At 48.1% G+C, this 283,769-nt stretch overlaps 8 protein-coding genes and 3 non-coding genes across 24 annotated transcripts in view; 7 read left to right on the plus strand and 4 right to left on the minus strand.

The window, feature by feature from the left end:
- Positions 1–8,153: 8,153 nt before the first annotated feature.
- On the minus strand, positions 8,154–8,317 carry LOC142000121 (U1 spliceosomal RNA). The gene has a single exon (XR_012642168.1). It is a non-coding gene; the product is annotated as a U1 spliceosomal RNA (small nuclear RNA).
- A 1,197-nt stretch (positions 8,318–9,514) lies between these two features.
- LOC142000115 (U5 spliceosomal RNA) lies at positions 9,515–9,630 on the plus strand. The gene has a single exon (XR_012642162.1). It is a non-coding gene; the product is annotated as a U5 spliceosomal RNA (small nuclear RNA).
- An 8,938-nt stretch (positions 9,631–18,568) lies between these two features.
- LOC142000112 (U2 spliceosomal RNA) lies at positions 18,569–18,761 on the plus strand. The gene has a single exon (XR_012642161.1). It is a non-coding gene; the product is annotated as a U2 spliceosomal RNA (small nuclear RNA).
- Positions 18,762–26,726: 7,965 nt separating this feature from the next.
- Positions 26,727–61,520, plus strand: UAP1L1 (UDP-N-acetylglucosamine pyrophosphorylase 1 like 1). Its single transcript, XM_074974094.1, has 9 exons — positions 26,727–27,030; positions 44,512–44,716; positions 48,461–48,636; positions 49,930–50,102; positions 50,991–51,184; positions 53,365–53,505; positions 55,567–55,752; positions 57,123–57,189; positions 58,411–61,520. The coding sequence occupies exons 1-9, from the start codon at positions 26,742–26,744 to the stop codon at positions 58,495–58,497; spliced, it is 1,518 nt and encodes a 505-aa protein (XP_074830195.1). The 5' UTR covers positions 26,727–26,741; the 3' UTR covers positions 58,498–61,520.
- Positions 61,521–67,733: 6,213 nt separating this feature from the next.
- MAN1B1 (mannosidase alpha class 1B member 1) lies at positions 67,734–100,027 on the plus strand. The gene is made up of 13 exons (XM_074974077.1): positions 67,734–67,990; positions 70,378–70,486; positions 71,568–71,695; positions 73,134–73,294; positions 75,842–75,945; positions 78,557–78,742; positions 82,281–82,429; positions 83,078–83,266; positions 85,862–86,052; positions 89,743–89,863; positions 92,531–92,728; positions 93,792–93,923; positions 96,332–100,027. Exons 1-13 carry the CDS (start codon positions 67,868–67,870, stop codon positions 96,533–96,535), a joined length of 1,995 nt encoding a protein of 664 aa, XP_074830178.1. The 5' UTR covers positions 67,734–67,867; the 3' UTR covers positions 96,536–100,027.
- A 2,194-nt stretch (positions 100,028–102,221) lies between these two features.
- DPP7 (dipeptidyl peptidase 7) lies at positions 102,222–134,628 on the minus strand. Its single transcript, XM_074974092.1, has 13 exons — positions 134,428–134,628; positions 133,940–134,053; positions 130,545–130,684; positions 128,781–128,944; positions 127,211–127,346; positions 122,110–122,191; positions 120,520–120,686; positions 117,480–117,540; positions 106,120–106,238; positions 105,883–106,039; positions 105,095–105,159; positions 104,169–104,239; positions 102,222–103,317 (listed from the first exon to the last, which is right to left on the minus strand). The coding sequence occupies exons 1-13, from the start codon at positions 134,540–134,542 to the stop codon at positions 103,185–103,187; spliced, it is 1,524 nt and encodes a 507-aa protein (XP_074830193.1). The 5' UTR covers positions 134,543–134,628; the 3' UTR covers positions 102,222–103,184.
- On the plus strand, positions 106,638–116,558 carry LOC142000054 (kelch-like protein 13). The gene is made up of 4 exons (XM_074974078.1): positions 106,638–108,255; positions 110,329–110,581; positions 113,324–113,484; positions 115,735–116,558. Exons 1-4 carry the CDS (start codon positions 107,203–107,205, stop codon positions 116,125–116,127), a joined length of 1,860 nt encoding a protein of 619 aa, XP_074830179.1. The 5' UTR covers positions 106,638–107,202; the 3' UTR covers positions 116,128–116,558.
- Positions 134,629–151,398: 16,770 nt separating the features above from the next.
- Positions 151,399–215,276, plus strand: LOC142000071 (dual specificity testis-specific protein kinase 1-like). Of its 2 annotated transcripts, none has more exons than XM_074974127.1 (9): positions 151,399–151,501; positions 191,180–191,376; positions 200,277–200,398; positions 200,542–200,590; positions 201,025–201,174; positions 207,430–207,603; positions 208,777–208,860; positions 210,605–210,691; positions 213,082–215,276. In XM_074974127.1, exons 2-9 carry the CDS (start codon positions 191,188–191,190, stop codon positions 213,181–213,183), a joined length of 957 nt encoding a protein of 318 aa, XP_074830228.1. In that variant the 5' UTR covers positions 151,399–151,501; positions 191,180–191,187; the 3' UTR covers positions 213,184–215,276. The 2 variants fall into 2 exon arrangements, with proteins under 2 accessions (XP_074830228.1, XP_074830227.1); XM_074974126.1 differs by having other exon boundaries at positions 151,442–151,501; positions 191,177–191,376.
- Positions 215,277–250,038: 34,762 nt separating this feature from the next.
- On the minus strand, positions 250,039–263,790 carry LOC142000070 (ficolin-1-like). Its single transcript, XM_074974125.1, has 9 exons — positions 262,920–263,790; positions 261,397–261,510; positions 260,242–260,295; positions 258,120–258,155; positions 257,127–257,257; positions 255,823–255,952; positions 253,424–253,558; positions 252,590–252,897; positions 250,039–251,592 (listed from the first exon to the last, which is right to left on the minus strand). The coding sequence occupies exons 1-8, from the start codon at positions 263,050–263,052 to the stop codon at positions 252,650–252,652; spliced, it is 981 nt and encodes a 326-aa protein (XP_074830226.1). The 5' UTR covers positions 263,053–263,790; the 3' UTR covers positions 250,039–251,592; positions 252,590–252,649.
- A 3,725-nt stretch (positions 263,791–267,515) lies between these two features.
- Positions 267,516–273,451, minus strand: LOC142000069 (uncharacterized). The gene is made up of 3 exons (XM_074974124.1): positions 273,227–273,451; positions 270,621–270,726; positions 267,516–270,242 (listed from the first exon to the last, which is right to left on the minus strand). The coding sequence occupies exons 2-3, from the start codon at positions 270,658–270,660 to the stop codon at positions 269,272–269,274; spliced, it is 1,011 nt and encodes a 336-aa protein (XP_074830225.1). The 5' UTR covers positions 270,661–270,726; positions 273,227–273,451; the 3' UTR covers positions 267,516–269,271.
- Positions 273,452–277,319: 3,868 nt separating this feature from the next.
- The window catches only part of LOC142000068 (uncharacterized), a 6,941-nt gene continuing 491 nt past the window's right edge, over positions 277,320–283,769 (plus strand). The window contains exons 1-6 of one of the 13 annotated variants that reach the window (XM_074974114.1): positions 277,324–277,535; positions 278,123–278,163; positions 278,457–278,688; positions 278,831–278,957; positions 281,678–281,794; positions 283,086–283,769. The exon at positions 283,086–283,769 is cut by the window's right edge and continues 489 nt beyond it. In XM_074974114.1, coding sequence (XP_074830215.1) covers positions 278,897–278,957; positions 281,678–281,794; positions 283,086–283,769 — 862 coding nt within the window. In that variant the 5' untranslated portion in view covers positions 277,324–277,535; positions 278,123–278,163; positions 278,457–278,688; positions 278,831–278,896. Of the gene's footprint in view, positions 277,536–278,122; positions 278,164–278,456; positions 278,689–278,719; positions 279,047–279,923; positions 279,998–281,677; positions 281,795–283,085 lie in introns of those variants that run through there. The other 12 variants (XM_074974115.1, XM_074974112.1, XM_074974113.1 and 9 more) reach the window with 12 other exon arrangements.

Below are 283,769 nucleotides of genomic sequence, written 5' to 3' on the forward strand. Positions count from 1 at the left end.
TGTATATCAACAACTGTATGAGTTACATAGACTTCTCCCTACCCAGCCTATGTTCCATGTATCTTGGTTTCTAAGATCAAGACAAGGCACTAGGTGTCATAGAATCATAGAATATCAGGGTTGGAAGGGACCTCAGGAGGTCATCTAGTCCAACCCCCTGCTCAAAGCAGGACCAATCCCCAACTAAATCATCCCAGCCAGGACTTTGTTAAGCCTGACCTTAAAAACCTCAAAGGAAGGAGATTCCATCACCTCCCTAGGTACCCATTCCAGTGCTTCACCACCCTCCGAGTGAAAATGTTTTTCCTGATATCCAACCTAAACCTCCCCCTCTGCAACTTGAGACCATTACTCCTTGTTCTGTCATCTGCTACCACTGAAAACAGTCTAGATCCATCCTCTTTGGAACCCCCTTTCAGGTAGTTGAAAGCAGCTATCAAATCCCCCCTCATTCTTCTCTTCCACAGACTAAACAATCCCAGTTCCCTCAGCCTCTCCTCATAAGTCATGTGTTCCAATCCCCTAATCATTTTTGTTGCCCTCCGCTGGACTCTTTCCAATTTTTCCACATCCTTCTTGTAGCGTGGGGCCCAAAACTGGACACAGTACTCCAGATGAGGCCTCACCAATGTTGAATAAAGGGGAACAATCATGTCCCTCGATCTGCTGGCAATGCCCCTACTTATACATCCCAAAATGCCGTTAGCCTTCTTGGCAACAAGGGCACACTGTTGACTCATATCCAGCTTCTCCTCCACTGTAACCCCTAGGTCCTTTTCTGCAGAACTGCTGCCTAGCCACTCGGTCCCTAGTCTGTAGTGGTGCATGGGATTCTTCCCTCCTAAGAGCAGGACTTTGCACTTGTCCTTGTTGAACCTCATCAGATTTCTTTTGGCCCGATCCTCTGATTTGTCTAGGTCCCTCTGTATCCTATCCCTACCCTCCAGCGTATCTACCACTCCTCCCAGTTTAGTGACATCTACAAACTTGTTGAGGGTGCAATCCACACCATCCTCCAGATCATTTATGAAGATATTGAACAAAACCAGCCCAAGGACCGACCCTTGGGGCACTCCGCTTGATACCAGCTGCCAACTAGACATGGAGCCATTGATCACTACCCGTTGAGCCCAACAATCTAGCCAGTTTTCTATCCACTTTATAGTCCATTCATCCAGCCCATACTTCTTTAACTTGCTGAGAAGAATACTGTGGGAGACCATATCAAAAGCTTTGCTAAAGTCAAGGAATAACACGTCCACTGTTTTCCCCCCATCCACAGAGCCAGTTATCTCATCATAGAAGGCAATTAGATTAGTCAGGCATTACTTGCCCTTGGTGAATCCATGCTGACTGTTCCTGGTCACTTTCCTCTCTTCTAAGTGTTTCAGAATTGATAGACGTTGAGGACCTGCTCCATGATTTTTCCAGGGACTGAGGAGAGGCTGACTGGCCTGTAGTTCCCAGGATCCTCCTTCTTCCCTTTTATAAAGATGGGCACTACATTAGCCTTTTTCCAGTCATCCGGGACTTCCCCCGATCGCCATGAGTTTTCAAAGATAATGGCCAGTGGCTCTGCAATCACATCCGCCAGCTCCTTCAGCACTCTCGGATGCAGCGCCTCCGGCCCTATGGACTTGTGCTCGTCCAGCTTTTCTAAATAGTCCCGAACCACTTCTTTCTCCACAGAGGGCTGGTCACCTCCTCCCCATGCTGTGCTGCCCAGTGCAGTAGTCTGGGAGCTGACCTTGTTCATGAAGACAGAGGCAAAAAAAGCATTGAGTACATTAGCTTTTTCCACATCCTCTGTCACTAGGTTGTCTCCCTCATTCAGTAAGGGGCCCACACTTTCCTTGACTTTCTTCTTGTTGCTAACATACCTGAAGAAACCCTTCTTGTTACTCTTAACATCTCTTGCTAGCTGCAACTCCAAGTGTGATTTGGCCTTCCTCATTTCACTCCTGCATGCCCGAGCAATATTTTTATACTCTTCCCTGGTCATTTGTCCAATCTTCAACTTCTTGTAAGCTTCTTTTTTGTGTTTAAGATCAGCAAGGATTTCACTGTTAAGCCAGGCTGGTTGCCTGCCATATTTACTATTCTTTCTACACATCGGGATGGTTTGTTCCTGTAACCTCAATAAGGATTCTTTAAAATATAGCCAGCTCTCCTGGACTCCTTTCCCCCTCATGTTATTCTCCCAGGAGATCCTGCCCATCATTTCCCTGAGGGAGTCAAAGTCTGCTTTTCTGAAGTCCAGGGTTCATATTCTGCTGCTCTCCTTTCTTCCTTGTGTCAGGATCCTGAACTCGACCATCTCATGGTCACTGCCTCCCAGGATCCCATCCACTTTTGCTTCCTGTACTAATTCTTCCTGGTTTGTGAGCAGCAGGTCAAGAAGAGTTCTGGGCACACAAGGGTCCCAATCCTGACTTGTTTCCCCCAAAACCTACTGTAATGTAAATGCTAAATAATAATCCTTAACTTCTCAGTGTTGCCACCCTCACCATTGGAAAATCACAAATCAGACTCCCCAAAATCACAAGATTGGCTTAAAAGTCATGAGGATTCTTTTTTTAAAAATGTAATGTGGGTTCTCTTTATTTCTCTTCTGGTTTCTGAACCAGGCAAGCTAGAAACTTACCTTTCTAGTGCAGCCAGAGCCCCGGAGAGCAGGAGCCCCGGATGCCCGGGGCTGGCAGACAGCGGGGCTCCTCACGGTTGTGTGTTCCACACTTCGATTTCACCAACCAAGTATCAAATGTGAACTCCTCAGGCACTAGAGCAGCCTTAACATGGAGTCACAGACAGCCCCTTGGGCACCCTGCATCTATCTTGCCACCCAGGTGAGCCTGCCTTTGTGAGAAATGGTTCCTTGCACCAAAAACCATAACAATATTCCAGTCACTCAGACCAGTCACTGAGCCAGGTCAATTGCACCTCAGTTCTCAAACCGAAGACAACGTTTGTGGCCAATCCTATAATAAACTAGCTAAATCCTTACTAACTAGGAAAAGAAACAAACAACTTATTTACCAGGTTAAAGCAGGGAAACATACACACAAAGGAGTTACAGTCGGAGGTTTCGAAGAGTAGTAGAAGCTGCTGTAACACGCAAGCCCAGTGTGTCCCTGAGGGCTAACCCTAGCCAGACCGCCGGGATCCCTTGCTGACGCTTAGAAGGCGTGCCCTCTCCCAGAAGTCCAAGCAGCATAGGGACAACAGTTTCTTCTTGACAGGGATTTTTATTCCATTCCCCCAGAGCTCAAGCTGATGGGGCAAGTGTTTGTGCAGGTCTCCGCCTCCTCGTGGGTATGGGCGGGTGGGTGAGGAGGAGCAATCAACCAAGTCTTTTGTCCATGGATGATCCACAGTGGCTTGTCTGATGTCCCAGCGCTGTCTCTTGTTTGAAAGGAGATGACTCCTCTTCTGGTAAACTAGCATTTCACTCTTGGTAATGCTTCTCTCCTGACTGGTGGCGGCATGGGGGTTTATAGTTTTAGTGCCTTATAACACTGGATACAGATATTATAGGTGAGAATAGTGCATGCAGCAACTCACAAGCTTTTCATAAAGTCTAAACACAAAACACATTTTTATAAATCCAATGCCTGTTTTAACAACAAAACAAACAGGTGAGCAAGACTAGTTTCTAGCCATGTGTTTGTCACTTTTCAGTAAAGCCTAGGGGCCTTGGCATGAGTTGGCATCTGGTCTGCCAGTGTCAGAAGAGGATTTTCCCTCTTATCCTCAAGTGTCCCCCCGGGGTCTGTACTGGGACCAGTACTGTTCAACTTATTCATAGGCAGCAGGTTAAAAACAAACAAAAGGAAGCATTTCTTCACACAGCACACAGTCAACCTGTGGAACTCTTTGCCAGAGGATGTTGTGAAGGCCAAGATTATAACAGGGTTCAAAAAATAACTAGATAAATTCATGGAGAATAGTCATTAATGGACCTATTAGCCAGGATGGGCAGGAATGGTGTCCCTTGCCTCTGTTTGCCAGAAGCTGGGTATGAGCAACAGGGGATGGATTACTTGATGATTACCTGTTTTGTTCATTCCCTCTGGGGCACCTGGCATTGGCCACTGTCAGAAGACAGGCTACTGGGCTAGATGGACTTTTGCTCTGACCCAGTATGGCCGTTCTTATGTTCTTATCCCATAACCACTTAGTTTTCTTTAGAGCCTTTGGTGAGAGACCCTGTCAAAGGCTTTCTGAAAATCCCAGTTCGCTATATCGACTGACTCATCTTTATCCACATGCTTGTTGAGATCCTCAGAGAATTCTAGAAGATTGGTGAGGTACGAGTTCCCTTTCCAAAAGCTGTGTTCACTCTTTTCCAATACATCCTGTTTATCTGCGTGCCTGATCATTCTACCAGTTTGCCCGTTACTGAAGTTAGTCTCACTGGCCTGCAATTGCCAGGGTTGCCCCTGGAGCCCATTTTAAAAATTGGGTTTACATTAGCTACCTGCCAGTCGTCTGCAACAGAGGCTTGCTTCAGTGGTAGCTTGCGTACGCAGCTAGAAGTACTGCAATTTCATATCGGAGTTCCATCACAACTCGTGGTTCGAAGCCATCTGGTCCTGGTGACTTCTTCCTGTTTAATATAACAATTTGTTCTAAAACCTCTTGTACTGGGATGGTACTTCACATCTGTCACCCAATAAGGAGAGCTCCAAAGTGGGACTCTCCCTCCCGTCCTCTGCAGTGAAGACCGCTGCAAAGAATTCATGGAGCTTCTCTGCAATGGCCTTGTCTTCCTAGAGTGTCCTTTGGCAGCTTGTGGCCCTACCGCCTCTCTGGCAGGCTGCCTGCTTCTCATGTACTTAAAAACATTTTTGTAGTTCGCTTTTGTGTCTTTAGCACGTTGCTTCTCAGATTCTTTCTTGGCCTGACTTGTTAGACTTTGACACTTAACTGGCCAGAGTCCATGCACCTTCCTATTATCCTCACTAGGATTTGATTTCCAAATTTTGAAGGATGACTTTTTGCCTCTAACAGCCTCCGTTATTCTGCTGTTTACCTAGGGTGGCATTCTTCTGGTCCTCCTACTGTTGTTTCTGATTCAGGGCACACATTTCATCTGAGCCTCTAACTGTGGTGGTTTTAAACGGTCTGCATGCCCCTTGCAGGCACTTAACACTTGTGACAGCAGCTCCTTTTAATTTCCATCTAACAATCTGTACTGATGCCGATAGGGTGACTTTCGGTCTTTAACTTTGGTAGCTAGGAAGATGGTAAATCGGACAGAAACCCATTCGACAAACCTCTTCATTTCCTTGTTATTTCCTGACTTTTTTATTCATTTCCTTTTCCTTATTTCCCAGCAGATTGACTAGACACCAGATTTGGGTGCTAGCAGGGGGACCTGGTGAGCTCCTTATTTTCTGATTTCTTTCGGCAGCGTTGAACTTGCCAGGGCACAGTCAGATTCTGGATGCCCATGTAAATGTAATGAGTAGTGCTCACCTTTAGTTCTGTTTCTTAGCTCTTTTGGGCACTCAGTCTTTTGTCTGACATGTGGGATCCCTGCATTAGGAGAGATGGCTAATTAATCAGACCATAAACCTCGGAAATCAAATGAAACCTGAAGTCCATAGAAGACCCCGAAAGGCCCTTGGGGAGTGGAGTGCAAGTTGAGGAAGAGTTCCCTGTACAGCTTACCTCTCAATTATTGTTTTCTTGTACTGAGTGCAAAAGTCAGGAATCAGCTCAGGGTAGGGAGGGTATACCATATGTGTGCAGTGGTTAGACAGGAAACAGCAAGGAACTGGACTGGTATTGAGTTAAACTGTAAGTATCTTATGTATACCTGAGGACTGTATGTTTGAGATAGTTATGTGGGAAGTGGAGGTTTTCAGTGGGCTTTTAGAGGAAATTAAATTGAAAGGCAGCAGAAAGTGGAATCCCAGCTTTTTAAACAATCTGCCAATAACACAAAAAAAAGCTCATGTCTAGTTACTCATTCCAAATTAGAATAAAGTTACAGCAAGATTTAATCATAAATGAAGTAAAATCCTGAAGATTTCAGAACACAACTCCTATAAGGAGACACAAAGGAAGCAATACAAAGTCAACATTGTCACAGAGAAGCGCAGTTAAACTATTTCTCTTTTTTTAACCAGCGTAGTCTCCCCAAATGGAAGGGCACTGTTCCTGGAGAAGGGTCCTGGAGAGGATTTCTCTTGTTGGCATAGGCCATCCACCTCCCCAAAAGGCAGGAGCGAGGATGATGGAAGAATTGTTCTGTCCACTACCTGGACTGATGTAGCAGTGCCGACTTATGTTCCCCGTGCAGACCAGGCCTGAAGGTTGGTGCGTGCTGAACAGTTAAGTCAAAATAGCTCCATCCATCAGGGATGTGTAAAAGGAAAACCCACTCCTGGGTGACACAGCTACGCCGACCTAAGCCCCAGCATAGCTAAGGGCATTCAGGGAAGCGGTGGACCTACAGCAACGGAAATACCTCCTCCACTATGGGGCTGTGCCAGCCTAGTCTCCGTAGCACAGACAGGGTTGCCACCAAGAGAAAGAACAGACAGCAAAAGCCAAAGCGGCCCCAGGACAGGGAGTGAGCCTGCATGTTGGACGAGGGGATCAGGTGAGACAGTGTTTTTGACAGGCCATCCTCCTGCCAGAGGAGGAAGAGCCAAGAAGGAGGGACAGGCAAAAAGCGGCAAGCAGGAAAAGAGGCAGAGCAGCCAGGCAGCTCCCCTTAGGGCAAAAGAAGGCACTGGTCCAAGCCCCCCAAAGGCAGACTTAGAGAGCAGGCCAATCCAAAAGCCCAGGGAAGGACAGAAAAGCAACAAAGAAGCCAGCAGCCTGATCTCCGATTAACAGAGCAGCAGAAAGCACAGAGTGTTACAGTAACTCCTCACTTAACATGGGTCCATTGTTACGTTGCTGATCAATTAGGGAACATGCTTGTTTAAAGTTACACAATGCTCCCTTATAATGTCATTTGGCAGCCGCCTGCTTTGTCCACTGCTTGCAGAAGAGCCGCCCTTTGGAGTGAGCTGGTGGGGGCTGGGAACCAGGGTGGACCGACAGCCCCCCAATCAGCTCCCCACTCCCCTAAGTTCCCCGTGCAGCAGCTGCCCAGCAGGCTAACAATTGCAGGCAGTTCAGCTGTCCCTCCCCCCACTGCCGTGTGCTGCTCCTGCCCTCTGCCTTGGAGCTGCTCCCAAGTCCTGGGAGCCTCCTGCTTGCTGTGCGGGGGGGGGGGGGGGGGGGGGAAGAGGGGTGCTAATGTCAGGGTGTCCCCCTCCCCCAGCTCTTGTACCCCCAGCTCCACAGAGCAGGGTGGGGACACGACAGGATGGAGGGAGCTTGCTGGTAGCAGCTGCTGTCTCAACTTGCTGATCTACTTAAAATGGCAATGTACTTAGAGTGCGGTCAGCGTACTTAAAGGGGCAATGCACATCTGTCTCACACACACACTGTGTGTGTCTCTGTCCCCCTCTTTGCCTTGCTGTCTCCCCTCCCTCCATTTTTGCTGACTTGTAGAGTGTGAGGCTACATTAACAACAATGGGTTAATCCTTGAGGGCTCAGCCGAGTGCTAATTTCATCATTTGGCAGCAAGGCATTCCCTGGGAAATAGCCCACTCTCTGACTTCACCACCTCAACCAAGCTTCACAATCATCATTGCTGTGTACAGTATTACATTTTTATTTAAAACTTATACTGTGTATATGTGTATATATATATAAAATAGAGTCTTTTGTCTAGCAAAAAAAAAATTCCCCTGGAACCTAACCCCCACCCACATTAATTCTCTAAGGAAATTAGACTCCCTTAACATCATTTTGCCTAAAGTAGCATTTTCCAGGAACATAATCACGATAAGCAAAGAGTTACCCGGTAAGCCAAAGTTTCTGAGCTTTGCTTTCTTTTGTGAGACTCAACACCAGCGGGACTCGCAAACGCACCAGTAGCTACTTACAGACAGCGACAGAGAGAACAAAGCAGCCAAGCAGCTGCCCCAGCGCCCAACCATCCTAGAGCCACCTACAGAACAGAGCAGTCACACAGCGTGGGGAAAACGCTCAATAACACAGAAGAACAGAGCCTCTGCCACCAAGAGACCGCTCCAAACCTCCACCGCTGAAAGTTTCATTTGCTGTCTTTCTTTGACCGAGCGCCAGGGGAGAGCGCGAACGCAGTCCCCCACTACCACAAATTATGCAGTCGAGTTTCCCGCATTTGGGGAAATCGCAGGGGTCAGCACACCCGCAGTGCAATGGATGAGCCTCACCCTGGGAAAACCACCTTCGTGATCATGGTATCTCCCCTGCCAGGTAAGTATGAGTTGCTCGTTCCCAGCCGCCGCCCGCCCTCTCTCACCCCACACTCTCAAGCCACGGTGGGTCCCGCTGCGCCCCACCCGCCGGCCCCGCCCACACCAGCCCCCACTGCCGAGAGCTGCCCCGAGGTGGCCCCGGGGCCCCACCCTTCTCCACACCAACCCCCAGGTGCCAAATTCGGGCCCTGCTGGGCAGCGTGCTCCGGCTCCCACAATGCTCTGCTCACACATATCTGCATACGTGCTCACGCGGCTCCGCCCCTCCAATCGGGCCCCTCCCCCTGCCGGCTCTTCAGCGCTCAGAGCCCCACGGCCGCCCCTCCCCCACCAGGTGGCCTCGCTGAAGGGCCCCCCCGGTCCCAGCCGGGGCCCGCTCCCCCCGGCGGGCGGGCAGAGCTGCCGCCGAGCTCAGTAACGCGCCAGTGTCCGGCTGCGCTGGAGCCGTAGCCGGCCCGGCCCGGGGTCCAGGCTCCCGGAGAGACCCAGGAACAGCCGGGATCGCGGCCCCGCCTCTGCGGGGGGGAGACGCTGCGTTTCGCTTCCCGCCCCCCCAGGCGGGTGCGATACCCCAGTGACCCCCCCCCGCCTGCTCCCCGCTCGGCCTGTGTCCCGGGGAGCGGCAGCGCAGCCAGCCCCGGGAGCCGCGGGGAGCTACTCCGCAGCGGCGCCGCCGAGGCCGGGGACCAGGCCGGGCCGCCCCCGCCGCGCCGAGACCCTCCGCTGAGACCCGGCCCCACGCACTTTGCAGGGCGCATGCGCGTGCTCCGGGGTTTAGCTCCTAACTCAGCGGGGGGCCCTTTGCCCTCTGGCTGCCCGGCCGGCTGAGTCCTCCGTGCGCCTGCGCGCCAGCGGGACTGTCAGGGGAGAGCAGCTCCCCCCTGCCGGGCCGGCATCCCCACCCCCACCCCCACGCCCACGTCCGCCCGGCCCGGAAACGAGCAGGGGCAGCCCGGAGCGTGGAGAGGGGCCAGAGAATCTCATTTGCATACCCACAGTGCATTGCGCGCAGTGAAGCGAGTCCCTGGTCAAGGGGCTCGCTTTGCTCCCAATAACCACGGTTCCGATGATCAAACTCGGCACTTGAATCGGTTCAATTACATGTCCTCTGAAAGCGAGAGGTTTAGCGGGCTGTCAGTGTAGTCACCGTGAGGTAAGAAGAACACGCTGTTGCCCTGGTAGCGCCTCTGCACCACTTCGTTTATACTCTGGTTTCTCTTCAAATCGTATAAATCTTTCGCCTTTTACTAAAGATTTCCGTGGAGAGAAACGTTCACGAGTTTCTACCCAATTTTTTGAGGCTTCACTTAAGTGAGGCTGTTTTATGTGGTACAAAAAACAGAATTGTTGTTCAACTTAGTGAGTTGAGTTTTTCTTGACCCTTAAAAGTTATAACATAGAAATAAATTTTGAAAAATACCAGTTATAATATACTTAGAGCTAAATATGTCACCGCGGGTGTTTTCAGGATGAGTCTATTTTGTTTCACTTCTTACGTTTTTGGTATTAGTGATTTGCTAAGGCAAGGCTTGCATAATGTAGAAAATATATTTCAGATATGTTTTCAAATTTCATTTTTTTTGTGCTTGAGTTCATTCCCAAACAAAGGAGCTAGAATAACTAATCCCCATATTTTGTGTGTTAATGTTTAATGATACAAAAAGGATATTCATACTGGCCTATCTAGTTATTCTAGATGACTTTATGTAGCAGAGCTCATTAGCAATTAATTCTTTCACCCTCATGATTTCCTGTAAGAAGACCAGAGTGGGTCAGACCAATGGTCCATCTAGCCCAGTGGAGTGTACAGAACAGGACAATTTGGAGTGATCCACCCTTACCTTCCACTCCTGGTCTTTGTGTTGTCAGAGATGTAGGATTTTGCCTCAAGCATGGGATTGCATCACTGACCAACTTCACTAATAACTCTTGATGGATCTGGTCTCAATTAACTTATCTCATTCTCTGTGGAAGCCAGTTATACTTTTTGCCCTCACAACATACCATGGCAAGGAGTTCTGCACATTAATTTAGTCAGCTGGGTCCCGCCCACCTTTACTGTATTGTGAGAAAAGGTAAATAACACTTCACTCTTCACTTTAGCCACATCATTCATGGTTTTATAGACCTCTCTCATAGTGGTTTTTGTGACGATGTGACGCAGCAGGGAGGGGGGAGTGTTGACCTGGGAATGTGCCCTGGGGACGGGAGACCTGAGAGCCTGTCACCTGAGCCAGGAGGGGGAGGGGGAGGTAACACCTCTGCCCAGGAATGTGGACGGAGGCTGCAGCAGGGAACCTGCTCGGTGGGTTTAGTTTCAGTTTGGGGCTGGGTGGAGGAACTCAGGGAACCCCAGGGCTGGGGTCTAAGCTCCCTGCTCCCCCAGAAGGACTTCACTGAGGGGTCCTGGGTGCACCCACAAGCTCTGTTTTGGACTGTGTTCCTGTTGTCCAATAAACCTTCTGTTTTACTGGCTGGCTGAGAGTCTCAGTGAATCCCAGGAAGAGGGGTGCAGGGCCTGGACTCCCCCACACTCCGTGACAACTGGTGGCAGCGGTGGGATCTACTGCACCCCGTGAACGGCGCTTCCTGCAGTAAGTGACTGGGGAACAGTAAAACGAAGGGGGATTGACGGGGACCAGGCGTGCTGAAGATTCAGAGAGAGACGGTTTCAGGGGGCGGTTAACCCCTGGGAGTGTGTGACCAGAGAGAAGGACTTTTGCAGTAACAGGGTCCCCCGGGGGATTGCAGCGAGCGGTCCCAGGGGCGGAGGAGTCTGCAGCTCGACCCTGGCAAAGAGGTGGTGACCTCAAGAAGGACTGGCACACTAGGGGCTTTTCCTGGAAACCGTGGACAGCTGCCCGGCCTGCGAGTGGCCAGCCGGGAGATGTACGCTAAACGCCTTAAGAGCGACCTGGTGGAGCTGTGCCGGCAGAGGGGGCTGCGCGTCGGGAGGTCCACCAAGGAACAGCTGATTGCCCAGCTGGAGGAGAGGGATCGCTTGGATGACCCGATCCCTGTCCCTGAGGGAAGCCGCCCGGCGGACGCAGCGTGGGCCCTGGGGCCTGACCAGGCTGGGAGGGGTCAGACTGCTGCCCAGGACACCCCGAGACCCTTCCTACCTATGCCTGGGGGAGGGGTTGTGGGAAGCCCAGCGAATACCGAGGGCCCCCTGACCCCAGCAGCCAGCAGGGGATCCTCCCAGCGGAGCTCCCCATCCCTGGAGTGGATGCGGCTGGAATGGGAGAGGGAGAGGAAAATGAGGGAGCTGGAGGATCATGAAAAACAACGTCAACATGAGGAGAAACAACGTCAACATGAGCAGGAGGAGAAGGAGAAACAACGTCAACATGAGCAGGAGGAGAAGGAGAGGGAGCGTCAGGAGAAGGAGAGGGAACGTCAGGAGAAGGAGAGGGAACGTCAACATGAGCAGCAGGAGAAGGAGAAACAAAGACAGCATGAACTGGAGCTGGCCAGGCTGAGGAGCAGTGGGGCCCCGGCTGCGGTGAGTGAGGGGGGACCCAAGACTGCAAGGAGCTTTGATAAGTGCTTCCTGGCCCAGCGGAAGGAGGGGGAGGACATAGATAGCTTCCTGACGGCCTTTGAGAATGCCTGCGAGCTGCACAGGGTTGACCCTGCAGACAGGCTCCAGTTCCTCACCCCCTTACTGGACCCCAAAGCCGTGGAGGTCTACAGCCGGATGACAGGGGCAGAGGCAGGGGACTATGAACTGTTCAAACAGGCCCTGCTCCGTGAGTTTGGGCTGACCCCCGAGATGTACCGGAGAAGGTTCCGGAGTCAGCGTAAAACGCCTGAGGTCACCTACCTACAACTGGTCAACAGGATGCAGGGATATGCCCGCAAGTGGACAGCGGGGGCCCAAACTAAAGAGGACCTGCTTGACCTGTTTGTACTGGAGCACCTGTATGAACAGTGCCCTTCCGACCTGAGGCTGTGGCTGGTGGACAAAAAGCTCGCGAACCCCCAGCATGCAGGGCAGCTGGCCGACGAGTTTGTGAACAGCCGGTCAGGGGGTAGCCGGGAGGAGTCCCAAAAGAACAGGCCCCCCCCGATGCAGAGAGAGAGTCACCATGGGGCCTCCCAGCGGGGAAATAGGGAGAACCCCCTCCAAAGGGGAACGCCTGGTGTCGGGCCCCTCCGACCCGTTCGAGGGGACCAACGTGACCTGAGCTGCTATCACTGTGGCCAGAGAGGCCACGTACGGGCCCAGTGCCCCGGGCTCAGGGACAAACTGAGCAGACCCAACCTACCCAGGGTTAACTGGGTAGGGACTTAGCTGGACGAGGGGCAGGCGACCCAGGAAAGGGGGGCTACCAGTTTGCCACCTGCTCAGGAGGGAAGAGTACCCCCAGCCAGCCCCGCCAGAGGGCTGGAGGCTCTGGACTCAGGGTGCTCGGTTTACAGGGTGGGTGCGGGGCTGTCCCTCCGGAGAGAGTGCCTTGTTCCCCTGGAGGTGGATGGGAGGAAGGTCAATGGATACTGGGATACGGGCGCGGAGGTGACGCTGGCCCGGCCCGAGGTGGTGGCCCCAGATCGGGTGGTGCCCAACACCTACCTGACCCCGATGGGGGTGGGCGGGACCCCATTTAAGGTGCCCGTGGCAAGGGTACACCTGAAATGGGGGACCAAGGAGGGCCCCAAGGATGTGGGGGTACACCACCATTTGCCCACTGAAGTTTTGATGGGGGGGACCTAGAGGACTGGCCAAGCGACCCCCAGACCACCCTGGTTGTGACCCGTAGCCAGAGCCGGCGAGGGGCACTGCGACCTGACCCTGGGGAGGGTACCACACTGGAGGCGCGAGACCCTACTCGGGTGGGGAGGGAGCGCCGAGGAGCACGGCTCAGAGAGGCTGCGGCCTCAGACCTGGCCACGGAGGGGGAACCGGGCCCCATCCCTTCCCCAGCCGCTGAGTTCCAGGCCGAGTTGAGGAAAGATCCCTCCTTGCAGAAGCTCAGGGACCTGGCCGACCTCAGTGAGGGACGGACCATACGGAGAGGCTGCCAGGAGAGGTTCCTGTGGGAGAAGGGGTTCCTGTACCGAGAATGGGCTCCCCCAGGGGAAGGGGAGTCCTGTGGGATCAGGAGGCAGCTGGTGGTCCCCCAGAAGTACCGCCGCAAGCTCCTGTCCCTGGCCCATGACATCCCCCTCGCAGGGCACCAGGGAATCCGGCGCACCCGGCAGAGGTTGCTACAGAACTTTTACTGGCCCGGGGTCTTTACCACCGTCCGGCAGTATTGCCGATCCTGAGACCCCTGTCAGAGGGTGGGGAAGGCCCGGGACAAGGGGAAAGCGGCGTTGAGACCTTTGCCCATCATAGAGGAGCCTTTCCAGAAGGTGGCCATGGACATCGTGGGGCCTCTCAGCAAGACGACCCGGTCGGGGAAGAAATACATTCTGGTGGTGGTAGATTTCGCCACCCGCTACCCCGAGGCAGTGCCCTTAGCTTCCATTGAAGCAGACACCGTGGCAGATGCGCTCCTGACCATTTTCAGCCGAGTGGGGTTCCCCAGGGAAGTTTTGACAGACCAAGGCTCCAACTTCATGTCGGCCCTGCTCCGGTGCTTGTGGGAGAAATGTGGGGTCCGGCATGACTGGGCCTCAGCGTATCACCCCCAGTCCAATGGGCTGGTGGAGAGGTTTAACGGGACGCTAAAGATGATGCTGAAAACCTTTATGAACCAGCACCCGCAGGATTGGGACAAGTACTTACCTCACCTGCTGTTCGCGTACAGGGAGGTGCCCCAGGAGTCTACCGGATTTTCGCCTTTCGAACTGTTATATGGAAGGAGGGTGAGGGGCCCCCTGGACCTGATGAGAGACGAGTGGGAGGGGAAGGCCACTCCCGATGGAGAGTCAGTGGTGGAGTATGTCCTGACCTTCCGAGAGAGACTGGCTGAACTCATGGGCCTGGCCAGGGAGAATCTGGCCAGAGCCCAGAGGAAGCAGAAGGTCTGGTATGACCGCACGGCGCGGGCCCGTGCCTACGCCACCGGGGATCAGGTGATGGTTCTCATCCCCGTGAGAAAGAACAAACTACAGGCCGCCTGGGAGGGCCCGTTCAAGGTCGTCAAGCAGCTCAATGAGGTAAACTATGTGGTGGAGCTGTCGAACCGGGCCCACCACCGCCGGGTGTACCATGTGAATATGATGAAGCCATATTATGCCAGGGGGAATGTGGTGTTAGCTGTGTGTGGTCAGTGGGAGGAGCAGGGAGATGACCCTTTAGTAGATCTATTCCCTGGGACCAGAGCTGGTTCCCCCCTGGAAACAATCCCCCTCTCGGATCAGCTCACCCCTGCCCAGCAAGCTGAGGTCAGGGGGGTGCTGCATCCGTACCGACAGCTGTTTTCCAACCAGCCTGGACGCACTAATCTGACTGTCCACCGGGTGCAGACAGGGTCGCACCCGCCGATAAGATGCTCCCCCTTCCGAGTCACAGGGAAAACTGCTCAGGACCTGGAAAGAGAGGTCCGGGACATGCTGGCTTTGGGGGTGATCCAGCCATCGGCCAGCCCTTGGGCCTCGCCGGTGGTGCTGGTCCCCAAAAAGGATGGGTCAGTCCGGTTCTGTGTGGACTATCGGAAGCTCAATGCCATCACTGTATCGGATGCCTACCCCATGCCCAGGCCGGACGAGCTCCTAGACAAGCTGGGAGGAGCTCGGTACCTTACCACCATGGACCTTACAAAGGGCTACTGGCAGGTGCCGCTGGATGCAGATGCCCGGCTGAAATCGGCCTTTATCACCCCTCTGGGGCTCTATGAGTTTCTGACCCTGCCTTTCGGCCTCAAGGGAGCGCCGGCCACCTTCCAGCGCCTGGTGGACCAGCTCCTGAGGGGGATGGAGAGTTTTGCCGTGGCGTATATTGACGACATCTGTGTCTTTAGCCAGACCTGGGAGGACCATGTGTCCCAGGTTAGACAAGTGCTGGACCGACTCCAGGGGGCTGGGCTGACTGTCAAAGCGGAGAAGTGCAAGGTGGGGATGGCTGAAGTATCTTACCTGGGCCATCGGGTGGGGAGCGGCCGCCTAAAGCCAGAACCGGCCAAGGTGGAGGTGATCAGAGACTGGCCCGCTCCCCACACCAAAAAGCAGGTCCAAGCCTTTATTGGGATGGCAGGATACTACCGAAGATTTGTGCCCCACTTTAGCGCCATAGCCACCCCCATCACTGAGCTATGCAAGAAGGGGAAGCCAGACAAGGTGGTCTGGACCGAGCAGTGCCAGGAGGCTTTCCGGGCGCTGAAGGAGGCTCTGGTCAGTGGCCCAGTTCTAGCAAACCCAGACTTTGACAAGCCCTTTGTGGTGTTCACCGACGCCTCCGACACGGGACTGGGGGCGGTGTTAATGCAGGAGGATGAAAAGGGGGAGAGACACCCCATCGTGTACCTGAGCAAGAAGTTGCTACCCCGGGAGCAACACTACGCGGCCATCGAGAAGGAGTGCCTGGCCATGGTGTGGGCCCTCAAGAAACTAGAGCCCTATCTCTTCGGGCGACACTTCACCGTGTACACCGACCACTCTCCCCTGACCTGGCTGCACCAGATGAAAGGAGCCAACGCCAAGCTCCTGAGGTGGAGCCTGCTCCTGCAGGATTACGACATGGATGTGGTCCATGTGAAGGGAAGTGCCAACCTGATAGCGGATGCGCTGTCCCGGAGAGGGGGCCCCGAACTTCCCCAGGTCACTGGTCACAGTGACCCCGCTCAGTTCAGTCTCGAAGGGGGGAGAGATGTGACGATGTGACGCAGCAGGGAGGGGGGAGTGTTGACCTGGGAATGTGCCCTGGGGACGGGAGACCTGAGAGCCTGTCACCTGAGCCAGGAGGGGGAGGGGGAGGTAACACCTCTGCCCAGGAATGTGGACGGAGGCTGCAGCAGGGAACCTGCTCGGTGGGTTTAGTTTCAGTTTGGGGCTGGGTGGAGGAACTCAGGGAACCCCAGGGCTGGGGTCTAAGCTCCCTGCTCCCCCAGAAGGACTTCACTGAGGGGTCCTGGGTGCACCCACAAGCTCTGTTTTGGACTGTGTTCCTGTTGTCCAATAAACCTTCTGTTTTACTGGCTGGCTGAGAGTCTCAGTGAATCCCAGGAAGAGGGGTGCAGGGCCTGGACTCCCCCACACTCCGTGACAGTTTTCAACCTTTTTTTACCAGGGACCCCTAAAATTAAATACACAGGCCTGCGGATCCCCAACCAGAAGTGAAGCGGGGGACATGAGGTCACCTGCTCCCCCCCCCCAATGTAGCAGGGCAGAGCAGTGGTGTGTCTCCTTGGCTAGCTGCTGCCTGCTCGTGGAGTCCGTGGCCTGTGAGGGAACCCTCACTGATGGAGGGGGAGATCTCTCTTCTGCAGTGATACTGCAATTTTTTGTTGTGCCCCTCCTCCCACCCGCAAACCAGGTAGGCAGGCTTGGTGGCCCACTGAGGTGAGTCAGAGGTGGGTCAAGCCCAGGTTTCTTTTGGCAGATGCCCGATTGAGAACCGGTGCTGTATCATATCCCTCCTTAGTCATCTCTTTGTAAGGGGACTGTTGCCCCCTTACTAACATTCAGTGGGGGTGTTTTGGTTGGCTAGTTCCCAGTACTAAAAAGGGGGAAGGGTCAATGGGAAATCAGGACCCTGAGACTGACAGTCCCCAGGAACAATGGGGAGAGGCCAATGCTCGAAGTCAACCTGAATGACACGGCAGGCAAGCTAATCAGGGAGTCAGGAGGCGAGGGAGGTCCTGTCCTCCGTGTGAGCTGGATTTGCCTGGGTCAGACAGAGTGGGGCTGAGCTAAGCTGGGGAGCAGAGCTGTGCCAGATCCAGAGGGACCAGAAAAGCAGCCCAGAGAGAGCAGACCCTGTCCTGGGAGCAGAGCTGCAGCCCTAAAGCCAGAGGCATAGCCCAGAGAGAGCAGACTTCTCCTGGGAGCAGAGCTGCAGCAACCAGAGCCAGAGGGGCCAGAGAAGCAGCCCAGGGAGCAGGTCAGTGCTGGGAGCAGAGTCACAGAAGCAGCCTGCAGAGCAGACCTGTCCTGGGAGCAGAGCTGCAGCAACCAGAGGCAGAGGGGCCAGAGAAGCAGCCCAGGGAGCTGGAGGCAGAGCAGCAGCAGTGCTGAGACCGAATGGTGGAGCTGGGGCTGGAGCAGTCCGGAGCTGGGTGCGGTGAGCAGCTGGGGAGAGCGAGGGGGACCCTGGGCAGCGGGCCCAGCACAGGGAGACGCCTCAGCCAAGAGGCTCTGCAGGCCAGGCTTGGATCGTAACCCCGACAGGGCAGGGGCGACACTGGGAAGAAGGGTCCTACCACTTAGAGCCTGAGAGCGTGGCCACCACCAGAGCAAGTGTCCAACCCACAGGATCCCTGCAGCACAGCCAGGGCCGGAGAAGGAGGCCTGGGACTTACAAGGAGCAGACTGTGAACCGCCCTGACATTCCAGAGACACTGTTTGTGATGTTCCCTGCCACAGAGCGGGGTAATGTGTTTCCTTTAACCTTTCCCATTTTTTCTTATTCTTTTTAAAATTAATTGTTGATTAAATAACTTGCATTTGCTTTAACTTGTGTGTAATGGTCAGTGGGTCAGAGAAGTGCCCAGGGCAGAGAGAGTACCCCGGAGTGGGGACACCCTAGCCCCCTGTCCTTGGTGACCACAGCAGGGCTGGGGGTCGAGCCCCCCAGGAATCCTGGGCCCAGCCTTTTTGGGGTTACGAGGACTCTGCCAGACAGGAGAGTGGAAGGGGAGTCCTCAAGGGCAGGGAGGCCACTGGGTAAAGGAAGTGGGAGCGAGGACTCAGATCCTTTCGCTAGCCCACTTCACCGGGGTAGTACAGAAGCCAGGAAAGTTCCCCACAAGAGCGGGACTATTCCCCTGCTTACATCTTGTCTAAACTGACCAGCCCTAAAGTCTGTAGTCTCGTCTCATACTTTGGAAGCCTGCTATTTACCCCTTTCCATTGTAAAAACTGACTATTTATTCCTACCCTTTGTTTCCTATCTGCTGACCAGTTACTGATCCATGAGAGGGCTGGAGCCATCTGGAGTAGCTTGTGACTGTGAGTGCCAACCTCAGGGCAAACTGTTAAGAAGCAGAGCACAATCCCCAAATTGGTTGTGTGTTCTATGTTTAGATTTCACCAAGTATCAGATTATGTATTATGTGCCTTTTAAGACTTTTTAAACCAAACTTGCTATTTTTGGATAATTTAAGCATTATATGCAGAGGACTAGAAATGTTTTTATTAACCTGTATTTAGATAATTTTAACATTAGCTTGAATAAAAATTTTAAATCTGTTCTTATCACTTTAATAACAGATACTTCCTCTATCTGAGGACTATATGTTAAACTGATTTTTGGAATAGGGAGATTGAATAGCAGTTTACTCCATCCACTACACACATCGCCCTGTTATTGCAGTACTGAACCACCAGGAACGGTGGACCTCCCTATGGGGAAAATATCATTTAGTTTCTCAGAGGCTTGGCATCGGGTGGGGCCACCCCCAATCTGAGAGGTAACAGTAGTTAGCCATTTGGCAAACTGTGGCTGCAGTCCTGCCTGGATAATGGTCCAGACACAGGAGTGGAACCACAGGTTCCCCATGCAGGATCAGGGCCTGTGCGGCCTTCACTGGAAATACAAGTCCCTGCTTTGCTGACCCAACCGTGCAGCAGATTATAAAAAAATGTTTATTTCAGCTATTTGCTTCTCCTCCTCCCAGTCACCAGGAAAGCCAGCCAGCTCCATGGGCTGGTCTGTGAGCAGCCAGTCAGCCAGGTTTGGGGGATGGGGGAAAAGAGACTGAAGGGAAGAAGAGTTACTTTGTGAAAAGCACAAGCCCTCCTCCAAAGCAAACAGAGTGAGTCCTGGAGAGGCCCCACAAGGTGGCCATGAGGAATGAGAAAACATCACGGGAGGACTCGGCCTTCGGCAGTGCAAACAGAACCACCACGCCCCACTGAGAAACCCCCTGGGCTCCTCTGGCTCCCTCCCCCGGCTTCCCTGCATCCCCTTGCCATCCATTTCCTGTGTGTTGATGCTTTTCTGGCTTGATACTACCCCGTAACTGGTCCCCCTGCAGGGAATCGCTGTGAGTGCTCCGAACTGCCTCTCCCATATCACCTCTCTGGGGTTTTTATATACCAGATTGCGTCCAAAGTCATTCAGCCTATTTTCCCCACGTGAGGCACCAGGAGATAAAATTACCCAACCTCCATCACCAGCCCCCCCTCCCTCAATAAAGTTAGGACGAGTCCTGGGTTCAAGCTGAAATTTAGTGAGAACTTGGGATCAGTTCTGTGAGGGGAGGCAGTGTAGTCTAGTGGATAGGACACTGGGGATGTAAATCAGGAGATTTCGGCTCTATTCTCATTCTACCATTGGCTTACCAGGGCGGCATGGATCAGTGTTCATGTCGTACTCCCCATCAGTGCCCTGGCCTGGCTGGGGAAGCTAATGATCCAACCAGTGGACTAAATTCGGTGATGAATCCTGGTCACGTACCACCTGAAGCATATGCTAAGAAGAGTAGCTTACTGTGTGACAGCAGCCATCTTCTGTGCCTCATCTTTCCCACCCACAGAATGGGGACAATAATGCTTCCTCATTTTTGTAAAGCATTGATAGCACTTTTCAGCAGTGGCAGTCAAATGTATTACCTCAAGGCTGATACCTCTTTGGAGAGGGAAAGTGGTGAATATAATGGTCTGTTTAACTGGTTTATGGTGCTTTTGAATAGATTGTGAGCAGAGAGAATTAACAACTGCTAAGTTGTTCTGTCATCTGCTACCACTGAGAACGGCCGAGCTCCATCCTCTTTGGAACCCCCCTTCAGGTAGTTGAAGGCTGCTATCAGAACCCCCCTTCACTCTTCTCTTCTGCAGACTAAATAAGCCCAGTTCCCTCAGCCTCTCCTCATAAGTCATGTGCCCCAGGCCAGCCCCCTAATCATTTTCATTGCCCTCTGCTGGACTCTTTCCAATTTCTCCACATCCTTTCTCTAGTGGGGGGCCCAAAACTGGATGCAATACCCTACTCACCTAGGCTGGAAGGAAGCAGGGCCCTGGAATTTTGGAAATTAAAGGGTCCATCCATTTCCCATTACCAATCAACTGAGCCAACCTAGCCTCTGACATTCCAGTGCTGAGATTGGGGGGGTGGGGGAGGGGGGAGAGAGGTGGCAAGTTACACTCTACTCTGCAGATGTAGGAGTCATGTTTGACTTTAATTTTCTGCTCTGCCTCCTATCTTGGACTGTCACATCCACATTCCTGATTTCTCAGGTTGTCTAGTTCACTATTTGCCTCATCAAGCTTGTAATTTTCCTCTTTTGAACTGCATTAAAATTAAAAACTTTAACCAACATGTTAGCTCAGTTAATCATGGCAGCTGTGTGGAACTCACTGCTGCAGGAGCTCATCACGTCCCACAAAGTGGCTGGATTTTGAGAAGAGCTGGATCACTGCATGGCCACTAACAGCATTTGTTGCTAGGCAAACTAAGGTAATTAGGGTATCCGATGTCATGCTTTAGGGCATAGGTGGATCACTGTGGGTGGCAGGAAGGAATTTTTCTTCCCCATGTGCAGAACTGCACAGTTGGCCCGGTGTAGCACAGTTGTTAATCACCTTTCTCTGAAGCATCAAATCTTGCTAGAGGTAGAATTGATAGGTTGGATAAGACAGTCAGCTCTTTGGGGTAGGGACTGTCTTTTAGTTCTGTGTTTGTACACAACACGCAATGCGGGGTCCCAATCCATGACTGAGGTTCCTACATGCTATGGAAATACAAATAATAAATAAGTTCCTGTGAAACCAGCTGGAGAAAGGTTTCTAAGAGGTCGTGTTTAGCTTGATGTGACAAAGTGGTTTTTTCCTGCTTATTATGTTGTACATGAGCCTCTGAGTCTTACTGTTTTGCATGAATACTGTGTGTATCTCAGTTTCCCTGTGTATTGCACTAATGCCTAGGTGGTGGAAATAAGGGTGTGTGACTTTTGCTGAGACTCTCAGGGCAGGTGAGGCCGGTCCAGCTGCCTGCACCTAGGTGATGGTCGATGCCCTTCATAACTTGAGACCCAGGAGGGGGATGCAACCAGGTGACACTTTGCCCAGAAGTGAGACAAAGACAAAGGAGGGGCAACGGGTGTGTTGGAGGTCTAGTCGCTGGAAGATGGGCAGTCTTCTGTTGGGGACTTGGAGAGGGGGGAGTCCAGGGTGTCCAGCCTGGGGTCCCCCCAAGATGGACTTTGCTGAAAGTCACTGATTTCTGTGCTAACAAGATTTGTTCTAGGCTGTGTTGCTGTTAACTACTAAACCCTTCTGTTTTACCAGCTGGCTGAGAGTCACAGCTGACTGCGGAGTTGGGGTGCAGGGCCCTCTGGCTTCCCCAGGTTTCCCGTCCAGGTGGACTCACCAAGGGGAAGAGTACAGTGTGAACAAAGATACTGAATGTTCTGAGGTCAGTCCCAGGAAGGCCATAGCCGAAGAGACTCCTTGTCCTGAGAGAGTGCCCTGAGGGGAGTCATGCTACCCAGCGTCCTGTCTGGCTTCATACAGAGCAGTTCCAGAGCATCGGACCTGTGACTCCGTCACACTTGGCATGCCACACATCAGGGAATCTCGACAAATAAATGCTGACCGTGCCAATTCATAAATCAGGCAGCAGTGAATATAAACATGCAAGGCAGAACTAGACGTTAGACAAACAAAAGCTCAGGGAAGGATAGTGGTGGGTTTTTAAAGTCAAGGTCTTAGTATAAACAACAACTTTGTTGTTTACAGCTTCAGGGGAACAATAGTTGGGGATTAGGTCCTGCTTTGAGCAGGGGGTTGGACTAGATGACCTCCTGAGGTCCCTTCCAGCCCTAATAGTCTATGATTCTATGAAGAGAAAAACATGAAATGGAAGGGAAAGGAATGGGTGAGGATTTCCAGGAGAGAGAATGAAGTAGGAAGAATGAATGACGTCCTTCATGAATGATGAGGCTAGATGGTGTGCTCAGCAGGCACTCCATGGTGCGAGTGGCATGGCACTGGAAGGGAGTGTACCTGAGTGGGTGCAATGGGGCAGGTTCTACTCCCAGCTCTGGCCCCTTTTTGCCTCTCGTGGAGTGAGCGAGGTGGAATGGCTCTTCGGGAAATTCCCTCCCAGGACAGGATTAGTGCAGGGCCAATGCAGGCAGCCCTATGCTGCTGTCCATTCTGTGCTGCACAGCAGCCCACAGGCAGCCAGGCAAAGCTCTTGTAAATGAGAGTGGCTTTGGGGACTGCTCTCTGTGATGGGCGTGCTGCTGGCCCCAAGCAGCCCCGATGTAGGGAGGTGCAGAGTGGGTTTCAATTCGTCTTTGCACCCTCTCTACCTAAGCTCCAGCACTCGAGGCACAGCACAGAAACTAGCTCAATCTCTCCTGGAGCTGCCGAGCGTCCAGACTACCCGTCTTTCCCTTAGGACATTGCACGTTCCTTCTGCCAATACATCTCGCCAACTCCTCCCCTTGGGGAGGGTTTGCTCCCCAGCTGCAGGAAGAGAGGGCAGTCCCTGTGCTCACATTTGGCCCTGCAACGAGGGCAGAAAGGGGGGTGAGGAGAGCTCCATGTGCTGTCACCTGCACCTGGAGAGGGTCCATGCATGCCTGCTCTGCAGGCCTCATGTGGGGTCTGCTGTGTGCCTCCGTGCCGTGCATTTCAATCCTGCGCTGGAGCCGGACCGTCATTTCTGCGTTGTCCCCCTCTCCTTGAGCACTGACTTTGGCATCGTGACACAACCCTCCCCCTCCCCCTCCACTGAAAAACAGTTTGCCAGCGAAATGACCACGCAGTTAGTGAACACGGCTATGCAGACCCAGAGCACGATAGGTAGGTGTAATCACCTATGTCTGAATTTGGCCAGGACACCCAGGTTAATAGATGGAGCCAAAGGGAGGCAGTGTTGCCTAGTGAAGAGAGCATTAGATTGGCACTCAGGTTCTACCCAGGCCTGCTGGGTGCAGACGTGTCCTAAAAATGGGAGGGCCACAGATGTCCGAACCGTGGCCCCACCCCTGTGCCACCACCGAGGCCCCACCCCTGCAGCACCCCTTCTCCCCGTTCCTCCGCTCTCACGCTGCCCCTTCTCCTGAGGCCCTGCTCCTGTGCCACTACTTTCCCCCAAGATCCCACCCCCCACCACTTGCTCCTCTCCTCCCATCTCTTGCCCTTATGACCGGTAAAAGTGTGGGGCTATGGCTCCCTGGCCCCCACCCCCATTCTGGAGCCCCTGGCTGGTTGATATTGGGCAAGTAATTTCAACTCCGTGTGACTCAGTTTCCACATCTGTAAAATGGTGGTGATGATACTGACCTCCTTTGTAAGGCACTTTGAGATCTATGGATAAAGTTCTACATAAGAGCGAGGCATTATGAATCCCATGTCATTCTATTGATACTGATGAAGTTACACCATTCATTCCAGAAGTTCCCTGAGCTATCTTTGTGTGTGTGCGTGGGGGGGGGGGGTAACTTTTGAACTGTGAGGCTGAGATCTGGCTTTGGTTCCAAGCAGCAGAGGTGTGTGGTGGTAGGATTTTTGGTTTGGTCTGTTTTTTGTGGGATGATGCTGACCCCTTTGGACCTTGGAGGGGTGATTTTTCTCTTAATCTGAGCCAAGGGCTGGATTCAGAGCAGTGAGCTGCAGAGGTTTGTGCATCTGGATACAATGGCAGGTTTCCTATTCAAAGGAGAGGGCAGTCCCTGTGCCTGATTTGGAAAGGACAGGCAAACAAAGGTCTTTCATGCAGCACAAAGTGGGGAATTGATTTGTAACTGATGTCCAGGTAGGTGCCCTTGCAGTTCTCCAGCATAATTCAAAACCCTTCCGTTTCAGTTGGGTACAGTATTTATTTCTTCACTTCTTCACCGCTGTCTAGCATTGCTGTGTGGCCATGTTCCATGCCAGAGGTGGCTGCAGATCCCTGTTTACAGTTTATGGAGCATTTTGACATAGCAAGATCTTATTATTTGTTTTGCAACAGAGCCCTTTCTGACTCCATCCCACAAAACAGGAATACAGCCCTAGCCACAGAGAGCACATTATGGAAACTGTCCACCCTTGTTCCTCCTGAAAACAGGATGCTGCAGAGAGGGTGAGACTGAGGGACCTGCCCACATCCCCTCTTTCAGGACAGGAACTTGTGTCTGGAGCTTCCCAGTAGCAGGATTGGAAAGAGTCCCAGCCACACGGATCTGTTGTTTGTTTCTTTACATTTAGTTTCTAGTTGCTCGATTGCTATTACCACAGCCTGAGCTTGATTGGATCACAGCATTGGGGGGGCGGGGGGGGGGCATAACTCCAAGGCCAGCATTGCAACCAGGACTGGGCAAGGTGCAAATTGCATTGCTTCAGGTTGCAACACCCAGCGTCCTGTGACACTTGGTGTGTAGTGTCAATAACCGCAATTTATAAGAATTTGCTAAATTAAACAAGGGCTTAACTTTATGCAATGCAGGTATTCCCATTGAGAACAATGTCATGTGTGTCTGGGTAGCCAAATACATACAACTAGGTTTGGAAGGATTAGATTTTTATCTGTAAATGTTGACAGATGTCAATTGCACCATATACCCACAAACCTATAAAAATATTTCCATCAATAATAATTGGCATTTACAGATAGGCAAAGTGAGAAAAGCACTGCTTGAGAACTTTATTAGAGTTTGATTTAAGGGTATTTACTTTGTATAGTTTGACATAGAATCGTAGGACTGGAAGGCACTTTGAAAGGTCACCTAGTCCAGTCCCCTGCACTCATGGCAGGACTAAGTATTATCTAGACCATCCCTGACAGTGGTCAATTCATTCCCACCAGCACAGCTACTGCCATTCGTTGGAGGTGGTTTAATTATACCGTCAGGAGAGCTCTCTCCTGCCAGCATAGAGTGACTACCTAGGAGACCTTACAGTGGCACAGACATGGCTGTAGTGAATATTCGGGACATAAGTTTTCCACTGATGTGGTGGCATGTGAAGAAGCAGGATGCTGCTGGAGAGAGTGGAAAGGGTTGAGAGAGGCATTTCTCATTGGTGGATCTAAAGGAATGGAAAAAGTGGTGATGAAAACCCTGGAAATCACATTGTCATCATATGACTTAAAGACTAAGGATAAACTTCTGTTGTAGGTGAGAAAAAATACATGTAGAAAGAAAAATTGTATGTGATTGCTCAGCTCCTAGAATCAATTAACTGTTATTCACACCATATATTAAATAGCACAATGACATCCATCTGCACAAAATAACTGATGGTGCATTAAGGACAAAAATAATCATAAAAATACCATTTTTCAAAGAAATAAATGTTGTGAGTGAAACTGTATTTAGAGGGGAATCCAGGAAATGGAATACCATTCAGTCAATGAGGACAGCAGTTAAGACAACCCTGTGAACTGCTAAGAGGCTATACGCAGACTGGTCGCACAGATGTAAACTGACAAGGAATTCTTATAGGGCTTAATTTTGCTCCCATGTCAGTCAGTGGCAAAACCCCCATTGACGTGAATGGGTCAGCCCTTTAAACACCAAAAACGTATGATCACGAGCAACGTTTTTAGGGTGGCACATTGACCTGAAGGCAGCTCAGTTCATCCTTTCAGACAAACAGTGCATTTCACACAGGCAACAGTGATTCTCAGCCAGGGGTAGGTGTAGCTCTGGGGATACGCAGGGGTCTTCCAGGGGGTCCATCAACTCACCTAGATATTTGCCTAGTTTTACAACAGGCTACATAAACAGCACTAGTGAAGTCAGTACAAACTAAAATTTCATACAGACAGTGACTTGTTTATACTGGGCTCTAGACTATACACTGAAAGGTAAGTACAATATTTCTTTTCCAATGGATTCATTTTAGAATTCTAAAAACGAGAGGGTCAGCAAATGTTCAGTAACAGTGGGGCTGTGACACTTCCCTATTTTTATGTCTGATTTTGTAAGCAAGGAGTTTTTAAGTGAGGTGACACTTGAGGGTCCGCAAGCCAAATCAGACTCCTGAAAGGGGCACAGCAGTCTGGTAAGGCCGAGAACCTCTGGGCTACCCCCCTGCCTTTAACAGCACAGCCCGGGGAAGGAGCGCTGAGATGGACCAGGCAGCCAGACGAAAGACACCTCTCTCGCCCCATTTTTGGTAACTTTCACCCTCTCTGCCCCTCCTTCTCCTGGGGTCCCCCACTCCTCTGGCAGTCCGTCTTCCCCTGTCCCAGCCCCATCTCCTGCAACCGGCCCCAGCTTTGCTTATCCCCCGTTCTCCCCCCTGCCCGTCCCCGCCCCGCCCGGATCAGGAAGCGGAGGCCGACGGCAAGGCCGGGCTGAGGCTGAGCCCGGGGCAGAGCGCGCCCACGGAGCGAGCGAAGGAGCAGGGGCTGGAGCCGGCTGCCGGGGCGCGTCCCGAGCCGGGCATGGCGCCGCCGGAGGAGACCCGGGCGCGGCTGGAGCGGGCCGGCCAGTCCCATCTGCTGCGCTTCTGGGCCGAGCTGGGGCCGGGCGAGCGCGCCGCGCTGCTGGCAGCCCTGGCGCTGCCGGGGGCGGAGGAGCTGGGCGAGCACTGCCGGCGGGCGGCGGAGGCTGGCGCTCGGGAGCCGGGGCCCCTGGAGCGCTCGGGCCGCAGGATGGAGCCCGTCCCGGCCGAGCTCCTGGGCAGCGTCCGCCGCAGCGAGCCGGCCACGCTGGCACGATGGGAAGCGGAAGGTGGGTGAGCCAGCGGGGCCCCGGGGCGAGGGTCCTGCCTGCCGACGGTCACCCCCGAGCTTTGCACGGGCCGGTTCGCCTGGGACCCTCATGCCTCCTCCCTGGGGCCCTGTTCCCGCAGGGGCGCCCCCCCCCGTCCCCATGATGCACCCCCGTGTCTCACCCTATTACCTTCCCCTAGGCTCAGCCGCGTGCCCAGCGCTCGGCTACTTCTTACCCTGCTGGGGCTGCGGCTGCTGGACCTGGGGCCGTCCTTCCCCTCCCCTCCCTCTGGGTCTGGTTACTCCCAGGCGCAGCTCCCCGGAATCCCGCTGGGTGTTATGCACAGGGGCCCAGCCACTGACACCCCTTTTGCAGAGGGGCAGGTGAAATCTCTCCCTAACGGAAGGTGGATAGGGATAGAAAATACGTCGCCTCTATATAAATCCAGGGTATGCCCGCACCTTGAGTACTGCCTGCAGATGTGATCGCCCCATCTCTTGTAAAAAAAGCTTCAGTAAAGGGCAACAAAAATGATGAGGGGGATGGGACGGCTTTTGTATGAGGGGAGATTAATAAGACTGGGACTTTTCAGCTTGGAAAAGGGGGGATATGTTTGAGGACTATAAAATCATGACGGGTTTGGAGAAAGTATATAAGGAAATGTGATTTACTCCTTCTCATAACACAAGAACTAGGGGTCCCCAGCAAAGGAAATTAATAGGCAACAGGTTTAAAATGAACAAAAGGAGCCCCAACCCCTCCTGCACCCCGCACCCCAACTCCCTGCCCTGAGCACCCTGCTGCACCCTAATCCCCTGAGCGCCCTGCCGCACCCCTCCTGCACCCCAATCCCCTGCCCTGAGCCCCCTGCTGCACCCTGTACCCCTCCTGCACCCCCACTCCCTGCCCTGAGCACCCTGCCGCACCCCTCCTGCACACTAATCCCCTGCCCTGAGTCCCTGCCGCACCCTAATCCCCTGAGCCCCCTGCCGCACCCCACACCCCTCCTGCACCCCAATCCCTGCCCGGAGCCCCCTGCTGCACCCCGCACCCCTCGTGCACCCCAACCCCCTGCCCTGAGCCCCCTGCTGCACCCCATACCCCTCCTGCACCCCTTCACCCCCTTGCACCCCAACCCCCTGCCCTGAGCCCCTGCTGCACCCTAATCCCCTGCCCTGAGCTCCCTGCCGCACCCCGCACCCCTCCTGCACCCCAACCCCCTGCCCTGAGCCCCCTGCTGCACCCCATACCCCTCCTGCACCCCCACTCCCTGCCCTGAGCACCCTGCCGCACCCCTCCTGCACCCTAATCCCCTGCCCTGAGTCCCTGCCGTACCCTGAGCCCCCTGCTGCACCCCGCACCCCTCGTGCACTCCAACCCCCTGCCCTGAGCCCCCAGCTGCACCCCTTCACCCCTCTTGCACCCTAACCCCCTGCCCTGAGCCCCTGCTGCACCCTAATCCCCTGCCCTGAGCTCCCTGCCGCTCCCCTCCTGCACCCCAACCCGCTGCCCTGAGCCCCCTGCTGCACCCCGCACCCCTCCTGCACCCCAACCCCCTGCCCTGAGCCCCTTCCTGCATGCAATTTCCCAACCCAGATATGGCCCTCGGGCCAAAAAGTTTGCCTCCCCCTGCCCTAGAGTAATTGTTTCAGGCTAAGTTTCCTCTAAGTGGTGCAGCTGCCTTTTAAGCCCCGCTCAGGGCTGCCTCGGGGAGAGATGTCTCTGCCCCAGGGCGGACCTGCTGCACTGGGGGAGAGGCACCCCTCCCTCAGCCCAGCCCAGCTGGAGCTGCCGCAGCCTCTCCCCCAGCCCCAAGCTGCTGCAGCAAGAGAGGGCTGGGGGGAGTCCTCTCTCCCACCACAGTCCTGGGGCAGCCTGCACCCCAAGCCCCTCATCCTTGGCCTCACCCCAGAGCCTGAACCCCCCCTGCACTCCAACCCTCTGCCCCAGCCCTGAGCCCCCTCCTGCACCCAAGAACAGGACCTCTCGTCTCCGGCCCCACCCCAGAGCCTTCACCCGTAGCCGGAGCCCTCACCTCCTGCACCCAACCCTCTGGGCCAGTCCTGAGCCCCCTCCTGCACCCTGAACCCCTCATCCCTAGCCCCACTCCAGAGCCCACACCCCCAGCCAGAGCCCTCTGCCCCAGCCCTGAGCCCCCTCCCACACTCCGAGCCCCTTGGCCCCACCCCCACCACATGGCTTTTGTTATGTGCACCAATATGAAGATGATGTGTCACACATCACCTCCATATTGGTGCACATAATAAAATTCATTCCACACATGGACGTAAAAAATTAGAGCACTGCAGGCTGTGTGCAGACTCGGGTAGACATCAGTTACGCTTGGGTCACATTGAGCAGAGCCGGATTCACCTTTTGTGGGCCTGACGCCAAACCTATTTGTGGGACCCTTGGGGGCGTTGGGGCATGACGTGGCGGAGGCAGCCTCGCTCCACACAGCCCAGTGCGAGGGCATTGTTTATAAACCAGCCAGAGCAAGACCTGGGCACTGGACTGCCCTGGGAAAGGAGCCAGACCCAGCTGTGTGGATGGGTTAGACAGGTCCACCATTGTAAACCTGGTACCGACAATGAGAAGGTTTGCTTTGAAACCAGAGGCTAAAAACGTAGTTAAAAAAACGGCCTAGAGTCTAACTGTGACCTGCTGGTTGCATAAATACGTGAAATGGGCTGGCTTTGGCCATGGGCCTGGTATTTGACACCCCTGGTCTAGATCTAGCTCCTGTGATGGTCTGTCTCCCCTATTCATGAGCTTACCCTTTTGGTTCACAGTTGTGTTGTTCTTGTGGGTTGCAGCTGGTGTGGAAGGTTGTGTTTGTGGAGAAAGAGACACTCTCGTGTAGCCAGAGAGAGCTCTGAGGATCGGCATAGAGCTCTGGACTCTGCTTTCAGTGGGGAGCTGTCAGGGTTCCCTCCCCACTCTGAACTCTAGGGTACAGACGTGGAGACCCGCATGAAAGACCCCCTAAGCTTATTTCTACCAGCTTAGGTTAAAAACTCCCCAGGCGCAAATTCTCCCTTGTACCTTGGGTTTAAGTAACGCTGCCACCACCAAGTGATTTAACAAAGAACTAGGGAAAAGGACCACTTGGAGTTCCTCTTCCCCCAGCAATCCCCCCAAGCCCTTACACTCTCTTTCCTGGGGAGGCTTGAGAATAATATCCTAACCAATTGGTTACAAAATAATCAAAGACCCAAACCCTTGGGTCTTGGAACAATGGAAAAATCAGTCAGGTTCTTAAAAGAAGGATTTTATTTAAAGAAAAGGTAAAAGAATCCCCTCCGTAAAATCAGGATGGTAAATGCTTTACAGGGTGATCAGATTCAAAACACAGAGGATTCCCCTCTAGGCAAAACTTTAAAGTTACCAAAAAACCAGGATAAACCTCCCTCTAGCAAAGGGAAAATTCACAAGATGAAAACAAAAGGTAATCTAACGCACCTTGCCTGATTTACTTACTCTTTTTGTAATATCAGAGACTTGTACAGGATGGTTTATAGGAGAAGGAGTTTTTTTTTTTTTGACCTGATGCTTCTCTGCTTTCCCCAGAGAACACACCAACAAAGCCTTCCCCCCCACCCCCATTTGCAAGTATCTTCTTTCCCCATTGGTCCCTTTGGTCAGGTGCCAACCAGGTTATTTGAGCTTCTTAACCCCTTACAGGTAAGGAGGAATTCTAGGCTACCCTTAGCTGTATGGTTATGACAGGAGCCGATGCAAAGAACAGGACCATGGTCATGTGTTCTGGGTGGCTTATGTTGCCACCTAGGTGGGCTGCCATATTTTGTACCAGTGGGAGCTTTTTCAGGGCATTCAATGTCATGTCTAGCTATGAGACACAAAACTGAGCTTGGAGATCACACGTGTGTGGAGCATTGTGGCAAGCCCTGTGTCTTAGAGGGTGGAGTGAAGTCTTCTGGTCATATGGAGGTGGGAGTGCGCAGTTTCTGCTCCTGTGACTCTCCGAGGGCTCAGTAGCATTGAGGAATCCCCAAATCCACCTCTCAAGGTTGCAGGGTAGCTCAATAATTTGAGGTCAGGTAGCTCTGGTAGCAGAGGATCTTATAGAACAGTTTTCCAAAGTGTGGGGTGTGCCACCCTGGGGGTGGTGATGAAGGACTAGCTACAGGGGGGCAGCACAGAGCAGCGGCTGTGCAATTTCCCCCATGGTGGGCGAGGAGGGGATTGTGATTGGTTTCATTCTCTTGAAAGTGCGGGGTGGAGGGATGGTTCAGCTTTCAAAACTTTGGGAAATGTTTCTCTAGAGGGAGGTGAGCTCTTCAGAGGGCTTTCTTCTTCCAGCCAGTATCCGAGCAGTCTTGCCTGGCCAGCTGCTCTTCGTCTGGGAGCTGTTTTGCCAGATAACTGTGACAATCTCTGTGGGTGGTGAGATGGGAGAGGGCATGCTGGGTACATCTACACTGCAAAAACCCCCAAAAACATGGCATCAAGTCTCAGAGCCTCAGTCTAGAGACCTAGGCTCTTGGGGCTCTCACTACAACACTAAAAATAGTCGTGTAGATGTTTCTGCTTGGGCTGGAGCTCGGGCTTTGAGAACCGGCGAGGGGGTGAGTCTCAGAGCTTGAGTGGGAAGTTCTACACGACTATTTTTGTGCCCCCATAATGCATGACCCAAGAGTCCAGGTCTGTAGACTCTGGCTTTGAGAGTTGCTGCTGTGGTGGTTTGTTTTTTTTTTGCAGTGTAGATGTATCCTTTGGACCTAGCATATTGTCAGGGAGTCACTGCAGGGGTTGGCAAGTGCTTCCAGTCATTGTCTTCTGGATTGGGTAGAATCCTTTGTAAGTTAACTTGGGAATCTGGGGGAAGAGGGGGTATGAATTCTTGGGGGAAGATCATGGTGATAGTTTCCTTTAGCCTAGAGAGATAGGAATAGTCTTGATTTCCACCTGAAGTCAGGAGTGATCTGACATGGGGAAGGTGGTGTGTTTCAAAGAATGACACGCCTCCTTCCCCCTCTTGTAAATTCTGGAAGATTTCTATTTGTCTCAGGCTTTTTAAACTCCTCTTCCGTCTTATTTTTACAAAATCTAAATGTTGGGCCTAAATTTATTGATGGGTTCTCTTTTGTTAAGGGGTCTAATCTGCTGCTCTGTAGGGCTCGTGTGAGTGTTGTGCCCCGCTGCTCAGCTCTGTTGTGCAGCATCTGGGGGTTTTGCTTTCTCCTTCCCCCACTGAGCACTGTTGTAATTGTGTCGGTGCAGATTGTTTGGGAGAAAGGATCAGTCCATTCTTCCTGCAGGATCTATTTCTGTGTTCACTTTATATGCAAAAAGAGGCTCACAGCAATATTTGGAGGGTAATTATGGACCAACACTGCCTCTTTGCTGGGCTTTTTGTATGCTACAGAAAACAGATCAGACTGTTTTTCAGAGAACATTGCACATTTTTCAATTGCCTGCAGGAATCAGCATTCAAATTAATCATTTGTCATGAGCATTATCTACGTCAGGGATCGGCAACCTTTGGCACGCAGCCTGCCAGGGAAAGCCCCTGGCTGCCGGGGCCAGTTTCTTTACCTGCTGCATCGGCAGGTTCGGCTGATCGCAGCTCCCACTGGCTGCGGTTCGCTGTCCCAGGCCAATGGGGGTGGGAAGGGCGGCCAGCACATCCCTCGGCCCACGCCGCTTCCTGCAGCCCTGATCTATGTATTTGTAATCAAGAAGTGGGACCGGATCCATGATTTTGATCATTTTGCTTAAAACCCTAAAAGCACAAAGCTTAATTATTGCTAATTTGTATTCCAGTAGTTCCCACAGTAGTTCTAGCTACTGTACATCCACCCACAGAGGACACCATAGTCCTTATTCTTACACGCTTTCAATCCAAGAAGATTGCTGTTACACCCCAGTAATAAAGGCCACGTGTTGGTAGAGCACCTCTTACGCTGAAGGATCCAGAATGCTTTGCACACTGTTGGCCCAATCCTGCGCCTATTGAAGTCAATGGCAAAACTTCCAATGACTTCAAGGGGAGCAGGATAAGGCCCCGTGCTGCTTCAGTACCCCTTAGAATGCAGCCACCTGGTTCATAGAACCATAGACTATCAGGGTTGGAAGAGACCTCAGGAGGTCGTCTCGTCCAACCCCCTGCTCAAAGCAGGACCAACCCCAACTAAATTATCCCACCCAGGGCTTTGTCAAGCCGGGCCTTAAAAACCTCTAAGCAGTGATGAGCTGCTAAAATCTTAACCACCGGTTCCCTATAAAAAGTTCTGATTTAAGGGATGTGCCAAGAGGCAAAAGGGGCTTATTGCAGGGGGTGCGGTGGCAGGGAGGGAGTGGCACAAGGGAGACTTGGGCAGGAGGGGGTTGTTGCAAGGGACTGGCAGGCAGGGGTGTGTATGTGCCCGGGGTTGTTGCAGGGGGGTGAAGGTGGCAGGGAGGGCTTTGCACAAGGGAGGAGTGGGCAGGAGGGAGATGGCAGGCGGGGGATGGGGGTGACCGTGGCTGGCTGGGAGAGGATTGCTGGGTGGAGGTTGCCTAGAGGCAAAAGTGGCAGGACAGGGTGAGTTGTTGGGGCGGGGGGGTGTACAGGGGAGAAGGTAGCTGGTCAGTGGGTGTTGGAGGAGGTGGCACTGGCTGGGAGAGGGGTGCCCGGGTTGGTCCCACATACACCATTCCCCAGGCCAGGGACTGGACCTGCCCACCCCCCGGCAGTCCACGGGCCCGTGCGGCTCCCTGCGGCCTGGCTAGGTACCTTGCTGGCAGAGTAGACACCCAGCTTCTCCGCCCAAAGAGCAGAGCGCGGCTGCGCCTTCTTCCCCGTGCCACGGGCCAAGCCGGGCTCCCCGCCGCCCCCGGGGCTCTCAGCGGTGGTGCAGGCAGCCAGGCCCCCCGCGCCCGAGCCGGGCTCCCCGCCGCCCCCGGGGCTCTCAGCGGCGGTGCAGGCAGCCAGGCCCCCCGCGCCCGAGCCGGGCTCCCCACCGTCCCCGGGTTCTCAGCAGCAGCAGCTGCCGCTGAGAGCCCCGGGGCGGCGGGGAGCTCGGCTCGGCCCGCGGCACGGGGAAGAAGGCGCAGCTACTCATACTAGACCCTCCCCTTCCCCACTCCGCTGCCGGCTTCTCGCCGGGGGGAGGGACTGGCCGCGCCGCAGCCGGCCGCTGTGGAGCCGGGAGGCAGGGAGCAGCGGCAGCCTTGTGTTCCGCTGTTTAAAAAAACTTTGGGGGGCACGGCTTTGGGGCGCCGCCAACCACTTGGCGCCCTAGGCAGCCGCCTAGTGGTTGCACCAGCCCTGCCCGACAGACCCCCCCCCCACCCCCCGGAACTCCCACGCCTACCCAACCCCCCACCATCCCCCATCCCCTGACGGCCCCCCCAGAACCTCTGCCCCCTGCAACCGCTCCCTGCCCCTTATCCATCCCCTCCTCCCAGCCCCGGCCCGGCCCCTTTACCATGCTGCTCAGGGCAGCGTGTATGGATGCCGCGCGGCCCGCTGGAGCTCGCAGCCCCACCCCAAAGCGGCAGGAGCTGCCAAGCTGCCCAGGAGCGGTCTAGAGCGCTGGCGCCGGCAGCACGGCACGCTGAGGCTCTGCGAGAGTGGGGAAGGCTGGGGAGGGGCCGGGGGAGCCTCCCTGGCCGGGAGATCAGGGAGCCGTAACAATTTTTAACAACTGGTTCTAAAACTGGTTCAAAATTTAACAACTGGTTCATGCGAACCGGCTCCAGCTCCCCACTGCCTCTAAGGAAGGAGATTCCATCACCTCCCTAGGTAACCCATTCCAGTGCTTCACTACCCTCCTAGTGAAATAGTGTTTCCTAATATCCAACCTAGACTTTCCCCACTGCAGCTTGAGACCATTGCTCCTTGTTCTGTCATCTGCGACCACTGAGAACAGCCTAGATCCATCCTCTTTGGAACCCCCTTTCAGGTAGTTGAAGGCTGCTATCAGATCCCCCGTCACTCTTCTCTTCTGCAGACTAAATAAGCCCAGTTCCCTCAGCCTCTCCTCATAAGTTATGTGCCTCAAACCCTAATAATTTTCGTTGCCCTTCGTTGGACTCTCTCCAATTTGTCCACATCCTTTCTGTAGTGAGGGGCCCAAAACTGGACGCAGTACTCCAGATGTGGCCTTACCAGTACCGAATAATCACTTCCCTCCATCTGCTGGCAATGCTCCTACTAATGCAGCCCAATATGCCATTAGCCTTCTTGGCAACAAGGGCACACTGTTGACTCATATCCAGCTTCTCATCCACTGTCCATTATGTGTCAGCAACACCATTTTGCAGCGTTTCTAGGAGAGAAGCGAAGAATACCTTGGTTGTTATTTTTGGGTATTACTGTAGTGCCTGGAAGCCCTGGTCATGGAGTAGGACCCCACTGTGCTAGGTGCTGTACAGACCCAGAACAAGATGGTCCCTGCCCCAACGAGCTGACAGTCTGAGTATAAGACAAGAGATGGATAAGATGGGGGCGCACAAGAAAACAAAGAGACAATATTGATCGATGATGGAAGGAATTTGTGAAGGCAAAATGTAAATACCTGAGCTGGAATTGAACCCGCCGCTGGGGCTAAATGTGCTGCTTCTCTGATGAAGTGAGCTGTAGCTCACGAAAGCTTATGCTCAAATAAATGTGTTAGTCTCTAAGGTGCCACAAGTCCTCCTTTTCTTTTTGCGAATACAGACTAACACGGCTGCTACTCTGAAACTTGGAGGTGCTATCTTAGGAACCTTCTTGCATAGAATAATCCCGCCTAGGTGTGCGAATGTACAGATCAGTTTTGCTAAAGGTTTAGATTAGCCGACGTTCAGTCCAAGGCACTATGGGAGCGGGGGCGGAACACTCCAGATACAGCCCTTTGCTACCTCCAATGCTCATTGAACTGGCCCAGTTTGATGCCAGCTCCTGAGTGAAAGGAGATATGCTTCTTTATGCACTGCTGTTCCCTTACTTCCTCTTCTCCCCCTGGGGTCATTGAGATAGACCCATGCAGCAAGCTGTGCCAGCATATGTGCCAGACGCTCGCTCGCATCAAAAAGAGAGTAATCGCTGCCGGAGGAAAAGAATGTCGAGAGCCAATTAGATGTGCACAGGGAGTTTTCTACCTATATTTGATAAAGATATGTCCATTTTATTTAACATCCCTGTTAGGCTGTACCTGAGAGAGTTTCTTACACTCTTGTTTTATGGCATTTGTTCAGTCATTGCACGGACATCCCTTTAGCGTTTTGGCACTGACATTTGCAGCCCACCTTCGCCTTGCACTGAGGCTCCAAGCCTGAGTCCATCTGCTATTGTTTTTTAAGTTGTTTGCAGATAATTAGGCTGACAAATCCAGCCAACTTCTTAAACACAAGAGTGCTAACAGACGGTGTGACAAATGTTAATCACTAAGGGTGCTCTCTGCTTGGGGACGTTACCATGCACCATTTGTTTGTCTTGCTGTAATCAAGCCTTATGCTTTATCTTGTTCCCTCTGGAAGAGTGATAGGCAAAACTCAATGAACTGGCCACTCCAGGGCCTTTGCCTTTCTGATCATCACTGCACCAGCTTTGCAAGGCCTTGTCCATGCACACACAAATTGTGGTGCTTTAACTATACTGGTACAGTTAAGTGGTACACACATACCCATCCCCCAGTGTGGATATAGCTATTCTGGTATAAAGATACTTATACCAGTATAGTTTATTCCTGTAAAGGAAGGAAGAAAAATTATACTGTTGTAAGGCATCTTTCCATGGGTATAACTGCATCCACACAAGGGCTTGTAGCAATTAATTATTTTGGCTAACTACCAAAATAGTTAAATTGGTATAAAATCTGAGTGTAGACCAGGCCTAAGAGTCTACCTCCAATTTCTGGGAATGAGCTCCCTTCCCTCACAGACTCTGTTTTCAATGCTGACCTCTTGGTCCATTTTTAAGCCATCACAACACCACACGTGGCCACACAGTATTTCATGATTTTTGCCTGCAACTGAACCTGATCCACTTGCTTCTAGAACTGTGCTTAGCAGAGTCAGTGTTGATTGTCATGCTGTCTGATGTGGCTCATGACCATGAGTGCCTGCCTCAGGACAGACTATCAAAAGCAGGGCGGACACCCCACACTAGTGGTGTGTTTTATAATTAGATTTCATCACGCCAATACCAAATGTGAACTCCTGGATCACTAAACTAGTGTTACCATGCAGTCCCAGGCAGTCCCCTTAGACTCTCCAGTCTATCTTGCACCCCGACAAGTTGGACTCAGTGATACATGGTCACTTATACCAAAAATCACAAATATTCCAGGTTACTCCTAGTCCCAAGAGACCAATCACTCATCCAGGTAGAGCCGTATTCTAGATCTCCCATCAAAGATGATGCTGGCAGCCAATTTTATAGTAAACTAACTATAGGTTTATTAGCTAAGAAAAAGAAATGAGAGTTATTGAGAGGTTAAAGCAGGTAAAATGTATGTACAGGTGAGTCACAGTCTATAATTCCGGTTTCCCAAAGGTCTTTTCAGGGTACCCAGATTGTCTCTGCTTTGCATCTGGTACCCACCTCTAAGAGTCCAAACAGTCCAGAGATACAGAATCTTTCCCTGAATCCATGCTTATAGCTTCTTCTCACAGAAAACAAGCTGGCAGGGTCACCAGCCAGAGGGGCTCTTTCTTTGATTGGTGGAGAGAGAAGATTTCCGGTCATCACACAATGATCATTTGCCCTCAAATGTGCACGAATTAGCACTTCTCTGCTAAAGTTCTTCATCTGCATTACACAAGTCTTCTTTCTCATTTCATGGGTTATTTAGTTACAGAGGTATACAAAATGTAAATGTTTGCCATTACATTATAACAGGATACAGATAAGTGAGATCAATTCATGTAACATCCCATTAGTTTTCATGAAGTTTAAACACCAAATACATTCTTATGCAATTAATAACCACTTTAATCTATACTAATACACAAGTGAATTGGCCTTGGACTTTGGCATGAGCTGGCACCTGGTCTGCCAGCATCACAGTGGCTGCACAGTATTTCATGAGTTTTGCCTGCAATTAAAGCTGATCAGCTTGTGTCTAGAGTTTTGCACTAGTCAGTGTCACATCCCTGCCTTTCTGAGAGGAACATAAGTTTAAGTAAAAGAGCCTCCAGTTCTAGAGGAGATTAGTGGAGAATGAACACATGCACGCTACTCCTGCACTCAGAGCTAAAAATCCCCAAAGCAGGAACCTTATTTGCGTAGCTCATCTGTTCTTTCACTTGGTTCCAGCCTTCGTTTTGCTGAGCTTAGCCTTGCATGCTGTTGTACAGAGCACACAGTCCGAAAGAGCATAGCTAGCAATACCTCAGCACGCAATGGGCGGATGGGAGACGTGCATGTGAAAGAGAGAGGGCAGGCCCGCTGAGCGCAGAATAAGGACTTCTAATTTTAAGACCTGAGTGTTTCTTTGCATTTATGTCGGGCTCTAACAGCATCAATGAATTCTTATACACCCACCTCCACTCAGGTTGGAAACTCCTTTTTACACATTGGCAAACTGAGGCACTTGCCTAGTGAAAGTCAAGTGAGGATAAATAACCATTGGAATAACTTACCAAAGGTTGTGGTGGATTCTCCATCACTGGCAATTTTTAAACCAAGATGGGCTCTTTTCCTAAAAGATAAGCTGTAGTTCAAACAGGAGTTAATTCAGCAAAATCCCGTGGCCTGTGTTTCACAGACTGTATGAGCACAATTTCCCTTCCAGCTTTGAAATCTGGGAAAGTGGTTCACTGTGGCTCAGAGCAGTCCTTGTAGCACCTTAGAGACTAACAAATTTATTTGGGCATAAACTTTTGCAGGCTAGAACCCACTTCATCAGATGCATCAGGTTCTAGCCCATGAAAGCTTATGCCCAAATAAATTTGTTAGTCCCTAAGGCCTGGTCTACAGTACGCGGTTATTTCGGAATTAGCTGAGTTACCTCGAAATAAAACTGGTTCCGTCCATACGACCAAACCAGTTTTTTCGATTTAAAGGGCTCTTTACTCCGATTTCTGTACTCCACCTCGGCAAGTGGAGTAGCGCTAAAATTGAGATCGCAGTTCAGGGTTTCAGATACTGTGGACTCAATTCGAAGATATTGGCCTCCTGGAGCTATCCCAGAATGCTCCCTTGTGACCTCTCAGGACAACACTCTGAACTCTGATGCACTAGCCAGGTAGGCAGTAAAAGCCCTGGGAACTTTTGAATTTCCTGTTTGGTCACCATCAGCACAGGTGACCATCAGCACAGTCCACCATCACTGGCGACCATGCAGAGTCCACCATGTCAAGAGACCATGCAGTCCCGGATTCGCAGAGGAGCTCCAGCATGGTCCGAACAGGAGGTACTGGATCTCACTGCATGTTGGGGAGACGAATCTGTTATGGCAGAACTACGTTCCAAAAAAGGAACGCAAATAAGTATGCTAAAGTCTCCAGGGCCATGATGGAAGGAGGCTACTCCGGGGACACAGAACAGTGTCGTACAAAAATCAAGGAGCTCAGGCAAGCATACCAAAAAGCCAGGGAGGTGAACGGGCTCTCTGGATCACAGCCCCATACATGCCACTTCTACCGTGAGCTGCATGCAATTATGGGGGGCGACGCCACCACTACCCCACCACTGTCCGTGGACACCTGCAAGGGGGGAGTAGCACGGAGCAAGGAGGATGAGTTTTTGGAGGACGAGGAGGAGGAGGAGGACAGTGCACAGGCGGCAAGTGGGGAATCTGTTTTCCCCCCTAGCCAGGAACTATTCCTAACGCTGGAGCCAATAGCCTCCCCCTACTCCCAAAGCATGCTCCCAGACCATGACCCTGGAGAAGGCACTTCTGGAGAGTGAGAGCTTGATCGGAGCCACACGGTGGGGGGTAGGGGGAAACCCAGCCGCGCTGGGCTGTTCGCGTTTAGTTTAAAGGACTCATCCCTTCTCAGAGCCTCATCAGAGCCACGCTAGGCTGTTCGCATTTAGTTTAAAGGGCTCATCCCTTCTCAGAGCCTCATCAGAGCCACGCTAGGCTGTTCGCGTTTAGTTTAAAGGGCTCATCCCTTCTTAGAGCCTCATCGGAGCCACGCTGGGCTGTTCGCGTTTAGTTTAAAGGGCTCGTCCCTTCTTAGAGCCTCATCGGAGCCACGCTGGGCTGTTCGCGTTTAGTTTAAAGGGCTCATCCCTGCTCAGAGCCTCATCGGAGCCCCACGGGGTGTGTGTGTGTGTGGGGGGGGGAGCAGGGAGGGTGTTGTGTGAAGCGATCATCCCAGAGAGCCCGCAGGCTGCCTGCAAGCTGAATTCTGTTGCCCGGCCGCGTGTGATGGCTTACTCACACCAAAAGTGGCAGGCACTTCAGTATAGGAGGCAAAATGTGACCTTGTACAGAAAGAATATGTGCTGTGTACTATGAATTGCCTGTTTCACTGAGAAACAGTGTCCCCTTTGTTCTCTAAAATGTATCTTTTAAAATACTACCCTCTCTTTTTCTCCTCCCGCAGCAGTTGCAAATGTTTCAACGCGGCCCCTATCTGCTCTGTCCCAGAGGCTGGTCCAGATTAGAAGGCGGAAAAAACGAACTTGGGACAACATGTTTGCCAAGCTCATGCAGTCCTCCCACACTGATAGGGCCCAGTTGAATGCGTGGAGGCAAACAATTGCGGAGTCGCATAAAGCGTTAAACTAACACAAAGAGAGGAGGGATGCGCACAATGAGAGCAGGCAGGATGCTATGATCAAGCTCATGGGGGAGCAAATTGACATGCTCCGCTGTATGGTGGATCTAATGCGGGAAAGGCAACAAGACCACAGACTGCCGCTGCAGCCCCAGAATAACCGCCCTCCCTCCTCCCCAAGTTCCATAGCCTCCTCACCCAGATGCCCAAGAACACGGGGGGTGGGGGGAAGGCTACGGGGACCCACACAGTCAACCCCAGAGGATTGCACAAGCAGCAGAAAACTGGCATATCCTAAATTTTGATTTGGTTTCTGGACTTGTCCTTCTCTCCTCCTCCACCCCCCTAACCCCCCCCCCCCGCCCCGTCTAGCTTCTGATTTCTCTCAGTGTTTTGTGCAAAAAATAATAAAGGACAGTTTTTAAACAATTGTGACTTTATTTTCTTTAATATATATATATAGGGGGTGGGTAACTTTAAGAGAAACAAACACAACTCTCACACCGTACCCTGGCCAGTCATGAAATTGGCTTTCAAAGCTTCTCTGATGTGCAGCACACCCTGCTTCACTCTTCTAATCGCCCTGTTGTCTGGCTGTGCGAAACTGGCTGCCAGGCGAGTTTCCTCAAGCTCCCACCCCGCCATAAACGTCTCCCCCTTACTCTCACAGATATTGTGTAGCACACAACAAGCAGCAATAACAATGGGAATATTGGTTGTGCTGAGATCTAACCGAGTCAGTAAACTGCGCCAGCGCACTTTCAAATGTCCAAACGCACATGCTACCACCATTCTGCACTTGCTAAGCCTATAGTTGAACTGCTTGCTCCTTACTACTGTCCAGGGTGCCTGTGCACGGCTTCATGAGCCATGGCATTAAGGGGTAGGCTGGGTCCCCGAGGATAACTATAGGCATTTCAACATCCCCAACAGTAATTTTCTGGTCTGGGAAGTAAGTCCCTTCCTGCAACTGTTCAAACAGACCAGAGTTCCTGAAGATGCGAGCGTCATGCACCTTTCCCGGCCATCCCACGTTGATGTCGGTGAAACGTCCCTTGTGATCCACCAGTGCTTGCAGCACCATGGAAAAGTACCCCTTGCGGTTTATGCACTGGCTGCCCCGGTGTTCCAGGGCCAAGATAGGGATATGCGTTCCATCTGTCGCCCCACTGCAATTAGGGAACCCCAGCGCATTGAAGCCATCCACAATGGTCTGCACGTTTCCCAAAGTCACTACCCTTGATAGCAGCTGGTCAATGATTGCGTTGGCTACTTGCAGCACAGCAGCCCCCACAGTAGATTTGCCCACTCCAAACTGATTCCCGACTGACCGGTAGCTGTCAGGCGTTGCAAGCTTCCACAGGGCTATGGCCACTCGCTTCTCAACTGTGAGGGCTGCTCTCATTTTGGTGTCTTTGCGCTTCAGGGCAGGAGACAGCAAGTCACAAAGTTCCATGAAAGTGGCCCTATGCATACGAAAGTTTCTCAGCCACTGGGAATCATCCCATACCTGCAACGCTATGTGGTACCACCAGTCTGTGCTTGTTTCCCGGGCCCAGAATTGGCATTCCACAGCATGAACTTGACCCAACACCACCAAGATCTCCCAATCGCCACATGCCGTGCTTCTAGGAATGTCTGTGTCCATGTCCTCATCAGTATAGTAATCACGCTGTCGTCGCTTCCTCGCCCGGTTTTGCAGGTACTGCACATACTGCTGGATAATGTGTGAGGTATTTACAATAGTCAAAACTGCAGCGGAGATCTGATCAGGCTCCATGGCTATGGCGCCTGCATGGGTAATCCTGGAAAAAGGGTGCGAAATGTAGGAGAGCAGAGTTGGCGGCGGAAGCTGTGCTGTTCGGTTCACGGTAGCCGAACAACGGCTGAAAATGGTTGTCTTCTGTGGCTTTCATGGAGGTGGGAGCCCAGCACAGACAACATGGAGAAGCTCGGAAGCGTGGCAATAGTGGGAGAGCAGAGTTGGCGGTGGAAGATGGGCTGCTCAGTTCACGATGGCCGAGCAGAGCTGAGTTGGAGAGGTGGATTCATAGTAGCAGGAGAGCAGCGGTGCACTGTCTGCTGAAAGCAGTATGGCGTCTGCATGCCAAAAAGGCGCAAAACGATTGTCTGCCATAGCTTTCTGACAACACACACCCAGAAACACCCATGAGAATGTTTTTGCCCCATCATGCACTGGGAGCTTAACCCAGAATTCCAATGGGCGGCGGGAACTGCGGGAACTATGGGATAGCTACCCTCAGTGCACCGCTCCGACAATCGATGCTAGCCTTGGTACTGTGGACGCAATCTGCCGAATTCACACGCTTTAGTGGAGACACAGAAGACCGAATGTATAAAATAGCTTCCAAAAATTGGAATAGAATAATTTTGAAATAATTTTGTACTGTAGATGTACCCTTAGGTGCCACAAGGACTCATCGTTGTGTTTGCTGATACAGACTAACACAGTTACCACTCTGAAACCTGTGGCTCAGAGTGGAAGTGGGGGAGAGAACTGCTCAGAGAGTGGCCTTGAAGGAAGAAGCTGCGAGAAGATGAAAGTGGGTAGCAGCAAGGAGGGATCCATAAGAGGGGGAGCAAATGCATTTGGAGGCCTGCTGAGCATTGTAAAAAGGCCCCATCATTCCCATTTTCTGCTCCAGTGGGGATATGGGTTTTCTTAACTTCAGTACTATCCCATTCGGAGTTTAACTTCTCGTAAATGCTCAAAGTGATTGGACCTTATTATGGGTTGTTGTAAAGTTTTTGCCTAATTGCGGGATGGAAAAGTGATCTGTGTGCCGAGATGTTTTCTCTCTCCCTTGAGGTGGTGTCCCTTTAACTGCAGAGTACTGAGCAGCGACACCATGGTATGCAATTACAGTGTTGTGTAATTAGCTTTCTTAAGTGCTATTGTTTTGCCATTAGTAGCTATTTTGGAAGTGATAATATCCCCCCTCTGCCTGAATATATCACCAGGGTGGATCTGAGCCTTCTAACATGGACAAACACAGAGCTGGCAGCAAACAAAGGACTGATGCTGACATCAAGCTCTTAGCCAATGGGCCCAGTGCATCTTTCATGTACAGTAATGCCACTGACACCCGTGAGGGGTTTGGTCCATTGCTTTTACTGTTGGAAGCTGAATCTTTGCTTTGTGTTGTGATGCTGGCCAAGGTGAGATCATGTCACGACAGCCACAGGCCTCTTCCTTCTGATCGCGAATTTGGAGAGCTGGTTGCTTTTCTTCAGGTTTAGAGTGGTCAGGAAAAAAATGGCTCCTTATTTAGTTTGTCTGTTCGCTGTGAGTTGGAGTCAAAAGCAAGATGTTACTCTTTGTAACCTTGCAGAGCTGATAGACCACAGCAATACGCTGGGCTTTACCCCTTTCTCCTGCAGATTTCAGCGTTTGCCACAAGGGGGCACCTTGCAATTGATTCATAGTGGGTGTTGCCCATTTGTGGTAACTTGCAAACCGTACCCCAAGAAGAAAAGCGCTTTACCATCATTGTACCAATGTCAGCACTAATTAGAGGTTCATGCTTTAGGATCAGGAGGTCAAAGGTTCAATCCAGGCCGTTGGCGACCCACCAAGGGGTGTGGTGTTACACGTAACCTTTGAGAACTTGCTTAATTTCTCGGTGCCTCAATTTCCTGACCTAAAAAATGGGGAGAATGGTCCATCTCTATCACATGGAGACGCTTCATTCTTGTCTATACAGCATTGAGCTCCTGTGCCCTTTCAGAGGTGCACAGAGCCCTCGTTCTTTTTGTTTGCTGATCTGTCCATTTCCTTCCCCTTGTTTTCTCTCGTGGGACCTCTGTCCCAAGCAGGTTTCCGTCGGATCTCACAGAACAAAGTGGCAGTGCTGCTCCTGGCTGGAGGGCAAGGAACCCGCCTGGGTGTGGCCTATCCCAAGGGGATGTACAGTGTGGGGCTGCCCAGTGGTAAGACCCTGTATCAGATCCAGGCAGAAAGAATCCGCAAACTGGAGCAGCTTGCCAGCAAGAAATACAGCACAACGTGTACCATCCCATGGTAGGTAACATGATATTGAGTCTACATGGTACAGGTGCCGTTAGAATACAGTAACTCCTAGAGCAGGGGTGGGCAAACTATGGCCTGTGGACAGCATCCGGCCATCCAGACATTTTAATCCGGTCGTCGAGCTCCCTCTGGGGAGCGGGGTCCGGGGCTTACCCTTCTCCGGTGCTCCTGGAAGCAGTGGCTTGTTCCTCCGCCGGCTCCTACATGTAGGAGCAGCCAGGGGACTCCGCACGCTGCTCCTGCCCCAAGCACCACCCCTGCAGTTCCCATTGGCCAGGAAGCGTGGCCAATGGGAGCTGCAGGGGCAGCGCCTGCAGACGGGCCAGCACGCAGAGCAGCCTGGCTGCACCTCCACATAGGAGCTGGAGGGGGGGGGGACATGCTGCTGCTTCTGGGAGCTGCTTGAGGTAAGTGCTGCCAGGAGTCTGCACCCCTGACCCCCTCCCATGCCCCAACCCCCAGCAATGATACCCCTCCTGCCCTTGAACCCCTCGGTGCCAGTCCAGAGAACCCTCCTGCACCCCCAACCCCTCACCCCCAGCCCCACCCCAGAGCCCGCACCCCCAGCTGGAGCCCTCACCCCCTCCCTCACCCCAACCCCCAATTTTGTGAGCGTTGATGGCCTTCCATACAATTTCCATACCCAGATGTGGCCCTCGGGCCAAAAAGTTTAGGGACAGTCCTTCCAATGTCTATAAACAAGACAGACAAAGGATGGGAGGGGGAATGGTGACACAGAGAAGGGAAGTGATTTGCCCAGGCTCACCTAGCAGGTCACTTGCAGAGCTGGTGCCGTATCCACTGGACCATGCTGCCTTTTCAACCACAACCTGACTGTCTAGGTTCTTATATATTCCCCTTCACTGTGGTACCGGAGTGTCTATCTCAGACCCTTCATAGCCATACCCCAGGCATACTGAGAGCTGGTAGGACACGAATGCTTCTTGCCTTCCTTTGATGCCTGCTTAAGGATGGGCAAATCCTATTGCACAGTTTTCGAGACCTAGCACTCATCCTATTACTGTGTTGGTAAATGACACCTCCGCCCGTCCCAGGTTAAGTGCCCGTTGACCTCCGTTTCCACTTAGCTTCTTGCTGTCACTCCAACAAGGAAATCCCGAACAGCAATTCTTAAAATCGCTCTTCCATTTTTAGCTCCTCCTGGGGCTGTCCAGGTGCCAGGAGGAATCCAGCTGTGCCCCTGGGAGCAGAGGGCACATTGTACCATAATTCACCTCAGGCCTGACACATTTATTGCCCCAACTCACTGTTGTCATAATCATTATCTAAAAGGTGTCCTGTAAGGTATCCTATGCAAATTTGGGACACGCTGGTCACTAATATTATTGTGTGATGTATGTAGGGGTGGTCTATAAAGAATTATTACAGATGTGTGCTGGAAGTATGTTCTTAAAATATGTTTGGCAAACAGTATATAAACCCAGCCTGTCCTTGACAAAGGAATGCTGTTTCACCAGCTTGACTGTCTCTCCAATGTAAATTGATCAAGGCAAAGACAGAAACAATGGAAGTACATTTACATATAAGGTAAACCAAGCCATCAAACTAGCAAATGGGGGTAGATAACCACTTAACAATCACGAGGAGGGATGGAGGCTGCACCCCCATGAAGCCTGCCTGGCTCTTGAAACAGAGACAATGGCTTTTGAGAAATATAAGCAGAAACAGAAAGCCATTTGGGCTTCCATCACCTGAGAGACACGAGGCCAGAGCACTTGAAATCTGAGAAAGGTGGCTCCTTCAGCCAATGAGATTGAGGTCTCTGGGAACTAACTATAGGTGAGAATGCTGCTTAACAAAGCTTGTAACTTGCTGAAGTTAAGTTTTAGTCTGTAGAAAGTGTGTTTGGCTTGTCACCTTTCATATCTCTTTCACTCGTACTTGAAATCACTGGCACCTATGGCCCTTGTTAGTAAACTTTATTCTTGTTTTATCACAAAACCATCTCAGTCCTGTTTTAGTGAAGTGCGGGTCTTCAGCTAACCAGCTCATGTGTGCCCTCTCCTTTCGGAGGTAGCAAACTTCTGTGAGTGTCTGGTGAGAGGGACTGACCGCTGCAGACAAACATATCTGGGGAGCTCGGGAAGTGGGGTTCACTGATTGTTACTGCAAGGCCAGTTTGGTCTGGCAGAGTCCTGAAGGGTTTGCTGGCAAGACAGACACACTGGATGTGCTGGACAGGAGACATGGAGCTTAGCAGCAGCAAAGCTCACTCTTGCTGAAGCTGAGTGGCAATACGGCGGCTCCCAGTTTGGGGGGACCCGAGCAAATTGTCGCACAAACGTGAAAAGAGCAGCCCTAAATAGGACACTGTCAAAGATGGGAGCCCTGAAATGCCACCTACTTTAAAGAGGGTTTATTTACAACTGGACTCGTGATCCCATGGCTGCCACTGGCTTATTTCCTTTTCCAAAACCTCAAGGTTTCAAAACAGTCTAAATGTGCAACTCGCAAAAAGATAATTGTGTTGGTGGGCGGGTGTGGGAGAGAAAGAGAGAGAGCACGGACTCTGCAATTCTTGGAACAAGTTGTTGCTAGCAATTTGTCCTTAAAATAAAAGCAGGGTTCTTGTAAATGTCACCTCCCTGCCTGGTCACAGGCAAAGCAGAGGCACAAAAACATCCTTGAGCTGCAATCCAGGTGCTGCTTGTAAGCAGTTGCCTAAACACAGTGTTGCGGTCGGTTGCTCTGGTGTAGAGCTAATGTCCTATTAATGGAAGTATCTCTTACACGGTGTGTGTGTGACCAGATTTGTGAGCGCTTGCGGCTCCAGCACCTCTGGAAATCAGGCCCATTATTTTTAGACTGTAAAATCTAAGTTGATCACATTTGGCGTTTGCCTGGTGCTCTGTCATTACGAAGGAGATTGTTGGAAAATGTAGCGGACCAAACCCGGAAGCCAGTTTATGCTGCGGTGAGGGAGAAGTAAGCCCCATGTACATATGGACATTGGGCTGACCAGTGCTGGGATGGCTGGTCTGCTATGCAGGAAGGAGACCCCCTGTAGGCCTATAGTAATGGGAGTTGCAGAGCTGCTTGGGGGGGGAACTCATGAAAATGAGCACTCAGCATCCTTGTATTAAGGAAGAAAAGAAAATTAAAGGGAGGGAGAGACAATGGAGCGGGAGGAGAAAAAAGGCAAGAGAGGAATAAAGAAACTGCGGGGGGGGGGGGGAAGAGAGAACCCACACACAGCTGTGAGGTTGGAAACTATTGCTGTATTTCTCTGGCAGAGAAGAGGCATTGGAAAACTTTGATTCAAGCTACTGAAAATTCATACAGGACCATAAGACCTGGCACAGATCAAAACCCACTTTGAACCCTTCTTCCTCCCTTTCATGATATCTGTTTGATAAGGCAAAGAGGTTTTTTTGGTCCCTTACCTCGGTTGCTAACTGACCTCTAACGCACGGGTGTCCAGCTCGTTTTTGGACGGGGCATATTTAACTGTGGTCAAAGTATAAATTCAGGCCTATACTATTCCTTGTAGATATTCTTTAGGATTGACCAGAAATGGAACCTCTCTGTACAATTTGAAGATCAGTAGCAGAGAGATGATTCTTTATGAAATGCTGTAGGTTATTTAAAGTCTCTCTAGATTACATCTTTATTAAGTTTGGTCTGTAGGGTTTTTCTGTAAGGGTATATTTTGCTCTGTGTGTGTGTGTATTAACTACATTTCATCCTGACTGTTCAGCTTCTGTGCTCCTGTAGGTACATCATGACAAGCGAGTTCACGCTGGGGCCAACAGAGAAGTTCTTCACAGAGCATGATTACTTTAACCTGGATAAGACCAATGTGATCATGTTTGAACAGAGGATGCTGCCAGCTGTAACGTTTGATGGGAAAGCCATCTTGGAACAGAAGGGGAAAGTTGCCATGGCGCCAGGTACCCTGCAGTTTGCCTGTGAGAGTCACAGGAGGGGAGTGTGTGTTGATATTCAGCCCCTCTCTTAGGCACACAGGGGACTCCCTGCTGCCACATATATTAATGTTCCTGGTGAAAGCTCCTGATTAGCTTGGCCCTCGGGGGTTCAGATAAATGCATGTGGCAAACGTTCCTGGAATGGCAAAGAGCGTGATGATCTCACCTCGCAGAACCTTTAGCACAGACTGGGAATATCGACCGGACTGGAAGAGCAGGGGCTGCTGCAAGTCAGGGATGAGGCAGAGCTGTGTGTGTGCAGGATGAGAATGGAAGTGGGGGCAGGATTATAGTAACAAATGCTGCATGTCAGGCCTGAAGTCCATGAGCAGAGCTACGTATGGGCTGCTGGGCCACCCCCCGCCTATGCTGTGCCGGGCTCCAGTCAGTGCTGTCGATGCCGCTGCAAACCCCAGAGAAAAATGCTTTCAAGCTGGGGAGTGATCACATGGCTGGGATTGCCTGCAGAGGAAGTATAGAAACATGTTTGTTTTCTAGCAAAGGAAAATTCCGGCAAAGTCTAACTATCCCCTTAAAAACCAGTGGCCTCCTGCACCCATTTTGGGTGTGATGAAAAGAAGGGGAAGTGATGCACTAAGCCTGTATTGCTGCAGGGGTATCTCCTCCAGTGCCGACTGTCGCGCTGGCTTCCCTGGGAGGTTGTTGGGGTGTTGTAAAGGCTGTAGCCACGTAAGGATGATCCACTCTATGTGTGTGTTGAATAAGTGTTCAAGGTGCCTCGTACAAAAAACAACACAGCTAAAGGGAAAATCCGACTGTTCTTTAACATTACGGTAAAAAGACAGCAGGCCGAAACCACACAGAATTTTTTTAAAGCTGTATTTTAAAGCTGAGTCTGAAGCTTTGGAAGACAAGGAGTGTGTCTGTCATTTCCCGCCTCTGTTTAATTCTTCTGTGGCACTTGCCCTCCAAAAATCTCAAAGCACTTTACAAATGACAGTGAACAAAGCTCCAAAACCCCTCTTGTAGCATAGGTCCACGTCACTATCCCCATTTTACAGATGGGGAAACTGAGGCACTGTGGTGAACTGACTTGCCCAAGGTCACGCAGTTTGTCTGTGGCAAAGCCAGAAGTAAAATGCATCCGAGCTGACTCCCAGTTCTGTGCTTTAACCACTAGAAAAACCCTCCTTGTTATAGATTGTTCAGGGCATGTGGAATCTGCATTCAGTCAACGCATGGTTTGAGTGGCTGGACATTAAGGAAATGGGGCCCCCTCTTTCTTTTGCATTCCAGATGGCAACGGAGGCTTATATCGTGCTCTAGTGGACAACAAGATCTTGGATGACATGAAGCGGCGCGATATCCAGTATATCCATGTGTACTGTGTGGACAATATCCTCGTCAAAATGGCCGATCCCGTCTTCATCGGCTTCTGTGTGTCTAAAGGGGCAGACTGCGGTGCTAAGGTGAGCTGATGCTGACGTTGGACCGCTCCCCCAGCGTGCCTGTTCATGCATGCCGAGGCTCTGGTGTGTGTACCACGGCTCAGGTGACACAGTGAGCCGGTCCATGCAGCTTCCATCTTGATCCTGCCGGGAGAGCTGCACCAGGGGTAAATCTTGCATCCTGTTTGTACCATTGTAGGTGCAAATGTAAAGCAAATATAAACCTTTCCACATGGTACCGTGGCAATCAGGTTCAGATTATTTTATGGGCTTCATCAAATTGCACAGGAAATTACAAACTGAAATTGTTTTTTTTCTAACTCCATGCTCTTTCTTCAGAGACCTAGAGACCGGGGGCTTGTCTACACTGGGGTGTCTTTTACAAATACACCAGACTAACTGCTCCCTTAGTGGGAAGTTATGGAGCAAAGCTAGCATGTTTTTGTGACAATACAGCAGCAGGCCCTTGACGCTTATTGAAAGAGATTTGTGTAGCATCAATTAAAGGTGTTAACATAGATAAGGGTCTTAAAGGAAGTGACTAGAAACATTTTGCATTTCATGTTGGGTCAAATGAAAGGCCCTTGGTAGGAAAAATGTGTTTCAGAATACTTTGTTCTCGCTGAGCATTGCATTTTCTTCCAAATGGTTTGGCCTGTAAACTGGTTGAATTCTGTCTAATAAGCCAGATCCATGGGGGCAAAATGCACCAGCAATGCTGCCTGGTGCACACGGCCCTATCCCCTTTGTTGTGCTGCTATGGCATTTGAAGACCAGTGCTTAGCAGAACTTCACCGAGTGCGAGTTTTCCCATGGGGTTTGCCCCAGCACCACCAAAGGCTTTAACCCCACCCCAACGGAATCCCTGCCTCCTGGCTGCTCCCCATATCCTCTGTCTTGTGGCTGCAGGTGGTGGAGAAGGCCTATCCCACAGAGCCTGTCGGGGTAGTGTGCCGTGTGGACGGGATCTATCAGGTGGTGGAATACAGCGAGATCAGCCTAGAGACAGCACAGATGCGGAGGCCTGATGGGCAGCTGGTGTACAGTGCCGGCAATATCTGCAATCACTTCTTCACGCTTGGCTTCCTCGAGACAGTGGCACAGTAAGTTCCACTGTACCTGTCAGGTGGCTTTTCGGGCTGAAAATATACATGGCAGAAACTATCCTGCCTGCTGCGGTTTCGAGGCTTCTGTTATGGGATAATCCCCCCGCCCCCTTCTGCAAAAACCAGGTGCATCCTCTGAAGTCCCCAGCACCTTCTTCATGCGGGCTGGTCTACTCACAGGTTGCTCACAGATCACCTTAGTTACAGCCGTGCAAACCCCTAATATCGATGTGTTTAGCTCAATCTGGTAATTACCGAATTATGCTAAACGGGGGTAATTGCACCTTAAACCTGTTCAAGTGCACTTACCTTAGGGATTTGCTCAGGTGTAACTGAATCAAGATCAAGTCAGTTACACCGGTGCAGGTTTTCTAATATAGACAAGCCCTGAGTCTGTCTCTGACTCTGCTCTCGTTGAGGTTTCCGCCCATTGTTAGGCTGTGGGGCTGCTCTACCCTACTGCTCTTCAGCTTGATTTGCGATCTCATTTGCCATCGCAGCTCTGGCAGGGATGCGTTGCAGAGTCAGCTCATACAGTCCCCAGGGAGGGAAGCCAGAGCTCTGCTGTGCTCAGCAGCAGTGTAGGCTGATTAAAGAGCAGCTCCGAAGGAGTCCGGTCATGTCAGTCATCTTCGACGGGAAGGATTTTAATCCTGGTGTGGGATTTCAAGAGCAAGTGCTGGGGGAAACGGGTGAGGTCTGTGGGGCTCATACATGGATGAAGAGGCTCTCTTAGTAAGATGGGTGGGGGGAGCAAACCTTCATCATTAGAGCATGGGAAACTTGGCTTCCAGAGGCATTGCTATAGGGGGTTGGAGCTGTGCTTTGTGATGCCCAGGAGAGAGGTAATTCAGAGAAAGCAGCTGTGAGTCGGCTTTGAACCATTTCCTACCCACTGAGTACGATCCAGCAATGGGAGTTAATCCTAATGGTCTTGTGTTTCATTGGCTGAGTGTGTTCACCCCGCTTCCAGAGAACTCCACCTCACAACTCTCCAGCAGGACAAGTTTCTTCACACCATGTACAGTTCAGTCCAGCTCTTTTTTAAACTGGTTGGTTGGTTGGTTTTATTTCCCGCTCCCCTTTTTGTGTTCGTTCTCTCTCTCTCTCTCTCTCTCTCTCCCTCCCTCCCTCCCTCCTGGTTGTTGTTGTGAATTCGTGCTCTCTGATTCCATGTCAGATCTGGGCATTCCTGTTGCCTGGAGTTCCTGAACCTAAGCAGAATAACTGCCTGATTAGTTTCATACCAGACCCTGAGCAGAAAGCAGCCTTCACTTGTTGATGGAATCACTGTGGTTACTTCATCTTCTTAAGAAAGTGAACCTACCTGGGTCGACAGGGATTAGGCATGTTTGGGGCTAGACAGGGAGGGAGAGATCTGCACAGGCCAGCAGTGACCTCTATCAGATTAAGGAATTGCACCCACAGATTCCAATGGTTGCGTCATAGAGTTAAGGGACTGGGCAAAATTACTGGGCTCTGGCAAGAGTGAGTGTTGCCCCTAGAGTTGGGGAGGGAGGTGTCCAAGGAACACCTGGATGCCCCAAAGAGTGATGCTGGCGAGTCACTAAGGTGCACTCTTCCCTTGAAGTCAGAGCTGAACCAATGGCCCAGCACAGTGCTGGGGACACTACGCTGCTGGAGGGCCCCTCTCCTTGGGTGAGATGCAACACTCAGGTTGTTTAGTAGATGGAGCTTTATTTAGTTTCGGTTCAGTCTGGAGTCGGGCAGACCTTTAATGGAGCTCAGCGGTAGGTTTGTCTGAGTAAGGATCTTTGGCTTTGGCCTGGGATCCCAAAAGAGCCAGTGGAATTAAGGGTCCTGATCAAATTCCAGCTCTGGCGGTTACTTTTTTTTAAAACTCTTCCTGCCGTTTCAACTGGGCACAGGATTCTTCTTCACTTTCTGCCCTGTGCAGTTGTGTGGTGTTGGTGGCACAGAATGACTGCCACGTTTCCCCACAGAGGTGGCTGCATTTCTGTGGTCAGCGAAGTGATCCTTAGGCATAATTTATTGATCTGTTGGTAAAGAGCTTTGGAATGAATGGCACTCAGTAATCCCAAGGTACGGCTAATAGTAGTAATAAGCTGTCTGCTTCTGAGACCTGAGATTTCCCCTGCCTATGCTTTGGATATGAAGTAAATGAACCTGGTTTTCCTCCTCTTTCACCCTGGCAGGAAATTTGAGCCTCAGCTGAAGCAGCATGTAGCCATAAAGAAGGTGCCCTACGTCGACGAGGAGGGAAATCTGGTAAAGCCGTTAAAGCCAAACGGGATAAAGCTGGAGAAGTTTGTGTTTGATGTGTTCCAGTTCTCTAAGTTAGTGGCAGACGTCAATCTTTTCCTTCTCAGTATTCTCTTTGCAGCACGCCTTACGGGTAGCATGGACTTTGAAATTGACATTGGGGAGGCTGGCGAAAAGACTGCTGCCTCCCTTGGGGTCCCGCGATACTGCGATGGCCCCAGGCATGTGACCAGCTTCATTTTTCACATGCCCTGTTGGGTGCGCTGTGGTCTGGAGCGCATAGCCCCAGCACCTGTGAACCTTGCTTTGAAGGTCTGCAAATGAATGACTGCAAACTCCACTGGTTGTTATCTGGTGGTGTGGGCCTTTGTCTTATACGTGAAACAAGGAAATTCCACGCAAAGCCTACATTGGCTGAATTCTCAACCATAAGGTTGTAAGCCCACAGAAGTCAGGCCATCCAGAATTGCGCTCCCTATGGCAACTGTGACTCTGTTAGATTTTACATACGTATTAAGCCCAGGTGTCCAATTAGCACCATATACAGCCGTAACCCACATTATTTAAGGATTGTATGGCCAAGTTACAATTGCTGGTGGAACAATAAATGTTGCCTGACTTTTTAATGCATGTACAAGATCAGTCTTAATGTAGCATTAATCTGGGGGAAAAGGGAGTTGCACTTAATAGCTCAAGGATCTACCATCATTCTTATCCTAAACTCTGTTTTCCTGGGTCTAGAATTCAGCACTAAAGATTCACTCCAGGCTAAGATATAAATATAAAGGAACCTCGGCCTGAGCGTGGTGGCTTCTTGTTTTTAGATTTTTAAATCCATTTATAGTAAAGGGATTTAATTTCGGATTGAGCTCTCCAAAGTTTGATCCAGCAGTTTGTGCCTCACAGCTGCTTGCACAGTCCATGGAAATCCTGTGTTTTTTGGGAGCATTATTTTTTAATAAACAAGTATCCCTGAAGGACTGCTGACACAAACAAGTCAGGGTGCATTGCCTAGCCCTACTGAGCAACTCTACAAAAATAAACCAGTGTACCATGATGGCAAAATGATTCTGCTCCAAAAACAGATCTGAGTTTCAAGCTTTGAAAGGGCTAATTATAAGCAATTATTTTTAACTGTGGCAGAATGCATTGACAGATGCCTTCCACATTTGAAATGCAAAAGTGTGCAGGTGTTGCTTTGGGGAGATTCTATTCGCCTTCCCCAGTATTGAAAAACAGCTCTTTGTAGGCTATGTCCACACAGCCCACGGCAGCGAGCCTCCAAGCCTGGCTCAACAGACTCAGGCTAGCAGGGCATGGGCTAGACAGCGATTTGATGCTGCCACTCAGGCTGGAGCTCGGACTCTGAACCCTAGGGCAGGGGTGGGTTTCGGTGCCCGCCCTCCAGCCTGAGATGCAACATCAAAGCTCTGTCTACACAGCTGCTCTTAGAGCACTAGTGTGAGCCCCGACCCAGGCTGGGAGGTTCCTTCCACAGCTGTGTAGACACACACTTAATATTCTGCTTGACTGCATTGTGCAGGTGGCTTGTTCATAACCGGGTTGCTGACCCCAGCCCCCTCCTAAGGAAAGAAACCTAATTTACTCTGTTTTAGAAAAACAGGGCTCTGAGATCAGCTGGACCTGTTTCTTCGTAACAGATTTTCATGTGCAGTGTAGCAGGGCTACCCAGCCTAGCTTCCGGCCTTACTGCTGCCTCTCAGTTCACCCCACTTGTAACCCACCCTCTGGGCTCACGGTCCCTTGCTTATCACTCTTCTAGCTGGGGCTTCCCAGCCAGCAGGCTGCTGCACCCTGAAGGTGTCTCTCTCCCCTAGACCTTCTGCCTGGGAGCTCTGTAGAATTGTCACCTGCCCTCTTCACAACAAACTTCCTATCCAAACTGCCCTTACTTTCCCCCTTACTCCTGTGTTCCCATCCCAGGACCTTTGTATTCATTCCCTCTCCACGTGGGGAGGGGGGCTAAGCCTGGCTTAATTCTGCTAGGGCTATGCTATATCAGTGCTACCTAGGATAAGTCACCACCCTGTGAAAACTGTAAGTGTCTGTACCATCAAGAGAGGACCAATATTAAACTTTTTCTCTCTTTCCTCACCCCTCCTCTTCACTGATAGGAATTTTGTTGCATTTGAAGTTTTGAGGGAAGAGGAGTTCTCCCCGTTAAAAAACGCAGACACGGCTGACACAGACACTCCGACCACAGCTCGGCGATCCCTCCTTTCTCAGCATTACCGCTGGGCTCTGAAGGCTGGAGCCAGATTCCTGGATGAAAATGGCAGCAGGATACCAGAGAAACTCAAGTGAGCCACTGGAGATCAATACTAATAACTGCTCAGAGATCATGTGTAAGGCTAAGATTTAGTCACAGGTATTTTTAGTAAAAGTCATGGACAAGTCACGGGCAATAAACCAAAATTCACTGCCCATGACCTATCTATGACTTTTACTATAAACACCCCGGACTAAATCTTAGCTGCACCAGCCCTGCTGCACTGGGGGTGTCTGGGTCCCGTCCCACCGGCTGCTGCTCTGGGGGACCCTGGGCAAGCTGCCCAGGGCTGCCAAGCAGTGGCTGGTGCAGCTGCCCCTGGGGCCACTCCAGCAGTGGCTGGTGTGGCTGACTGTGGGGCTGCGGGGTGGCTCCAGAAGTGGCCGGTGTGGCTGGCCCCAGGGCCATTTGCTCTGACGGCCCTGGGGCCAGCCACACCGGCTGCTGCAGCTGCGGAATTTCACGGAGTCCTTGACTTGCGCGACCTCCGTAACAAACACGCAGCCTTAATCATGGGAGGTGGAATGTGTTCTGGGTGCAGGTCACAGGGCAGCCAGTGTGCAGATCCCCTTAATGGGGTCGAGACACCCATAGGCATAAACCTCTGGCAGAGGCTTCTGCTGACAGAAGATCCATCAAGGGCTGAGGTTGCCGCAGTGTAGAGTGGTCACAACCGGACTTATGCCAAGGTTGTGTAGGGGCCCGTGCATCCGCAAATGTGAGTGATGCTGTATGGAGGGGGGGCATGGCCAAGGTGGTCAAGGAGAATACTGAGTCAGTATTTCACCTCCGCGCACCCATGGAGCACTGGCAGGATTTAAAGCTGACCCCCAGGATAGAAATCCTGACACAGAGAACATTGGCAGCAATACTGCCTTTGTTGCAGTCAATCTTTCTTTTGGCATTAAGGGCTTAACCAGCACCACAGAGATGTATTACCCCACCTGCACCAGCTGTTCTGAATACTTCTCATTGTATAGCAGTGTTTTTGTTCTGTTGGGTACTAACATCTGGTTGTCAGCTACTATATAACAATCCCCATTTCAGATGCTTCCTTTCTCACACTTAATTCACACAAACTTTACAATGGAGGGGTGTTGGGGCTGTTGTTTCATCATCTCCTAGTCCAGTAAACTCAGAAGCTGTTAATATTAGTTGAAAAGCACATCATCAAAATTTGCGTGCATTTGTTTCTTTTGATTTGAAGTAGCTAGGAAATGTTAACTCCTCCTATTTACCCATAATCCAGGTTTAAACTGTCACAGGACCCAGGCTTAATCTCTGAATGTAAACTATGTTTTGACCCTTTGGTAGCCTGTTCTGTTCTGTGAGCTCTCTCAAGGATGCTATCATTGTACAGACATGTAAAGAGAAAGATTAATCCTGTGTTTTATTCTTTAGTTTATCAGGAACTGAAGATCCTCCTGCTGTGTGTGAGATTTCTCCATTAGTGTCTTATTTTGGAGAGGTGAGTATAATTGTCTCTGCAGATATTTTTAATGGTGTGTGTGTGTGTGTGTGTGTGTGTATCCTGTTGAAAAAGCAGGTTTCTTCACCTTGCAGTTGCTTGGAAATAGGGTAATGGTTAGCCCAAGGGGCCGGAGATTCAGGACCTTTTGCCTTAGATTTCTAGCTGTGCCACTGACTAACTGTATGGCATTGGTTGAATCCCTTAATCTCCATGTGTCTCAATTTTACCCATCTATAAAGTGAGATTTGTAATACCTACCTCCCTTGGGGCTGTGAAACTTTAAGATTTATAAATGCTTCGAGAGATCCTCTGACTAAAAGCTTTCTGGATGTGCAAAATATAACGATTAATAAATTCATCGGGCCAAATCCTTAGATGGGGTGGTTCTGCACACCAGTTTACATCAGATAAGGATCTCTCCCTTAGTGAGCAAATAATACTTAGCAACAAACCTGCTTGGTATATGCTCTGCCTCTCTGCGAGACTGCATTTCAGAAGAAATCTGTGGAGTCTTGCTCTTGAAACTGATTGTCTTTGTAGAACAACTTTTTTTTTTTTGGTTGTGGGGAGAGCTCCTCTTCCCCCCACTACTTACCGGATCGTGTGGGAGAGGCTTTCTTTCGGTGTTTCTAGCCAGGGGCAGGGTGTGGAAGAAAGGGGAAGCAGCCTAGAATAATATAGCAGCATGTAGGAGGCAGGCCATGCAGCACACAGCTTTATCTAGGATAGATAGGACAGGAAATAACAGCCCCACAAGAGCGACTGGGAATTACTTGTCTCAGCTGCTGTGTAGCCCTAGCTAAAGACTATGAAGGAGCCTAGGGTTAAACTCTTCCTTCTAACACATGTTAACTACAAACTGCCTCGTGTTCACTAGGATTTTGCCTGGAGTTAGTTACCGTGTGTTAACTAGCCTGGGTTAATAACACACCTTTCTTCCTCTTAGAGATCTGTTGCAAGGGGGTTCAGCTATGTCATTCCCACTGACTTTAATGGGCACTTGGTGGCTAAGCCCCTTTGCATCTCTGTGGAAACACCAGGTTCAGCTTTGTAGCAGACTGCAGGGGAAGCTGGGCCTGTAATTGTTTCTTTAGAAAATCTTTAGCCTCCTGAGCTGTGAGTCACCCTTCCCCAGTACTACATGCACTAAAAATAACAAAGTTAACCAAGTCTGACGTGTTTACAACCTAATTGCATGTTGTTGTCGTATAATTTCAGGGTCTGGATGCACACATGAAGAGCAAAGACTTCTATTCGCCCTTTATACTTGATGAAAGCAAAACAGAAATGGTAGAAGATGTTTGAATGAAGAAAAAAATAAAAATCTGGCCATCAGCTCTATGCTGGGAACAGACACTGCTAAACCGTTGGCTTTGTTATTAATGATAGAGATAATTGATTGGGTAGCAATTATGCTGACAAATATATAGACACATACTCCAGTTCTGTTTGCTAACTTTGAAGGCAGCATCTTTACCTCAGCATACTTGTAGGTTCAGGTATGAATGAAGTTATATTTGTGCTCCCAGTTATTAACCAGATTTTATTTTAGAAGAGCCATTGGGACCAAATCCATCTGCTTTGCAGTTTAACGGGTCTAATTCTCCTCTCACTACGTCTTATTCCCACCGACATTATTGGGAGTTGTGTGTGAATATGAAGAAGCTTATTCTGATACCCAATTCTGTAAAGTGCTGACCACACTCAAGTCCCATTCCACCTTGCAGGATTTGGGCTCTTTCTCCTGAATATCTGGTGGTTGTTTTTTTTACCTAATCCTACAAAGATCCCAATTCTGCAATCGTTGCTGATGAATGGTGCTCACTCAGGGAGCCCAAATGCATAGAATTGGGGCTTACTTCATTGGGGCTCTTGGTGTGAAGAAGTGTTTCTTAACAGAAGGGTTGCAGAATTGGGAATAAAAGGCTTGCATGTCCAGGAGTCACCTCACCAACAAAATATGAAGGAGATATCCAGGTTAGAGGGATTCTACTTGGCTAAGTGTGACATTTATAGGTTGTGACCTAGTCTTTAAAAATCAGTATAAAAATGTTTTTACAAGATCCTTCCACTTCTTTTGTGAACGTTTTTTCATTTTGCTTTATAGCATATCTCTAATGTTTGGACTTTATCTAAGTGCCTTAAAACAATAATTGGAAGAAATCCAGGTGGTAGAGAAAACTGTTAAATCCAAACGGCAAGAACTATTTACTCCCAGTATAAACTATGTAAGCAATAAAACAGCAATAATATGCCTTTACAACCTAGTGGAAGGATACATGTCCAGTACTCCTGCCTCCCTTGAAGTCTTGTATTACTCTTGTTGTCATAACTTCCTTCTTAAAGTTATCTTTAAATAATGTTTAGTGAGAAGTGCAAGATTGAGAACCTGGCTTATTAATTAGCAGATCATGTGTAGCAAACTGCACCTCAATCCTGCCCTCGGAGAAGCACCTGTAAGGATGAGGTGGAAGCGCCTTCTCCTTGGAGTCTTTGGCACTGTAGTGCTTTGTGATGTGGAATACCAATCCATTGAAATCTGCACTGCCATTACCAAAGTCATTTCATAGTTATAAAAATATACTGAGTATATTGACCAAATACTGCATTTGCAGATGCAGTTCTACAGGTATCTTCACAGTCGGAAACGTTGTCACCCAGAGTCCTTTCCCCCCAGCCCCAATAACAGCCATTTTAGAAAGCTAAAGAAGGCAACTGGGGACTATATTTCATTTGGATTCTGATATTTCAGCTGCCCCAACCAGCCAATTGCTGAACTTGTTATTAAACATAAACCTTTTTTATAAACTAAGAGTTAGTGATTTTTTTAAACTCCTGCCTCTGAACTGTACCCAGAATTTTGGTGAAATATAAAAATAGCCTGTAGCATGATTGTAATTTATGCACTGGGCCCATAATTTCTTAAGAAAGAACTCATACATGCAAATCTGGCAGTCTAAATTTAGATTCTATCTGCACATGTGAGTTGCAAATGGCCATTTGCACATGCAGATCACTAATTGCATCCCTAATTACTTCATTAGCGTGTGTAATTGGTACCTTAAAGATTGATTGTAAATTAAGCACTTGCCTTTGACAGTTTGACAGTCTATAATCTAAATTGCAGGATTTTCCTGAGGTAATTCGATTTCAGTCAGTCAAGTTACTGAATGATGCTGAAGCCAAATCACACAGTATCTCTGTGACTGATGCTTGTTAAATCAGGCACAGGTTTATTTTAAACTACACTGTGCTCGAAGGATACCGTTTTCCTGCAGAGTGCCTCTGCCAAATGAATACATTTTCTTCAGAGCCTGAAGTATAGTTCAGCCCAACACACTTTCATCCCATGCACATGTAGCTGCTGGTACGGGTTTGTATACTGTGTTTTCAAAGAGGAGCTGAATGAGAATGCTGAATGTTCTTTTCCTGGCTCCTTGTGTCTTAAACTGGAACATTAAAACGGATTTGAAGGGAACTTCTTAAATACTAATTATGTGTATCTGTCATGTATTGGGTTAAAATAATTCTAGCATTTATGATGAATGACACTTTTTACAAAACAAAGGGAGATCACTCTTTTATGTCTCCCAAAGTTTTCTTGACTACAGTTATATAATGAAGATATTGCTATGACATCTAGTAGGTTTTCATCTGTATTTCTTGCATGTGGGTCAAACTCTGGTATTTTGTCCCTGGATATCATGGATGTTGCCACTGCTGCTGTGGAATACAAGCATAGTATTATTGATGATCTGTTTTAAAGATATCGGCATTGCGCACTTTCTTCCAAGATTATGACAATAACCCAGAAATGGAGCACAATAGGCAAAGTTTGACATTATGGGGGATGTATTTTTCAGCAGAATGCTTTTTCATAGGTTCAATTTTTCAGACTTATCAGCTCTAATTTAAAGTAGGATAACAGGCTAAGTGGGATGGAGTTAAATTTGGGTCTAAAATAGGTAGTGCCTCTTGATAACATACAGTTGAGCTCTAAGTTCAGTTTCACAGCTGTTCTTTATATAGAAATTTACACCAAGGTGATAAGTGGAATAATACTTCTACTCTAACATCACACATTAGCAATCACTTTTAAAAGGGGTTCTATTTATGGAACAATCTACAGGAAAATCCTAGTGATTCTTCACAAATGGCAGATTGGTGATGTGTCTGCTGGTTTGCTGGGTTCTAGTATTTTAATAATTCAAGGAGGATCGTTGTACATCCTCCCATTCCCTCCTCCACCCATCAGAATGAGTTTTCTAAACAAGCTGAGTTTTTAAACGGTGTGAATTGATGATTTATTGCCAAAGGAAAATAAACACCTGGAAACTATACCAAATGCTTCAGGACTCTGTGAATTCATTGGTCTTTGTTTCTGTAGAGTTTTATAACTACCAAACTAGTTTTTTATATTTTTCTCTTTTTAAGCCTGAAAAACTAGACCGGGATGGCCAATCTGAGCCTGAGAAGGAGCTAGAATCTACCACTGTACATTGCCAAAGAGCCATAGTAATAAGTCAGCAGCTCCCACCACCTGCTCCCAGCGTCTCCCACCCACCAGCAGCCCTGCCAATCAGCGCCTTCCCCCTCCCTCCCCATCAGTTGTTTTGTGGCATGCAGGAGGCTCTGGGGGGAAGAGGGGGAGGAGCGAGAGCATGGCCAGCTCAGGGGAGGGGGAGGGAAGGGGTGAAGTTGGGGCAGGGCCTGTGGCAGAGCCAGGGGTTGAGCAGTGAGCACCATCCGGCACGTTGGAAAGTTGGCGCCTGTAGCTCCAGCCCCAGAGTCGGTGCCTAGACAAGGAGCCGCATATTAACTTTTGAAGAGCCACATGTGTCTCTGGAGCCACAGGTTGGCCACTCCTGCACTGGGACATTGCCAGCAGATCGAGGGACGTGATCGTTCCCCTCTATTCGACATTGGTGAGGCCTCATCTGGAGTACTGTGTCCAGTTTTGGGCCCCACACTACAAGAAGGATGTGGAAAAATTGGAAAACATCCAGTGGAGGGCAACAAAAATGATTAGGGGACTGGAACACATGACTTATGAGGAGAGGCTGAGGGAACTGGGATTGTTTAGTCTGCAGAAGAGAAGAATGAGGGGGGGATTTCATAGCTGCTTTCAACTACCTGAAAGGGGGTTCCAAAGAGGATGGATCTAGACTGTTCTCAGTGGTAGCAGGTGACAGAACAAGGAGTAATGGTCTCAAGTTGCAGTAGGGGAGATTTAGGTTGGATATCAGGAAAAACTTTTTCACTAGGAGGGTGGTGGTGAAGCATTGGAATGCATTACCTAGGGAGGTGGTGGAATCTCCTTCCTTAGAAGTTTTTAAGGTCAGGCTTGACAAAGCCCTGGCTGGGATGATTTAGTGCCAGTCTGATAGTGATGAGAAATGAAGTCCACTTGTAGAACTGACAGGACATGGGCAGCTGCAAACTCCCTGTTTCCCCATTGTGGTTCAGACCTGACCTGGAGGGGGACCTACCTCTAGGGTGTAGAAGATAGGATTATTTTCTGAGGTTACAACATGGTCGTCTGATTATGGTCAATGGTGATGGTAGGCTTTGTCCTGTTGGACTGGACCACTCAGAATAAAATAGTACTGAAAGCACCAACCCCATTCACATAATCTGCCAAACAGCTGATAGTCGTTGATGGTTTTTGGTCACTGACCTTCAAAGCAGCGAGCTAGATCTGAAAGGTTCCATGTCTCTTCACCAATCTCTTGTGCCAACTTTTATTTAACTACTATGGTATAGTCTACAGTAATGGCCCCAAACACTATTCCTCACAATTCCTATAATTCAGCGTTTTAGCATAGCTGCCAGCTGTTGACTGATAGAAGTTGGGACTGGACAATGGGGTGGATCACGCGATACATTGCCCAGTTCTGTTCACTTTCTCTGAAGAGGCTGGCATTGGCCACTGTGAGAAGACAGGATACTGGGCTAGCTGGACCATTGGTCTGACCCAACATGGCCATTCTTATGTCCACATTTGGCTGCAATTGTTCTGGTTTTGGCAATTCTCTGATGAGTGTTCTTAAGTCTAGCCAGTGTTCTGAGGACCTGAGCAGCTACCATCTTCTGTAAGGTTGACCTCCTTATAGGGGTTAGCAGTTCCTGTCGGGTTGGCTGTGGAGCCCCCTGGAGTGGCGCCTTCATGGCACTGAATATATGCCCCTGCCAACCCGGCCCCTCCTCAGTTCCTTCTTGCCAGCTACTTTGACAGAGGGTTAGGAGCGTGGGTATTTGTATGGGCATGAGCAACACATCTCAAAGAACAACAGTTACAAGAAGGTGAGTAAATGTTTTTTCTTCTTTGAGTGATTGCTCATATCGGTTCCAATTAGGTGACTCCCAAGCCTTACCTACGCACTGGGGTCAGAGTTATAGAATCGCTGATTGGAGTACCGCTCTGCCGAATGCTGCATCATCTCCGGTGTGCTGGATGATGGCATAATGGCAGGTGAACAGATACACTGAGTACCAAGTTGCTGCCCTGCAGATTTCTTGTATCGGGACCTGGGCCAGGAATGCCGCCGATGAGGCCTGTGCCCTTGTGGAGTGTGCCGTAAGTGCTGGGGCTGCTCTTAGGACGTGCGGATGCATGACGTGATCCAGGAAGATATTTTTTGAGATGAGACTGGGAGTCCTTTCTTCTGGTCTGCCACTGCTATGAACAACTGGTTCGACTTTCTGAATGGTTTAGTGAGCTCGATGTAGAATGCTAGCACCCGCCCAACATCGAGAGAATGCAGCAACTGCTCGTGGCTACCAGCATGAGGCTTAGGATAAAAAACAGGCAGGAATATGTCTTGGCTATTATGGAAATGTGACACAACCTTAGGAAGAAAGGCTGGGTGAGGTCTGAGTTGCACCTGAAGTCTGAGGTAAAGGTCTTTAACTTGGACACACTCCTTGCTGATTTAATGGCGACCAGGAAGGCTACCTTCCACGACAGGTAGAGAAGGAAGCAAGTTGCCAGTGGTTCAAAGGGGGGGCCCATTAGTCTGGAGAGGACCAAGTTAAGGTCCCATGCAGGAACAGGCTGTCTAATCTAGGGATGTAGCCATTCCAGACCCTTGAGGAACCGGCCAACCATGGGGTTGGCGAAGACGGAACATCCAGACACTCCCAGTTGGAAGGCCGAGATAGCAGCGAGGGGTACTTTTATGGATGACGCTGCCAGGCTTTGCTGTTTCAGGTGCAGAGGGTACTCTAGGATGAGAGATATAGGCGCCTGAAGTGGGGGTATATGACACTGGTCACACCAGCAGCTAAACCTTTTCCACTTTGCCAGATATGTGGCCCTACTGGAGACCTTTCTGCTGCCAAGTAAGATCTCCCTTACCTGTTCCAAGCATAGAAGCTCCATGGGGTTCAGCCATGAATCTTCTAGGCTGTGAGGTGGAGGGACTGGAGGTCGGGGTGATGAAGACGACCATGGTCCTGAGTGAGCAGGTTGGGGAGGAGTGGCAATGGGATCGGGGCGTCCATCAACAGCCCCAGGAGCGTGGTGTACCAGTGTTGTCGTGGCCACACTGGTGCCACCAGAATTATCTCCGCTCCATCCCTGCGGACCTTGAGTAGAACCTTGTGCATGAGAGGGATCAGGGGAAAGGCATAGAGCAGGCAGCCTCCTCTGGGTAGCAGGAGTACGTCCATGATTGAGCCTGGGCTGTGCTTCTGGAAGGAGCAGAACATTGGGCACTGTGGCGAACAGATCGACCTGGAGAAACCCCCACCTTTGGAAGATGGACTGTATGACAACTGGCCAAATGGACCACTCGTGATTGTGGAAGGACCGAAGTCGACTGCTCTGACTCTTGCTGTTTGGGTGCCAAGTGCTCCTTCGCGGGAAGCACTGGTGATGCGTATGCTGGTCCCGCTGTCTTCAGTACCGGGGAGCACGCACTGTTGGTCTTTCTATAGTGCTCGTGCAGCACCGGCAAGTGGGAGCAGTGCTGGGCTGAAGCTTACGGTGCCGAGGAGCACCAGTGCTGAGGGTCTCTTAGACTAGAGTCCTTCCTCGGCACTGTGTCACGTGCCGGGGCGCTCTGTATGGACACGCTCGGGGCCAGGTCCTGACGGCTCGTGGCAGGCTGGGGGCGAAGAGCAGATTCCATGAGCAGTTGCTTCTGGCAGAAGTCTCACTCCTTTTTCGTCCTAGGGCGGAAAGCTATACAGATTTTGCACTTGTCAGTCTTGTGTGCCTCCCTCAGACACGAGTGATGGGGGTCACTCATTGGCATAGGTTTGCTGCAGACTCCGCAAGGTTTAAACCTTTGGCCTTGCGGCATGCTCCAGAGCCCAAGGGCGGGGGCGGAGGGGGGTTTAGGGATTGGGAAAAAAGCCCACTCCCAAACCTTATCTATCACTATATGCACCATATACACTAACTATACAACTAACTAAGAGCTAAACTACAACTATCAGAAAGTACGCTAAGGGAAACATTTGCTAGACAAGCGACTGCAGTTCCAACAACCATCACTGGTGGTAAGAAGGAACTGAGGAGGGGCCAGGTCGGCAGGGGCATATATTCAGCGCCATGAAGGCGCCACTCCAGGAGGCTCCACAGCCGACCTGACGGGAGCTGCTAAGGAAAAACTTTCCTGCGAAAAGTTTGTAGCAGGTGGTGCGTGCGCGCACACACCTAATTGGAATCGATATGAGCAATCACTAGAAGAAGAATATCTTTTACTGGAGCAACTTCTGTTGGTGAGAGAGAGAAGCTTTTGAGCTTATACAGAGTTCTTCTGCAGATCTGGGAAACTTAATCAGAGTGTCAGAGCTAAATACAAGGTGGAACAGATTGTTTAGCATAAGTAATATGTTAACATAAATTGAAATATGTTAGTTTAGCATTATTAATGATCTCTTCCACCTTGTATTTAACGGTGACATTCTGATTGTTTCCCAGACTTGAAGAAGATCTCTGTGTTGTAGCTTGAAAATTTGTCTCTCTGACCAACAGAAGTTTGTCCAATAAAAGATATGACCTCACCCACCTTGTCTCTCTTACAGATATTGGGACAATTTAGCTAGCATATCCCAATTCACATAATTACATCTTATCCCCCTCCATTCTCCCTGCAGTTTCAATTAACTATGATTCTTCTTCACCATGTCCTGTGCTAAACTCTTACATAGCCTTGTGTGCAACTGTTAAACACAGTGCCAACGTAAGCAAATTTAACCTATGAGAGTGTTCTCCCTAGCTGCATGAGCCATGATTTAGTGTGTGATCCTCCTTCCTCCAAATTCCTGTGCAATATCAGCCTTGTGGGAGGGGACTCACAAATGTGTTCAGGACGAGTGTGTTTGTGAAGGACATTAGAGAGAGTGGGTGGAGGTTTCCTGCTAAATACTGGTGGGAGTGGGGGAAATTTGCAATGTGCACAAGCCAGGGAGATCATCAAGGGGGAGCACCCTACTTCCCCAATGGCCTCAAGAGTCAATGTGCTTTTCAAGAACTAGGTGTTCTCGCTGCAGAGCTTGCATGCAAGACCCCTCAAATTGTGCCCTGAAGCATTTCACACTAGAGCTTGGTGGGGTCCCTGTGACCTAGGAGCTCCCTGTGGCTGCACGTTGAGCTGCATTTAGTGTTTCCAACCCTCCAGGACTGTCCGGGAGTCTCCAGGAATTAAAGGTTAACCTTTAATTAAAGATGTCATGTGATGAAACCTCTAGGAATTCGTCCAACCAAAGTTGGTAACCCTAGCTACATTCGCTGAAGTGGCCTTGGTAAACCAGTTGCTGTGCCTCACCCCCACTGTGGCTGCATTGTGATGACAGGTGAAATGATCCCTACCTGTAGCCAAAGGGTGATCAAATTCTGCACTAAGTGCCCTGCCTGGCTGGTGGATTTGGGTTACCACCTGACCAGTATTTGACTTGACTGGTCTGGCCAGTTATTTTTTTTAATGGCTTTGTAAGAAAAACCATTTAATTGGCTGGGTCTTTTTAAATTGGGTCTAAAGATCTGCATGATTATCACAATACTCTGGGATATCCAGTGTTAAAAGTTTCTGCATCCAGCCGAAGATGCTGCAGTGTTCCCACCTCCACCGTTTAAGCAATAACAGATCAAAACTGTTGGAAATCCAGTAGCTGTCTGCCACCAACACGTAAGTGCGCGGCACGCGTGTGAGAGAGGGCTGGAGTCGCACGAGAGTGAGGAGGCGTGCGATGTTACTGATCTCTTATCTCTATGCGTTATCTCTCTGGAGACTAGCAGTGGCTGTTGAAGGGGGGTTGCGGAGTTGCCTTGTGGTTGGGATTGTGGTAGGCCTGCCTTGCCGGGGAGGGTGCTGGGTTGTCCTGGTTTTTTGCATTTCAAAGGCGATACCCCTTGGTGGATGTCTGGGCGGGGGAGCTGTTTCACAGTGAGGTTTGCTCCCCCTCGCAGGGGCGCAATGAGAGATAACGGGAAGCAACGCATCTCTGGTGCCCCCATGGCAGCCGAGGCCGGGCGTTGCTAGGCACACAAGTGGGAGGCTGTTGCTAGGGGCGCCATAGAGTCCCGCCAGGGCGTGAGGCTAGAGAGGCACCCGGAAGCGGGCTCGTCTGGCGCGGCTCCGAGGCAGGATAATGGCGGTTGGGGCGGACGGCGGCTGGCGGTTGGGAGCGGTGCGCGCGCCGGGCTCTGCTTCCTGAAGCCGCCGTTATGTTCTCGGCCTCGCCGCCGCCGAGACGGGACTTCATCTCGGTGACCCTGAGCCCCGGGGAGGCGGCGGGGGCAGGCGGCTACAACAACAGCAAGGCCTGGAGGAGGCGCTCCTGCTGGAGGGTGAGGGGAAGGGAGGGACCTGGCCCGGGTGGGGGCCTGCTTCCTGCGGGAAGGGGCGGGGCCCAGGTGATGTGGCCGCCCCGCCCCCTCCCTGCTGAAGGGGGTCTCATGGACTGTGAGGGGTCCTGCCCCTCCGCTGGGTGCGGGGAGACGCTGCCCCCTGCTGGAGGTTCAGGGGGGGCCTAGTAGCCCCGCCCCCCTCCCCCACTGGAGAGGGCGGACGCTGGGGGAGGGGAGACCCTGCTGGGGGAGGGGGTGTTTTCCCCTGCAGTCAAGGGAAGAGGGAATGTCCCCCCACTGTTTGAAAGGTATGGGGAGGGGGTGGCAGAGCCCTTATGGGAGTGGTGCTCCCCACTTGATGTGGAGGAGGGTTGGGGGTATCTCTGACACTGAGGCAGGGGTGCAGAGGACAGGCAGTGGCAGTATCAGTGAGGGAGTGCCCATTCCCCCCCCCCGCCCCCTGAAAGGGCACCCTAGGTAGTGAGGAAGAGGGCATAAGGCACCCCTGCATAGGGAAGGTGGGTGACAGAGGGCAGCATCTCTCTCTTCCCAGTCTAAAGAAAAGAGGTAGGATATGCCTAGAGGGGCAGGTTGGACACTGGATGTCATCCGGTCCCGTCCCCCCAGCCTTTTATCCTATCCATCTCAAGGAAAAGAGGTAGGATGCTGGTGAACATGCTCGTGGGGGGGGTGGTCTGGGGTTACACGCCTTCATCTCTCTCTTGAGACAGGAGAGAAATGAGGAGAAAGCATTACCAACTTTCATTCCCTTTCCATCCTGGTGAGCTGCCGCGTTTGTACTTGTCCTAGGGAACCACATTGGGGATAAGGATACAGGTAGCCCAGGAGGTAGTTGTGACAAAAGGTGACACAGAAGATTGAGCAATATCAACATCTCACCCTTTGCGTTGGGGGAGGGATGTACAAGATCACTGTACAGCAGTGGTCCCCAAACTTTTTACCTCAAACCCCCCCCCCCCACCACCACCTTGTCTGTGATTCCCTGCCCCCGGAGCCAGGAGCAGGGAATGTAAGCAGGAGTAAAGGGGACTGGGCCCAGGAACAGAGCTGGATGGCTCTCCCTCTATGCGCCCCCCACTCTCCGGGCTGGCCTGGGCCCCGGTTGGCCTGGGCCCCAGCTGCCCCCTCCCCAAATGTTCCTCTGTGCCCCCCTAGGGCAGTGTGCCCCACAGTTCGGGACTTCTGCTGTACAGTCAGCAGTTTAGGGAATAACAGGGAACATATGTCTATGCCGGTTGGCAGAGTGAAGTGTGTTGACATGTCAGTCTTCACTGAAATGTTTGTGGCCTGTGGTTGCCTGCAACAGTGTGGATGCACCTGGTGTCTCAACCCTGGTAGGAGTGGAGTGCAAGGTTTGTGGGAAGTACCGTGGGGCAGAAGAGCTTCTGGGAAACTGAGGGATGTGCCCAAATGCTGCTTTGCCCAGTGTGGGAAGGGTTTCCCAGTGCAAAAAGTTAGCAGCAAGCTGTTACACTGGTTTAACAAAAAACAAAAAAAACCAAACAAACAAAAAAGAGTGAAATGGTATGTATGGTGTGAGGGCACTAAAATAGACAAGACCCAAAATGCTATCACTAAATGCAGTTTACTGAACATACGTAATAGAAGGCTGGTTTTTACTCTTCTCTGGCTGCTGATTTCATCGGATTGTCCTTAATTGTGAACAGTCTTTTGTTTTATTTTCTTGTTAATTATGCTGTTGGTTTACTGAACTTTCCCAAAGCTGAATGTGGATGGTTGTCTTTTTTTGGTGGCAGTTTCTAGTTTATATAAGTTTCACAAAGAGTGATTGTCCGAGGTGGAGTGTCTTGCTTTTCCTATCCAGCTTGAGATGCTTATTTTATTTTTAAGCTTCCTGCTTTGATGCACTAACATAATTTTTTCATTCTCTCTCCCCCCTCCTCCTCACTCCTATTTTTCTTCTGCTTTGCATGTCCCTTATGTACACTTCGTTGGCCAGAAGGGAGGAGCCTCTGGGCTCTTTTCCAGAACCACATCTGGGCAGATGCATAGATCAGCCAGTGAAAGGTTGCTGTAAAAATCTTTGTACTGTAGTTGATGTTCTGTCCAGGATATTTATCACAGTGCAGTTTCTCTAGGCTCTACAGACTCTGCCAGTGACTGGCCCTGATTTGTTCTCAGACCCAGCCTACCATATGCTAGCATGCTGCGTTGCTACTTTCCATATCATGACAAAGTAACTGATCGATTTTCAAAATAGGAAACAGTGTAAAACCTACACATAATCAATTTCATATTTCTTACTCTGAAAGAACTTCCATGGGCTGGTTGGTTTGATAGCAATGGGCTGGCTTTCTACGTGTCATGCTAAAGAGTCTTCCTCTTATTTATTTTCTTTCTCAAAGAAATGGAAGCAGCTTTCTCGACTACAGCGGAGTGTAATTCTCTTCCTGTTTGCCTTCTTGGCAGTCTGTGGAGTCATTTCATACACAAACATGGGGGAACAGTGGAAAAGTACGTCTTCCATACAGTTTAAGGTTGCCCTAATAAATGTCATAAATGGTTTAAAGATTGCATGTTCTTAGTTTTTGTAATTACATTTTTGCAAGATGTGCTCAATGTCTACCAGAAAAAAATATTTTATTCAGAAGTTTAGTTAATGTTACATACATTTTATTGCAAATGTTCAGGTAGAAATTACTCTATCCATCCCTTTTTTTAAAAAATTTGAATAACAGTTCATTTTGGTTCTTTATCATGAATATCTGAAGTGACATTTTGTTTTGGCTAATAGTGAGTTTAGAGGATGCAAACATCCTTAGTACTTAGTTTAAAAAATAAATAAAACAGCCCAAACCTAAAGATTTAGAGCAGTGGTCCTTAACCTGGGGTGCACGCAACCCCTGGGGGTGCGAGACAGGCCAGATTTTTTTAGAAGGTACATCATCGAAAACACAAATTAAGCTCAGGCACATAAGTACAACTACTTTGTTTCATCAAACCTGTGTATTTATTAACATTATACATTTTTTAACGATTACTGTAATATACAAACAAAAAAATATATCTAGGTTTAAAGAACTGACCTACTTCAACGATTTTTGATAAGGGGTGCGAGAACATATTTTGAGAACCAAAGGGGTGCAGGCTGCAGTCAAGGTTAAGAACCACTGACTTAGAGGATAAGAAAAACAGTTCTCTCTCCATTGTGATTATGCAGAAGGGTTGAACTCTTTTTAAGCACTTTACGGAAAGGTCCAAGTTTGCCTTCAACACTGTCTTCTTTCAGCATTGAAAAGTTGTTGTTTTGTTTTTAAAAAAATCAACAAAAAAACCCCAAATCTATTATTATGGAGGCTTGTAATTTAACACTTTCAGTTAGACATGCAAGATCTGTAGCTTTTTTCCCCCTGCCCTCCCCCCCCCCCCCAAAAAAAAAAAAAAAAAGGTATCACTTGCATATAAAATACAGGTGACTACTTTTGTGCTTGTCTACATTTGGTGTGGGGAGAGTTAGTTTTCCAGCTAGCATCTAAACTGTTAATTCCTTATGCCAGGTAGTTTGATATGTACTGAATGTATTTTATCCGTATAGGTCTAACGAACAAATCATCAGAAGATCAGAAGACAGAACCAGAAATCCCTGGATTGAAACCAGCAAATCCAGCTGTTTTACCAGAACCACAGAAAGCAGATGCTAACTACCCAGAGCTTTCACTTCAGGTATTGCAAGGAAAAATGTTCTTCTTAACCCTAGCGTTTGTGAGAGCTGCAAATAGCATTTAATTCCAACAGCTGTAATGGAAAAAGAAACGAAGGCCTGTTATAAGAATTAATTTCCTATAGGTAGAGAACTCAACTCTCAAGAAAGGCTTTGGTTCCAGTGTAGTATTTCTGGCTTTTGTATGTATCCATAGACTTAAAGAGAAGAGAATTGCTCTGATTTCTGAGAACTCGCTTCTTAGCTCAGTCTGAAGGAGCTAGTCAGCTGTCTAATAGGACTGCTAATACTCATGAAAGCATTTTGGGAGGTGGGGGTAAGATATTTCTGGAATTCTCAGTTGACATCATGTGGGCTTTATTTAATAGTGAACTTGTGTTCAGTATGTTTCCTAAACCACTGGTGTGCTTGTCAGTGCTGATACTTCAGGCTTTTGTGACCTGGTATTCTAGGCTCCATCTTACTATCTTGAGGAATCTGCTTGTGCTTGGCCTAGGCCCAGGCATACCCACCATTGCCTGCCTCTCATTCAGCAATATGTGCTCTGACCTGCTGTGGAGCTCTCCAAACCTCAGTGCTGGAAATCTGAGCAGCCCCCAGGCTCTGTGGCTGGCTAGAGTGTGCACAGTTGAATATGAAGCAGGGGATAGTCAACATCTCTGGTAAACTGCAACAGCTTCCCAGAAGAGGTGGAAATAATAATAAATCTAGTAGCTCTCTAACTCCTGAGATCCTCTGCAGGTGTGTGAAAGTTATTTATTTTATGGATACACTCCTAACGGGTCATACAAACTGTCTGGTTTCTAATAAATTCATTGGGGAAGTAATAGGAAAAAGGAGCTTTGTTTAAAGTGTGCATGTGTGTGTGTTTGTGTCTCCACACACGTTGTCCTGTTCACACAATTAGTTCAGGGAATTTAGGATTCTTTGTTTTAAATGAAAATGATCTCTCATGTGGTGCTTTCTTCTAATTTGTATAATGTGCATCTATTACGAAAAATAATTCCTGATATAGGATCACTTCTGCATGTGTAAGCTCTTAGTAACACATCTCTTTGTTATAACTAGTATCAATTATTGCACCTAGTTATATATATGTGTATAATAAGTTCACATTTTTGACAGTGCTCTGTGTTATGTATATACCTGGTAATGATACAGGTAGGCTAATATCTTCACCGATAACTGTTACCCAAGGAGCTATGTACAGTTTTACCAGAGGTAAAAAATTCAAACATGATTTCCCTCCTCCTCCGCCTGTCTGGTTGAGATGAAAGGTTGCATGCTGTGACCTGTAGTCCCCTGCACTACATCTCTATATTAAAAATGAGGGTGTTCTCAGATTGCATTGTACAACTCTGGGATGCTTTGGGACTGGGTATTGGCCACCCATGCAGTAGATCATATGCATCTTGATTTACTTTTGCCTTTTTTTCTTAGAAACACTCAAAGCTGCTTCACGTCCGACGTGGTCCGCCTAATCTGCAGATCAGACCGCCACGGAGAGATGGAAGAATAAAGGCCCAAGATGTTGCTGGCAAGACTGAGGAAGAACCTGGCCAGGCTGATAAAGAAGAGAAAACAGAAAAGTCCATTATTAGGTAGGTAGAAATATTTCCAACAAGTTACAATTTGCTGGAGCAGTCTTCTAGTTTTATTTTTATTCTCTCAGAATCTATTGGGAATAAGATGAATGTACAAATTTGTGAGGGCTTTTCATTGTCTGCCTAGAACGTTATTTTACTTATATGCTCCACTCAGGATTTCAGGCCCTATTAAACTAAGCACTGTACCAATGCACAGGTAGACGCAGCCCTTGCCCTGAAGAATTTGCAGTCTGTAGGATTATTTCACTCTATCAATTTGTTCTGTGTTAGATGCTAATACAATAGCACAATCATCATTATCTTAGTCCTGATGTACATTTGCAAATTGTAGGGGTATAACTGTCTGTTGGGGTGTGTGTGTTTTTAGGTTTTTTTAATCAGTGTTATTATGCATACTAACCTTTAGTATGGATGCACTTATACAAATGTAAAGGTGCCTTATATTGGAATAGCTTATTCCCCTACCCATATGGGAATAGCTATATTTGTATAAAGCACCTTCATACTGATGTAACTGCATCCACGCTAAGGAGGCTGTACTACTTTAACCATATTAACCAGTATTGTGAAAGCATTACAAATTTCTGGTGTATTAATCATGGTGTTCACTTAATTTGGGAGTAAGCAATAGCGTTTGACTTCATTGCTCAATATAGAGAGAATAGTAAAAGTTGACCACAGATACCTATGGTATGTTTACACTAGATATAATTTCCTAAAATTTTTCTCACCCTTGCTGCCACTGGTGCAGCTCAGTTGGTGCGGGCAGTGGCACCTAGTCTGCACTAGTGTTCTAGCCATCATATCGTCGAAACCCTCGCACAGTGGTTGTAGAATCTTATCTACCCAAGCCCTCCCACCATTGCTACTACTGGTAGAGCGGCACTATTGGCAGCAATGATGGTAAATCTAGGAAAATAACTTCGGTGTAGGTCTGTAGTATGCTAGTAACAATGTCAGTATTAATGCAGTAGTAGTAACTGGATCTATAAGGTCTATCTTTTTTTAACATGCAAGCTTTGTGAGTTCTATAAACCATGCTTCTCTGGGGGTAGCTAAAGTTCATGTTGAAATTCAGTTAATGTACAGATACATAAAAGGATGTAGTTAAAACTGTTAACCCTCAACGTGAACCTTTCTTGACTTTGGTCCTATTTAAAAGGTTTTACCTTCAGGAGTCTGTCTATGTAATTCTTTTCCAAACTGATTTATGATGCCACTTTGTTGAGGAAACCATGTAACAAAACAAGCCCTTTACATTACTGCTATCCTGTGCCAGGGCCGCCCAGAGGATTCAGGGGGCCAGGGGTCCTTCTGGTCCGGGTCTTCGGGGCACTTCGCCGAAGACATGGAGCGGGAGGACCCCCGACGCCGAATTGCCGCCGAAGACCCGGAGTGGAAGAAACGGCGGCGGGTCCTTCACTCCGGGTGTGTTCAGCGGCACTGAAGGACATGCCCCTGAAAACTCTCTTGGGGGCCCGGGGCAAATTGCCCCACTTGACGACCCCCCCTCCCCCCCCCCGGGCAGCCCTGTCCTGTGTTCACAGTTGAATTGGTAATGCTCATTTGCATGAGACTGTTTTAATCAATTGGAAGTGATTCATGCAATAATTTCAAACCTGGAAGTCAACACCTGTAATATTTTCAAATGCAATGATCTTTCACACATTTTGAGTTTGTACATTTCTGATTCCTTTTAGAAATTCCATTACAGCAGCAATTGTTTCATGGAATCCTAAAAGCCTTCATATTTCTTAATTCAGTTCAATAAAAGGTTCATTACCATTTGCCTGGAAGAAATCACTGACTTCAAATCAATATTAATGAGCCAATAAGTGATCTTTTCCTATTTTGTGCCATGATCAAAATCTCATTTAGTTCCCTAAAATACAAGGAGTCTGGTGGCACCTTAGAGACTAACAGATTTATTTGGGCATAAGCTTTCGTGGGTAAAAAAAAAAACAAAAAAACCCCAAAAAACCCACTTCTTCAGATGCATGGAGTGAAAATTACAGATGCAGGCATAAATATACTGATGCATGAAGAGAAGGGAGTTATTTTACAAGTGGAGAACCAGTGTTAACAAGGCCAATTCAGTCCGGGTGGATGTGGTCCACTCCCAATAATTGATGAGGAGGTGTCAAGTGGACCACATCCACCCGGACTGAATTGGCCTTGTTAACACTGGTTCTCCACTTGTAAAATAACTCCCTTCTCTTCATGCATCAGTATATTTATGCCTGCATCTGTAATTTTCACTCCATGCATCTGAAGAAGTGGGGTTTTTGGGTTTTTTTTGTTACCCACGAAAGCTTATGCCCTAATAAATGTGCTAGTCTTTAAGGTGCCACCAGACTCCTCGTTGTTTTTGTGGATACAGATTAACACGGCTACCTGTCTGATATTTAGTTCCCTGTTTATCAGTCTGTTGTGAAAATATGAAATGAACAATGTTTGACAGTAGAGATAAGGATAATTCATTTTAACTCTTGTCTCTATTTTAATCTAGTTAAATATTATTGAAATACCTTGTACTTGCAGTTGGAGAGGAGCAGTGATAGAACCTGACCAAATCACTGAATCTCCTTCCAGTAAAATAAAGGAACCAGAAAAACCATCATCTGTGGAAGATCAGAAAGAGCCAGGTAATGGGCTACAGACCATCACCTTTCTCATTACTGACCATGAGATTTAGATGTTTATATCTCCCTATTCAGATTCATGGTCAAAGTTATGCCATCCCTTAAATCTGCTATTTTTAGCTGAGATAGAGTTGCTTCCTGTGGGGAAGGGGAAGAACTGACTGAAAAGAGATTATGCATTGTTCATCCAGAACATCTAAGTCCTGCAGCATACTTGATCTGCTGTGACAAAACAGGTGCATGTTTTTTCAAGGTTTCTGGTGATTCACAAATAATGCTGAGAACTGAGAATATGAAAATACTGATGCACGAATATTGCATTAGCTGTACTAGTTGTTACCATGGCACAGTATCATACATGGCTGTAATTGCCAGATCATGTGTCAATAGACTGCGTGCTATACTTGTTGCCACTGTGCAGCTCACCTCTGCCTGCTTGCCACTCCCAAACGAAGTGCGGTTTTTTTGCTTCTGATATATATTGGGCACGTGCATCTGTACCCTAACCTTGTCCTGGATATTGCATGTAAACATTGAATCTTCCATTTCATTACCAAAAACAAACCACAATAAACCATAAGCCCCAGAGTGATTTATTAAATTGAGTATATTTAAACTATACTTACTTATCCTTAAGGAAAGTGCTGTCTTTATTTCTGCAGCAGCAATACCTCCTATAAAAAGAAAAGGCGTACTTGTGGCACCTTAGAGACTAACCAATTTATCTGAGCATAAGCTTTCGTGAGCTACAGCTCACTTCATCGGATGCATACTGTATGCATCCGATGAAGTGAGCTGTAGCTCACGAAAGCTTATGCTCAGATAAATTGGTTAGTCTCTAAGGTGCCACAAGTACTCCTTTTCTTTTTGCGAATACAGACTAACACGGCTGTTACTCTAATACCTCCTATGTAAGTGGACAACAGTGGAAACAGGATGGCCCTACACTAGGGAATGTTTTTGAGAGGCTCCTGGTTATTGGCTTCTCCTTTGCCTTGCCAGAATATGACAACGTTATGTTGGGGAGTACTATAGGCACCTGCCCTCAGCCACCTTCCCTGCTCTGCAAAATGTACATTCCTCTCGCTTGGTGAAGCACTTGGTCCCTCCCATATAAATGACAGGTTTCAGAGTAACAGCCGTGTTAGTCTGTATTCGCAAAAAGAACAGGAGGACTTGTGGCACCTTAGAGACTAACCAATTTATTTGAGCATAAGCTTTCGTGAGCTACAGCTCACTTCATCGGATGCATAAAAGTGGAAAATTCTTCTGTATTTTCCACACAATGCATCCGATGAAGTGAGCTGTAGCTCACAAAAGCTTAAGCTCAAATAAATTGGTTAGTCTCTAAGGTGCCACAAGTACTCCTTTTCTTTTTCCCATATAAATATATCTTACTACCATTTTTTTCCTGGTTTCCCCGTATGTGCATGCCTTCATGCACAACCTTCCTCCCCTTGTTTAAATGGACATTTGCTCCTACCTTTGACCTCTCTTGCCTTTTTTCTCCCTTCCTGAAATTGAGAAATAGGGGTGGCACTGAAAATAGGCAGCATGGCCTGATTTTCTCTCTGCTCCACCTCCCAAAAGAAGTGCCCTCCCCTTGGGAAAAATAGCTGTTTAGAGAGATGGCTTAAAAAGGACAACTTTTTCTCAACAGTGGTTTGCTGGTCCCTTGGAGACTGGTCGGGGGGAAGGAAGTGACTTCCTCCATTAATTCATCACACACTGCTTTTGAGGATTACCAGGAATAGGCAGCTGACTCTTCAGTTGCTCTCCCAGTGCAGCAAAGAATCTGGGAATCTGCTCTCTGATGAGCTAGTGGGAGAGAGTTCTTGTTTGTTGCAAAACCTAGGCTTTACTTGTAATAGCATGCAGTGCATTGGCATCCTGATGTCTAAGTGCCCTTAATATAGGTAGGACTGGTAGCAACACCTATTATTAAGGTTGTCAGACACTCCCATAATAAGACCTTTTCTTCAGTTGCTCATAACTTTTTGCCAGACTTTAACCACTTGGGCTGAAATTTTTCATGCTGGCTGTCTGCCTCAGGCTGAATTGTTTTTGGAAAATTTCAGCCAAAACTGTTCAGCCATTTTTGAGATCAAGGCTAGGGAAAATAAGTTGTTTTGCTGATAAATTCTGGTGGTCTTTTCTTTGAAAAGCTCTAGCACCCCCATGTTTTGGAGCAGGGACTTGAAATTTGGGAGTAGAGGAAAGAGATAGGGATCTGAATTAAGTTTGTACAGACAACCTTAATTCTGGGATATCTTAAGTTAAAAATGCTTGACTTGGCAACCTTAATAACGTTCTTTTATCATTAACATAGCTTTTTGTGTGTTTCTCTAAATATTGTTTTTGGAGTTCAATGTTAATGAGATTTCCATTGCTGCCTCACTAAATCATTGGTTAAAAATATTGACCGCTTACTGCAGGTTGGAAAGACCCTATTAAAAAGGAATAACTTGAGGTAACTGAAGCTAGTGTAATGTAATCTTTAGTTGCAGAGATGAGGGCTCTTGATTTTGGGTAGGGTTTGTGGAGAAAAGTCTCATGTGGCTGCATAACTCTGAGCTTCAGCATTCTTCAACAAGGTGTTGATTTCCATTCACAGTGCCCGTAAATGAACGTCAGATGGCTGTGATAGAAGCATTCCACCATGCATGGAAAGGTTATAAAGAGTTTGCCTGGGGACATGATGAACTGAAACCTTTGTCCAAATCCTACAGCGAGTGGTTTGGACTCGGTCTTACGTTAATTGATGCTTTGGATACCATGTGGATTTTAGGCTTAAAAGAAGGTAATTTTCTTTTCTCTTCCTATGTTTCTCCCACCTCAGTATTTTTTTGGTTCCAACAGTTGCCACTAAGGCCAACTGATCATTTTATGCTTGGTGTCTGAGAGGCAGAATGTTTTATTCCAGTAGCTTTTGGGGATTCTCTGTATCTATTGAACTAATATGTTCAGAGCTCCTTAAGAGAGGCAATTGTTTACACTTTGGCTGAGCAAATTTCATTTTGTCCAAAGGGAAAATCCAAAAACTTACTATTAAGGGACACACTTCTTTGTTTTTAAGGTGTTCCTTCCAACTGCATCCTGTAGGTAAAAGCATTTGTGGAATAATTTTGGTGGCTGTATCTATTGATGAATTGGCATTCCTGCTAGAAATTGGGGACTGGATTATTAGGTCTGCCTGTTGTTGTTTCCGTACTAAAACAACCAGTGCCCCAGGGTGGTGCCATGGTTACTAAGATGCTGGAGGGGCCTTTCTAATGCCAGTCTTGCAAAGTCAGTCTGGGATCTCTTAGCTTGTGTATGATCGCTGTTACTAAAGATATTCTACATATGAAATTTAGTCAACAATTCTGTATGTAAACCAGAAAATAATTCAGTGTTCTGTTGGATTTGCAATGCTTAAAGGAATAAAGCTAATAACTTAATTGTTTTTACTATAAGTATATAAGACACAGAATCCACACAAACAACAAGGAGTCCGGTGGCACCTTAAAGACTAACAGATTTATTTGGGCATAAGTTTTTGTGGGCTAGAACCCACTTCATCGGATGCATGGAGAATCCACACAGATCTGTTGATTAAGGCAGTGGTTTTCAAACTGCAGGTCGCGACCCAGTGCTGGGTCGCAGAATGTAAGGCACTGGGTTGCAGCGGCTCTGGTCAGCACTGCCGACCAGGCCATTAAAAGTCCTATCGGATGTGCTGCTCAGCTAAGGCAGGCTAGTCCCTACCTGTTCTGACACCGCACTGCACCCTGGAAGCAGCCAGCATCAGATCTAGCTTCTAGGCAGGGGTGCCACGGGGCTCCGCGTGCTGCCTCCTCTCCAAGCACCGGCTTCCCGGCCAATGGGAGCTGGGAGTGTCTGTGGGCAAGAGCCACGCAGAGCCGCTTGCGCACCTCCGCCTAGGAGCAGGACCTGCTGCTGGCCGCTTCTGGGGCGCAGCGCAGTCCGCGGTGCCAGGACAGACAAGAAGCCTACCTTAGCACCCCCGCCGACTGGGAGCCACCTGCGCCCCTATCCTCAGTCCTGAGCCTCCCCAAACCTGGAGCCCCTTCCTGCACCCCAAAACACTCATCCCTTGCCCCACCCCAGAGCCTGAACCCCCAGCCCAACCCTGACCCCCCTCCCGCAACACTGCCCCAGCCCAGAGCCCCCTCCCACACCCTGAACCCCTCATTCCCGGCTCCACCCCGTAGCTCTCACCCCCACACCCCAACCCTCTGCCCCAGCCCTGAGCCCCTCCCACATCCCAAACCCCTCATCCCCAATTCCGTTGGGTTGTGGGCATCAACATTTTTCTTCAACTGGGTCACTAGAAAAAAAGTTTGAAAACCACTGGATTAAGGATTTTATTCACTTTTCTGACTTTAACCACATTTTAATGCTGATATGCAAGCCACAATTTTACTTGCGTAATTACCTATTGTCTAGCAAAATTCCCTCCTAAATTCAATAGGATACAGTACTCATCACTTCCTGTCCCAAACTGTTGTATACTTTTTCTGTTCACTGTATGGCAGGTATCCTAATTCACTCCAGAAGTGTCTGTGTTTTGGTACTGGGTTTTAAAACCTCAATTTGATTTTTTTGTTTTTAAGCTACTGCCTTACATGACTACAGGAAAAAAAAAATCACTTATTCGGGACATGTAAGTTAAACAAGGAAACTACAAAGCAGTATTTACAAATACCTGAAAATGTCTCCATTGATGTGCGTTGATAGCTGTGGAATCTGTGGAGACAGCCACCTTTATAATAATTCCACAACAAACACAGTTTGACATGTATCGAGACTAGAAGATCAGATCTGCAGCTAACGGCACAAGAAACTGCAGGAGTCTTCCATGGTTCTATATTTTCCTTACTTGTTTGATTTAATACGTACATTTATGTACAATTTGAAATCAAACAAAAAACCCACTGTGGAAACATCTCGTTTGTGTCTCTCACTGCATGTCTGAGCTCTCTCTCGGTGTTTCATCAGGTTGACAGTGTGACTGCTTTCTTATAAAATATTTAAATATGATCTGCAGAGAGCTTTTAAAATTATTTGTGATTTAGACATGTTGAAAATGAACATCTGTTTGGAAACTTTTATATACTATTGCAATTTCCTTTAAGTGATTGCTTCATAGTCTGTAAAGCTCTTTGGGATTCTTCAGGATAAAAAAACCTCTATAACTGAAAGTTGTGTTAGAGTGTGCAGATCTTTCTCTCATGAGTCTGTGAATATTAAAAACTGCTTCTGTAAGAAAAGTCTGGATTTCTCTATTGCACTACCTATTGCTAGACAGTGATAACAAATCTGACAGCACAATTTACTGAAATGGAATGTAGAAAACCTATTTTGTCATCCTTTTTTAAGGCCTGTATAAAAGAATGTATTTGTAAACTGATTTTCTCACAAGGGAGATGGATCTGTGGGAGATAGATCTTGGTGAGCTATCCTAGTGATAGTTTAACATCCTAAGAAGCCTCAGTGGAAGGGTGTTAGTTTCTAACCTTTGCATTCTGCCTCCAGATGATTGGCAACATTTTAAAGAAGCAACTTTATTTTCCCTAGTACAAGTTCCTGGTAGTCATAGATGCCTGGTGTCCTGAATACCGAGAGAGCTTGTGCTTAAAACATTAGCATGGGACTCAACAGACTTTGGTTCAATTCCCAGCTCTGCCACAAACTTCCTGTGTGACCATGGGCTCGTCACTTAATCCCTCCTTATCTCAGCATCCAATCTGAAAAATGGGAAATATTTCCTACTTCATAAGGCTGTTGTGAGGATAGTCATTAATGATGGTGAAGTAATGCAAGATCATATATATACATAAATAGTATGTTGGGAAGCTGACAGGCAGTAGCTTTGATTTAAGTAGCCTTAACTAAAATCTAAAAAGTCTTATGGTGAAAGTGTGACTGATTGTATGGCCAGTAAAGTAGGTGGTAATAGACTGCAGGCTTATATTGAGAGAGGTGGGTTATTGGGATACCAGGATAATTCCCGTTTGCGTTATTTTAATAAAGAAGGAATGTGCTTTTACAAGACCTGCTAAACGTGTAATTTCTCTGCCAAGTACTTGTCTCCTTGCATATCCCCACATTGTTGTATTGCATAGGAATTAAACTGATGCGAGGTCTAACTTCTCCCGGTACGTATTCTTCAGTGTATTTGTAACCTCTTCAGCTTGCCCCTTAAAAATACAGGTTCCTTTTGATAGACTGAATAACAATCAAGGCAGTATGGCATGCTAACTCTTTTAATCTGGTCATTTGAGTGTGCTATTATAATTACAGTGTGTTTCCTCCAACCGTTTTGTGCCTTGCAGAGTTTGAAGAAGCAAAGAAATGGGTGGCAACTGACTTACAGCTTGATAAGAATGTAGATGTGAACCTCTTTGAGAGCACCATTCGTATTCTGGGGGGTTTGCTGAGCACCTACCACTTATCTGGAGATAGCCTCTTCCTAGAAAAAGCTGTAAGTGATTGAGTTTCACAGTCCCAAATAGAATGTGTGTCTTGTGTTGCGTAAAGTGGCAGAAAGGTTCATCAGAAGATAAATTCTGCCACGCTTTTCCTCTCTGTTTCACCATTACTGCCCTAGGCTTCTTGAATGTTTTCCTCATCTTCGCTTTCCTGGTGTCATCAGAGCTCTCATACCTTAGGGTTCCATTTTAATTAGAATTTCCCTTAATTCTTAATGTAAAGACTAAGATGATACATTTAAGGATCTTTATTGTATTTTTCCCCAGTTAATTTTTTTTATGGGAAGAAAGTCCTAGTCAATGAATGGAGTGGTTACTCGCAGGTTCCCTGTCTTGGGAAATACAGTGGTATTCTCCTGCCCCTCCCAAGTGCTGGGACAAGGCCCTGTGCTTGCATTAAGGATTATCCATAATCTCAGATTGAAACCCTGTGGGGATGTGCAAAATGAACTGTCGTGTACAGCAATGGGAACTAGGCAGAAGCTATATGCCAATTACTGTGAAGTAGTGATTCTTCTTAATATTTGCCTTTGTTCCTCATAGACGGGCTAAAACTAAGCTGCAGTTCTTTTTCCTCTTTTGTTTGATTGCTGAGAGAAATAATAAAGAATTTTTGTGCCATGTTTTTGGGTTCTCTTTAGAAAGACATTGGGAGCAGGCTCATGCCAGCATTCAACACACCATCCAAGATACCATACTCAGATGTAAACATTGGCCGAGGCACTGCCCACCCACCTCGTTGGACGTCTGACAGCACCGTGGCAGAGGTGACCAGTATTCAACTGGAGTTTAGGGAGCTTTCTCGTCTCACTGGAGATGAGAAATTCCAGGTATGGGATAACCAGTTGTCATCTTTGCTGCCTCTCAGCCTTCACCCCATTATTGGTGAGGCTCACTTAGATTACCTGTACTCTTTTTTTTCTCCTTCCATTCTTCTAACAGAGATCAAAAATATTTCTCACTGTGACAGCTGGAGCAGATTTCATTGGTTGATGAAAGTAAATGCCATTACATTGCTGATCCACCTCCTACCAAACACCATCTCTAAAACATCATATCTGGAGCAATTTTATGCCTAATCATGCCATACACATCGCTGTTTCTGAGTAGTTGCTCCACCTTTCAGTTTACTTTCACCTTTTAATCTCACAGCTAAAGAGAATTAAATGACCTATCCAAAGCGAAGCAGCTGGGGGGGGAAGAGTCCATTACTTTTCCAGTTATTTTCTTTAAGTAAATACCACAAAGCTCATAGTAGAGGTGAATAATTGCTTCGTTCATCAGAAGGAACTTACGAGAAAAATCTTTGTTTTTGATATGCTTGTGGTATCTTTTGTGTTTGTCTATCTGAGACTAGATTACCTATAACTGGCTTTTTAAAACACCAGGCTAAAGATCAGGGGTGGGCAAACTTTTTTTGCCCGAGGGCCACGTTGAGGTTGTGAAATTGTATGCAGGGCTGGGTAGGGAAGGCTGTGCCTCCCCAAACAGCCTGCTGCCTATCCGCCCCCTACCACTGACTGCCCCGACCAGAACCCCCGACCCATGCAACCCCCCCTTCTCCTTGTCCCCTGACTGCCCCCTCCTGGGACCCCCTGCCTCTAACTGCCCCCCTGGGAGCCCACCCCCCCCATCCAATCCCCCCTGTCCCCTGACTGCCCCGACCTCTATCCACACTCTCGCTCCCTGAAAGGACCCATGGGACTCCCATGCCTATCCAACCCCCCCCCAACCACCACCCCCAGAACCTCCGCCCCATCCAACTGCCCCCTATCCCCGGACTGCCCTCCGGAACCTCCTGCCCTTATCCAGCTCCCAGCTCCCCACCCCCTTACCATGCCGCTCAGAGCAGCAGGAGCGTGCAGCCCCGCTGCCCGGCCAGAGCTGGCCATGCCGCTGTGCTGCCTGGCAGGAGTGGCGGGCCAGAGTGCTGGTGACGCGGCAAGCTGAGGCTGTGGGGAAGGGGGGACAGTGGGGGAGGGGCCAGGGGCTCAAGGGCTGGGCAGGACAGTCCCGCGCCGGCCATAGTTTGCCCACCTCTGCTATAGATAAACTATATAGAGCTGTCCTCTTCGTATTTAAATTCTGTAGGAGGTGCTTAGATATCCCTACATTAATGCTAGTGTTGAAAATAACAGAACTCCCTTCCTAAGCTGCAGAGTGCTTATCAGCTGACTCAAATTCCAGCTGTGGGCATGGTGTGAAGGTTGTATCTGGGAGAAAATAAGCCCAAGTGCTAACCATTTCAAAGGCAGTGGGAGGTGTATTCTTTTTGTTTGGAGGTGATTTTGTATAGTGCCCCAAATCAATTTATACATCAGGCCCTACTTCATTCCCAATATTGTGGATCCCACAAAAGTAGGTTTCCATTGCAATTTTGATTTTTTTTAATTAGCTTACTTTGCACAATCCACAATTTTGCATCCGTTTTGAGTATGCAATTAGTATTGCACTAACATTCAATGCCTGTAAAATGTAAAAAGCTAAAGTGACTGGACTCGATTTCTATAGCTGATGTGTTAAGACTTTTAGTCTTTTGAATTGTATATTGTAGCAGTCGCTTTTTTTTTAATGACTGTAAGATAGTTGCAGCAAAATATCTGGTTATCAAAAAAATTAGCAGGCATAACATAATACTTGAGTGTTTATATCATTCTTGCAAATTTTTCTTAAACACATAGGTCTATTCTGGCTTTTCCACATCGCTGCTGTTAATGAAGGTCCATTATAAGTTGGGGATTGGTCCTGCCTTGAGCAGGGGGTTGGACTAGATGACCTCCTGAGGTCCCTTCCAACCCTGATAGTCTATGATTATTACTTTTCTGCAATCTTTTTTTCCATGTCTTGTCCGCAACTCTTCTGCAATTATTTGAAGACCATCCAACTATTCAAGTAGGGCCTTATTTATACAGTTATTTGCAGGAACTATAGCTGTACATTATGTATGTGCAGTGATCCTTAGCTATACTCATGTCATGAAAATCTCAGTAAAAAAAAAATTGGCATCATTACAACTTGAGTTGAGGTACAGTATTATTGAGACATATTTCTGAGTTTCACTGATCTCCTCCAGAACAGACTCTCTGTTGGAGGTGTTGCAGGCCACTTAACCTAACGTTAGTATTATCCTAATGTTCTATCAGTTGGTGTTTGAATCTGACTTCTAAACTACTGAGGGATCTGGACTCACCACCATTGCTGATTCTAGCATTAGAGAGTTGTATTATTGAAAAGGAAAGCTGATAAAAAAAATCTGCCCACCTCATATTTGCTGTAGTTTCTCTGAAGCCATAAGCAGCAACTGTATTGGAAAAGGGAAAAAATTCCGCAACTGCTGACTGCTCCTAGCCATTTAAGTAACCTTGAGCTGTGTAGTTGCATTGTCTCATTCAGTGTGTATTTTTTCAATTTATTTTTTTCTGTAGAAAGCAGTAGATGCGGTGATGAAGCACGTACACTCTCTCTCAGGGAAGAATGATGGACTGGTGCCCATGTTCATAAACACCAACAGCGGGCAGTTCACTCACCTGGGTGTCTACACTCTGGGAGCCAGAGCTGACAGCTACTATGAGTATTTGCTCAAGCAATGGATCCAGGGTGGGAAGAAAGAAAATGAGTAAGTTCTCCCCACTTCCTGTGTCAGTTTAAGAATGATGTCAGCTATAAGATTTACTATCCTAGTTGCCAGTTTAGAAGGAAGAGTATCTTATGCAGACTCTGATGTGAGCGTACTTGTGAGTAGTTTAAAAAAACAAACAAAAACAAGCTGTGTCAGCAGACCTATTGGTAACTGCACAACAATGTGGGGATCAGACTTCAACTTGCAACTCTGCTTCCCCCCTACACAGAGTGTTGAGGGTTGCGATTGTTACGGATGTGGGAGGGATTTAAATTGTTTGCCGCCGGTTCTGTTGTATAAATAAAATGTTGTTGCTCTGTAGAACACGCCACATTTATTCTGTCTCTCTGAAAGTGGCCAGGCATTTTGCAGGCTCTGTTAGAGAGGGATTAGTGAGGAACTTGCTGGAGGTCAGCTACCACATTCGTGATTATCCCCTTTCTAGTCCAGTTACAGGACTTAAATTTGAATCCGGTGCCTTGGATTCCAGTATCATAGAATCATAGAATATCAGGGTTGGAAGGGACCCCAGAAGGTCATCTAGTCCAACCCCCTGCTCGAAGCAGGACCAATTCCCAGTTAAATCATCCCAGCCAGGGCTTTGTCAAGCCTGACCTTAAAAACCTCTAAGGAAGGAGATTCTACCACCTCCCTAGGTAACGCATTCCAGTGTTTCACCACCCTCTTAGTGAAAAAGTTTTTCCTAATATCCAATCTAAACCTCCCCCATTGCAACTTGAGACCATTACTCCTCGTTCTGTCATCTGCTACCATTGAGAACAGTCTAGAGCCATCCTCTTTGGAACCCCCTTTCAGGTAGTTGAAAGCAGCTATCAAATCCCCCCTCATTCTTCTCTTCTGCAGACTAAACAATCCCAGCTCCCTCAGCCTCTCTTCATAAGTCATGTGCTCTAGACCCCTAATCATTTTTGTTGCCCTTCGCTGGACTCTCTCCAATTTATCCACATCCTTCTTGTAGTGTGGGGCCCAAAACTGGACACAGTACTCCAGATGAGGCCTCACCAGTGTCGAATAGAGGGGAACGATCACGTCCCTCGATCTGCTCGCTATGCCCCTACTTATACATCCCAAAATGCCATTGGCCTTCTTGGCAACAAGGGCACACTGTTGACTCATATCCAGCTTCTCGTCCACTGTCACCCCTAGGTCCTTTTCCGCAGAACTGTTGCCTAGCCATTCGGTCCCTAGTCTGTAGCGGTGCATTGGATTCTTCCATCCTAAGTGCAGGACCCTGCACTTATCCTTATTGAACCTCATCAGATTTCTTTTGGCCCAATCCTCCAATTTGTCTAGGTCCTTCTGTATCCTATCCCTCCCCTCCAGCGTATCTACCACTCCTCCCAGTTTAGTATCATCTGCAAATTTGCTGAGAGTGCAATCCACACCATCCTCCAGATCATTTATGAAGATATTGAACAAAACCGGCCCCAGGACCGACCCCTGGGGCACTCCACTTGACACCGGCTGCCAACTAGACATGGAGCCATTAATCACTACCCGTTGAGCCCGACAATCTAGCCAGCTTTCTACCCACCTTATAGTGCATGTTATAGTATGTTTCTCTTGTCTGGCTTGAATAACTGGGAAGCACCTTGTTTTGGGACGAGAGGGTTTGTGGGACTAGGGAGGTGCTATTGTGGGGGGGGAAAAGGCGCTTTCTCTCTCTGTTGCACCCACCCGTGAATATTAACCTTACATAAGAACGGCTATACTGGGTCAGACCAAAGGTCTATCTAGCCCAGTATCCTGTCTTACGCCAATGGCCAGTGCCAGGTGACCCAGAGGAAATGAACAGAACAGGTAATCATCAAGTGATCCATCCCCTGTCACCCATTCCCAGCTTCTGGCAAACAGAGGCTAGGGACACCTTGCCTCTAGAGGGTGTCCTGCAAATAAGGGTTGAGGAATATCTTTAGGGAAAACTTGCATGACTTCTGCCAGTGCTGTACCTGTTTGTATAGATGCAGAACTTCAGTTTTGATTGGTTCTGAATCCAGCACCTTTCACAGGCATTAAGATTCACAGAGCACTTTATTTCTTTTTAAAATTGTTTTAATTATCATGCTATTCTCAGAAATCTATATCTATATTTATATTTAAGTGTTTTTCTCCTACACAGCCTTGAAAGAAGCCAAAGATGATTAGCTATACTGCAGATACATGCTAGATCAGAGGTTGGCAAACTACAGCCCGCGGGAAGATCCTGCCCAGCCCCTGAGCTCCTGGCTGGGGAGGCTAGCCCCCAGCCCCTCCCCTGCTGTCCCCCCTCCCCTGGAGCCACGCTGATGTGCGGGCAGTGCGGCTTGCGCCCACCCACCTCCCAGGCTTTCCAATAAGCCTGTCCTGCCGCTCTGAGCGGCCTGGTAAAGGGGGGGGGGGAGGAGGGGCGTGGGATAAGGGGTAGGAGGTCCCGGGGGGCAGTCAGGGGACGGGGTGGTTGGATGGGGCGGAGGTTCGGGGGGGGGTCGGGGGGCTTGGATAGGGGGTGGGATCCTGGGGGGGCAGTTAGAGATGGGGGTCCCAGGAGGGGGCAGTCAGGGGACAAGGAGTGTGTGTGGGGGGGTGGATGGATCAGGGGGCCTGTCAGGGGTGTGGATAGGGGTCGGGGCAGTCAGGGCACAGAGAGGAGGGGGAGGTTGGATAGGGCAGGGGTCTCCAAACTTTTTAAATCGCGCACCCCCAGGGCCAGATCTGGGGAAGCAAAAAAAAAAAAAAAGAGCGTGCCGCTGAAGAGGGAGCGGGGAGAGCCGAGCGACCACGAGCGTGCCGCCGAAGAGGGAGCGGGGAGAGCCGAGTGTGCCGCTGGCGTGCTGCCGAAGAATCAAAGGTCCAGCGGCGCTCCTCCTGCCGTGCACCCCCACGGATGGTCTTGCGCACCCCCCTTTGGAGACCACTGGGATAGGGGGTGGGGTTCCGGGGGGCGGGGGTCCCAGGAGGGGGTGGTTAGGGGACAGTGAGCAGGGGGGTTGGATGGTCGGGAGTTCTGAGGGGGGCAGTCAGGGGGCGGGAAGTGGGAGGGGGCAGATAGGGGATGGGGGCCAGGCTGTTCACGGAGGCACAGCCTTCCCTACCCGGCCCTCCGTCCCGTTTCAAAAGTTTGCCCACCCCTGTGCTAGATGCATTTTGTATAAGCATGGTTACTTGGATTTTTCTTAATGCTTTATATTTGACTAAATATCTTAAGTACTGCCTATTGAAATCAAATTGCAAGTTTCTACTCTACAAAAAGTGTGGCCTTTGAGATGCATGTACTATATCTAAAGCAGGGATCAGCAACCTTTGGCACTTGGCCCACCGGGGAAAGCCCCTGGCAGGCTGGGCCTGTTTGTTTACCTGCTGTGTCCGCAGGTTCGACTGATTGCAGCTCCCACTGGCTGCGGTTCGCTGTCCCAGGCCAATAGGGGTGGGAAGGGCGGCCAGTGCATCCCTCAGCCTGCGCCACTTCCCGCAGCCCGCATTGGCCTGGGACAGCGAACCATGGCCAGTGGGAGTTGCGATCGGCTGGACCTGCAGACGCAGCAGGTAAACAAATCGGCCCGGCCTGCCAGGGGCTTTCCTGGTGGGCTGCGTGCCAAAGGTTGCTGATCCCTGATCTAAAGTATGGTTGGATAAATCTACCTTAAAATGTGTATATTGGGGCCAACTGGGAATGGTTTTAATTCACAGACTGTTGGAAGATTACATGAGAGCTATGGAGGGGGTGAAAAAGCATCTGCTTCGGACATCACAACCCAAGAAGCTTACTTTTGTGGGTGAACTTGCTCACGGCCATTTCAGTGCTAAGATGGTAAGCACTGTACCTGAATTTTTTCAGTGGCTCTTATGAACACTGTTGCATTCCCCCTGAGCCGTCTGCAGTTTCGTAGGGGAGAGATCTTGAGTGCGGTAGTTATAATAGCTCTTTGATCAAATGTGTGTTCTCTGTGTGTGTGAAGCAAAGGTTTTGATAGTGGCTGCTGGAAGATCCAAAAAATGATAAATTAAAAATGGCAGGGACCCTTGCAATCTGCAGATGCCTGGTGCATTTAGATTACACTATGATAACCCGTGAAGGGTGGTGGTTTTGTTTGTCTTTCTGTCTGTTTGTTCTGTGGGCAGGTGCGATCTTAGTTTAAAAGAATGCTGGGTTCAGGTCACTAGTGACAATATTGAGTAGCTAGGTTACAGGTAACAGTCCCTGCTGTGGACAGAGGCCCTTTCTTAGGTTTTTATTTGCTGATCTGAATCTCCCTGTGAGTTTCCGCTTGTGCTTCTGCAGTAGTAAACACACTCAGTGCAATCATTTGTTACATCATTTCAGCATTGGGAACACTGAGATAGTGCCTATTTTGTATATTATTCACTTTTTCTACAATGCAAAAATACAAGGAAGTAAATGATCTAGTTAGTAGTTAAGGCATGAGTGTGGAAATCAGGGTGATTTGGAAGTTCTGGTATTGGCTCTGCCACAAACCTACTGTGTGACCTTGGGCAAATGCCACCTAAAAGGCAGGAAATAAGAGATGGAGTAAAATATTTGATGCAGGAATTACTGAGTGAAATTCTGTGGCTGTGTTATACCAGAAGTCAGATTAGATTATCATAATGGACCCTTTTGGCTTTAAAATCTATGAATTTAACACTCCTTTTGAAAAGTATTCAGAGTGCTTTTGGTGTAAGACAGTATGTAAATGAAAGTGACAAATATTTATAAGTGAGCAGTGCATTACTAATGTATGTGTAAATCTGCCCCCTCAACACTGCATGTATGAGTACATTAATTCAGTCCCTGCAGGGCAGAGACTTTTACAGCATTTCATTTATCATCTCTGCTTGAAGGGTACGACTGGAACCTCACCATAACTGACTCGTTGAAAAGGTGTTAATGCTGTTACTTCAGTCTCTCTACACTGATATTACCATCAATATTGACCACTGCCTGTTGAATTGGACGGGGACCTTGAGAGCTTTGTACAGAGGTTCTCTATGAGCACTATGAGATTGGCAGGTGGTGGCAGTGGGTGTCTGATAACCCCTTTAGGATTTTGGAATGATAGAAATGAACAAAACTCCAAATGTAATCTGTAGTCCTGTTTTTCAGAATATTAGTAGTGCATTAGCCTTACTGGAAGGGACTGTTAATCTTATTGTAAACTGAATTTCAGTGGAGGTGAGTCCTGAGAATTGTATGAGACATAGGTTCCCAACTTGTTTGTGTACTGATTGTGTTGACTGTTGAATTATTCATGTAACATTTCACAGTGTTCTCGGAAAGATAACCACATGTAACTCAGTTGCTTGAGAGCGTTGCACAATCCTTGAGAGCGTTGCATCTACAAAAGTGCTATACTTCTATTCTTTGAATAAATAACTGAATAATAAAGCTGTAGTGTGTAGAATTCATGAAGGGAAGATCCTTGTAACCCTTTTGCTCCTGCTGCTGCCTCTGTGCAGGAATAAAATCCAGCGTTGTTCTGTGGAATGTTTGCTGTACCAAGGAGATGAGCCTGATATACCGAGGAACACTGAGGATGCCTGACTTAAAGTATCAGGTGTTTCTTACACTCAAATGGATAATAACAAAAAAATTATAAGTTTTAGTGGTAGGAAGGATGTTCAGTTTTACCTCGAGCTCTGTTATATTCAGATTAAGATTATCATATCAGTTATTGCTCAGAATAATCTACATTTAACTTCAAATACTTCCCCAGACCCTGTTACCCTTGGTTTCTATGGCTAATTTCTATTTTGCCTTTTGTTTTACTTCAGTCTCTGCTTCAAAATATCAGAGCTCATGAAATTTGCTTTCTGTTCATAGGTTTTATCTTAACCCTCATCCTTCTCTTCCCTAACATTTTCTTTTGTCTACTTTTTGTGTTTGAGTAGTTTCACTTTTAAGCTGTCTGGACCATTTAAAATATTTAAAAGAATCTCTTTAAAGCACCATGAAAAGTTAGGGTGCTTTATAAATATTAGAGACGCTGTCAGCTTGAGGTTTTTTCAAATTTACACTTTCTGATAGAACCCTCTTGAAATCCTATGTCCTGAATTCTTTTAAAAGCTAATTTTATAGGGATTTTTTTTGGTTCCCCTCTTGATTGATTTTAAAGATCATTCAGTTTCTCCTTTGCTAATCAGCACTACAGGGTAACAAATAAACTGACTTTACACAAAGTGTTACGAAATGCACCAGGCTGGTAAACTGAACAAGATGAGAATTTTTTTCCACTAGCTTGTTTTGGTTTTAGTAATTTAAGGTGTTACAAGAATCAATAGTAGCTACAAAATCTTGTGACTTCGAGTTGACAGTGAGTCTCCTTTAGTAATGGCACCAGCCTCGTGTCATGTTACATTTCTGCTTAACAAATAATTGTGGTCTTTAAGCACTCTCTATCCTTATTGCACTGCTACAGGGTAAGTCAAAGTCTTGTTTGTTTTAATACTTCTCACAGCGGATGGTGCTATTGTCTTGCAGGATCATTTAGTTTGCTTCTTGCCTGGGACGCTGGCTCTTGGAGCTCATAATGGGCTGACTGCTGATCACATGGAGCTGGCCAAAGCCCTCATAGAAACTTGTTACCAGATGTATGCTCAGGTAGAGACAGGCCTGAGCCCAGAGATTGTACACTTCAATCTCCATGCACAAAAGGACCGCAAGGATGTGGAGATCAAGGTAAATAAGTTTACAAGTATCACTACAAATTGACATCTGTGTATCTCTTGCTTTGGATAGCTCTGTGCACATATCACATTATTTCTATGAAATTCCCAATAGAATGTCTACACTTGGGAAAGGATGTTCTTTGTTTTGATAGGTAAACTTCCTCTCTGTGTCTCCTCACTCACACTCTCCCTAGGCTTGAAATTTTTGAATGATCTCTTAACATTCACAAGCTGACTTGCATATAATTATTTGAGGCATGTGTGGGTGGTGGAGGAGAATCGTACAAATGTAGGGTTGGAAGGGACCTCGAGAAGTCAAGTCCAGCCCCCTGCACTAAGGCAGGACCAAGTAAAACTAGACCATCCCTGACAGGTGTTTGTCCCATCTGTTCTTTAAAAGCTCCCATGATGGGGATTCCATAGCTTCCCTTGGAAACCTATTCCAGAGCTTAACTACCCTTATAGTTAAAAAGTTTCTCCTAATATCTATCCTAAATATCCCTTGCTGCAGATTAAACCCATTATTTCTTATCCTACCTTGAGTGGACATGGAGAGCAGTTGATCACAGGTCTCTTTATGACAGCCCTTAACGTATTTGAAGACAGCCATTACGTTCTGCCTCAGTCATCTTTTCTCAAGACTAAACATGCCCAGTTTTTTTAACCTTTCCTCAGAGGTCACATTTTTTAAACCTTTTATTGTTTTTGTTGCTCTACTCTGGACTCTCTCTCTCTCTCTCCCCCTCTTCAGTTTACCCACTCTTTCCTAAAGTGTGGTGCTGAGAACTGGACACAATACTCTAGCTGAGGCCTCACCAATGCTGAGTAGAGTGGGACAGTTACCTCCTGTCTCTTATATAAGACACTCCTTTTTTGCAACTGCATTACAATGCTGACTGATATTCAATATGTGATCCATTATAACTCCTGGATCCTTTTCAGCAATATTACTACCTACCCAGTTATTCTCCCATTTTGTAATAGTTACCAAAGAAGCTACAGGGTACACTCAAATTGCTCTCTGCTAATGTATCCTGCTCCCTGACTGAATTGTGATCTTTACTTTTTTGCAGCCTGCAGATAGGCACAACCTGCTGCGACCTGAAACTGTGGAAAGCCTGTTCTACCTGTACAGATTCACGGGGGATAAGAAATACCAAGACTGGGGCTGGGAGATCTTGCAAAACTTCAATAAATATACACGGGTAAGGCCAGCATGCTGAGCAGTAATGATCTCAGGAGTGTATCTAGGCAAACTGTTCTGCGTATAGGGATTTTCAAAGTAAAGCTGAAATTGCTTATCTTCCAAGGATCATAAAAATATCTAATAGGTAAAACAAAGCATTAAGAGCTTGACAGAGTATTACAATATGAACTGGGCCTTGAAGCCCATGTACTTAGGCTCATGCATTTAGTACTTAGCACATTAAGGAAAAAGACTTTTCATCATATTGATAAAAGCTATGTATTAAGAGAATTATGAGGAGAGAAGACCTTCTAAATTGCTGGAATAGAATTGTCAGCAGGACAAAAATGCTGACCTATATCCAAACAAGTTTTGTTTTGTTTGTTTTCAAGTGGGTCTCAGCATTACCTTCAGCAATTTCAGATATAGTTTCTAAGGGGCTAGGATTTTCTAGTGCAAAATACCAATACAGAATACCTTCATGGTAACTCACTGACTCCAAAGCATCATTTGCTTTAATTGCCTAGATACCTGTGGGTATATAGCCATTGTCCGTTAAATCAAGGGTTCTCAACCTTTTTCTTTCTGAGACCTCCCCCACCCAACATGCTATAAAACTCCAGGGCCCAGTGGGGTGTGGGGAAAGTGGGGCTCTGGCCGCCAAGCATAGGCATATTTTAACTTCCATTTTTTTTGGGGGGGGGGAACAGTGGGGCTTGGACCAGCTCCACACAGAAGGGCCGAAGGATGGAGTGCTCCATCCGCCCCCTTACTCACCTCAGCAGGCCACCCAGCCTGTCTGGGTTGCAGCCGGGGGTGGGGGCGCACGGGGCTCAACCACAAATTACAACTCAAAGAGGGGTAGGGGGTTCAGCTCTAAAAGTTTGAAAACTGCTCAGGGTGCAGGGAGAGGAGTAGCAAGAGGCTGTGTGCACACCGGGGGTAGCTCAGAATGCAGGAAGAAGAGTAGCGAAGGGCTGTATGCAGACTGGTGGGTAGCTCAGAATGCAGGGAGAGGAGTAGCTAGGGGTTGTGTGCAGATGGGGGGTAGCTCAGAATGCAGGGAGAGGAGTAGCTAGGGGTTGTGTGCAGTCAGGGGCTGTGTGCGGGGAAGGCCCCCCCCTCCATGGTCGCTGCTCCCCGAGGGCTCTGCTGGCCCCAGAGCTGGGTCCCCCTGCTGAGGTGGCTCCTAGCTTCAACGAGGGCTGGGAGCTGAGGAGCAGCTGCAACCCCAAGCACCAGCAGTAGGAGAAGGGGGAATGCTGTGGCTGTCCTCTCTATGGCACCAGCCAGAGCAGTAGCTGCCCCACTCTGCTTGGCTCCAGCCTCTGACCTGGCCACGGGGCAGGACTTCACTGAAGTTGAGGGAGAAGAAGTGGGTAAGGGGTGGAGCTGTCCTCGGGACTGCCCCACTCTGTGTAAGGAACTACAGTTTGTTTGTTTGCGGGGGGGGGGGGGGGGGGAGAGCCTCTTGTGCTCCCCCATTCTTCCCCTGGGCTCGGGGCTTCAGCCCCACGGCGAGGTGTTGGGGTTCAGGGCTTCAGCTGTGGGCCCCACAGCCCCATGGGGGCTGCAGACCCCCCTGTTTAAAACCACTGTGTTAAATGATTAGATTGAATAACGGAGTTGTGATGTTGATGAAGAATGTGTGTCATAAATGGGATGTTACTCCCATATAATTTACCTTTTAACAAAGATAATTTGATAAATGAATTTTAGTCCAGCAAAGTTTTACTGATCCTTCCTTGAAACCATCCAGTTTCTGCTGTGATTGTGTCAGATCTCCCAAACGCTTAAGCAAGATCTGGCTGGGATGGTACAACAGTTGGGTGGAAGGTTTCAAAGGAGAAAAGAGAGTGCTGCAGGAAGTAGTGTTAATGTCTCAGTAGGGGGCACTCTTCCCTTTGTGTTTGTACTGAGCCAATGCTCCAGCATAACCTGAGAGGAGCACTGTGTTTCTAGAAGTATCTCTTGGATGAGCTATAAAATTATGGTCCAGGCTGCTTAGGGTCATGGGATCTTTCATGACCATTTCTCAAGAGTATGGGTATTTAAACCTGTTGTCCTGACCAATTTCAACCTGGTAATTACAGTAATTGCCTCAAATTTCTTCTGCAGTTTTGACTGGACATTGTCCTCTTCACTTGTCTTGTAGCATTTCTTTCTGCTGTTAAACACGCAACATTTCACAGTGATGTGGCTTCATTTTACTGTATGTAGTTTGTGTTTCAGTTTGCCAAGTGTTTTGGAATGCTTCAGAATTGAAATGCTTTATGTAAGTTGCAAAATATTATTTTGAAAGCTCTGCCTGCTTTTCTAATGCTTATTTTCATCTTTTTTTTTTAATCAAAATTGAGAATTTGTAGATAACACAAGTTCTTTTTGGCTTATAGAAATATATAAAATTGTTACTTATCTTTTTCACAGGTTCCTTCAGGTGGTTATACTTCCATTAACAACGTCCAGAACCCCAGTAACCCAGAGCCAAGAGATAAGATGGAAAGCTTCTTTCTTGGAGAAACACTCAAGTATATGTTTCTGCTGTTTTCGGATGATGTAGACCTAATCAACCTTGACAAATATGTATTTAACACAGAAGCTCATCCCCTTCCTATCTGGGCACCAGCATAGAAGTACTGTGGGCACCTTCGGCAGTGGGATGTTACTTTGAGTCACTTTACTGTGCAGGGTTTGAACTGGGATAGCAGAGAATTGTTCTATTTACCCTTCCTTGGTTTTTTAAAAAGTTGGAAAAGCATCTCTGATTTAGAGAAATCTGTCAGTCTTAAATCTAACTCTGTGCTTTAGCTCAGAGATGGACAACCTTTGCACACTATACTGCTTTGCCTGGATTTGATGCAGACATCAAGGTTGGGAAAGCAATTGCAGTGTGGACCCTGAGGTTGATAGGTCTCTGAGCAACCAGTGACTCACTCATGCCAGTCTCCGTAGATTTTGGTTAGATTTCAGGACAGCGGTAAGTTGTCTCATAGCACAGGATTGTCTCTGGAGAGAAGGATGTACTGAAAAGTTTGACTCCAGCTCATTCCATGGTATGAGCCAGTAATATCTCCATATGGTATGTGGGGTAGACGGAGAACTGTACCATTGTCCCAGCAAAAATGGGGATGTCAGTAATATTGATAACACTTTGATCTCATTCCAAATCCATGAGCTGTGCAACATTATGTTTGAAGAAAGAAGTTGTATTACAAAAACATCTGTAGTACAGTATCTGAATTTTATTGAGCACTTTGAACAATGTCTTAGAGCTGTGGCTAAAATGAATGAATGGTGGCAAATTGAGTACAGAACTTGCTGCTGATTTAGCTCAAAGTGGTATACAATTTTGTAGGTGTATTGCAATTTTTTTTAACTTATCTGCAGGAATGCAGGAGACAATGTGAAAAGCAAACAATATACATACATGCATTTATATATATATATATATTTGCATCAGTTAGACTCAGGTATTCTGACTGAAAGCTGCTTTGCAAGGTTGAGCTATAGAAAAGCTGGTGAGCACATTAGGTGTAATTCAAACTCACCTTTCTCAGATCTTGGATTTTAAAAATGTTATGTTGGATCAGTGAGGCTTATTGTTGTACACAGTAATTCCTACTATTTGTCTTACTATGGATTAAGAAGGAGGGATTTTTAATTCTTTTTTCTTTTTTGAAGTACCTTGTTTGAAAGTGTTATGTTCACCTATAGAATTAAATGCATGGATTCAGAATGTGGTCCTACTGAAAGGGTATTCTTCCCTCTCACTAATACTGCCAGTAGACTTGCTGTAGAGAGCTGTTTGCATGCTTTGAGGAGAAAACAGACCTAGTGTTTATGGATAAAAGTATCTTCTGTGAGTCTAGGGGTCTTGCATTTTTATTTCTGGAAATGAGTTTCAAAACATGAATTTTGAAAGTAAAACACTTTTCCTTTTGGTTCTGTAGCTAACTTATGCAGTCCTGTGGACAATAATAAGTTGTGGGAGAAAAGTGCTAGTTCACTTATATTTTAGGGAATAGTTTCCATTCCCTAGTTTACATTCCCTAGTCATAGTTTCCATTCCCACAGGTCTCAGTAATGAGAAGGGAGGTTACAGGTACATGTGTAAGCACAATCCACTCTAAAGTTGGGGCTGAGAAATCGTGGTAATATAAAGCTGACCTATAGCAATTCACTTTCACTTATGGATTTAACAGTAAATGTAACTTTCTGTTTTGTAAAGTAACCAGTGTCTTTATAACTTGTCTTGCCAGACCTGGTCTTGCTGGAGTAGGACATTACTATTTGGACCACTTTTTAAATCTATAGGCAGTACTTATCATTCCTTGTACTGATGATGGCACATGGAAGTGAAGAAACAATTACTGAAAATTATATTTCTATATATGTGTGTAATATATATATAATATATATAGGTACCATTTTTTTAAGTTTGTTGATGCTGGGAGTTGGGGATTTGCTGATATGACAGGTTAATGCAGAATGACGTGGTCCACAAATTCAAGAATTTTAGTAATCTTGGAATTCCCAAGGTCTCCCCCTTAAGTGCACATTGGAATTTAGAAGCCATACCCTAAAGCTGAACAGTTGTTTTGTTGCTCGATTTTTACATGGTTCATAAGAATTCCGGAGTATCTTGGTTATATTTAAGGGGGATTAAGAGTTAATTTTCAGGAGGTGAATATACACCCTAGAGCAGAGAACATATGCAAGGTTCTGTGTATCACTTAAGCCCTTTGTTAAGGTCATAAAGTGCAGTTGCACTCTTAGAAGCATTTGACTCTGCAAAAATGGCATTGTAGGGTTCCGTGTGTGTTGTGGTGGTGGTGCGATTCCTTCCATATCGCATGAGCTCAGTATACAAGTAAAAGGATATGGGATGAATTTCACTCTGAATGAATAAAGTGGAGGGAGGAGTAAACATTATCCCCTTCCCCCCAATCCTAAATTTCTATTCCAAAGCTATTGGTCTGACTTATTTCTTCTCTGGCTTCATGCTGTCTTAGGAAACTAACTTATCCTAACTGGTAGTTTTTGTCAAATCTTACCTTTTTGTTAATGTTTTGTTTAATATTGGTCAACATTCTGCTCAGGGTAGAACAGAAACCTAATGTCAGTTTGAAACTATCATTTATTATGCCTGAAACATGTAGGCCCTAAATAGTCTGACAACTGGCGATCTGATTGCTCCCTTTCTGACTGCTGAAGAGAAAGCTTTAATTGCTTATGTTGTGACCTGCTTTTATGCCCCCTCAAAGATACTTTCTTGCCTCTGATTGGTCTGTGAAGTTTAAAGGCGCAATACTCCACCTTGATGGCACAGCACATCCTCTTACTTTCCAGGCATGCTAGGACCAGTGCTCATTCTTGGTTGTAAAGTTTCCGTTCGGGTACTGTATGGTCCTTTGAACCAAAGCCTTAAGTGCAGTGAATATAATCCATCTACTTGGCATCTCCTTTTATTGAATCACTTCCCATACTCAAATAATGGATTGTTGTGGAAAGGCCATAATTTAATCCAGTGATGTTAAAAATTCTTTTGCTGCGAGCTGCCTTGGTTATTTTCCAAGAGCTTGAGTGCCTTGCCTAATTCTAACAAAACAAAACAAAGTGCACCCACTCAGACTATTCATTCGTACTTGTGACTGCCTCCACTGAGGAATAAATACTGCTTGGTTTGTTGTTTATGGCCACAGCCATGAAGTACTGCACACTTACAGGTGAGGCTAGTAGTGGGGTCTCATTTAGGTACCAGAGTTTAAACCAGGGCTTGGAAGAATATTTCTATTAACCCAAAGTAGATGTGAAAGATAAATATGGGGCAGAAGTGAAACCCCCTTTTGAGAAGCCCAACCCCACTGCCACCCCTTAAGTATGGGGATTTCTACCAAGGTGCTGTGCCTGGAATCTGTTTGGCCTCCTCCATATTTTATATTGTCCTGTTAAGAGTCTGATTAAATCTGAAGCTCCACTCATCCTCTCCAACTGCTGGGAGGGAAAGAAGCTTTGCCTTCCATTCTCCTAGTGCATCTGTCGTGAGGGGTTGAGGAGAAGGCAAGTTTCTGCTGCTGGAGGCTTTCCTATTTTTTTTTTTTTTTTGGTTCTTCACCTGGGAAACTACAGTACTTACTCCTGCTGCTGTGAGCTTTGTCAAGCAGCAGCCTGAAAGTGAAAGGAAGACAAGTTTCCTTGCTGCTCTCATGATTCTGAACAGCAGCAATGAAACTGATAAGTCTAGTTAGTTTCACGTTGCTGCTTGGCAGTCTCATAGCTGCAGTAGAAACACTGCATCTGTGTAGCTGCAGCCTCAAAGAAATACTGCACTTATTCACTGTTGGAAGGTTATTGGCACAATGCGAAGGACTACAAACTTCAGTTTTTTAAATGAAATCTTAAATACTATTGGAAGAGATGACGCAAACTTTCATGCTGCCCAGGGAAAGTTTCTGACTTGTGTGTGGATTTTTCAAGCCCTGAGTTAAGCTATTATATTCTGTAACCAGAGGCAGCATTTCTTACTGTTTCTGGAACTTGCCCCTACCCTCCATATGGTTGTATGTGATGATACAGTGGAATGGTGAGCCTTTTGGTAACAAAGCCACTTCAGTAGGTCTTAATCCAGCTGGGCAATTCATGTCTTGTGAAAACATTCCTAGTTCTTTCCATTTCTCTAAGCCAGTTACTCTGAAACTTTTTCCAGGAAATGGTGTATGGCCTTGCAATAGCTGTGACTCTCCCAGTTGCCTCGTTGTAGGATATACTCGATAACTAGGTTTTCACTGTATACCCTTTCCTCTTACCCAAGGTTTAAAATCCATCAAGGAAATCTGTACTGAACTGAGGTCAGATTTGTCTGCCACAGAAATCTGCAGCAGATTTTGAAGCATGACACTCCCCCTCGCCCCTCCATTTGAGGGAATTATTTCTGACAAGATGAAAAGTGAATTATGGCTGTAAGTCTCGCTATATATCTAATTTATCCCCACACTATATCATCTAAAAGCCATTACTATTTGATTTCTTCTATACTTCACCGACTTTCCTTTTTAGCCACTTTCAGCCCCCTTTATCCCCTAAAGAGGAACAAATCTAATCTGCAGAACTACTTTCCAGCAGGAGAGTGGGTTTGTGTGTGGGGGTGGGGGGGTGAGAAAACCTGGATTTGTGCTGGAAATGGCCCAACTTGATTATCATACACATTGTAAGGAGAGTGATCACTTTAGATAAGCTATTACCAGCAGGAGAGTGGGGTGGGGGGAGGTATTTTTTCATGCTTTGTGTGTATAAAAAGATCTACACTTTCCACAGTATGCATCCGATGAAGTGAGCTGTAGCTCACGAAAGCTTATGCTCAAATAAATTGGTTAGTCCCTAAGGTGCCACAAGTACTCCTTTTTTTTTTTTGCGAATACAGACTAACATGGCTGTTACTCTGAAACCTTTCCTTGTTAAGTTTCATATTTTAGAATCTTTCACAAGGTGCAAGAGGGTTAAAAAGAACTCTTGCCTCCTCTTGAAGTGGAAAGTTGGAAGTCACCCAAAGGGCAGAGAGCAGACCACTGGCCACCACTTGTTCAAAGATTCTAGCTTGGAGAGTACTTTCTAGGTGACTCACACCTGGCCTAGCTGCTTTGTTAATGCATCATGTGGCAAAGACAGATCCTAAGCACGGCCCTGGTCTCAGTGTGGTTCCTGCTTTCCAGGAGCTGGGAATGCTAGCAAGGCAATGTAATCAAGAAGCAATTCCTGTCGCAGAGCAAGGATAAAAGGTTGCCAAGAGAAACATCCACCTGGCCTTGGTTTATCTTGGGAGCTAGAGGTGGGGATTCCATTGGGGGAGAGTTTACTTTACTCCTTTCCAGTCTCTCCTCTCATCTCTATAGAGACATTCAGCACGCCTCTCATGGGGCACTATGAACCCTGCTAACTGCTGAATGCTTCAGCTTTAACCTGTGTGAATCTACATACTACTCCTTGCTCTATGTGGGAAACTTACTCCCAGTGCCTGGAGGGTCTGCTTTGAATCATGTGAAAAAGTATCAAGGACTGGCCTTAGTATCTATCTGAACCAGTTGGGGCATGATGGAAGCAGAGATTCACCAGTGTAAATTTAACCAACATAGCATTGGGTTGAGCAATGGTAAGAAGCTGAACAAGTACTGTACTTTGCCCACCTAAGTAACAGGAGCCTGGGATGATCTCTTGTTGGAGGCTTTCCAAATTCCCCCGCCTGACCCTGTGTAATCATTGTAAGGTGATACATTTCACTTTAAGGAATATAATTAATTACTAAGATGTAATATTTTTTCAGTCTTGCTAGTATTTATTGGTACACAGTATTTGCAGTAGGTAAGAGTCTACTTGTTAATGTGCAAAGATGAATTTATTTCACCTCTCAGGGTGAGAGAAAAATATCCTTTTTGTATCCACTTTGATTAAATTCAAAAGCCAGCCCGTGGAATTCTATCACATACTTTAATAAACTTGTAATTTATTTTAAAATAAATGTAGGTGTCATCATTGGAAATGTGACTACTTATTCACTAGGAATGCTGTTTCCTGTACAATAGCTGTTCACATGAGGATTACCTTAGCCAAGGCACTTGCTCTCCAAACTTTAGTCTCTACTCCACAGCTGACTGACCCAGAGATTTTTTTTTTTTAAAAGTAACTATAATCTTTCTGGAGAAACTGTTCTCTTCAGCTGAATCCTACAACTCACTGATCGTGACAACTAGTACCCTCACTTGACTTCTTCACAAATCACCCAAGAGAACTTTCTCCTTTTAAGCATTTCTTTGAAGACAGACTGTTCCTAGCTGAACATAAGCTACACGTATCCTGTAGTTCTGTGTGACACTGGAGATTGCTGTGGGCTGTGAATAATCATCCCTCATTCTCCTAGCAGGGCCCCATTCTTTCCTCTACCATTCTGGAAAGCATGAACATGAAGTATGACCCAGTTCCTGAGGAATGGTCTAACACTTGCAGGCAAGCTTTTATTCTCTCCTCCTCCCATTACAATCACATCTTTAGTACAGTGCAGGTAAGCATGTGACCGGTGGAAAGTGCTACTGTCTTTAGTCAATGGATTTGGCCGACTCGTTTTCTTTTGACAGACTTGACTGAATTTTTATCACCTCCATACAGCCACTTGAACTGACATTTTCAGCAAATGGTCCACGCACACTTAGTTCCGATGGCTCCCACCCTTGTGCTTTCTGGTACACACACCAGCAGCACAACATTCCTGCTCGTGGCTGGATGGATATCTTCACGGCGATAGACCCGCAGACATCTTCTCCCAGGCTCTCTCAATCCTAGCAGACTTCACCCAGTTATGGATAATCCTTGCTTCTAGGTTGCGTGCATCTGTGACAGATGGAGGATCAGCTGGATTATATCCTCTGCGGGGAATGCCAAGCATATACAATAGTTAGTTGTCCATATCCCAACATGAGCATACAGTTACTCAGAGGCCAGAGCAGCCATTCTCAAGCATCACAGTGGGATTTCATTTGTAACGAGTCTAGCTAGTGGAGCTGCAAAGGATCTAGTTTCCTTACATAAAACATTTGTCACAGGAGGGCTTCCCCTCTTGTGCGTAGAATAGCTCCAGCCACGGGGAACAGGGCTGCAGACATACCACCTGCTTACCATTCTGCTATGCAGCTTTAAACCATTCTAGTAGCATGTAACCCTGAGAAATAAGTTACAGTACAAACCAAAATAATAGCAGGGAGGTGGTCACTATGCCTACAGGAAAGGGAGTAATGGGCCCTCCCTGAGTTTGGGTAGTTCAGGATGGAAGACACACTACTGTCCTCTGCTCAGTGCTCAAGCATCTGACTAAGGAAGAAAAGCTTGAGTGGTGGGATGTTGCTGTGTGAACTGCATATAGGTTGCCGGGGCAGGGTGCTGGCCCTACTGGGGGAGAAAGAAAGCACTTTTCTGTAAAGGAGCTTGCACTGAGAACAACTTGGCACGAGCCCTGCTCAAGAGGGCCCTTCCTCAGTGATGAGACCAAGTGAACATGGTGAGAAAGCAGCTACGAACCAACCAAATACCATTTCCATGCTCAAGGAGAGGCAGAGTGAAGAGCATGGAGTTGGGTAAGGAGAAGGCTCTTCTTCCAAAGCAGTGTTTCAGCAGCTTGGTGGACTGTCTCCTGCTGAGGTTACTATTGTTTTTCATTGCTGGGATCACCCAGGCCAAGGGGGAGGCAGTAAGCAAAGGCTTACGGTTACCAGCTACATACCGGAGATCCAGATGATGAGCGCCTCTCTTAATGGTTATCGCAATTAGTGAGGAACTGAGGTTACTGTTTATCTGGAATAATAAAATGCGCAAGTCAAACTCCTTATACCAGACAAGTGTGTTGAACAAGGGCTTTAAAAATTAAAGATAGAGCCAGGAAGGGCAACAGGACACTGACCTGGTCAGTAGCAGGACAGGTACAGGTGTGTCAGGATCATCATAAGCCCTTGTCTTCCTCCCACTCCCAATAAGTCAAATGTGTTTTCTCAACTGAAATTGACATTTCCCCCATTACAGGTAAAAAGTGTTAACGTTTGTGGCCAGGCTTATTTCCCCAATAAAACCGATCTTTCCAGAACCATGAGCCTTTCAGGTGTTACCATGGCTGCATCAGGTTGTTGGGGAGAATGAATTCATTTTTAGTTTGCACAAATCTGATCTTCAGCAGCTAGAAGTTCGGGTGCTAGTGCTGCTGTAGCTCAGACCTGGGAAGAAGTTGGCTTTCCAACAGCAACCGGAGCTGGAGGGAGGGGTGCAAAAGAACTAGAACTAGCTGTGGGTACATCCCCAAATTCTGAACCAGCAGAAGCTAGTGCAAAGAGCGGTTATGTCTAAAATGAAGTGGTCTTTGCTGTAGCAAAGCCAAAAAATCAAAACCCCTCTTTGGCAGAAAGACGCAGCCTCCTTGATAGACTAACTTACCATTTGCCACAAGTGTTCTGGGGCTGCCAAATAGTTTAGCAGAGCAAAAATACCCATTTAACAGGAGGGACATGAGCAACTGCTGCCTGCTCTGTAGCCATTCGGCATTTCCATGGAGCAGCCTAAGGTGGTCTGTTAACACTAGACAGAAAGCGTGAGGACAGCCAGGCTAACAACTGGGGTATCTCGCACCTGTGCTCAGCCCATAGCGATGCAGATACTTACGCCGCCGCCTGCCCATGGATCCAAGTCTCCATTTGAAAATATGATGTTGCTTGCAGCTTTCAGGTCTGAAATTCACACAGATCAGATCTGAGGGGCCTCTTTACGCTCCAGTTTAGCTGCTTCAGAGTGTGCAAATGACAGTGGAAAATTTAAAAAATTCTTGGCAGTCACTTTGGTTTTCCACTTGTTTAAGTGAAGTACAGTGTGGGCTGATTATAGAAAACCAGGCTTCTCCTGGACTTTGCCACCACCTCCCCTCTATCAACATGTGCATGACGAGCACATGCTCAGAGCGGGAGGTGGAAAGGAAGCTGTGCCAGGAGGAGATTGCTGTTCACTCTTCCAGAAAGAAGCCAGTCCTCTCCAGCTCCAGCTCCACCCCAAGCATGACCTGCCTCCATGCTTTACTGGTGCTAGTCTGCTTTTTTGGTGCAAGAATCAACAGGGAGGGAGGAGGTAGAGTCAAAGTAGGAGCTGGGAAAAGCCAGCAAAATTGTTGGGGTTGGGGCAGGAGAGAGGGTAGGGCACAGTTATGGTCCTAGAGGGGAGTTGCAGTGGGGGAGCATTAGGGAAACGGGAGGAGAGACTAGTTGATTTGGCTGCAGTCCTTAAATAAGATCAGCTGCAACTGTACAAATCACTTGCCACCTGTAATCTGCGTGTATATTCATTATAATTGAGCAAGCCCTTCCCCTTAATGCTATCAAGGTATCCAGACCAGAATGCAGGGACCGTGGTGGGGAAATACACAAATGATGCAAAGGAATAAACAGCAACATGCAGCTTACCGCTGCCCCAAAACATTGTTTGCAACCAGTCCCTTTGCGGGTGCACGAGCCATTTGTTGAAGCAGTACTGCTGTCTCATGGCCTCGGTGAACGGGAGTTCGGGGAAAAAGTCGGTCACGTTGTTACTGCTGCAGGTTAAGTTGATCTCAGTACAAGCCTGTGATGGAAACGGGAACCGTCAAGATGGAAAGGGGGAGGATCTGTATTAAAGTCCACTGATTCCTCTGAGCCGCGTACCTGATAGTCCCACGCCTCGGCATCTAGGCCGATGCCACAGCCAGTCGGGTCAGAACATTTTCTGTACTGTTCGTATATGTCATAACACGGCACCATCCCAGTCGAGTTGTAGAACACTCCTGCCAAGCAGAAAGACAGAGTTAAGCGGGGCTGTCAACAGCTCAGTGGCTGCGCTACCCAGAGCAACCCCAAAGAACTCAAGCTGGGAGACCAGCCAGAGAAGACATAAGGAGATCGGGGGTGTGGATAGGGTAATAGATCTAGAAGGCTGTGTGCCATTCTGAGCTAGGCTGTAGTAAAGATCACAGCTCTCCATCTGCCTAGTCGTTAGATCAGCAAAACCATCACCATCTCTTTGCTGGCTGTGGGAGAGCCTTCTGCTCTGCAACACCCAGCATCTGGAACAGGCCCCCTAGGTCTTTTTGCCTCGTTGGCTCTCCCATCTCATTCCAAATCTGGTCTCTGCCCTGCGTGAGTCTCAGACTAACGCACTTCAGCTGTAGTAGAGTCTCTCACAAACTATCCTGAACTGAATTCTCAAACTGCACAAGGCTAGTGGCTGTCCACCCCCCAGGGTGAATGTACTGCAGCTTCAAGACAGCAACTTAAGCAAACTGGCCAATGCCAGCCCTGCAAAGAAAGAATTTTGTTTGATCACGGATGGAAAAAGGGAGGGTGACGTGCCCAGACTTGCCCAGATGAAAACAAGTACCTGGCCAAGACAAGCCAATCAGGCGTAGCATGGGAGCTGGAGGAGACTGGGCGCCTTTGTGTGGATGAATAATTAGCAGATAGAGAAGAGAAGGAAGGACTGTTCGCTGCCTGCCACTCCAATGACCTGCTCATAGAGTAGCCCAAAAGGAACACACTACAGACAAACGCCAGTGATAGTACTGCTAGCCGTGGCTCGGTCTCCTCTGCTGCCTGTTAGACTGAATTCTGGAGAGTCCGACAGACACAGCTCCCCAAGCAGTCGGACTGAAGGCTCCACTGAAAACCCCTACATGGGGGCAGGAGTCACTCCCTATAGACACCTGCAGAGAATTCCTCGCCCCTCCTGCTCACAAGACAGCTTTCAGAGGGATGTCGCTCAGCACTCAGAGCCTCTCTCTCACATCGGACACGTACCTGGCTAAACTCCTGGCTGGAGCATGCAGCCTCCGCTCACAGAACGCGCTGTGTGATGTAACGCTGGAGGCAGGTGGGGTTCGCTTTCCAGCACACAAGATCATTTTGGCTTCAGCGAGCAATTATTGCAAGATCCTGTTTGTTGGAAATGCGACACATGCCAGGAGCCCCGAAGCGAATGTGCAGCTGAAAGCCATCAGCGCTGGGGGGCTGAGGAATGTTCTTAACTTCATTTACTCCAACAAACTGGACCTCTCCCTACAGAACGTCGAAGAGACATTCAAGGCGGCAGAAACCTTGCTCGTCCGGGAAGTGATCAAGCTGTGCTTTCAGTTTCTGGAGGATGGCCTGAATCACAAGAACTGCCTGGACACACTCAACATCGCTCGGAGGCTTGGGCCAGAAGAGTTGAGACAGAAAGCCATGAACTACGTAGGGCAGCACTACAAACAGATACTGACTGATCCTCAGTGCATGAAGGAGTTGGACAGAGAGACCCTGTGTCAAATCTTAGACAAGACAGACATGGCGGGGTGCACTGAGCTGGAGCTATTCAACGCAGCCATAAGCTGGCTGCTGCATGACAGCGTGAGGCTGAAAGGAGCGGCAGATATTTTAAAGCGAATCCGGTTTCCTCTCATTCCTCTGCGGGATCTGCAGAGATATGTGCAGGAAACCCCCATTATGAGGACAGACTCGGAGTGCCATAGGTACCTCCAGGAGGCTCTAATCTACCACTCCCAGCTGTATGCTCAGCCAGCCCTGCAGACCCAACACACAAGCATCCGCTCCAGCTCCTCTATGCTGCTCGTTCTTGGTGGCAGAACCACGGACAACAGAATCTGCAGAGACATGTGGGTTGTGGATGAGAGCTGCAGTGCATGGAGAAAGATAGGTGAACTCGCTACGCCTGTCTACAACCACTGTGTAGCTGTGATCAATAACTTCCTCTTTGTCATCGGCGGTCAATCCAGATTTGATCCTGCAGGGAAACAGCCTTCAAACGAGGTACGGTGCTTAAGGAGCTTTAGGTTAGAGGGAATCAAGTGGTCGAAGGGAATACTGGGACTGGAGTTCTGTACATACAAAGGCTCAGGTGAGGTAAGGCCAATTTCCCCACTAGGTACCTAAAGTCAATGTTCAGAGGCGCTGAGCTTTCACAACTCCCACTGAAGTCAGTGGGTGTTGCAGGTGTCCTGCGTAACTGGAAAAAAAATCAGACCCTTTATTTAGCTGCCTAACGTTCATCGGAAAGCGCTGGCTTTGAACACGGCAGAGACAAATGGCCCTGTAGAGAGATTTTCATTTAAAAGAGCTGCCTGGCACAAGAACGTCTCCCTCCAGTTCACAGCACTGCTCAGGATGGCTGTAGAGTAATGACCATGTTGAATCACTCATCACTCTCCTGGAGAGGTACAAGAGGAGTAGTGTTTGAGATCGGAACGGAGTCATCTCCTCCAGGCTGGCCAGGGCAGGACTGCTCCTACACGCTATTTCCTAGTGCTCTGCCCGGTTTTAAAATCCCTCTGGCGACAGGGCTCCCACCATGTCCTTTGGGAGACAAGTTAGCCCAGTCAAACTCTCCATCTCTGTTTAGCATATTCCACTTCCGTGGATCGCATCAGAAACCCTTGTACGCCAGCCCCAAACCAGGCCAACCTCAAATACCTGAAGTAGCAGAACACCGGCCCACATCCATCAATCCTCATGGCCTTTGACCTCGGCTGCCAGACCCAGTGCCACTGAAACGGGATCGTAATCAGACCCTCCCCCGCCACAAGAATTGCTCTAGCAATGGCAAGACTTACAGTTTGACTCTCCTTTAAAAACAAAAAAACCTGTTTCTCTTGCCCATGTAGGGCAAAGACCCCGCCACGTGCCCCAGCTCCAATGTCTTCCCCCTGCCTAGGGAGTGAGACACCATTGTTTGGGGGGGTTAGCTAGAGAGTGTTAGCCCAGGTGAGCGCCCCACTTGCTGCCACTTTGTGCTTAGAGCCCAAACTGGTTGCCCCCCCGGGTCTCTGGCAAACTCTGTCCCCCAAGCAGAGTTAACAGGAAGGGGTTAGGGGGGCTGCAGGAAGCAGCAGAGTGCTACCAGCACTGAGCCAGCGTCCCAGCGGCTCTTCTGGTCTAGTCCCTTCAACACCACCCAAAAGGGTCAGCTCTGCCCAGGAGATGGGAAGCCTCAGACCAGGCTGGGACGCAGCGCTGGTCAGTTGGTGGCAAGAGGACAGAGGGTGATGATAACTCTCTGCTGAAGCCACAGCCCTGCTAACAACTAGATGCGAATTAACATGCCAGCCTGGCTGCTGTATAACTTTACCCAAGATCAAGCCAAGTTCTGTCTAGGAAGGCGGATAACACGGGTTTCCAGCTGGAAGCCTTGTTCTGACAGCCCTCGCTGTGGTAGTTTCCCCAGGGGTCAGGTGGGATTCCCTAGACAGCTCATCTCTGTCATGCTACAGCACAGAGCCTTGTACCAGGTTCCTATCACTTGCCCTGTTCAAATGAATAGCTCAAGAAACGCACGTGGCTTTCGCTGTGGCCTGAGATGTAACTTTGTGGAGGGGGCATTGCACAGATCTTAGCAAAGCTTTATAGCATTTCGTCCCTATGCGCAGACAAAGCCGTGCAGGTGTGTTTAGACGTGGGGCACACGAAGTGCCATTTAAAGGAACCATTCAGGCTGGAATGTATTAGCCCTCACAGCTGAAAGGGGGCTACCCTGGAAGCTCGGGGTGTGACTGCAGCACATGTAGACGTTCTGTGCTCCTTCTAATCTAGCCAGCTTGCGTATGGGAGCCGTCAAGCTGTGGCAACACAGGCTTAGGCATGGGGCAGCTCCCCCCGTAATTAGCCAGGGCTCTAGGCAGTCTTGTACGACCCCCACTAAAGCCCATGAAGCTGCAGCTTCACTGCTCTGGTACCCAGGCTAGGCCAATTAAAGCTAGATCAGGTACGTCTACACAATTGCAGACACACCCCGTGACTGCAGGGCATAACAGTTCTTAAAGCCATGCCTGTTGGAGGATCTCCCACTGCCTTGCTCAGTGACCACTATTCCCTCTACTGTGATCCTAGGTGTTCCGCTTTGATCCCCGCGACACGTCGTGGCTCCAGGTCTCCAGCATGCTGGAGAGGCGAACACGCTTCCACGCGGATGTGCTGTCCGATCGCATCCTGGCTGTGGGTGGCGGGACACTGCTGGGGAAGCTCACCAACACCATGGAAACATACCAGCCTGCAGAGAACAAGTGGGAGCCCGCTGCTCCCTTCCCAGTGCCAGTGGCTGATCATGCAGGCACCACCCACAAGGGAATCCTCTACATTTCAGGTAACACTGCTCTTGGAACTCATGTAGCTACTTTGCTTTTACCGGTAGCCTTAGAGGTCAGGTAAGACTGGATCAGGACAGTGCTTGGATGGGCGACTGACCAGGGAAATCCGTAGTGGTGTAGGGGGTACTGTTGGTGAATCAGTAAGTGGTGCTCCTCCTCCCAAACCAGTGCCTCCCGTTACATCAGAGGGCATCGTCTTGCAGAGAAGACTTACAGTAGGATCTTGGCCGGCTGCAGTCAAACATCCCATTGCACGTTTTGTCAGAACAGGAATTTTGACCGTGGTGTCTTGGCCAAATTCCAGCTGCTTTCCTTTAAGAAAGCAAGCTAGGGAGAGATTTCCAAAGAACTGCTGCATGTTTAGCCACATATGTGACATGCATTTGAATGGAAGATGTGGGACTAAATCCCCTGCACTGTTCTGGAATGCTCATCCTAGGGAGTGAGGCACAAAAAGTAATTGACGTGTAAGCTCTGCAGGGCAAGGGCTAGCTGATGTTTCTGTACAGCGCCTAGCACAACGAGGCCCCAGGCCTTATGGGGACCATTGGCACTACTGCAATATAATTTACTAATCGCATGCTCCATGCACTTGGTAAAAGAACGTTACCAAGGTTGCAAAGTCAAACACTCAAAAGTTAGAAAATGCCAAAATTAAGGTTGCCTGGGCAACCCTAATTCAGTCCCTTTGTGTGTAAGCACTTTCATTAATTACATGATCACCAAGTATTTCTTCCACAGGACCCCCTGCCCCATTCATCCCCTGCCCCAAAGCATGGGGACACTAGAATTTTTCAAAGAAAAAGCTGCCAGAATTTTTTTTAACATAGCAAAACAATGTATTTTCCCTTAGCCTCAATCTTGGAAACAGCGACACTGTTCTGGTTGGAATTTTCCAAACAAGGTTCAGCCCGAAGCAGACACCCGTCATGGAAAATTTCAGTTCAACCACTTAAAGTTTGGCAAAGTTATAAGGAACTGAAAACAGAGTCTTATAAATGGGAAGTGTTGGGCACCCACAATAATAGGCAGTGCTACCAGCCCCGCCTATGACAACTACCTAATGCAATGTATTAAACACATCTGGAAATACACAAAGTAAGCGGTTCCTTCAGCAATCGTTCACTTGGACATGTAGTACAATGTACAGTCATCGCTAGTCCTGTCTCATGTCAAAAGAAAGCACATCATCAAGACAATGACACTTATGTTATTGCTTGTGTGCTAGAAGATGATTTGACATTGAAGTAGGAACCTTTGGTTTTTGACTTCCATAGATTTTAAGGCTAGAAATGATCATTAGGATCGAGTCGGACCTCTTTGGTTTGATTTTAACTGTGCAACCTGAATGTTGCATTTAATATGTCATTATACTGTGGTATTTTAGGAAAAGGACACTGAAGCGTAAGACTCTGAGATCAGTTCTATTTTAGCGTCCAAATAAGCATACAAGCCCGTCTGAAATGACATCTTAACAAACCCTGGATCCAGTGCGACATTCTTGTATCAGCCAGAGTGACCATCCGACATAGGTCAGAAGGATGGCCCAGTGGTTCGGGCACTAGCCTTGGGCTTGGGAGACTGGGATTCAATTCTTTGCTCCACCACAGACTTCCTGCATGGCCTTGGGCAAGTCATTTAGCCTCTGTGTCGGTTTCCCATCTGTACAATGAGGATAAAGATGCTCCCCTACCTCCCAGGTTGTCATGAGAACGAATGCATTAAAAACACTGAAGTGCTGACATATCATAGTAATGTCTCATTGAAGTTAGACAGGAACACAGGACTGGAAGGGGCCTCCTGGGTCACTGAGTCTAGTCCCCTGCTATCATAGGCAGCTTCATTACATGATCCCATTCACAGTACTATCCCAGGGGGTCTTATCCACAGCTCTGTCCAATCATAGTGAACAATTACACATGCAATGCTAGTATGAGAACTTAAAACGTGCTGTATCCAAGCAGACAGCGTGGGGGTGAAGCGTGTTTACACACAACCTGGAAAACCCGGAGGCAAGTTTTGTGTCAGCCACATTTGACCTCCTGTCCTCCCTTTTCTTTGTCTCAAAGACTCTGACTTGGTCTGCATTCTTCAGTTCAGCGAGCATGAAGGGGTGTGCCCTGTCAAATGGTAGCCTCCTGCCTCAAAGAGAGGAAGCTGGACTCCTGCAGCCCTGAGAGACCCACGTGATGGGTGTCTTAGAGCCAGGGAATGGTTAAAGAACAGGAACTGGCTCAGATTCAAGAATCAGGCAAAACTTGAAAACTGAAAGAAGTTTGCACAGATTTCTTTTTAAATAGTCACTTTTGTGCATCTCTGCACATCCTGGTGCCTGGTGGAAGCAGATCCCCCAAGAGAGGCTGTTCCTGCTTCCTGGTTGGGTTGGAAATTACCTCACGTGCCACCATAAAATCTTGTGGGGGGAAAACCTGTTTGCAGGAGACACTTTTCACATCCAAGAGGTTTGATTTTAAAACCTCCAGACTTCTGGATGCTCATCTGGCACACACCACTTGTAACAACGTCCTGCCCTTCCTGGTGAGTAGGAGAGACAGCTGGGTCTTCAGGGTACAGCACCTTGGAAAGGCTGCATATGGAGCTGGAATGCTCTCCTTTCACCATGACAGGCAGAGATGGCTGGCAAGGCCCCCTAACGCCTGTTTGCAGAGTGCCATGAGCCTCTGATGAAAACAGCTTTAGCGGGGCAGAGGGATTCTAGCCACACTTCTCTCCTCCAGGGGGCTTTTCTGCTGGCAAGACCTTGAGGGAAACATACAGCTACCTCCCTCGCCTGCGGCGCTGGATCACTAACCGTGCCATGACCTTTGCCCGGTGCGACCATGGAATGGCTGCGATCAGAGACCGGATCTTCTGTATTGGAGGCAGGACTTTAAGTGCTGTAAGTTGGGATTTGTTCTTATAAACAGCCATATTGGGCCCCAGATGCAGGCTTTCTACCTACAGGTCCTCCTCTACAGCACTGTATTATTCCAGTTTGATGACTGTAAATGTCATTAATTTCAATGGATTTCAGTCTGGCCGTGTACTAATGCAGTGGTGAATCAGGCCCATAAGCCTGTAGAAATGCCTAGGTCCATAAAATTGTTTTCATGAGTTGCAGCCCTGTGATAATCAGATCCTAGTTACTACCAATATCAAGAATATTTACAGCATCGATGGAAATGTTTTAAAAGCCAAATCATCATTCCTCTGCAGTTACATCCTAATGCAGGAGTGAAACTGATGAGCCGATTCTCCTCATGCATGCCAAGAGAAATGCAGAAAGCAAGCAGAACAGAGAGGAGGATGGTCCAGGGAGTAGGGAGCTAGCTTAGAGCTTGGGAGGCCTGCATTCAAGTCCCTCCTCTGTCAGACTGCCTTGGGCAAGTGACTTAGCCCCTGTCTATGCTACAGCAGCGAGAGCAGCACAGCTAGGGGGCTGCCGTGGCATAGATGCTTCCTACATCGAAGGAAGGGGTTTGGCCATCGCTGTACGTAATCCATCTCTGAGAGGCAGTACCTATGTTGACAGAAGAATTCTTCTGTCACCTAGCCATGTTAACAGTGGAGGTCAGATTGGCCTAACTACATCACACAGGGAGCAAAGTTTTTACAGCCCTGAGCGATGAAGCTAGCTCAATCTAATATTTAGGTATAGACCAGGCCTAAGTCTCTCTGTGCCTCAGTTCCCCATCTGCACAATGGGGAGAATAGCACTGCCCTGCCTCCCAGGGATGTTGTGAGGATAAATACACGAACGACTGTGCTGTACTCAGATACTATGGTAATGAGGGCCATAAGAGAGAGAACTATCAAGTAAATCAGGTTTCTAAAAGCTTTTTCAGTTTTACTCATTGCAGGGGGTTAACATAGGTGAGGGTTTTTCTTTTAGAATAGACTGTCCTGTGGCAGCCTGCCTTTCCAAAGGATTCTCTGAATGTCTCCATACCCTTTAAATGCTGTGGTGGAGACTCCTCCAGGAGGGAATAGAATTCAAAGTGTAACAAGCAACCCTGCTCCGGGCCATGCACCATACTGCAACCACAGCTCCTGTGGTGTCCCCAAGCCCTCTGCCTCCAGCCTCTTGCTCCATAGGCAGAGGCTCAATGCATAACGATACACATGGTTTATGTTATTACTGACATCAATGATGTCTCAGTGGTGGGGCAGTTTTTCAGGCCTGCCTTTAACTGGATTCCTCTGGTTTTGTGCCTGCAGTTTTGGCCACCTGCATATCCCAGCATGGTGCCCTAATCTGCAGATTCAGACAGGTATTCAGGTATTTAAGTGGGTTAAATCGGTGGGTGCAAAAACACCAGCCCTTGGAGCCTTCAATGTAGAGGATGCGTTGATGTAGATGGAGCTGCGGATGACACCTCCTCTCCCCCAAGCTTCATCTTGGCTGCTGTTCATGACACAACACAACCCACTGTTCAGGGGCTCCCCCCGGTGCCTTAAATCTACAGGGGACAGACCAGAACTTGGGCTGTTTCAGCTCCTAGGTGCACTTGCTTTTCTCTGCATTCCTTCTCCATTTTCCAGAAAGGAACAACCCGTCTTCAGAGCCATTTTCTGATACCACTTCGGTGTTCCAGTTGGGTTTCTTAGGATACCTTCAATTTGACTAAAAGAAAAGGAGGACTAGTGGCACCTTAGACTAACCAATTTATTTGAGCATAAGCTTTCGTGAGCTACAGCTCACTTCATCGGATGCATTCAGTTTTTTTTTTTTTCCACTGAATGCATCCGATGAAGTGAGCTGTAGCTCACGAAAGCTTATGCTCAACTAAATTGGTTAGTCTCTAAGGTGCCACTAGTCCTCCTTTTCTTTTTGCGAATACAGACTAACACGACTGCTACAATGAAACCTTTAATTTGACTAGTTTCAGCATGGTAGCTGTGTTAGTCTGTATCAGCAAAAACAACGAGTACTCTCCTCGTTTTTAATTTGACTGCCACATTTCAACTCCGAAGGAGGAATCCTGAGCCCCCTGGTGGGCAAATAGTTTAAGAACACAATTTGCCTTTAACCATGTCTTAAGACCCAGGCATCACTCATTGGGTGGGGGATCGTTAGACTGAAAGAGTCCAGTGTTACAGTACCATCCACCCAAACTGTCATGTGGCAAATCAGTGTTGATCTTTGCAGACAGAGGAATGGATTCAAGTGAACGAGACAGAACATTACTGTCCAATGACTGACCAGTGGACCACGCTAACGCTATCCCCCTTTGACTGCTGCCAGTTCAGTATCGCTGCGCTCCACTCCAGACTCTATATCACAGGAGGTGGATTGCTGCGACGCATGAGTAAAGAAGATGGCGTGTTCATCTATGATCCTGATGGGAGGCTATGGAAGAAAGCTGGCTCCCTGCCTAATGCTTTGGTAGACCACGCCTCCTGCATGATTAAACTGTCCGGTGAGATGGCAGCTGACCAGCAGGAGAGAGGAGTGAAGTGCTCACCCAGTGGCAACAGCAGGAAGAGATCCACTCTCAGCTTGTTTATCACCAACAAACAAGAGCCCCACTCGGCTTTTTAAAGGGAGCAGGAACTGGATCCGTGAAGGAGCTGCTCTGACGGAGCACGTGGCAAATGCCCGGAGCATTTTAACCACTCTCCTCAATTCCTAGCCAAACGCTGCAGCTTGTGATTTAGGAGCAGCACATTAGCATGTTGCTGGCATGCACTGCTGAGGTGGCAGTGCAGGCAAAATGAAAGAGGAAGTGGAGGCATGTCCTAGCCACAATGCGCTGGGTTGGATACTTCTCTCTCTTTAAAAATAAAGAATATTTTCCCTTCTAAATCTCTAACATATGCAAACCTTATTTGAAATGAATGAAGAGGAAGTTTAGTTATTTTTTTAAAAATAGAGTAGTTCTAAAGTAGTGTTTTACTCTGTAAATTGCACTCAAAGGTTTTAAAATGTCAAAGATCTCCTTACAAGTCCCCTTAGGCAGGTACGTTAGATACCCTTCTCTCTCACCCCCGCAGTGAGAAGCCCAATATAAAACACAGAGATGCACAGATTTTTTAAGGCCAGAAGGGACCTTTAGGATAATCTAGACCCGTGGTTCTCAACCCGTGGCCCACAGGCCACTTGAGGCCCAATCAGCACACAGCTGTGGCCCATGTGACGTCCTTAAGGTCATGTGGGTAGTATATATCTTGTGTGGATGTGGCTCACATAACACAGAGCTGCATGTGTGGCCCACAATGGTAAATAGGTTGAGAATCACTGATCTAGTCTGACCTCCTGCAGACACAGGTTAGACAACCTCCAGCAGCGACTGCTGAATCGAGCCTGTAACTTTTGGTTGAGCTGGAGTATAGGTAAAATTTTCCAAAGGGCCTAAATGACATAGGAGCCTAGTCTCACTGAAAGTCCATGGGGCTGAGGCTCCAAAGAGCACAGGGGTATGTCTACAAGATCTGATTGCAGCATATATAGGCATGCCCATTCTAGCTATTATCTAGCTAACATGGGTAACAACAGTAATGAAAACATGGCAGCCCAGGCTAGCAACCCAAGTACGTACTTGGGGTCCCCAGCAGGCTTGTATTGTGGTTGCTAGCCCATGTCACCACATCTTCCCTACTACTGTTCCCCTTGCTAGCTAGGTTAAAGCTAGCCCTGTGCTAGGTTCACGCCTGCCCTGGCGGTGTAGACATACCCTAAAAGTCACTTTTGAAAAAAATGGGCAAGATCCAAGCTAATAGTTACGTCATGTGGGAGCTGAAAGGTTAATTCATTGTCTGTGAAGTGTTAAGGTTCCTGGGCCACTGCAGTGCAAAGTGTTCCATAGCCCCTAAAACAATATGAGATAACTCTGCGTTCGCAAGTGCTTCTGAAGGAGAGTTTCAAATATGACAAAGCTGATAAAACTAACTCACCGATAAGAGCTGCCAGTCCTTTAATATAGTCCTGGTGTGCAAGGATCTCGTCACAGCCAACCTGAATAAGGGACACACACACACACTTTGGTCAATTTCCAGATAGATGTTTTAAATGACAAGCAATTAGAAGTTAGTTTGGAGGTCTCAGTTTCACAAAGATTATCCTGGAAGCTTCAAAAAAAAAAAAAAAAAAATGGAACGAGGAAAGACTCTCCACTCAAACTTTAAGGCCAGAAGGGACCATCGTGATCATCTAGTCTGACCTCCTGCACATCGCAGGCCACAGAACCTCACCCACCCCCTTCAGCAATAAACAGTAACTCAGCCAGACGTTAGGGGACTTAAAGATGTCAAGTTATAGAGATGCCACCATTTACTCTAGTTTAAACCAACAAGTGACCCGTGCCCTCACTGCAGAGGAAGGTGAAAACCCCCCAGGGTCTCTGCCAATCTCATCTGGGTGAAAGTTCCTTCCCAACCCAAAATATGGTGATCAGTTAGACCCTGAGCATGTTGGCAAGACCCCCAGCCAGACACCTGGGAAAGAATTCTCTGAATAACTCAGAGCCCTTCCCATCCAGTGCCCCATCTCCAGCAGTTGGACATATTTGCTACTAGCAGTCACAGATGGACCACATGCCATTGTAGGCAATCTCATCAGACCTTCTCCTCCATCAACTTATTTAGCTCAGTCTTGAACCCAGTTAGGTTTTTTGCCCCAGTGCTCCCCTTGGGAGGTTGTTCCAGAACTTTACTTCTCTGATGGTTAGAAACCTTTGTCTAATTTCAAGCCTGAACTTGTTGATGGCCAGTTTATATGTTCTGTGTCTACACTGGCCCTTAATTTAAATAATTCCTTTCCCTCCCTTGGATTTCTCTCTCTGATGTATTTATAGAGAGCAATTATATCTCCTCTCAATCTTCATTTGGTTAGGCTAAAGAAACCAAGCTCCTTGAGTCTCCTTTCGTGAGGAAGGTTCTCCTTTCTTCTGATCATCCTCTGTACCTGTTCCGGTTTGAATTCATCCTTAAACATAGGAGACCAGAACTGCAGTATTCCACATGAGGTCTCACCAGTGCCTTGTATAATGGCAATAACACTTCCCTATCTCTAATGGAAATACCTTGCCTGATGCATCCTAGGATTGCATTAACCTTTTTCATGGCTACATCCCACAGGCAGCTAATAGTCATCCTGTGATCAACCAATACACCCAGATCTTTCTCCTCCTCCGTCACTTCCAACAGGTATGTCCCCAGCTGATAGCAAAAATTCTTTTATTCCCTCAGTGCACGACTTTGCACTATTAAATTTCATCCCATTTCTATTTCTCCAGTTTTCAAGATCCTCTAGATCTTCTTTCCCTCAGGCATTTTAGCTGTTTAGCTGCTTTGTAAGGGGACAATGGAACAGTTTTGTCCTCTAATTATAGAGTGGGTTGGAGGAACTGGCCAGGAATAAGCAGTTCACGCTGGAGCCACTATGCTGAAGGGCTGCAGTAGGTTCTGACAGCAGAAAAAGGTACGGGGGAATCAATGTCAGTTACAGCCCTTTCGTATGCCAGTGGTTAGCAGAGTTTGGATCACAGAAGGTGCTAGGCCAATAGCCTAGAGGAGGAGGCCAAGATTTTCAAGAATGACTATTGATTCTAGGGGCCCAACTTGAGACACCTTCAAAGGAGCTGATGGTCAGACTATATAGGGTAGCACAGTGGAAGCAAGAACAGGATTTGTTCCCCAGAGTTTGTTCCCCAGACCACTCGGCCTCTGAAAACCAGACTCCTCTAAGGAGTCTCAAATTGGGCCCCCCCAAAATCACTAGTTGCTTGTGAAAAATCTTGGCCTGGGGTTTTATCAGTCGTCGCCCTAAGTCCAACATGGGCCCCAGCAACACATGCTTCTCCACACCTTCCGGCATGGTGCCTCACCTGCCCGAGGAGGACCCCCTAGTGGAGAGGATGGGGAAGGTCAGCCTTCGTTGCTCATTCATGAGCTCCATAGCAAAACAGCCAAGTGGAGCAGTTAGGAACTTGGGTGAAGTTCTGTACTGTAGCACCATGGCCCAAGAGCACTACAAGCCATACACCAGAAACTGAATGAAGACCATCAATACTATTTGCCCTAGGCCACCTAAAAACCACCAGGACGCTACTGGATTGGGAGGGGTGACTGGAGAGCTCCGTACCGTGGTCCCAATCCATTGGGCTATTTAGTGAGATGGTGTGGATCAGGCACTGGACTGGACCTTAGGATACCTGCGTTCAGTTCCTGGCTCCGCTACTGGGTGACCTTGGACAAGTTACTTCCCCTCTGTGCCTCAGTTTCCTCATCTGTATAATGGGGATGCTGATACTGACCTCCTTTGTAAACTGCTTGAAGATCTAACGATGAAAAGCGCTAGGTATTCTATTATATTCTTATTCTAGTGTCAACAAAACAGTGTATTATGCTAGAATTATGCTAGAAGGGATATCCGCAAGTCACAGCCTGGCTCTCCACAGCATGTTTTCCCTGGGCGAATGGAGAGAGGAAGAATTACCACAGGACAAAGGTCAAAAGAATTAGTTGTCAGGAAATGTTCAAAAATATAAACTCTGGGGAACAAATCCTGTTCTTGCTTCCACTGTGCTACCCTATATAGTCTATGACCTGGCAACAAGGGATTCTGGGTTCCTCAAGGTGGTGGGGGTGGGGGCTGACCTGAGACAACTTAAAAGGAGCTTGATTGTTAGGAAGTCCAAGTCACTTGCCCTCTGAGAATCAGAACCCTTTAAAGGTGTCTCGAGTTGGACAATCAAAAAACAGAGGTTCCTAAAGTGATGAGATACTTTTGAAAGTTTAGGTCAATGTGCTTGTATTGTGTGTAATTTGAGTGAAAGCAGTTTTGCTGAGGCTGACCGCAGCCATCCATTTCAGAGCAATCGGTTTCAGATATATTTAGTGGCAGGACAAAAAGAAAAGAACACACAAGATGATATTCATGGTCTCAAGAAGGGGTAAGAGCTCTTCTTGATCCCTCCAGCACCCTGGCACTCACTTTGACTGGGTAAGCAGGGAAGTGACCCATGAAGTCTGTTTTGTAAGGATAGTCCATCATAGCCATTATGATGAAGGCACTTCGAGCAAACTCAAACAGCTGGTAGACATCTTCCTTGCTAGAAACCCTCTTGCAAGTGGACATTTCACTGCTGATTATATCGTAGGCTGCAGAGGGATAGAAACATGATACATACGCTCCAAAGAGTGTAAACTGATATCATAGAGCCGTGCCATGTTTCATTAATTCCACGTGGCTGGCTAGTCAGGAGTAATATGAAGCTATGAAAACAAGAACAGGGTTTGTAATACTACATATTAACTTACACAAGCTTGGGTATTCAGGTGCAAATATCACCCACTGGGTAATAACCCTGCATTCTTCCGCTGACCTAGCTGCTTCGGGCTGGGGGGCGGAGGGGTGCTGATCCATGCCGCCGGGAGAATCCCTCCTATTAGCATAGGTAGTGTCAACACTGAAGCACTCCAGTAACATAGCTGTGCCACTGTAGCGTTTTAAGTGTAGACAAGCCGTTACTCCTTTCCACTCCTGGAACCTAGTCTCTCCCCAGCAGGATACAACTCCCACTGGAAGCTAATGAGGATTACGGATTCCCTGCAGCAGGAGGGTCAGACTCTTTAGTTTTCACTCCCATTAGCTCTGCAGAGCCAGCGTAGCCCTGGGGGAATGCGGCTTGGTGCTGCCTCTGCTCAGAAGCAGAGGCAGAAAGAGCCCAGCTTACGGTCAGATCTGGGGTTGAATTTGATAGTTAGTGGGGACAAGCATCTTTTTCCATTTGGGAGCTGTGAGAGTCACTGAGTGAGAATAAATCTGGGGCCCACAGCGTCACTACAGCTCAGATGCACCTTAAAACGCAAAGATCATCTGGAGAGGCCTGCTCAAGTCAGGAGAGCTGGCTCTGAAAAGGATCCCTGTTGCAGACACCCTAGGTTAGCTGCGACGAGGCAAGCTGGAGACTGCAGTACACAGTGCTCTCTCTGGCTGGGCCACAATTAGCAGCAATCGTTGCATTAGCGGTCCCAGCACATGCCGTCTTTACGTCAGAGGAAAGGAGTTAGAATAGGGACCAAGCAAACAAGAAATGAGGGAGTGAGAAGTAAGAAGGAAGGGTGAGGAAAACAATGTTTGATAAGGTTCCACTAAGAAGCTGCTTGGGATCATCAGACAGTTGCTGACATCACCATCAGCTTGCACACAATGCACCTCATCGGCTTGTGCATCACATGAATATACATAAAACAAAAAACCCTGAGGCCTTGTCTCCATGAGGAAGTTACACCCATCTAACCAAAGGTGTGATTTTAAATTGGTTTGGTTAAACCAGTGCAAACCTCTGTGAGGACATGCTTATTTCAGTTTAAGAGGGTCTCATTTCAATCTAGCTGAAGTCTTTTACTGTAAACCAAAATAAGCCACTCTTAACCCTAAATAAGGGTCTGCACAGGGGTTTGCACTGGTTTAACTAAATCGGCTTAAAAACTGCAACTCTCTCAATCAGAGAGGACCTTGGAGATGGCTCCTGCCTGCTGTTCGGAAGCACTATGCCGTGGGCAGTCAAGCTCATCTTACCTCCGCGCAAGTAGAGGTCATTGATTTCCTGGAAGGCTTTGCTCACGGCCTTGACACAAGCTGGGCTATAGCTCTGAAAATCCTAAAATGATGAGAGCGAGAGAGAGATTAGAGCAGCCAAACCAGGAAGTTACACAAACATGGATAGATAACAGCTCTGAGGTCTGTATCCAAGGGGAGCAGCCCCTGTCTTCTTGAGCAGCCAGCCATGGCAGAAGGCACTATGAGCCACCAACAGGACTAACAGACTGCAAGCCACTTCGGCAAGTCACATGTACACTCTTATAGATGGTGCTGATACAACCTCTGTCCTCTCTTCCAAAGGATCCCCCGCCCATTCCCCCAGGTGCAGTAAGCTGCAATTCCATCTTATCCAAACAGAATGGCAGCCAGTTTGTTTTCTGCCATCTCTCTGCTAGAAAAAGTCAGATATAACTTCTCCTCTCAGTGTTAAGTGACAGGAGGGGACACACTCAGCAGCTAGGGAAAGGGAATGGGTCACGGTCACAGAGCTCTAAGGCCTTGATTCTTATTTACACTAAGGCCACTTGGAAGCATTCTGCCAGTGCAAAGGGGCCTTAAAAGTAAGAGTAAATTATGTTTTGGGAGGCAGCATTGGCTATTGGATAGAGTACTAGATCGGGACTCAGAAAACCTGGCTTCTATTCCTGGCTCTGCCAGTGGTCTGCTGGATAACTTTGGGCAACTCACTTCCCTTCTCTGTGCCTCAGTTTTCCTTTATCATTTGTAAAATGGCAATAATGATACTTAATTTATTTGTAAAGTTCTTTGAGATCTACTGATGAAGAAGATATAAGAGCTAGGGATTATTGTTACTAACAACACATTTTAAGACCCTTTTATCCTACCAGAATGGTAGGAAGTAGCCACAGATGATGTCTACACTAGGAAAAATGTAAGCAAGAATCAGGGCCCTAGTTTCTATTATCACCTCTCCAGGTCACCTGATAAGCTTGGTACTAAATGACTTGTGCAAGGCTATTGGAAGTGTGCACTTGGGTATACCTGAATTGCACACACAAAAGCCCACAGGTATAAGACAGGCAGTTTGCACATTTAACTCAGCCTTGTGAAAAAAATACACATGCATTTAAAAACACAGCCACTACCTTCGGTGCTACACTCAGCCCATCTTTCAAATGGATCTGACGCGCCCCATCTCCTCCGTGTGTTATGAGGCTTAGTGTTTAGAAAGTGCTTTGGAGAGCCTTCAACAGAAGGCATTTCACTCCAAGTAAACGCAGTCTAACTCATGCAAAATGAATGAGAGGAAGAAAACTACTGCGAATGAATCATGAAATGTTTGCCTTTAGGAATATTAACACCACAGGTGCATTCTCTCACCAAGGTCAGCAACTGAACCCTGAATTGCCTTCAGTGCACACACTGCTGCTATGAAGATTCCTTAAAGGTGAAAGGAAGCACTTTAAAAAAAAAATACACAAAGGGACTGCTTAGGATCTTAACACACAGATAGTCTTAACACTACAGAGACACACATTTTGGGAATCAATGGAAAGGGGATTTTTTTAAATGTAAAAGACCCAGCAAAAATTCAGTTTCAGGTTTGTGCAATAATTAATTGTATCATTAATACCTAAAGCAGAGCAGGGAGCTACGTGTCTTACACTGCGTTAGGGAAGAATTAACTTCAAACACAGAAGAATTCTCAGAGCTGGGCCAGGCTGGTGATTAAGAAGAAATGGTTTCAAATATTTAGTTTTCAAAAGCATATTTTTAAGGCATAACATCCTGTATTCCCTTAACAATTTAGGATCTTAAATGAGACTTTTTATTTGTTCACCTAAAGAGCATTTCAATTCATCTTCACACAAGCCATTCCCTTTCCTTAAGATTTTCCACAGATCTCTCTGAGCTCTAAGCCACCAAATCTAAATAAAGTTTTCAGAACAAGAGTGTGCAAGCTCAAAAGGCACTATTGTTTAGATTAACAGGCAGTTAATTTAGGGCCAAGATGTGGAAATGTTCATTCATGTCAGCCTGTGGAACTCCATGCTGCAGCAGGTCACCAAGTCAGACACAGTGACTATTTCCAAGCAGCGCTGGACAGTTAATCCTCACAAGTATTATCTGTTGCTTTGCAAGCTAAGATTGACAGAATCCAGTCTCCTACCTTGGGACATAAGACAACAGCCTGCAAGTTCCCTCCTATCTTTCCAAGAGTATTGGGGAAATAAACAGGAACATTAAAGGCTCTTTTTAGCTTCCTTTGATGGCAAAGACAGAGGCAGGATACCAGATTGGAAGGAGCAATGACATGGGAAATGTGTCAGGATTTCAGGGAGAGCTTTGCTGCTCAGTGGCCAAGAGGAATGAATTTCCCTCCTCTGCTTCAGAAGCAAATTCATTTTAAGTTGCATCAAAGAGGAGGGAGGAGTTCTGCAGGCTGCCCTTGTGAGACTTTAGTAATCACAGTCACATGGGACTGGAATTAGCATACGAACAGTGACAGGTGTACCAGGTAGAGCCCTGCGAGGGACTATTTTTTTTAAATCGTGCTCCTGTCCCGCCCTGCAATATCCACTCCCACCCGCTCCTGCGTTGTTTCTTGCATTTTTATCCCACTCCCACCCACAAAAACCTTCGATCCTGCAAATCCTGCAAGAGACAGATTCCCTCATGCTACAAAAAACAAAAGAAGTCAGTTAATATGTGTGTGTGAGAGAGACACTTGGGACACTATTTTTACCACTAAAAGAATAAAACAAATCTTGCTTGAACCATGTCAAAAATACTTTAACTCCTGTTAGAACAGACATCAAATCTCTTTCTATCCCTCTCTTAAATTTAAGTATTAAAACCTTTATTTTTTAAAAAAAGAAAAACTTGCTTTACATTGCTGAAATTCTATTTATGACAAGCCGATGAGAGATGTAGTTGTTTTCCCGCAAATTACCACCGTCTGGTTTTTTTTTGCCCACCCAATCCCACCTACAACAAAATACATTTTACCTTCTCCGGCTATTATGGCAGTGGGTCATGTGGGATCCACAGGATCCCAGTCCTGCTGCAGGGCTCTGGTATCAGGCCCTTTGAGGCCCCCTGCTGGAGGCAGTCCTACCACTCCCTCCCCCCAGGAAAGGAGCAGTAAAGGTGGGTCCTCCAGGCCTGCCTAGAATGGCTGCTTCCCTGTAACCTATCAGAGCTCATCAAGCTCAGATAAAAAGAGCTGCAGGACCCTGGACCAGGTCAGTTCCTGGCTGGGGCTACAAGAGATCAGACAGAGGGACTCTCCAGCCATGGTGGCTTGGGGAGACCCTGCTCAAGCAGGGAACAGACGCAAGCAACCCAAGGACTATAACTCAAAGGCAACAGGTGAACGTGACCAAGTGGGAAGCAGCTCAGGGAATGCAGCAGCAACTATTAAGGGAAGCAGTAGGTTTCTGGTGTTTATAGGGTCCCTGGGTTGTAGGGTGACCATATGTCCCATTTTGGCTGGGACAGTCCCTTTTTTAGGCCCTGTCCTGGCTGTCCTGATTTTTTTGACAAAACCGGGCATTTATCCTGCTTGCTCTTGCCAATTGATCATCAGTTAGCAAGAGCAAACTGGACAAATGCATAGTTTTGCCAAAAAAGTGGAGTGGGACCCCTAGCAGGGTGCGGAGGAATGGATGGGGGCTAGTGGCAACTGATGCACTTTTGGTTACCACCCCCTGGAAGGGGACTGAACTTAAGGAGTGACTTGGCTGGAGAGCTGAGGCAGTGAGAATTGCTGTGGATAAAGTCTCCAGGGAGAAAGCCCTGGGAGCAGTGCTCTACAACAGGGCAGGGAAGGTCTTAAAGCTAGCCCAGAAGGAGCTGAGAACTGAGCCCAGAGACAGGTCTAAAGACACCAACAAGGGCACAACAGTAGTCCTTGTTGGACCTTTGTTACGTTCATGCATATTGACTGTGAGAGACTTGGACAGAGGGCTGAGCCACTGAAGGACCTGCCTGACAAGGGTAACCACCTACTGAAGATGACAGGAAAAGGGAGAGTGCAGGATCGCAGTCAGCCAACAGAAGGCACTCACGAGAGGTGAGTGCACCCCATCCACAGGAACCTTCACCTGCAGCACTGGCTCATATCCTACCCTGCATGTGACCACCTCTTGCTCAACGGCTTATGTGAACTTAGCTACTGGCCACTGTTGTTCTCAGTGTATGAGCATCAGCACTGCTCCTTGTGTGCAGTCTCCTCAGAGAAGCCATCAGTTGGACAGATCTGGAGACTGAACACCTCCTCTGCCCTTGTAGCAGCAAGGTGGGCCTGAGGCAGATGGCCAGGCCAGCTGCTGCTTGTGCTATAGCTGTTCTGTGGATTCACTCAGGATTTCAGCCTGGGACTTTTCACTAGCACAATGTTCCATGTTCTCAGATTATCAGCTGGCAAGTCACCCCCAGCCCTAACCTGCAGCCCAGGGGGACCTTATAATATAATTCCAATGACGTTAAAATAGTCCCAAATAATAATTCAAAAGTCTCTTTATCACCCTGCAAGTGTGTAAGCAATAGTCATCTTGTGTTTACAGGGCCTTTCACTCAAATTGATCCCAAAGTGCTCTACAACTTTTCCAGTGCACTGGGAGTCACTTTGCCCACTACTGAAATGCAGCTACCTCTGGGGTTAAGCAGATGCCATGCAGTATTGCATGCACAGTGAAACAACAGTTTAGGACAGGAAATGAAGAATAGCTATTGTGATTACAAGGGGTATTTAGCCAGGCATATCCAGTTGTGATTACAAGGGGAATTTACCAGGGTGGAATTTGGCCAGAACACTAATATTGGGATAACGTATCTTTAATGACAATGGGGGGGGGGGGGGGTCAGAGCTCAGTTTTGCTACCCATCCAGGAGATCTCCATCTACACAGCATCCTCTACCCCATGCTGGCCTGCTGGTTCAGTACTGACACAGGGAAGGGCGTGACATCCTGCAGCAGCTGGTTTTCCTTAGAGGTCCCCATTCCAGCTACTCACTCAGCCCAACACTCTGTCACGAGGAGATGGCAGTTTGGAAAGATACTGTCACTTGGAGACAAGCCAGCTTCTGTTCCTTCAATGGAGCTTCCACTTACTGCAGTGACAGCTTGAAAGAACTGGTTGGGGTCTCCAATCCCAGCCACAGCCAACAGAGGAGCACTGGCAGCTAGTGCTCCAGCCACAATGTTAGGATATTTCATTCTCATGTAAGCACTCAACACTCCTCCGTAACTGTGGGGGGGGGGGGGGGGGAGAGGAGAGAGAGAGAGAGAGAAGGGTTACTTCACTCAACACATGTGATTTAAAGCAAACTTGTTCAGTAATTTGGGCCCTGTGGAACCAGCAGTTCTGGCCTCGCCCAACCCAGTGAGCCTGGACTCTAAATGAGAATCTCATCTTACATTTTAAAAAAGCAGCTCTCTGGTCCTCTCCTTTCCAAAAAGCATTAACACAAATCTAAACCCATCACTGAGGTTGAGAGGAGCAAGCAGCTGGTCTCCAATCTGCAGGAGGCAGCTTGGGTGTGAGGGCATCTAAAGATATCACACACACACACTTAAAACGGGTCAATTATGTTTGGGGCGTATCCCCAGCATGTACTTGCTGACCTTTCCCAAATCCTCAGGCAGCTCCGTTCATACCCTGGAGACTGAAGTCCCCTCTTTACCCACAGAACAGCAGCAGCACAAGATTCCCGCATGTGGCCCAGCCAAAGTGCATCATCAACATCCCCTCCAAAGTCAAGTGGAGAATTCAGTCTCCATAATGCCATCAGTCCTTGGCCTCTCTACTGAGCCTACCAACCACTGTGATAGTTTCCGTACTGCAAACACAACTCACACCAATGATTCCCTTCACACATGCCACTGAAGTGCAACACATTAATAAAATCTTTCCAGTCACCAGCCGCCTGGGCTGAATGTGAACTGGAGACTTACTGATCAAAAGCTCTTTATCTCATTACCAGTTTCCTGCCTTCCCAGTATAAAATGTTTTGTTACAGTTTACATTAAGCATTCCTGTCTCCTGAAGTTCTTGGGGCGGGGTGGTCCAGCGCTTTTGGTCAGCTCAGGGACAGGCACAGAATCTGGAACTAGTTCATTCACTGACACTGCTTAGAGACTGCCAGTTCATGGTGCCTATTTAAAGTGACTAGAAGCCAGGACTGACTGTGACAAGCTGCCTTTTGGAGTTGCAGCCCTAAATACCTGAGATGAATTACCTATTCCATTAAGGCAGGCATCAACATTGTCTGATTGATCTCCTTATCTTAAGCAGCCTTGTTGGGAAGAGATCAGGAACTGACTGCTCAGCATGGTCTCCTATTTTAGACCTCATGTCCTGGCAGGGAACTGAAGGCTGCTGGGTTGAAACTTTATGGCCCTCATCCAGACAGCACACATTTTAAACAGAGAGCAAATATCAGGAATCAGTGCTAGGAAACAAACTGAAGCAACTAGGGGAAGGAGTAGCATTCCAGAGTTATATCCTACCACATGCAAGTACCCTTCATGCTTCAGTGCAAAGAAAATTGAAGTGAGAGAACAAGGAATCCTGGGAAAGCGTGCATTTCTACTGGAAGGCGAAGCCTATAAGGACAGCACCATACCAGTTACGGAACAATGTAGAGAAGATAAGTACCTGGAGAGACCTGAGAGCATTTACCTGCCTCCGAAGGCAATGACTGGGCAGTCCCTGGCACCATACTGCTTTTTAAGCTCTGTAATGAGCACCGCATAGTCAGCAAGGGCTTGTTCCACAGTGAGCAGGCCGATATTTTCCCGCTGCATTGACAGTTTCCCAAATGGAAGAGATGTCCCATAATACCTCTGAAAGAAAACGAGGCATAAAGAGGTGTTGGACCCGCCGCATCATATCTCCTCTCCTCCTAAGTCATAGAATCATAGAATATCAGGGTTGGAAGGTACCTCAGGAGGTCATCTAGTCCAACCCCCTGCTCAAAGCAGGACCAATCCCCAATTAAATCATCCCAGCCAGGGCTTTGTCAAGCCTGACCTTAAAAACTTCCAAGGAAGGAGATTCTACCACCTCCCTAGGTAATGCATTCCAGTGTTTCACCACCCTCCTAGTGAAAAAGTTTTTCCTAATATCCAACCTAAACCTCCCCCACTGCAATTTGAGACCATTACTCCTTGTCCTGTCATCTTCTACCACTGAGAATAGTCTAGAACCATCCTCTCTGGAACCACCTCTCAGGTAGTTGAAAGCAGCTATCAAATCCCCCCTCATTCTTCTCTTCTGCAGACTAAACAATCCCAGTTCCCTCAGCCTCTCCTCATAAGTCATGTGTTCCAGACCCCTAATCATTTTTGTTGCCCTTCGCTGGACTCTCTCCAATTTATCCACGTCCTTCTTGTAGTGTGGGGCCCAAAACTGGACACAGTACTCCAGATGAGGCCTCACCAATGTCGAATAGAGGGGAACGATCACGTCCCTCGATCTGCTCACTATGCCCCTACTTATACATCCCAAAATGCCATTAGCCTTCTTGGCAACAAGGGCACACTGCTGACTCATATCCAGCTTCTCGTCCACTGTAACCCCTAGGTCCTTTTCCGCAGAACTGCTGCCTAGCCATTCGGTCCCTAGTCTGTAGCTGTGCATTGGGTTCTTCCGTCCTAAGTGCAGGACCCTGCACTTATCCTTATTGAACCTCATCAGGTTTCTTTTGGCCCAATCCTCCAATTTGTCTAGGTCCCTCTGTATCCTATCCCTGCCCTCCAGCCTCATGTTCAAGCCTGCCTGGGTCAGCAGAAGCTGAAAGTCAATGCCATCCTACAGCTGTTTGGTGGCCAATTTAAAATTCCCCGGTGGTCTGTTCTCTTCGTAACAGACAGGCAGTCACATGACAACCTAAAACAGCGGGTATTAGCTGGCCCCCTTGTTGGCCATCTTAGCAGAGAGGCCATCAACTCAAAACACCAAGGGTTGAATGAGTGATGAAGATTGAACCCTCACCTCATTCATAGACCTTTGACTTCACACAGCTCCCCAGACTACAGAGAGCTTACGTGGGTGGTAAATCAGGGCAGAATGTGACTCAACAGTCCTCAAGTTCGGCACAATAATGCAGACCCCCACCACACACCCTTCTCCAGCTGTGAATTTATTGATGTTTTAGAGCTAGAGAAAATAGATTACAAAAGCACCATTCTAAAGCACAATACAGCCTAGGTTTTGCGGAGTGAACTATTATTTATACTGCACCGCTGATGGGCATAATAAATAATTTAGAGTATGTGGCTCAGTAGGGGAGAGTCACTACTATGTCTAGACTGTCCCTGGGAGGTGCACAGCAATTTCAGAGTAAGGGATTTGCACCTAATTATCCGGGGACTGTAGGGGGTTGCTGCTGGCAATACCCGATGGAGATAAAAATATGCGGAAAAAAATTAATAAAATACTCACATGCTCAGCAAAAATTACTAGCGCATTCTGCTGTTCCGCCAGCTCAAGGATGAAGCCGGAATTCTGAGCAAATTCCCAAATGTCTCCTTCATTCCCAGTATAAAAGAAGATGGGCCCAACTCCCTTCTTCCAGAATTTAGCTATAAAAGACAGTCATTAGAAGCACACTGGAGAAAACACAAGGTGCCTGGTAAAGCATTATAGGATTGTCCCTCAGCGAAGTTAATGGGGAGTTTTGTATGAGTGAGGACTGTATAATAGGGCTGAACTGTTCTTTGAAAGGAGACTAACTCATGATGATATGACACACTGAGAAATACAGACATGCTTCTTGTGTTATATGAAGGAGTAAATAACATTTCCTTATTCACTTTCTCTACACCATTCATGATTTTATATTCCTCTATGGTATCTCCCCTTAGTAGTCTCTTTTGCAAGCTGAAAAGTCAAAATCTTTTAAATCTCTCCTAATACGGATGCTGTTCTATATCCTTCAATATTTGTGTTGCCTTTCTCTGTACCTTTTCCAATTCAAGTATACCCTTTTTGAGATGGGGAGACCAGAACTGCATGCAATATTCCAGGTGTGGGTGTTCCATGGACGTATATAGTCTTATTATCTATCCCTCTCCTAATGGTTCCTAACATTTTGTTATTTTTTTTTTACTGCTGCTGCATTTGAGCACGTTTTCAGAGAACTATCCACAATGACGTCAAGATCTCTTTCTTGAGTGGTAACAAATCATTTAGATCCCATCATTTTGTATGGATGGTTGGGGTTATGTTTTCTAATGTGCACTGCTTTGCGTTTATCAACACTGAATTTCATCTACCATTTTGTTGACCAGTCACCCAGTTTTGTGAGATCCCTGGGTAACTCTTCACAGTCTGCTTTGGACTTAACCATTTTAAGTAATTTTGTATCATCTGCAAATTTTGCAACCTCACTGTTCGCTCCCCTTTTCCAGATCATTTATGAATATGTTGAACAGCACTGGTCCTGGTACAGATCCCTGGGAGACACCACTATTTATAATAGTGAGGTTTGTATTTATAAACCAGATAACAATAAAGTATTTATAAATTGGTTGTGAAATCACTGACTCAGGTATGGGGTACTGGTCCATTTGCAAAGGGGTATCTTCTGTTTCCATGACATACGTGGGTAATCAGCAGGGAAATAGAGAAGAGATAAATTACCACGAAGTGGAACTATAATCAAATATCCCATACTGGAAAGATCACTAAAAGTGACTAGCAATTCTCTGAAGAACCAGAATGATTTGGTCTCATAGCCAACCTAAGTGTGGGGTTTTTTTTAAATGTTTATTTTTAAACTGAAACTTTGGACAACTCCCAGCTAATCTCATGAGAGTCAGCTGACTTACTTGTGAAATAAGTTCTGGCAGCCAGTTGTCATTAGTTGTTTCAAATCCTTACTATCACAAAAGGCCCACAATGCACAAAAGGAAAGTGTGTGGGTGGGAATGGGGGGAGACACCCAGAACCACTCTCCCCCGCCCCCCGATATTTTGCAACTAACAGAACCACAATGCTGATGTTTCATTTGTTTTACAAATATGATTTAGTTCCAGTTTACAGGGTTTGGCCTGACATGATACTAGGATCAAATAAGTGTAACAATTAATTTAAAATAAGTGTTTCATTCGGTGATTTAAACAACCAACCATGCAACAAACTAGATGAGTCCAAGGGAGCGTAGGATACAAAAGTGTTGCAGCAGGCATTTCATGGGGGAGACGAGGGAAGCAGAAACTATGGGTGGTCTCAACCTCCCTCTCCCCTCGACAGTAAGATTATAAATGGGAGCTGTTGACTGTTTGATCATAGCTTCCCCTCTCCCCCCAAAAAAAACCAACCAACCAAAAAAAAACCCAAAACCCCAAACACCTGGATCTCCACACACCTTCAAATTCCTCCTAACAGGCCTTCATTCTTTCTCCTATAAAGAGATCTTTTCCCCCTACAAAACTTGTTTTGCATTAAAATTCAAAGCAGTGTTTTCTATGATTATTCAAATCTTTCAATTTATTTAATCATTCAGTACTTGAAGAGCACCTTGTTTCTCTGAAGGACTCACAAAAGAGGACTCACCTCTAGCTGAGTCACAACATATATTGTTGAGTATCAATCTGAGACAAGAGACAAGTTTGCTGGCTTTTTTCACTGCACAACGCAGTTCAAAATGTTTGAAACTTTAAAGCTCTGAACAGCTTGGAAAACAGTTACTTGACGCATCATCTCCGTTCTTTACCTGATCCTGGTGGTTAAGATGGACTGCGAGGAAGTAAAGTTTGAATACACAAGAACAGATTCTGCTGTCAGTTATACCTAGTGTAAAATACAGCAGAACTCCGGGGGTGTGATTAGGGATTTACATAAGGAGAACAGAGCACAGTTTGGCCCTACATGTTTGGCAGCAGGGCTTTTTCGTCAAAGAACCCCCCCCCACACACACACACACACAAACACCTTTGGAACTTAACCCCCTCAGCAGTGCAGACTTTGAGCCTCCTGACTTTCCAGGACATGTTTAACCATTTGTTTTCTCTACTGTATTCAAAGCACCAAGCTGCACCTGCAATAGGTGCCTTAGAAGTTATCAAAAATAGTAATACAGCAGCAAAGCAACAAAGGCCAGTTCATGCCTCACATAGCTGGTCACTCCATGGCTCTGGGGTGGCCACATTTTGGCCACGGCATTCAGCTCTGCACACCTCATTAACAGAACAAATGACAAATTGGAGGAATACAGAGAGGAGATGGTGAAGGAACTCCAAACTGATTTGTTACGAAAGATTAGAAGAGCTAAATCTGTATTGCTTGATTAAATTAACTACTAACTATCATAGCCCTAACTGTCGACAAGTATTTGATGGATGTAAACCTTGAGGAAAAAAGGAAATGATTTACAGGGATCCAGAAGCATCCCCCAAATTTCAAAAAAATGAAAAAACAACATAATAGTGAGATTTATTTAACTGTGGAATAATCTATCAAGGGAAGTAATAATAGAAGCCAGATCACTTAAGATATTTGAAACTGGGACTCAGGGGATGAACTAGTAGGTCTCTTCCATCTTTAATTTAATTCCATTAAATGGTTTACTATGCTGAGGTACAGTAGAGCCAGTGTGGAATATCAGCCCCTGTATTCCTACCACAGGGAAATTTGGAAGTATATTTAATGCGTCATTCCGGAAAAGCAACAGGCCAACGAAATTTCTCTGAAAGTTTCACCATATTTCCAAAAATCACTTACAGATGGGCCCACACATGCCCGGATCTGCAAACTCTTTTGGAATCGGTTAACAGTAAACATGTTTTGGAGATGAGACATGGCTCTGTCTGAGCCCCGGTTTGTAACGGACGTACCTGTTGTGAGGTATCTCTGTAGGAAGGTCTTATTGCCGTACGATTCGAAGTTGAAGTGATCCAATACCTGCTCAAAGTACTGCTCCTTGTAAACAGGCTCCTGTGTTCTGTAAACTAAAGAATGCCTAGCTGGGTCACACTGGGTTTGCAGGCAGGGTTTAAAGGGGCACAGGCAGGCTGTGTAAACGGGTGTCTACAAAGCTTAAGGGAAGCAGGAACGTTTCCATGACCCTTTCGAAGCATTCAACGCAGGTAGGTTATTCTGAATGGAAGAGACCCCCCCGCTCCCGCCCCCCGCGATGCGCTTGGAGCGCGGGGCTGGTTCTGCTCCGGAGTCACTCCACAGGCCAGACGAAGGGAAGCGAAGCGAAGCGACTTCACCGCGCCCCGCCAGGCCGGGCAGGGCTGTCCCCGCGGGCCGGTACCGCGGCCGGGCTGTGCCCAGAGAGCAGTAGGGGCCATGGCTAGCGGGGGCCGGGGGCACCTACCCCGTGCGGGCCGCGGGTCCCCTCCCTGCCCCCGGGACCCCAGGCCCCGCACCAGCGGCAGCACGAGGACGAGCAGCAGGAGCAGACGCGGGTGAGCTCCGGGCGGGGTTCCCATGGTAACCAGCCGGTGGAACCCCTGACAGCAAGGCGCCCGCTTCGCGGTCTCGGCGGCAATGGAGAAGTCACATGACTCCAGGAAGGATGATCACATGACCTCGGGGGTGGAGCCGGGAGATCACGTGGGGAGGACGCCATTTCTACCGAGGCGCCGCCATCTTGTTTAATGAGGTCCTGCCTGGAGGAGACTAGTTAGGCCCCGTCCCCGCTACCCCCGGCTAACCCAAGGGGCGGGATGAGGGGGTGGGGAGAACTGGGCCAAATGGATGCAGCCCGCTGTAGGGGGAAACAGGCCCCAGCGCATGGAGCAGCCCCCAGCTGGGTCCCTCTGCAGGCGCAGTCCCAGCAAGGGGGATGCGATGTGGCTTCGTGCAGGGTGCGGCTCGGGGCCAGGGTTACCATCTTCGAAGTGCAGAAACCCGGCAGGCCCACGCAAGGCAGGCCCACCGCAACCCCAACCACAAGGCAGCTTCACAGCCCCACCCTTTCAACAGCCACGTGCAGAATCCGGAGAGAGAACACCTATAGATCGGAGTCATAACATCATTTCCTTACGTTAACTGCGGAAGTGGGAACACGGCAGCATCTTTAGCGAGACACACAAACTTTTACCATTAGCTATCCCAATGCATTGTGATAATCATACAAATCTTTAGAACCATGTAAAAAAACCTGGCAGATTAAATTATTTTTATGGCAACTGACAAATCCATTTAAAAAAAAAAAACAGACCAGGCCAGTCAAATACTGGCCAGGTGGTAACCCTAAGTGAAGCCCCTGGAGGCTGGAGCATAGGAATATGATGGGATGGGGCTAGGATGATGGGGCCTGGGCTGTGGTATAGCTTTGAGGGAGATGGGGGGTTGCCTTGGACCTGCATGAAGCAGCTTCTAGGGAAGGAAATAAGGTGATCCTGTACGCTGAAATCTACGCCCAGTGTGAACAGCCCGGGACTGAAATGTGCACAGCCCCAGCCACCCGCATGCAGCATGACGAAAGCCTCTGTTGGACCATAGATTAGAACCCAAACCTGAGAAATGTTCGGCACCTGTCAGGACAAGGCCATTACAGAATCAAGATACTGTCCAGACTTCCTATTTCTTACCATTCACATATTGACATGACTGCTTTCTGGGGCAATGGGTGTGCATGCAAACAAAGCAAAGAGAAATACCAATAGAAGGTGCTTTCATAGACTGTGGTGATGGATGCTACAGTAAACCCAACAAAAGATAGGAAGCTCCTTGTTTCAAGTCACAGTTGTCACATTCAGAAATAATTTCCAACCCCAACAACTTCTTCAGAACTCCTTGGACTTAAAATGGCATTGGAAGGGTAGAGAAAGATCAGAGACTGACAATGTTTTTGAGAGTGAACCATCGGTTCTAGGGCAAAAAGAACTGGACAGTGGAAGCTGAAGCGCTGTGGGAAAGGAGTTTTACAATGGAGCAACTTTGCTTCTCTAATGCTAACTCTTCCCCTGAACCACCCACTCTGCACTTTGCCAGCTTTCTCCCCTCCATGGGTTCTAGAGTTGGTACTGGCGTAGGCGACTGGTAGCTGCTGATAGTGGGGGCACAGTGGCAGGCCCTCACTTGCCACCACAGCCATAGTCAACATCCTGGTGACTGCCAACGCACTCTCCAGCAACACCCCCCTGACCACGGCACACTGGGCCTTAGGGAAAATGGCACCCTGGGCAAACTTGTATTTTGGTGCCCTGGCCCCTGTTGCCTCCCCCAGTCCCCCAACCCCATCTGCTCCCCAATGCCCCCACCCATCATGCAATCACCTTTGCCCCCCCCCACTGCCTCCCAGGCTCCGCCCAATCACTCCTAGCCCCCCACTGCCTCCCCAGGATCCCCTGCATCGCTCCTGGACCCCACTGCCTCCCCCACAACCACCCCCTTGCCCTAGCCCCTGCTACCTCCCTGGGCTCCCCACCTCTAGCTCCCCTGGGTCCCGCTGCTTCTCCCCACACATTGCCCCAGCTGACTCCCAGAGCTCCAGGCAGGCTAGTCCAGACACGTACTTGAGGGCCTGCCAGGAAGGGATGGGACTCAGCCGGCTTCCCCGCACCCCTTTGCAGAGCTGTGCTGCCAGGTCCTTCTGGCTTCCTGCTCTGGGCTCCATCTAGTGGGACTCGGCGGGAGCGCTCGCTGCTGGTGCCTTTCCCAGGCACCTCTTCAGCCGCACGCAGCCTGATTCCCACCCTGGCAGAAAGCTGGGGGGCATGGGACCCTATGTGCAGCCCCCCCCCCACCCCCACGTCACCTATGGATACTGGTGTGGCTATTCCAATCCTGCCTCTTCAGGAATCAGTATATCCATTTTTACTAACACAGGGTGCTTTACAAATAGCATCTAGTTTTTCAAAATGTTTCACAGAATGTTTGATTTCCTTAGCAGCCTCCCCTCCCTGCCCCACATGGCCTCTACCTTGTGCTCCTGCCCCTTGCTCACCCTCTCCCCTCACTGCCCCATCAGGACTCAACCCTCTGCACCTGCTCCTTGCTCACCCCTCCCTGCTCCATCAGGACTCTACCTCACCCCCCTTAACCTGCTATCTAGGTGAGTGTTTTCGCTTTCCTTCTTTTCCAAAATAACCAGGTTAGGTATGTTAGTGTGTAATTAAAACCTCTCTAAGACATCGTTTTATTTTACCATTTAAAATTATTGTGATTATGTTGATGTTTCACAAGGTAAGTTATTTACTGCTGCGCTCTTGTAATGCATCTTTTAGGCAATGCAATTTAAAGTCATCTAGCTTAGAAAGGGTAAAATTAAATTTTGGTAATTTATTTTTATTAAATTGACCAATAATTCTGTGTAAATACAGATTTAAACAAGTCAGCATAAATCAGCACAATCTACCATTTCAAAGCGGCAATTGTGCGAGTAAACTTCAACCAGAATTTACCGTGTAAAACTGCAATCTAGGTGTACTTATTTAAATATCATCTTTGGCTGATCCTCTGTGGAAACAGACCCGGTGGCGCAATCCGTCTTAAGTTATAGGAGGAGGGAAATAAAAGAGAAAAAACGGAGGGACCCAGAGAACCTCTCTGCTCAAACAAAATGCTTGATATTCCTGTATTTCTAAACACCTGCATTTATACAGATATTTATTTTGAGGTTGCATAAATCTCTCCCCCTAGATTAACTCATTCCCAAACTCCCATTCTGAGACACTGGCACAGGCGCTAGGGGATTCCAGTTACATGGGGTTACTCCATTATCCGCCTTTCAGAGTTGGTGCATCACAGCTGGTTTGCTCACAAACACCTAGGCGATGATAAGGAAGCTATTTGAATAGAACAGAATGTATCCTCGTATTTCTAAGAGAAACTGCTTGCAGCAATGGGCTGACATTCCTGGGACCTGCTTCTATTGTTCAGATGAGCAACAATACTGCTCAGTGTAAAGAGCTTTTTTATTAGCTGTGGTAATTCACATTCCTTGGCCCTAGATTAGAAATATGAAAACAGAATGTTGGAAGCCCGTTTAAGATGACAAGAAGGATCAAGTGTGTAATCATACAAATCCTATACATAGCTTGCTCCTGTCTCACTTAAACCAGGGAAGTAGGATCAATGTATCCTTGTTTCTGAAACAGCCACAGTTAATTTAAGATCCAAGTGGTATCTTTTATATTAGATGCTGAAGAACTTCATTAGCAGTTGGAAGGAGATGTGGGATTGAATTTAAAGCCACACAGGAAAGTGACAAAAGTGCTTGGTTAACTCTGCAATGTACTATGGGTGGGAACATTTCTTCCTTAGCCCCACAGATGTCCAGTTTATGCCTTGAAGCATGAAGGTTGGTAACATTTGAAATGTAGAATTCTGACAATTCCAGACTGGCCACCAAATGAATGTCCACCGCCTCTAAATGGTTAACCTCATCAAAGTAATCACAAGTGCTATTCCTGCTCCTATAAATATCAGATCCTTTTTGGTGAACCTTCTTAGTTTATTTGCCTCAATGACTTTCTGGGCTGGGGGTAAACTTTGTTTTTAAAAAAGGGTGTATTTCCCCCCTGGCGCCTGAAGTCCTGATTTCTCAGCATTACTACTTAACACAAGTCTGGGGAGAAAACAGACTTTTTCTTGGGGCTGACTCAGAGCCTTAATGACAGTGACTGTGGCAGAAGCCACTGTTGCTGCTGGGCAGTACAGTGCAAGATTTCTGGAGGGTCACACTAATTCCAGACTTAGTTCCTTTCCCTGTACATGTTGTGTATATTGGTGACAGCAGGAAACAGCATCAATGCTGACATGAAATAGCATTACTGAGGGGAGTAAATTGCCTACTCAAGTGATTGCTACCCTTCCTCCTAGAAGAGGCTAGTCTATCTGAATTCTGGGAGGGTGAGTCTAAACCTACATAGGACAACAGGCCTGCCCCCTCAGACAAATGATTCCTTGGGATGACACATGATAAAACGGGAACAGGAGTGGGGGTCAAAGATTCAAACCAAGAGTACCCAGTGGGGACACCAAGCAGAGAACCCTGGACAGTGACCACTGCTTCAGAGAGTAATCCAAGGAGTCCGTGGATGCTCCCCAGAGGATCTCTCCCCAGATGCATGAAACAGGGTGTTGAAGTGTCCATAGCCACAGAGAACCTCTCCATTGAGCTGCCTCTTCCTGGATTGGAGATGGCCATCTTGGCCAGTACCAGGAGGAGGTTAACGGGGAGATCTCACAACTAATACTTTGTCCTGCCATGAGTGCAGGGGACTGGACCAGATGACCTCTTGAGGTCCCTTCCAGTTCTACGATTCTATGATCTGAACTTTGTGGTGCCACAGATAGGGTGTGCAGAGAGGAGTAGGCGTGGGGAAAAGTCCAGCCAGAATCCCAGCAGGAGGTTCTGGAGGAGCTGGAAGACACTAGCTTGACAGCCCTGCAGTCCGAAGGCCTCTCTTTATCCACAGAGAGGGTACAGCACGGGAATCAGAAGTGAAAGCTTCCTTTACACTGCTTCCTGCCAGTGTGCCTCTCCAGACCACTCAGGCCTGTGGTGCTCATCCTTTTCCATACTCTGCCCCGCTTTTCCATGCCAGGATCACAATCCCACCCCAGAATCCCCTCCCAGCCAGCTGCCTATTCTCCCATTTACCACTGTGGGAAGGGTAGGTGCTCATGCCTGCCTAACATTTGTTCCCAACCCCCAGGTTGAGAACCCCTGACCTAGACTGTTGGGCATCCTATCTCTGTAGCCCTTTCAACCCTCGGTTTCAATCCACAGGGCCCAAGCAGTGGTGGTAATGGAGACACCTGTCCACCAGAACTTGGATTGAGCCTGCCAGCTCCTCTCATTTAGGCCAAAGAGCTGTCCTTTGGTGGAGACTTTAGCTACTGACCTCGCCTGACTTAGAACTGGTCACCGGGGGTGAAAGGCTCTTTCTCTCCCCTTGCTAATCTCTCGCTAAGCACCCACACCTGCTTCCTTGGCAAATCCCATAGTGGGAGCAGGAGCAGCTTTAAATGCCCATGTTTTCAGCAGCTGATTCTGGGCCTCCAGCATCTTAACCTTGAACATCCTTGACGATTGACAACATCTGCCTACTAGCAGGAGCGGATGTGCTTTCATTTGGCATTTTTCCAAGCTGTAACATCAGCCCTGGGAAAGCAACCTACTGTGTCTTGTTCGTGCAGAGTCTAAAGGTCGGGTTTCCAGGGCGTAAGTGACTCTTGACTTCTCCTTTGTTATGCCTCCTTAACACCACATACATCTATAGCACAGCGCTACAGCACCACAATGACAGAGATGGACTTAATCAACCACTGCTCCAAACTCCCCTGAACTTCGGGAGTGTTCCCATCTCGATCAGACCTTTGTGGCTTAGGCAGCTCTCGACTGGTATCTGCTTTCACTGTCACACTGCGGGTTCCTCCAGTGGGGCCCAAGCCTTAAAGGGACAGTCAATCCACTGGTGAAATGTGCTGAAAATATGCATTGCACTCCTTAACGAGCTGCCTGAGTTGCTGCAGCCAGGAATGTCTAATAGCAAAGCAGGCCTTTCCATATCGGAGTTCAGAACAAGTTCCATACGTTTGTCAATTCCCATAAGAATCAAACCCTGTGTTTTGAGCAAGAAACCTAACTTTAGGCATTTTAGATAGGGCTAATTCTTCTACCTGCTCAGCCCTGCAAACTGTATCTGGCACCTCAAAATTGAGCTGTGGATCTGCTTTGTGCACATGCCCTGAGTGTCACCAGCAAAGACCATGTGTGGCAGTGGAAGTTGAAACGCAGCCAGTGATTTTGTTAATGATTTACTGAAAATGGATTAAGGCCTGAAAGGATCATGGACTAACTTAAAACATGGGAGAACAAGGCAGACAAACCTTATGTGGTAGGGCCCCTTACAATTGCAAGGATTTGGGGACAAATCTCAGAGCTTGCAACCAAAGAGGGGTGTAAAGAGGGCTGCTCAGTGATGGAGTACACCAAAACTAAGGTGCCAGTAGCGGTCCATGGCTCAGTGGCAAGCACTGGAGATTCTTCAGCAGTGAGGCCTTTTAGGGGCTAGCCATGGTAGGTCCCAATAGTCATTCAGAAACGTGGGAAAGGGTATTTTACTAGGGCAGGCAGAAAAGAGAAAGTTGACAAATACCCTCAGTACAGAAGCTTAAACACTTACAGTTCAAGTGAGCAATAGCCATGAATGTCTGGGTCCTTGGGGAAGCCCAGCTGAGAGTAGGGGTTCTTCAGGCCTAGTGCCTGGGGCATTGTATCAGATGACCTATGGAATGGCTTCAGTCCTTTCCAGGGACACAAACACCCTGGTCAGCCTTTCCATAGTTCAGGGACAAGCGTGCATCAGCCTACCGGGCTCAGATTCTAGTCGGGCAATCTCCCCTTGAATCTCAGTTCCCCTTTGGGTTGCTCCTCTAGGCCCTGCAGGGATACCTGGATATCACTCATCGGAAGGTTGAAAGCAAAATGTCTCTCCTTGGGACTGATGTGCTGGAGGAAAAGGCATGCAAGTCTCTGCCATTTCAGTGCGGACGGAACCACAGTTGATCTCTGTTCTGTCCCATCTGTTCGGTTTTAGCATGTTCTTGATGGATTTGGTTTATGATGAATCCTTTCTATGACACTGGCTATGTCAGCTGTGAATTTTCAGGTTTCACATTGGGACCAAATTTCTCACAATGGCAACATAATCTACATCCAAGTGGCTTAATGGCCTTGCACATGATGTGGTGACACAACAGTTGTCACAGCCAGACACAAAGCCCAACCAGGGGCCTTTAAATGTCCACCCATGAAAACTACAAAATTCAAGACAGATTGCAACTCTCACTATACATTAAGTGTATGTCTACACTACGAAATTAGGTCGAATTTATAGAAATCGATTTTTTATAAAGTGATTTTATACAGTTGATTGTGTGTGTCCCCACACTAATGCACTAAGCGCATTAAGTCGGCAGAGTGTGTCCACAGTACCAAGGCTAGCGTCGACTTTCGGAGAGTTGCACTGTGGGTAGCTATCCCACAGTTCCTGCAGTCTCCACCGCCCATTGGAATTCTGGGTTAAGTTCCCAAAGCCTGATGGGGCAAAAACTTTGTCGCGGGTGGTTTTGGGTTCATGTTGTCAGTTGCCCCTCCATCCGTGAAAGCAACGGCAGACAATCGTTTTGCGCCTTTTTTCTATGCGGGCACCATACTGCTTTCAGCAGACAGTGCAGTAGGACTGCCAACCATCATCATCATCCAACGCTTCCGCTGCCACTCTGCTCTCCTGCTCTCCTGATGCTATGAATCCACCTCACAGGTCTTCTATGACCGTTGTCATCCACTCTCCTGGTGGTCTCACAGGTCCGCTTCTGCTGCAACTCTGCTCGGCTGCTCTTGTCTCGCCATACCACGGCAAGCGTGCAGCCCGCTCAGCTGTTGTGTTGTGTTGAGCTGCTGCTATCAAGGGTAGTGACTCTGGGAAATGTGCAGGCCATAGTGGATGGCTTTGCTGCAATGGGATTCCCTAACTGTGGTGGGGCGATAGATGGAAAGCATATCCCTATCCTGGGACCGGACCACCAAGGCAGCCAGTACATAAACCAAAAGGGGTATTTTCAATGGTGCTACAAGCACTGGTGGATCACAAGGGACGTTTCACCAACATTCACGTGGGATGGCTGGGAGAGGTAGATGACGCTCGCATCTTCAGGAACTCTGGTCTGTATGAACAGCTGCAGCAAGGGGCTTACTTTCCAGACCAGAAAATAACTGTTGGGGATGTTGAAATGCCTATAGTTATCCTTGGGGACCCAGGTTACCCCTTAATGCCATGGCTCATGAAGCCATACACAGGCACCTTGGACAGTAGTCAGGAGCTGTTCAACTATAGGCTGAGCAAGTGCAGAATGGTGGTAGACTGTGCATTTAGATGTTTAAAAGCGCTCTGGCGCAGTTTACTGACTCAGTTAGACCTCAGCGAAACTAATATTCCCATTGTTATTACTGCTTGCTGTGTGCTCCACAATATCTGTGAGAGTAAGGGGGAGACGTTTATGGAGGGGTGGGAAGTTGAGCCAAATCGCCTGGCCGCTGATTACACGCAGCCAGACACCAGGGCTGTTAGAAGAGCACAGCAGGGTGCGCTGCGCATCAGAGAAGCTTTGAAAACCAGTTTCATGGCTGACCAGGCTACGGTGTGACAGTTCCGTTTGTTTCTCCTTGATGAAAACCCACCCCCTTGGTTCACTCTACTTCCCTGTAAGCCAACCACCCTCCCCTCCCCCCTTTGATCACCGCTTGCAGAGTCAGTAAAGTCATTGTTGTTTAAAATTCATGCATTCTTTATTAATTCATCACACAAATAGGGGGATAACTGCCAAGGTAGCCTGGGAGGGGTAGGAGAGGAGGGAAGGACAAGACCACACTGCACTTCAAAACTTATTGAATGCCAGCCTTCTGTTGCTTGGACAGTCCTCTGGGGTGGAGTGGTTGGGTGCCTGGAGGCTGCACCCCCATGTTCTTGGGCATCTGGGTGATGAGGCTATAGAACTTGGGGAGGAGGGCGGTTGGTTACACAGAGGCTGCACTGGCGGTCTGTGCCTTTCCTGCACCGCAACCATATGACAGAGCATATCAGTTTGATCCTTCAGTAGCCTCAGCATTGTATCCTGCCTCCTCTCATCATGCTGCTGCCACCTTTCCTCTTGATCCCGCCACCTCTTCTGTTGCTCCTGCTACCTGTCCTCTCACACATCCCTCCTGTCCTCGCATTCATTTTGTGCTTTCCTGGACTCTGCCATTGTCTGCCTCCATGCATTCTGCTGGGCTCTTTCAGTTTGGGTGGACTACATGAGCTCAGAGAACATTTCATTGCGAGTGCATTTTTTTCACCTTCTTATCTGTGCTAGCCTCTGGGACGGAGATGCTAGTGGCAGGATTGAAACATTTGCAGCTGCGGGAGGAAAAAAAGGGAGAGTAAAATTGAAAAAGACACATTGACCATTTAAAAGGAGGGGCTGATGTTTTCGGGTTAACATGCAGCACAAACCCAACTAAACCCCCCCCACCCACCCAATTCTCTGGGATAATCACTTCACCCCTCCCCCCCACCACGTGGCTAACAGCAGGGATGATTTCTTTTCAGCCACAGGCAAACAGCCCAGCAGGAACAGCCACCTCTGAATGTCCCCTTAATAAAACTCCCCTATTTCAACCAGGTGACCATGAATGATATCACTCTCCTGAGGATAACACAGAGAGATAAAGAATGGATGTTGCTTGAATGCCAGGAAACTCCGGGACCACACGCTGCCATGTTTTCTTATGCAATGATTCCAGACTATGTGCTACTGGCCTGCCGTGGTAAAGTGTCCTATCATGGAGGACGCAATAAGGCTGCCCTCTCCAGAAACCTTTTGCAAAGGCTTTGGGAGTACCTCCAGGAGAGCTTCATTGAGATGTCCCTGGAGGATTTCTGCTCCATCCCCAGGCATGTTAACAGACGTTTCTAGTAGCTGTACTGGCCGTGAATGCATCCCAAGTCTTTAGGGCAAATTAATCATTAAACACGCTTGCTTTTAAACTGTGTATTATATTTACGAAGGTACACTCACCAGAGGTGGCTTCTCCACCTTCAAGGTCTAGGAGCCCAGGTTGGGAGGGTACTGTCTCCAGGGTGATAAACAGTTCCTGGTTGTCGGGAAGAACGGTTTCTCCGCTTGCCTGGTGTGCGCTATCTTCAACCTCCCCCTCCTCCTCATCTTCCTTGTCCCCAAAATCCTCATCCCTGTTGCATGAGACTCCCTTGCAGGAGTCCATGTGCAGGTGTGGGGTAGTTGTAGGGGCACCCCCTAGAATTGCATGCAACTCATCATAGAAGTGGCATGTCTGGGGCTCTGACCCCGAGTGGGCGTTTGCCTCTTCGGTTTTTTGGTAGGCTTGCCTGAGCTCCTTAAGTTTCACGCAGCATTGCTGCAGGTCCCTGTTATAGCCTCTGTCCTTCATGTCCTTGGAGATTTTTTCAAATATTTTGGCATTTCGTCTTTTGGAACGGAGTTCTGATAGCACGGATTCGTCTCCCCATCCAGCGATCAGATCCAGTATCTCCCGTTCGGTCCATGCTGGAGCTCTTTTGTGATTCTGGGACTCCATGGTCACTTCTGCTGATGAGATCTGCACGGTCACCTGTGCTGATTAGCTTGCCATGCTGGCCAAACAGGAAATGAAATTCAAAAGTTTGCGGGGCTTTTCCTGTCTACTTCGCCAGTGCATCTAAGTTGAGACTGCTGTCCAGAGCAGTCACTATGGAGCGCTCTGGGATAGCTCCCAGAAGCCAATACCATCGACTTTCATCCACACTAACCCAAATTCGGCCCGGCAATGTCGATTTCAGAGCTAATCCCCTCGTCGGGGAGGAGTACAGAAATTGATTTTAAGAGCCCATTAAGTTGACAAAAATGGCTTCGTTGTGTGGACGGGTGCAGGATTAAATTAATCTAACGCTGCTAAATTTGACCTAAACTCGTAGTGTAGACCAGGGCTAAATCATGTGTATTACTTGGGTTGTAGGGTGCTGCTGCGGCTGGCTTCTTGAAAATATAGAAGGAACCACTAGAGGGCTCCTTAGCTAAAGGACCTGGATTCATTAGGCCTTTGTTTCAGAAGAGGAGCTGGGAGTAGATCGCTCAGGCTTCTCCAGTGAGACTTGTTAATCTTAGAAGTTCAGCATGTGTCTAATTATTTGAATGACAACAAAACACAGGGATTGTGGCATCTTTCATAACAATCCCAAGTCACTTTATAACCTTAAACCGACTGAAAGCAGTGGTAAGAAAGTACATCTAAAACCTCAATTTAAAAACCAGACCAGATACAGCTGTCTGATTTGAGTGGGGAGTGGATTCCAGAGCCGCTGATGCATGGCTGCTCAAAGGCTCTAGTCACAGCATTTTAGGTTAGCATTTGGCATGTGCCCAATAATCATCCAATTCAAAAATGAGCGAGCAGCCGGGGGCAAGAGGACCGGAGAGAAGCACTAGGATGATGAAGTTATTATTAAGAGTCTTGTAAGTGAAGGAAAGGACTTTGACAAGGGTATGAAATTTGATTGGCGCCAAATAAAGGGTTTAATACAGGGGAGATGCGCTGGTGCTTGGGACATCGTAGTGCCAATAAGAATTTGAGCTGTGGCATCTTGCATTAATTCAGGAGATCTGGCTATAAGCAGCAGACAGAAGAGTCTGATTTGCAAACTATTGATAGAGCCTCATTCCAGTGTGTAACACCAGGGACTATGTTTTGACACTAGGACCTCTACGAAAGTTCCAGGGGGAGGGGACAGGAAGGTTTATATATATATGGATGAGAGTGGGAGTAGAAAGCGCATTATACAACAAGGTGAGTTGGATTCAAGATCAGTTTAACCCTGGGAATTACGTTCTGGAACATTTTGCATTGCTGCATTGTAAGGAATGTGGCCATTTACTGTATGTATTGGTCAATTGCCAGTTAACTGCATGTCTGTGACAAAGACAATAGACGTCATAAGTTTAGGTTCCTAAAGCAAAACCTCTCAGAGGACTAACTCCACTATCACACATGGCAGGGGAAACACCATGTATAGCAAATGTGGACAGGTCCGCCATATCCCAGGAGGTGGCACTGGTACAAATGCAGAAGCTATTACATTACAGAGCCCAGTTTTCAAACTTGGGTTCCTTAAGCAATATTTGAACACCTAAAATTTCATTTTAGGCACCTAAGATGGGTATTTAGCTGCCTATACTGTATATATGTTTAGGCACCTACATTTGAAAATTGTGCCTTGTATGATGCCTAGCTGGAGAGATTGAAGTAGAAGAGGCTGTTCTGTCATAAAGTAGTGGATAGTTAATTCACTGGGATATGCCAAGTTCTACGTAACTTCTTGATCAGACCCCGGACACAACACATTTTACAGAAGTGTAGTTGTATGACATCGAATCATAGACTATCAGGGTTGGAAGGGACCTCAGGAGGTCATCTAGTCCCACCCCCTGCTCAAAGCAGGACCAATCCCCAACTAAATCATCCCAGCCAGGGCTCTGTCAAGCCTGACCTTAAAAACCTCAAAGGATGGAGATTCCACCACCTCCCTAGGGAACCCCTTCCAGTGCTTCACCACCCTCCTAGTAAAATAGTGTTTCCTAATATCCAACCTAGACTCCCGCACTGCAACTTGAGACCATTACTCCTTGTTCTGTCATCTTGTTCTGTTACACTGTGATGTGATTATATTACATGTGTAATAGACTATTAACCTTTTCAGCTCTAGCCCTGGTCGAAAATGACCAAAATGTATTCCCATCTGACAACCAGACTCAGCTGGGTGTGTGTGTGTTCAGTTCCTAGTCCACATCACAAAACTAGCCCTATAATTTGCCCCCCTTCTTGGCAGTAGAGGCCAAGCGTTGAGTGGGTCTTGGAAACTGAACTCCAGAGGGCAGCCTGGGGGAGCTTGCATTGCTGCTCCCCATGCTTTCCCCGATTCTACAGATAGATTGAGGATTTTGGCTGTCAGTCAATTTACAAGCAATAAACTCCCTACACATTCTAAAGGAAAACCCTGTAAATCAGGAGTGGCCAACCTGTGGCTCTGGAGCCACATGCAGCTCCTTGTACAGGCACCGACTCCAGGGCTGGAGCTACAGGTGCCAACTTTCCAATGTGCCAGGGGGGTGCTCACTGCTCAACCCTCTTTAAGGTTCAAACCACCCAGGGCAAGTTCAGAGGTGATTCTAGGTGAGCGTGAAAGGAGTCTATTAGGTGTAACTCACATCTACCTGCTGTCGTTATTACAGTACACAGTGCATCAATTTACACTTACCGGTTGGGAAGTGTGGTAAGTGTTAGGGAGTCTAAATTAGTGTAAGGGAATCTAATTTATCACACCTTACACGCCAGCTCTGACTTTGGCTCTATCATTTATAATAGCAATACTGAAGTGTGTGGGCACTTACTGCTGACTATTTTAGTATTTTCCTTAGTATTTTTTAATAAGGATATTTTATCCCTAATTTTTCCCATCAGTACAATATGATTATTCTCCATATACTATTGCCTTGAAAGTGATGTTATTAGTTTTGTTTACAACAGTCTCTTTCAGGACTTAGTACTTGTTTAGGTCCTATTCAAACAAAAACCAGAAGCATATACTTAATTTTAAGTATGCACATAGTTCCATTGAAGTCAATGGGATTATGCACATGCTTAAAGATAAGCACAGGCTGAAGTGCTATGCTGGATCAGGGCCTTAGCACAGAGGTAGCTACTATCTGATCAGCAATGACACCAGCCAATAATTGCTTATTTAGTCTCAACTTCCCTTCTAGTTCTAAAAATAGACAACATAATCAATACCAGAGGGCCTGTGACTATCACCACTTATATAGGCCAGGAAAAGTGATTATTATCCCCTCCAAAATCAGGGTGAGTATCTGGCAGGATGCTTTATCTAAGCAATCGCAATACAATTATGAAGAATTATTTGCTCTCCGGCTGCAATGTGCTCAGAGCTGTACATTGCACAAAAACAGAGTCCCTGCCCCAAGGAGTTTACAGTCTGAAAGATGAGTACATAGAAGACAGTGCACGCTGGGCAAGACAGAGCTGGGGGTGACTTTGGGGTTCTTTCCCCAACATAAAATAAATTCCCTTCTAATGGGCATCGAAGAAGAAGTGAGTTACAAGGAGGGAATCGGTACCTAGTCTTGCAAATTGGGAGGTCTGGGACTCATTGCTTCCAAAAAGAAAAAATGCAAGGAGATGGGGAAATAAATGAATGGGGAATTAAGGCTGTTGTTGCTGACACCTGGCTGTTTGCAGCACAAGCCTTTGGTCTATATTCAGGGCCTGACCCTGCAAACCTGGACTCCCCTGAAATCAACGAGACTAGTCTCATGACTTAGGCACTCCTCAATCGAGGGCTTTGTAGGCTGGGGTCTCAGGCCCAGATTTGCAAAGGTATTTGAATGATTTCAATGGGAGTTAGGTGCCTATATACCTTTGAGAATCTGGGCCTCTGATCATAACTGCATCTATGCTCGGCTATTCCCACTCGCTGCAGACATCCCTCAATGCCAAACAAAGATCATGAAAGGTGGTAACTGTGGAGCCCATTGTGCTTTCCAGCTTTACCCCTTCCAGGAAAGGAGACTTACACAAATGGTTTCTCATCATTAGCCAGCTGCATCGCAGCACCAGTGTTTAGACGAGAGAAGTGAACGGGCAGTAAACAGCTTTAAGGTCAGGTACTTTGTAGACATTAAGCACTTCATCTACTACTCACTTCTAAATGCTGCATTAACTGTCTTGTGAGGCTGCTTTGAAATCCACTTTTTGCATTAGTAGCTGGCCCAGCTTTTTTTTGTCTGGTAGCTCTTCCCCCTGCAGAATTTACACTCATAGTTACTACGGAGAATTCTTTCCTGGGTATCTGGCTGGTGAATCTTGCCCACATGCTCAGGGTTCAGCTGATCGCCATATTTGGGGTCAGGAAGGAATTTTCCTCCAGGGCAGATTGAAGAGGTGCTGGGGGGTTTTCGCCTTCCTCTGCAGCATGGGCCACGGGTCACTTGCTGGAGGATTCTCTGCACCTTGAAGTCTTTAAACCATGATTTGAGGACTTCAATAGCTCAGACATAGGTGAGAGGTTTATCGCAAGAGTCGGTGGGTGAGATTCAGTGGCCTGCATTGTGCAGGAGGTTGGACTGGATGATCATAATGGTCCCTTCTGACCTTAATATCTGCGAGTCTATGAGTCTTTTTTTGTTTTGAGGTGCTGCAGCATCCTCACATGAATCTACTTCCTCCCTAGCCCTGAATGAATTTGTCCACATTGATGATTTAACAACGGTTGTCCCGTTGTATTCTGGAGATTCACTTCCTGGACATAAATGATTCTGTCGAAGACACTTGATGTTTTATAACCTGGATGCATTTTCCACATGCATCCAGGAAACCAACGGGGCTATAAAGTAGAGAGAATGGCAGAGGGCCAGATTTCGATCTCACTTACACCTGTGTAACCTCACTGAAGTCAATGGTGTTGCCTGGGTGTGAATGAAGGTGTGAACACTAGACCCAAAGGACGAGTGAACATATGGAAATCCATGACCATCACACAGATCATTGGCATGGATGTGTTTGGCCTCATGGATACAGGTAGCGACTGGAAATCTCATACCACTTCCTCTGCTCAGCAGAGATGTTCCTTGTGCCAGATACAATACATCTAAGTTCATACTTCTTAACCCTATTTTATATATTTTCCCCACCGTGCCCTTTGCAAGAAGGCTAATCTAGTCCACTAATAGACCTACTGAATGGCTTGGCACTCCTTCCTTGAATGTAGCAACTAATATTAAATAAATATAAATCAATGAAATTAAAATAATAGCTCCACACATTATTATTAGCATTAAAGTAGCACTTAGAGGCCTCTGCTGAGACTAGGACCCCATGGTGCTAGACACTGGACAATAAGCTCCTCATAGCAGACAGTGCTTGCCTCTCAGATTACAAACTGAATAGCCAAGGAGGCCAACAAAATGTGGGAGGGGAAATAGAGGCACAGACAGGTGAAATGACTGGCCGGAACAGAGGCCAGAGCTAGCAGACCCAAGTATAGAACGCAGGTTGGCTAAGTCCCTAACCCTTGACCACATAAGCTCTTCTGCCTCCATACAAGGAAAGGGAGGTGCAAAGACAAGATTTCAGTCATTGGTACCCTAGGAAAATCTGTTGGAGTTTGGCTATCTAGCTGTTTGGGGATAGGTGCATTAGACCGACACAAGAACTGAAGGCATGTCTTTGATTTCAACTCTGTCCCCAGCACTCTCCGCTGCACTCTCTATTAGCAGCATTCAGGTATTCACACCTGCTGACACTGATTTATTAGTGATATTCTTGGAGGGAGGGGAATGCTACACAAAGGTCTCCATGCTGCAGACCAAAGTAAAAAAGAATGCATGGTTGGAGGGTGGATGCCTTGCTCTGGGTCTGGGGGCGGGTGCCTGGCACGTGTAAGGGGATGGGTGACTAGGGGGTGGGTGCCTTGCACCGGCAGGGGGTGCCCGGTGGGGGGCTGCCTTGCGCTGGGCCGGGCCGTGTGATGCGGAGCAGCCGCTCGCTGTGGCCGCTGGCGGGGGAAGTGCTGCGCTCAGCCCCTCGCAGCTTGCCCGGGAGGGGGGAGACAGGCAGGCAGGCGCCGAGCTCAGCCCCGCGCGCCTCCCCCGGCTCCGCTCCCAGCGCCGGCGGGCTCGGCTGCCTCTCGCCTGCTGCGGCCGGGCGCGGAGCTCCCCGGGGAGCGGAGCAGGGCGCCCCCGCGCCCCATGCGGGCTCTGCCGCCCCCGCAGCGCACCGGGGACGGAGCCGGGCTCGGGGGGAAGGAGCCGGGAGCCCGCACCCGGAGCGCGGCAGCCGCCGCTGGCCGAGCCGGCAGCAGGTGAGAGCGCGCCGCGGAGCCGCGTCCGCCGGGCGGGAGCGGGGCTGAGCCGGCCGGGACGGGCTGGGGCAGGCGGGGAAGGGGACGGAGCTCGGTGGCAAGGCGGTGGGCTCAGCGCTTCCCGAGGGGAGACAGCCCCGCCCGCCTGGACCTCCCAGCCCCGCGGCTCAGCAACTTGGGGGACCCACCCCCGCCTTGGGGTCCTCCTTGCCCGGGCCCCTCCGTGCAAGCTCCGCCTGCCATCCCTAGCCCTGCCCAGAGCCCCCCAAGATGGTTGTTGTCTGTCTGTCTGGCAGCAGGTAGGATCTGGGCCGCGGTTGCACTGGGTGCTCTGCTCACTCACGCTCACTCCCGGCCCCGAAGAGCTTGCACCGCTCCTGGTTGCAGAGTGGTAGGTGCTTTACAGGCTGGGCGTGCACATTTAGGTGCCTTCTCCGAAGGCTCCACAGAGCATTATTTTCACGTCTGATCATTTTTAGCAGAAACACCTAATCAACCAGTTTTCTTAGTGGTCATTCTTAGGTTTCAGAGTCAACACCCAGTATCTGACTATGGATGGTTCACACCTCTCTGCGCTAATGGGTCAAATTGAGTCCTGACGCAACAAGGGTGCAACTTCCATTGACTTCAGAGGGTGCTGCAGCCCCTGGTGCCAACCCTAAATTTGTGGTTGCTGACTGACACTGACTGCAGACAGCAACTGTATCAGGTCACATTGGGAAGGTGCTTTAGAACCCTGAGGGTAGGAAATTTTCTTCTCTCAAATAAAAGCTTAAACTCTGCGGAAACTGATGGGGCTGCCAGAGAAATGCCAGTATGGCTGAGGCTGGTTTGGACAGACCCCCAGGAACTAGAGTTCAACATACTAATGACTATAGTAGCTGTAAATGCTAATCAGTTGCCCATGTGCTGATAAGCAGTTGTCCTGCAGAGGGATCTGAATTTCAGTGCTGGATGAAGTGATCCCTGTATATCTGAGATGCACCTCGCATGCGTGCTGTATGGCTAAATTAATTAATGTTTAAAAAGAACTTTAAGATTTTTGACTGGAAGAGGTTATAGAATGGTAAAAGTATTATTTGGATTAGTTAAATGCTGCAGGCGAGTTAGTTCTTCTGCAAAAGGGCTTTTGGTCCCATGGGCCTACTTTGTGCTTTCCTATGAAGCCTTCTGAATTGAAGAGAAACCCTGCCAGGGCGAGGATCAGGGCTATCGCTGTGCTCCAAAGTTGTCCTTTTTGGGGAGTGGAAACGAAGCATGTTTAGAAATTAAGGGGCCCGATCCTGCAGTTCCACCATAGGCAATATTCTCATTGCATTCAGTGGGAGTTGAGCTTGATGAGGACTGTAGGGGAGGAACATCAGGGATACTGTCCTGGATCAGCCCAATGGTCCACCTAGTTCAGTATCTCGTCTTCAACAGTGGCCAGTAACTGCTGCTTCAGGGGAAGGGCCCTGGGTTTTTTAAATGCCGCAAAGAAGGAGCAGATACCCGGAGAAAAAATGTGGATATGACTCAGTGTGAGGTTTTCTCTCTTAACGGGATGTCTTTTTTTTTTTTTTTTTTGGTTAAACAATTCCTATAACTCTAAGTAACTAAAATAATTTGCTGTTAATGTTGACCACAGATCACATGTATCCTGTCAATGCACATTTTAGCACTGAAGGGAAAAGGAGGTTCCAGCTCAGTTTATTTTTTTGTGGAAAGTTTCCCCTTTCCCAGCTTGTTTGTGATGGGCTACTCACCACAGACGTGGCTCACGGACATCATTCTACCACCGAGGAAGTCAGGGACAAGTGCCCAGTTCATTGTGGTTCAAGTGACTGCGCAACAACTACCCCAAATTAGTAGGGCAAGAAATTCCAAAATAGGTTTGTGAGTATTCACCCAAGGCTGAAATTTACTTTCTCAAATTCAGCATTTCCGATGTGCAGAAGATCCAAGAACAAGACGCTGGGGAAAGCAGATACTGAGTGTAAGGGATGGAAGGAACGAGAGGACTTTACCTCTTTATTACTCTTGTTTAATATCTGTATTACGATAATGTGCAAAGGCCTCAATCAAAACAGGGCCCCATTGTGGTGGGTACTGAACAAACCCATGGGATGTCATGGCCCCTGCCCAAAGAGCTTGCAGTCTAATTTCAGACAAGATGCAACAAGCAAATAATAGGAGTGAATGGGGGAAGGGGAGACTGATGGTGCTAAGACCAAGTGATTGCATAAGGTCACTGTTGCACAACTTGGTTGGGTTACCCTCCCCTCGGGTATGTAACTTGCTCCTCTTCCCCCTCCCCCAGTGTTACCCCATCTCCTCCTGGTGTGTTGCTCTCCTTTTCCTCACCTCTTGGGTGTGATTCAAGCCTGGGTGTGTCTCCCCATCATCTCTCCCAGAAGTATCACCCCTCTCACACCCATGTGGGGTGTGATAACTTGGGAGCGCTATCCCCCCCATGCTGCCTGGCAGCCACATTCTTCCCTGCTCCCAAGGCAGTTATTTTCTAACTGGCTTGTTACCTCATCTCCTCCCTGGGAACCCCCTCTCTGACCTCTCTCCACCTGGAGGTGTGCCATCTCCTCCTCTGTTTATTGAGCTGCTGCTCTATCTCCTGCTCCCATCTCCCTGCCTGTCCATTACCCCCAGATAATAGAGGGGCCTCTGGAAATGTAGGGCTGGAAAGTTCTGTTAAAGGGACAGTGTCAACTTCATAGGCATCCAGTTTAAATCAATGAGTTGGAAGTTGTTTTGGTTCCTACATCTGCCCCTAAGGCTGCTGCCCCAGCCTGTTTTTGTGGTTTGACAACTACGCTTTCAGATTTATAAATGTGTTTTTTCTCCCCAGCTACTATATGAAAGACTCCTACAAACAACAGGAGAAAGTGACCCTACAAGAGAAGCAGGGAATGCAAAGTGGTGACAATGGGACAGAGTAAATACACTGAAAAAAGCAAATCTTGAACGATAACAAAGAATAGGAATACTGTACCAGCCGATAGCAGTGTGGCCTTAAAAGGGGCTGAGCTGAAGCCAGTGGAAGCTGAGGGTGCTTGGCACCCTCAGCAGCATCAGACCCTTTTTGAAGAGCGAGTTAAAGATTGGAAATAGAGAGCCATTGGTTTAAGCCAATTTTATCACAACATTTCCCCCAAATCCTGTAGAGTCAGGAGATTCAGAGCCGAGATTAAAAAAGATCATGTGGTTTAAAGGGAGAAATATTAGATCATGGTAGTTCAAAAAACCTCAGTGTTAGAAAGATTTGTAAGTCAGCAGGCCTCAATCCAACAAAGTTCTTAAACCCATGACGGATTAGAAGCACCTAGTTCCGCTGACTTCAGGGGGATTGCTTACATGCAGAACGGTAGGCACGTGTTGCTGTATTGGGGCTTTTGGGCCTCATTCTATCTATGACAGGTTTCAGAGTAGCAGCCGTGTTAGTCTGTATCCGCAAAAAGAACAGGAGGACTTGTGGCACCTTAGAGACTAAAAAGAAAAGGAGTATTTGTGGCACCTTAGAGACTAACCAATTTATTTGAGCATAAGCTTTCGTGAGCTATAGCTCACTTCATCGGATGCATGCTGTGGAAACTGCAGAAGCTTCCACAGTATGCATCCGATGAAGTGAGCTGTAGCTCACGAAAGCTTATGCTCAAATAAATTGGTTAGTCTCTAAGGTGCCACAAGTACTCCTTTTCTTTTTGTGAATACAGACTAACACGGCTGTTACTCTGAAACCTTAGAGACTAACAAATTTATTAGAGCATAAGCTTTCGTGAGCTACAGCTCACTTCATTGGGTGCATAGAATGGAACATATAGTAAGAAAAGAAATACACACACACACACACAGAAGGTAGAAGTTGCCATACAAACTGTAAGAGGCTAATTAATTAAGATGAGCTATTATCAGCAGGAGAAAAAAACGTTTGTAGTGATAATCAAGATGGCCCATTTAGACAGTTGACAAGAAGGTGTGAGGATACTTAACTTAAGGAAATAGATGTGTAATGACCCAGCCACTCCCAGTCTCTAATCAAACCCACGTTCATGGTATCTAGTTTGCATATTAATTCAAGCTCAGCAGTTTCTTGTTGGAGTCTGTTTTTGAAGCTTTTCTGTTGCAAAATTGCTACCCTTTCTATCAATCCACTCTATCTATGGAAATCAGGGAAGCTGAGATCAGGGAATTGTCGGCCCCACCGCCTTCATCTTTCCATCAAACCTTAACACTGACCCGCTCAGCTGAAAGCTTGCTTTTGCACATAACATCACTGCTGTCATCACTCAGGGCATTGTGCATTGATGGCCAGATGCAGCTGTATGTGCAATCCACACAGGCTATGGTCACACAACACCCTGCCTGTCTGGATAAATTCCACACTTCAGCACTAAAAAGTAAAAATCAGCAGCAAGAAACTCTGTGATAACAAGGCTTGGTCTTTCTCTAGTTTCTGTCTTTACAAAGGGTCCCAAAGCACCTTACAAATGTATGGACTGAAACCTAATGTCCTAAAGCAGGCAAAACTCCCTGAAAGCCAGTCAGCAAGGCCTTCGGGATTTGGTTCTGTGTTTACGCAGCACTACTTAAATGCACCCACCTGTGTGGGGGGACAGTCGTGTGGAGAGCACACTGAACAACAGGATAAGGAAGAGGGGACGTTTTGCCTGCATAGGAAATTAATGTGCTTGTACTCTTTTCCCCACCTTTATGATATAGATAGAAGGCTGCTTGGTTTTTACCTTAAAATTGTCAGGTGCGGTCTTCCTTGTTTCTGCTGATGGTCATCGTAGAGGGCTCCGGGAGGTTTGTCAGCCATTATTTGAAGGAGCAGAGTTGTTGGATCTTTAAAGAGGTCATTTCAGGGTCTCTCCTACCTGATGCTAAGACATCAAAATCAGCGTAATCTCTTTTCCCCCTTCCCTTCAACATTAATATTTGCAAGTGAAATGTTACGTAAAGTAGCGTGGCTTGGTTCACGTTAATACAGTCTGGTTTATGTGGCTAGAGTCCATACCTTGGCACTTCTTGAGGCACTGAGTACTGATGGCAAATGCGTTGACTACTATTTCTCAAGTCTTTAATATGAGCTTTCGGGGCCAGAGGTTTAACTCTGTCTCCCGTGAATCCTGAGTGTCGCTGCCATACGATGAATGTTTGGAATTAGTCCTTTTCCATTTGATCATTGTAGGGATCAGTGACACCAATATTTCTAACAGGGCTGGTTGCAATAGGACAGATGAGAGGTGCTGCGTTTAAAAACAAAACTCTGTGGGTCACATTCATCCCTGTGTAACTTCATCAAAGCCAGTTATGCCAGGGATCAATCGGGTCCTATATGGTTTGTGATATATAGCTAATTAATGAATTCTATCATAATTACACTGAGGCTACGGCTACTGGGATAAGAATAGTATAGTGCAAATATACTTCTCAATAATCATTCATGATTCCACTCTGAAAAGTGACTTTATAAACCCAGCATTGTGGGGCTCTGGGTTCATTTCCTCTCAGTAACTCCAGATCAAGTCTGCTTGGTTTATAATTAGGAGGGCTGTTTGCCCTTCAATCACCCCCTGTGATCTGAGAGCCAAGCTGAGTACTTCCGGGCTCATGTGCAAAGAGCACCGAAGAGTCTGCATTAAGAACTCAGTGTTGATGGTGCACGAGGCACAATTGATCCAGCTCACTTTCCCAGAGCTGCCTTGGCTCTCAGGGACTCACTGGAATACGATATAGTAAAAATGTAGGGCCAGATTCGTGGGTGCACTAAGGTCATTCTGCTGGTGTAAATATGCTTTGTATCTTGACTGAGCCCCCTGACATTGGATAACGCGTGCTGGCCTGATTCTGTGCCTACATAGATCACCAGTAGTGCAGCACAGTTGAGAAAAGGGGCATGGCCGGATGGAAAGAGGGCATGGTGTAGGCGTTCCTCCAGGTGCAGTATCTGGGTATATTCGTTGGTGATCCACATGTAAATCACATGGAAAACTCTAATGTAAATTAGAGCTTCTGAAAGGTTGCTCCACATGGCTGTGGTTTTGGGGACACCTGTGCGGTATGGGGTATGGAGGGAGCAATTCTGTTCACCACCACTCCCGACTGCTAATAGTCTCTTACACTGACTCATTGTATGTCCTTGGGTTAGTTGCCTAGCCTCTCTTTTGTTCAGCTGTAGTTTTCCAATCTGTAAAATGAGGATAAAAATACATGCCTGCTTCACAGGGCGAAACATGGTTATTGACGACTTATTGTCTGTATTCAGAGTAACAGCCATGTTAGTCTGTATTCGCAAAAAGAAAAGGAGTACTTGTGGCACCTTAGAGACTAACCAATTTATTTGAGCATAAGCTTTCGTGAGCTACAGCTCACTTCATTGGATGCATCTGATGAAGTGAGCTGTAGCTCACGAAAGCTTATGCTCAAATAAATTGGTTAGTCTCTAAGGTGCCACAAGTACTCCTTTTCTTATTGTCTGTAAAGCACTTTAATTATGTTAAGCGCTAAGTATCCTTATTCTGTATGACCACGAGGGGTCTATTTCAGGTGTTAGCCCAATCTCTCATCTTGCCTAGGGCTGTTACGATCTGCCGTGTGCCTCCCTGCCGGTTGCGTGCTTGTTGAGATGGACACTCATGGAAGGCATTGTGTTTGATGTGTCCAACATTAGCAAGAGGTGGTGACTGTGGCATTGCATGTGAGGTTCCTGGAAACAGCCTGGTTGCCTTGAGAAACTTGGGCTAAAACAAGTTCCTGAGCAAATATTGTCTGTTTATACTGTGCTGTGTGTGGAAAGGCATTGAGTCCAGCAAGGGCAGCCGGTCTTTCAGGGAAAGTGTATCGCAGAGATGGATAGGTCACTGACAAGCCATGGGAAAGTTTTAATGCCTTGCAGCTGTGTCTACGCTACGGAGCCTATACTGGCATAGCTATGTCCTATATATCATAACCCTGTAGTGTAGAAGCAACCTGCGCCAACGGAAGGGGTTTTTCCATCGATGTAGCTATGTTGACCCACTTTGTGAGTGTAGACCAGGCCTAAGAACTCAGCAGGCAGCTGCAAAAGGGCAGGGCGCAGGGAGGAGGAAACTCTCAGCAGCAGAGAAAGAGAGGTCAGCAAGATATGAGCTGATCCTTAATAAATGTGCTGTATCAAGTAACGCCCTTACTAAATCGGTTCTCATTTCTTGGGCTTGGCTCATCCCTGGTGTGACTTCACTGATGTCAGGCATGACGTCTCACCGTCAAAGAGATAATGTCTGGATTCATGCCTGGTATAAGCAGGTGTGAGTCAGAGGAGTTGGACATACTTACATGGGGCCTGGATTTGACCCCACACATCTGTTCGAGTAGCCTGCTTTATGGGTATCTGCTGATAAAAGCAAGGAACTGACTCTTCCTTATTGAGTCAACAATAAAATCCTCATCAGCCAGGAGAACTCGAGATATCACTCTCAGTGTCTGAATGGCTCTGTACAGGGGTACAACTATACCATATTCCCCAAGCACCCTACTACATGGCTAGTTAGGAACATCAAGAATGGCCCTACTCTGCAGATTGCTCCTTGCATGTGTCCCTCTCGCATCTGTTCACCCCCAGCCAAAGGATCAAAGGATACAGTCATTAAATACCTCAGATGGCGAGGCGGGGCCGGGATATCCTGAGACGTGCCTGCATAAGTCTGCAGAGAGGGCGAATGCAAGAGGAGGCTGGTGGGTAAGACATTGGACTAGCCCTTGGGAGATGTAGGTTCAGTTTCCAACTCTGCCATGCACTTTTTGTGTGAGTTTGGGCAAGTCTCTTGACAAGAGCATTGTAGAAGCACAAGAGCCATAGTAAGCCTAAGGGATTTGTGCTCCAGTCCCTTAATCTCGCCATGCCTCAGTTCCACAGCTGTGGAATGTTTTCCTTTCTCCAACCTTGTGTATTTATATTGGAAACTTTTTGGGGCAGGGGCTGTCTCCTACTGTGTATCTGCACAACACCTAGCCCAATGGTGCCCTGATCTCAGCAGGGGCCTCTATAAACTTGAGTTTGTGGGACCCGGGCTTGTAGACTTGAGCGTCCCCACTGCATTGTAAACCTGGACTTACAGTTGCGTGACACGGGTCTCACAGCCATGCTAATGCGTCCACACTGCACTGTGCAGACCTTCTGACTCGGGTCTGTGGCTTCCCCTGCATTCACACTGGAAAATGACAGGACTTGGACCTGAGTCACAGTGGGATTCAGGGTCTGGCACACGCCGCAGTAGAGTCAGTCTGATTTGTGTGTGGACAGGAGTGGGGCTTTGGCTCAAACCTGACTCCACAGCCTGGGCTGAGAGTGTGGTGTAGACATACCCTAAGTGCCACAGTAATACACATAATACTAGTAATGAGGGAATGTATCCTGCTCCCTCTATGTCAGCGGTTCTCAAACTGGGGGTTGGGACCTCTCAGGGGGTCGCAAGGTTATTGCATAGGGGGTCGCGAGCTGTCAGCCTCCATCCCAAACCCTGCTTTGCCTCCAGCATTTATAATGGTGTTAAATATATAAAAAAGTGTTTTTAATGTATAAGGGGGGTTGCACTCAGAGACTTGCTATGTGAAAGGGGTCACCAGTACAAATGTCTGAGAACCCCTGCTCTAGATAGCTATGGTATAGCCCCAGTTACCCTAGGGCAGTGATACACAGACCTCAGTGGTTCAGGAGTCAAATTAGTGATCGACATTACCCAAAAGAGCCCCAGGAGTGTGAATTCAGTGTTGCATTTACTGTAGTTCTCTCTCTCTCTCTCTCCATATATTATTCTCACAGCAAATAAGTTAATAACTTACTTAATTAGTTAATAACATAGTATAAGCATCCCTATTGGTTAATTATTAAACCACCCAGTGTTTTAATATAATGAGCTGCAAAGAGCCGCAAGAGGCACATTAAAGAGCCGCTTGTGAGCCTCAGTCTGAGTATCGCCGCCCTCGTGTCTGAGCGCCTCGCAGTCTTTAATGTTTTTACCCTCACAACAGCCCTGTGAGGCAGGGCTGTGCAATTATCTCCAGTGTACGGATGGGGAACTGAGGCACAGAGACACTACAAGTGACTTGCCCAAGGTCACCCAGGGTGCCTGTGGCAGAGCAGAGAGAGAGTTGACTCCACCTCTCCCAAGTTCTAGGCTAGTGCACCCTAACCACTGCCCCCTCTCTCAGCAGTTCACGTGCCTATATACGTTGCTTTTGTGAGCAGCTGCAAAAGGGCAGGGCTTCTCTGACCCAGTGTGGGCTTCCAGCTATCAGTTAAAGTGCGGTGCTAATAACTACATTTCTCTCCCATTGCGTGGCCCCACCACCACTTAGCTGCTTCTTAGGGTGTGAAGGAACAAAATATGGACACCATGTAGAATCAAGCACGTGGGTTTATTACGCACAGCGCTGGCGGAGTGTCACCTTGCTTATTAGGCTCAGAGACACTGCCAAACAATTGATTACAATGGATTATATGGATTTTCCATGGGCGGAGGGAAATGACGGGGTAGGCAGTCCCAAACCCCTGGATAGGTCTAGCAGCAAGACAAGATAAGCACAAAAAGAAAAGGAGGACTTGTGGCACCTTAGGGGCTAACCAATTTATTTGAGCATAAGCTTTCGTGAGCTACAGCTCACTTCATCGGATGCAAGATAAGCACAGTAGCCAATGGTCAAAAGGTTACATAATGTCTCCGCCCATGGTTTCAGGTTAACATGACACTTAATTAGTACACAGGTGTTTTCCTTTAAACAATATATAGAGTGTGTTAGTATAAAATATATATGTTGAATTCCGATTTGGGATCCATAGGAATGAAGTAGCTCCCCTGATTGTCCGACAGGTACACACCTAGGAGTTAAAGCAAAAGGACAAATGAAAAGTATATAGCAATAAAGATTGTCTTTTAGTTGTTCATTTGTGTTTCTAAGGCAGGCACTGGCAATGGCTTGGAGGAGAGGTGCACATCTGTGAGAGGGAGGATAATCATATCTCATACTGACATGTTTGAACCTCTTCCACAAACTCAAGGCTGGTGTGTAGGAAGGCACCTCTTCTACAGAAGAAACAGGGCCCCTTTCATTCTTTAGGTCTGTTTGCATCTTTGAGATAAAGCCCCCAATTATAATTTCCACCTAGCTTCTTGCTGACCAAGCTTATCTTAGCAAAAAGCAAGGTGTCCTTTGTTTGTTCTGCTTCTTAGCTAATATTGTTCGCTATTTGCTAGGCCTCTGTCTTCTTGACCAAACTCTGGATTTTGGGCCTGTAAAAAGAGCTGACACAGTCTATGTAATCAGGTTGTAACATAAACAGCATATGGATTATAGCCCTTCAGGGTGGCACAAAGTCACATCTTGTTTTTTGAAGGAAAGTAAATCTTGTTGCATAAAAAAGCCAAAACACATTCTTAGAATTCAGAAACTGGACTAAGGTTGAGATCTGGTGTTGGAATTCCCTCCAAGACCTTTTCTAGTTGACTGATCAGGATCCCCTCATCCGGTTCTGGGAGAACACTTTTTATCCAGGTCTCTGGAATCCAGACTCATCACTGAGGTTTCTTTATTATCACTTCATAAAGCTACACATGAGGTTCTGGTGCAGGGGGTTGGGCTAGGGTGCACCACAACGGCAAAATCAGATGCTATGCAAAGACTAATGCCCACTCATTGCATTTTTATATTGCAGCACACTTCATAATTGGTTTACTGATTTTTATAACCAATCCCTGAATAGATCCTAAACTGTCTACACATTACAAAATATACAAGTAAGCAAAGCTGCAGCTGCAAACTTATCCCACTTACTCTGCTTACTATTTCTTTATTCACGAACTACATGTTATTTTCAAGGTCACCTGTGAATTCATGCTCTGTCCATTAATTAATCTCTGTTTCCTGACTTCTGTTTTCTTTCATTGTTCATGCAAGGCCTACACCTAGAATCTTGGACTCTCTCCTTTATTAGAATCCAGATTTTTGAAGTTGCGTTGCTGACCCAGCGCTGTTGTCAGAGAAACAAGCATAAGATGGATGTGCACTTGGCTATCGTGTCAGAGAATAACTAGGAGTGTTTGTATGATGAAGTCCTAAAGATAGGTGCTCGCTGTACTGAACACTCCTTAATCATGTTGAATTTAACAGAATTCATTAAGTTCCAACCCCGTCATTGTATTGCAAGAGCGGGCATTTTGCTTGTGAGGATGAGTTGCATAATTCAATAAAAGGGGCTTTGAAAATGTGTCTTCTAGGACTGAAAAACATCCAAAACACAACAGCCTCTGGGAGATCTGTTAGAACAATTCTGCACTGTAGCCTTTTTAGGGGAAGTGCTAAGTTGCGGAGTGCTTTCCTTCTCTCACCCCTACGTAGTAGCAGAGAAATTTGCCTAAAAAAACAAATCCTTTGTCCTTATTGAATTTGTGCCTTTGAGCAGCATCTAAACTGAAATCATTTAACTGTCCAGGAGCCGTAGTTTCAGCTTGGGAAGTGAGAATCAATGAGAATTGATGGAACTATTGTGATTCATTTTCCAATTTTCTTTATAAATATTTTGAAGTGTTCTAGATGGTGATTAACTTTCTTTGCTTAGAGTTTATCACCATTCCACTGGGGTTGCAAAAGGAACCGCATATGCCTTGATAAATGGGCTGGCAGATCGTAGGGTTCCATCAGGTAAGCTTCCTCCCTGGTGTGAGCCATCTGAAGCCAACGGTTACAATGAGAATGGCTTCAGCCCTTAAAGTCCCCCCCGTGCCCTTAGCAGAATGCTGGTTTGTGACAGTGATGCTCCTGAGCAGAGATTCATTCGCAGCAGGATTTTTTTCTGGGGAACTATTTTTTCCTCTTTTCTCAGTGATGGAAGAATACCCTGTCACAAAGGTGCGCTAAATATTGCAACATTTCAATCCAAATGGGGGCTCCTGGGAAGCCATTTGATTGGGCCTCTCCATTTACAAGGCCCAAGGTTCAGGGTGGAACCTTGCACCCCACGGCAGTTTGGGGCAGGCGTATTGTTTAATTTGTGCCAGGGCTTGCTAGTGCTGAGCCCCGCGCCTCTGGGCTTGCCGCATCAGTTATGAAAGTGGGGGAAAAAAAAAAACCCCAAAAAAACTTGAGCTCCAGCTTCTCTTTCATTACAAATTAAGTAGCTGTGGGGTGGGGTCACAGGAGAGCGCATCAGTTTGTAGAGAGGGTTAGGGCCTCCGGGGTGAAGGTTTCCTGCTAAACAGAGGATGGAGCTGGCAGCGTGTCCCCAGAAATGTGGAAAGGAGAGGCCCTGATTCCCCAGGTAGTTTCAAGGCATCGTCATCACAGGGCTCTGTCAGCACAAAGCCTCATGAGCTGGTTCAGAATGATGAGCGGTAAAGATCCTGGTACCATTTCAGCCGTCCCGGGAAGGACGGGGTCTCTCTGCAGCTGCAGGTTAGGCAGTGTGGTGTGAATGGTCCATAGCTCTGTTAGGCCAGAAACACTGTCCCCATCCGCTCTGACTGCTGTCGGCCCAGCACTTAGTGTTGGAGTCCGGGGATAACCTTACACAGCCCAGAGAGCCTGGTGGAATCTGCAAGAAGCAGGAGAGAGCGCCTCTGAGTCAGATTGCGAAACCACCCCCACAGATGGCACCAACCAGGCCCCTTGTTGGCAGCCTCAGCAGAGAGGCCAAGCACTGAATGGGCCATTGACCGAACTCCCTTTGTGCCCTCAGAGCCGTCTGTGCAGGCCGGGGTGAGGTGCATCAGCAGGGTGGTGGGAGGGAAGCCAGCTGCCCAGTCTGTGCCAGTTCTGTGAACGCACAGAACTGGATTCCCCGGGGCTGTTGACCCAGCGCCATTCACCACCACAAAATCCACTTCATTCTGTTGAGGTTTTTCCTTCTCTCGGGCATGTTTTACTTGCCGTGGCCCTGACCTGCGTCTCTCCTTGCTGTTGGCTGCAGGGCTGTTGCTCCTCTGGCAGCATGCTGCAGGGGGTCTAGTTTAGGGGGAAGCATCCACTTGCCCAGGAACCAGCTGGGCCACAGCTTCTAGGGTCAGCCTGGTCTGATTCTGACTCGGTAGATTTAGACAGGGGGTAGCTCAGTTCTGGGACTGAGGGCACAGAGCAGCCCCCTGTAGCACCTTTCCCTTGGAACGGCTCTGATCCTGGAGACAGTGATAGAGATATCGGACTCCTCTCTGCCCATCTTCTCCAGGCTTTTCTCCCCCCTCTTCCTGGCACTGTGCTTCCTTTGCTGCTGCTGGTGGCTTCTCTTGCAGGTCTAAAGATCCCTGTAGTTTGAGAGGGTCCAGTTTGACTTGTCTGCTTGTTAATAAACGACTCATCCTCTGCTCTTTCCACGGCCTCTGTTCAGGCCTTACTTAGGCATAACTCCCACTGACAACAGTGGGGACTGAAGCTCCCCGTTGGACCCCAGGAATATAGGGGGTCAATGGGGATATTGGTGATGTGATCCACACCCCAGCTTTCCACTACTGGGGATAGGGTTCAAATCCTAATTTGTACCACAAGAGGGAATCCGCATTGCGGTCTCACTGCCTTCTGCATTTGTGCCTGTCACAGATCCACAGCATGGCGTGGAGCTTCTGCTAAGCCGAGACCTGGGATTGGAACGACAGAGGATGTGGGGCACAGCAGAGATGCATTAGCAGCGTGGTATGGGGGGTGCAGGAAAGGAATAGTTGGCGGGGGAGGGCTGTGGGTCGGGATTAAGATGCATCAGCTGAGCTGTCTGGAGAATCCAGGGGTGGAATAGCTGGAGAAGTTGCAGGACTGAGGTGCCCTGGCGGAGCCCAGGAATGGAATGGCAGTGAGGCTGCAGGACCAGACTTAGGTTCATGGCACAGATCTATGCGGGAAGTTAGCACAGCTCCTCCCCACGCTGTTCCTTTATCAGAACAGCACAATTAATGCTTCATTTTCGTGAGAACTAAATTCACTCCCGGGTCTGAAAATGGCTTTAAGAATAACACAAATTGCCTTGACAGACACTTCTGCATTTTTATGAGTTGCCACTTAGTGTCAGCCAGGTTCTCGGGGGTGGGAGGGTGAGGAACGGATCTGAGATACTTGGAACCGGCAGTGTGGCTGGGGCACGGAGTGTGTCACTTTGGCGCTTGCCTAGAGCCAATGGGCAGATTTGCCAGACTGCAATGCAGAGCTCTGTCCTGCGGGCTGGCTTGTCCTTCCCCAGACTCCCCACATTGCAACTCTCACCTCCGGGTATTGTTATGACGAGGCTGTAGAGAGGGTTGAAATTAGAGATGGAAAGACCTGCTAGGACCCATCAAGTTCATCCCTGTGGGGGACTGTAACAGGGTGGCTTGCTGCTGGAGGCCTGGGGCTAGCCAACCCTGATCGCAGAATGAGGCACACCTGGGCTGAATCAGGTACTTCCCTACAAAGGGCAGCGGGTGGCTGCAGTGAAGGGGGAAGCCTCTGTGGAGAGTGAGGAAAGGCTCCTGCAGGGAAGACCCTGAACCAGGGGAGTTGTCCCAGGCAGGGAGGTCTGGGAGAGACCCTGTCCAAGCAGGAGACAAACTGCAAAAGCCCCAGGCAGGAAAGCCTTGTGTTGGGTGAATTTAGGAGTGGCCTTTGTTTGAGGATTTTGAGTTTTGTTTGAAGTTTCGTTTCTGTGAATGAACCCGGTCCCCAGGGAGGGGTACTTTTTGACCAAGAAAAAGCCTGAAGGGAAGTTTTATTTGAACAGTCCGAGAGGGGAAACTTAAGCAGGCTGCCCATAGTGTAACCCCTAGGCCACGAGAGGCATCCAGTCTGGTTACAGGGGCCAGGGTTGTTCCTACAGCCAATTCTCTGATGTGTGGTCCAGATTAGGGTTGGTGTGTTTTTTTTGTTTGTTTGTTTGTTTTAAGTACAAACCATGGGATTTCTATCCTTTCCCTCGGACTGTTCCAGCGCTTCATAGATCTCACCACTGGGAAATATTTCCTGCAATTCAACCCTCACAGCCAGAAGGAAGCATCTAGTTCAGGGATGGGCAAACTTTTTGGTTCGAGGGCCACATTGGGGAATAGAAATTGTATGGCGGGCCATGAATGCTCATGAAATTGAGGTGGGGCTGGGGATGAGGAGTTTGGGGTCTAGGAGGGTGCTCTGGACTGGGACCGAGGGGTTTGGAGAGCGGGAGGGGGATCAGGGCTCAGGCAGAGGTGCGGGAAGGGGTGCAGGCTCTGGGATGGGGCTGGGGATGAGAGGTTTGGGGTGCAGCAGGGTGTTTCGGTCTGGGATCAAGGGGTTTGGAGAGTGGGAAGGGGATCAGGGCTGGGGCAGGCAGTTGAGGCGTGGGGAGAGGCTCAGGGAGTGCAGGCTCCGAGTGGCACTTACCTCAAGTGGCTCCTGGAAGCAGCGGCATGTCCCCACGCAGGCACCACCCCTACAGCTCCCATTGGAGCGCCCCCGGTGTGGTGCGGCCCCGACCCAGGGCCCCGGCCGGAGCGGGGCTGCGCCACGTGGTGCGGCCCCGACCCAGGGCCCCGGCCGGAGCGGGGCTGCGCCACGTGGTGCGGCCCCGACCCAGGGCCCCGGCCGGAGCGGGGCTGCGCCACGTGGTGCGGCCCCGACCCAGGGCCCCGGCTGGAGCGGGGCTGCGCCACACGGCTCAGCTCGCAGGCCAGCTTAAAACGATTCGTGGCCTGGATCTGGCCCATGGGCCGTAGTTTGCCCACCCCTGATCTAGTTTGACCTCCTGTGTATCACAGGAACCTCACTCAGTTACCCCTGCACTGAGCTCAGTAACTGGTATTTGGCTAAAGCGTATCTTCCAGAAAGGCATCTGGGCTTGATTTGAAGAAATCAAGAGATAGAGAATCCACCACTTCCCTTGGTAATCTGTTCCAGTGGTTAAACACCTAACTCCTACTTTGTACTACTCCATAAAAATCTTCATTCTGTCTGTACCCTTCCTTTGTTCGGTGACTTATAGCTATCTGAAAAAAATCTCCTTTGGCTATGAAAGTTCGTGTTTTCTCAAAGGGCTTGTCTGCATGGGAACGTTTTATTTAAACAGAGCCAGTTCTTCCAATGTGGACATCTCTAAAGTATTTTTATGGCCCCCATCTCAGTAGTATCAGCCCCTCACAATCTTTAATGCTTTTATCCTTACAACGCCCTTGGGAGGCAGGACAGTGCTAGTATCCCCATTGGACAGATGGGGGACTGAAGCACAGATAGACTAAGGGCTTGTCTGCACAGCAGGTTACTGCGTGGCACTCCAGGGCTTTCACATCGGACGTGGCCAGATGATGCACTGCAGATTCACCCCCTGACTTACTGAGCACTAACGCACCATGTAGACAAGGCCCTCGTGGCTTGTCTGAGGTCACATACGAAGTCTGGGGCAGGACAGGGAAGTGAACCCAGTCTCCCACGTCCCATGCTATTGTCCGAACCACCTGACCATTTTCCTCTCTGGTTTTGGTTTGAGGACGGCTTATTCCGCGTTATTGGAAGTTGATTAGAAACAGGTTTAAGCAAACGGAAACAAGCTACTCAGGCTGAAATACGAGTGTCCACGCAGGGGCTTGTGTCTCTTGAACTACATTGGCTTAAAAAGTTAAAGCACCTCAACCTTCTTGTGTGGACAAGGCTGTAGTGCAGCGGAGAAAGTGTTTGGCAGCGAGGGTAAAATCCATCCAGCCATTGCTGAGTTACTCGGGTTTTAAATTTCAGTCAGTCAGCTGCTGCTGCTCCACGCTGTTCTTTATCTTTGTGCAGAAGGGAGAGTAGATTTTATAGGTTCTTTGTGCAGCCCTTCTACGTACAAATGTTTCCCTGTTCCAGGAGACATGGGAAGGGGGGAAGAATTTGGGTTTGTGCCATTGAGCCTGGAGAACTGTATAATGGCAGGAAACCTGTGAAACTATGAAACCATAAGAAACAAGAGAATGAAGAAGGAAAAAAAAACGAGGAGTCCTTGTGGCACCGTAGAGACTAACACATTTATTTGGGCATAAGCTTTCGTGGGCTAAAACCCACTTCATCGGATGCATGCAAGTGGGTTTTAGCCCACAAAAGCTTATACCCAGATACATTCGTTAGTCTCTGAGGTGCCACAAGTACCCCTCTTTTTTTGTTTTTTTGGGTTTTTTTTTGCTGATACAGACTAACACGGCTACCACTCTGAAAAGAGAATGAAGCCTTAGCAACTGAGTGGAGAACAGCTTTCAGAGTAACAGCCGTGTTAGTCTGTATTTGCAAAAAGAAAAGGAGTACTTGTGGCACCTTAGAGACTAACCAATTTATTTGAGCATAAGCTTTCGTGAGCTACAGCTCACTTCATCGGATGCATAAAAGTGGAAAATGCAGTGAGAATATTTTTATACACACAAACCATGAAAAAATGGGTGTTTATCACTACAAAAGGTTTTCTCTCCCCCCCCCCCCACCCTACTCTCCTGCTGGTAATAGCTTATCTAAAGTGATCACTCTCCTTACAATGTGTATGATAATCAAGGTGGGCCATTTCCAGCACAAATCCAGGTTTTCTCTCCCCCCCCCCCACAAACCCACTCTCCTGTTGGTAATAGCTTATCTAAAGTGATCACTCTTGTGCTGGAAATGGCCCACCTTGATTATCATACACATTGTAAGGAGAGTGATCACTTTAGATAAGCTATCACCAGCAGGAGAGTAGGGTGGGGGGAGAGAAAACCTTTTGTAGTGATAAAACACCCATTTTTTCATGGTTTGTGTGTATAAAAACATCTTCTGTATTTTCCACAGTAAGCATCCGATGAAGTGAGCTGTAGCTCACGAAAGCTTATGCTCATATAAATTGGTTAGTCTCTAAGGTGCCACAAGTACTCCTTTTCTTTTTGAGTGGAGAACGGATATTTAGTTAGACTGTTTGTAACTCTGTATTAACATCTTTCTAACTCCAATATCTAATCAACAATTGAGAAAAGGGCTTCTTTGTTATAGTGTCAAACCCCCCCCCCCATTAAAGTGTGAGAGCTCACCATAGACAACCCGACAGCAAAACCAGAGAAGGTGTCACAGGGTCCGCCCACGTTCCCACCTTCTCATCCCTGTGCTCTTTGCTTAGGCTGTTCAAAAAAAGGGTCCCAACACTCCTTTCAGGTGTTTCACCCGTGTCTCTTTATTTACAGTGCTTAGTGCAGCCCCAATTCCTGCAACACCGATCCCCACACTGACCCTTCTCTGCGACTTCTGGTCTCTGGGGCTTCCTGCAGTCAGTAGAGACAGAGCTGCAGTCCCCCGGTCTTCTCCCCTTGCTAGCCCCCCCTCACTGAGCCTTTCCTTGGGCTTATATCTCCTCCCAGGCACCAGCCCAGCTGGCTCCACTTGGCTCAGCTGATTCCCCTGAGCTGCCCTTGTTAGGGTCTGCCATTGAGCTCCTTGCTGAGTGTCGGACCCCTGCACCCAGCTGCTCTGCCGGGAAGCCGGGGAGGAGCCACTCCTTTAGCAGGTCATCCAAGGGGTTTATACCCCTGCCCTGCCACAGAAGGCCAGACTGGATATTCCTAATGCTTTTTTCAATTAAAAAAACAACCAAATTTTGTTACTCTTTTCAACTCTTCATCATAAAGAAGCGAAAAAGGCCACAAGACCAGTTAGAAACAATCCTTTGCAGATCATCTTTGAAATAATTCCCCCAGTTGGCTCAGAGGACACTCAGATGATTGCTACGTCCCTATTTTCAAAATGGCTGTAGTGGCTAGTGCAGAAGACTAAGGGTGTGTCTATACTGCACTCAGGAAGAGTGATTGCAGCATGTGTGGACGTACCCAAACTAATTTGCCCAAAAATTACAGTGAAGCCATGGGAGCCAGGCTAATTGCCCTTTACAAGCCCATCCCAGGCCCTGGGCATGTAGTAGGTGGTTAATCCATTCTGCCTTGCCTTTGCTGCTATTTTTAGAGCTAACTCTCAGTCAAAGCTAACTTGGGTATGTGTGTACATGTGCTGCAGTCACCCCTCCTGATTGCAGTGTAGACAGACCCCGAGAGTCAGAGCTTCAGGAGTTGATTGACCAGTGTGACCCTTAGCAAGACACTTCACCACTGTCTACTCCAGTTTCCCTTCCTGTCTGGGATAACCCAAGTGGGTGTGAGGCTTAATTAGCATAAACCACTTTGAGATTATCAGATAGCAAAGGACAAAGTACTGGCACTGATTTCCATTCTCATGTGACGCTTGCCATTTTGCACCTGGGCATGGACAAACCTTGTGCTTCTGCCTGGATTGCTGATACTTCTTGCCAGCAGCCCAGAACACCTATGCCCTTCGGTACTGGACTAGAATCAATGTTATGTCTGCCTGGATCCATGCTTGTGTGCTGATCTGTGCACACTGATTGATTGATCTCCCTCTCCTGTGTCAGGCCCATGGTCTCATCACGTCTGTTCTTTGTTGCCCGGGGGGTGGCTGTGTAGATGACACTTCATATACCATTCTCGCTTTCTGGTTAGGCATGGAACTGTGCTACAGAGAACGCCCCAACACCAGCTAAGGTGTGCCGATAAGGGAGGCAGTACAGTGCAATTAACACTCCAGTCAAGCAGGGCATTTTAAAAAATCCTTTGCCCTTCGTGTTTTTTGGTGTGAGTGGAAATGATCAGGCCTCTAGTGAATTATTCTGGCGTATTATAGACCTCTTGTGCTCTCATTAATCGTTTTAAACCTCGTGGTAGTTTGCTGCACTGGGTCCCAAATGGATTGTAGTTTATTCCAAATGCAGCACAATTGCTCTCTGCTTTGGGGTAGCTGGTGCAATTGTCCCTTACCAGCAGAAGAGTGGGGTGGGAGGAGGTATTGTTTCATGGTCTCTGTGTATATAATGTCTTCTGCAGTTTCCACAGTATGCATCCGATGAAGTGAGCTGTAGCTCACGAAAGCTTATGCTCAAATAAATTGGTTAGTCTCTAAGGTGCCACAAGTACTCCTTTTCTTTTTGTCCCTTATGTGTTCATTTGGAGAGTGAACCCTGCACTCGGCATTTTAGATGCTCACAAATTAAATGCCGTAGGAGTGGTTGGAGAGAGCCCATTTGATTTCAATTTATATCCCACTAAAAAGAGAGGAAACAATAGCGGCATGTTAAGCTGTTCCTTGATACAATGGGGTGAAAACTTGGCCTGTAAGGAGCTGCTTTTTAACGTGGGTGCTTTGCATCTAACCTCAGGTTTTGGGAAGCATGAGATAGGGAAGTAGAGTTTGCATTGCTTGGGATGATGAATGGAAAATGCAGACAATGAAAAGAGGGACTGGTTGCTAGACAAAGCAAAGGGCCAGATTTAGAGCTGGTGTAAGCGGGAGCCACTCTAGAGATGCTTTGGTATGTCACCTGGTTGACACTAGGTCTGAATGTAGTGGAAGGGGCTCTGTTCTGTTACAGGCTGATATAAATCTGGAGTAACTCCACTGAAGACAAAGATGTTTCTTCTGATTTACACTGTGGTAGATGAGATCAAGCTGTTTCATTCCGATGTCTGCCTGCCCAGTGTGCCTGCGCTACGTGGAGGAATTACACAGCCCAGCCAGGCATCAGCAGCCTCCCCCTGTAAGGGTCTCTCCTAATTCTGAATATGGTGCTGGGAAAGCCCTGCTTTGCTAGTGAGTTGTCACCATGGTTTCCGTCAGCTGAGAGAGTGAGATCAGGCTCCTTTTGGCCCTGCTAGCAGCCTTCCTTGTCCCCTGAGCAAGAGTAGAAAGTGTCTGTTCTCTGGTCATCTTGTGAACGCTGGTGGCCTGTGTGCCAGGAGCGCATGGAGATGCCACAGCAGCGCTCTCCAGCGCTCTCCCACTGGCTTTTCTCATCTGGTCACCCCAAACATGGAGTCACTACCATTAGAGATGGGCTTGAAACGAAACCCAGATCCAGCGCTGTGTGGATCTGGAGCCTTGTGTGTCTGTAATGGGCTGACCCAAACCCCCTGCAGCCTTCGGGGTGGGTTGAACCTAAATCCCAGCCTTGCAGCTCCAATTCAAGCCAAAGTAGCAGAAAGTGCTTGTCACGTCAGATCAACAGGTGCTTGATTCTTTCTCCCCTAAACAGATCAAGCTGCGGAGAAGCCAGTCACTGTGGTTCATGCTGTCAGGCCATCTCTGATCTGCTAGGATATGCCCCCTTCCCTCTGCTCGCTGTGTCCTGGGGTGGAAGGAGCAGTTGGGTCAGAAGGGGAGGTGGGGTAAACGCCTATGATGTGGAGCCTTGCTTTGGCCGAGCAAAGGAGAAGTCGGCTGCTTGTTTCCCCTCTGGGTGCAACTGACCCAGTGATCGCTGGGTCTCCGCTCTGCAGCAGCATCTGCTGACACACACACGAGTGCGACACCCCAGGCTCTCGGCACCACATCAGCGCCAAGAAATGGAAGTGTGTGGGGTTTTCCCTTTGTAAGCCAAAGTCAGCAAATATATCACTCAGCAAAAACCATCCTGCAAGGCTGCTCTTTCCAGTCCCTCCCTCCCAGCAAGCCACGTGCAGGCCTGTCTTGCTGACGCGTTGGGTCAATCCAATGCCAGCCTCTCTGTCTGCTGCGTAAGGGGCTCCTTTCCTCACATTCTGCCATCTCAAGGGAAAGGCCGTTTCATCAAGCACTGTGGATGGTTTATTATCTCAAGCTCTGGATGTTTTTCGCTTGCCACTGATCAGGCATGGGGTGAAGCTTGGAAGAGCTCAGCCTGATAGAATGTGTGGGATACAGGCTGCAGACCAAAGTCTGCTCAGAGAACATAAGAACGGCCATAATGGGTCAGACCAAAGTCCATCTAGCTCAGTATCGAGAGGATAAGGAATGCAGAGGAGTTAACCCTTAACTTGCTCCAAAATTAAAGCCCCTTTTATGTTTTGGACTTCTTGATGTCCGCTCTTAAAGGGCCAATATGCAGATCTAGCACAGCTTTGTTACTGTTATCAACTCTTTGGATGCAGAAGCACCTAGAGGTCCCAACCAAGATCAAGACCCCGTTGTGCTAGACACATGCATAATAAGAGCTTACAGTCTAAATAGTTCAGGCAAAGGAAACCGAGGCCCAGAGACCCAGCAGGTCAGAATTGAACCCAGGTGTCCTGACTTTCAGGCCAGTGCCTTATCCACTGGGCCATGGTGCCTCTCCTCTAGTGGTCTCCCATGCCTGGAGAGAGAACACAAGTAATCCCATGGGTAGACTAATCCAACCATACAGTTTGCACTGCTCTGGTGTCTTCCTTCTGAAGATCTCAATGGATTTTATCCACATTTAGTTTATGAAGCCTCCCAGCCTCCTGTGGGCAGGTCTGTATCATTTTAGGAAGTGGCAGAGTGGATGAGACCACTAGTGGTCCATCTAGTCCAGTGTCCTGGCTCTGAAAGTAGCCAGCTGCATAAAATGATGGGGCAAGAGGCCCTGCAGCAAGTAGTGACGGGAAAGTTTCATCCTGTTCTTCGTATCCCCACTTTACAGATATGAAGGTTGACAGAATCCATCTCCTATTGATTCTTCTCCTTCACCTGCCCACCGCTGTGTGATTGTGGAGAAAGAGCTGGAGTGGGCACTGGCTCTCAGGACTCCTGGGTTCTCTCCCTAGCTGCCTCTGACGTTTTGGGTGACCTTAAACAAATCGCCTAAGTTTTCCACTTGTAAAATGAGGCGAATAGCACTTATCTATTTGTGCAGAGCAGTTTATGGAGCTTTGTTCACTATAAAGCAGTTTGAGAGTGTCACATCGGAGGTGGGCACTTCATGCTGAGAATGGGGGTTGGGTGAAATCTCATTGAAGCCGGTGGGCATAACTACCACCCTTCATTCAGGATAAAGAAACAATCAAGCCCCTTTATGGACCAGGTCGCTGAAACAATAGAAACCACCACCCAAAACACAGGCACATGGCAAAGCTTGAATAGAAGCTGACCCAAGGGGCTTTCGTGGGACTGACTGCAAACACAGGGGCTGGGGCGTTGGTTGGTGAAGGGGTGTGCATGTGTCTGTGTGAGAGAAGCAAGCAGCAGAAGCACAGAAGGACTCAGAGAAGGTGCAAAAAAGCCCCAGACACAGCCAGAGAGAAGCCCTTTTAGTGTCGGTGCCCTGAGGGGAAAAAAAGCAGAGAGCGAGTGAGTTTTTGGTGAAGTGCTGGCTGAAAGAGGCTTGGATCTGTGTACAAAGGAACTGTCTGCGGCTGTTTGATTCCTACTGTGTCCAGGGAAACAGGACTTTGTGCATCCTTTGTAGATTAACAGGATTGCATCAGAGAAATACTTGACTCCACCGTCCATTTCTCCTCCTAATAGAAACAATCAGTGGTTTTCAAACTGGGGTATGCCAGCTCCTAATGGTGGACAATGCCTGGTATTAAGACTTCGCAATCCAATTAGGGTTGCCATCCATCTGGTTTTTCTACCCAGACAGTCTGGTTTTTGGCTTCTGTGTCAGGGTGCCATTTACGGTTGCTAGTTGCCTGGTTTTCGGGGACCTGGCAACCCTAAATGGTATTTCAACCAGAAGTCTCGTTACAGCGGGGCAGGGTGTGGTGCAGGGTCATTAACCCATGCCAGCCCCTGCTCAGCTGGGGCCGCCTCCTTCCTGCAGGCAGGCTCCTTGAGACAATCCAGCGAGCAATGGAGGGAGGGGGTGAGTGGAGCAAGCGATGGGGTGTAGGCCTTGGGGGAAGAGGCGGAGTAGGAGGCGGGGCCTGGGGGAAGAGGTGGAGCAAGGGCCCAGGCCTCCGGGGCCTGGTTACCAGCATTTAGAAAGGTGGCAACCCTAAATTTAATCATAGGTTTATTATGATCTTATCTCAGAGGGGGGTACGTGGTAGACTAAATTATTTGGAAAGTGATACACAGTTTGAAAACCATTGTGCTAGGCCTGGAAAATTGGCTAACCACTTGGATCAAAAAGGGGTAACATTATTATTTCCATCCCGTGTCTCATCACTTGGTGTTTAACATTCTAGTTACTCGTTAACAGAAGCTGGCAGAAGCCCACGGCTTTCTGGATGGTTTGGGGATTAAATAAACCCGGTTTGAGATGGAAATGAATGTTCAAGAAGAGTTACGGTGCCTGTCTATAGAATTCAGAGGGATCTCGTTCCATTCTTTCATAAACAGCCAGTACGTGAAGTGCATTACTTTCGTGTGGCTCACTGAAAATGTAAAGCACTCGATGAGTGCTGCTGGGCCACCCATTTACCCTGCAGCACAACCACACGTGGCTGTTTCTAATCAGATCAGTTCTCAAGGACAACTAGTAAAATGCCTGAAGAAATCAATGACACACGCTGGAGTTAACCAGCTGATAGAATTAAAACTGAGAAACAAGAATGCCCGTCCTGACAAGAAACAGAAACAATGGCATCAATATTTAGCACTTTTCATGCCTGGATTTCAGAGCCCTTTTGTAAAGGGTATTGTTATTCCCATTTGATGGATGGGGAAACAGAGTAGGGAAGCGACTGATCCTGCAGCAGACCTGGGGTTGGAACCCAAGTCTCTTGATTTTGAGTCTAGTGCTCTAGCCACTGGACCAGGCTGTTTCAGCAGCTGGGTTGACAACACTGACCATAGGCTCCGACTTCTAGTTTTCCCGGGGGGTGCTCCGTCCCAAGGCTCTCCCCCCACTCTGCCCCTTCCCCCAAGGCTCTGCCCTCATTCCATCTCTTCCTGCTCCCACTCTGCGCCCTCCCCCCGAGGCCCCGCCCTCGCTCTGCCTCTTCCTGGCCCCGCTCCAGCCCCGCTCCACCCCCTCCCTGAGGTCCCCGCCCTCCCACTGTTTGCTGCTCTCTGCCCTCCTCCAAACCTCTCCCCGACCCTCCATACAGCTGTGGCTGGTGGGTTGAGCACCCACTATTTATTTTCCATGAGTGTTCCAGGGCTGGAGCACTCATGGAGTTGGTGCCTATGACACGTACTGTGTTAAAATGATGTCTGGTGGCCTCTAGGAAACATATTGAGTGAGTGTTGTCTACACAATGCCCAGAGATGTGGGGCCAGGTTTTCAAATGCTCAGCACCTGGAATCGGGGTTGGAATTTCAGAAGAGCTCAGCACCCAACACCCTCCCAAAGCACTGAGGTCATTTGACAATCTGGCCCCAATTGTGGGTGCTGAGGCCTTTTGCAAATTCTGGGCCTAATCACTGCCCATAATGATAGGCAAGTTACTGTAATCACACCCTGAGCTGCATTCTCTACAGTGGTTCATAGAATATCAGGGTTGGAAGGGACCTCCGGAGGTCATCTAGTCCAACCCCCTGCTCAAAGCAGGACCAATCCTCAAATAAATCATCCCAGCCAGGGCTTTGTCAAGCCTGATCTTAAAAACTTCTAGGGAAGGAGATTCCACCACATCCCTAGGTAACGCATTCCAGTGTTTTACCACCCTCCTAGTGAAAAAGTTTTTCCTAATATCCAACCGAAACCTCCCCCACTGCAACTTGAGACCATTACTCCTTGTCCTGTCATCTGCTACCTCTGCGAACAGTCTAGATCTATCCTCTTTGGAACCTCCTTTCAGGTAGTTGAAAGCAGCTATCAAATCCCCCCTCATTCTTCTCTTCCACAGACTAAACAATGTCCAGTTCCCTCAGCCTCTCCTCATAAGTCATGTGTTCCAGTCCCCTAATCATTTTTGTTGCCTTCCGCTGGATGTCTTCCAATTTTTCCACATCCTTCTTGTAGTGTGGGGTCCAAAATTGGACACAGTACTCCAGATGAGGCCTCACCAGTGTCGAATAGAGGGGAGTGATCACGTCCCTCGATCTGCTGGCAATGCCCCTACTTATACATCCCAAAATGTCATTGGCCTTCTTGGCAACAAGGGCACACTGTTGACTCATATCCGGCTTCTCGTCCACTGTAACTCCTAGGTCCTTTTCTGCAGAACTGCTGCCTAGCCATTCGGTCCCTAGTCTGTAGTGGTGCATGGGATTCTTCCGTCCTAAGTGCAGGACTCTGCACTTGTCCTTGTTGAACCTCATCAGATTTCTTTTGGCCCAATCCTCTAACTTATCTAGGGCCCTCTGTATCCTATCCCTACCCTCCAGTGTATCTACCTCTCCTTCCAGTTTAGTGTCATCTGCAAACTTACTGAGGGTGCAATCCACACCATCCTCCAGATCATTTATGAAGATATTGAACAAAACCGGCCCCAGGACCGACCCTTGGGGCACTCCACTTGATACTGGCTGCCAACTAGACATGGAGCCATTGATCACTACCCGTTGAGCCCGACAATCTAGCCAACTTTCTATCCACCTTATAGACCATTCATCCAGCCCAGACTTCTTTAACTTGCTGAGAAGAATACTGTGGGAGACCGTGTCAAAAGCTTTGCTAAAGTCAAGGAACAACATGTCCACCGCTTTCCCCTCATCCACAGAGCCAGTTATCTCATCACAGAAGGCAATTAGATTAGTCGGGCATGACTTGCCCTTGGTGAATCCATGCTGACTGTTCCTGATCACTTTCCTCTCCTCTAAGTGCTTCAGAATTGATTCCTTGAGGACCTGCTCCATGATTTTTCCAGGGACTGAGGAGAGGCTGACTGGCCTGTAGTTCCCAGGATCCTCCTTCTTCCCTTTTTAAAGATGGGCACTACATTAGCCTCTTTCCAGTCGTCCGGGACTTCCCTGGATCGCCATGAGTTTTCAAAGATAATGGCCAATGGCTCTGCAATCACATCGGCCAACTCCTTCAGCACTCTCGGATCCAGCTTTTCTAAATAGTCCCAAACCACTTCTTTCTCCACAGAGGGCTGGTCACCTCCTCCCCATGCTGTGCTGCCCAGTGCAGTAGTCTGGGAGCTGACCTTGTTCGTGAAGACAGAGGCAAAAAAAGCATTGAGTACATTAGCTTTGTCCACATCCTCTGTCACTAGGTTGCCTCCCTCATTCAGTAAGGGGCCCACACTTTCCTTGACTTTCTTCTTGTTGCTAACATACCTGATGAAACCCTTCTTGTTACTCTTAACATCTCTTGCTAGCTGCAACTCCAGGTGTGATTTGGCCTTCCTGATTTCACTCCTGCATGCCCGAGCAATATTTTTGTACTCTTCCCTGGTCATTTGTCCAATCTTCCACTTCTTGTAAGCTTCTTTTTTGTGTTTAAGATCAGCAAGGATTTCACTGTTAAGCCAAGTTGGACACATATGCTGCTCCATCATTTTAGTATTAAGGTGACAATGCATTTTTCATAATAATTGATATTTCTGGATTGAGGGGGTGGGATAAGGATATTCTTGCTATCTCAGATCCTTGATAATTCCCACCCCTTTAGCCTTCTACTCCTTTTTAACACCCACTTGGCTTTGCTTCTGCATTTGTACAGCATATTTAATATATACTAGTGAAATAACTGCCTTATGACATCAATCAAAAGCCTTGTACAGAGAGAATCTAATAGTTCCAAAAGCTCATATGAGGGGAACAAAGAGTACAGTATGAGTGAAGATAGACAAGTAATTGTGTGACAAGGTGTGTGGAAGGGGCTTGTTGGGAGGTTCTGGGTGCAATGGTAATGGGACTCTGCAGGGGGGTCCAGGTGAAGGTGCTTGAGGCTCAGCGGGGTGAGGGGGAGTGTCTGCGTGTGCAGGGGGGATAGAGCTTGGCAGGGGGATCTGGGTGTGGGGGACTCAGTTTGGGGTCCTGATGCTGGGGGAGTGAGATTCAGTGGGGTGGGGATACAGGTGCAACAGATTGGGGCTCGGTGGGATGGGGATCTGGGTATAGGTGGCTCATCGGGGTGGTCCAGGTGCGGGGGAAGTGGGGCTTATTGGGGGGTTCTGAGTGCAGGGCAGTGAGGCTCGGCAGGAGGGTCTGGGTATGAGGGGGTCTGGATACACGGGGGGTTGGGCGGATGGGGGAGCAGTTCCCTGTACAGGGATCCTTCCCCCTGTAGGTGAGGAGTGATGGGTGCAGGGTGGGGGGAGTTTGCAGATTTTCTTGTAGCCAGGGGAGAAATCGAGGGGTGGGTCTGACCTGGCCCCGGATGCCATGCAGGGGAAGAGGAAGTCCTGTCCTCCCCAGCCCGGACTAGCAGTTGAGCCCAGCACAGGGTAGAAGCCACCAGCCGGGTCTTCCCCAGGTCCGCCTCCTTCCCCACAATGATTTACCTCTGCTGGCTGCCCTGGGCGCCTGAAACATACTGTCAAGGAGGGTTGCATGACTGCTCTTGTGGCTTCCCTTTGCTTTCCCATCAGAAAATCATTTTTCTGTAGGGAAGCAAAGAAATCTGCAGGGGACATAAATTCTGCACATACGCAGTGGCGCAGAATTCCCCCGGGGTGATCAGATTTATTGACTACAGAAAGATAGATTTTAAGTGATTATAAATGGTAGGCATAAAGGTCAGAAATAGTTACCTTAAGAAATAAAAATAGAAACATGCATTTTAAATCCTAAACTTTTAGTGTAAGCAAGAGTTGAATCATACAGGTTTTCTCATTCTGACAGATGATACAAGCAGGTTACAGTTCCTCAATACATAGGCTGGGGCTACCTTCCAGCCTGGATCCAATCTTTCCCAGTTCAAAGTCTTTGCTTTCCAGATGTTCTTCGAGGGGTTGAGTTGGGGGGAGGGGGGGTGGGAGAAGGAGAGAGAGAGGCCAAGAAATGATCTCACTGTCTCTCTTTTATATTTTTTTCCAGCTTGCTGGAAAGATCTTTTCTGCGAGATGGGTTAGTCCACCCCCATGTTGTGTGTGCCTCCTCCAAGAAGTCTCTATGATAGTGGATTGTGAGTTGATGAATGTTGATGGGTCATTAATGCTGTCTTGCTGTTGATGGATGCTCCTTTGTTGTAACTGGAAAGGCTAGTTGTGGGTGTTCCCAACCTTACAACGTATTTCAGTAACAAATATAGTAATGCTCCATAACTTCATATGCAGCACATGATACTAACATCCAACAGATCAAGACTTTTAAAATGATATCTCACGAAGTATACTTTGTACAAAACATATAATCATATCACCATGGTGAATATGGGGGTTCCAGGGTGCTACTGTGAGGTGCAGAGTGCCACACCCTCCCAGCAAGCATTCACATGTCTGGTTTCCCCCCCCAAATACTCTTACAATATTTCCTCAAAATACAGTTGCCACCCATGACTCACAAATTGTAGCAACATCCAGCCACACAGTCCAAAACTTCTTTTGTCTTAAGTGGGGGCTTGTGATTAACTCATCCTTAGTTATGTTAATTGAAGGGTGAGTTCACACCCATCAATCTTAGTGGGGCCTGTGATTCATCCAGTCACGAGCACCTCTCAGCATAAAAGTAAAAAAGCAACAGAAGGAAACTGGGCGGGAGGCAGAAGCTGTAATTTGGGAACCCCTTGATCAAATTACCCCAAATTTGGACACCTACCTTTCTCCTGTGCCCTCATGAGTCTAACTTTAAAGCATGTACAATGGCAGGAATGGAAACTTTGCAGCTGGTTTTCTGGGTTGGCATGTGCACACTAAAAAATATACATGCTATGTACTACCTTGGATAAAACTCGACAGATTGAGTCTATTTTGAGCTAAAAGAATAGGAGGACTTGTGGCACCTTAAAGACTAAGAAATTTATTTGAGCATAAGCTTTCGTGGGCTACAGCCCACTTCATCGGATTTTGAGCTGTATCACATCAATAGTTTGATCTCTAGCTCTGTGCACACGCGCGTGTGTGCACACACAAAACCCCACTAGAAACTATTTTTGCAGGGTGGTGTATCTCTCCAGAGCCCCTAGCAGAAATGGCTCCAAATGTATGTCACCAACCCTATCCTGCACCCTCCCGAGGCACACCAACTGTCAAAGGAATCTGACTGAGCATGTCGATTTTAGAGGGCTTAGAAAGCTCAACCTTTAAACAGAAGTCATGATGCAACCATCACTGAAGTGGCACTGCCGCACCACTATAATGTGGCCCTAAGCGTCTTAATCACTTTTGAAAATGGAACTTACAATGCCAAGTCATTGAGACACTTTGGGAAATTTTACCCTTTAACACCAGACGGGACCATTATTTAGGTTCTTGTCTGAATTTCTGCTGAACACAGGCCATGGAATTTCATGCAGTGATTGCTCTATCAAGCCTATAACTTCTGGTTATAGCATCTTTCTCAGAAAGACATCTAATCTTGACTTCAAATGATGGAGAATCCACCATATTCCCTGGTAAATTGATCTCGTGGTTAATAACCTTGATTTAAAAATTACCCTCATTAAAATTAGTTAATTACCTTGACTGTTAAATGTTCAGCTTATTTTATTTAAATTTATCTAGTTTCAATTTCCAGCCTTTGGAACTTTATTATAATTTATCTGATAGATTGAAGGACCTGTACTGTAAGAAATGTTCTCCCTGTGTAGGTACTCTCTGTGAGCAGATTATCGCATAACCTTCCATCGATAAGGTAAATAAATTGAGCATTTTAAGTTTCTTGTTGTAAGGCAAATTTTCCAGACCTCAAATCATTCTTAGGGCTCTTTTCTGATTGTGACCTAAAGATGGGCCTAAATCAGAACCCTTAGATCTTAACTTCCACATACATGGGAAGAGTTTGGTTTTGGATCTGGGTCACAATCCAAGGTGAAATCCTGGCTCCATTGAAGTCAGCAGTTTTGCAGCTGACTTCATTGGAGCCAGGATTTCACCCCAGGCTCTGTGGCTTAGAGTTATGTCTGTTTAGGACATTGTGGTAAACACATGATCAGAGTGGGTGTATCATGTCAATATATAACTTGGAGGTGTTTCAGCCATATTTACCATTTTTCCTGTTTGTGTTTTATATGTTTGAAGGCTATTTGCTTCACTTTAACAATGAAAAATATATTTGTATTAAAATCAGATGCAAAATAGCTCTCTGTGCTATAGCATAACTTGCTTTTAATTTATCTTTCTGTGTGCATAAGGCTGATGTTGGTTGTTAGAGGTGGAAACTTTTTTTTTTTACGTGACTGGAGAAATCGATCCTGCATAACAGAGTTAGCTTGGAAAAAATACAAGCTTAGAATAAAAATTTTACTGTGATTTCAAGACATTTAAGAGACGCGAATTGTCCACTGGTGTAATTGCAAGATCTGTGGAAACTCAGCCAATCATCATGCATATATTTGTATACTGTAATCCTATTGGTTCAAGTGCTGTAGGGATTGTCTTGGGATTTCCTCACACTTGGTAAAAAGCCTGGTTTCATGAAGTATAACTTTATCCAAGGGAGAGTGTTCTTTTCACTGCACAGTACATGGAGTTCTGTTATACCTGTACCCTTTTTTTACAGCATTTTGCTTGCCTGTTTGGAGCAGATTTTTTTTTTTTTTTTGACAGGAGAACAAAATAAGATATGTATTTTTAATAGTCAGCAATATAGTATGGGTGGGCAAGTACAATTTGTGCCTAGTCTGGTAAATTTCTATTCTGATTTTACAAGGCTTACTGGCATCTTTGTATCAAAAAGCCAACATGGGCCAAAAACTGCTCCCATTTACAAATCGAGTGTAAATCAAGAGTAACTACTGAAGCCTCTGTATTCATCCATCCCACACTCATCACCATGGTATCTGAGCATCCTCTGCATTTACACTTGTGGAACTGAGCAACACCTTTGTCCCAACATCCGTCTGTGTCTTTCTGTCCTTCCCCCCAACTGACTGCAATCTTATTGGTTAAAATGATTAGTATGCAAATTAATTATTGATGATCTCAAGGGAGGAAGTGGAGGAGTAGAAAAGTGGTGGAGGGTTGGATTGATTTACCCCTCATGTCACAATTAGCCACTCAAGAATATATTGTTCATAAGGTAGCAGCAGAGTGAGACAAGGGGAGAGGAGAGGCATAGGATTTCAGGGGCTTGGAGACAGGCAGTTTGGCTAGCGATTAGAGCATGGAACTGGGATTTAGGAATCCAGGGTTCTGCTTCTAATCCCAACTCTGCAACTGGCCTCTGGGTGAGATCCGTAGCCTGTATTATGCAGGAGTCAGACTAGATCAGTGGCTCTCAACCAGGGGTCCGAGGCCTCCTGGGGGGCCATGAGCAGGCTTCAGGGGGGCCGCCAAACAGGGCTAAAATTAGGCTGGGGCCCAGGGCAGAAAGCTGAAGCCCTGCTGCATGGAGTTGAAGCCCAGGCCCAGAGCCCTGCCACCTGGGACTGAAGCCAAAGCGTGAGCAATGTCGCTTCGTGGGGACTCTGTGGCATGAGGCCCCAGGCAGTTGCCCTGCTGGCTACCCCCTAACTCCAGCTCTGGCTTTTATATGCAGAAAACCAGTTATTGTAGCACAGGGGGGCTGTGGAGTTTTTATAGCATGTTCGGGGGGTCTAAGATAGAAGAAGGTTGAGAACCTCTGGACTAGATGATCGTAGTGGTCTCTTCCCGCTTTAAAATCTGTGACTCTATGAAAGGAGGAAAAAGAAGAAGCAGGAGAGATGGGGAAGGGAGATCAGATGAATATCGGAGCAAATCCATCGATCAAACCCTGCTCATACATGAATACTCCCTTGTTTTCTTTGCTGCAGCGTACTGCTTTACATTGGCACTGTTGCAAATGCGAAATGCCTAGAAACACACAAGTGGTTTCCAAAGGCTCATGGGTCTGTGGCTTCTGGCCTCGCCCCGGATTTCTGCTTCCATTGCCAGAGTTGGATGGCTGATTATAGGTTACGAAAACAACCACACATGCTAAGAGTTGTGGCCATGCAGCTGGGCTGGGTTCAATTAAATAGGGCTAGGGCTGATGGAATCATGGAAGCGGCTTCTGTTCCGTGTAGATGGGGCAGTGTGTGAAACGCGGAATCCCGTGCTTCATCCATCTAGGAAGGTGGCTAGGTGAGGAGAAGGAAGTGTTTACACCCTGCGGCTGGCATGTGCAATTAAAACCTTCCTCTCCTGGGGCTCCTTAGGAGAGGCCTGGAGGGGATGCAGAGTGAGCCGGAGATGCAGATGGTGACTGGGGGTTAGGCTGAGGCATGAACTGCTGGAGTCTCTCCCGCTGGGAGGCTGTGTGGAACAGTGAGGAGGAGCGTTTGCTGGGGGAGAAAAGGCAGCTGCCCTTGGCTGCACTGACTGTACTTGCCTCCTCCTCTTTGTCAGAGAGAGGAGAATCCTGTCTGAAATTATAGGGATGGGGCAGAACTACATCAAAGTAGTAAGAGATGGGGAAGACCAGGTGGTCCATCTCCCAAGAGGGAGGTGTAAGGACAATGGACCTTGCTCCCCTCTAGAAAGTGTCCTGGTTACAAACGTGGCTTTTAGCCCCCAGAAGTAGTGATGGAAGAACTCTCTGTCTGGCAGGAAAGGTGCCACCCTGAAGGTCCTCTCTTTATCTGCAGAACCAGCACATGCTGCCCTGCCACTGTCCCTCTCTGCTGGGTGTGTCAGCTAGTACTAATCACCTTAGTGGATTTTGCCGGGGGGATGGACACACATGATCACTAGGAAATGCACTGGCACCAACAGCTCCTGTCTGTAAATAGGCTTCAGATGGTGATGGTTTTTGCTCACTGCTGACCTGAGCTAGGCTTGAACCATCAACTGGAGGCTTTATAGCCCATGAGCAAACCCCTGAGCCATCCACCCACCCATGACCTCTTTTTCATAACTTCTCAAATATCGTATTAATCCACCTCCCCGTGAGTGGCAAAAGAGCCTTGGCTGTGAAGAAGCTCACAACTAGTTAAGTCCTGTCCTAATGCAGTGAAAATCCTGATAACAGTGATATGGGGTGGGGAGGTGGGGTGGGCGGCAGTTTTTCCCATTCCTACCCGCTGCTAGCAGGATTCTCAGCACAGAATGGGGCAGGAGCCCTGAGTTTGGCAGGAAGGGAGCTCAGGGCTGAGGCAGCTTTGAGTTTTTAATGTGCGAAGGATATTTGCTTCTAGTGTCAGAAAAGGAGGGCCACAGATCAGTGGTGCCTGATTCTCCCTTGAGGCCAAGCGCATATGCACTGTGAAGAGCAGGATGAATCAGTGGAGAGGAGAGGGAGGGATGCAGGTGAGGGATGATTGCTCTGGAGCTGTGAAAACCTGGTTACTACGTTTAGGGAATAAACCACAGCTGGTGCCTGTCGGGAAACGGAAGTAATTGAATAAGTGGCAATAACAGAGAGAGCAAAAGGCGGGCAGCAAGATTCGGCTTGTCATATCCATCTAGTTTTTTTATCACTCAAAGGTCTTGTCAGGCCTGGTTTTGATTCCCAGAGCTGACGAGTGTCTTTGGAGTGTGGCTGTTTCAGGGGCTGGGTGGGTGATGGCTGCACGGGTAAGTATTACACAAAGGGGCTTCCCAAGCACCTCCTCTCTCACTCCAGAGCTGAGCTCCCCGTTCCTGTCGTCTCTCTCTTTTGACTAGGAAACTGCCTCCGCAACTCTTCTCTCGGCCTTCTGTGAGAGCTTTAGCTATGTGGAAAGGCATTTGGAGTCTCTCTCCCTTGACATCAGTGCTGGGGTGATCTTTCCCCTCTGGTTTACTACCCTACTTCCCTTTCTGCACTGACGCCTGTGGTGGTAAGATTTCCTGTCAGACTCTGTCATGTTTGTTAGCAGTTCTTTCTTTCACAAGACTGTGTGGGAGCTGCTGGCCAGGCCTGGCTCTTGGCTGGGCTGTCACAGAGCTTGTACTTCCTCAGGAAAGCTCCCCGTAGTGGGAGCTATTAGAAACTCCAGAGTTGTAGGGCTTGTCTACATGGGGAAGTAGCCGGGAATCGCTATCTCGATTGCTACCTTCCTGTGGGAAGTAGGTTAAGCGAAACCACCCAAAGGCACTCTCTAGTGCAGAATAAGAGTGTCCACATGGGGAATTAGTGTGGAATAGTTATTGCGCTTTAAATTCACACCCTCGCCTGTTTTGCAGTAGCCTCCCCACGTAGACAAGCCCACAGAGAGTGAACACTGAAAACTGGAACCATTTGGAAATAGGAGGGAGGGGTCTGAATGTTGCACTCTAGGATATGTCTGGGGGAAGAAGGGGTAGTGCTTGGCTGTGAGGTGGGATGCTGAGAAATGTAGGGGGGGGAACATATTTTAACATGCTGTAACAAATACAAAATATCCAGCTTTGCAGACAAGGCTGCTGTTCTGTCTGGGTGACTGTGGCAAGAAGGGTTCTGCCAACGTGGGTCTCATTTTAAGTCAAGTCACTCACAATGCTTGACAAGATAATTGCTGTGGATTATTGTGCCATATGCATTTGGGTGCGAGAGGAATATACGTGACCCCTGTTTGGGTAGCAAGAGGTTTTCTGTGGAAAGTTTGAGTGCCTGACAGGCCTGGGAACTTCCTGAGAAGACATTTGCGGTGATCTCTGAGCATCTCAGACATTTACATATTACATGAATTGCTGCTTTAAAACAGAAGTTGAATGTTCAGAGCAAAGGGTATTGTTCATCTGAGCCACACCCCAGGAGCAGATGCAGTGCAAGGCCCCTGTTTCAGAAGCTGGCCCATTACATGAAAAGCCTTTCAATCAAGTGTCTTGGATTAGGAACATTTCTGCTTATTATGGTTGAGAATGCATCATAATGTCAGAGAGGGTTAACCGTGTCATGGGATGTTCAGGAAGAATATGGGGAAGAAGGAGACTGAATACCAGTTGCTGGTCTAACGTATGGTTGTTTGTGTTGGGGTAGTGCCTACATGATGGTAGACCCATGATCAAGAACCCATTGTGCTGCATGATGCACTGACACATAATGAGAGACGAAGCGTTTACAATCTTAGTAGACAGGTCATGGAAAGGGGAGGGAATAGGGTTAGAACAGACAAGCAGAGTGAGGGTCAGCAAATGGCAAGGTAGGTCCACCATTTTAAAAAATTCTTTGTATGGTCCTAGATGAGAAGGGTTCGTGTGGTGGACAAATGTGGAATTTCCCTGGGGAAGTTGCTTCCCAGAAGTCACCTACTACAGGACAGGCCTAACAAAGAAAATAACAGAACGCCACTAGCCGTCACCTTCAGCCCCCAACTAAAACCCCTCCAACGCATTATTAAGGATCTACAACCTATCCTGAAGGATGACCCAACACTCTCACAAATCTTGGGTGAAAGGCCAGTCCTTGCCTACAGACAGCCCCCCAACCTGAAGCGAATACTCACCAACAACCACATACCACGCAACAGAACCACTAACCCAGGAACCTATCCTTGCAACAAAGCCCGTTGCCAACTGTGCCCACATATCTATTCAGGGAACACCATCACAGGGCCTAATAACATCAGCCACACTATCAGAGGCTCGTTCACCTGCACATCCACCAATGTGATATATGCCATCATGTGCCAGCAATGCCCCTCTGCCATGTACATTGGTCAAACTGGACAGTCTCTATGTAAAAGAATAAATGGACACAAATCAGATGTTAAGAATTATAACATTCATAAACCAGTCGGAGAACACTTCAATCTCTCTGGTCACGCAATCACAGACATGAGGGTCGCTATCTTAAAGCAAAAAAACTTCAAATCCAGACTCCAGCGAGAAACTGCTGAATTGGAATTCATTTGCAAATTGGATACTATTAATTTGGGCTTGAATAGAGACTGGGAGTGGCTAAGTCATTATGCAAGGTAGCCTAACCCCCCCCCCCCCCCAAGACGTTCTGGTTAAACTTGGATTATTGCTGTGCACATTGTAAGATGAGCTATTGCCAGCAGAAGAGTGAGTTTGTGTGTGTGGTTTTTGGAAGGGGGGTGTGTGTGGGGGGGGGGTGGCGGTGGTGAGAAAACCTGGATTAGTGCTGGAAATGACCCACCTTGATTATCATGCGCATTATAAAGAGAGGTTTCAAAGAGGGATGGGCTATTACCAGCAGGAGAGTGAGTTTGTATGTGTGTCTGTGGGGGGGGGCGGGGGGAAGGGTGAGAAAACCTGGATTTGTGCTGGAAATGACCCACCTTGATTATCACTTTAGATAAGCTGTTACGAGCAGGACAGTGGGGTGGGAGGAAGTTTTTTTTCATGGTCTCTGTGTGTATATAATGTCTTCTGCAGTTTCCACAATATGCTATGCATCCGATGAAGTGAGCTGTAGCTCACGAAAGCTCATGCTCAAATAAACTGGTTAGTCGCTAAGGTGCCACAAGTACTCCTTTTCTTTTTTCTTTTTACGAATACAGACTAACACGGCTGTTACTCTGAAATCTGATTCCTAACCTCTATCACTTAGTGGCTGCTTTATGCCCTGAAGCATGACTGTTTATGTAGCCCTGTTAAAAAAAACAACGATGTGACCCAACTAATGTAACTCTGGATGTCCCTGTTATCTGTATACATTTCTTATCCATTTTGTAATCCTGCTAAGGTCTTGGCTCCAGTGGTAAATTAATTCCATGTGTGAATAATGCATTGTGTTAAAAACAGAATTTCCTTCTATCAGCTTTAAATGCTCTGCCTTTCTGTTTCCCTGAATGTCACCTTGTTCTCGTAGTATGAGAGAGTAAAGAGGAGTGGCCATCTACTGTGTCTGTCCCGTTCATTTTTTCTCAGGCCTCTGTCATGCTCAGCTGAGCTCCAGTTGCCAGTGATGGTGCCAGGGTCAGAAGGGACTGAACTGGTGGAACAAGTGTGACACAATGATGATGTCTTCTAATTAATTATTTTAAGTTCCTAAAGGGGGCGAGATCCGCAGCTGGTGTAAATCGGCATGGCTCCCTGGAGGTTGATGGCGTGGTGGTGAATTACGCCCACTGAGAATCTGGCCCCAAATCAACTTGTTTTCCTGATGATGTGTCTGGCCCTGTTGCTCCTGGTACAGAAATGAATTCCGGATGGAATGAATTGTATGTTCTGGGAGCATTACAGGGGAAGGTGCAGAGCCCTTTAATCTGCTCACACAACAGCACAACTGTGTATACTACAAACTTGCATTGGGATGCAATGATGTGTTCTCCTCCCCCCCCCCCTCAGCTGCGGGGGCTGCTCCATCGCCCAATCTTCCTACAGAAACTGCTCCAAGCACTCCCAGGTTCCTAGGAGGCCTTCAAATAAATCTTGGCATTTTAAAAGGCCATTTCCCTCCACCCTACATGTCAGCAGTAATCCGAGGACAAACGGCCCCATTTATATAAAAAGGAAAAAAATCCGCCCCAGTCTGCAGAATAATACAGGGGGCCCTTTCCAGCCCCCTGAGGATGCTGCTGGAATCCTCCTGCATACAAAGAGGTGATTGATGAACTAAGTCAGCCCGGGAGGAGATGATACGTGGGAAAAAGCTGAGTGGAGAGGCTCTGAAAGGGAAGCCTTTCCCGTAAAAGAGCCACCTCCTGGGAGGTCAGTTGTCCCTTAAACTATTGTGCCTGGTGCACCCAAAGAACGGGACAAAGTCTGACTAGGCTGGGAGAGGAAAAGGGGAATCCTCTGCTGTGTTGCTTGCATAGCAACACATGACCCCAAAGGTCACAGTAGTAGCACCAAGAAGGCATTAAAACCCCACTGGGTGCGAGGGTTTTTGTGTGGCCGGCTGGCTAGAGCAGCAGTTTGGGAGTCAGAACTCCTGGGTTACGTACCCAGCTCACCCAGAATCACACAGTAAGTCAGTGGTAAAGTCAGTTCATTGCTTTGGGGCTGTTTCCCCATGTGCATAATAGAGGTTATGAGGCTGACGTGCTTTGCACAGAGCTGGACAGTCCTGTAGAGTGTGGTTCATGCAGGGCAGGACGCATGAGCCTGATCCACTGGCAGTTAGTCCACTGGGCTTACCCACCCTGCATCGCCTGGAGGTTTTGGTTGTACAGACCCCTCTGTCCAGGGCACTCCCCCGCTCCCAGGCACTAGTCCCCTTTTGGAAAGTGCTTGGAGATTCCCAGCTCGAAGGTGCTACAGTAGAGCAGATGCCAGGTTTCAGAGTAGCAGCCGTGTTAGTCTGTATTTGCAAAAAGAAAAGGAGGACTTGTGGCACCTTAGAGACTAACCAATTTATTTGAGCATAAGCTTTCGTGAGCTGTAGATAAATTTGTTAGTCTCTAAGGTGCCACAAGTACTCCTTTTCTTTTTTAGTAGAGCAGATGGTTACTATTCCATCAGGCAGGCTGTGTCCCTTCCCCCTCACCTGAGCCAGCTCTGTGCCTGCCTGCTGTTTGGGTCTGTATATTGCAGGAGAAGGAAGAGCCTTGTAATTTCCCTGGCTGGGTGGGGAGTGGAGTCCCAGTGTGAGGAGACTTCAGGCTTTGCACTTTGTGTGTTGGCATGATGCCTACTTGCTCAGCTCTCTCCAGGCTGCTCCCAGCGGCAATCTTCCTGCAACCTGTCGTCCAAGTGCTGGGCCGGAGCAATTAGTTTTCCTCCAGGAAAAGCCAGCGCCAGGAACTGATGAGGCTTTAATAACAACAACAGGAAGTCTCCTCCCCACACTCCCACCTCAAGTGCAAAGACTTGGGAGGAGAAAAGCCATTTCAGGAGAAAGCCTAAACGGATGTGATGCTTGAACCCATTGCAGCTTCTTGTTTTACCTGTACTAGCCACAGCTTTTGTCCCCCTAGCTCAAGGCCAGAAGGGACCATTGTGATCATCTTAGTCTGGTCACCTGCATAACACAGGCCACAGAACATCCCTAAAATCATGCCAAGGGCAGATCTTTTAGAAAACCATCCAATCTTGATTTAAAAATTGTCAGTGATTAAAGAATCCACCAGGCCCCTTGGTAAATTGTTCCGGTGGTTCATTACTCTCACTGTTAGAAAATTACACCTTGTTTGCAGTCTGAATTTGTCTCGCTTCAACTTCCATAGTGCAATGTGATTTGTTTTAGCAGCCGTCCCCATGATGTGTGAGACGGAACTGATCTCTCCGGAGCCCTCCAGCCCGATGCAGTACTACGGAGAGTCCTCCGACACCTACTACCATGTTGACCGCTGGCAGAAACTCCGGACGGCTGTCAGGAAGCTGGAGTTCTGGGAAAACTTCAATGCTGAGCTGATAGGCAGCGGCTTCTTCTCCAAGGTTTACAAGGTAAAGCAACAGGTGGCTTGACATAACATGAGAGGAGCTGCCCTGGGACGTGGAGCAGCTGTCAGCATGCAGGTGTGGGATAAATGTGTCCATGCGGAGAACTCCTCCTCCTAACGTCTTTCTTGGCAGGACTCTGCTCTGCTGTCTTACTTGCCAGACTTTCTCCCTCCGACCTCCCCCTGCGAGACTGCTTGAAGTTGGGGAGGAGAGGAACCTCCCCACACATTGACCCTATTTTCCCCCTTCAAAGAAGCTCTGAGGGGTCACTGTGGTTTATGATGAGGGGGAAGACAGTCTTGTGTCTGACGCATGGAACTGGAAGCCAGAAGTTCTGTCCCTGACTGTGCCACAGACTCTCTGCGCATAGGCCCTGAGTTTTCTTTTTCCCCAGGAGTGCTCCACCCCCTCCCTTGCCCCGCCCCCCTTTGCCCCTCCCCGAGGCCTTGCCCCGCCTCTTCCCAGCCTGCTTGAACCCCTCCCGTGAGGCCCCGCCCACTGCTCTCCACCCTCCCCTGAACAGCTGACCAGCAGCGGCTGCTGCCTGAACAGCTGGGCTGGTGGGTGCTGAGCACCCACTTGTTTTTCCCCATGGGTGTTCCAGCCCCAGAGCACCCACGGAGTCACGCCACTGAGTGACCCTGGGCGAGTCGCTGCCTCTCTTTCTCAGATTCCCCCTGGAGGAGCCTAGTTTGTCAGTTGTTGCCACGTGCTCTGAGATCCTCAGATAAAAGGGGAGCCGTAGAGGAGATAAGGGTTGTGACTGTGTGCTGGCCTGTGCAAGTCTGGAAGATATTTACGCCGTGTGCAGATTTGCTGTTGAAAACAAAACCGAAGTGCACAGTGAAAAAGAATCTAAAATTAAATCCCACACACTTCCCAAAGTAGCAGCCTCCCACTCCCTTTGGAAGCTCCAGCCCATGCGCTTGTCTCTTGATGCATCGTCACAGTGCGTTAGACTAGCTGGCGTGGTGTTAGGGGCCGGTGGGTCATACAGAGCAGTCAGATTGGGATGGGTTATTTCCCTCTCCCAGCCTCAGGGCAGGAATCCCATAGATCACCACAGGCTGGTCTTTGATGCCTCATGAGGTACAAGCGGGTGACACCGAGTGATGTACCAGCGGGTTACTGCTGTGTTCTGAACGTAGGAGCGTCTAATTCACTTCCTGCAGCAGGCACAGCTGAAGTGGGAGGCTGTTGAAACCCCTCTCTGTGCAAATTCCTGGGTGCTGCGTTCCATATATCACCTGTCCACCTTCTCCCATGACAAAGTGCTTGGAGCGTCTCGTGCGGGGGTGTGACATGCACATGACAGTGGATCATGTGTAAATAAGGCTTAGTTTGGGGGTGGATGATCTCCCCCCTTTGCCTAGTTAGCCTCCATATCCATTGCCTTGTGGCACCCATGCGAACAGCCCCAGGGGAGGGCAGGAGTGTAGTTTCTTTAAGGGAATGGGGCTCAGACCTTCAACTCCAGGAGAGGCTGCCGTTTCCTTTCCTCTGCTTCTTTCGGAGTGCCATCTTCCAGCCAAATTTGCTTCTCTACTACTTTATTTTACAGTAGCCTTCCAGCATGCTGCAGCTCCTAGTAGTCCTGTGAATGGGGACGTGACACCTACGTTGGATGGAAACAAATCGCCAATGGGTCCAACAGTTTGGTCAGAGTCATTCTGGTGTGACTCTTTTCCTTGGGAGTCTATAGAATGGCTAGTCCTGGGAACAAGACAGCAATCTCTGGTCTTCTCCATGCAAGCGCAAGATGCTACCACCAGATCAATGGGTTGACCTATATAGACACTTTGGGCCAGATCCTCAGCTGGTGTACGTCAACGTTGCACCATTGAAGATAACGGTGGCATGCTGGTCTACACCAGCGGGGGATCTGCCCCTCAAAGTGTAGAAAATGTAGCAGTTAATTGGAAGTATAACTGCGTGTTGACTTTTCAAGGTGCTAACTTATCTTACATCCATCACTGTGGTATCTGGGCACAGTGTCTGTATAAAGTTTTGGTGGATTTCTGGTTGAAAGAGAGAGGGAGGGAGGACAGATTGAGACTTGTTTTAAAGGGTATCTCCAGCCCAAATGGTACAGTAGTTCTTTTCAAGCCTATGCAATGCCCTTCCCCACTTCCCACAAGAGCCTTGGTTGAGTAATCACTCATCCCAACCTCCACTGAGTGCCTACTGCCTCTTCTCTCTCTCTCTCTCCCCTGCCTTTCTTTAGCAAATTGCCGTAGTAACAGTTGCTGTTTCTATTGTGCGTGACATTTCCAGTCTGTCCTGCTGCTGAATGGGATTCCAGCAGTAGGCAGGTTGGAGACACACAGCTTGAATGAAGATAAAACAACTTTTGTTAAGCAAAAATATCAAAAAATAAAGGTTGAATGAGATGTTTGGCTCAGAGACTCAGAATGCAGAGAAGGACGGGCTCGGCTATTGTCCTACAGTGGGACTTGACATTTGATTGGAGACTCGAGTTGTTACGGTTACTAAGCATGTGGATTATTTGCATTCCCAATTCCCTGTCTTCCTTGTAGGTCTAGTAGTCTCCTCTGGACCCTGTATCCTGTAACTGTGGCATGTTTGCTGTTCCTGGTTTTAAGTACCCTTGAAGATGACACTTTGAAGTTCTTTACTGGTAGTCGCTCTCCTCCAAAGAGCTTTACGCACATGAATGCAACCTCACAACATAAAAAACCCCACATTTCTGATGTGGGCACTGAATCATAGAATCCTAGAATATCAGGGTTGGAAGGGACCTCAGGAGATCATCTAGTCCAACCCCCTGCTCAAAGCAGGACCAATCCCCAATTTTTGCCCCAATCCCTAAATGGCCCCCTCAAGGATTGAACTCACAACCCTGGGTTTAGCAGGCCAATGCTCAAACCACTGAGCTATCCCTCCCCCCTGAAATGTTGCCTGTAGCGTCTGTACTGCTGTCATTTATCTTTCACCTGTGCGCACAAGCAGGTAACTATGTAAGCAAGGTGGCTAGAGAGAAAGGCTCGACTTGGATTTCATCACGAGACAGACTCGAGAGATCTGGGTTCAGTGCCCAGCTCTGACCTTGACTCGCTTTGTGACCTTGGAACAGGTCCCTTTCCCTCTGAGTGCCTCAGTTTCACCATTTGTGACATGTGGTATTCAGGCTCAGGGTGTGCATGAGCCTTGATTCATGAATAGTTATCGAGTACTTTAAAATTCCATGATGATGACGCTAGTTAAAGGCAAAGCCATGGATGGATTTTTGCTGGTCCGTTTTTTAGATACAATTGGAGATAAGACTTTGAACTTCTACAGCTCCTTTTGTTGACGGACCTTAAATTAAGTAAGCCTCACAACTCCCTCCTCTTTTTTGATGACCAGAGTTTAAACTTAATCTCTCTGTCCTCTGATTTAGGCCCAGCACAAGCCCTTTTCTCACTTTTCAGCTTGTGTTCAGTGATGGGAAAGCCCTGGAGATACCTTTCCGTCCCTCTGATCCTCAGGCTGACCCAGGGCAGAACTGGACCTCAGCATAAATTAGCAGCCAAAGGGCTGCTGTAAGATATGGTGGGTAGGGACTGCTCTGCTGGCAGGGGATTGGGGAGCACTGTGTGCTCCAGCCACGCCCTCAATCCACCTAGGAATGTCCCCTCTGTCAGGTGGTGGAGAGCAGTTGGCACAGATCTGCCTATGCTGACTGTATACCACCTGGGGATTCCCCTTTTGTCAGGGGAATCCCTGAAAGCTGGTTAAGGCAACTCCCCATGTGCTTTGGGATTGGGCCCATAGGAAGGCAAAGGATTATTGATGTCCCAGTCTTCTGAGTCTCGGGGACCTGGGTTCAGATTCAGGGCTAGGTCTACATCTAAAGCAGGTCTGGTGATCTCATGCTAGTCGTTGTATCCTGCATTTCCACCTCAATAGCTCCTACGCTTCAGCATAAACTAATACCGTGTGTAACAGGAGAAGCAGACAGAAGGAAGAGGAAGAGGAGTCATGTTATTGAGCAGTAAAGCAGCTGGGAAAGAGCCAGGTGTGACCGAAGTGAGGTGGGCTGTGCTAAGCTCTCCTTTACCTTCCTTATGGTGCCAGCACTGACTCAGCTTTGGAGAAGGAGAGATGGGGAGGAGCAAAGGAATTAAAAATGAATGACAGTGGAAATGGTACCAACTTATTAAGCACTACGTTGCAGTCCTAACAGCAAAATCTGTGTAATAAAGGATGTTAGCAAGTGTCAAGGTTCCTTCCCCACTCTGAACTCTAGGGTACAGATGTGGGGACCTGCATGAAAACCCCCCTAAGCTTATTTTTACCAGCTTAGGTTAAAACTTTCCCAAGGTACAAACTATTTTACCTTTTGCCCTTGGACTTCATTGCTGCCACCACCAAGCGTCTAACAAATATATAACAGGGAAAGAGCCCGCTTGGAAACGTCTTTCCCTCCAAAATCCTCCCAAACCCTACACCCCCTTTCCTGGGGAAGGCTTAATAAAAATCCTCCCCAATTTGCACAGGTGAACACAGACCCAAACCCTTGGATCTTAAGAACAATGAAAAAACAATTAGGTTCTTAAAAGAAGAATTTTAATTGAAGAAAAAGTAAAAGAATCACCTCTGTAAAATCAGGATGGTAAATACCTTACAGGGTAATCAGATTCAAAACATAGAGAATCCCTCTAGGCAAAACCTTAAGTTACAAAAAGACACAAAAACAGGAATCTACATTCCATTCAGCACAGCTTATTTTATCAGCCATTTAAACAAAACAGAATCTAAGGCATATCTAGCTAGATTACTTACTAAGTTCTAAGACTCCATTCCTTTTCTGTTCCTGGCAAAAGCATCACACAGACAGAGAGAACATTTGTTTCTCCCCCCCTCCAGCTTTGAAAGTGTCTTGTCTCCTCATTGGTCATTTTGGTCAGGTGCCAGTGAGGTTATCCTAGCTTCTTAACCCTTTACAGGTGAAAGGGTTTTTCCTCTGGCCAAGAGGGATTTTAAAGATGTTTACCCTTCCCTTTATATTTATGACAGCAAGAAACCCAGTCCCTAGTGACTCACCCCATGCCAGCAGGTTTGAAAGGCTGCTCTGCAATTCTGCATCGGATTGAAGTGGTGTAATGTGTGTCTAGAGGACTTGAACAGCTTGGCCACCACAATGCATCTGTTTAGGACAGAGGAGGGTCGGGGGGAGTATGGGGCTGCTCAGAAGCCCGGGTGAGTGTGCTGTGGCATGTCTCCAGAAGTGCTGCACAGGCATGGAAGATAATTGGCACCATTGTCAGTTTTGCACAGAAAATAAGGGTGGAATTTGCATAATGGGTCCACACATTTCTGTTCAGCTGCCGTTTCTCAGCACTCTAATGAGCTAATAACCCTCCCCAGAACTATATGGTAGCTCTTCTTAAAGCTTTTTAGAACTTGCAGCTTGTGAGTCTAAGAACCCCTCAGTGCCAGCTGACAAAGGGTTTGCTGTACTGTCAGGCCTGACAAACTCATTACACCCAACACTGTCTTTTCATAGTGTTTATCCAGAAAATGTCTTGTGAGGTATTAAGTGAAAGCCAGTAACACCCTGGTCATTAATATCATCATAAAATACATGTATTAACCCTATATGAGGAATTATCTATACCTACTGATATTACGCTTTTAAGTCAACAAGGCAGAGTGGACAAATAGGTCTGTGCGGCTATACCCGTCTCCATAAACGAAGCATTGTGAACTAAATACAATGGGAGTTACATTTGGAAGCAAAACGGGAAAAACAAACTAACATGGTGATGTGAAGGCAGCCTGGTGCCAGCACACCAGAGAGCCAGCAACTGGAGAGAAGAGTTCTGCCTCGGGGTGCACTTCAAAAGGATATATTTCAAAGGTTCCTGGACTATAAGAAGAAGAAAAAAGAATCCCTTTGTTATCGATTTACCGACGAAACCCCTTGAAGGGTGTAGGGGACTCATGAATATCTAGATCTGTAAACCCGCAAACTCTGCAGAAAAGGTTTTAGGTGAGAAATTGCTTTAGATAATACTAGCTTGCTAGAGTGAAGTTCTAGGCTTGGGGAAGCGGGTTATCTTTGTGCGTTATTTGTAACCCTTGCCTTTTCCGTTATTCTTATTCCACACGCACTGGAATCAGTGGATCTCTGTTCTTTGTTAACAAACTTATGTTTGTTTTCACCGTAAATAGTTTACAGCCCTGTGTTGTTATAAAGGACCTGATCCTGACTTGCAGCCTTCCAGCTGTTGTACACTGTCTCTTTGGGGACAGCTTATCTGGTGATTACTGTGGGTGTCCCGGTGACAGGGGCTGGACACTGCAGGGGGATGTTTCTGGAGTGTTCAGTGACTGGGGTGCACCTAATGTTAACCTGCAAAGCCGAGTAGGGCTGGCAGAGTCCTGAGAAGAGGGCGAGAATCCTGAAAGGCGGGTGTTGTCCAGGAGCCAACGCCCAGCTGTCCCAAGGTAAACTCTCTCACTCGGGTGGCAGGGGTGTAAACAAGGTCACCCACAATCCTGGGTGCCCCGAGAAGGTGTCACGCAGCTGTGGACCTCTTAAATGCTCTCTATGCCTTTTGCACAGCCACAGATTTCAGGAAGCCCCCAGCCTCTGGAGTAAAATGTCATTCACTCTGTATGTCAGGGTGGTGTGTGTGCACTGGTCAGTTACCAAGTGCAGTAAGGAGATGAGTAGCGGGGTCGGGGTCGAGCCGGGTTAGGACACCAGGAAGTCAGGGTCAGGTACCAGGTAAGGTTATAGACAAGTAGCAGAGTCGGGGTCAAGCTGGGGTCAGGAGCCAGAGTCTAGGGTCAGGAGCCAGAGTCTAGGGTCTGCAGCAAAGCATGATCAGGAGTGGAAGCAAGCAGATGGTCTGCATCATTGCTCAGACAGCTCCCCAAGATGGCTCCTGGTTTATACCAGCATGAGCCAATCAGTGGGCTGCGAGGGCCCTGCTGTGCGGTACTTCCTGCGGTGCCTAGCTTTACAGGGTCCTCTAGCAGAAACCCAGCCTAACCTTCCAGTGGTGATGTGGAAATGTTGGCAGCCCAGAACCCCCATGGTCCTAGGTTCTTACAGTGCATCTCTAGCCATATACTGTAATGACAGTGCATGTAATAATTATGCACATTGTAAAGTTTGGTTATAGATTAGTAAATCCCATGGTTGGGTAATGCCCGATCCAAAACTTCTTTGCAGTCCATTTAAACACAGAGGCAGGGTTATTCCTGTCATGGGCATTGGGTATTTGATTGCATTATTCTTGGAAGGGAGCAGGACCAGAGTTAACATTGCCCCAAGACTTATTTATCTTGCAGCCCTAGTTATAATTAGCATTCCTCTCTCAATCCAAACTGGATTGACGTTAGTCTCTTTGTTCAGTCCACCTGGAGTGGTAAGGTAACCTTATCTGTAAGGTAGCTTGCGCAGGTAGCCGTATCACACATGACGTTTTGGGGCATTGAATGGTGTCATGGTGCCAGCTCATTCTGTGTTTAAACGGTTTTGACCTCTGAACAAATGACAAAAAGGGCAGAAAGTTAAACAGCGCACCTGGGTTCACCTTGATAGCCCCAGCAGTAGTGTCAAGAGACAGATCAAGGCTGTACCACTGATTTCCTCCACCTAACAATTCCCTTGGTTAAAAATAAAACATTAAAGGGACAGTTGGCCAGAGGTGGAGTTGGGCAAGAAATAGTTTTCCCATCCTGCAAATATTCTAGAGAGTTCTGAATTTGTCTTGTCTTGAATTGTGATGAAAGGTTCCAAGCTTGAAAATATTTGCAGACTGAAACACTGGTTTGTTGGTTTGCTTGTTTTGGTTCACTTGAAACATTTTGTTTCAACAATTTTTAAATATTTTGTTTCAATTTTGACATTTTTTTTTCTTTTTTTAAACCTTTAAAAAGATCAGAATTAGCTTAGATGTTGAAATGAAAAGTCATCTGGAACTGGAAAACCAGGGTACTTTGTTTAAAAAATGTCAAAACAAAACATTTGGATGATTTAGAAACTTTTTTCCTGCAAATTTTTTTGAGTTGGTAAATGTGTGGCACCTGGCCCTGTTGAATGAACGGTTTCAGTTTTGACAAATCAGCATTTCTTGAAAAAAATCAGTTTGTTAAAAAATTCCCAACCAGCTCTAGTCAGCAGTTCGCTCTGTGACTTGTGGGTCCAGCCCAGGATTTAGGCAGACCCCTTGTAGTGACACTAGACAGCACAGTCTCTGTTATCAACCTAGGACCGACAGAGCCACAGAGAACCACAGGGGTCTGTCAGTGTCCAGCAGCCTCAATGAACTGTGTTCATCACAGTCAAGCCCTGTTTCTACCACCGGGGGCAATAGAGGTCCCTGCTAAAAATGCCTTATTTTATCTGTTACGCTTTTAAGGGGAAGTTAATGTTCTATTTTTGTGTCTGAATTTGAGAAATGGCTGCTGGTGGGAAGCCCTGGAAACCAGTTTCTCTAGCTATTTACTGAGGAGGTGTGTGGTAGAGTAACCTTGCCTTGAACCACCTGCTAACATGCATCTCTGAGGGTGGTGGGGAGTGGGAAGCCCAGATTCCATGGTTCATTCAGTGACTCAGTGGTGCATTGTGATGTAGGCCCTGATCAAGCAAAGCTCGTGCTTAACTTTAAGTGCAGAGTAGTCTCGTTTGGGTCTGCTGGATCTGGGTGCTCTGGAGCTTGGACCGGATACTTGACAGCTCTGCGCCTTGTGCAGTAATTTACACCTGTGCAATGCGGGTATGAATCTGTGTGGTAGCATTTTAGCCCTCATGTTGCACAAGGTGTAAGGCAAGCGGGGCACCAGGCCTTGTGTGATCTTGGGAAGGATTTCCTTTCCTTGTGGGGGCTGGCGTACGTTACTGGGATAAAATGCATCTCACTGTGTCGTTTTTCACATTGCTCCAGGTGACTCAGAGTGTGACCTGCAAAGTGATGGTGGTGAAAATCTACAAGAATGACGTGGACCAGGAGGTGATAGTGCGTGAGATTAGCTTGCTGCAGAAGCTCTCCCACCCGAACATTGTCAGGTGGGTGGTGCCACAGGGGAGGCAGTGGCTAGGGAAGAGGGCCTGGTAGAGATGTGCCAGGCCTGGGTTTTTAAGTCAAGAGTCAGAGTTGGAATCTTTGTATGAGAAGAAACCTAAACCTGAGTTTTTGTCCTGTCTCATAGGTACCTGGGGATCTGCGTGAAGGATGAGAAGCTGTACCCAATTCTAGAGGTAAAGGCTTGTTGCTGGGACACTTCTTGCTTTTAATTGTGAGGGCAGTCAGGGTCATAGGAGATGAACTCTTGCAGTCTCGCTTTCCAGAGGAAACGTGTAAAGCACAGGTAACCCACACGGTCGCTCTTCGTCTGTCTCCAGTGGCTGGATCACATAGAGATGTTCCCGAATCTCCTACTGCCATTGAGCTAATAGAACTGGTCTTTAGTTCTGGTAGTAGGAACTCTCACTTTTAGATCCAGAGATCCTGGGTCCTGCCCTGGCACACGGGTGGTGTTGCTCACAGATTGCATAAGGCACTTTCACTGCAGGGAAGGAGACAGCAGATTTGCACTATAAATGCAGACAGTACGTTTTCCATAACACAATGATACGGCCCAATCCTGCATGGCGTTCTCGGACAGACTCCCTGTTTTGTCTCGTTTTTGCAGTACGTTAATGGTGGGTGCCTGGAAGAGCTCCTGGCCAGCAAGGAGATCACCCTCAGCTGGAAGGAGAAGGTGGACTTGGCTTCAGACATCACCAGGGGGATGATCTACTTGCACTCCAAGAACATCTACCACCGGGATCTCAACTCCAAGGTGGGCTGTGCTCAGAGGTTGACATTCACCATCCCCAGGCAAAGGGCTGGGCCTGTGTACCACTTACTCACACGGCCGAGGCACCACGTAAATCCCATAAGTGGGACTTATGTGGTGTCTTGGCCACGTGCTGATCCTCTGCACCAAGGGTGAGTTGTGAAAGCTTCCTTGACACAGCCTGTCATTATGGCATATTAGTTACGTACCAGGCAGGAGATCCTGGAAGAGCTAAAAATAGACTCCTCAAAGCACGGTTATGGTCAGAAAAGCAACTCGGGTAGAAATGGACGTGCCGGGATTTCCACACTTCTTCTCCCGCCATGGTTGCGAGATGTCCCCTGTCCAACTTGCGAATCAAACCCAGGGTTCTGTCTCTAATCACGAGCTCGGCAAGGGAAAAGAGAAGCGACCCATCAATAACAGGGAGGGACAAGATGCACTGAGTTAGTTCGCCCTGCCACCGGAACTCTTTCTGTTTTATATGTGTAGCTGTGACGGTTCCCACTTGGGGAGCGTGGCCTAGTGGTCACGCCTGCAACTCCTGGCTGCCAAGGGGGTTGTGGGGATGGGAGCCTGGCCCCTCCCACTCCACCAGACTCCGACCCAGGGCCCTTTGGGCTACCAGTAGTCTGGCAACCAAGGCTGCTTAAGGCTGTCCTCCCCATGCTTCTTCCTCTCATCCCTTACACCCCCTGGGTCAATTTAGTCCAAGGCTTTCCCCTAGTGGGGAAACCCAAACCACAGTAGGTAAGAGGGGGTTAGCACTGTCCAAGGTCCACAGGGTAGTTGTCTCCGGGGTGGGTCCCCCCCTTCCCTCAGGGAGGGCCCCTTTGGGCAGCTGTATCAGAGTCTTACGCTTCCTTCTGCTCTGCTGGAGCTGTGGGCTGCAGGTCTGCTCACCTCTGGCTCTGCCACCCAAATGAGCTAATTCCCGGGCTTTTAATTCCTCCAGCAGATGGAGCAGCTCCCGGCCCTACGCTTGTCCCTGTCCCATGGCTCCACACCTGGCTGTGGGTTGGGCTGCCAGCCTCCACTGCAGCCTGCTTGTGACACCGCTCCTGACCCCTGCCTTGGTCAATGGCAGAAGCTCCATTCCTGGCCTGGGGCCGAGGCTGGGGGCAGGTCCGGGAGTGGAGTCGCACCCAGCTGTGGGTCTGGCTGCTGGCCCTCGTCGCGGCCTGGCTGCAGCTCTGGTCCCACCCCCAGCCTTTGCCCCTGGCCATGGCTCCACTCCCAGCCCCGGCCCTACTCCCAGCCCCAGCTGCAATCCCTTTACCTGTGTCTGCGTCCCTGCCCCGGGAGCCACATCCCCAACTGGGCAGGGGCGCGGACAGGGGTAAGGGGGGGACACAACCCTGAAAAGTTTGGGGACCACTGCAGTAGAGGCTTGTGCTTTCAGATCCAGAGGTCCCAGGTTTGATTTCGCTCCATGCTGATGACCTCCACAGGGGCATCGCATTGCAGCCGTCACCAACGAAATAACCGAGACTCTGGTGTCGGGAACTGGTGGAACAGAATCTCTGCCTTGTGCTGCAGCTGTCCTGGCCCTGCAGTACTGGGCGTGGAGAGCAGTTCTGGGCTGTGCCATCCTTTGCTGTTTTTCTGCTCATCATCCACACTTCTCATTAGACATGGTTTCTGTCTGCGGCTGCGTGGGGTGATTGTGACGCTCGAGGGGCCTGTTTCTCCATTGCATTATTATGGGCCGTGTGGCTCTAACCCTGGCAGATTGATCTGCAGGGAGATTCCTCCAGTTAGGGCCAAATCCACCCCTGGTATAAATCCATTTACGTCAGTGGAGCTTTGCTTAGGATGACTTTGGCTCTAATGGTCCCCTTGCTGGGAGGCTGAGCAGAGACTGAGAGACCTGCAGGCTGAATTCCCTGCTGGGCCCTAGAGATGGCCCTTGTGGGTCAGGGTGAGAGATCGGTTCTCACGTGGCTAAGCACAGCAGTGGGATTCAGCAGACCTGGGGTCTGTTCCCCATTCCTCTGCTCCCCCACTGGGGGACCCTGGGTGAGTCACTTCCCCTCTGTTCCTTTCCTCATCTCTAGAATGAGGATAATGATGCTCAGTGGATTCAGGGGCAGGAGGGTCTCTGGCTCCATCGACTAATGGGTGCAAAGTGCTTTGAGAGCCCCTGGCAGAGGCTTGAGAGAAGACGCCAGCTCCCAGCATTATCGTCAGATGCTCTGGCAAGGGCTGGGGGATGCTGCCTGTGTGTCAGTAATAATAATAATATCTAGTGCTATAAAAGGATTTACAAAGGAGGGTGAGTGTCATCATCCCCATTTTACAGGTGGGGAAACTGAGGCATGGGGAGAGGACATGATTGGCCCAAGGTCACCCAACTGGCCAATGGCAGAGCCAGGAATAGAATCCAGCTCTACCGAGTCCCAGTCCAGAGCTCTAGTCACTGGATCGCACTGCCTCTCATAGAGGGCTCCATTCTCCAGGGCTGTCAAGCCAGCCTCTCTCACCTCTGCAGGTGGACTTACAAAATCGTGAGCCTGGGGATGAGCCGTCAAATTCATCCGCTCTGCCTATCAGCCCAAGTTCCCTTAGAGCAGCAGTTCTCAACTAGGGGTCCGAGGCCCCCTTGGGGGCCGTGAGCGGGTTTCAGGGGGTCCGCCAAACAGGGCTGGCAATAGATTCACTGTGGCTCAGGGCAAAAAGCCAAAGCCCAGCTGTCCCGAGCCCCACCACACAGGCCTGAAGGTGAAGCCTGAGCAGCTTAGCTTCGTGGGATCCCCTGTGGCGTGGGGCCCCGGGCAATTGCCCTGCTTGCTATCCCCTAACGCCGGCCCTGGCTTTTATATGCAGAAAAACAGCTGTTGTGGCAGAGGTGGGCTGTGGATTTTTTATAGCATGTTAGGGGGGCCTCAGAAAGAAAAAGGTTGAGGACCCCTGCCTTGGAGGGGAGGGAGGATGGCAGCTTTATAGAAACACAGTGATGCCACCAAGACAGTGATCAGATCTCCCATTGACTTCAGCGGAGCAACACTGATCTACACCAGCTGAGTGTCTGACCTAGAACCCGGATCTGACCAGAGTCCACTGAGCTTTTACTGAAGCAATTCCCATGATCCTTTGCAGTCGAAGCTAGGCACGTAGTGATCTGTTTGCTGGTACTGTGTCGTGACTCCTCCATTGATGTTCCCTGAGCGTCTCAGCGGAACCTTGAAATATTGATGGATGTGGCCAGCCACGCATTACAAGGCTGAGGAATATCAATACAGGATGCTAGGTTGGCTTCATTATCCCCACAGCTGTTTGCCCAGCTTAATCGTCAGCCATCAAAACACAAACTCCAGTGGGAAACAGCCTGGCAAACAGGTTCAATCTGCCTCTGGCTTTCCTTGCTGATGTCCTATAAAATCCATTGAAATGTATTTTCCCGTAAATGTATCTGCATGTTGCATTAACTCATTGTAAAATCAGAGCCACCCCGGTCCTGCTCAGAAAGCCAGTGCACGTTTCAGAATGTCACTGCACATCATGTGTGTCTCTCTGCAGTTGTTTGGCCCTGATAGGAATTTCTCCGTTTCCCTGCAGTGCTGACAGCCTAGGATATGGGAGGGTGGGGAGGGGATGCAGGCATTAAATCCACTCGATAGTGACATCCAGCCATCTGAAGCAGCTGTTTGTTTTTTCCAAACCTGCCTTACTCTGACCAGACCGTCCTACAGAATTTGACAGAGATGCAACCAATAGGTTTCTGTAGAAATTGAACAGGATTCTATAGGAATTACTCTCCAAAGCCTACTGGCATAGGGTTTAATAGAAAATGATCTGCTGTCTAGAGGTTGCATGAACCATTCTATAGCAGGGATTTATTTCTCTGCTCAATGTGTAGCATAGTCCACAAAGTCCTATAGAAATGTTCTTGTTTTCTGTCCAATTCGATAGGACTTTGCCACAAGATGAGGGGTGTGTGTGTACGTACGTGTATGCGCACTGTGCAGTTTGAAAAACCCAAACCAGGTCCGATTCTATCAACCCCCTCACAAAGTTTAGTTGTGGGGGGGAGCTGTCCTGATTTTAGACCGTCTCCTCTATTTACGAAAACTGAACAAGGCTTCCATTTAGATGCCTAATTCTCATTAATATTTAAGGGATTTGCGCTTGCATCTCCCTTAGGTGGCCTTGAAAATCTCAGCCCAGACCTCTCATGTTCCCAGGGTCACTGCTAAAAATGAGCCCTTCTTTTAAAAGCAGCAAATTCTAGGCACTGGTTTCCTGAGCGATTGATGTGTGCCCTCGGACTGGTGAGCTACAATTAAGGCCCTTCGTTTCCAGGTTTTATTTTGTTTAAAATTTCCCAGGAATTTGCTGGTGCTCATTACAAACATTAAAAAACGGGGGCATATTGGTGGAAAAAATGAACTTCACAGGTTTCTGGGTAACTATCAGGATTAATATCGGGGGATGGGAGGACAGGAAAAAAGGCAACAAGTTGAGAAAAGAACGAAGTTTAATGCTGTGGGTTCCTTCTTTTGATTTTCTTTTAAAACCAGAGGTGGGACACGGGGGCTGGGATCCAGGAGAGAGCAGGTGAAAGCGAGGAGAGAAGAGACTTACATGGGCCTGTGATAATTGCATGAGAATCTGCTAGAGAGGAATAAAGGCGATGCCTTTCAATTACTTGCCTATTGGAAAGAGACAAATGTAAATGCCCCTTCCACTCCTCCCGAAACAGATGGAGGAAAGAATGTTTAGTAAACTTGAAAACATCCTCTATGCCCTGAGGCCGCGCTGAAGGGTTGGGGAGCGAAAGGTTGCACCCCTTGAATTCTGGCCTCCCTGCTGGACAAAGCCACCTGCTGACCCCAGTCTTTTAGCACTGCCCCTGCGCAGGGGAAGGAGTCGGGCTGTGCTGAAGGGCTGAGATCAGCAGGGGGCTCAGCCAGGATCTGTCTGTCTCTAGCAGCTCTGTCACTGCAGAATCTGCCCATCGTCTCTTGAAACGCCACTGTCCAGTCTGCGTGTTCTTTAGTGGGGCCAGGTGTGTAGAGACTTTGCCTTCAGCACGTAGTTCACAGCAGGATCGGGGCCTTTCCTCTGATGGGGTTTGATTCTGGCGTCTGGATGGAGCAGGGAAAGGTGGCCCATGTCACTGCTGCTGTTTGTGGGTTTCAGAGGATTTGCAGTTGCAGTATCAGGGTCATGGCCCATGGGCTGACAGGGTCCTGTGGCTTCCACAGGCGGTTCCTGCAGGAGGTCCTTTCCCTGTGTGGGGTGGGAGGAGAGATTTGGAGAAAGTGCTTCTTTCCACTGAATAAATTCTCTTCCACCCCTTTCATCTACCTCCTTCTTTACCCGTCTTTTCCATCCCACAGCGTCCTCTGTGCTTTTAAAAGGCTCCATGTGAGGGGAGTGGGGAAGGATGGAGGTGCAAGGAAGGTCCTTACAACTCTGGAAACCATGCTGGTTTCCCGTCACTCCTGGACGGACGGACACACACACGGACACGCACACGGACACTTTGAAGTTGACAGGCCAAGCAGCTCTGGATGGGGCGTGGCTCATGGGTGTGAGACTCGTGTTGTTCTCCTGCAGCAGGAAATGTTCTGCAGAATGGCTCCTTTCCTGCTGGGTTAAGATAAAGAGAAACACAAAAGCCGTGTGCAAAGAGGGGTAGCAGAGCAGGACCTGAGCCTGGCGTACTGGCCATGGTATTGCTGTCTCTGCAACCCCTTGCCAGGGAACTCAGAACTGGTTTTAGGAAGATACCCTGCTGTGGGGGATCAGAGCCCATCTCTTTGGGAGGGGTAAGCACTGAACAAAGAGCATTATGACAGGAGAGGCGGTCTGGGCTAGTGGTTTGTACAGGAAGTGGGAGGCAGGAGCTCCTGCGACCTAGTCCTCACTCTGCCATCGACTCGCTGTGCAGCCTTGGACAAGTCACTCAAAACACTCTTGGTGCAGTTTTTCATTGGGCGAGCACAGCCCCCCTGGGGGTGGTGAGGGTCAGTTCAGATCTGTCTAGGGCTGTGTACATGGTGCTGCAAGCTATGGCTGGGACCGGTCATCCGAAAGGCTCCATCCTGCATGAGCATCCCGAAAAAATTCTGTCCCCTCCGCCCCTGTTGATGCTAATGGGCACTCTGTGCCTCCCCAGCGCAGCTGAAAGCTGGTCTAGTGCATGAGGTGGGTGCGTTGCAAGGGGGTGGGGGGGGCGGGATGGGGAGAAAAAGGCTCAGGTGCTCTATACGTGGGAATCTCAGACGAGCAGCCCTGGGGGACTCGTTTCAGAACTGCCTCATTCGCGTGACCCAGCGGGGCCGGGAAGCCTTGGTGACGGATTTCGGTCTGGCCAGAGAGGTGGTGGAGCTGCCCATGAAGAACCCGGAGAGGAAGCTGTCCCTGGTGGGCTCCGCCTTCTGGATGGCCCCTGAAATGCTGCGGGGGGAGCCGTACGACAGGAAGGTACAGTTCTGCCTCCCTGCCCGTCGTGTGTCCACAAGGCCCAGGTCAGGTCCCCCCGTCGCTCTCCAGAGCCTCCCGCACAATCAGTAGTGTTAGCTTCTCTTCCAGATGGTGGCTCTGTGATGTTGACTTGGTTATGAGTTTATGGGTCCCTGGCAGGATCAGCTCCACACCAGTGGGGTCCGAGGCCTGGCTGAGTGTCACCAAGCATGGAGAGGTTTCTGGTCAGACCCTTCAGAGTGAGGGCACAAGTGCTGTGCTGGAGAATCTTTCTCCCTGGGATAGGTGGGAGAGGACAGGAAAGCTCCACTTCCCATAATGGGTATTGCTCTCCCTTCTTTCATCCCAACTCTGCTCTCTCCAGCTCTCCAATGAGTTAGGGAGCCATGCAAGCTTGCCTAGGAAAGTTCCTTTGGAGACAAGAGGTTCTGATGCTTGACTGGCCTGGGTCAATTATGGCTGCTTGTGGGACGTGTTCTCCTTACTTTGGAGAAAGAGCTGGTGAAGCCTCTGTTAAAGAAAACACTTGAGCAGGCTGTTTGGTAACTACACATCTATGTAACTATTGTGATCGCTCTGTCCTCCATTGAAATGCAGCCAGTTCTGGGGTGGTAATGTGGCTGCCACTATAAAGGTGCCAGCAACATTGAACGAAGCTTTAGGGACAGGAAGGGAAGAAGAATATCATATGCAGTTATCCACATCTGAATTAGCTGAGGACACTGGGATTAATACCCCTCCCTTTTGCAGTGTTTTGGGTGTTTATCTTATAGATCTGCTCTAGGAATTATTGTGAGGCAGTTCTATGGCCTGGCTATGCAGGAGGTCAGACTAGATGATCACAATGATCCCTTAGGCCTTGGAATCTATGAAAGAGGTGTCACTGGGTGTTTGGCCATGTGCAGTGAGTCCCTCTGTTTTATGTCTCAGCTGAAAGACAGCACCTCCTGCAGTTCCCTGCGCTGTATGTTGAAAGGAACAGAGCAGCTTGGTGAAGGCAGGCAGAGAATGAAAGGCAAGGGATTGTTCTCTTGTTACACGTTTCCCTGCCCACACCCTTGCTTTTGGGTGACCTCAAAGCAGGGTCGCTCGGTCTGCCGTCCTCTTTCTGACCCTTTGCTTCTGTACACACTAGAGCCCCCCCTCACTCTGTGTTTCTGCCCCCTCTTGCAGGTTGATGTGTTCTCATTTGGCATAGTCCTGTGTGAAATACTGGGCAGAATCCCCGCTGACCCCGAAGTGCTTCCCAGAACGCAGGTAGTTATTACTGCAGCTCAGGTCTGACGGGTGGATCCTGCATGCTCTGAAGTTAACAGATTGGGTGCCTATGGTTTCTTACACACACACACACGTTATTAGTTGCCACCTACATTTTTGGTGGGAAAAGCATCAGCTTTGGTCAAATGTAATCAGTTTTTCTGAAGTACCATTTTGGTTCCCTATGTTTTTCATCTCAAACCTCTCTTCCAGACATACCGTTTTGAATTGACGTTTCAGCTTTTAAGTGGAATGGTCAATTCAAAGCACAAATAGTCGTTCCATATCGATGTTCTGAACTGGAACGGTGTGGCCTTTTGCATGGAAAGGGTGAAATATTGTTTCCATTTTTAAAATGGCACAGTCGTTGGCTTGGTTCAACATCGCCGAGTCAGAAATGCTCAGGCATGACTTCCCTTTCCACGAAGTTCTTTTCTATTTCAACGGTTTTGTCCAAACCGACGTGGCGCTGTTGGAACTTCCCCTGGGATGGAAATGCCCTTTCCCGAGCCGCCCTGCTTAGGAGGGAAAGAAGGAAGGAAAGAACTCAAAATAACCTGAGACTGGGGAGAGACTAAACTCTCCATCTGTGTGCGTGAGAGGAAGGGAATTCTATGTCAGAAAGTGGTGCCTCAAAGGATGACGCTACAGACACAGAAAGTGCTACGAAGGGCTGAGCTCCAGCTGAAAGCCTGGATTTCACGTTGACAGTAGTGCTCATCACCTCCCAGGATGGAGCTCACTGACTGGCTGCTACTTACTCATCTCCAGCTCAGGTGCTGACATGGTGGCCCCCGTCACCACGGTGCCTAAGCACCTCATAATCTTGAATGTATTTGTCCTCACCCATGCGCAACAGGGCAGCGCTGTCATCTCCATTTACAGATAGGGAGCTAAGGCACCCAGAGATTACGGGCCAGATTTGAAAGGTACATCGGCGCCTAAAGACGCAGAGAGGCACCCAGGGGAATTTTCAAAAGTGCCAGCTTGGGAATTAGGCACCTAAAAGAGCATTTAAAACCCCCACGAGAAGCCTATCTGGATAGGGAACTGAAAATCTGGCCCCAAGTGACACAGGAAGTTTGGGGCAGAGCAGGAATTTGAACCTGGGTCACCTGAGTCCAGGTCTAGTGTCCTAACCACTGGACCATGCTTCCTTGTAATTTCTGAATCCATTTCAAATCATTTACGCTGGAGGAACAGCGTTGCCTAAGGGTGAGCGCGCACGGCTAGGAACTGGGGGAGTCTGAGTCTTTTCCTGGCTCCACTACTTATCAATAAATTGATCGTTTTTCTAAAGTGCCTGTTACTTTGGTACGTGTGTGTGCTTAGCCATTAACGTAATGGCTATGATAGAGGGGTCGTGAATCTTAATCCATGGATCAGTGCTTTGAGATCCTTTGATGCGAGGTGCGAAGGAAGGGCATAGGGGTTGGTTTGTGATCCGACTCTTCCATACCATGTCTCCTGCTTCTCACTGAGGTTCACGTGGCCACTGGTGGGGTCGAGCTTCAGGGACTGGGAAGTGCCTCCAGAGGGAGGGTAAAACATCCGTCAGGTTCCTTGTCCCTGGCCAGCCACCTGGAAAAAGCCATATCCTGAGCCCTGCAATTGTTCTGAGGCGTCACAATCCCGTTCCTCGGTGCAAAGCGCTTTCCCACAGCCCACGCCCTGCCCAGTCAGACCATCCCCTCCCCCTCGCCTGTCATTGACCCAGAATCTCGTTGTCTGTCTTCTCCACCAGGATTATGGCCTGGACGTTGCAGCTTTCCAAGGAATGATCAGTGAATGTCCCAAGCGGGTTTTGGACCTAGCCGCTAGTTGCTGTCGGGTAGGTTTCTCCCTCGGTTTCCTTTCTCTCTCTTTCAGTTTTACCATCTCACTTGCTGTGTGTGAGAACTCAAACTGCCCTTCAACCCCAGTGGGGACTGAGCCCTTCCCCTTCGTCACAGCCCTCTGCCACTTGAGGGAAAGGAGTGACTCGGGGACCTGGCAGCGGAGGGGAGGTTTTATCCTCTATGTAGACTAACCGCTACAAGAGGACACTTAGCCGGTGTGTGACAACGGCAGAGTAATGAGAAAACTTGAGGGAATCTGGCAACACAGGGGCAGGTTTTGAATCCGGGTGTCATTGTCAAACTTACCCGCTGCACCAAATGGTTTTTGCACTGGCAGTAATGGAGGAAACGGCAGGTATTTTCCCAGGAGTCTCTCTCAAAATCCCCTCCCTTCTCTGTGCAGTGACTTGGTCCCACAGCAAAAAAAGGTTAGATGGCCACTGGCATACACAGATGTCTGATATACAAATGGCAAGGATGCAGATGGAGAGACAGGACCTAGAGGATGTGGTCTGCCTGCATTGCTGACTTTACAAATTTGTTCTCCGGGGCCCACCGGTCACACCACATCATCTTTTGCTTTTTCATTTTCCTTTAACTTCTGGTTTTTAAAATAAAATGTCACAGAAATAGCAAAGATGCCTCACTGTGCTGGCTGGAGCAGCTCTGTTGCCAGGCCGTACGGGGCAGGCTAGAAATGAGGCAAAAACTCACCATATTATTTGCAAGGAGGAAGAAACAAAGGCAGTTTCTCACCCAGGCAGACAGCAGAGAGTTCTGTGACTATATTCCAACTAATTACTTTGGAACTCAACGGCAGCAAATTAAAAGAAGCTGCAGCAACAATCCTCAAGATGTGTCATTAGTTTATTCTAGAATCAAAATGGTGAATCAGAGTTGGTAGCTGGCTTCAAGTCACATGTCTTTAGCTCCTGCATCTCTAAGGCTGACATGAGGAGAAGTGGCTGGGGATGATTCAGGCGGCTTGCAGAGAGCGGGTCTGTGTCATACAAGGTGGAGGACCTTCCCACAGGGCTCGCGCTGCGCAGCACTTCAAAGGGAAAGTCAAGAACTTGACGATGCAAAATGCCTGCCATGGCCAGGTCTGCTCAGGATGAGATGTGTCGGGAGGGATTCAGGGGGAGCTTATCAAAGGCACAAAGGGTGGCCAGACACTCGACTCCCACTGGAAGGCAATGGGAACTGGGCACTTGCCTGCTTTGTGGCTTTGAAAACCTTCCCCTCAAATCCCCTGGCCCTGCACATTTTGGGTTGGATTCTGGTCCAGATCCTCAAAGACACTAGGCACCTAATTCCCACCGATTTCAATGAGAATTAGGTGCCTAAATATCTGTGAGGCTCTGGGCTTCTGTGCATGAATAGTTTCAAGGCCCAGTCTGAGAAACACGACCGGCCTTATTCTTCTCCGTGCAGAGGAGAGGCAGCTTGCACATCCCCCGCTCAGGTGCCTCTAGGGCCCCATTCAGCCACTCAGCCCTGGTGAGTGCAGTGCCTTGGGCAGCTTCACTGGCACCTCTGCTGCCATGGCAGGGGCACGGCGTTACCAGCATGCATGACCTCTCCTGACCCCAGACCTGGAACATACCCTGTCCTAGGGCTTTACCAGCTCGGTGGCTCCGATGCCTGATGGCCCTTTTGCAGGTCCTTTGCACTGGGTTAGTGGTGCAAAGGGCTGCCATACAGGGGTGAGTTTCCCGGAGAGAGCCAGAGACTCCCCTCACACTGGAGTAACACCAGATGCAGGAGAGAGGAGAACCAGGAGGGTCTTAAGCTTCAGTGTCCTTGACGTTGTTAGACCCCTATGCAAATGCCGTGCCAAAGTCAGCTGTAACCAGGGGCTTGATTCTCCATAGAGCAGGTGCGACACATCATACAAACAAGTTCAAGGCAAAATGGATGAGCGGGTGGGCTTGGTTCTGTGTTAACGTGATAAAGCTGCTAAGAAGTTACTTCTGACAAGAGGCAAAGAGGGGACAGCATAGCTGGGAGGGAGGGTCATGCTGATGTCCACATCTCAGACACCCTCACACCTTACTCCTTTTGGACCCTGCTGCCTTGAAAATCAGGGTGCAGAGGGTCTCGGGACTTCCCACCACTCAGCGTCCAGGGCTGTGCCTTGTGCCTCTCCTTACTTGTGCCCACAAGTTGCTTCCATGCACCCTCACCCTGGAGCACAGCGCCCCTTTGCTCCTTGCTGTGTGCACCATGGGAGGACTTGCAAGGTCGAGACCCCAGTCAGGTTTGCAGCTTTGATGTCCCACTAGCCTAGCTTGCAGCCCCTGGGAGAGTCAGCCCTATTTTCCCCATGTCCCCTCCCAGCAGGAAATTCCCTTCAGCCTCTTGTTCCTCCTCCCCCTTTCAGGTGGAAGCATTTAAGAGGCCCTCTTTCTGTGAGCTGCTGGATGAACTGGAAGACGTAGCAGAGAGTTTGGAGGCTCTAAAGGACAATCAGCTGTCTGGATGATTGCCCAGGCTCTTCTGAGCCCTGATGGAGTCAGACTCAAACTGTAAATTACCTGTACATCAGAAAAGGCGAGAGGAGAAAGAGCGCAAGGGTGAAAAAGCGAAGTAATGCCCTGGTATTTATTTAATTGTATTCTCATTCTCACATAGAAAGTGTGGCTTGAAAAATACAAAGGTGGACTCTCCAAGGGTTTTTTTTCTAGCTGAAGTTTTTAACAGAAATAATTCCAACACTGAGCAGTCTTTGCTTGGTTGTTTTTGTTTTTTAAAGAAGATGATACTAATTTCTGATGTAAATACAGAAGGTGAGAGATTCTGGAGGGGACGCTTGATAATTTAATCTCAGCTGGGGATGCTCTCTGAAGCCCAGGATAGAAGTGTGGCTCCCCCCACCCCCCCATAGTCCTACCTGTGTCTCAGCCCTCCAGCCTTCATCGGAGCCATCTCTGGAGGCTGTGGATTTGGCGTTGTGTAAAGGGGAAGGGGTGGCATGGCAGATTGTGAGCCAGTAAAGTCGCCTTACAATACGTAGCCTTAAAACCGTCCTCCAGTAGCCTTGAGAGGAGAGTACGTTCTGTAATGTCTCTGGTCATGTGACCTTCCTAGAAACCGGCCAGCGTCCAAGCATGCTTGTTGTGCTCAGAGCATTTTGGGGGGTTCGTGTAGACAGAGGGTGATGGTTTGGGAATCCTGATTGGCTGCTGAGGAAGTTAAAATTGCCTGTTTGTGGAACATTCCACTGAGACGGGCGTATTTGCTTGAAAAAATATAAACGAATGAACCAATATATACCTTTTGGAAAAGCTGCATCAGGGATGCTCGCCGTGTCACAGGCGTGTCCGTGCCAACAGAGAAGTGCTTGCCATGTTACAAGCGTGCCCATACCAACAGAGGTGCTCACCATGTCATAGGCGTGTCCATACCATCAGAGGGTCTTTGTGTGGTACAGGTGTGTCCTAGCTTTCTTACAGCAGATGCTAGACTGTCTGGGTTTATTCCCATGGCTCCCACACCCCCAAGACTCCTGTGACAGGGTCGCACACCATACAAAAACATCCCAACAAGCTCTGAGGCAGGTCTGTCAGGGGGTTGCTAGTCACTGGTGAGGGGCCATGATTGGCAAGCAGGCAGGATAACACCGACCACCTCCACCCTGGGGAGATCCCTGAGAGTTCCTGGCTGTGTTCGCGTCTTGATGCCCCTTGTCGTGGTGGGCACTGGGGCGTGCGCTCCGTGATGCAGGGTGTATTGGGGTTGGCAGCCCTGGCCTTCGCTGATTTGGGATATGCTTCAGATCATATCCTACTGCATCACTGTTCTGGGTCCATCCCCAGCTGCCCTCTCCAGGGGCGGATGCGCTCCCCGACAGGCAGGTTCAGACTCTGGTACCATAATACCCACCTTATGATTCTGCCTTATCCTATTAAAGACTAACCACTCCCTGAAAGGAAACCCTAGTTTATCAGTGCACCTAAGCAAGTGTCCTGAACGTTGCTAATGGGATCCCATCATCAGGTTCATGCAGGCCCAGCACTTCGGGCTCTCCTCTCACCTCTGCAAAGCACCCTCCCATAGCAGTTTCTGAACTAACGCTGCCAGGCAGATGTATTGTCCGGGGGACTGACAGTGCCAGCGCAAGGCTGGAGACAGAGGCGCGCTTTGCAGAGCTGCAGGACAAGAGCTGTCTTTGTTGGACCCCATTGATTTGTTAATCGGGGATGGGGAGGCTTTGGTTAGAGAAGTCAGGCCACAGCAAAACAGCTTATTCCCACCCGAAGTGAAGGAGGAATTTGCGGAGGCTCAAGTCCTGAGGCATTGTGGGGATGCATGAGCATCTGATTTATGGGCTCAGGAGGAGAAATGAAGAATGTGCCAGTCATCTACCCCCTGTGCAAAGCCATTTCCTCGTGTGTGGGTGTTTGTGTGTGATGACACTGACCCACCTCGCAGGGTGTTGTGTCCTTGAATCAAAGGGCTAATGTGCTTTGCAGATGCTAAGGTCCAAGTGTTATATTTTCTTCTGGGATTGGATCCAGCAGAAAGAGGTTAAATACAGTTAGGGAAATAGTTGGAGAAGATGGGGTGGGCTGAGATGGGAGGGATTCCAAATTAGGGGCAGGAAGGGGAGGGGTTAATTAGAGTTAACTAGCAGTAGCAGAAACCCTTTTCTAGTGTAAACTTTAAAAAAAAAAAAAAAAAAAAGGCAAGTGATAAATCCAGCATCTGACTAGTTCTGGGCTTCTCCTAACACATGGTAGGGTCTTGTATACGAATGATTTCTCAGCAGCAGGGCCGGCTCCATCAATGGTTTAAAGTGGTGTACTTCGGCTGAATTTCATGGAGTTGCACCAGGTTACTCTGGCTGAAGCTCCTGCCCCTAAGTTGTAGCTCTTCGGGGCAGGGCCTGTCCGGACAGTAAGGCTGAACACAAGAGGACCTCAGTCCTGCATGGAGCCCGTAGGTGCTGCTGTCACACAAATGATGAAGCATAAGTGGGGACCAATTCACACACTGCGGTGATGTGCTGTAACCTGATGCACAGCCACTTCTTATTGTATATTTCACACTTGGTAAATGTCCTGACAAGTGTTTTCAGATGTTCTTTGGCTCTGGCTGCTCCCTGAAGCCTGTAACAATGCAGCAGCTCAAATACAGAGACTTTGAATGCTGGTGGATTCTGTGTCCTGCGAAATACAAACAACTGTGTGGGGAAATGGCACTGACATCTGTGCAAGTGAATGTCTGCAGTAATAAGGGACAGCGTTGTAATGGTTTTGCATTCTCTCAAGGGACTGCAAGGATTTGGAAGTCTGCAAGAAATATACTCAATGCAGCAAAGATGCATCTTACAGTGAGAGATTTACTAGTTCAAACATGTTTCTGGAAGATTATTTGTTGCTCCATTTTCCTCTATATCGCTGCTATGCTTTTTGTCATTTGCTGATGAGTTTATACACAAGGGACTTCTTGCTTAAGAGTTACAATATGCTCAGCAAATATGGATTTCTGTGCAGCGGGCTCCGAGGAGCAGAGTCTTAAGGAGCAGCAGGGTGAGATTCCCTAATTATTCTGCCGAGGAAGGAGACCGTGGCTATTTGACTCGCTTCCCAATTGGAGTCTCTGTACCATCTGAGTGGAAGTTACAGGAGCTTGTGTTTTACTGCCTGGCAGTACAAACACCATTGATATGCACTGTGTATCTTCAGTGTGAGCCAAGCACCACCTGCGTCATGGCAAAGTGCAGGGTGGTAGAAGGCAAATAGCTAGGTTTGCATTGAACTATTAAAAGGTGATGCATGGTGGGAAAGGAGGAGACCTGCTGAGGAATCCTCCTGCCCTCTTCAAAGGAGCCAGGCTGTACAATCAGCTGTTGTGGGGGGCAGGGGATGTACCTCTTAATCTTTTGAGGGCCAAGTACGGTGACGTGGAGCAAGACCCACGGCCCAATCCAGCGTCCATGTGTAACTCCCATTGGCTCAGCGGGAGCTGGAGTGGACCCTAAATGAGGGACATAAGGGTATATCATAACGTGGAGAGCCCTGAATGACATAGGGCCTGATCCAAAGCCAGTGAAGTCATTGGATCAGAGTCCCTTGGAACATAGGACTGGAAGAGACCTCCTGGGTCATGGCGTCCAGTTCCCTGCTTTGTAGGCCACCCCACTGTATCGTCCCCATCAGGAACTTATCCAGCTCCATCTAAAACCAGTTAGGTTGTTTGCCCCACACTGCTTGTGTGGGAGATGTGCCACAGCCTCGCTCCTCTGATGGGCAGAAGCCTTCTTCTGATCTCCAGCCTAAATATGCTCCTGGATCGTCCACCGCCATTTGTTCTTGAGCCAAAATTGTCCTGTAGCTTTGGTAGCTCTTCTCCCTCCCTGGGATTTCCCCCTCTCCTCTCCCCATTATTTATTGACTTCAGTGGGCTGTGGTTAAGGCCCTCTATTGCTTTAATAACATTAGCAGAGACCTTCCCCCTTTGCCTCCTCTCCACAGCATCTGGAATGCCAGCTGCGTGAGCCCACTCCTCTGTTGCAAGTACTGAACAATAACAGAGGAATCCAATTTGGCATGGAAGCCAGGCACTTTTGGGGCTAAAACGAGGTAGGGCCCTGCTCATAGGGAGTGCTGCAGGGCATGGGCACTGGCCTGCTTCTGAAGGTACAAGTTGCAGTTTTCAAAGGCCGTTGTGGGATTCAGTGCCCAAGTTTCATTGAATTCCGGACAGGATGGCGTTCGGAGGCCCAGCTCCATAGACTGGACAGATCTGGAGCAGAGCGGGATGTGGGTTGCTTCGTATTATGTGGCTTGGCTTGGCTGAATGGGCAGTGCTAGTGATGAGTGGTCTTTGCAGAAGAGCTAGCTGGATTCTCACGCCTCTAACCTCATCTCCCAGGACAACCTCCTTGGTGCATGAAGAATGATCCTCTACCAATAGGTGTGTCCCATCTAAGACAGTCTACTCCTTCAGTCCTTCCAAGTGCCCGCTTGCCATGTGACTGGCTCCTCTGTAGAGGGCTGGAGCAGTCGTTTGTGAGGTGAGCCCACTCTCCAGTTATTTACTGCAACCCCAGCCAATCCCAGCAACCCCTCACCGAAGGCTCCGATCACAGTGAAAGTTACAAAGTAGAACATAATTGCAGAGTGAATAGAAACTTTGTTGAAGGTCTAGTAAAGTATTGTCAACTGCTTTTAATTGTATTGTTCTGAACAGTAGCATCTTTTCATGGATGCCTGGAAAGGAAGTACATTGGTTAAAGGGATATGTTTGGTACACACTGAGACTGTACGAAGCAGAGGTGTCCAGCTGGTGTCATTGGGAGCGTGAACCGGACAGATGTGTAGCTGAGTGCACTAGGCTAGGAGCTGAAAATGGTACTCATTTAGTTCTGGAGAGCTGAATGAGGGAGACATTGATGCCAGTCAGGTCCTTTCTAGACAGCAGGGGTGAAATTGTGGCTCCACTGAGGTCAGTGGGAGTTTTGCCATTGCCTTCAACAGAGCCAGGGTTTCTCCCCAGACGTATAAAGAGTTAAAGTTTGAGATGAGCCAAAGCAAACACCCTGGGGAATTTCCACCCCAGATGTGAAGAGCATTGCTGGGATCTGTCTCTAGGAAGCTGACTTTGATCCCTCATCCTGCTCTTTGGGAACGTCCAGCTCAATATTTGAACTTCCCAGCTCGGAGCCCTGCCTCTGAAATCAGGGAGTCACGATGCTGGGGATCTGTGTAGCTCTGCCGTTGTCCTCCAGGTTGCATTACTCACCTCCCAGTCACAGTTAATCACAGGCTCAGCACATCTGTTCCCCAGCAGGAGCCCACTCCTCCAGCTCCCTGTCTCTCTACTCTGACAGACTCTCCACTCCACAGAAGCGAGCGAGGGTACAGATCATGGTGTATGTACGGTATCCAACAGGAGAGTGTGTTTCTATCACAGAATGTCTTTTTAAAAAATGCCACTTTGGAATAAAGTCCAGTGCTTCTTTCCCACACAATCCTAGGCTCTTGTGTGTGTTTTGTTCTCCTGGGTTGATTGAGTAGTGTCACAGAAAGTCTGTGTTTCCACTCGCAGTCAGCTATGGCATCTAAACAGATGGTTCATGCTCTATTTATCTGTGTAATTGACGCTGTAAATCTTTACTTAAATTGCACTTGCAAAACAGCTTTAACTGTGAGATGACCAGATCTTCCACTGTTCATCCTTCTGTAATGGGGCCAGCTGATCGGCACTAAATCAGACCCTTCGCTTTAGTTTAGGAGATAGAAGATCAAGAAAACAACACACGTGATGTGCTAAGACAATCAAATTGACACTTGCATCCTGGCAACCCGGGCTAATCCAAACAGACCCAGCGACAGTAAAATGATTTTCCTTCCCGATCACATTTATATTTCATACTTTCTGACTCATACATTGCAAACAGCAGCATTAATTGCTTTTTCAGATGCAGCCCACTCACAAGAACACCCTGTAAAGTCAGAGGGAGGATGTGTTTTGTTTTGAAACAAGGTTATGGACTCGCAGGGTTCTCCTGTCTCCAGCCAAAACAGGTGGAGTGGAGGTATAGCAGCCCCCTGGACCAACTTCTCCAGCCCCGCTTCATGAGAACTCTCATTTGTGCTAAGTGGAAAAGACCGTGATTTTAAAGCACCCAATTCTCATTTACCGCTCATGCAGTAAGGTGAAGTAGTAGTGAAAGGAGTTTACACCCTGCCAGTTGCCAGAACTGTGTAAAGGAGCCCTAGTCTAAATGAGCATCAGGCCCTCAAAAATGGAAGCCTAAAATTAGGTTCTTAAATCCATATTTAGGCGCCTAAGTGCAGCAAAGGAAGAACCAAGGGAAGAAAAACCCTTTGATGTTTCTGCAGCCATTTTCTAAATGCAAATGATCACATGATGCTCACACAGCTGATCTCACTTGATTGTTTCCCTGCCATTGCAGTGGCCTCGGGTGTTGGTGCATCTTGGTTCTTCCTGTTCTCTGCCTGTGGCACATATTAGTCTATTTAGTCTACATATCTAATAATATGTCTGGTGGGCTGTAATCAGGGCTTAAATTCTCAGAGCGTATTTCCTGGGGCTTGGCGCTTCAGCCCTGCGGGAGGCCCTGGTGCTTGTGCCCTGAAGGTTTGAAAATACTTACCAGAGCTCTGCTCCAGACAGCTCTGGCCTGTCTGTAATACTTTGGGCTAATATCAGTGGTTAGCTTTGATGCGCGAGTACTGGGTATGGTTGGTGGCCTTTTCAAAACCACCAAGCACCCAGTAGCTCCCATCAGGCTCTTGTTTTGGAAAAATCTTGGCCTAAACCTTTAGATTGGAATGCTGGTCCCATTGAAGTCATTGACTTCCAGAGAGGCCCAGCATTGGGCCCTGGCAATGGAGAGTCATGCAGACCAGGAATGCTCAGTGTTTGACTGAGCGAAACCCTCTTGAGTTAATACTGGTGAAAATCACTGAGTCCGTCCATGAAAGCTGCCCCCATACAGCCTGTTTCAGAGTAGCAGCCGTGTTAGTCTGTATTCGCAAAAAGAACAGGAGGACTTGTGGCACCTTAGAGACTAACCAATTTATTTGAGCATAAGCTTTCATGGACTACAGCTCACTTCATCGGATGCATAAAGTGGAAAATGCAGTGAGGATGTTTTATACACACAGACCATGAAAAAACACCCATATTTTCATGGTCTGTGTGTAAAAAACATCCTCACTGCATTTTCTACTTTATGCATCCGATGAAGTGAGCTGTAGCCCACGAAAGCTTATGCTCAAATAAATTGGTTAGTCTCTAAGGTGCCACAAGTACTCCTGTTCTTCATACAGCCTGTGTGCAGAGTGGGCCAAACTGAAATCCAAGGATGAGTCTCTTAAGTGCAGTGGCTTTGCTGCGTAAGCCGAAAAGTGCTGGGGCTAGAGACCTGGCACCGCATTCGTTACCTGTATTTTACTTATGCATACGGCTCTGTCTGATATGACGACTCCCGCCTCATCCCAGGGGGCCTGGGGATCTGACTTGAGCACAAGGAAATTCAGGCTGAATGTAAAGCAGCTTTCCTATCCCTGGACACGTTGGACCATCTCCCAGGGGCCATGGTGGAAGTCCGTCTTGAGTCACTTAGAATTAGACAGGTCAAAGGACAAGAGTAGTGACTGTAGGGAATAATCTTGCCTTGGCCCTCGGGCTATGGACTTCGGGAGACCTATTAGGTCTTTTTCACCACTGTCTTCTATGGCAGGGAGGATGTGCAGTAACAAGGCCTGGGTCTGCACCAATGGCCTGCCCTGGACAGGGATTTGCTACATCACTAGAGTAAGCCACTCATCGTCCTGCAGCTGGAAAGCTGTGGAGATGTTACCCACTGGTCTGGGTGCGCTACGTGCCCGAGGCACTCAGGACAGTCTGACAGCCCTCAGCTGGAGAGCCTTGTCTCTTTATCACGTTGTAACAGACTCAGCCTCTGTGGGTGCGGCATGTAACATACACTGAACAGGGTTACATGCTTCTGGGCATAGGAAGCTTATTCCAAGCATCTGAGGCTCACAGGAGTCTGAATCCCAGCCTAGCCCAGCCCCCGTTTATGTGATGGCTGTTATCTTGGCCAGAGCCAAGGAGCTCTGGAGTTACAGGCATAGTGGGTCTCTACAGCTCGATCTAAAGAGCCAGGCTCTGTCACGGGGCCTGTAGCAGACCCATATCCTTCACTGGTCAGGCACACAGGCAATGCAAACACAGTGGGTCACACCAGTCAGCATTTTCCAGTGGCCTGTTTTTGGGGCCGGGAGAAGATTGTGATCAGCTCACGGCTTCCAGGGGGTGGAAGCAGCAATTGTCCAAGCACAGCGGGAATGCCCATGCGAGCCCGCAACCCTTGGACTCAGCTTCAGGGAGCCATCAGAGGTGTTCTTCCCTACGGGTGTCTCCCACAGCCTAATTGCATTCAGAGCCTGGCTGCAGATGCTTCAAAGGGTTTTTCTCCCCTCGCCTCTTGCTTGCTTCTCTCCAGCACCTTCACAAGGAAGAGGGGGTTCAACATTGCAGATGCTGGAGAGGAGGGAGGGGGGTGGCCAGGCTGCAGGGCTGCCGTGCTAATTGAGGAAATGGCTGGGATTATTTATTGTTCTCTTCGGGGCTGGTGCTTTTCCCAGCAGAGCTATGGCAGGAGGGAAATGGTTGCTTGGGGCTGAAATTGATCCTTAGAGGAAGGGATCCTCCTGGATCACAGAACCAAAGTGGGGGCAAAGCCACATGCTGGTCCCTAGAGAGCCAGAATTAAAACCGGCTGGGTGATTATGGGGAACGCTTCTTTTAAAGGGGATGTGAGGGCAACCTTGGGTTGCGATGTTCGCTATCTGGACCGGAGGATTACATGCCACAGTGTTAAGTACTGCTTAGTGTTTATGGGCGTGTCACAGGCAGGCTGGAGCTTGAAGGGGAGTCAGGTTCAGACTTGCCTGTGACCTAGCAATTAACTGCCAGCTGATCCTAATTGCGTGGCTTAATTACCATGAGTGACCCCAGCTGTGAAAGGGTCAGGGAGGCCTACACAGAGATGAGAACCGGGGGAGAAACGGTTCCCTTCTCTCTGGGAAGGGTCTAGTGCAGTGGTTCTCAAAACTTTTTTTACTGGTTACCCTTTTCACACAGCAAGCCTCTTGAGTGCGACCCCCCCATATAAATTAAAAACACATTTTTATATATGTAACACCATTATAAATGCTGGAGGCAAAGCGGGGTTTGGGGTGGAGGCTGACAGCTCACAATCCCCCATGTAATAGCCTTGTGACCCCTTGAGGGGTCCTGACCCCCAGTTTGAGAACCCCTGGTCTAGTGAAGGCAGGCTGAAGAGGGCCCAAGGATGTAGTTAATCTGTCGTGGGCCCTGGAAAAGGGTCAAGGCTCAGGGGGGCAGTGCTGTGGATCATCATACCAGAGGAGGGACAAGGCCTCGGAGCCAGAGGAGCGGCTATATCAACCACAGGCTTCTGGGAAGCTGCACGAGAGGCGTGGAGGTAGGAAGCGGCCCAGGGGTGCAGCAGCACAACTGAAGAGAGAGGGACTGACACGTGCGCGTCCCTGAAGTGGGGCATGAGAGCTGAAGTCTGCAGCCCTGATGCACGTGGAGCAAACACCACTCGGTCTGAGCCAGGGCTGCAGCCTTGGCTCCTACGACGTGTCTGCGTTGTTTGCGCTGTGCAGCCTGCCTTTTGCAACCTTCCTCTGCCCATCTTCCTCTTTCCCCTTGTGTCATTTCTACCCTGGGACTGTATTAGGATGACCAGACAACACGTGTGAAGCATCAGGACGGGGGTGGGGGGGTAACAGGCGCCTATATAAGAAAAAGACCATAAAATCGGGACATCTGGTCACCCTGGACTGCAAAGTCTTTGGCGCGGGAGCTGTGTCTTCCATGTTTGTCTGTGCACCACCTAGCCCATCTCTGGCGCTACTGTAATAGAAACATAATTAAGCACAAACTCAGCTTTGGGAAGTGGTCACTCCTTTTGAATTAAGTGGACCATCCTTGTCATCCCTAACTCTAAACCTAACTGGGTTTAGATGGATCGTTCTACATTTTCATCTTGCGTATACTGCAAATAAATAAAGGAATAAAAAACCTGCTGGAAAGTGATCTCTGCACTGCCCCCTGCTGGATTTGCCTTGATTTACTACTAGCTGTATTTGTGTCAAGGTGTAAGAAGGGACTTAGGACCAGCAATGGCGATGAGTGGGAGAGACGGATCAGGCAGGTAGAACATCTTAAACCGAGAGCGTTGTTGCATCTGTCTTCCATCTCTTCTAACCTGTATCTCTGCCCGCTGGTGGGTGATGCAGGCAGCAGAAGCTCCAGTATTTCAGGGGTAAGTGAGGCAAATTTTAAGTTAACTGATTTAACTAACAAGAAGAAATAACATAAAACGAATCCAGCAGCTGTGCTCTAGTCTGGCTGGATTCTAATCTCATCACCAACTGGTCTTTGTCGGTGAATGGCAGGATGAACCCCGGCCGTGCCCTTTCCTGTGTGGCAACTTTACACTTCCCGGGGAAACTTAATTCTGTAGAGTCCAGGAGCCTTCCTGGTATGGGAGGTTGCTAGGGAAGAAGCAGCTAGGAATGCTGGTTCCAGTCCAATATACAGTAGTCAGCTGCCCTTGAATCCCGTGTGGATTAGGTGGCTTTCACAGTTCCTGAAGGTCAATAGGTTTGTAATAACCTGCCTGTTCCAGACAGGCCAGGGCCGACCCCAACCTTCACTGTCTTTCAGTGCATCAAATGCTGCACGTAGTGCCTTCTGGGATTTATCAGCTCTTGGGGTGGGAGTTCACTGCCCCTCCTCCCCTCCCCCCGCAAAGCAGCCGTCAGTACCTCCCTGGGGCCCCCAGGTCCTGCAGAATCAGGTTCCCGAGTACTGGTGTGTTATTACTTGTAGTGCAAAGGAGGCCTAGACATGATCCAGGACCAGTGCTGGGCACTGACAGACACACAACAAAAAGATGGTCCCCACTCTAAAGAGTTTACAATCTGAGTTTAAGACCAGAGATAACAGGTGGAGACAAACAGAAGGGGGAGCACAAAGAAATAATCAGACCATCGTGGTCAGCAATATGACCAGCCATCTCAGCACTCATAGAGCATCAAGGTTGGAAGGAGCCTCAGGAGATCATCTAGTCCAACCCCCTGCTCAAAGCAGGACCAAATCCCCAATTTTTTTTGCCCCAGATCCCTAAATGGCCCCCTCAAGGATTGAACTCACAACCCCAGACTTAGCAGGCCAATGCTCAAACGACTGAGCTATCCCTCCTAGACTGCAATACTAGTCCACATAATTCTTATTCTTAATAAATAACTGTGTGGGTTCTATACACATATAATGAAATTTCAGTCCCTGCCCCGAGGGGCTCATGATCTAAGTATATGCCAAGCGATGGATATGGCGACAGAGTGGGTGAGCACAAGGTAGCAATAGGCCAGTTATGATTTGCTTAGTAAGCAGCAGCCAGACACCTGAAAAATCACTGCTCTCTGCTCCCAGTGTAGGTGAATCAAATCATGTTATCGGATTAGAGACATCTAATATTAATCATATGAGTGTCAATGGCGCTTCACCCAGTTTACCCCAGTGTCAGATCTGGCCCCCATCTTTGCTACTTTCCAGTGATTTCAGAGCGTCACCACCCCGGTGTTCAGTATGATTTACCCAAGGCCTGATCCTACCCTGCTGGAGAAAAGGGGGATTTTGCTCGCGCGTTGAATGAGGTTGGGATTGGAAGCCAACAGCAGAACGCCCAAATGTCACTGAAGGAGCTACACTGACATCTGCTGGCCACGTGTGGTAATTACAGTTCCGAGGTCCCACATACTGGGAGAGGGGCATAGGTGGGTTTTCCAGCACGGTTACCTTTTAAGAATTTTGCAAAGACCTTTTGTGAAAAGTTTTGCAGTGGCAAAACTCCCATTGACTTCAATGGGGCTGGGATTTCACCCTCAGTTCCTGGGGATGCTCCATTTCTCCAAGTTTACTAGGACATTTATCTGCACAAAGAACTCCAGCTCCAACCTTAAAACTTGTCATCTCCTATGTGACTAATCCTCTGGTCCTCCCTGAGTGCCAGCTACTTGATGAGCTTGCAACATTTTAAAGGAGGTAATGGACCAAATTTTGCTCTTAACTACATGGGTGCAGCCTCTTTGGCACTGCGCAGCTGCTGTGCAGAACTCCAGAGTGCCACGAGTAGCTTTTCCTGCAGCTAGTGGAGTGGGGTAATTTAAACCCCATGCCATGGAAAAACACTTGTGTAACTCCACTGCTCTACAAGGCTGCCACATTAAAGTTGCACATTTAAACTACAAAAAGGAGTGTAGCGGGATGGTCACCCGCTCTGGCCTTAAAGGGCTTAAAACAGCCCAGGAGAGGGCTGTGGCTGGGAGCAAGCAGTTCCTGGGCTGATTGAGGGAAGAAGGCTCAGCTGGCCCTTATAAGAGGGCAGTGTGCCAGGGGCAGACGGAGTCTTCTCTAGCTGTGGAGGGAGATGGGCCTGGCTGCTGGGGTACCTAAGGTGAAGCAGGGCTGGGGAAGGCCAGAGGAGCTGGGAGGCTCCAGACTGGAAAAGCCCCAGGCTGCAGGCCTGGCAGATGGCCTAAGACAGGGTAGTGGGGTTGCAGGGGGCAGCCCACGGGTAGGCAGAGGCAGCCAGTCCAAATCCCCCTTGCCTGTGATGATTGGCTTATACCCTACAGTCCGCCCCAGTGGGCGGGGGCTCAATGGTGACTGGCAGTAGCCAAAGACTGAGGCGAGGTGGGGATAGTGGGTAGGGGTTCCCTGGGGAGGAGAGACCCAAAGACTGTGGGGGTACTGCCAGGGGGCTGCACCATGGGGAAAAGGGGCACTGGGGTCTGGGAGGGACATGGGGGCCAGCAGCAAGCAGGACACCGGCCTGCAGGGGGCGCTCTGGAGGCTGGAAGAGCTAATTCCCTGAGAGACCAGCAGGAGGCGCCACAGGGGTGAGTTGCTGCACCCTGACAAGGAGAAAATGCAAAAGTGACAGTTCTCAGGCTAATGTTATTTCTCTTTGCATTTTACTCTGGATTTGCAGGGGTAAATGAGAGCAAAACTTGACCCAGGTACTTAGGCTGTAGACCAGTGGTCCTCAAACTTTTGAGGGTTATGTCCCCCCCCCCCCCCGTTGGCTGTGCCCCTCTTGCCCCCCCTGAGATTGCGAGTGGGGCTGGATGGTTCTCTCTGCCCCCCGTGCGGGCTGGTCTGGGCCTGCCAGGCCCCCTGAATGTTCCTCTGCACCCCCCTAGGGGGCATGCCCCACAGTTTCGGGACCTCTGCTGTAGACGGGATACAATTTTCAACAGCACCTAAATGACTTCATGAGCTCCAGCTGGCCACAAATGAGGTCAGTGCCACTGGGAGCAACAGAGGATCCTGGGGCTGGGTCCCTTCTTTTCCAGCTAGTCTCTTCTCCCTCCCTCCAGCAGGGAAGCAGCAGCAGCAGACCAAAACAAGACACTTCACTGCACCTGTTCCTCCCTCTGGGGCGAGGATGAGAGAACAAGCGGCACAAGACAGTGTGCTAAGCAGCCTGACTGGTTACTACACTGATGAGCACAGTTTAAGAATCTACACAGAATAAATGAATTTTGAAAATTTTGCTCAGAATCCATATCATGCATGTGAATTAACACGAAAGCATCTTAATCTTTGCCTTTCTTGCTGCCTCTCTTTGCATTAATGGAGGTCCCTGAATTGAAATGCATTTTGTGCTTGGAAGATTGTGTTGTGAATACTGAACACCTCTTAAAATTCTCTTTGGTAAACATTCCTCTGTGATCCAGTAACTCACCAGCATTACCATGAAGAAAATCTCCCAGAATCAGCTTGTATTTTCTCAGATGCTCCTGAAATTTTGATGGAATCATACTTGGCAAAATAGTCAATGTTTCCCAAGTCACTGAGCAGTTCGTAGGGTCCTACAGGAAAAATATAAGCAGAGTTACTGCATAGGCTGATGATAATCTGCAAACCACTCTCCTTCTAGCAGGCTTCATAATGGAGAGCACTGAGCCCATGCAGAGACTGTGTGAGATTCCTCTATCCCAGCAACAAGGGATTGTTTCAGATTTCCAGGAGCCCTGCAGAATCTCAAGTCTTCAGAAGTCAGTATTCTAGCTCATCTGAATGCCTGCTTCTGACACTGCCCTTGTCTCAGTGCTGGATGTTATGAGATAGGGGCTTTAGGAGCAGGGCCGGCCCTAGGTGCTTTTTGTTGCCCAAGGTGGAAAACTTATTTGACACCCCTACCCCCAAAAGGTGCAAGCAACCCCCACGCCCCCTAAATGGGCACCTCTGAATGCTGGCACTGAGAGCAGCTGCCCGATTGCCCACCCCAAAGGCCAGGCTGGCCCTATTTAGGAGTCCGAGAATGCAGCCATGCCTTTTAATGTTGAATGTGGACCTACCAAAGCAGTTGTATCAGAAAGAGCGTTGCTGCATAGATGTGCTAACCCAGTGGTTTCAGCACTGGGTTGCGGAATGTCAGGCACTGGGTGGCGGCGGCTCCGGTCAGCACCGCCCACCGGGCCGTTAAAAGTCCCAGCGGCAGTGCTGCCCGGCTAAGGCAGGCTAGTTCCTACCTGGTCTGACACCGCACTGCGCCCCGGAAGTGGCCAGCAGCAAGTCTGGCTCCTGGAGGGCACGGGGCTCCACTCACTACCCCCGCCCCGAGCACTGGCTCCACCGTCCCATTGGCCAGTTTCTGGCCAATGGGAGCAGGGGAGGGGGCGGTGCCTGCAGGTGAGAGCCACATGGAGCCGCTTACGTGCCTCTGCCTAGGAGCTGGACCTGCTGCTGGCTGCTTCCAGGGCACAGCGCGGTCTGCAGTGTCAGGACAGGCAGGAAGCCTGCCTCTGCACCCCTGCTGCACCGCTGACCAGGAGCTGCCTGAGTCAACCCTGTGCCCCAATCCCCTGCCCCAGCCCCCCCCAAACCCGGGGCTCCTTCCCGCACCCCAAACCCCGCATCCCTGGCCCCACCCCAGAGCCTGCACCCCCAGCCCAGAGCCCTGACCCCCTCCTGCACCCCAGCCCAGAGCCCCCTCCCACACCCTGAACCCCTCATTCCCGGCCCTACCCCACAGACCTCACTCCAGCACCCGAACCCTCTGCCCCAGCCCTGACCCCTCCCACACCCCCAAATCCCTCATCCCCAGCTCCGTTGGGTCGCAGGCATCAACAATTTTCTTCAACTGGGTCACCAGAAAAAAAGTTTGAAAACCACTGTGCTAACCCATTACAAAGACAAACAACACAACCAGCCATTTCATGTAGCCTGTGTCCCTATGACTGGGTTTCCTCCCTTAGGGTGGACTTCATCCTGGTGCAGTAGGCATAAGCCCTATTTAACGTGTATTTTGAAGGTTCAGGTGGTGCATGGCCCTTTTGCTGGTCTTAGTTGGTCTCACGGCCAACTCAGATTTCTCAGAGAACTCAGTTTCTCTGCTCCCATTGTTGTACCAATAAATTAAAAACCAGCAGGATCTTATTAAAGGGAAAAAGGCAAAATACCACATTTATTGTGAATACAGAAAGAATCATAGTCTACAGCTGTAACATTCCATTCAATCTCATCTTTATTCACTCATTCATTCATACACACACACACAGGTTCTGCAAGGTTGTTATCATAGTAAGCAGTTAGTTATAGCTGTAACATTCCATTCAATCTCATCTTTATTCACTCATTCATTCATACAAACACACACACACACACACACAGGTTCTGCAAGGTTGTTATCATAGTAAGCAGTTAGTTATAGCTATAACATTCCATTCAATCTCATATTTATTCACACATTCACACACACACACACACACACACACACAGAGGTTCTGCAAGGTTGTCATCATAGTTACCAGCCTTAGAGTTGCTCATGCCAAGCCATTGGCCAGGTGGCCTGGACATGAGGAGGGAGCAGGGCCTTGTCAGATGCTCATCTGATGCTCCTGGAAGTTGGTTTGCAGAATCAGACCCCAAAGTTCTCACTTTTTAAGAGTCTATTTTTATAGGAATTTCTTCCTATGCCAGTCTATGGGAATTGCTTCATCATGCTGTTGCTGAATCAATCAGCAGATAGCACATTCCTGACGGCTCCAAGAAGTTATCTTGTTCTTTGGTTCTCCCATTCTTGAGGCTGTTGGGTGGATTCCAGTCTGCCCTCCGGGGGTCCTCTGGTTATTTCCACTTGACGCCTTCTTCAGCCGATGGACACTGGATTCTTAGGCTGGCACCTCCCTGATCATTCAGTTGTTATCCACACCAAGCATCCGTCCACATACATCCTCTATCTCTATTTTAATCACAATTGTTAATACAACAAAAGGGCGGGGAGTCTCTGGGTGCTGTTTCTGTTGTTAGAGTATTGCTTTGAGTCTCTGTGAATTGCTTTGAGAACAGATTCTGTCTTAGAATGTACTAACACAATTAGCAGCTTGCAAGTTTCACACATAGAGGGAGAGAAACAGTACCAAAACCCAAGAGACCTCTTAATTAGTAATACCCTGGAATTTAAACTATGGGGAATCAAACTCATTTGTGATTTTAATACAGAACTTCTTTAATATGATCCAACACCATGTCCTGACTCTTGTTTTCTTTGCCTCAAGGGCTGTGTCTTTGTGCATGTGTGTGTGTGTGTTTGTTTTCCTTAGAACTTTGCCCCCTCCCCATCCCTTTCTCGTTCTCTCTGCTGCTGCGTTTCTTACATCTTCAAAGCAAGATTTCCAATCTGTTTCTATTGTTTCTAGCAATCCCATTTTGCAGAGGTGTATATACATCACTGAGATGTTATACCTGAATTGTTAAGGGTGAAACGAACAGTATAGAGATTCTCACCTATTGTTCCAGGAAAACCAGGGTCTCCTTTATCTCCTGTTGAAAAGACACGACATCTGTTTCTCCCACTATCCATACATGATCATACCCTCCTCTGTCAATTCACATTACTCCAGTCAACATTTTCTAGTCTGGCAAAAATGGGACCTGTAATTCACTTCTGGTGCAGCCCTACTGGTGGAAGCTAGCACAGGTGTTTTTGGAGCACTGTGTCACTTCGCCTTCAGCATTAGACAATACAGTGGTAAAAATGCCCCGAGCCTGATCTACCCGAAAGCTACTGTAACCCACATACCTCCTGGGTGTGCTGGTGTGTCCCATCTAGTGGCACCGAGATCACTTAGAGAGATAAAATGCGTCTGCTCTTCAGCCTGAGCTAACAGCCAGGTGGCTTTTAGTTCATGTGGTAGAGACTCATGCACTAAGCTCCAGAGGTCCCTGGTTTGGTCCTACCTGCCGCCAACCAGGGTCTGTTGGAGTTATACCTGTGGAGCAAAAGGCTCCATTTTCACTAGAGTAGGTCAGACTCTATTCCCTTCTCTGTAGCTTTTACTTTAAAGATCCAGCATCTGTCCTCAAATGGCCAACCCCATCCCACAGTGGGGATTTTTTAATCACTCCCATTGACTGAATTTTCCGATCACAGCACAGAATTCTTCTATCTGCTTCCCAGAGACAGGAAGAAACGTCAGCCGTCGTCTCAGGATGGACTGCTGACCCATTCTTACCTTTCCACAGTTTTGCAGGGAGCTGTAACCATAATCAGTAGCTAGTACCAGATTCAAGACAGAGAATTATCCAAAGAATCCTACCGCTAGGTCCTGGGAAGCCTGGATCTCTGGTTGCTCCTATGGAAATATAAGGAGAAGGCGCTCACCATAATTGATTCATGTTACGTAATTATTTAGATTTCTCAAGCCACTTCTCCAGGCTCTAGGTGTTCCACATTATTTAAAAAACACACAGCGGGCCAGATTCTCTGCTGGTGTAATTTGGTGTATTGATAGAAGTCAATGGAGCTGTGCCAGTTTTCCCCAGCAGAGAATATGGCTCATTGACTTCAATTCGATATCTAAAAACCTCAAGCAATTCATTTACTCAATGGCCTGTCTCCTAATAATAGCAGAAAGCAGCAGAGCTAGTGGAGAGAAAATTGCTTCTCCATCTGTGGTGTCACTGGGGCGTGTTGCTCCTTTGTAGATTTTTGGTGTGCTTGTTCTTTGTTTTTATTCGAGTGCCTGGAGGCCTCTGGGCAACAGCTGCTGAAGAGGGTGAATAATTATTATTTCAACTTTTACTAATAGAGGACTAAATTTTTCAGGCCTCAAACATTTTCAGCACAGAAATGGATGCAAAGGCCGCGTGATTCTGAGCCAGTATCCTTGCGAGCCCCTCCATAGGTGCCGAATCTGCTGATGGAGACTATTTGTGCCAGGAGCATCACACGTCTCTCACAGGCTAGCTGGTCCCTGCGGATAGACTAGGCCCAGCGTTCCTGGACCAGAGTGGGTGGGTCCAATCCAGCCAATGAAAGGGGGCGGGGCTACACCTGGGCCTATAAAGGGCCGGTAGTGGGCAGGTGAATGTGGGATGGATTGAGACAGGCTGTTCCTGGGAGGGTCCCCTGGAGCAAGGGCCAGGAGCTCATGGAGACCACTCTGAGGCTGCTGCCCCAGAGAGGGAGCAGAACTGGGAGGTGGCCAGAGGCCCCTATGAGGGGTGGAGCTGAAACCTGAAGGCAACGACTGAGTTAAGACTGGTTTTCTCTTTGTGGGCTTGCTTCTGTTAAGAAAATAAGCCTCCCTGAAAGAGACTGGGCATGGCAGCACGTACGCTGGAGCTGGGGAGCAGCTGTGCTTGCTGACAGCATCCCAGTGGGGGTGAGTGCCTACAGAATTAGGGTGATACCTCCTGGACCCCAGGATATGCCCCTCGACAGCTTTCTGGGAGTGCACCACAGTTTCATTCCATGAGCCCCACTCCTAGCCCTGGCTTCTTGGGTGGGAGTCTAGGCACAGCCTGATGCTGGCCCACAGTCTTAGATAAAGGAAATCCATTTTTTCCTGAATTTATTCATTCAGGAAGGATTGGGGTGGGGGTGAGGGGATTAAGTAGGCTGGGAGGGTCACGGCTTGTGGACACACTAGGCATGTGCGTCCACACAAGCTGTATTTGTCAGTCTGGGAGCTAGATGGACTGAGAGAAACCAGTGTGTGTCCAGCAGCTGGAATAAAGAATCCTCTTTGTAGTCGTTATGGCCTGTCTTCTCTCTACCCACAGCGACCCCCCCGCCCCGAGGGCCATGGGAGATGATTGTTGCAAATGCTGTCTGAACTCCAGATTCTAAGGCATTCACCAACCCAAACTGGCAAGTCTGTGCTTTACCTTCGGCACCTGGTGGTCCTGCCTTTCTGGTAATGCCCTGCATGCCTATTTTGCCCCCAAAATTAGCAAAATGGAGGTTGTGTGTAAGAAATCAGTAGGGCTGCTTTCCAGCAAAACCATGAGCTGCCCTGCCAGAGAGGGTGGAACAGCTGCCACCGAGGGTACAGAGCTGGTGTGGAAGCCCTGACCTCCCACTTATCTCCTGGGATCCACTGGCTCCTAGAGGATCTGTGAGGCTCAATGATTGGAGAGAAATCTGCATGATTAAAACCCTCTGGAGTTTTTGTCCCCTTTAGCCCCCTCCCATGGGTCCTCTCACAGGAGGAGGTGAGTGGGGCTATATACGGGCTTTAAAATTTGGCCCAATGTTTATTTGTACTTGGAGAGAGGTATTCTAGGTATTGGAGGTCTATAGCAGAATACAACAATAGGTCCAACGCTATACACACACACACACGCACCACAGTTCATTCTCATTCTCACGCCGCTGTTGCCCCACAGCGGTAGAGTCAATTCCTTTCTGACCAGGAGCTTTCAACAATCGGAAAGCTCGTAATCTCTTGAAAGAACTCCAAGGGCTGGAATCCTTTAGTCTTGTAAGTGAGTTCACTCCACCAGGAGGTCATTGAAAACAGATACTGTGGTGGCAAAAAGAAATGGACATTTTTGTGACTACTAAGAACAGTTGTAGCTAGGCAGGTTATCACATCTTAAGCTTCAGGGCATCTTCTGATCCCCTGGAGGCAGGAAGGAGTCACCACCACCACCATGGATAGCATGGCATCATTATCTAGGTGTATTATATTTTCTTTTCCCTGTACGTTCCTCTGAAGCATTATTTTGGCATTGTTTATATTCTACCTACACCATAAATGATTTTTTTTAAAAGAAAAAAAAAACCGTCAGACCCTGTGATTTATTGACTGATGGTGAGAAAATGCCATTGACATATGCCTGGTAAATATGGATTCTGTCAGCGTTCCCAAATGCCACCTTAATTCCAACCCGCTGACAACTTTTCCCTGCGGACCTCTTGTTAAGTTCAGAGATGGGCCTGACCTGAAAAACAGAGATCTGGTGAAGGACCCTCACATACTTGTTTTGGATCAGGCCAAGGGCCTGTCCCACCCTTCAGGACCTGCCCATCCTGCTGACTGAAGCAAGAAGAGTTTTCACTTGGCAGGTATTTAAACCGGAGCAGGAAGTGGTCTGGAGGGTGTCAGAGGAAAGGTAGAAGGACTTTCTCCTCTAGTTCTATCATGAGAAGCTGGAACTTTAAAGGGACAGAGTTAGTAGCTGAAGCCAGAGCTTTAGTGAGACAATGTTATAATTTAACATAGGGTCATCTTTTTGCTTAATTTTCTGAGTTTGATGCTGCAGCCCTGGGCCAGCCTTGCATTGCGCAGGGTTTGTTTTGCTTCTGCTTCAGGATGTCCTACGTCTCCACCAATGTTCCCTCTAATTTTTGACAGGCCCTGTGTACAAAAAATTTCTTCTGTGCAAAGTTTTGAAGCAGAGTTCAAAATTGTGCACCATGAGGCAAATATGCTCAAGCAAGTAAAATGCTTATACATTGAAAGTTTTAATTTGCAATTTGTGATAGTTTTACACCATGTTATTTTATAAATTAATAAATTTGTGATAATAGTTTTACACCATGTCATTTTTAAATACTTAGAAAAAGGAAATTTAACCATTCTTCATGAAGCAGAAGTTAGTTTTAAGCATTATGCTTTATGATCTTTTTTTATAGACAATCACGAGCATATATCAAGCACATATTAATCATGATCATTATCAGTCCATAGGCTTCTGCCTGTTGGTGTCCACTTTCACCTTTCATTCTGTACACATGTCTGAAAAGATTTTGATAAACATATAATAAAGACAATTTAATAAGTATGCCATTATGTCAATTTACATGGGTTTTCAAATAGAGACATCATAAGTAAAAAAAGGAAAACAGGAGTTGTGTTTTAAATTTAAAATTTTCCTAAAAAATATCAATAAATGATCATCAGCCAAGAATAAGATATGTAATTACAAATGCATTTTAATTTCCTTATTGGTCAAAATGTCAAAGACTGCTAAACTAACCTTACTGTTTTTCCCTGCGATCTTTTTCATTTGCCCATTGAGTATAAACTCTGTCCAGATCTATCAGTCTGCCATCCAGCTGGTAACTCTCAATACACATCAGCATGTCCAAATGATCTATTTGTAAATGATTCCGTAGTTTGTTTTTTAGAGTGTTCATTAAGCTAAAGCCATGCTCACAGTCTGCACTTGATGCTAGGAATGTTCCTCCAATATCCATCAACTTTGCAAGATCCTGAAACCGTTCGTTCTGGTGAGCAAATGTCACCATATCCGGGAAACTTAAAACCAGTTGGCTTTTGATTCTTTCAGCTACTGCAAACTTGAAGTCATTGTACTGACTGACTATAACAATCTCTTCAGCAAGAAAGTCTTTGTATTTTGAACATAGGGATCTGACCTGATATATTCCAAAATTGAAGTCACACTTAACTATTGCTGCACTATCAAAAGCGGACCACTCCTGGACTTCATCCTCTGGAAACCTGTCTGCCAAATGTGCACACAAGATGTTTATGAAAGTTATTATGGAACTGGTATCAATTTCATTATTTTCTCGAGAGCTCATATCTAAGAGAGCCTTAACTTTGTCACTCCATAAGACTGAATCTCCAAGGTACTGTCTTCTGATCTTGTTCAGTTTACCTCGGGCAAAGTGAAATGCTTCAAGAGGTGTAAGGTGTAAGGCCCCGTTTCTGGAGCAGCGTGGATAGTGAAGTCAGCTCCGACAAAACATCATTCAAAACTTCTAATGTTATTCGGTATTCCATGGTATTCAGCTTTTTGTGGCAGTATTTAGAAACTGGATCAGTATCTTTGTCTTGCTCAAAATATTCCAGAAGAGGATTATAGTTGCGAATAATTGCTCAAAGTGCAAAGTGCCTAGATAACCAGCGCACTTCATTGAGTGGCCTGAAAGCCACTGACACACATTCAGAAGCATCCACTATTTCCTGAAATTTGCATTTTGGATGCATCCTGGATGACTGACAGAACACCGTGTAGACAGTTCTCATTAAGGTTGCGATGTCTCTTGTCCACTTGACCTCTTTCCATGCATCGGAAATCCCCAAGTCTTCCCGGTGTGCAACTCAATGTTGCTAGACTAAGTGTGGAATATCACGTTTCAGCTGAGCCGCCACGCCATTGAGTTTGCTCAACATCACGGAGGCACCATCAGATGTGAACATCACCATTTTCATTACATCAAGTTGGTGTTTTTTATAAAACTCTTTGATTGCAGACACTATTGAAACAGCATCACATTCTTGCAATCGTAACAGTTCACCAAACGAAGTTTTTATAGTCTGCAGAATTTATGGATCTATATTTAAAGTAGAGTATCAAGTATCTGTTAATGGATATATCAGTGCTTTCGTCAACAGCTAGAGTATGAAACCTTGCCGATGCTATTTCATGCATGAGGTCATTTTGGACAACGCAGTTGATAATTTCAAGAAATTCAAAAGCATAATTTTTACTTCTCCGGCTCGCTGGTATGCACACATACTTTTCCATACGGTCATTAATATCCTGAACAGAAAGCATTGAGCTGTTCATTTTAATAGCCAACAACGCACCGTCAATAAGTACCTTGATTTCTTGTGTTCAAGATTAATTTGCCTCCTCTGCGTTTCAGCTGGACTTTCAAGAATCATGCTAAGCAATCCACTCTGTAAGGAAGGGTTTTTGTTACACCATCTATATGAGACTTACTTGACAGGTGACGCTTTAAGAAATCCAACTTCCATACATCGTTCCACATTCTTCCTGTTGAAAATTCTCCCGAAGCGCTGGCATCTCGACAATATACACAAACCACTCTGTTGTCCTCATCATATGTGAATATTTCATGAAGTTTAACAAGCATTACACTATGTGACCTCGGAGTAACTGTCTGTATAGTCTCATCCAGCCCTCCAGAGTTAAACGAAGTCGCTGTTCTTTTACCCTTTAGGCGTCTAGACAGTGACATTTTGGGATTGATTTTTTTACCAGATTGGTTTATTTAAAATGAATGCTTTTATTATATGGCTACTATTTCAATGCGCTTAACAGCGTGACTCGACAAAAGGGCAAACGGGAGATCATTCAGATCAGGATACCGGCAGTTTGTGCATAGCTCCGATCACGTCCATGCATCTGCGGCAAAACAATGTGGGAAAATGGTAAAACATCACAAGTAAATGTGCGAAGTCCAACGCCTTTGAAAGATTTCAGTCACGAAAACAACAGTTACCTTTCTTCATTTCTGGGAAATCTTTGCAGTTCCTTAGCAACTACGGCCAGGCTTTTTGACTTACTCGCACATACTTGAGTTTGTACACAGCCACATGAACAGTCTACAAGGAGATGTGTGGGTCCCGACCATCCCAACGTGATCAACGTTCCACGTTTGAAATGCTGGTGGGGAAGGGTACGATTCATTGCCCTCCTTTCCCTTTCCGCCCCGGCCAGCTAGTAGAATCTGGCTGTGTTGATAGATGGCAGGCGAACAATGTCAAAAGTCGCCCGTAAATGATATTTTGGCCTGGCTCCGATGTAGTATTTCATTTTTTGTGCGTGTGGTGTTTCACCGTGTGTGTGGAGTTTAGGATCTGTGTGTGCACGCACATGCGCACAGCTTAGATGGATCAGTAGTCTCCACTGGATGTGCATGTTTGTCCTCTGCAATGAACACATCTAGCACCTACCTGGGTCGCCCTCCACCATGTTCCCTAGAATCAGTTTGTATTGCTCAGTTTCTCCTCAAATGTTGAATGACTCGTACTTGACAAAATAGGTCTTGTTTTCAACATCTTGTCCGAGGTCAAGCAGCAGGTTGTTCTTTCCTGGTGAACACAGGAGCAATGTGAAATATTCACTACGTGCCATTAACACTTTGCATGATGCTGGGTTTATTTGTGGCGACACTTGCCCACCTGGGCACCAGCCTGTCACCTGTGTGCTCATTCTGCCTTTACTAGTCCAGGTTCAGTCCCCCAATCTCACATTCCCCTTCAGTGAAAAATCTTTGTTCCCCCACTAAAGAGATCTGAATCTGTAGCATCCATCCTGCTTTGGCCTCCTCCAGCACCATTCTTTGGTAAACCAGCAAGAGGCAAAGGCAGCTCTTGGCCTAGCTCTCCTGGGACTTCCCGTCACAGTGATTTGGTTGGAGTTCTGGATCTGAAGTCTAAGGGAGGCAGGAGGGAGCCATCGGGAACAAGGGGAAGGGCAGGGGGAAGGAACGGAACCAGAGACAGAGCTGAGCTGTCCGGGAACGCTGGGTGCCCAAGTGTGTTTGGAATCTCACAGCTGGGTTAGGGATTTCGCTGCCAGCTGACTCTCTTGCCCATTGAGGGTCTGATGAGCTTTTCTGTCATTCCCAGAACTAGAACCCATAGAGAGGTATCATAAATAAATATAAAGGGAAGGGTAACCACCTTTCTGTATACAGTGCTATAAAATCCCTCCTGGCCAGAGGCAACATCCTGTTACCTGTAAAGGGTTAAGAAGCTCAACTAACCTGGCTGGCACCTGACACAAAGGACCAATAAGGGAACAAGATACTTTCAAATCTTGTGGTGGGGGGGGGGAAAGGCTTTTTGTTGTGCTCTTTGTTTACGTGGTTGTTCTCTCTTGGGACTGAGAGAGGCCAGACAGAAATCCCTCTTCTCCAACCCATCCTAATCCAAGTCTCCAATATTGCAACCAGAAGAGGTAAGCCAGGCAAGGCGGATTAGTTTATCTTTTGTTTTATGTGAATTTTCCCTGGGTTAAGAGGGAGGTTTATTCCTGTTTTCTGTAACTTTAAGGTTTTGCCCAGAGGGGGATGCTCTGTGTTTTGAATCTGAATACCCTGTAAAGTATTTTCCATCCTGATTTTACAGAGATGATTTTTACCTTTCTTTTAAGAACCTGACTGAGTTTTCCATTGTTCCAAGATCCAGGGTTTTGGGTCTTTGATGGTTTTGTAACCAATTGGTTAGGATATTATTCTCAAGCCTCCCCAGGAAAGGGGGTGTAGGGCTTGGGGGGAATATTTTGGGGGAAGACATCTCCAAGTGGGCTCTTTCCCTGTTCTTTGTTTAAAACGCTTGGTGATGGCAGCATACGGTTCAAGGACAAGGCAAAGTTTGTACCTTGGGGAAGTTTTTAACCTAAGCTGGTAAGAATAAGCTTAGGGGGTCTTTCATGTGGGTCCCCACATCTGTACCCTAGAGTTCAGAGTGGGGAAGGAACCCTGACAAGAGGGATAATGATTTCAGGGAGTGATTGGCATTTTGGAGGGGTTATTTCCATGAATGATGTGACATTGCCCAGCTCAGGAATACCCAGGGACAGTTTTGGGGGAAATCCAAATGCTGGATATTTGCTCTTCAGGCACGTTAAGCCCATCTTTACATTGAACCCATCTTGATTTGAGCCAGGAGAGAGACAGATTTATCTGTCACCAAGGGCAGGGAGACAGCTTCGCAGAGACTGGAACCAAAACTTCATCAGAGTGGTTTCCTTACCATGGGCTGTTCACACATGAATATTGTTCCCTAGCCAGAATCCAGAGAGCCAGCTGCCAAAACTTTTCTAGGAATTCCAGTCATGCAAAAAACCCACCCACGCATCCTCCTGTCTCTGGAATTGGAAACCTGCGGTCACATTTTTGTGTTAGCTTTGTAGCAAAGCAGTTAACTGAATATTATGGGTTGGAGAGCCATGCTCCACTCCTCCCCCACTGCCCCTTTAGTTAGTGGGAGTTTCCCTGTATTGTTACTTAGCTGAACAAAGCAGCACATTCCCAGCCTGCAGGGCTGTAAGTAGAGTGTTGTGGTGGTCTTGTGCATTGAGTGGTCCCTTTCCACAAAGTTTTAAATGGAAAAACTCCTCCCAGGGCAAGTTTTCAATGTGGGACCCCTGAGGAGGGGAGAAGAAAATCCCTGAGGTTTTTATCCCCGCACTTTCAAGAGCGGGAGAGAAATCAGGCAACATCCACAAGCCACCATCAAGGGAGACATATGTCAGCCATGCCTTGGCCTCCTGGGAAGGGCAAGCTTGGGGAAGAACCTACAACATGTCACTAGCAGCAGGCCGGCCTGCAGAATGATGCCCACCCACGTTCCTAGTGTCCGCAGCAGTGAACTCCATCTGAGTTCCATCTAAACTAAGAGCCTCTTCTAGAAACTGGCTGGAAAAGTAGCATTGTGGCGTTCCCACAGCCATTGTCTCTGGGACTCCAGATTACAGCAGGGCAGGAAACGATTTTCCAGTCCCATGAATATTTGAGAGTTTTGGACATTTTTTCCCTTTTTGCATTAGGATGAAGCTGAAGCCGCGAATGCTTTCAGTTTTGACAAAGAGGTTTTCGTTAGAAAATGCCAATTTGTCGAAAAATTCCCAGCCAGCTCTGCTTCAGCTCAGCGCTGCTCAGTCTGCAAGTAAAATCCGGGACTGCCAGCCCAGCACCCTTGGGCTGGGATGTGAGGGGTTCTTTGCTGCTCACCCATCATCTGCAATAATAAAGATTTTGCAGCAGGCTCAATTCTCTCTTCATTTGGAGAGGAGTAACTGAGGGCAGAATGTGGCACTGGACCTTGCTTAGAAGTTTTGCTGATGATGCATGAGAGAAGAGCAGTTTGCGTTTCTCTCTCCTATAGGCGCCTTGGCTCTGAACTGCTAACAGTGCTCACAATTGGTAGTAATTATTCTGGGCAATAAATCCAGCAGATCTGACTGCGAATGCACAAAGGGAGGACGTGTGCTTGAAAAGAAGAGCCGGTTTTTAGTGTTACTCTTCAGAGCGTAACCTACCTAAGAACTAGCTTCAAGCTATGGATTTGCTTGTATTTTACTTTCCTGCTGGAGCTGTAAGTTCTGTACGTAACCCCACTGGCCAGGGGCCTGCCCCGCTTCTGGAACAGGAGTGTGTGCTGACTAAAGATGGTGCATGATGGTTGTTCATACCTATAGGTCTTCCCCCATCATCTGTCTGCATGTCACCAAATACAGCCACAGTAGCACAGTCCTGGGGTAGACCGTGTACCGGCCACTCAGGCCGTTCCTTCTGGCTAAACACTACTGGCAGCTTCTAGCTCCTGGGTAGAACAAACCCACAGATGATACTGTAGCTGAATGGCTTTGAATCCATGATAAAATGTGTAGAATTTATTATTTTGACACTTGTGCCCTTGTTGCAGAAGGAGAAGAAGAGATGAGCTGGATGAGGGGAGATGTATATCATGGCTGAGATTTCCAAACGAGATTATGAGCATTCGATAAGACACATAGGCCCAGACCTTTAAAGGTAGTTAGGTGCCTAAATACCCTTGAGTATCCCAACCGACATCCATAGCATTTTAACTAAGTGTATGGCTCTAACAAAATGGTACCATCCATACTGAAGTGAATTGTTCTCTATCGGACTGAAAATGTACTGGACTCCTGTTGCTTCTGCCCATGAGCCTGCTCTCTAGCGGGAACTTGCAGTCTGCTGCTCTCCTTCGGAGTAGCTCTGAAAGTCACGTGTAAGACGGTTCTGCCAATGAGTCAGAAACCCAGTTAGCTACACTAGGTCTGTGCTTATAAAGGTTCAGGTGAACCACACACACTTACGGCATGCACGCGTGCTGGGAATGACTGGCTGAATTCAGTAACCGCTGGGCAATTAAAGTAAACACTTCCCTTCCTTCCAACTCCGACTCCTCCGTGCATAAAAAGAAGTACAAGCGAGCTGGATTGGAGCCATGAAAGGCTCCCATGCAAATTATTGCTGCAAAAGGCAAGAGTAATATGAGTGAGCCATGGGCTGGAGGTGAGTGTGTGTATACTAAACTGGGCAGACCATACCCTATGACCCCAAGCCCTGTCCCAGAAGGCCCTTCCTGTAGGGTTGCCAACTTTCTATTGGCACAAAACCAAACAGCCTAGCCCTGTGCTGATGCCCCCCCCACTACATTGCCCTTCCCTTGGTGGCTCACTCTCCCCCACCCTCGCTCACTTTCACTGGGCTGGGGTTTGGGGTGCGGGAGAGGGTGAGGGCTCCAGGGTGGGGTCAGAAATGAGGGGATCTGGGCTGGGGCAGGGAGTTGGGGTGTGGGAGGGGGTGAGGGCTCTGGCGACGAGGGGTTTGGGGTACAAGAGGGGGCTCAAGGCTGGGGAGTGGGGCTGAGGGATTTGGGGTGCGGGAGGGGGCTGCGCGTTGAGGCAGGGGTTTGGCGTGCAGGAAGGGGTGAGGAATCTGGGGTGGGGCCGGGGATGAGGGGTTTGGGGTGCAGGAGCGGGCTCTGGGTTTGGGTGGGGCTCAGGGTTGGGGCACGGGCTTACCTTGGACGGCTCCTGGTCAGCAGTGTCATGGGGCTAAGGCAGGCTAGTTTCTACCTGTCATGGGGCACTGTGCTGTGCCCCAGAAGCAGCCAGCAGGTCCGGCTCCTAGGCGGCGAGGCTGGGGGGCAGGAGGTGCAGCGTGATGCCCCAGGACAGGTAGGGACTAGTCTGCTTGAGCTCCGCAGCACCGCCGACCGGACTTTCAACAGCCCAGTCAGCGGTGCTGACCGGAGCCGCCAGGCTCCCTAACTTCCTGCCCCACTGAACACAAGCCAAATGAGAACTTACCTGTGCATTTTCTGTAGTGTATGTTGTATCAAAGTAGGTAACAAAGTCCTAGCAGTGTGAGAACTCAATACCACAATCAGATACTGAGGGTCAAATGCTGCTCCTAGTTACACTGCTACAAATGTGGGCTAATTCCACTGGCTTCAGCAGAGTAATTCCAGCTTTACACTAATGTAGATGCCAGCAGATATTGCTTCTGTACCTTCTCTGAGCAACAGGGAGAGACCGCGTGTGATGGAGTGAATTTAATTTGGACAAATTAGAGGGACTCTATGGTCCATATTTGTGTCTTGAAGGAACTGGGCTGAGTTTGCCTGAAGAATTGTTACTTTGCATTTCTTTCATTGTGATTGGGGCTGATACATTCACACTACTTAAGTAATTTTGTTAAACAAAAGAAACTAGATTAAACAAGACAAGACACTTCCCCTTTGCCAGTGGCCTGGGGCCCATCTGCTCTGTGCATGTACCAGCTGCAGCTGATGGGGGTGCAGATGCTCCCTATCTAGCTGAGCTATCATTGGGGATTAGCGGGCTCAGAAGGAGCAGATGTAACAAGGAGACCTGGGGGAAGCTGGGCAAACCTGCAAAGCCAGAGAGGCCTAGGTAGGCGAGAGGATGAAAAGGCATCCAGTCTACAAGAGATGGTGAGCAATTTTTCTGGTTCAGGAAGACTAACCTGACCAGATTCAGAGGCTTTGATTGGGAGCCCTGAACTAGGATCTTCATGAACAGTTTGTAGTAATTGCTCCTTCCCTGAAATCTTATTAAAGGAAGAAATCTTATTAAATCTTATTACTTTGATTGGGTTTTTTTGGCTTCTACTGGCTTGGATCCTTTATAGAGAATATTTTAATGCCCCAATCGGGGCAAAGTAAGGCAGGGCTCACATGCAGAGCCAGAGCTGGCGTGCAGGGATGGCTCATACCCTTTTAAAACGTGCTAGAAGAGAGATATTTAGGCCACCCCACAACTTGCATGTATAAAGCCAAGCACCCTAAAGTGTATTTGGACCGCAAAAGAGAAATGGAGAGGATTTTGCAAGTGCTCAATTCACACAATGCCCTTTCATTGCAGCAGGAGTTGTAGGTGCTCAGGACCTCTGAGAATCAGGTTGCTTAGCCTTAACATTAAATTAAAAAAAAGTCAAGTAAAGATCAGTTACAGATAGAAAAATAATCAAGTCAGGAAAAAACTTCCCCTAGGATTCCTAGCCCCCCACATGGGAACTGTAGACTAGAGGGTTAAATTGATTTTAAATGGGTTAGAAATAGAGTTCTCTGTTTACTTTTTACACTATAATTAGGCTTGGCAGAATTCAATTTTTATTTTCTTATAATTTTGACATGTATTTATTTGGTGTTTGTTTTAAGCATTTTATTTTCAATTGTGGGAGATTTTGGGGAGGGTTAGACAATTAATTATTTAATGACAATGGATATTGAGAGTCAAAAAGTTAAAGCTTTATAAAGGCTAAAACACAAACTGTCACAATATATACAGTAAATATCCTTAAAGCAAACTGGTAAGTTCTCAAGCAACACTTTTCATACTTTGCCTATCTGTACATTTTGATGATTAGTGATCAGTTTGTGTGTACAGTGAAATTGATATTTGTTGACATTTACTGATAAAAATCTAATCCTGTTCAAACCCTAATGATAACTATTAGGCCAGATTCATTCCTAAACAAGGAAATGTCTGTTGTCAAAATGTTATGTCTGCTATTATTCCAGATGCTGCAACATTTGTTACTCCATACCAGTCCCGTACTGAATTCATAGTGGCATAGGTACACGTCACAGTCATCTGCTGGAGGCACCAGACACAGAACACAAGACAGATGTCTGCACAAGTACTTGAGATAAGGGAAAATAGGCTTATTGGTTAGCAGTGGAAAAGCTTTTGTCTTCTGTCGGCCTTGAGCCACGAGAGGGCAGAGGTACACATGCACATTAGCCAGATTCTTGCAGCACAGTTAGATAATTTCAGTTTTAAGAGACAGAATTAATTACAGAAATAGAGCACTCAATATTGCAGGCAAATTTGGCGCAGGTTTATTGTGCATACTAAGTAGTAATGATTCAAAAAGGAAACAAATTCCAGCTTATGCGAAATGGGCTGGTGGGTCTCAGTGCAGTTCCTAGTGGACAGGTACATTGCAAAACAACCATCATAACTAGCACTCTTACGGCCAGTCTCAGAAGCCAGGGAAAGGACTGAATAGGTTATGGAGACTGGTGCATGTAGCTTTGTAACTGATGCATCCGATGAAGTGAGCTGTAGCTCACAAAAGCTTGTGCTCTAATAAATTTGTTAGTCTCTAAGGTGCCACAAGTCCTCCTGTTCTTCTTTTTATGGATAGCCTCATAGCAAGAGTCCAAGGGTCAATTTACCTTGCAGTTATAGTTCAGGGGAGTGTCAGCCACTGGTGAGAGGATATTAGGAAACTAGCCCCCAGCTTCAGAGGCCACCTAACATCCCCAGCCTGTGAGCCACTCAAGCATTCTCCTCTGGGCTTTGCCAGCCCTTAATTTGCCTTCCAGATTAACAGTAGGTGAACCCTAGTCCCTGAGTCCCTTTGAAGAGTTCCTCTGTAGTGTCCAGCCCTTTGTGCTCTAAACACTGAAAGAAATACCAGCTCTCTGCTGTCTCCAAAGGAACAGTGTACACACCAACTTGTAAGCTTCAGCTCTGGACCAGCACTTTTCTTGATATCACAGCACTGAGATATAGTTATAGTGAAAACAAGAATATGTTTATTATCAAAGATTCAAGTGATAGTAAGAACATTGGAAATAAAAGATTACACAAAACCAAAATCATAACACACTTTCTAGAGAGTAAATGTAACTACTAGGATAGTTTACTGTCTACAGAAGTTTTATTTCACCCAAAGTATTTGCAGCATTTTCAGCGAATGTTGGCTGAGATCCTATTTTCATGAATGTAAATGAACTGTCCTCTACTTCCCAGATGCAAGATGAGGGGGTGTCTTCTCTTCCTCCTTTGTACACCCACAAAGTTCATTGACTTGTCCTCAGAGACAGGGTAACCACCCATGGCTTGTTTTTCCTGTGTGGTGCATTCCTGTTGACTTCACATCTCTTCATTAACATCTGACTTTGTATGTAAATAGGCAACCATTGTCTTAGTATACAATACTCAATTTATATCCCAACAGAGAGATACATTACTTACCTTCTGTCTGGAAGAAAATCTGTTCTCCACCTCTGCTAGTGACTAATGCCTTGATACAGACTTTAAAAACATATTTTCGGTATATATACCTAACTCCTTACATAGTATTTGCACATACCTTTCACATGATATTAATGACCAGTGTGATCCTGGCTTTCCTTGAAGACCTCACATGCCATTCTCTGGCATACCAGAATGAACATACTAGAATCAAGATATTTTTGTAATGCCCTTGCCAGTTGGCATTAGGGAGTTCTTGGGTCATACTACCTGTTGGGTTTTCCATACAAAATGGATCATTAAAGGCTCTCTTAGGCTTGTTACCCAAGCATGCTAACTGCCTGATGAACAGCAGTGTGAAGGTAATGCCAAATAAATTGGAAGGGATGGACTGTCAAGAGAAATTAGTGAAAGGGCAAATGGGGATAGTCTAGTCAAAGGTCACGATGGCCAAAGAGAAGATGCACTTAAAGAGGCTGAGGGGCTTTCTGGTTGAATCATTGTCTCCTCATTTATTGGACTGAGGCTGTGAGGGGCTAGAATCTGAGAATCTCAGGGTGCCAAGTATCAGCCGTGTTAGTCTGTATCCATAAAAAGAGCAAGGAGTCCGGTGGCACCTTAAAGACTAACAGATTTATTTGGGCATAAGCTTTCGTGGGTAAAAACACCTCATTTCTTCAGCTGCATGGAGTGGAAAATTACAGATACAGGCATAAATATATAAAAGTATATTTATGTATCTGTAATTTTCACTCCATGCATCTGAAGAAGTGAGAATCTCAGGGATTGCTGTTGGCTCTGACTGAGGGAGGGATTAACCATTTGTGTTACTCACTGTTGGAATTCATAATGTTGTCCCCTGGCCTGCTCATCCTAAAAGCAGGAAGTAAAAAACTTGTCCCCATGGGGCTGCCAGGACGGCTGTGTCTGGCTGCAATGTTCAAAGGAGCAACAGGGCTCCCTGTATTGGATCTTTTTTATTGTCACCACCCAGTCCCTAGGCAAATTACCGTACTGAACTCATCTGGGGAGCTGTTGAACTTCTGCACAATGACACGGAGAACAATTCTCCACTGCTGGAGGATTGGAAAGGTGGATAGTTAAGGAACTTTAACCATAGCGATGGGATATGTAACTGATTGGTGCAGAGAGATGGGAGGTGGGAAATAAATACATATCTCATGAACGTAACTTGGAGAATGACGCTTCCACTGCAAGTGTGAAGGCTGCAATCCAGGCCAACACACCAGGGACTGAAACAGGGACTTCCAGCACTAACAGCATGAGCTGCTATAGCTTGAACTAATGAGCCAAGGCTCCCCAGACTCCTGTCCTCTGTGGGTTGGGCACTGAGATGGACCTGTTTCACACACGCACCAGTAGGTTACACAAGTACACATTGTGAAGTGGTTTTCAGTGAATATTCACTCACAATCCCTTTCTGAATATTCCTGAGAGTAAACTCATTCAGTATGATATTCAGGGAAAGCTAAAGCAAGAGAAATGAATTCTCTTCTAAATGCAATAAATGTCTGTGAACATTTTTTTTCTCATTTTCTTAATTTCCTTATTTTTGAAGAGTTTCCGCTTTTTAGCAGAAGGTGGTGCTGAGCTCACTTTGCTTACCCAGGCACTGCAGGGAATGTGTCAATGATTCTCAAATGTGTCAGAGTTTAACAAAACAAAGAACAAAGCCCATAATACAGAGTGGACAAAAGATACAATCGCGGTTACTTTTCCATATCACCGCTTCCTCCTGTAAGTTGACGTCTACTCACAACCTTACATAATCTTCCATAAACAATGCCTGTCAGCATAATATTTGTAGTTCTTTTTCATTATTAAAGTAGGGCTGTCAAGCGATTAAAAAATTAATCGCGATTAATCGCAAGATTAAAAAAATTAACTGCGATTAATGGTGTGATTAATTGCACTGTTAATAATAGAATACCATTTATTTAAATATTTTTGGGTGTTTTCTACATTTTCAAATATATTGATTTAAATTACAAAACAAAACACAAAGAGTACAGTGCTCACTTTATTTTTGATTACAAATATTTGTGCTGTTAAAAAACAAAAAAAAGGATTTTTCAGTTCACCTCATACAAGTACGGTAGTGCAATCTCTTAATCATGAAAGTTGAACTTACAAATGTAGAATTATGTACAAAAAATAACTGCATTCAAAAATAAAACAATGTAAAACTTTAGAGCAGAGGTTCTCAAACTGTGGTCTGCGGACCACCAGTGGTCTGCAAGCTCCATTCAGGTGGTCTGCGGATAGTTCCCTCTAAGGTGCGCACTTGAGTGGCTGCACACGAGAGAATGAAGGGCCACCCACCTAATTAGTGGAGCCGTGCAGGTGTGGCTCCTCTAATTAGGTGCTTGGACCCTGGAGAAGACACACATGTAAAATGAGGTGGTGGCCTTGGGAATAGGGGGTAGGTGGGAAGGGGCAGTGGGGTGAGAAGAGGGGGTGGGGAGAATTTAGGATGTGCAGGGTTGTGGCTGCCAGAGAAAGAGGCGACTTTCCCCAGCTCCAGGGCTGTGGCTGCCAGGGAGAGATGGCCCTCCTTCCCAGCCTCTGCTCTGTGGCTGCTGTGGCCGGGGAGAAACCCCCTCCTTCCCAGCCCCAGCTCGTGGGCTGCCGCGGCAGGGGAGAGAGGGCACATTCATCGCATTAGAAAGGTAAGACGACTGATATTAAAATATGAGTTGTGTGCTTTTATTTGTAGAACAAAAAATGTTTATTATTATTAAGGGGTTTTTTTATATAGCGCTTTCATCCAAAGCACTTTACAATACTTAGTTAACAGAACAAACAACATTTGGAAAGATCATTAAGAGGTCCGCCGAGACCCTCACCAATTTTCAAGTGGTCCACGAAAAAAGAATTTGAGAACCACTCTTTAGAGCCTACAAGTCCACTCAGTTCTATTTCTTGTTCACCCAATCACTCAGGCAAACAAGTTTGTTTACATTCACAGGAGATAATGCTGCCCGCCCACTTCTAGTTTACTATGTCACCTGAAAGCGAGAACAGGAGTTTGCATGGCATTGTTGTAGCCGGCGTCACAAGATATTTACGTGCTAGATGCGCTAAAGATTCATATGTCCCTTCATGCTTCAACCATCATTCCAGATGACATGCATCCATGCTGATGAGGGGTTCTGCTCGATAACGATCCAAAGCAGAGTGGACCGATGCATGTTCATTTTCATTATCTGAGTCAGATGCCACCAGCAGAAGGTTGATTTTCTTTTTTGATGGTTCAGGTTCTGTAGTTTCCGCATCAGAATGTTGCTGTTTTAAGGCTTCTGAAAGCATGTTCCACACCTGGTCACTCTCATATTTTGGAAGGCACTTCAGATTCTTAAATCTTGGGTTGAGTGCTGTAGTTTTCTTTCGAAACTTCACATTGGTACCTTCTTTGTGTTTTGTCAAATCTGCAGTGAAAGTGTTCTTAAAATGAACAACATGTGCTGGGTCATCATCCGAGACTGCTGTAACATGAAATATATGGCAGAATGCGGGTAAAACAGAGCAGGGTACATACTATTCTTCCCCCAAGGAGCTCAGTCAAAATTTAATTAATACATTCTTTTTTTAATGAGTGTCATCAGCATGGAAGCATGTCCTCTGGAATGGTGGCTGAAGCATGAAGGGGCATATGAATGTTTAGCATATCTGGTATGTAAATACCTTGCAATGCCAGTTACAAAAGTGCCACGCAAACACCTGTTCTCACTTTCCGGTGACATTGTAAATAAGAAGTGGGCAGCATTATCTCCCGTACATGTAAATAAACTTGTTTGTCTGAGCGATTGGCTGAACAAGAAGTAGGACTGAGTGGACTTGTAGGCTCTGACGTTTTACATTGTTTTGTTTTTGAGTGCAGTTATGTAACAAAAAAAATCTACATTTATAGGTTGCACTTTCATGGTCAAGAGATTGCACTACAGTATTCGTATGAGGTGAATTGAAAAATACTATTTCTTTTGTTTATCCTTTTTACAGTGCAAATATTTGTAATAAAAATGATAATATAAAGTGAGCAGTGTACACTTCGTATTCTGTGTTGTAATTGAAATCAATATATTTGAAAATGTAGAAAAACATCCAAAAATATTTAATAAATTTCAATTGGTATTCTATTGTTTAACAGTGTGATTAAAACTGTGATGAATCGCGATTAATTTTTTAAATCATGATGAATGTTTTTGAGTTAATTGCGTGAGTTAACTGCGACTAATTGACAGCCCTATAGTATAGTCAATAAAGTGCAGCTACTTTCCTGAGAATTTCTTCTGCTCTTCGGATCTTGAGCACAGAGGGCAACCTTTGTGAGGCAGACAGTTGTGGCTAGTGGCTGGATCACAGAGCTACAAACCAGTGTCTACCCTTGACTCTTTTTGATTCAATATGTATAAATTTGGACAAATCATCTAAACTACATCACTACATCAATTTCTCTGTCTGTAAAACAGGGATAATGATACTCACCTGCCTTTGTCAAGCCCTTTGAGATCTTCTGATGAAAAGAACCCCGTATTTATTTTCATTTGTTTTATGTTACTAATATAATAATCCCTGCAAATGACTGTGAGGGCCATGGTGCATAAGCCAGTAAGAAAACTAGAGCAAGGCAAAAGATGTAATCATGCCACACAAAATGTACTTTACATGCCTCGTTAAACGTACTTTATTAATTTATTGTGACATATGCAGTTTTCTTTTAACCAGTGAGGATTATGCTTCATAGTATAGCATAGCACTACTGTAGAGATAAAGGGGTCTTAGTAATTTAAGACTTCACTCTAAAGCTCTGGGTGCCATCCTGGCCCCACTGAAATCAATGGCAAAACCTCCATTGACTTCATTGGTGCCCGGATTTCACTCCTGGTGTTCAGTCTTTGTTGGGAAGTGGGGCGAGCTTAATATCCTTTGTGTAAATGGTAAACGGTGTAAATATCCTTGGTGTAAATGCAAATTAGCATGGGACAAATATCTTGCTTTCTCCAGGCTCATGATCTTAAAAAAAGAAAAAAAAACTGGTTAAAAATTTTTGATCGTCTGCAATTAACTGCAGATGCATCATCATGCTATGAGCTCTGATGCAATGATGAATTTCATCACCAAGTGCCAAATCTTAAAACCTTCACTCAGCTCTTACTATGGCAAAACTGTCACTGAAGTCAGAGGGATTTTCCTTTAATTTAGCAGGAATGAAAAAAGGGACGTCAGGATGTGGCTCAATAATTGTGACAAATGCGCAGCAGCAGCTCACAGCTCAGCCGCTGCCCTGCCTTTTGGTCACGATCTCGCTTGTCTGTGCCGGCAGCGCTGGCTCTGCCTTGGTTCTAACAGAAGTAGAATGGAACGGGCTGGGCATTCACATTTGAACAGAGAGCTCCTGACAACATGGTTTTACAAAAGGTAGATCGTGCCAAACCAACCTGATCTCCTTCTTTGAGAAAGTAAAAGATTTTTTAGACAAAGGAAACGCAGTGGATCTAATTTACCTAGATTTCAGTAAGGCGTTTGATACCGTGCCACATAGGGAATTATTAATTAAATTGGAAAAGATGGGGATCAATATGAAAATTGAAAGGTGGATAAGGAATTGGTTAACAGGGAGACTACAGCGGGTCCTACTGAAAGGTGAACTGTCAGGCTGGAGGGAGGTTACCAGTGGAGTTCCTCAAGGATCAGTTTTGGGACCAATCTTATTTAATCTTTTTATTACTGACCTCGGCACAAAAAGTGGGAGTGTGCTAATAAAGTTTGCGGATGATACAAAGCTGGGAGGTATTGCCAATTTAGAGAAGGACCGGGAAATCATAAAGGAAGATTTGGATGACCTTGTAAAATGGAGTAATAGTAATAGGATGAAATTTAATAGTGAGAAGTGTAAAGTTATTCATTTAGGGATTAATAACAAGAATTTTAGTTATAAGCTGGGGACGCATCAATTAGAAGTAACGGAGGAGGAGAAGGACCTTGGCGTATTGGTTGATCACAGGATGACTATGAGTCGCCAATGTGATATGGCCGTGAAAAAAGCTAATGTGGTCTTGGGATGCACCAGGTGAGGTATTTCCAGTAGAGATAAGGACGTGTTAGTACCGTTATACAAGGCAGTGGTGAGACCTCACCTGGAATACTGTGTGCAGTTCTGGTCTCCCATGTTTAAGAAGGATGAATTCAAACTGGAACAGGTACAGAGAAGGGCTACTGGGATGATCTGAGGAATGGAAAACCTGTCTTATGAAAGGAGACTTAAGGAGCTTGGCTTGTTTAGCCTAACTAAAAGAAGGTTGAGGGGAGATATGATTGCTCTCTATAAATATATCAGAGGGATAAATACCAGAGAGGGAGAGGAATTATTTCATTCCTCAGTACCAATGTGGACACAAGAACAAATGGATATAAACTGGTCATTGGGAAATTTAGACTTGAAATTAGATGAAGGTTTCTAACCATCAGAGGAGTGAACTTTTGGAATAGCCTTCCAAGGGAAGCAGTGGGGGCAAAAGACCTATCTGGCTTTAAGATTAAACTCGATAAGTTTATGGAGGAGATGGTATGATGGGATAAAGTGATTTTGGTAATTAATTGATCTTTAAATATTCATGGTAAATAGGCCCAATGGCCTGTGATGGGATGTTAGATGGGGTGGGATCTGAGTTACTATAGAGAATTCTTTCCTGGGTGTCTGGCTGGTGAATCTTGCCCATATGCTCATGGTTTAGCTAATCGCCATATTTGGGGTCCAGAAGGAATTTTCCTCCAGGGCAGATTGGCAGAGGCCCTGGAGGTTTTTCGCCTTCCTCTGTAGCATGGGGCACGGGTCACTTGCTGGAGGATTCTCTGCTCCTTGAAGTCTTTAAACCACGATTTGAGGACTTCAATAGCTCAGACATAGGTGAGAGGTTTTTCGCAGGAGTGGGTGGGTGAGATTCTGTGGCCTGCGTTGTGCAGGAGGTCGGACTAGATGATCATAATGGGCCCTTCTGACCTTAGTATCTATGAAACTCAACGTGACCAGGAAAAGGAAAAGGTTGGTACTAAACATCAGTGTGTTTGCTTGGGTGCTTCCAGCTATGGGCCTCATCCGCACACACTGATGTCAATGGAAAGACTCCCATTGACTTCACTGGGCTTCAGATCAGGCTCTAAGGCCCAGATCCGTTAGGCACCTAACTTCCATGGAAATCAATGGGCTTAAGGCATCTAACTACCTGGGAGGGTCCATTCCCACACATTGCTGGAGAGCGACCTCCCGCTGCACTTTCCTTGTGCTAAACCGGCCTGAACTTCATCTCTGAGACTTTGTAGGAGTAGTGAGCCCCTTTGCCTGTTGCCCAGATGACACTATCTGCGTAGCTCTTGTGGGGCCCCAGCAGGTACAGCCCATTCAGATTGGAACCGTGACACTTGTTATACCACCAGCCTCCCTTGTACAGCAGAGCACAGTTCGCCGAATGCATATCATTGTCATTGTCTTTGGTTGTAAACGTCATATTTTTATGGCCAGACAAGGAATCACCTGTTAAAACATCAGAAGCAAGAACATGGTTGTGGGTGTACAAAGCACTTTCAGGCTCTGAGAGATGTCCTGGTCCCCTGCATTTGACTATTAATCAAGTCACAGGGATTCTCTATTCCACACTTTGGCTATACAGCTACGGTTCCTTTTGTTTAATATGTAGCATGCCTCTAATAGCTCCTTTCCCTTCCCAAACAATATTTAAAAATAGGAGGCTAGCTGTGGGGGAAAAGACCCAGCAGGGCCTCACTTTAGTAAGTTCCCCCAACCAAACATCCTCTTTCTAGACGCTGGAGGACCAAGAATCCTGAGTTCAACTCCAGTTAACATTCTGATTCCACTTTTCACAAGTGTGGTGAAAACATCATGCTGATAGCCTGCACTGGAATGTCGCATGGACTTTCTTCCCACCTCCCCTTTCAGGTAATCTCTGAGTTGGTAGAACTGCCAGAGATACTCTGTGCTTTTGATGGCTGTTCATGATACCTCCCTTGTACAGAAAGTGCAGAATGGGCCCCAAACTTACCTGCAGTGCCTGTAAGAAATTTTCCTAGGTTCAGTCTGTATTTGTCAGATTGTCCTGAAATGCTGAAGGTCTCATAGTGGGCAAAGGATTTATTGTTTTCCGTGTCACTCAGATCGACACGAAGTTCACAAGTTTCTAGAGACAAAACGGAAACAAAAATGTCAATCACGTTCCATGAACGTTCTGCCTGATCTTTGTAAGGAATACAAGCAGATGAATCACTTTATGTGTCCTGTATCAGAGGGGTAGCCATGTTAGTCTGGATCTTTAAAAGGGGCAAAGAGTCCTGTGGCACCTTATAGATGAAGAGACGTATTGGAGCATAAGCTTTCGTGGGTGAACACCCACTTCGTCAAATGCATGTAGTGGAAATTTCCAGAGGCAGGTATAAATATGCAAGCAAGAATCAGGCTAGGAATAACGAGGTTAGTTCAGTCAGGGAGGCTGAGGCCCTCTTCTAGCAGCTGAGGTGTGAACACCAAGGGAGGAGAAACTGCTTTTGTCGTTGGCGAGCCATTCGCAGTCTGTGTTTAATCCTGAGCTGATGGGGTCAAATTTGCAAATGAACTGAAGATCAGCAGTTTCTCATTGAAGTCTGGTCCTGAAGTTTTTTTGCTGCAGGATGACCACCTTTACATCTGCTATTGTGTGTCCAGGGAGGTTGAAGTGTTCCCTTACAGGTTTTTGTATACTGCCATTCCTAATATCTGATTTGCGTCCATTTATCCTTTTACGTAGGGACTGTCCAGTTTGGCCGATGTACATAGCAGAGGGACATTGCTGGCACATGATGGCGTATATTACATTGGTGGACGTGCAGGTGAATGAACCTGTGATGGTGATGGCGTGGCTGATCTGGTTAGGTCCTGTGATGGTGTCACTGGTGTAAATATGTGGGCAGAGTTGGCATCAAGGTTTGTTGCATGGATTGGTTCCTGAGTTAGAGTTACTACGGTGCGATGTGTCGCTGCTGGTGAGAAAATGCTTCAGGCTGGTGGGTTGTCTGTGAGCGAGGACTGGCCTGCCTCCTAAGGCCTGTGAAAGTGAGGGATCGTTGTCCAGAATGGTTTGTAGAGTTCTGTTGGTTTCTTTCTTGGGTTTGTCTTGCAGCAGGAGGCTTCTGGGTACACATGTAGCTCTGTTGATCTGTTTCCTTATTTCCTCATGCAGTCATGTTAACACCACCCTATACTGAAAACCCACCGACCGCTATGCCTACCTTCATGCCTCCAGCTTCCATCCTGGACACACCACATGATCCATTGTCTACAGCCAAGCGCTGAGGTACAACCGCATTTGCTCCAACTCCTCAGACAGAGACCAACACCTACAAAATCTTCACCAAGCATTCTCAAAACTACGATACCCGCACAAGGAAATAAGGAAACAGATCAACAGAGCCAGACGTGTACCCAGAAGCCTCCTGCTGCAAGACAAGCCCAAGAAAGAAACAAACAGAACTCCACTGGCCATCACAAACAGTCCTCAGCTAAAACCTCTCCAATGCATCGTCAGTGATCTACAACCCATCCTGGACAACGATCCCTCACTTTCACAGGCCTTGGGAGGCAGGCCAGTCCTCGCTCACAGACAACCCGCCAGCCTGAAGCATATTCTCACCAGCAACGACACACCGCACCGTAGTAACTCTAACTCAGGAACCAATCCATGCAACAAACCTTGATGCCATCTCTGCCCACATATCTACACCAGCGACACCATCACAGGACCTAACCAGATCAGCCACGCCATCACCATCACCGGTTCATTCACCTGCACTTCCACCAACGTAATATACGCCATCATGTGCCAGCAATGACCCTCTGCTATGTACATTGGCCAAACTGGACAGTCCCTACGTAAAAGGATAAATGGACACAAATCAGATATTAGGAATGGCAGTATACAAAAACCTGTAGGGGAACACTTCAATCTCGCTGGACACACAATAGCAGATGTAAAGGTGGCCATCCTGCAGCAAAAAAACCTTCAGGACCAGACTTCAACGAGAAACTGCTGAGCTTCAGTTCATTTGCAAATTTGACCCCATCAGCTCAGGATTAAACACAGACTGTGAATGGGTCGCCAACAACAAAAGCAGTTTCTCCTCCCTTGGTGTTCACACCTCAACTGCTAGAAGAGGGCCTCAGCCTCCCTGATTGAACTAACCTTGTTATCCGTAGCCTGATTCTTGCTTGCATATTTATACCTGCCTCTGGAAATTTCCACCACATGCATTTGACAAAGTGGGTATTCACCCACGAAAGCTTATGCTCCAATACGTCTCTCAGTCTATAAGGTTGCACAGGGCTCTTTGCTGCTTTTATGTATCCGGTCTCCAAGGAGATGGTCTGGCAGAGAACAAAAACCAGAAAAGAATCCATCAGTGATTTTGTTACCAAGGGATGTTAACAGGTGGATATTGTCATTCCCCAGCCAGAATTCCGTCAGCTGGTTCCCAAAACCCTTCTTGTATGAATCCCAGTCACGGAAAAAATCCACTGAACCATCTGCGCGTCTCTGGAAAACCTGCAAGGAAATGAGAGGGTGAGAGGTGGAAGACTGCACCATGGTTTCTATCCATCATAAAGCAGCTGCCTGACATACCATTACTTCATACCTGCACATGAACCCACTATACTTCGCATTCACGTAATGCTTTCCAATATATCTCCCTGCAACAGATCAGTCCTGCTCTACAGAAATGGGCACCACTACCTTCATCTGTAGAGAAGGAGGAGGCTCAGAGATGGGATGTGACCTGGCCAAGTTCAAAGAGTGACTCTGGCTCCCATCAGCTCATTTATCTGGGCAAATCCATTTCTATCTACTTCTTTTAACTACACGTTAGACTGATGGAGCTAACTCTTCAGGCTAGGAAGTGTTGCAAACCCCCTCTTAGCTGGTAACCTCTCTGCTCCATGTCCCATGTCTCTTTCAGTCTGTGGCTTGAAGAACATAAAAACCCTTCAGTAGTTGGGATACGACATAGTTACGGCCTTGCAATCTTTTGCCATCACATAAAGGTCTTTCACGCCTTGGCCAGACTGTCAGGTGCTGAGAATGCTGTGTAGGCAACGTGCTTAACCTCTGGGGTATGTCTGCATGGCTCCAGTGACGACTCAAGCTAGCCATCCAAGCTCAGACCTTGGGGCTCCAAGCTGCCACCTGAGCCACTACGTCCACACTGCTAGTTTTAGTGTGCTGGGAGCTGTTCCCAGCTACAGTGTAAACATACCCTGGGAGTGCCCACGCCTCCTGGGCTGATGTAAGGAACGACCAGCTCCAAAGGAAGCCCGGTCAGCAGATAAAGAAAGCCAGGTGTAGCCCTCCCAGCCACTAGAGGGAGACATGGTCACATGCACTAGGCAGGTTATTACACCTGAAGTCACCTGTAGAGTCTTCCAGGCTAGACAAGACCTAAAAAGCAAATGTGAATAAACCAAAACCTAACCAATACAGAAACTTCCAAGTTTCCACAAACCCAGTTTCTCCTTTTTGAACTGATGGGCTGGCCTGGATATGAAATCTGTGATGACATATTTGGGGCATAACTGGATGAATTATTTCAGCTTTGTCTCAACATTTCCTCAATTTAGGACAGATTTACAGCTGCCAGCAAGTGGCAATCCTCACACCTCTGATTAAAATAAAACGTGTTCTCTATAACACCCTCGTCCCCGCCACACTCCTTCTCACTTACAGTCCAGCCTCCACCGTCTGTATCCATGTCACAGAAGACAGTGATGGAATCATCAGCAACTCCTGGGTAGATGGCGTACCAGCCGCTCAGCGTTCTCCCTTTGGCTAACAGCTCCTTGCAGTTTCTGGATCCTAGACAAAATGGAAAATTAACCATGCTTTGATTGAAAGCGCGGGACTGGATCTGATTGTGCAAGGGTTGGGTGAAGAGTCAATGTGATCTTGACTGATATATTGGGGCCTTCAGAACTAAAAGCAGGCACTGCTATGCTTTGAGCTAAATGGTCAAGGCCCCTGACACCAGACCCCTACTCCTATTCTGTGTGGATCGGGCACAGAGGGGGACCTGTGAGACACACTCACCAGGGGGTTAACTCAGCAGAGTTTAGACAGCTGATTTGTTTCATCTTTTTTCAGTAGGGAGAGGCCGTGCCTGGCCCTGGCAGGTGCGTAAGGGCAGGGGAAGGCACCTGGACCTTCATGCCCTACTCCTAAGCCCTGTCTCTGCCCCCCTGTTCCCTGAGCAAAAGGGCTGCTCAAAGCTAATGCCAACAATGTCCACAAAAGGCGTGGAGAAGAGTGGGGTTAGGGCCCTGGCTCTGCACCTTGTACCCTGCCACCCATCAGTGGGAACGAGCTGGCACTCCCACACAGGCTGGAGGAGGGTCCAGGAGGCACCTTTCACGAGGGCATCAGGGACTGCTCCGGCCACCTTAAATAATATTATGAGTTAGTGGGTCTTTCTGAAATAAGACTCAATATTACTCATTCTGTGCCTTGGGTAGGGGAGGTGGTGTGGGAGCAGTAGTTCCTACACTGAAGTGGGAGAAGGAAGTGTTTTGGTAATAGGTTGTTTTGTTTTGAAATGGCGGCTATTTGAGAGGTTAACCATCCTCCTGAGGGATTGGAGACAGACTGCAGCTCAGGGCGGACACAGCTGCTACTGTCAGTTAAATCATTCTTTTGCTATATGGGAGAGTGCTGAGGTTCTTACCTGTTGTTTCTGGTTCTCCGGACTCTCCTTTCTCTCCTAGAACGGAGCACAGGTTTATATACTTGCAAGAGCTGGAGATCACACTGTAACCTCAGAACTCATGGGGTGTCAGCCTGACTTGCTGCAGGAAAATACACTAATGCCATGCATCTGAAGAAGTGGGTTTTTTTTACCCACGAAAGCCTATGCCCAAATAGAGCTGTTAGTCTTTAAGGTGCCACTGGACTCCTCATTGTTAATGCCCTTCCAACATCTCCAGAGCTGCATGAATTTGGCATAGATGGTACAAAACAGAAAAAGAGGGCAGAAGAGGAGCATTACATTTAGAAGCGTGTGAAGTACATAGACACTTTTTTTAAAAAAAAGTTAATATTTGGGGGTTTATTCTCCATTTGTAAAAATTTAATTCACGTGGGTAAACAAGATGAAAGTAGCTTGGTGCAGAATTGCTCCTGGCTGACTGTTCAGAGACTTCAGGCAGCCAGATGCAATGGGTAACATTTTCAAAAGCACATACAAACCTTACAAGCCTACGGCCCGTTAAAAAGCAGAGCTGGCCGGAGCATGACAATTCCATTTCGCGGCAACTCTGGAGGTTTTGAATTTTGTTTTCGTTCCACACTGGCATGAAAACAAAACCTTTTTTGTAGAAAATGAAATTGTGTTGAGATGTCCATGTTCCGATCGAAACCTGGGCTCTTCTATTCGAGAAGGTTTTTGGGTACAAGGCTCTCTGGTTACTTCTGACAAGAGAGACTCTCTCTCATACTTTATAGCCTGGTGGTTAAGACACTGGAATGTGGGAGAAGGGAGTTCAAGTCCCTGTTCTTCTTGAGACAGGATGATCTGGGATGAAAAACTCTGCTCTGAATCAGCCAGAGGAGAGACTTGATCCTGGCTCCCCTACATCAGGGTTTAAATTCACCCGGAGCTATTCAGAGCTCTGCTCTGGTAAATATTTCTGGGCCCCTGTGCACCTCACGGGGCTGAAGCCCCCAGCCCCTGTGCCCCCCACCCCTGTGGGGCTAAGCTCCGAGACCCCCCCGTCCCCTCAGCGGAAGCCCGGAGCCCTGCCACCCCTCAGGGCAGAAGCCCTGAGCTCCCCGCACCACCAGCCCAGCAGCTGAAGCCATCTTCTCCCCAGGGCCTGGAGGTTTTTATAGCCTGTTGGGAGAGGGCACATGGGGGGCTCTGGGAAATAATCTACGAGAATTTGAGCTCTGTTCCACATCACAGGCCAGTGTGCTGATCACCAGCCTCTGAGAGTCTTGCTCTCTAGAGAGCCTTGGCCCGTTACTAAAACTTCATTTTGGTGAAAATATTCCAACCGGTTCTACTCCTCAGGTGCTTTTGAAAATTGTATCTGATGTTCCTTCAAAACCCAGAGCAAGTTCTAGATGCATCAGGTGGTTGCAAAGAAAGATGAGGGTGAAATGGTATTTGTCACAAGCCTCAGTCACGGTCTCCCTCATGTACAGTATTGGATTAGCTGAGCATGAATTCCTGTAAGTGCTAAGAAATATTTGTAAGTACCTGCAGGCCTTTGTGAACCAGCAGGCACTACAGACCTATTGCACCTTACATGCCTGTCACTGTGGGTATGTCTACACTGATGCGATTTGCAGCTCGTGTAGACGTACTCGTGCTAGATTTCACCGAGCAGCTTGCTGACAATAGCCGTGAGGATGTAGTGGCACAAGATTCAGCATATGCTGCACAAGTTTGCCTGACCGCTCTGGCTACCCTCATTTGTAGCTTAGACCGTGCTACCATGGGTTCACTTCTGTTGCTAGCAAGCTAGCTAGATTAACGCTAATGTGGGTATAGCGACATGAACTGCAAATCACGCCCCCGGCTGCACTGTAGCCATCCCTGCATGTCACTAAAGAACAGAAGGGCCACAGCTTTGCAGTGAGAAGAATTATTTGAATTGATCAATCACCTTTCAGTCCAAGGAGGTTAAACAGTGGAAAGATTTATCTGAAGTGCAACAATTTCAATGGGGGGCTCAGAACTGAGGTTCTACTGGGGTAAAAGTTTTCCCAAATGTAACCTGAAGACAAGCATGTTCAGAAGCTGTCACTGTGATGGAATCCAAGTGACTAGCTCTTTCTTTCTTTACCTTTCTCCCCTGCTGGTCCCATCTTTCCAGGGATCCCTGGAGCTCCCCGTTCCCCTACGAACACAAGAGGGTAAATATTTGACAGCGCAAGCCCTGACCAATTCAAACATACTAGCTAGAAGTGAACTGAATCCCCACATCTGCCATTTCTGATTTGAGTCATGAGGCTGCAACTTAGAGTCCAGAGAGAGGATCCTTCCGTTGGATTTTCACATCACATCAGTGGCCGGTTGGGGTATCCATCCCAGAGAATGTATCAGACCCTGCTTCCACTAAGCCATTGTCATGGGTGCAACTCAGATAGCAGCTAGCTCTTAGTTTTAACAAATCTCTCTGTATCAGCGTTTCTCAAACTGGGGTCCGTGAGGGTACTCCAGGGGGTCCATCGGCCCTGCTGATCAACTCCTCCCACTCCCTCCCTCAGCTTCTCTCCCTCCCTTCCAGAGCCTTCTGCACTCAGTACAGGAGGCGCTGGGAGGAAGGGGGAGGAGTGGGGTTGGGGGGCGCTCAGGGGAGGGAGCGTAAAGAGGCGGAGAAGAGGAGGGGCAGGGCTGGAGCGGGGGAGGGAAGAGATGGGGTGGGGCCTTGGGGGAAGGGGTGGAGGGGGGATGGGGCCTGGGGCTGAGCGGGGGGCTTGAGGGGGTCCGTGAAAAATTTTATATCAAAATGGGGTCCTCGGGTTGCTAAAGTTTGAGACCACTGCTCTATATGGTCAAATTGTTTATTGGTATATGTGAGTCCTGGCAGATAGATCTGTAACCAGCGGTGAGGGAGGATGTCAGTCTGTTACAGCAGCAGAAAGCAGCACTTGGCCCTTTGGCTCCTGCTCTGCCAGCTCACACTCTGGAGATCCCTGGTGTGCTGGCCAAGGTGGTGGCCATCAAAGATACGCAGCTGGCCTCCCTTCCACAGCAGCCCACAGGCTACCATTGTTCTGGTCAGAGGAAAAAGAAATTGACAATGTTTCAGAGCCAGCTTGTTAGTTCCGGCCCCTCCATGTGGAGTTATAGACTGGCATAGTGACCAGCCTGTTTGAGGCACCTTTTCCTCATGTTGGGGACTCATAAGGATCTCCACGGGCTGAACTATTTTAACATCACTCATTCACTTTTCTGCCATCCAAGGCAGAGTCTCCCTCAGCCCCTGGACACATACCTCTCATTCCTGCACGTCCAGGGTCACCTTTGGGCCCCATGGCACCAGGAATCCCAGGGCAGCCCTGGAGAACAGCGAGCTTCTCTGAACCGCTGAGACCCACTATTTTCACATCTGGAGAAAGAAATGACATGTGAGAAGGTCCATAGGACTGAACCTTTCTGCAGATCCCTGAGAGAAATAAATCCTGCAAATGAGAATCTCCACAAGCTAGCTTTCTTTTTTCTTTTCTTTTCTTTTCTTAAATACAAAAACCACAGCCTCAATTTAAATAGCCTCTTAATTCCTCAAAACTTTCATGAATTTGCATGTATTAAATTAACCACCAGAACAGACCGTACGGCAGACACTGGAGAACCTCAAAAAGGATTTTCAAGTGACACTAAAACTGGTGGATTAGAGAGGGTCTGGGTGAAAACTAATCACACTGCCATGTGATCTGGATAGTTGAGAGCAGTGAGGACTGCAAGCAACAAGAGACGATTCAAAGCTTGTAAATGTGAAGTCAGTGGGAGTTTTGTCATTGGCTTCATTGGGAACAGGATTGTACCCCGACATCTGGGAAGAGGAAATCAAGAAAGCTACACAAGATGTAACCAAGCAGCCTCACCTACTGCGTTAAACACAAACCACAGTCATTGCTTTCACCTTGTTTTATTAATACGATTCCAGGGACTTTTTCCTACAACCATGTACTGCTGCAAGAAAGATAGGTAACCAGGGTTCAGGACGCTGGGAGGAAAGTGTCTTTGAGCAGCTCTTAAGAAGTGTGAAATAAAGGAACATTTGAGAAATGCCAGAGTATTGTGCATGTGTGAATTTCCATAAACTTTAGAGATTTTCTGACTTTCACATTAATTCCAAAGATCTGACTAACATCTCCCTAGGAGCAAACCAAAAGTAGCTATGGGTAGAGGTATCTATTCCCATTCTAGTTTACTTCTTATATCAGACTTATTCTGTTCTAGTCCTTACATCAGATCTGTTCCATTTTACTTTATATCATGTGCATCATATTCTGTTCCTTTTATTAGGTCTATTCTATTCTATTCCTTATATCATCTCCATCGCTGCAGTACCTGAGCTCACTGGACAGAATCAGTAGAGAATGGAACATGGCAAGATTTTCATTTAATCAGATTATTCTTTAACTGGAGAATGTTGCTGTTCGAGGACTGCCAAAGAGTAAAATCAGGGCTGATGTAATAAAAAGCATCTCATCTTGTGAATGCCATTCTTCTCCAATCTAGTAGCTGGGGGTTTCACAGCCCCTTTGCTCCATCTCATACTATGCCATGGAACAGCCCAACAGCAATGGAAAGGCATTAGTTATACAATGCATACGTGAGCTGTCTTGTTTCTTGATTAAAAGGGATTTAATTAAGGAAGAAAATAAGAAGGGCTAATATTAAACTTCTTATTCTGACTGATGAGGAATTCTGTGCATTCTAAATTCTGCATCTTAAAGTGGGGACTAGTCAGATCCATGTTATGAAAAGGTAACAGGTTTGTCTGTGACTCACCTGGACAGGTGTCCTGAGCCTCACAAACCGCTGCTGCTAGGCAGAGTACGGCGAGGAGGGTTTGCTGGGCAGCTCTCCCCATGGCTGGTGCTGGTCTCAGCAACGGCAGCTTCGCTCGTCTCCTCATTTTCATGCTCTGTTAGCATCTCAGCCCTGGGAGCCTTTCATATCGTATGAAAATACAATAAGTAAACTCCACCTCGGAACTGTAATCTCCCTTACATCCCAGTTTCCACGTTCCAGCTGTAAAATGGTTTCCCCTTGGCTCGTTGTGTGGACAGTTTCCCAACTTCAAGAATCTGATACGAAAGTTTCCTGTCACATTGTTCCTCCTGTGTGACTCAGTAAATATTTTGGTGCCAACGGGTCTGCTTCCCATTAATTTTACTTGCTTTCCTTTAAGTGTTGGTGTCAGCAATTCTTCATTTAACTCCTTTATACCAAAGGGTTGAGATTATTTTCCAGCTAGAGCTTCATTCCACCGATGTCAGGGTGAAAGATCAATCTGGCCAAGAAGGATATGCAATTATTGTAAGCATTGCAAAACCTCTGAAAGTATGGTTTACACCTGCCCCAAGACAGCAGAGTGATTAGATCATTAAATCCTGAGAGAGGATTTCACATGGTTGAACACATGTTCACATCCTGGTTTTCATTTGCTACCTAGTGCTTTACACAGTGAAGAATTGCAGGTTTGATATTGTTGTACTCTTCAGATTGGTCTCCATTCTAACTACTTGTTTGTTGTTAAATTGTTCCATGATACTGCCTCTAGACCAGAGGAGGTTTTGATTCTATGAAGTTATCAATGATACATAGTGCATGACATCAGAAGGCTATTCTATTCTGTTCTATTCTTATACCCAGTAGTGCATTATGTGGCATGACTGACATCTCTCATGTGTGGTTTGTTCTCTTTTATCTCTTCCCCAGGGGAAGTGGTTTGGCAGCGTGTGGGGTGTTGTGGGTTGTTTATTAATGTTCACGGTATTCCAGATTTATATTAGAACAGGCAGGTTGAAGAAATGTACCCTTTATTTGGAGTGGAGGCTGATGATGATCACGACGATTTTTAGTGGGGGTGGGGTGGGGATTTACCCAGTCTCGGACTGCCCCCAGGGAAGGTTTTGTCTTCCACACAGAGGAGCTTTACTGCTGTCAGTCTGAGAGGCTTGTAATGTACAGCTCAGTGTGTGTGTGTGTGTGTGTGTGTGTGTTTAAACTCAAGTAGCTTCCTCTTAATTGCTGTATGGGGGGACAAAGTTGAACTGAATCTCAAATAAAGCTCACCAGTTGTTGCTGGTGCCCCAGCATTTCCTTTATCTCCTAAAGAAAGAAGTTTCAGATCTTGTGTTACCTGGATGTCACATCCTGATCTGAGTGTGCAACCCAGCATTGGTACTAAACCCAGGCTAGGGCACATGAATGCTGATGTTTCCTTTCACTACTCTATTAAAAACATATAAATAACGTTTCCAGGGTGGCACATTTGCCCAGAAGGCACAGGCTGTAAAGTACGCTTGCCTTTTAACCCAAGAGCTATATTAAAATGCCTGTTATGTGAAGCATATTGGGAATACATGTCAGAAAAGCAAGATTTCAGAAGTCCCTTCCTTGGACCATGTGAAATGACAAGTGCTGTTATTACAGCCCAAACCCTGAAGAATCTCTTGGTGCATCACAGCGAAACTGAGACTATGGCATCCCACTCAAGGGTACACCTTGGGATGCTGTGTGACCCATTGGATGGATCCAAATGAGATGATAAGAAGAGATGGGGAATAAGGAGTATTCAGGGAATAACTAAAGCAGCAGATGACTCACACAGGACACAGAGCAAAACTGTCAGCAGCTCCCCCCAGCACTGCATCATCAACAGGAAGAGGTCGCAGGGGAGCAGACAGAGCACAAGCAGCAGGGTATGGAGGTACCTGGAAAGCAGCTACCAATCCCATGACACTGAGTTCAGAGGCTCCTGCGCATTTCAAGTGAGGTCTCAATTAACAGAACATTCAGTGCCATCTTTTGAAAATTCTAATGAGCCATTCTCAGTCTCACAGATGCTCCCTGGGGTTTGTGACAGCTTGTCTTCTCTCTGTCCCTCTAGGCTGGAGCAGATGGCAAGTGCAGGTCATCTTCTCCTAGGACGTGCATTTGCATATCGGGGGCCAGCAAGTGGAACATCTCTTCCACGCCTTGCTGATCTGCCTGGTTCCTCCTTTGTTGCTCTGTTTGTGCCTCCTTTGTGGCACCTGTCCTCTGGGAACAATTCTCAGGTAATACAACCGCTAGGTAACCATTGCCTTGCCACACCTATCCTGTGCTGCCATGCTCCCTGTCTGGCCTCAGCTCAGCAAAGCACTTGAGAACGTGATTAGCTTTAACCAGGTGCTTACTGATGTCAGTGGAACATAAACATGCTTAAAGTTAAGCAAGTGCTTCTGCAGGTTTGCTGAATCAAGGACTCTCAGTGCGAGTAACATCAGAAAGGCAGGTGCACCCTCCCACGACAGCGCTAACCTGTATGTCCAGGGAGGCCAGCAGCACCTCTTTCTCCTGGTGAAAACGGGGAACTATTTAGCCAAGGTGCCGTGGCAGAGCTCTGAACCCGCTCACCTGTGCGGGAACAGGAGGGGCCTGGATAACGTCCGGTAGCTGGCTACAGATGCAGGGCTGTTGCTGGGAAAGGCTGTAGTCGCTCCCTGAGTGGAGGGAGTTGGGAAGCTGGCAAACCTGCCTGGGGGAAAGCCAGATATGTAGGAAGAAGCCCAGGGAAACAGCAGCAAAAGGTAGGATTGTATTGGACTGTGGCTGCTTGTTATAGGGTCTCTGGGCTGGAACCCAGTTTAGAGGGCAGGCCTGGGTTCCCCTACCAGCTGCCGGGAAGCGGTACAGGGTGTTGGAGGTGCCAGCCAGCCAGTGGGTTTGGAAGGATGGTGAATTCCCCAGAAGGGGAGGACATTAGTGACCTGGCCGGAGGGCCAAGCCACGAAGAGGAGACTGCAGTCCCTGGAGTGAGAGGGGCAGCAGGGCAAGACCGCATGGGAGAAGACATCACCGGAGTGGGAGCACTAATACACAGAAGACAGCCAGCAGGAGGTGCCATGAGCAGTGAATGGACCCTGTGACATAAGCGTAAAAAAAAATCACAAGAATGTTGTGATTATTCCAATCCCAAATCTGACAAGCCCCAAAAATTCAGTGTTACGGTGTCATAGATTCCAAGGCCAGAAGGGACCATTGTTATTGACTGTTCTGACTTCTTGTATAACACAGGCCAGAGAACTGCCCCACACTAATTCCTAGAGCAGAGCTTTTAGAAAAAATCCAGTGCTGATTTAAAAATGGTCAGTGATGGAGGATCCACCACAACCCTTGGGAAATTGCCCCAATGGTTAATAATGCTCACTGTCAAATATGTAGGCTTAACTTCCTGTCTGAATTTGTCCAGCTTCAACCTCCAGTCATTGGATCGTGTTACACCTTTCTCTGCTAGATTGAAGAGCCCCTTATTAAATATTTGTTCCTCATGTAGGTACTTATACTGTGATCAAGTCAACCCACAACCTTCTCTTTAAGCTAAATAGATCGAGCTCCTTGAGTCTATCACTATAAGGCAGGGTTTCTACTCCTTTAATCATTCTTGTAGCTCTTCTCTGAACCCTCTCCAATTTATTAACATCCTTCACGAATTGGGGGCACCAGAACTGGACACAGGATTCCAGCAGCAGTCGCACCTGTGCCAAATACAGAGGTATAATAATCTCTCTACTGCTACTCAGATTCCCATGTTTAGACATCCCAGGATTGCATTAGCTTTTTTGGCCACAGCTTCACACTGGGAACTCATGTTTAGTTGATTATCAACCATGAGCCCCAAATCTTTTTCAGAGTCACTGCTTCCCAGGATAGAGTCCCCCATCCTGTAAGTATGGCCTACATTGTTTGTTAAATTAACCGAGGGCAAAGCTGTGATTATCCCAAGGGCATCACTGAGAGGTGGTTAAGAATTTTCAGTTAAAGCCATTTTTCAGAAGAAAACTGGGTTTTCAACAAAATACTTTTTTGCAAAAATGTGTCTGCTTTCAGTGGAAAATCTTGAATTTTCATTAAAAAAATGGAACATCCCCAGCGGTGCCCCTGTCATGATGCACTGCTCCCCTCACCAAGACAGGAGATTGTGAGGCCTCATGAGAAATGTAGTCTGACCAGCGAGTCCAGCCAATAGAGGACAGTGGGAGTATGAAACATCTGAACCACAACTCCCAGGAGGCACCGCGGTGGCATTTCAGAATTGAACTACTGTATATCATTTTTTTGGCAGAAATATTTCAGTTTTTGATTTTTTTGGTGAATACTCAAAATTTTCTGTGGAAGAAAAGCCATGTTCCAACCAGCTTTAGTATCCATTGCAAACAGCACTGTGTAGACATTTGTATAATTGTCCTTGCCTTTGAAACCCAGTCTCACTGCATCTTTTCCATCACTAACTAGTATGAGTGGACATTTTAGGTCCAGTGTGTCCAGGCCCTGGGTATGGTTAAAGCAGAAAATAAGAGGAGACAGTTGTAAAGAGAACTGAGACACCTTATACTTGTTATTTAATATGGAAACAAACTTAAAAGAACCACCCCCTCGGTTCTTCATCATCCAACTAGTCTTGACCTGATAAACTCTCAGTTCTGTGTTTGCTCGGTAGGGTCTAGCCAGAAGGTCCCTAAATATTTTAAAGCCCGCTTCCCCTTTCTAATGTGTCTTTTCATCCCATTCTGTTTCCTTGCTTGTTTTACCTTCTCGCTAATTAGTTCCAAACAGGGTCCGTGTGGAGATTAACTCAGCTTTATTATACCAGCCCTGGAGCAGGCTCAGGAAAGCTCTGGCAACTCCTTTGGCAAAGTGCGGCAGAACCTGGGGGAGAGAGCATGCTGTTTTCTTTAGCGACCAAAGTGAAGGCCCAGACGCCATCAGCATCACAGAGCCATGGGCTTCTTTTTCTTCAGTGTGCTGCATACAGTTGGTTCAGTTCCCGATTGGTAAAAGGTGCACAATTCACAGATGTCCTTATTCGTGTTCTGGGAATGTCCCAATTTAGTCAATTTTCAGAGCCGCATCTACAGTCACAGGATATGAAGCACCCAACCGTTCACTCCCACTTTGATACAGATCACCACTATACGGTACAATTGATTGATGTTGCGTTTTCAATGGTCAAACATATTATTAACTATTGGAAATCAGAGCAAACACTTCTACATGAAACCGGATGGAGATCACGCATTCTGTACAGGCACAAGGGAAACTCATACCAAATAAGGGCCCAGTCATGCCAATGCTTATCAAGCATAGTACCTACTAATGTCTGCAGTCACACTGAAGTCAGTGGGACTACGTAGGTTAGTACGCAGGCTGCATGGTACTAACTGTGTGCAGCAGTGACCCCAAGAGAGAAATGGGAGGGTTTTTATTTAATTTGGCCATTTTAACTTGACGTCGCTATATAGCCAAACTCCGGTTGAAAATGCCTATATGGCCATGTCCTCTATCCAAGACCCCACAGCAGCTGAACCTAAATCTTACAGCAAAGTCTCTGGATTCCACAGTGCTCTGTTGCAGCAGACTAGAAATTTGGTGGCAGTTTTATTTAAATTAAGAATGGAGGCTTTACATGATTTTGGTATGAAAATGAACACAACGATCAATACAGCTGCCCTGTTGTTAGTTTTGACTTTTTTTTTCCCCCCTGCAAAATCAGTTTGTTGGTTTTCAACAAACTCTGCCATTTAGATTACCTGGTTTCACATGCATTTAGCCTCTGATGTGTTTACTTGTCCCAAGAAGCTTGGCTGGATTTTAACACTCCAAACTTTCCTTAATTGGAGGGCATCTCAGAACGCCCTTCTTTGACCAGCTCACTCCCTGCCCCAGGCCAAGACATGCACGGCTCAGGATTCCCCAGGCAACCCAAATGAAAAAAAGATTTGCCAGCTAATAAAAAGGAAAAAAGAGAATGTAAGTATGCAAATTCACTGATCCTCAAACAGGCCCAGAGTTACCTGGGAACCCTGCTCCGTTCCCTCACCCATCTCAAACCACTCATGACTCAGCTACAATACCCACTTTTGCCTCCTTTCCTGGTCCCCATCACCTTGCATCCCGAACCCCAAACTATCCCTTCCCACAGCATCTCCTCATTGTCTCCTCACCCCACCGCATTCCCAAGAGCAGCACACGAGTGGGAAAGAGCTCCACATGCCCCAAAAGGAGGAGATGCCCTGGATTCCATGCCAGGCCGCGTCTTAGATGGGATGTGGCCTGTAGCTGTTGGTCCATGGTCTTCACAGGTGCCGGGCTCTTAGCCTGTGTGGATCCTCTGGTGTGTAATAAGGTTCGAGCTCCGGCTGAAGCTCCGCCCACAGTGGGCACAGGCGTAGGGCCTCTCGCCTGCGTGGGTCCGCTGATGCTGGAGGAGATTGGACCTTGCACTGAAGCTCTTCCCGCACTGGGCGCACTCGTGCTGCCGCTCCCCCGTGTGGATCTTCTGGTGCTCGCTCAGCTCCGAGCCGCGGCTGAAGCTTTTCCCGCACTGGGCGCACTGGCGGGGCGCGTCGGCTGCGTGGAGTCTCTGGTGCCTGATGAGGGCGGAGCTCATGGAGAAGCTCCGCCCACACTGGGCGCACTGGTAGGGCCGCTCGCCCGTGTGGATGGTCCAGTGCTGCAGGAGGTGGGAGCTCAGGCTGAAGCTCTTCCCGCACGCGCAGCGGTAGGGCCGCTCGCCCGTGTGCGTCCGCTGGTGCTGCACCAGGTGGGAGCTGACGCTGAAGCTCCGCCCGCACTCGGCGCACACATAGGGCCGCTCCCCCGTGTGGATCCGCTGGTGTCGGACCAGGTGGGAGCTGACCCGGAAGCTCTTTCCGCACTCGGCGCAGTCATAGGGCCGCTCGCCAGTGTGGATCCGTTGGTGCCGCAGGAAGGTGGAGCTCTGGGTGAAGCGTTTCCCGCACTCGGGGCAGGCATAGGGCCGCTCCCCTGTGTGGGTTCTCTGATGGATAGTCAGAGACGAGCTCTTGTTGAAGCTTTTCCCGCAGTCCGCGCACGTGTTTGGTCTCTCCTGGTGGGCGAGGCCATCGCCCACCTGAGCAGATTTACCCCAGCTCTGCGCCAGCGGGTTCTTCCGCCGCCTTTCTGACCTGCACCGAGTCTCATGGGCTCCTCCCCACTCAGGGCTCTGGGATCTCGTGGGTAAAGTCACAGGAGGCTCCACCATCTCAGGGGCTTCATGCAGGGGCTTCTGCTCCTCATTCTCTCTCGGCATCCCATCACCTGCTGGAATGAAAAAGGAATCCAGCCATGATTTGCTCCCTGCACTGGGGACAAAGAGAACCTCAGGAGCAGGAAGGGCAGTGGGGCTTGTCATGAATATTAAAAGTCACCAGAACTAAACTCCACAAAACCCTTTCTCTGGGAGGGGGACTTATGGTTCCTCAAAATCCCACCGGAGCCATAGATAAAGGATGGGCCAGGGGAAGGACCCCTGTTTCATATCAGTTTGGACGGGTGGGAAGCCCTGAATGTCTAGGATATGGTTACTGCAGTGAAGGAGGCGGGATGACAGAATGGCGAGGTCTTACAACAGCTTGGATGGAATTCCATGATTCTTCTCCGTTCATTGAGTTTTGGGATTGGTGCAAGCTTACTCCTCACCTGTGTGGGCACAGCTCACAATCACCTCATGGCCTTGCATATCTGGGACCCACAGCTTTTCTCCTTGTTCTGTCAGGGATCACAGCCGGTTTCAGAACGGGCAGTCCTGCTCAGGGGAAAGGAAGTGGGTGAGATCAGGGTTTGTCACATGTTTGCAGAGCATTTGTTACAAAAATGGTGCATGGTTTTTAAATGATGCTTCCTTTCTGATGGCAGATATAGCTCATCTCAACAGAGGGGAAAATGTTCTTGGAGGCTGGTGGCATAGCTAGGAATGGAAAGGTGAGTGGGCAGGCAATGACCGACTCACGCTAGCTCATTTAAGATGACATTGTGACATGGGCTAGCTGCCCGAGTCTAAGCCGACCCCTTGGGGCTGAGTTGGGGAAGAAGCAAGAGAAACTAAACTGGCTGAAGGCAGTATCTAGTATTTAGTTGGGGATTGATCCTGCTTTGAGCAGGGGGTTGGACTAGATGACCTCCTGGGGTCCCTTCCAACCCTGATAGTCTATGATTCTATGATCTACCCCCGATGCACACACCGCTCTGGGAGTGAAATGTGGGGTGAGATGCAGCTTGTCTCCCTTGAGGCTGAGGAGCTGCCCTGACACCTGCACAGGGAGCAGGAGTCAGCGCTGGGAGGGCTCTGCTTCCAGGGGGTGGCTCTCTATCAGTTGGGGGGGAGTGACCAGGCTCCCAGCTCTGTGGGGAAGGGTGCTCTAGGGGCATGGGTAGGGCAAGTCCCCACCCCCTGTGGGTGGGTGGGAGGAAGCCATTCCCAGTGGGGTATCAGGCCCCACTCTCCAGTGTGTATGTCACTGTCCAGTCTCTGTCCCGGCCCGGTGTGTAGGGGAGGCCCCAAGGGAGGGGGGGTTGGAGAGTGAGCCTGTCCTGCACTCACCCTGCAGAGGCAGCTCCTGTCCCATGGGGCTGGGCCTGGCTCCCTGCCCTGTCCTGTTGGCTCTTGCTGCTTGCAGGTCTGGAGCAGCCAGCCGCAACCTCACATGGTGCGTGTGCAGTTGGGGGCCTCCCTGCTCCCTTCCTGGCCCTGCTAGATGAGGGGCTTCGCCTGCCGAGCTGGGCAGGAGCGTGGGGTTCCTCAGAAAATGACAAACCAGAGGTGCTGGAGTGCAGTTCAAGTGCTGGAGCGATGCTCCAGCAGGGCTAGAGCCCTGCTCACATTTGGGCAGGCCTGGGTGCTTCGTGGGTGGGCCATAGACTGTAAGAGGGTGGTGGGAGCTCAGAGCCAGCCAACCATATTCCCAGGTACAGCTCTTCTAGGGAGATCCTGTGGTAATACACCCAGGGCAATGGGTGGCTGAGGAGTCAAGCACGGCCCCTAGATGGAGGTTTGTGGAGACCCTGCCTCCAGGCTGAAGGAATGGCGTGAGGCTGGCAGGGCCAGAAGAACTGTATGTTCCCAAGAGTGGCAATATTATTGCAGAACGCCTGGCTACACCAAGTGTGGGACACTGAGGCAAGCGCACTGCATGCCCTGCAACCAGACCATCTGGGAACATCGCCTCTCTGCTGGCAGACGCGTTGTGCTCCCTTGTAGGAAATGTGGAGCCCTCCCACTGAAGGGGACCTGATGACTTAGGCAAAAATCAAGTACGAAGCCTGTTGCTTGTTCATGGGTGCTGGGACTAGAGGTGCGAGGGGTGCTGCTGCACACCGTGGCTTGAAGTGGTTTCCACTGGATTTACAGTTTGGTGCAATCACTCTCAGCACCCCCACTATGCAAATTGTTCCAGCCGCCCTGTGTTCATCTCCACATCTGCAGAGCGACCACGGACAGGCCGGGTGTGGAGAGGACACGGGAATTCTATACAGCTGAGTGACTGCTCAAGCACTACACTCCTGTCCTCACGGAAAGCTCTGAGGACAGGGAAATTACCCTCCTATTTTATTGATCAAGTTCTGGCAGTGTCCTCAGCCTGATGCAAAACGCAGAGGTGAAGTTAAAGAGCTTACAAAGAGGCAGACACAAAGAACGCAAAACCGGGACTTGTCAGACCAAAGGTGCAGCTGGTCAGATAGCCTTCCCGGATGGTGGCCAAACCAGTTGCTTCAGGGAAAAAAACAAAAAAATCAGGGGGGAAATCCTTGAAGTCATGGGGGCAGGATTTTATCCTGTCTGTAGAAATATTAAATCCTGACCATCGATGAACAAAACGCCATACAACAACAGAATAAAACGAGCCACTGCGGTGACATTGCTCCCCAGGGCAGCATATTCCCTCAGAAGTGTGTTTACTATGAAGAGGAAGGGAACTGGCTTTGATTTTTGTTCCCCCCTCTGGTTAAAAGGAAAGCAAACTGGCCCAAGGATGATGCAGTTGCGAGATCTGGGAGCTCATATCTCGGAGCTCTTATTTCTCCTTCTGCCCCTTTCAGTCTCTCTCCTTTCCCAGTGGCACTCGCCCTCCAGCTGGCAGGTTGATCCCTGTTACATTTCCAGTGTGATCTCTCTGCCCAGGCTAGGACAATAACAGTGAGTCTGTGCAGTGAGCGGATCTGGGGCTCAGGCACACAGGGGGCAGCAGTGGGGTAGGGGGGAAGGAGAAGGCAGTTACAGATACTTTCCTGCCTTCTCTTTCAATTACCTGCAGTTCCTGGCTCAGAAGGTGACTGTAGAATCTGTTTGCTTCCCTGAGACAGTAGTTACAGCCAGGGACGGGGCCCATTTTTGGTCTGCAGTGGCACTTTAAATCATGCCTCTCAGCAGCCAGGGCCCCCTGGACATGGGAGATCAGCAGCTCCTTGCTCTGGGCTCCTGGACAGAAGGGAGCTGGAAAAGGGCCCTTCTCACCCGGGAAGCTCATCCTTAAAATCCCGAGGACAGGCAATGCAGAGGCAGAAAGAGAAGCAGCCTCCTGTCTTTTCCCAACAGCCATCACCCTCTAGTGGCAACAGCTAGGGGAACGCTTGTGAATTTTGCACAGGTGGCGAGCAGAGGCTGTGAGCAGTTCAGCGGAACCCGCTCCCACGGAGCGTATGCCGGGGTAATCAATTATTTGTTGGCAAGGTCCAAATTTCTTGGCCAAGGTATAGTCAAGAGCCAGACTCCAGAGAAAATAATACAAAAATAATAACTAATGATAAGAAGTAAATAAAAAGATTTCGAAAGCGTCTGGCAGGTAGAGTTGCCAACTTTCTAATTGCACAAAACCAAACACCCTGGCCCCGCCTCCTTCCCCGCCCCTTCCCCAAGGCCCCGCCCCCACTCACACCATCCCCCCTCTCTCCGTCGCTCGCTTTTCCCCACCCTCACTCACTTTCACTGGGCTGGGAGAAAGGGATGGGGTGCGGGTGGGGGTGAGGGCTCTGGGGCCGGGGATGAGGGGTTTGGGGTGCGGGAGGGGGCTCCGGGCAGGGGATTGGGATGCAGGAGCGGGTGCAGGGTGCGGGCTCTGGGAGGGAGTTAGGGTACAGGAGGTGGCTCAGGGCTGGGGCAGGGGATGAGGGGTTTGGGGTGTGGGAGGGGGTGCAGGCTCCGGCTGGGGATATGGGCTGTGGGGTGGGGATGAGGAGTTTGGGGTGCAGGAGGGGTCTCAGAGCTGGGGCAGAGGGTTGGAGTGCAGAAGGGGGTGTGGGATCCAGGAGGGAGTCTGGGTGCAGGAGGGGGCTCAGGATTGGGGTTGGGGAGTTCGGGATGCGGGCTGGCTCCTAGGTGACGCTGACCTCAGGCAGCTCCCGGGAAGCAGTGGCATGTCTGGCTCCTAGGTGGGTGGCGCTTACCTCAGGTGAATCCCGGTTGGTAGTGCAGCAGGGCTAAGGCAGGCTCCCTGCCCGCCCTGGCTCTGCGTGGCTCCCAGAAGTGGCTGGCATGTCTGGCTCCTAGGCAGAGGAGCCAGGGAGCTCTGTGTGATGCCCGTGCCTGCAGGTGCTATCTACACAGCTCCTATTGGCTGCGGTTCCTGGCCAATGGGAGCTGAGGAGCCAGCGCTCGGGGTGGGGGCAGTGTGTGGAGTCCCCTGGCAGCCCCTGTGCCTAGGAGCCACAGGATATGCTGCCATTTCTGGGTGCCATGCGGAGCCAGGACAGTCAGGGAGCCTGCCTTAGCCCTGCTTTGCCACTAAGGAATGGCCCTGCCAGGGTCCCTTTTTGACCGGGCATTCTGGTTGAAAACTGCCCTACTGGCAGTCTGGATTTGGCCCACGGTCTGCCTATTGATTCCCCCAGCATATGCTATGCTCATAGGTACTGAAACATGCGTGTCTGTCTGGAGGACAGAGCGGAGAACCCAGGGGAAATTCCTCCTAACTCCCAATAGTTAGAGGTTGGCTTATGCCAGGGTTGGCCAAACTTACTGACCCTCTGAGCTGCATACAATAATCTTCAGAAATTCGAGAGCCAGGTGTGCCTGCCAGGCTCGGGGCTTCTCCGTGCTGCAGGGTGGTGGGGCTAGGGACTTCTGCCCTGTGGGGTGGGGAGGTCTTGGGGTTTCAGTCCTGCAGGAGGTGCCTGCAGGGACTCAGGGCTCCTGCTGAAGGAGAAGCCCTGAGCTCCCTCCCCACCCCAGTCTGGTAAGCGGAGAATTGGGGAGAGGGGTGTGGAGGGCTCCGTGAGCCACACTTTAACTGTAAAAGAGCTGAGATTTTGCCACCCCTGACTTATGTCCTGAAGCATGAGGGTTTGTATAATTTCCAAGACTCCTGGTTTTAGGGGTTATTATTTTGTTACTACATCACAAGATATTCTTGTTACACATATAACAATCCTTCTCTAAATTCTGCAGAGCTATCTATTTTTACACCCCCACTAACATGGTATCTGAGTACCTCACAACCTTTAAAGTATTTATACTCTTTGAGGTAGGGGAGTGCTACTATTCTCATTTCACATGTGGGGAGCTGAGGCGCAGGGAGATTATGACCTGCCCCAGGTCACACAAGAAGTTTGTGGCAGAGCAGGGAACTGGGAATTGAATCCAGATCTTCCAAGTCCTAGGCTACAGCCTTAGCCACTGGCCATCCTTCCTTCTCTAGTTTTTTTAAAACTTCTATAACATGTTGTGGCAATGAGTTCCACAGGCTAATTATTCATTCTCTATAAAAGTAGTTCCTTTTGTCAGTTTTGAACTGACCACCTGTCAATTTCCTTGATTGTCCCCATGTTCTTGTATTATTGTGTACCTTCTCTAGAACATTCATTACTTTTTATATAGTGTTTTCTCTTGGTTTCTCATGTCCTTGTTTAGAAGATGGGGATCAGCTTCCATTGTTAGGCACTAGCCATTGTTTGTTTCTCTTCCTTTTGCTGCTGGGTCAGGGTGTTGCTGCTCTTGAAATTCAGGATGTGGAGATGTTTGGGGACTTTACAATCTAGTTTAAATAAAAAAAACTCATTAAAAACTTTTGAAATCTAGCTTGTTACTCTGTTTCCTTGCCCCCCCAACCTCCGTTCTCTAGCTCCAGGAGAGAGGCTGGGTTATTTGTCCCTTATTCAGTCCCCCGGAGGGGCAGGCTACAAGAAAACAATTCCTAATGATGAGGAGACTTTGGCCACGTGGAATAGTCTCCCCCTCAAGAGAAGGAGCAGTAGCCTCCATCACTAGGGACATTGAAAATCTAGGTAAAATTGGATAAAGCCCTGGAAAATAGGCTATTGACAATTCTACACAGCCCCCCCAGGAGATGGGAGAGAGGGCCTGAGAGACTCAGAGGGGAACTGCCGCGGGATATACCTGGGATCGGGGGAGGCTGAGAGACAGAGAGAAGCTTGGCAGAATTCTTTTTTTTTTTTTCTACAGTTTTAATGGATAATATTGATTTTTATTTTTAAGCATTGTCTTCGATTTTTATCCATCTACACTTTCACAGTCGTAGGGAAAATATACATGGCGGGGACCCGACACGAATTGTTTAGTGACAGCAGACAGTGAAATTCATAAAGCTAAAGCTTTGTAACCACCGAAACACAAACAGTCAACGTCAAGTGTCAAGATACACGACGTAAATATCCTTAAATCAAAGTTCTCAAGTGGCATTTTTTGTACTTTGCCTTTCTCTACATTTGATTATTGACGGAAATATTTTCACGTCGGTCTGTGTCCGATGAAATCGACGTTTATTGACGCTTATGGTGTCGTTGTAGCTGTGTTGGCCCCAGGATATGAGAGGGACAAGATTTTCTTCAGGACTGTGGTGCTCCAAAGCTTGTGTCTTTCACCAATGAAAGATGTTACCTCACCCTCCTTGTCTCTCATTTACTGACATTTACAGATAAAAACTGAATCCTTCTAAGCCTAGCTATAAAGAACCGAGACTTTGTGGGAGACAGAGAGAGGGTCAGTTCAGAACAAAGCGACCCCATTTAAAACCATCAAGAAGGGCTCAACAGGAGAGATATTGACAGGAATCCCCACTGATCGTTACCTCCTGCCCCCCCTCAGACATAGCAGCCTCTAACAAAAGCGAGGAGGGGATTTGGCCGGGAGATCCAGCACTGTTCCACGAGGATCCTGAACTAAAAAGGACACTGGGCTCATGGGAACCTGATCTGATGAGGCTGCACAGCCCTGGAGGACAGAGTTATCCCTGGCCCATGCTGTTATTTCCCCTCTGATTTTCTATTCGTTAAACAATGAGGAAAGGATCCTGGACTGCTCTGTGGGGGAGGCTGTGTGTCCAGGTTTCTGTGGTGATGACCACTAGAGGGTGATGGTTATTGTGGCAGGAGAAGCTGTGCCTGTCTCTCCTCTTGCTAGGCCTGTGCTTTGGATACCAGGGGCTGAGCTTCCTGAGATGTAGCTGCTGCTGCCTGTAATTTGCAATTGCAACAGCCCCTGCTGTGCCCAGAGGCCCGCCTGAGCTCTCTGGGAGAGATCTCACAGCAAGGTCCTGTTCCTAGCCAAGGTGGGGACTGTCTCTGGCTGTCACTAGTCTCCTAGGGAGACAGAGGACTCTGCAGGTAATTGGGAGAGAGAACTCAAGCACTGACTGGCGATGGGCAGGAAGGGGACTATGTAAAAATGGCCGTGGCCTCTGCTGACACACACAGGCTCTCAGTTCTGTTAGCACTTGCTGGCGCTGATGCAGGTCCGAGAGTCCAGTGCTTCCAGGGGTGGAACAATAACCCCGGCTCCCAGTCAGAGGCGGTGGACAGGGGAGGAGAAATGAGACTGAATTGCTCCCTCACCTTTCCCTACCTCAGGCTCCTGCTTCTGTCTAGTAAACATGCTGATGGAACAGGTTGCCTGCCTGGCAGGGGAACATCATCAAAAACGCTTCTTTTTATTCTGCCTTTTCATGGGCTGGTAAAGGGAGGGTTTAAAATATTTTGCTGTTCTTAGCCCGGGCGAAAGGTGCCAGATCTGCACTATCATCAAGTGACCAAGCATTTTACCAGCCCCTCACAGCCTGCAACTTTTGCATGCAGACAAAGATTGTAGAGAGGACTGGGCTTTAAAATGTTCGGGAGCCCATCCTCATCTCTCCCCATTTGCCCTCAGTGCCCTGACAAGCTGAGGAATAACACCCACCTTTTGATCGTTTCAGGGGGACAGAAAAGAGAAATGGCTGCGTTGGAGCCAGCTCAGGTAAGGCATTTTCATGGGGCTGCGGGGCTTGTTATGCAGGGAGAGGACTAAATACACAGGAAGGTGGAGGAGGGGAGAGAGTGCAAGCAGCCTGCCAGGATGTGTTCAGAACAGGGGCTGACTTGTAGGATCAAGGAGATGATTAGGGGAAGGGAGAAATCCCTGAGCTACAGCATTTGGATCAAATCTTAGCACTTTCCTCTCTGTGCTGGGCAAGGGCTGCTGGGAATTGTTTCTGGCAGGATGAGTGAATAATAGAGCATCATTAAGAAGTTTCTGATTGAATCTCCCAGTCTTGCCAAGACCCAAACGTGAAGCCACAGATCCCAAGATGGGGGCAAATTAACGGAAAAGTGCCCGGAGCTCAGGACACAGCCACAAAGAGTGTTTTCTGCCTCTGGGCTTCCCAGCGTTGGCATGTTGGAGTTCAGTGACGTCTGAGGCTGAGTATGTGAGTGCGAGGTGGGCTTACACCTGGGGGAAAGCAGGCCTGCATTGAGGGGTCCCGTGAGAACTTGGTGCCAGGTGAGTCTAACCTGACCTTTAGGTGAGCTATTGCCATGCCGTGCCACAGAGCATAAGGTATGGGACACTGGGGCACATGGCTTGAGCGGCGGGATTGTTCATGAACCAGCAGGTACTGAGTGGGCAATGCTTGTGATTTCAGGTCCTGGTGACATTTGAGGACGTGGCTGTGTATTTCTCTCGGGAGCAATGGGGCCTTTTGGATGATATGCAGAGGGCCCTCTACAGGGATGTCATGCAGGAGAATTACCAGACTCTGGTCTCACTGCGTAAGAATTCAGCTCTTCTCGGTTATTTGAAGCTCTGTGGTTGCTGACGTGCCAGGGGAGGCTTTGGCTCAGGCCCCGGGCCCTTTAGGGTACGTCTACACTGCAAAGAAAAACCTATGGCGCCAAGTCTGAGAGCTTGGGTCAACTGACACAGGCCCGTGGGGCTAAAAGGAGCAGTGTTTGTGGCCTTGGTGTTTCCAAGCCCACGCTTGAGTGTCCACACTGCATTGTAACCTAGACTTACAATTGCAAAACCCAGGTCTCACAGCCATACCAACGCATCCATACTGCACCATGCAGACCTTCTGACTCGGGTCTGTGGCTTGGCCTGCGTTCAAAATAACAGGGGTTGGACCTGAGCCACAGCAGGACTTGAGCTCTGACCCACCCCACTAGCAGGGTCTAGGACTCAGGTGCTGAGTGCTTGCTGATGTGAGTCAGACTGATTTGTGTGTGGATGGAAGCAGGGCTTGGGCTGAAACCAGAGTCAGAGCTTGGGCTTAGTAGACATACCTGTAAATGTGCAGTGTAGACGTACCTGTAGATGTCTGGGGATCCAGCCAGGCCTGGAGTGGCAGAGAGAGACCCCAGACAATACCTTTCAAGTAGCCCATAAATGAGCGATCAGTTTGCAGGGGTGGGGAGGGATTGAGCCCTTGTGGGTATTCCTCCCTGCCCCTTTATACGCAAATGTTATCCACAGAGATGTAATTGTTACATTCTCACTGGCCTTTCTGTTACAAAATATGTTTAAAACATGACCCACTCTCTCCCCTTTGGGGTTTTCTTCCTTCTTTCCTTTTCGCCAGCCTACTCTCAAGGGGACGTTAACAAAATGAAAAAGGTGTGATATTCAAAATGAGGCATAATTAGGCTAGGAAATCATTAAGGCCAAGAACTTAGGATAGGACATTTATATGCATAATAAGAATAAAAACATAAAACTGTTACTGATAAAATTTTCAGGGGACACAAAGATTGGGGAAGTTGTAAATAATGAAGAGGACACGTCATTGATACAGAGCAATCTGAATCCCTTGGTAAGCTGGGTGCAAGAAAACAAGACTTGTTTTAATGAGGCCAAATGTAAAATTATACATCTAGGGACAAAGAATTTAGGTCACACTTACAAGATGGGGAGACTCTGTACTGGGTAGGAGTGATTCTGAGAAAGACTTGGGGATCATGGTGGATAACCAGCAGAATATGAGTTCTTGGTGCACTCCTGTGGGGAAAAGGGTTAATGCGGTCCTAGGCTGTATAAATGGGAATATCAAGTAAGCACAGGGAGGTTATATTATTTCCCTGTTTGGCACTGGTGTGATCATTACTGGAATACTGTGTCTAGTTGTGGCATCCATAATTCAAGAAGGATGTTGATAAATTGGAGAAGAGCCAGGAGAATGATTAAATGATTGTAACACTTGCCTAATGGTTATGGAAGTCGTATGGCCTGTGTTATACAGGAGGTCAGATTAGATGATCACAGTGGTCTTGTTTGGCCTTATACAACTCTCATGCTTCAGGGTTTAAACTAGAGATGAGGGCAAGACCTAACATGGGGAGCAGATTATCCCACATTTGTCTAATGCGAAATTTCTTGTTCCTTCCTCTGAAACAGCCGGTTCAGGTGACTGAGACTGGACACTGGATTAGATGGACCTTGAGTCTGATCCAGTCTGGCAGTTCCTATGTTCTTCTCTTTGTATTTCACTACATCTCTTCTCCCTATTTCTTCCTCTTTCTCTCTGGATCCCCCTTTCCCGCCCTTCGCGGTGGTCTTTGCCTCCTCTTCCACTGTTCTCCCCTTGCGTCTCCTCCCTCCTCCCAGAATCCCTTCTTTTCAATCTTCTCCAGACCTCCCCTCCGCCTCCCCTCGGTCCAGTGTCTCCCTCAGGGCTCTGAAATCACAGCTCTCCAGTCACAGCCACACACCCTCAATCTAACCCACACACAACCCAGTCACTCACTGTCCCCCGACAAGCATATACAGTACCAGTCGCACACAGAGTCAGAGAGACGCCCACCAGTCACTGGCTTCTCTGTCCAAGTCACCTTCACCAGACACGCCTACCCCTGGTTGCAAAAGCCTCTTGAGGTGGCACAGGGTTTGCTCCCAGTCACAATCCTCCCCGCCCTGCAGAGACTCTGGAGTAAGCAGTGCAGAGAAGTCAGAGTTCCTTCTTGAAGACAGGGGTGGCTGTGCAGGATGCACGAAGGGCAGCAGATGTGTTGGCTGCCACCTTGGCCAACACGCCAAGCTGCGGGAGAGGGTCTGCCACCTCCCCAACTCCTCCCATAGGAAAGGACGTTCAGAGACAGAACACTGTCCAGTGGGGAGAGAACTGTGCGATTCCCCTGTACGTGGGCACTCCTACAGAGACTCCCCGTGTCCCCTCACCTCCTGAGGCTGGTTCCATGCTCTGAGAGGCCCTGGTCTCACTGCAGTAGAGATAGCTGCCAGTACCAGACTTATTCGTTTCTCTTTGCCTAGATTATGTCCCCACAGTGTGTGCAGGTCCCTGAATCAGCTATAAGGGGTACAACACCTCTCCCAGCAACTGTCTGCCTTTCCCAAGGGCCTTGGGGAACATCCCCCATCCATTGAGTTAAAACGTTTCCTCCCAGCAGAAAGAGGAGCTGGGTTTAAATCAGGGGCCATTCTTCCTAACAAATAGTCGAGGAATAGTTGACAGATGCTGATTTCCTTTCTCCCTCAGCAGGATCTTCCATTCCCAAACCTGATGTGATTTCCCAGATGGAACGAGGGGAAGAGCCATGGGTCCCAGACCTCCAGAGCGCCCAGGAAAGGGAGATCCCAAGAGGTGCTCGAACAGGTGAGGAATAGGCTAAACCACCTCAGGAGCTGTCAGTGGAATGAAGATCTGGGAATCCAGCAGCACCTTCATGTCCTCTCATCTCCCTCTTATCTTTCACTATCATAGCTGGTGTGGGTGATGCCCACATGGCGGATGTCAGTCAGGGCTGTCTACCCATCCTAACTCACATCTGGCAGGGGTCTGTCCCCTCACCCATCCTTTCTGTGTATATTCAGGAGGGGTGTGGCATCAGAATTGTTCCCTTTCCCTCTGTCTTCTGGGGACAGTTCAGGGATTCGATTCCTGATTTTCAGTCCCATTGCAACAAACCTTGACTTATTAAAAAAAAACCCCGTTTTCTGATATAGCCTTCTAGCAGTATGTCCTAAAATGTACCTTAAAATTGAAATATGGGGTTTCCTGCTCCCCTGGTTATATCGTGAAGGGTTTTTGGATGGGCCTGCAAGCAAAACAGCCAGAGTCCCAGGCCCCCTCGCTCCTCTCTGGGCACACCCTTGCCTTCTGCTGGCAGCCTGTTCAGTGTCATGTCTGCTGCTGCTGTTTCTGGGAAACAATCTCTGGCAGAGATGTCAGACTCTCCCCTTCTCATCTCTTTCTGTTCTGATGTATGATTTGGATTGCAATAGCACCAAAGAGTCCCTGGCCTGGGCCAAGACTCCTGTGTGCAAGGTGCTGTACGAACACAACGAAAAGAGCTGACCATCTAAGTATCAGACAAGAGACAACACATGGATACAGACAGATGAGGGGAGCACAAGGAAAGGATCAGACGATCGGGTTACTTGTAGCAACAGTAGGAACAAAAGGGACACATGGCTTTGCAAGTTCAGTTCCCTTTTTGCAGGTTTCCTTCCTGCCCACTCCTTGCAGGAAATCACAGGTGCCGGCTTCCTCCTTTCCCTAGGGCTGCTTGACCCCCATTCAGCCCCAGGTCTTGCCCCCACACCACCCCTTTCCCCAAGGCCCCACCCCTGCTCCACCTCTTCCTGCCCCCATTCTGCCCTGCCCTGCCTCTTCCCACCCAGTTCCACCTCCAAGTGTGCCCCGCTCCTCCCCCTCCCCACCAGCGCCACCTGCACGCTGAGGAACAGCTGATGGCGTCAGGCGAGAGGCGCTGGGAGAGAGGCGGAGGAGTGGATCAGCGTGTGGGGCTGCTGGTGGGTGGGAGGCCCTGGGGGGGAGGGGAACTGGCTGCCGGTGAGAGCTAAGCACCCACTAATTTGGAGCACCCATGGAGTCAGCACCTATGCAGGAAATGACTCCTGTCTGGATTCTCTTTTTATTCCAGCAGGGGATGACGTCATCGCCCAGAGGAATCCCGCAGGCGATAGGCCGACCATATGCAATGAGTGCGGGAAGAGCTTCAGGGGGAGCTCAAACCTCATTCAGCATCAGAGGATCCACACGGGGGAGAGACCTTACGAATGTGCAGCCTGTGGGAAGAGCTTCCGCCAGCGCTCGCACCTCCGCCAGCACTGGAAGATCCACACGGGGGAGAGACCCTTTGAATGCCCTGACTGTGGGAAGAGCTTCAGCGTGAGCTCCGCCCTCATTAGGCACCAGAAAACTCACACGGGCGAGAGACCCTATGCATGCGCTGAGTGCGGGAAGAGCTTCAGCGTGAGCTCCGCCCTTACGAGGCACCAGCGGATCCACACGGGGGAGCGGCCCCATGTCTGTGCCGAGTGCGGGAAGAACTTCAGTGTGAGCTCCCACCTCGTGCAGCACCAGCGGATCCACACGGGGGAACGGCCCTACGTGTGCGCTGAGTGTGGGCGGAGCTTCAGCCAGAGCTCCCACCTCCTCCAGCATCAGAGGGTCCACTCGGGTGAGCGGCCCTACGAATGCACCGAGTGCGGGAAGAACTTCAGCCAGAGCTCGGACCTCATCAAACACCAGAGAACCCACTCGGGAGAGCGACCCTACGAATGCTCTTGCTGCTTTAAAAGCTTCACCTGGAACTCAGCGCTCA

The sequence above is a fragment of the Natator depressus genome, chromosome 16, assembly GCF_965152275.1.
Source record: "Natator depressus isolate rNatDep1 chromosome 16, rNatDep2.hap1, whole genome shotgun sequence".
In the NCBI taxonomy this organism is placed as follows: domain Eukaryota; kingdom Metazoa; phylum Chordata; order Testudines; family Cheloniidae; genus Natator; species Natator depressus.

Excerpts from the sequence above, each read along its gene's own strand:
- LOC142000071 (XM_074974127.1), top strand. The coding sequence starts at position 191,188 with ATGATGTGTGAGACGGAACTGATCTCTCCGGAGCCCTCCAGCCCGATG. Across the intron at positions 200,591-201,024 it reads AGCTGTACCCAATTCTAGAG|TACGTTAATGGTGGGTGCCT; the intron begins GTAAAGGCTTGT and ends TCGTTTTTGCAG. Across the intron at positions 208,861-210,604 it reads AAGTGCTTCCCAGAACGCAG|GATTATGGCCTGGACGTTGC; the intron begins GTAGTTATTACT and ends CTTCTCCACCAG.
- LOC142000069 (XM_074974124.1), bottom strand. The coding sequence starts at position 270,660 with ATGCAAGGCCATGAGGTGATTGTGAGCTGTGCCCACACAG. Across the intron at positions 270,243-270,620 it reads TGTGAGCTGTGCCCACACAG|CAGGTGATGGGATGCCGAGA; the intron begins GTGAGGAGTAAG and ends TTTTCATTCCAG.
- DPP7 (XM_074974092.1), bottom strand. The coding sequence starts at position 134,542 with ATGGGAACCCCGCCCGGAGCTCACCCGCGTCTGCTCCTGCTGCTCGTC. Across the intron at positions 128,945-130,544 it reads TAGTAATTTTTGCTGAGCAT|AGGTATTATGGGACATCTCT; the intron begins GTGAGTATTTTA and ends GTTTTCTTTCAG. Across the intron at positions 117,541-120,519 it reads TCCCTGCTTACCCAGTCAAA|GTTGGCTGTGACGAGATCCT; the intron begins GTGAGTGCCAGG and ends TCCCTTATTCAG.
- LOC142000070 (XM_074974125.1), bottom strand. The coding sequence starts at position 263,052 with ATGAAAATGAGGAGACGAGCGAAGCTGCCGTTGCTGAGACCAGCACCA. Across the intron at positions 258,156-260,241 it reads GGGACCAGCAGGGGAGAAAG|GAGAGAAAGGAGAGTCCGGA; the intron begins GTAAAGAAAGAA and ends GCTCCGTTCTAG. Across the intron at positions 255,953-257,126 it reads CAGACGGTGGAGGCTGGACT|GTTTTCCAGAGACGCGCAGA; the intron begins GTAAGTGAGAAG and ends ATTTCCTTGCAG.
- UAP1L1 (XM_074974094.1), top strand. The coding sequence starts at position 26,742 with ATGGCGCCGCCGGAGGAGACCCGGGCGCGGCTGGAGCGGGCCGGCCAG. Across the intron at positions 50,103-50,990 it reads GGGCAGACTGCGGTGCTAAG|GTGGTGGAGAAGGCCTATCC; the intron begins GTGAGCTGATGC and ends TTGTGGCTGCAG. Across the intron at positions 51,185-53,364 it reads TTCCTCGAGACAGTGGCACA|GAAATTTGAGCCTCAGCTGA; the intron begins GTAAGTTCCACT and ends TCACCCTGGCAG.
- MAN1B1 (XM_074974077.1), top strand. The coding sequence starts at position 67,868 with ATGTTCTCGGCCTCGCCGCCGCCGAGACGGGACTTCATCTCGGTGACC. Across the intron at positions 82,430-83,077 it reads GCCTCTTCCTAGAAAAAGCT|AAAGACATTGGGAGCAGGCT; the intron begins GTAAGTGATTGA and ends GGTTCTCTTTAG. Across the intron at positions 89,864-92,530 it reads GCCATTTCAGTGCTAAGATG|GATCATTTAGTTTGCTTCTT; the intron begins GTAAGCACTGTA and ends ATTGTCTTGCAG.
- LOC142000054 (XM_074974078.1), top strand. The coding sequence starts at position 107,203 with ATGTCGCTCAGCACTCAGAGCCTCTCTCTCACATCGGACACGTACCTG. Across the intron at positions 108,256-110,328 it reads GGAAACAGCCTTCAAACGAG|GTGTTCCGCTTTGATCCCCG; the intron begins GTACGGTGCTTA and ends CTGTGATCCTAG. Across the intron at positions 110,582-113,323 it reads GGGAATCCTCTACATTTCAG|GGGGCTTTTCTGCTGGCAAG; the intron begins GTAACACTGCTC and ends TCTCTCCTCCAG.